Source organism: Epinephelus fuscoguttatus, linkage group LG16 (genome assembly GCF_011397635.1).
Source record: "Epinephelus fuscoguttatus linkage group LG16, E.fuscoguttatus.final_Chr_v1".
Lineage (NCBI taxonomy): Eukaryota > Metazoa > Chordata > Actinopteri > Perciformes > Serranidae > Epinephelus > Epinephelus fuscoguttatus.
In genome coordinates this window covers 17,231,828-17,454,544 of record NC_064767.1, presented here as the reverse complement: position 1 = coordinate 17,454,544, position 222,717 = coordinate 17,231,828, and the positions used below count along the sequence as shown (strand labels likewise).

The 222,717-nt window shown below is 40.0% G+C and overlaps 2 protein-coding genes across 2 annotated transcripts; one reads left to right on the top strand and one right to left on the bottom strand.

Moving 5' to 3' along the window:
• The first annotated feature begins 67,834 nt into the window (after window positions 1–67,834).
• sorcs3b (sortilin related VPS10 domain containing receptor 3b) lies at window positions 67,835–131,913 on the top strand. Its single transcript, XM_049600695.1, has 27 exons — window positions 67,835–68,642; window positions 89,242–89,309; window positions 97,888–97,987; window positions 98,166–98,324; window positions 98,478–98,551; window positions 99,395–99,459; window positions 100,102–100,220; window positions 101,923–102,012; window positions 103,591–103,770; window positions 108,209–108,355; window positions 109,254–109,356; window positions 109,720–109,796; window positions 109,916–110,007; window positions 110,840–110,947; window positions 112,491–112,608; window positions 112,796–112,929; window positions 113,493–113,606; window positions 114,101–114,272; window positions 117,375–117,561; window positions 117,866–117,999; window positions 118,347–118,470; window positions 118,795–118,907; window positions 119,185–119,319; window positions 120,587–120,686; window positions 121,590–121,695; window positions 121,815–121,975; window positions 128,183–131,913. The coding sequence occupies exons 1-27, from the start codon at window positions 67,956–67,958 to the stop codon at window positions 128,245–128,247; spliced, it is 3,732 nt and encodes a 1,243-aa protein (XP_049456652.1). The 5' UTR covers window positions 67,835–67,955; the 3' UTR covers window positions 128,248–131,913.
• Window positions 131,914–134,392: 2,479 nt separating this feature from the next.
• LOC125903722 (VPS10 domain-containing receptor SorCS1-like) lies at window positions 134,393–204,039 on the bottom strand. The gene is made up of 27 exons (XM_049600821.1): window positions 203,050–204,039; window positions 183,205–183,272; window positions 180,387–180,486; window positions 179,979–180,137; window positions 178,462–178,535; window positions 170,553–170,617; window positions 169,895–170,013; window positions 169,463–169,552; window positions 168,418–168,597; window positions 164,471–164,617; window positions 161,209–161,311; window positions 160,834–160,910; window positions 160,146–160,237; window positions 159,882–159,989; window positions 159,466–159,583; window positions 159,194–159,327; window positions 157,376–157,489; window positions 153,214–153,385; window positions 152,724–152,910; window positions 150,509–150,642; window positions 150,277–150,400; window positions 147,644–147,756; window positions 146,656–146,790; window positions 141,996–142,095; window positions 140,578–140,686; window positions 139,334–139,488; window positions 134,393–136,473 (listed from the first exon to the last, which is right to left on the bottom strand). The coding sequence occupies exons 1-27, from the start codon at window positions 203,749–203,751 to the stop codon at window positions 136,415–136,417; spliced, it is 3,738 nt and encodes a 1,245-aa protein (XP_049456778.1). The 5' UTR covers window positions 203,752–204,039; the 3' UTR covers window positions 134,393–136,414.
• Between the last annotated feature and the right edge of the window lie 18,678 nt (window positions 204,040–222,717).

Here is a 222,717-nt window from a genome sequence, read left to right as displayed (position 1 = left end):
GCTGAAGGACCAGCGTTCTAAAAGTAACAGAAGTAACTGATGTCTTGTTTGAAAATGTACTTAAGTATTTGACTACTCAAACAGCAAACTAACGCGTTAGGTTTGTTACTGCAACAAGTAATCAAAGTACTACCCAGTTATATCCAGCTCTGCTTGTAATGACAACTGATTTGCCATCATTAAATTCTCCTAGCAATATCTTTAGAATTGTGTTACTTCTAATATAGGACAAAAGGGAGGCATTAAGTTTAGAACAAAACATAATACATCATCTGCATATAATGAAAGCTCTGGGTGTTGCTTTGTTTTTCTACCATCTGCCTACAGATAGTTTAGAGTATTTATACCATTTTAACTGCTTATTAGTTGAGATTCAGGGCATTTTGCCATTTTATAGATAGTACAGCTTAAGAAAGACAGGAAGAAGGTGGGAGAGAGGGGGGGATAACACAGAGTAAAGGGCCGCAGGTCAGAATCAAACCTGGGTTGCTGCAAAGACCTCAGCCTGTATGGGGCACGGGATGACCTCTAGCTAGAGCTAGGGTTCACCCCATTGGTTGAAATTCATCAGATGTTTATTCATGGAGTATATGTTACAATTACCACATATTTCCAGAATAATTTAGTTGAACTTAAATCATTCACTCAATCTATGCTGTGTAAATTATTCCAAGAATACAGTATGTAGATATGTTGTTTATGTAGGTATTGTCACACATACTTTATAATCTGTTAAACATATGTAGAACAAAGCAAAACAGTTGAATTATTGAATCTCAACTAACAAGCTGTTGAAATGTTGCAAATATTTCTGTTGGCAGACGATCTAAAAAAAGTGTTTCTAAGCTCTGGAAAGGATTATTTACACATGAAGTGTAATGGATATAAATCAGCAACATATCGTGATGACTGTATCTATATTTAGTCACAACAACTGTAACTTAGTACAGATAAAATCACCACCAATGTTCCTTTATACAGAAATAAACAAGGAAGGCCCATTGTAGATCATTATGTCAGAATGACACTAAAATAGGCATCATAAAACCTGATCCCGGTCTAATCCGGTCTCTATGATCATTCACAGAGAATCTTAGAGAAGATGCCAGTGTCCACATTAGGGGTGTCGCAATATACCAATATTGACAATAACTGTGGTATTTAAAAATAAAAGCCTGTTGTCTTGTTGATAATACAGACATGATGATATTGTGTAAATGATCCAGGACTTCTTAAATAATTTGTTTCACTCTCTTCTCTCTTTGTCTCGCTCCCCCAATGCCATCTGGTTGACTTTTCACTATCTGTTAAGTGTAATTGTTCTTTTTGTACACTTCTGCACAGTTATGGTGAGAGACTCTCTCTTCACTTCCCTACGCTCATATTTTGAGTGTAATTCATTTGCCAAAAAGGACACCAAATGCCAAACAGACAAAGTGAAAGATGAATATGACTGATAGATATTAACATTTCTATAGATATCACAGTAATATTGTTATTGTGACTCTCTGGCCATGATAATCATGTAGTGAAAATCTTATGCCAGCACCATCCCACATTCAACAGCTGGGCTTTAGAGGTGACATCCAGCTGTAGCATTAGAGACAGCTATGACAGTTAACCAAAAATGTACTAAACAACTCTTAATTTATTTGAAATTTCCAAGAGAAACTTAACAGAGCTTGAAGGTTTCCCAGACTGCGCAGTAATGCAGAGAGATTCACTGATGGCTTCAGTCATTTCTCTTGAGGTAATACAGTGATTTAATGCCATCTGGTGAGAATCACAGAGGTTTGGCAAGGAGATGTGACTTGGAAAGCCTTTTGAGTTATCGACCTTTCCTTTTCAGCTTAATACTATTGGTTTGTAAAAATGACAAAAGCAGTATTATTTTTAGAGAACTAGGCTGCTATTTGCCAGACACGTTCTTGATACCAGCTACAGAGTGATAATCCAGGGTGGTGGAAAGAACAATTCTCCGTTTGCTGCCACTTTCTTTCAGTTTTTTAATCCTCATTTTTTTAGCAGTATGTCTCCAGATATGTTGGCATCCAACATGTTGGCTTCACATGCAGTAATTTGATCAATATGCAAATAAGTAGAAAGCCAGGACTCAAATCAGACTGCATGCCATTTTTGCATGATGAATTTTCCATCAGACATCAGTCAGGGGTCATTTTAGTCGAAGATGCAGAAAAGTAAAATGTGCAACATATTCAAACACTTAATTTGTCTTTGAAGATGAAATCATTGTTCTCTGTATGTTTCTGGGCAGCCATTTTTTTTTAGGAAAACAAGGATGGGTAGATGTTGAAAAAATGTTTTCATGCCTATACTATATACATGCACACAGCACTGTTCTTTAAATAAAGAATCAAACTGTACTCCTGGCATTATATAAATCCAGTGTTGGTAGGCTTATTTAATAACTACATAGGCTGACAGTCTGTAAACATATTGTACACGTCTCAGCTTTTGTAAAGAGCAGGCATTAGCGTCTTATTTTACCGCTGGCTTAAATACTTGGACCACTCGGGTGACATATGCAGAGGATACAAATTGCTACACTGCAATCTTTCCGCTCCTACAGTACATAAATCACTGCAAGACAGAGCGGGGAGGGAGAAGCTAATGGAGCAAGGAGCACAACCGTGTCATCTCTCAGACAGGTTTACAAGGCGTCTAGTATACAAACTTTAAACTTCTTTCCACACACTTTCTGGAACTTACTGGCAAACACACCTGGACAACGGACTGGAAACTAACTTTATGAGCTCAGAACATTTATTATTGTCATTGCGGATATACACTGAAAATGGACATGCATCTGCAGTTCTGGTCCAGATATGTCAACATCCCTGGAAAGTTATTCTCATCGTGTCCTCAAAAATCGGTCTCTCATACTCTGCAGACAAGGGATTTACACGTGACTCGTAGAGGTATTGATGATCTCATGTGTTTGAATGATTTTAAACACTTTTCATCACTTCTGACAAAGAAGACTTTAATATTTCTTTATTAAATCTAGAATAAAGTATATCATAAATAATGAAAACAATCTATTCTGAAAAATGTTTCTTGACAAAAAACTCTCTCAAGTGCATTTTGCTGATAATAGTTGTTTACTTTCAGTGGTAGAATTGAGTTTATTGTAAGGCGGCACCTTCTAGTTGTCAATGTAAACATCACTGGAGCAGAGGAGGAAGTGAGGTGACATAGTATAAATAGCAACAAAATCTGCGTAACATTGTACAAAGATGGAAGAAGTCCCTATAAGGTGGGAGGGATGGTGGGTGGGTCAAACAAGCACAGGACTTTAACACAGGAGACCTGTGTTTGTGACCTAAAGTCTAAACTGGCTTCATTTAGCAACAATGTAGTGTAGTATGCTGGTATGTGTAGCATACTACAATGATGTCTTTTTTATGTGACGTTGGTAACAAAAGTACTTATTTAAAGGCTCAGTGTGTGGGATTTATGGTGATATATTGGCAGAATAGAACTATAATATTCATCACTCATGTTTTCATTAGTGTATAATCACCTGAAACTAAGACTAGCTGTATTGTTGTTTCTCTAAAATGAGCCGTTTATATCTCCATACCATGCAATCATCTTCCACGGAGTCCATGTTTTCTTTTACGTATTCATTTAGTAATTTATTGCGACATAACAAACATAACATCCACAACATATAGCAACACACAGCACAGTGCACACACATGTCTGGGGGTCACGAAGTCATGGCTAAGCCTCCCTCTGGCCACCAATGTTGACTTGCTATTAGCATGTTAAGTGATTCCCCCAAACAAGTACCATAACATATGCGCATATACAATACATAAACACACCCACACACACACATCTCCGCAAATGATGTGATACATAAAACAGGCAAACGCATGCTGACACACAAATTCACACGAATGCACATACACACAAATGTGCATTAAATAGGAGTATGTAGAGAGGTCGGTGAGTGGGTGAAAATAAGTAACAGCAAAAAGTTTAGGAAAATAAGATTATATTACGAATAGTCAGTAGTTACAATGACTGCATTAGTAATGAAAGGAAATATTCATATAAACTTATGATACATAATTCTTTATCAACATAATGAGGTCCCGACAAGGCCGAATCGAATCCACTGCGCAAAGGGACAGTGCTAGGGTGCAGAGTCCTGCACGGGTCCAGTTTTCAAGATCCACCCCGACCCAACCCGGCGACGTACAAACCCGCACCCGAACCACAAACCCGCGCATCAGGCCAATTAGTACCGCAATCCGGTCCGACCTGTTGAAACACCACCCGCAGCCTGACCCGTAACCCGGATTTAAAGTAATCATTTTGGGTCATATTGGCTGAATATTGAACAGCATATCGCCACAGTTAAGGTGCCAGTAAGTAAACAACGACCTGAATGAAGCAGCAATTCCTCACAATAAAAACCTGACTTCAGCTCCATCATCAACCCCTCTGTGTTCTTCTCCCATACGAGTGTAAAAGCACTCGTTTGTTACGTTTAATGCTTTTAAACTTTTAATCTATGTAAAGGAACTTTACATGTGTAATAATAGACTTACTTTCTGTCCAGAGCGACGTTCAGCAGTTACGAGCCATCACGTGTTTTTAGAATCCATCGAAGAGAGAAGTAATCCATCAGGGAAACACTTCAGAAACATTATAAAGTGATAGTTGTACGTTTTATCCACTTGTTTCTCAAATACCTAAATAATTATTTACTGTTTTGGAAGCGGCGCTTGTTAGACGGTGGCAGCCATGTTGATTCTGTCGTCCAATCACAAATTGTGTTATTAGATGTTTAAACGCGTGTAAACAGCTGAACCAATGACCATTGCGAAATAGCGGAGATGATCCTCAGAGAGTAAATAATGACCAAGATAGCTATCTGTAGTTTACCGAACTAATGACTGATGTGTTTATCTAAAATCTGCGTCCAACCCGCATGTTATTTTTTCCACCCAGATCCGAACCCGGGAAAAAATGTTTTTTGAAAAACCACCTGCAAATCAGCTGTTTTTGCGGGTACCTGACCCAGTGCAGGACTCTGCTAGGGTGGGGGGTGTGGGGGAAAAACGGGCTCCGCATAGACCCAATCCGCCTATCCCATAACCCCCTTTTTTCTTCCTCTTTCTATTCCCATGCTTCTCCAAAGCTTAGTTGTTCCCATCCCTTTAGGAATTTCAAGGTTTGTAGTTTACTTGTAGATGCTAATCTTTCTATGGAGTCCATGTTTCTACCTTAAAGTGTCGGCCACTGTAGGTCTCCCACTTGCAGATGGTTGCAGTCAAGCGGCAACCTCCAAGGCTGAAAAATAAAGTGCCAAAAGAACTGCAGTTCATTGAATGGCCACTCGAGGCTGACTCCAAAATAGTGTAAGTCCCCACAGACCCCAAGAGTTAGAATGCCGAGCTTATACAGCAGAAACAAACATGTTTACAGCCTGCTACAAAAATGGTTGTGGTCTCTTTAGCTAATTTCACCATTCATGACAACTGTACAGGCGGTGAATTATTTCATAACTCACTGGTTTACCTGTTATTAAGGCCCAAAGTTACGCATATTTTAAGGTGGGGCCGCTTGAGTGTCAGGCTTTCTGCGAGGTGTCCCTACAGTCTATGAGTCAGATCCTTCCTCTTGCTCCTTCACAGCTCTTACCTTTCCTCCAAATGTGGTCCCTTGTGGCTCCAAAAAATAAGATGGCTATGGCCGAAATGCTGAACTAGAGGCATCAAAATGGCAGTTCACTAACCCATGGGTGACGTCACGGTTGCTACATCCATTATTTACACAGTCTATGGTTGCACTTGTCTCAAAATCCTGCACACTAGACCTGCTGAACCCTCTAAACCTAACCACTTAGTTTTGCCACCTAAACCTAACTACGAAGTTTAACAGTTTGTGTTTCATGATGTTAGGTACGTGTTTAAAACTGCCGCCGTTAGGACGGTAATATTTGTTATTTTGGAAGTCAGTGAAAACCAACCGGTTCTGTTTTGGTCTCGGTTTATGTATGAGAGAGTGTTTGCTAATGGAGTATTTCTACAATTGAATCTACTTCCTCCACCACTGAAACTCAAGGTCCACTTGCTTGCTTGCGACTGCATCACACATAATCATCAAACATATTTATTTTCATCTTCTCTCCCGAGGTGCTGCACAGTTACAGCTCATGCAAAGTATCAACTGAACATATCAGAAACAAAATCCTGCATCTGTTTAACATCACATTTTGATTTTAAATAGCAATAAACACACAAAAATGTGAATACTAGCTCATAATTCAAATGCCAGTTCTTTGTTTAAGAAAGAGCTTACACTCTGTCCTTGTATCTTTACCCTTTTCCCCACATTCAGGATGAACCAGTGCTTTTATTTTCAAAGTCAGTGTGTAACAAGATGAACGATGCTTCACTCCAGAGTATTGATTCCTCCGTGTCACAAACAGATGCTCTGTCATTGGCTGTGACTCACAATCATATTAAGTTGACAACAAGGTGAAGGCCATGTTATAACTGAATGACAGCTCGTCTCCTCGAGATACAAATGGATTCGCATTTCTTCCTCTTCCGCCCTTCCCGGTACACTGATGCACGCACACACACACTCGGAGCTACACATTTGTAACAGCTGCTGCAAATCATTTCAGTGTTAGTTAATAATATAAGATGTATTAAGGAAGCATATTCATATCGCATGACGTGTTGATTTTAATTCTATAAGTCTACTGTTTGTGTGAACGTGATTTTCCATTGTTGCGTCTATTATGGGTTATGATTTGAAGCTGCATGACAATGTGCAGTGTGTATGGGCCAGATTTACACTCTTGTTCCGCCTGTTGTTTCTGTGCTCTCCAAACAGATGCTCCATCAAATCTCTCTATACTTGGCTGAGCAATGGGAGTTACGCACTGTCACTCCATGGCCCCCATTCAAAGACTTCCAATGTATAAGCTGTCATTCACCATGATAGCTTTCATGAGTGCGTGCAATGTGTGTGTGCCTGCTTGCTCCTGAACATATGCCAGTGGGCTCTTTTTTTTGCATGTCTCTTTATTTGGAAATTTGTTGTAAATCCAGCCTGCCAGTAAACCAGTAATATGTGTGTGTTTATTCACATCTGGTCTGTGTCCAAAAATGACAGCGCTGTAAAACATTAACCTCATATGAAGTCTCCTGCGGATTCAGTTATATTTTTCAAAATTTCCTCTTATCGAGTTATCTCTATACTGCTGTACTTCAGCCAGTCATTAGGATTTTGCCATCAGGGAGGGCTTTGTAGATCAATGCCTGTGTCTGTACAAGACAGGCGCCAAAAGCAGGATGAAATATGAATAACAGTGTGGGTTGTTTGGCATCCACTAATAAGGCCCCTCTATATTGCAGAACATCTGAGTGTCATCTAGTACAGTAACAAATAATCACATGCTCTGTGCTCAGAAGAATCAAACTAATGGGAACAGAATCAGCTGCTCTCTGAGGAAGGTCACGGCCCCAGCTCAAGCTCTCCAGTCCCACCTGACATAGACTTTAACCTAAGATAAACCAAAGTCTGACACTGTGGATCCTCTCAAAAAAAAAAACCAAAAAAAAAAACTAAGACCTTTTTGTAAACAGGAAGTATAACATTGCCCATGGGTCAGTGAGTGTGTGGGTTACAAGTCTCATTTTTTAAGCCCAATATTTGTTCAGTTTTGGCAAATCAACATCATAAAATGTACACCAAATTAGTTAATAGCAGTCTATCTCTGTGTTGGATTGATGGATGAACAGATCACTATCACTGGATTACTTTGATATTGAAGAAAACTTCAAAACATGATCAGACATGTTCTGGAGTGTCTTTTTTTCCTCTGATTTTTAAGCAGATTTATGGATATTTATTTTGAATTTTGTCCATGAAAATGTGTGTATCACTTCTATTTAATTTGACTGAGTTCTCAGGGAAGGAGTGCAACTTTTGACGCAAAGAGAAAGTCAAATGGGGTCAACCCTATGTACCCATTAGATCCTAATATTATTTTCCAGCCAAATTAGGCCTTATGTTCCCTCAGTATCAGAGAAGGCTCTTAGATAACTAGGTTAGGGTTACTTTTTGAGATGTTGTGCTAACAATATCAATAACAGGCAGACAGAGGCAAAAACATTACTGGCAAGGTATTGATCTGAGGGAACACAACGCTGAGGTAATGCAAGGTTTAGGGAACACAGAGCTGAAGAAACATAGAGTTGAGGGAAGTTAGGGCTCAGAGAATATAGGGTTGAGGGAACAGGGCGAAGGGAGCATGGGGTTGAGGGAACATGGGGCTGAGGGAACACAGAGTTGACGCAACATAGGGCTAAGGTAACATAAGGCTGAAGTAGCATATAGCTGAAGGAACAAAGGGTTAAGGGAACACAAAGTTGAGGGAATATAGGGCTGATTGAGCAAAGGGTTGAGAGAGCATTAGGCTGAGGGAACATGGGGCTGAGGGGGAACTTGAGACTTAGAGTGGGTTGAGGGAACATAGAACTGGGGAAACATAGGGTCGAGGGAATATGGGGCTGTTGAAACAAAGGCCTGAGAGAGCATTGGGTTGAGGGAACACAGGTTTGAGTTTGCATTGGGCTAATTGTACATAGGCCTGAGAGACCATAGGCTTGAGGGAAAACAGGACTGAGGGAGCATAGGGTTGAGGGAACAAATGACTGAGGGAACACAGAGTTGATGCAACATAGGGCTAAGGTAACATAAGGCTGAAGTAGCATATAGCTGAAGGAACAAAGGGTTAAGGGAACACAATGTTGAGGGAATATAGGGCTGATTGAACAAGGGCCCGAGAGAGCATTAGGCTGAGGGAACATAGGGTTGAGGAAACATTGGGCTAATTTAACAAAGGCCTGAGAGAGCATAGGCTTAAAGAAAAACAGGGCTGAGGGAACATAGAGTTCAGGGAACAAAGGGTTGAGGGAACATAAGGTTGAGGGAACACTGGGCTGATTTAACATAAGCCTGAGAGAGCATAGGCTTGAGGAAAAACGGGGCTGAGGGAACATAGGGTAGAGGGAACAAAGGGCTGAGGGAACATAAGGTTGAGGGAACACTGGGCTGATTTAACATAGGCCTGAGAGAGCATAGGCTTGAGGGAAAATATGGCTCATACAACATAGGGCAGAGGGAACAAAGTAGTGAGGGAACACAGAGCTAAGGGAACATCGGGTTGAGGGAACGTAAACACACTTCTGGCAGCAGGCCAAACTAGCTTTATTGTTTTCAGAATTGTATGCACCTGTGTCTGTCCCCTCACACTAGCCTGAGTGTCAGACTGAAGCTCCCAGAACCTTCAGTCTGACATTGCCTCCACTGAAGGCGATTTACAAGGGGGAGGAAATTTAATTTTTCCCTAACCAATCAGTAGAGATCAACGACTCACCCAGAATCTGACGTCATTAGTATCCATGCACCGTGGGTGCCGAAAACAAGCGAGCATTGCCTGTTTAAAATGTCTCCATTGTCATGCACGCCCAGCTGCATCGCAGTTAAATCCAGTTTAGCAGCTTCCTTAATTTGGTCCTCCATTAACGTGAGTAGTGGCGAAATACCTCGATAGCATTGTTAATGTGGTCTGTAGGATCTGTAGCGGTTGCCATTTTTGCTATCCTCACCAAGTTACCCACCGGCATACAGCTTGACATCGGCGTGGCGCTGATTGGCTAATTGCTAGACCTGCCCCCACCCCCGGCGTTCATTGGTCTGTCCATCGTTTGGACGAGATAAATCGCAAATTCATTGCAGTATGCCAGACCAGAGATGCAAGCCCACTCAGTTGAGTGGGCAGGATCTATGGTCTGGAACCAGGCTACCCTCACACAGTCTCTTTGCCTCACTTTGTACCTTAAAAGTTTTGAATTATTATTATTTTTTTTAGAAATGACTATTGCCTTGAGTTGGTACCATATTTTCAGAGCCTTTAAATTAGGGAACAGACTGAGTAATGTGAGCCACACAGCAATATGAAGTTTGCTAACATTAGGCTGTTGAGGCAAACCCTCTGAGTGTAATAAATTGACCATGGGTGTGTATTATTTCTTTAACTTTCTTTTTTATTTCTTTTTAATTTAACTTTTTATTTGTAGGAGGAAGGATGTGATTTCTTTAAAATGTTACATTGCATCACTTTAAATCCCAAAGCTGCAGATCATCTTTCTCTGGAAGTGAGTTTAGAAGGCAATGACTATATAGATGATTTTATAGTAATCTGACACCGCTATCAATCACATGAAATGGCTAAAACCTTCCACATTACAAATCAAAGTGACAATTTAAAGAGTTAGTGTGTAAATGCAGAACGAGGAGTCTTTTGTGCAGCATGGCTCAGTGTTTCTCTTGACTGTGTCCGTACTCATGACACAGTCTGTCTTCAGCACATCTGTCTTTACTCACACTGTAAAGCTGACATCATCTCCACACATGCAAACCCATGCACACACACCCACTCTCCCCCCAGCACAGGCCCCGTAGACACTTCTAGAGCATGCAGATAGAGGAGGGGGTAAATAAATCAAAATCAACAGCAGGCATCTGTTTGAAACAACTGACAGGATCCAGGATGCAGCCCCAAAGCAGGCACATCGAAGGTCAGTGGAAAAAAAAAAAACCCACAATATCGTCTTTGTCTTTCAGGCTGCAGGCAAATGGGGCCAATTTTTAGCTATGTTTTTTATATATTTCTTTTTTTTTTTATCTTGTTCCACATAAATCACACTAATAAGAGTAAGGCTTAATCACCAAGGATACAGATAAGAAAATGGCTGAGATGTTGCACTCTGTTGTCAAGGAAACTGGTCAGAATTGGCTAGGTGGCCTTGGAAGATCACAGTAAACTGCTGACCACAACCATCAGATACACAGCACATGGAAACCTTGACAGACAAAATCTTCACCCTCTGCTTTTTATTTTTTTTTATTTTTACTGGTATAATGCTTTTAAATCCAATACCCGTTTTTATATGTGCAAACACTCTGTACAGCTGTCTCCTGGGGTAGGATAGTAAAGAACTGGAGGGTCGATATCGTTATTTTTTTAGCATTGGGAATAAATAATTGATAAATTTCATGGAAACACCACATTGAATGTATTGGCAGTACCTTCGACATCTACAAAACTGCAGCTTCAGGATAGATTTTTACACATTTTGTAACAGTAGACACATTATACTGTATTTTTTTCTTGTCATAAACATAAAAAATACAGCAATGCAACACACAAAAATTCATATTTAAAGAATTTATTTGCAGCTTGTAGAGGACAAACATATTCAGTATGTTTGAAAGTAACATTACCTGTTGCAGGAATTCATATTTGTAGCTTATCTTCTATACATTAATTACTTCTTAGCCTTAAACGGTCACTGTCGTTTATATTAAGTGTATGACATGTTGCACAATCAACCTGAATATGCAGAAGGAAAATCCAAATCATCTGTTACATTTAAGAAGCACCATGTTAAAAATCTGTGAGAAATATTCCTCATGCAGCTGAAAACTGTTGCAGCTGTGATACAGCCTGCATTAAACAGTCACTTTAGGGATAAGATATTGCTGTGAGTGTGGGTATAGAATAATTCATGACTGGTATATGTGTGCATGTGTGTGTGTGTGTGTGTGTGTGTGTGTGTGCGTGCGTGTTCACAGGCTCAGAGGACTCAGATCTGTGAAAGAAACTGCGACACATAATGATGTGAGCCGAGTAAACACATCACAATAAGCATGATTACGGCTTCTCATGCTGGAATTGAATCTTCGCTCTGAATCTTCTGCAAAAAAATGCATTCAAAAATCTGAAAATGATGTCCTTTTTTTTTTTTAAGGTGGATTTTTTTGTTATTAACTCACAATTCGCTCCGTCAATTAATGAGATTTTGCTCCCTCTGGAAGGCAATTAAACAATGGACCCTGTGTTCCCGTCCCTGCCAATATTCTGACAGTTCTCCTTTATCAACACACAACTATCTAATACCAATTACTGCCTGTCTTTTCAAATACATGCAAATTAAAGTTGCAGCAAATTAACTGGCTTCCCAGCTTATATCCCGGGCAGTCAAGTGTGGACCCACTGCTACTATATCTTTTATTTTGTCATTATTTCATCCCCCAGTCAAAGTCAGTTCGCTCTCAAGGGTAATATGATGGGAGGGGGATTAACCTGACCCAACTTGTAATATCTGATTCAGCTGACACTGACATAGCTGTTTATCTGTTCTGCATGACCAAGAAAAATTATAAATTTGTGTCTCTGTGGGTTAGAGAGAGAGAGATGGAGACGGAGACTTAGTAAAGATGTGAAAAATGTGGTGAAATGCATGACCAGAGCACTTTCTGTAATCATAATCAGCTTGTATTTAATCTAACTCCCTCCCAATGATCTAGCCCCCTCTAGTGTGTAAAGAAATGATCACGTAGGAGACTCCTGCCTCAAAGGTCCTCTTTAGACACTCATGCATCATAGATGCGACAGACAGTTTCAGTGTATTATTCAAATATTGCAGCATTTGTAACATATTTTAGAGACTACAGAGAATTGCTCTTTAAAAGGAATAAAATCTCATTTTAATGTCAGGTTGCATTTTGACTGTGTGTTTGCCTCCCAAGTCAATTTCTGCCCTCAGTGGCTAACTGTCTCTGCTGGTCTTACTCTGCTGTTGCATACATTTGCTTTTCTGATCGACCAATTCCTCCAGCATCACAGAAACAGGCTCTTTCAAACCACTAGGGGGCACTATGAAACAACCCAGCCATTAGCAAATTAGCAGGGGAGTCATAAGGGATGGTTATATCTCCAGCAGTAGCTGTTTGTTGCTGTGTTACTGAAAATGAAATTCAAAACAAACAGGTCTGTTTGGTACATTTCCCCCTCATTCTCCCCTGCTATTCCTCCGATTCGCCCTCATACCACTTTTTTTCCTCCTTTCTTTTTTCTTTCTCTCTCTGTCTTTTTTTTCTCCTCTCTAAACCAACCGGTGGTTATGTTGTCTGGAATATGCTAATCTGCTATGCACCGGCAACTCCCTGGGTGAAGATCACTTATTAAAAGCATAGTTGGGAGGGTTTATGCAAATTGAGTCAAATCAAAGCAAGCTTTCCCTTGGTTGGTTACCCCTTTGCATACATTGTAAATTTGAGACCAATATTTTATTCCTGATATTCCTTTTTTCGCGCAGCCTGTGCCACTTTCACATCACCTCTGAGCTCTCGTCGTTGTGTGTTTAATGTTGAATTCATGTTGCTCTGCTTTCTCATTTCTTCGCCAGTGTGTTGCTGCAGACAAACAGTTTGCGTGTCTGCAAAAAAGGAGAAGTTTCATTTCCCGTTGAGTGGATTGACAGATTTGTTAGAAGGAAAAGATGGATAATATCCGCTGTGGCCAAAGGCTGCCGTGAAGTAGTCTGACACAGACACTGATTAAGCCTCTTGAGATCTGAAGGGATTGCGGGTCTTAGTTGAGAGAGAAAAAGAGAAACAAAAAGAGAGGAGTGAGCAGGCTAAGGAACAAAACTGCAAATTGGATTGGATGAGATGCAAGTGTCCTGTGGGTGTGCTGGCTTTTGTGTAACATGTTGTTCAGGTTGGACCAACAATCAGTCGTGCTTCCTTAACTCCAGACTATTAGGTGCGGGAGAGGAGGGATAAGCAGATCTCAGATCAACAAGGGGGAACAGCATTGGGGATAATGTGCTGCATTGTTTGTGGGCAGTGTCGACTTCAGGTCCTCGGTCATTATTTAGGAGAAGTCACACTTTCCGAATCAGCTGTGCCCGTTTCGCCACATATTGTAATGAAGGACTTAATTGGACCTCTTGACATGCATACGGGTTTATGTTTATACCACAGTAATGCAAACACACTTGACTTCTAAAATCACCCCTGCCCTTTAGCACACCTTGTGCTGTGCTAATTTAGAGTACAAAGGTCAGTCCTCTATGTTCCATATTTATATTTTGACAGTAAATTAAGTAAAGAGAGCAAAGGTCAATGCCTCCCCTCCAGGCAAATATGCAGAGTCTGCTGTCCTGTGTTGGGTACTAAATATCACCAGGTATTCCTATTACTGGTTCAGATTGTAGTCAAACTGGGAATTTTCAGCTTAAAGAGTAAGGGCATCCGTCATTACTCAACCGTTCACTTCAGCCAAGCGGCGAGATTGATTAAATATATTGAATGTTTGCTCATGCTTTCAGAGGCAGAAAGGCGCATTTAGCCATGCTCTACAAATGGCTTTCTGCATAGAAAACTCATACTTAACATTTAACCATCTTTCTCCCGTCAACATGAGCACAATCTTTGATGGAGTCAACTCATGCAGGCACACATTGCTTAATAACAGCTGTATAAAAGTCATAATTCCCTTGAGAGTTTTATTTTACTGTATTTTTTGAGCTGATATGTGATACTTTTTAATGAGCTACCTTCATGCCATATTATATTAGAGGAGAAACATGTTCCCTGGAGTACGACTGATATGCATACTACATCAAAAATGTAGATGAAAAATGTATGCCCGTGCAACATCTGAACATTGTTTGAAATGTAATGTCCGTTTTAGATGTAAATAACTCTGTTTGCTCGCTGCTGCAAACAAAACACAGGCAGCCTCATTGCGTGTGTGTGATGTCTTCACAAGTAGCTTTTGTCTAGACGTATTCATTTAGACAGTTGCGTTCCTCCGTGTCTTTGTGGGTCAATTCAGTAAGGTTTGGACTATAAGGGGATCACTTGAGCACATTTCAGCGTTTAACCCGAGCATAAACCCCATCAGCGCAGTAGAGGCAGCTGTGGATGATTCCTTAATCCAAGCAGACACTGAGAGAGGGATTCATGAAGACAGAAAGGCTTCCAACAGCATCCTCCCGACTGAAACACCAGCAGGGATAAAATTCCCTAATGTGAATGCAGAAGAGTTTGCCGATTGCAAAGTCTAATTGCAATATTAATCAATTACAGAGAATAAAAAGCTCATTTTTATGCCTACCATGGGTGGCTGGCGTGCTGACTTCCTGTAGTCTTTATTCACTGGATCGTATGAGGTTTGTGCTCCATTGTAAGAAAATTGAAATCACCCCACTTCCCTTTGATATTTGCATATTCACTCAAAAACAACGAGGCTCTTATACGGTTGCATAGTGGCTACATCATACAAGTGTAGCATATTGAATGTTTGCTGGACTCCTGTTGATACAGTTACACAGAATCAGCCCTGCATTAATGGTGAACGCAGTTCAATAATGTCTCAGTCTGGATGAAAGCAGCCCCCCATAAAAACCATCAGAGGGCAATCGATGTGCTTTCATCCCCAGGACGGAAATTGCACTCATATGGCTCAGACTCTATGAAGGTCCCCCATCCAAAGCCAAATCATTAACATCAAACTTGCAGGAAAGAAATCAAAATGTCAGTCTGCCCTGCAATCTCTGGGCAGATGAGTATTGCCTCTATTTCTTATACAATTTCATTCTCCTCATATCTACTCCTAGCGTGGCCTACTGTAGGCCTATTTCCCCCAGCATGATTTGACTGTATTGAATATGGAGAGTTGTGCATGCTGGAGAACTTTTTCTAAAGAATAATTGAACATGCATGCCTCAAATAAGCTTCTATGAATAATGGCTCTGAATTCCCTAAAGACTTCATTACCTTGGGTACATGGTTAATTCATATTAAATGGTTGAAAGTACAAAATCATTCACTTACCTCATCGTGGTGTCTCCTCAGACTTTTTGGTTTTATTTACCCATTTCTGAGATTTTGGCGGCCACCCTAATTGGGTGGATGGATTTTCTTTTCTGAGGGCACAATTTTTTCTATGTGACTTTGTGGTGCTCACGGCATTAAAAAAATAACACATAGAGACTAACTAAGCCATCAGGGTTGTCAGCTGATCCTACCAGGACCTCTAAGTTATGGAAGCCACACACTGTACACTTCACTAACACTGCTACTGCTTTCACTACGCATTTATGTTATTTTCATTTAGTGTTAAACTCCTCCTTCTTGATGTTGCTGAAGATCACTCGTCAGGCTAGTAAATGGAAGTTAAAATTGTTTTATTTAAACTTTTAACCTTCTACACCAGCTCTCTTGTAGAGCAGTAGTTCCCAACTGGTCTAGCCACGGGGTCCAGATGTCTCCTTAGTCATTAGGTCCCACAGTATAATACGTTCAGCGTCATACTTGCGTCTGGCCATGTCATTTAGCTAGTTTGCCGTCTCTGTCAAGTAGGTGTCAGTTAGTCACTCACTCTGCAGCAGAAAACGGCTCGTCAAAATAAAAGCTCTGCTGGAAATTTTTGTACTGTATGTAGTGCACACTTATTTTCTATCTCTGTGGTGCCAACTGTGTTTTAACTATCACCATGCCATTTTAGATTTTGCTTAATACTTTGGGAAACCTAAAGAACAGGTTTACATGTTTTCATGTCTTTCCTTAGAGCCCTGACACACGCCACAAGCTGACAGTCAGCCTTTGATTAATGTCGGGCTGTCAGTGAGCGTTGTTGCCCTAGTTTTTGAGGTGTTTCCCGCACTGTTGGCACTAGTTGTCCCTTGTCGGCCCTTGTCACCTGTTATTGACCAAAGCAGCGTGTTGAATCGGCGTTGAAGCAAGTGGAGCCTGTCAGCGAGTGGAATCACTTGGATTGACAGTTCAGCTCAGTGCACAAGAGGAAAAACGGAAGTGAGGAAAGCAAACAAATGACAGAAGTCAAGAGGGAAGGAACTTGTTATATTAGGTAAGATTATGTTATTAGCAGTTGGTGGTTTGTGATTGTTTGTCCTATTGTTCACTAGCTCAGCTTCTTTTAACTTTGAGTTGTGTTGTTAATGTGCTAACAGGCTAACTAACACCTTGAATTCACCCAGTTGTTCTTTCCATTTCTCATTTTGATTGATGAATACAGAGTACCACCTGCTGGTATGGAGAGTTATTTCCTCTCATGCAGGCGCAAAATGTACGTGCTAGTTGGCTGTTGGCTGTTGTCTTTGCATTGTGTTCAAGAGCAACGTTTTGGCTGACAGGCAACTCGACCAACAGTTGGCCTTCATGGCCACTAGCATTTCAATGTCGGTTTGCTGTGTCTGGGCCTTAAAACGATATTCAGGTGGCCATGATCACTGAAAATCAATGAATTCCTCTTGTTCCTACTGACTGTAAAGAGTATAGGCGTGGATTTTGTGGGGGTGATGAGGGACACGTCCCCCTCAATATTTAGACCATGTGCATTTGTCCCTGCCGGTAAAATTATTAAAGTAGCAGAGGACTTTTATAATATTTTGACAAAGTGCTACAACGCGACTCATACACCAAAAAATGCCTCAGGTAAAGTAGCTGGTGACGGTATACAACCTCAAAAGTATTGACTGCAATCTGCAATAAAACAAAAACAAAAAAAAAGCAACTATGCAAAGATTGAAGCAGGAAGTGCCATGACATTTCCACCATAAATTGATGCAGAAAAGACACAAATTGGTGCACAAAATTCATCAGAATGCAGGAAATGAGGTGGCTGAAGCTTTAAATATGTCTGTAGATGACCCCCTGCTTAACATGTGTCCCTCTCCCCAATTGTTGAAGCAAATCTTTCACCCTTGTTAAAGAGCTCTTCTCCAGTGTAAGTGATAGGTGCGAAATCCATCCACATTTCTTGTTCTGTGAAGGGGAAAATGGTTTGAGTTAAAATAACTACTAGGTTTTGGGACCTTTGTCGTCATGGTTACGACACTAACTCTTTGGGTACAGTTAGTGTGGGGAAAAAAAGTGACTTTAAAAAGCTGCCAAACGATACCTTTTTTCTGTCTTGTCCCACTGCATAATGTGAAGCACAGAAGATTTTCCTCACACCGGAGTCTCTGAGATCTTTTGTACAAATTCATGAATATTATACACATAACGTACTTGTCAGGTCATTGTCTGCCAATTCAAAGCGCAGGCCGACCAAAGAAGAATGATAATTTATTGGAAATGTTGTGGATGTTCAAACATCGTAATAAAGCACAGTTGCATTCACTTTGGCATTCATCCTTTTGATCATCTGGCATTCATGTTAAGTTCAATGTATGCCAAGGCCTCCTGTGATGCATCCGCACAAACACAAAAATACATACAAACACAAACTCTCTCTCCTTCTCTGCTCGTTTTCCTCCTCTCTTTGTGCAACATCAAAATAGTCTCAACCCTCTGAAGCTCATTGTATTTTGTCTTAACGGTGGGAACGCCACTTGTACATTTGATAGACAATTACTTGCATTTATCCCCACTCGTCATCTTGACAGCGTGCGTGTTTGAGGACCAACTGCAATGCTATATTGTTACAAAAGCAATTAGCAGCCTAAAAACAGCATTGGCTCACTGTAGTGCTAAATTGAAAAGATCCACAGCAGATTACAGGCAATTACTGTAATCATACTATAATAACAACTTTTTTTCACCATTGTAGATCATGATTGGCACAACCTGATCAACCTGTCAAATCTGAGCTGCGCCGAAGGTTTTTCTAAGTATGCAAAATCTATTTGTAGAGCACCGTTCATACACATGGGTCACAAAGTGCTTCACAAGGGCATTGTGAAACCTTAACGCAATAAATCATAAAAGATGAAGTGCAAAACCAAGAGCGCAGGACATGTAAAAAAAAAAAAAAAAAGTTCTCATGCTCCTTGAGGCGTTTTATTCATTATTTGAACAGATAAAGTCATCTCAGATTGCTTCAGGCTCCTTGTTTAAATATTTAAGTCTGTTTGTTTGAGTGTTTGAGTCGCATCGTTCATATTGATCCTCACACGTTACTCAGAAATCTCTGATTATCTCCTCTCAAACAGGCCTTTATCAGACTTTCATCTGCTGTCGACACTTTGTTGGCTTTGTGTTACAGTACGTCAAGATGTCCCTCAATTTTGAAAAGCGTCATTCTCAGAAATTCAATTTACTTTGTTTCTAAATTTAGTCCGCTGCTCTAAGAGACTGTAGAGAAGTTATTAGGGGGGTGAGGGTTATATATTTTTTTGTATTTTTGCTGAAGGGATAGTAGTCTATAAACAGGACTCATCATTTTGACAGATGCTAATTTGACTTCTTGTGTAATTTGTTGGCTGTGAAAGTTATTATTCCATTAACAATCAAGGATTTAATTTGTATATTAATGACTTACTTTAATGTTGAATTGATGAGGAAAACTTTTTCTTACATGCGTCCACAGTCAACAAAGAATCCATAAACTGAGAAAATTATTGATGACTTCTAATAACGTGAAATATATCAAAACATCAGTTTACAAACTCTCACACATCTCATGCAGTACGATCAAAGTCTCATTTATCCAGACGTATGCTCAGTACTTCCCAAACTCTTGCATGTTTGCTGTGAGTGTGAACATTTGAACTCTGCTTGTGCAGTCCACTGAGTTCAAACGCATGGACTTGCCCAGGCGCTAACTCGTCTGTGCCAAAGGAAGTTTATGTGGAAGTGTTTTAAATAGTTAGGCTTTAGTGAAAATGAATGTGTTTGGGCCGTACTGAGCATATGACTGGATAAATGAGACTTAGATTATAGCAGTAAAAAAGGAAAGAAACTAAAGCCCATTTCCTCCATCTGTATGTTACAAGTGTAGTTCATTTCAGTACAGTGTCAAGCTCCTATGACATGCTTTATCCTTTTATAAAAGACAAAAAATGACTCCAGACAAGCAAATATGATTCTCGATGGTTAGGCAGATTAGCTATCATTAACTCAAATGATCCATTTTCTGTCATTAACTTCACTCACTCTCTATATTCAGGTCTCACTTGACTTTTCTAGTGGTGAGGGATGACCTTGGCAGCTGAGATAAAGCCTGTCAGGGCTAGAGCAAATGCTGGTTTGGAGATCTTGGTTAGACATGACCTGTCCCTGAAGAGGCAAAGTTGAACCTATTGAAGAACAGGCACGCTTATATTGTTTTGATTATGTCTCCGGAAGGATAGAAGAAGAGGACGGGTCCACGTTGCATGGATAAAGTTGCCTTCCTGCTTTTTCATTCCCAGCATAGATTATTTTCTAGTAAATCCATTTCATGAAGACGGAAAAGTTTTTAAACAGTTTTGATAGTTTACTGTTGCTAAACACAATCCCCTATGACTTCAATTCATCAATAATTTTCTCAATATATCCGGTCAACTGTGAAGGCATGCAAGAAAAAGTTTTCTTCACAGATGCAATATAAAATGGGCTGAGTAATTAATATACAAATGATTGTTTTATGGGCCACTCTAATCAATATTTTGTAATTACAATGTATTAAATGACGAAGTCAATACAATGTGACTGCAGCGTAACTGACATGTTTCTATTATTTTGTCCACCACATTTATATCAATGAGGGTCAGCTAAATAACAGAGACACCTCTCAGTGTAATGCAGTACAGTTAAACCGCAACACAAACTAGCCTTCATGATACTACAATGTACTGCAGGACAGAGTGTGTATCTAATTAAAATGGAGGGGGGTCTCTGTTTTGTTTATCCGATCAGCTTCACACTTGGCAGGTGTATTACTGAGGACCCAACGAAGTGTAGTGTTAAGTGCGAGCTCTTGAGATCTGTGTGACATATTTATTAGTTGTTCTTTATGTACATGCTGTGTAGTGCATTGAGAGGGGACCCTTAATATATGTTACACTGCCGAACAGCATATTGATTACAGCTCGCTCTCCGTCAGTACATTCAAGCACAGATGAGGAAGGATGTTACACTGTAGCAAATTCAAACATTTCAAGTATTTATTATGTAACTTTGGGAATTAACGCTTTTGTTCCTTGACCAAAGACACCCATACAGGAATGCAAAATATGTGCATTTATTAAATATATGTATTTTAATTAAACCTAACTTTTACTGACATATATGTCTATGTATGTATGATACACAATTTGCCACATATATACAACATATACATTTGAATAAAATGTGTAATTTACAAATTACACTTAATTTCATTCATAAAAAACATGATGTACACATATAACACATGTTCTTTGTGCTTAATTAATCTTACTCTTACTGAAGACTGAATCTCTGACAGACACATGGCAAATAAAACATTTCTTAAACTGATGTTGGATATATGATGATATTAGATATGTAATGTAATGTAAATATATAAAATAGACATGATTGTTAAGAAATAAGAAGAAAAACATGTATACGCATGCAGAATTTTGGTCTATATGTTGTTTTCTTTAACTTGCATATATAAATTAAATACATATTATCACAACATAAAGTACTTTATAAAAATGAAATAGGTATCTTTAATGTATGTATTGATATATGCGTATAATTTATGCTTATATTGTGGACATAAATGGCATGTACATGTATATCCACCCTGAAGCTCATCAATATTATATATGTAAATATAAAAGAAAGACCTGTATGTCCACAATAAATAAGAAAAACACATTTAAGCAAACAGAATTATTGTGTATTTGTTGTTTTCATTAACTTAACCTATATAAGTATATCTTCATTCATTCATCTTCTAACCGCTTCATCCTCTTGAGGGTCACGGGGGGGCTGGAGCCTATCCCAGCTGACATCGGGCGAGAGGCAGGGTACACCCTGGACAGGTCACCAGACTATCACAGGGCTGACACATAGAGACAGACAACCATTCACGCTCACATTCACACCTACGGACAATTTAGAGTCACCAATTAACCTGCATGTCTTTGGACTGTGGGAGGAAGCCGGAGTGCCCGGACAGAACCCATGCTGACACGGGGAGAACATGCAAACTCCACACAGAAGGGCTCCCACACCCAGGATCAAACCGGCGACCCTCTTGCTGTGAGGCGACAGTGCTAACCACCACACCACCGTGCCACCCTATATAAGTATATATATAAATTAAATATATATGGTTAACATATATGATAGCAGCATATATTTGTATAAAAAAAAATTGTCATTATATAGATTTTTTTTATATGTACATATTAGGGAGGCACAATATTGTTTTTTTTCCGATTTAGTAACAACTCATTTGGCCGATAACAGATACTGATATCAATATATCCACTTTTTTCCCGAGCTAATTTTAATGATCACCAGGTCTCTTCTGTAGCGGAATTAACATCATATTAATAGATTTTATTTCTGAGTTTTTAACACTTAAACAATACACAAACATGGACATAAGAAATACAGGACAGAAAAAAAATAAAAGGACGATGACAAAAACAAAACAAAACAAAAAATAAAGCTATTATTGGCCGAAACTGATGATGTGACAATATTCTTGAGCATCCCTTGTACATATACAAATTTTAGGTTTTTTTTTTTTTTTTTTTTAATATATGTTATAAACTGATATCTTTGTATAGCCACAAGATGTATGTATGTACAGGTAACATATATGGCAACATTACTGATATGATATTGATATAAGAATATAATGATATTAGGGCAGGGCGGCATGGAGGTGTAGTGGTTCCCCCCTTGTCAGCATGGGTTTTCTCTGGGTACTCCAGCTTCCTCCCACAGTCCAAAGACATGCAGGTTAATTGGTGACTCTAAATTGTCCGTAGGTGTGAATGTGAGTGTGAATGGTTGTCTGTCTCTATGTGTCAGCCCTGTGATAGTCTGGCGACCTGTCCAGGGTGTTCCCTGCAATTCGCCCAATGTCAGCTGGGACAGGCTCCAGCCCCACCCATGCGACTCTCATGAGGATAAGCGGTTAGAAAATGGATGGATGGATGGATGGATATAAGGGTATTTTACATTTCTGTATATGAAGAGTGTGGAGTTGTTTGGATAAGCGGCTCTTGAGAAAGCTGCAAGCAGCAGTAGTGGCAGCCAACCAATCTATGTTTTGAATGGGCACTGCACTGGTTTGTTAAATAAATGTAATGGAGTGAAAAGTACATTTCCCTCAAAAATGTAGTGGAGGTAAAGTAGTAAGTAGCAAAACATTGAGCCACTCAAGTAAAGTACAAGTACCTCAAAACTGTACTTTAATACAGTTTATTTGTAAATGTGCTTTCCATGGGAAAAATCTGTTAATCACAGAAAAATATGCCATTCTTTGATAATCATTTTGCAGGTTATATTGTTAGAGACTGTGTGATGTATAGAAAAGTATTCACATTCACGGCTGTCAAATTGAAAGTGAGTTTTAGTTCAAGTGATTCAGTCCAGTGCTTGGCTTTTGTAGTATAAAACCAGTGGTAAAATATCAATGCAGAGGACAATTTAAACAAGAGCCAACACACACAGAGACAGAAACACACACTCGCTGTCTCACAAACACACGCTCATCAGGGACAAGGATACAATCGTTTTTTGACATGAATCAATGTTGACATGTTCTTATTTCCAGAGCTGAAGCTTCTTTTTTTCCCCCTCCAAACTCTGAGATGAACTGAATGGAAATTCCGTGGCATCGGCTGGTGCGGGCGACGCTGCTGCCTCGGTCAATAGGCCAGAGCTGCTCATGGACTTGGAAGCAAAGCACAGGAGCAGACGACAGTGCCAACGGAGCCGGATCAAACAGCTTGATCTGTAAAGGCCTTGACTCAAGACACAAATTGACTGGGGGTGTGGGAGAGAGAGCACCTCTCCCCCCCAGTCAGATAACTTTCACAGTTCATAGACACAGAGAGGGACACATTTTTGGAAGCGTGCCACAGTCATTAAATCTGGGCTATTTTTGTATTCTGCACACGCATCATGCCGAAGATCTGTCGCTGTGGTTCTGATATCACAAGAGGCGCAATCACCTTTGCCCCCGACTCCCTCCCATGTTTGTGACGGGTCTTATGCTATTAGACACCACAGGAAAGGATTTCACTCTTGTTACACTCCTGACTGCTGATTGAACACCCCAGCACTATCTGCTACCAGGAGAGTGGTCTGCTGCCAGAGGCGCTGCGTGTGGTAGTAGATTATTTGCTTCCACTCAGATGGATGTACTTTACATGACATTAAACAGAAGCAATATGGAATCTGCCTCGTACAAACCCATCCCGTCTACCTCCCTCCTCCCTTCCTCCCCTTTGAAGAGCGTGGGAGAGTTTCATGCCCTATTCATCTTGGAAATCTAACATCTTATAATCACTGATTTTTGTTCCAGGGGGATATGATGTGGAGTTAATGGTCACATGCACTTAAAAAAAACAAAGATAATGTTGTTTACATGTGTATCCTCAAATTGGCAATCATGTAATTTGAAATGAAAATTGGACCCACTTCCAGCGTAGAATTTTAAAACATGCATCTGCATAGATCTGGCAGGCACTCTGGGCTAAGTGTTTCTAATGTCTTGAGAGGGAGTAAATAAAGAGCCTAATGTGTTCTAGTGCACACATCTAAATAAGACTTGTCAAGAGAACACAATCTTCTCTTCCCATGATGCCTTGTATATTGTGATGCCTTGGCTTGTTTGTTTTGTGTTCAAGGGACTGCTTTGAAAGGGAAATGATAGTGATATTTTCTCGTCAGACGTAATGACTTGCCATTTGGAAAATCTTAGAAGCCTGCAACAGAGGGACATTGTGCATCCAGATAAGCTGCGGGCCTGGACAGGCTCTTTTCACTAGGGACATATACTAAAGTGTTCATGATTAGAAAGTAATGTGAAGGATAGATCAACTTCAACCCCGCAGATAAAGAAAATGATTTATTGAAGCTACACCAACATTTTTATGATATCGAGCTGAGTCAGTATATTAAATTTTACTTTACGGTGTCAGTTTGATAATTAGAGAGAAATTAATCAACTTCCTTTGTTCAAAATTGAAAAACATTACATGATTTTGGTAAATTCTTTTTTTTTTTAAATTATTGTGCTGCACTAATTGCAAAGAATGGATGCATCTGCCATTTATTTTACTTACTCATAATTAAAAGAAAAGATTCAGTTTTCAACTCAGACCTTATTAAAAAAATGTTTTCTGGTTATTTATGATGAGAGCATTACACAACCTCACCCATAGCTTCATTTTTGGGAAACTTACTATTAAGCTGTAGCTTTGCACTAATTGGGCAGTCATTTATGACTCAAAGCCCTCCTGCTGAGCGGCGCAGTGTGTTCATGTAGATCAGCTGGCACACCGCAGTTTTTGCAGTCAATTCGACATGACATTGCTTTAAACTTGTGCTACAAACACTTTTTATTTATCTGCCTTCAACTTTTGCCTCAAAAGTACTATACATCTAATTATCAAAAACAACTTTTATTCAAATTAAAGTATTTGCTTTAACATTATGAAGTAAATGTCATTTACACAACGTAATAGTTATAGAATAATGACATTACTGATGTTTAGATTGGTTCCCTATAAGGCTGACTTTCACTATGCCAACAGTCTCCTGTGAAAATGAAGGCTTTTTTGGAGTTACTTTGGCCGGCGGTGGAATGACCAACGTAACTTTTAACTTTAGAGATCCAATTGCACCAACAATAACACCACTTGGAAACACTGGGTGATCATTTGTATATCGAATACTCACCTCGTGCTATGATGAAAACTTTGTTTTTCTCGCACGCCTCTACAGTCCAAAACTAAGAAAAATTTTGATTAACTGCAGTAGGGGAGCGTTTAATACCAGCAGACTATATCAAAACATTCATTTTACAAATTCTCACACAACACAATGCAGTTTAATCCATCCAGCCGTAACAGGGCTCCTGCTTATCTGGGGCCTTGCTGCAGAGGCAGCAGGCTGAGGAAAGTACTTTTCAGACATGCATTTTGGCTAAAACACCACTATTAAAAACACTTCTACATAAACAATCTCTGTATGGAGGAGTAGAGCACTTGCACTGTTTAAGCCTAAGTGTTTTAATCAGCCAAGTACCGGACATATGACTGGATAAATGAGATGTGGATTATACTGCACGAGTTGTGAGTTTGTAAACAGATGTAGTTTTGCTGCTATTAAACGTGATCACCTATGACTTCAATTCATTATCTTCATTTTTGGATTCTTTGTTCATCGTGGAGGTGTGTAAGACAAACAAAGTTTTATTTCAAATTCACTGTAACACGGGGTGAGGGGAAACTTCACCGATTTTCAACCAGCTTTGTATCAAAACAATGTAGGTAGTATGTGTACATAAACTGTGGTAAGCTTCCCTCCATGTAGCCAGTGTCTAGAGATCCCTTCTTGCACCTTGGTGAAACTCTGCTTGATGACGTAAATTACAGTATCTGGTGGAGTTTCGCTGGCTGTCAGGCTGTTGCTTGAACTACAAGCTGTACTTTTGCTTTTTCATATTTCCTGCCACCCATGCCACCACAGTGGACGCAAAGAGTATAGCAGCAGATCAAGAGACAGACTCGCCCCTGTCTCTCTCAAACTCATACTGAAATCCAATCAAATTGTAAAAGTTTGCAGTGCTGATTGAATATCTATTATGATTATATTACTGTACTGCCTATTTCTAGCCTACATTTCTTTTAGAAACATATTTTAGTGCCTTGTTTAGCTGTAATAGTGAGAGTTTGTGAACATGAAGTGGGTGCTATACTGGTTCCTGCAGTAAAAAAGGTAGGCAAAAAACCTCAAACTCAATCGGTAAAACTAGGCAGCGCTGACTGAAACAAATATTCTGTAACTGAGTTGCCTATGTCTCACCTCCAATGTTTCAAATGGATGTCTTTGCATTACGTCAACCAATAGCAGGAGCATTTATTGGTCTAGTGTGGCGCAATGCATTCTGGTAATTGTAGGTTTTGTCCCTCTTGAACAAATGAACCCCAGTTTCAAAAGTATTCATTCTAGTAGAAGGTCATCTTTCCAGCAGTGATAAGAGTCTGTATTTACATTCATGAGTGATTCTTAAACCTGCATTACTTAATTTTTTGGCCACTTGGGGGCAGCGCAACAAGCTGCAAACACAATTCTGACATATTTCCACCTTATAAAGTTGATATGCTGCACATGTTGCCAAACATTTGCCAATTTACACCCCACAGAGCAACATCAATACTATTTTTTCCAGTCATGTTCCAGGAGATCTGATGGCTTTAAGTCCAATATTCACTCTGATTTTAGTTGTGTTTTGCTCTCCAGCAACTCCTGAGGGAAATATCTGGCTCTTTTGCTGCTAAATGCTCCACTATGTTCACCAGATACTGACAAACTTTGTCTGTCAGCTGTTCAGTGCTGGGCAGGTAGCATACAGTGGGTTTATCAGAGTCTTGGCTGAAAACAACTGCTGAAAGCGGGGTTGATGACAGCAGTGAGAGTGAACCAGAGCAGTGAAGTAACGGACCGTTAAACCAAAACACAGAGCCGAAAGACCTAAAAACACTTGGCACAGTTGATTGGAGCTGCAGGGGATAACTACAAGCTACACCTTTCACGGTACATAATAGTCATTAGATAACTTGTTAAATAAAAACTGCTGCTTTTTCGAAAATATATAACGCAGTAGAGATTGAGAATTGGGAATAATAATACGCACATTTCACTGTTTAGTTGCAGCTTAACTGCAAAGACCTGCTTTCTAAAATAAGGTTTTGCACATTCTTTTACAGGTAGATGAATCACAGTGTCTTCTGAAATGTAAACTGAATGTAAAGTGTGTTGTATAAAGTGCAGTGCAGCAGCGTACAAAGCCTCAGTGTAGCTTATGTGGTGTCATGTGGGTCCACAGTACCTGCAGAGTCAGAATATGGCACACTGTCAGCAGATGGACTTCACTATTTTTCATGCTGTAGAGCCTTTGTTGTCACTGTGAAGTTCTGTCTTTCATGAGTAGCTGACATTACTGACATTTCATCATTTTACCATAACAGCCTTTATATTGGCCAGAGTTAGACAGTCTACCATGTCATCATTTTCAGGACAACGGGGCTATGCAGCAGTCTAAAATCTTCATCTAGCTGCAACAAAGCGACATACACTAGTGCCAAAGAAAATAGAATAAAGGTCTCATTTTTCAAGGCCGCTTCTTTTACTTCATTTCAGAGAATAGCTCACCTATGTCTGTCAGGATTTTGTGTTTGAACCAAGAGAAACTAAAGTATGTTTGGTCTACAGAAGAACTGATGGTTGGTCTGACAAGTTTATCCATGATCGAAAAAAGCTGAGGGAAAATGTGCACCTATTCTAGTGAGGCTGACATCAAAAAAAGAAAACCCCACACTCATTATGATGCATTTGTTTCAACTTATAAAGATTGACATTTTGGCAAACAGGATTAAATACCAACTAGAACGGGTGTTGCAAAGCAAGGCAATCAAACTGAGGCCAATTGACAGCCTAACACCAAAATCATGTCCGCATTATCAAGAATACAGCAAGCACAAACCAGACAGACACATCTTAGACACATTAGAGAAATCTTTTTGGCGTTACAGGCCCTGAATTGGCCTCTATTTGATTGCCCTGATTTAACACCTGGTGTGTGTAAATGCCAGTTAAGTGACTGATGTTCTAGTCTGATTAAGCTGCGAAATTTCACTGTGATTTGGTGGATTTGCTGCTCTGGAGTTTTGACTGTTCCAAAGAGCAATGGATTGCAGATAATTATGAGACATAGGTCGATGGTTTGAACACATATTCTGAATAAACAGTGTAAACTTATTGTCTCATGAGCGATTTTGCCAAGGTTACAAGTTTGCCAGCTGAGTGTTAGCTTCATTATCCCTCTTCAATTACCAGCTTTATTGAACAAAATGATGCACAATGATGAACAAAAGAACTCGCTGTTATAGACACCAGACTTTAAAATGTGCTACCTGAGGAGATTCAGCTAGCTGGGTTGGTGTCCCATTTTAATTCACTCATCAAAACACACCTCACATTATTGTTTTCCATTTAGAGATCCCTGCCTGTCCAGCGGCAGAGGTACGGTGCTGGCAGCAGCACGGGGCCGAAGCCAAACACTGTTCATCTGCACACACTGTGATGCCACACAGCTGGTTCAATATCAGCAAAGTTTCCCTTTATATTCATTGTCTTCTGTGGCGATCAGCAGTGATGTGGTGCTTCACTTTTACACTGTGATCTGTAGCCTATAGTTGGGCTTTAGCTTCTAACTATCTTTGTCTTTTTAACCTGTTGTTGCTGCTGAGTCAGTTTGACATCCTGGATATATCCTTCAAACACAGACTGTAGACCCGTCTGTCTGCTTCTCTCTGGAATCACTGTATCATTTCTCCAAAAATATGATAATATTTCTTCAGGGAGTGCAGTTAGTTACAGTGTGGGCTCCATGCTTACTCAGACAGCCTGACAGATCATGACAAATGGGCTGGGCTTAGCAAAAGGTCAATTGCTCCTGTAATTACTTGCTTTGATACCTGATACTTTGTCTCTTTACCCCACGTGTCATTGCTTTATTTAACTAGTGCTAGTTATTATTATTATTAAAATGACGAGGGAATTAACAGAGAGAGCTGAGACTCTCTGGGAGCTCTTGTGACTGACTGCTGGCTAGCGAGTTTCCCATTAGCTTGTCATCTACAACAACTCACCCTGTGAGTATGGTCAGTACATCACCAAGCTTCTAAATATTTTGCAAAGACGGATTAAATTCGTTGTAACACATTCTGGTGTGACCGGTATATAAATTGAAATGAAACCACCAGAGTGTACATAAGTCTGTAAGTGCGCAGCTTTCCATTTTCTTTCTTAAAGATTATCTTCTACCGTAAGTCAGAAAGTCAGTTTTCTATTATGATTTTTTAACCATTTTTCTGTGACTACATTTGTGACAGAGAGCTGGAAACTCTGCAAAATGGAGTCCAAGAACCTGACAAAGAACATACAGTATGTCTGAATTTTACCTTGTGAACTTCCCATTTCTGAAAAGGCAAGGCAAGACAGCTGTATTTGTATAGCACATTTAATGTACCAAGGCAATTTATAGTGCTTTACAGTGCAATAAAACATGTAACATAATAAAGGATACAGTGAACAGTCAAGATGTGCAAAAATATATTTTAAATTATTCTAAAATAAGTTTGCAGTAATCACAGCGTAGAGTAGGCAGTGTAAAAAGGGTATGTTTTTAGCTTTGACTTGAAAAGGAGATTTTTAGACCTGCACACTTCTCCCATTTGATTGTGGTTAAATTCTCAAAGCTAAAGCTGTCACTGAGTTTGTACTCGGGGCGATGATAAATGATTGTAAACAACATTTTTAAAAGGTTTGCGCTGAAAAGCCGTGACCTAGTCTTTAAGATTTTGTTCGCTTCTCTTTCACATAATTAAAAGTCACTGACAGTCGCCAGCAGTTCATGAAAAAAGCATACGGTACTTTCAGCTGGTTGTAATAATTAAAATTTCCACTGGTCCAGTTTCCCCTCCAATCGGCCAAGTGTGTGAATGAGATGACCAGGTTCGGTGGGAGCTACTTCTGATGAAAGGAGTGAATTCATTAATTTAACTGGTAAAGCAATTATGAAATGTGTATGTGGAACACATTGCATCAGCGTGATGAAAGTCTGTCATTGTCCTGATGGCTGGTTTTAGCATTGACATTTTAATTGGTGATTTTCAGCTCTCATTCTGCACCAAAAATACACTGACGGCGGAGAAAGTTTCTAGGACATTTCAGAAAGAACGTTAGCTTCTAAGCTGGTCACATGCACAGTCATGCACACTGACACAAACACACACACACATACACACACACTCACGCAGTGGAGTCATTGAAATTGAGTAGTCTGACTGAGCCTTGTGTGGGCTCAGTGACAGCGTTGATTAAACATTAAGGAAGAGATATAATGCCATTTTACCATTGTGAGTTATCCAACCCCTTTGTACTATCATTTCATCTTTGCCCTTGAACTCAAACACATTGCCGACTGACAGGATAGAAAGAATAATGATAATGAATTATGCATAAATGAGAACTTGAATTCATCTTTATCCAACTTTGGAAAGTTGGTGCGTTTGAGGACCCCTGAGTGTTATTTGTCATGCAGCTGACAGGAAACACTGCGGTTGGTACTTGTAAAAATGGGCTCAGTGTCTGTGCCAAACAGAACAGTTTTGCTCAGCATTGTGGACGGTGATCCTGATCCTCCTTGTCTTTGGTGGGCATAAAAGGGTGAGCAATGGAAGAAAATAAACAATTTGTCTACGTCGACCTCCTTTATCCCCTTTTGTGAGCTGATGTGAGATAGATTTGCTAGAAAGCGCCACTATTTCTCAAGGGAAAGTGTTGGATTCCCTATATAATGGTGGTAATGTACAGTATACAGGAATGTAACTGAGTCCATTTAGAAGTGTACTGTACTGTATCTAAGTACTAGTTGTGAGATACTCGCGCTTTACTTGAGTATTTCTTTTGAATGCAACTTTACACTTTGCTTTTTTACTTCTGTTTTTATGTATAAAAAACTTTAATAAATAATGACATATTATTATGGATGAAGCTACCAGGCAGTATATTAAATAGTTTAAATGAGCTCCACCTTCATCAGCTGTAGCATGAGTGATCCTTTCACATTAATGCATCTCTAATTATGTTATAGATATTATTTTGAGGCGGCACGGTGATGTGGTGTTTAGCACTGTCGCCTCACAGCAAGAGGGTTGCCGGTTCGATCCCGGGCGTGGGAGCCCTTCTGTGCGGAGTTTGCATGTTCTCCCCGTGTCAGCGTGGGTTCTCTCCGGGCACTCCAGCTTCCTCCCACAGTCCAAAGACATGCAGATTGGGGACTAGGTTAATTGATAACTCTAAATTGTCCGTAGGTGTGAATGTGAGCGTGAATGGTTGTCTGTCTCTATGTGTCAGCCCTGCGATAGTCTGGCGACCTGTCCAGGGTGTACCCTGCCTCTCGCCCGATGTCAGCTGGGATAGGCTCCAGCCCCCCCGCGACCCTCAAGGATGAATGAATGAATATTATTTTGAAATGGGTAAATCTGCATAATGATTACATTTACTTTTGCTACTTTGAAGGTTCTGTATGTGACATTCATGCATTTATATAACGTGAGTGTGAATGGTTGCCTGTCTGTATGTGTCAGCCCTGTGATAGTCTGTACCCCACCTCTCTCTTAATGTCAGGGATAGGCTCCAGCCCCCCTGCGACCCCTAACAGGATAAGCAGTGACGGAAAATGAATGAATGAATATACTAGTGGGATATGTTCAGCTCCTGGTGAAAACCTCCTGAACATATCAAGCTTAAATTACCAGAGAGGATAGGTGAGCACACAGTAGCAGGTGTTGAGTGAGCTGTGGAGATGCCAAACAACATCAGAGAAACATTAATTTGAAACATGAAACAGCTTTATTCAATGTTTACTGGTTTAAATCCCCGGGTCTGTTTGTTTTACAGAGAAAGAGACCTCTGTGGATAATTCAGCTCCAGGTAAATACCTCCTGAACAATGAACACTGCAGGAATTCGAGCTGGAAGAGTTTGCAGCTGGTTGCAATCTGCAATGCTCACCACTAGAGGCCACTAAACCCCCCTAAATCTTACACACTGAACCTTTAAGTATATCTTAATGCTAATACAAATACTTCACCCACAACATGGCCATTTATATATCAGTTATTCATACCATGTTATCTGGAATTCATGAGGAAAACTTGCACTGGGGACCACACTGAACAACAGCAAAACAATGTTAAAACGTCTGTTTACGAGCTATCACAACTTGTGCAGTTTTATCCAGGTCTCCTGTATCCAGTCTTGTGCTCAGTAGAATACTTTCCAAACCAGTTGCATTGCCTTGCCATCAGCCCTTTTTGAACAGGACTTAAAGTAAAGGCAAAGATAAGTTTCACTTTTAGTGAAATGTCTGAAGGCACGGCAGAACAATGTGTTTGGTAAAACATGAAAACTTGGATGATACTGCATGAGTTGTGAGAGAGTTTGCAAACAGATGCTTTGATATAGTTTTGCAGTTGTTAAGTATAGTCCCTGTTTATTTTATTAAATCAACAATGTTTGCTGTTTTTGGATTTTTTTGTTCAGACATGCCAGAAAAACAAAATTTTCTTCACGAGTTCCTGGTAAAATGCATATGACTAATTGATATATAAATGATCATTCCGTGGGAGGTTTATTCCTTTAAAAATAACTTCTTCCACCCCTGGTAAAACATGGGCAGGTTAAATCCTGGATGTGTTCTCACTCACTGTATGAAAGACAAACCCTCAACACTGGAACATTTTTGTATTTTGTGGGTTATTTTAACACTGTGGGCCTCCTATCTGATATTCTAGGATGCAGTATCTGTTGAATTTCCTTTTCTGCAAAGCAGTAACACGGCCTGTGATACTAGGTGAAGTGTCGACTGAGATACAGAAGTGCAGCCAACATTCGCAAAGAGGGCAGGATTGCCAGCAGCGCTGGTTTCTTACTGATTGCTGTTTTGTCTTAAGCTTGTCTGATCCATCACACTGTAACCATCTTCAGTAAATAGAGGTCATACGTGTCTTTTTCTATCCATATCAATAATGTTGAAAAGCACAAGCTTTGGATCCACTTGGACAATCAGAAAGATTGCACCCTAACACACTGATATATTCATAGCTTTATTTCCACCTGGGTTACACACTTATCACTTTCATTTTGGCCAAGATATTGCTGTTGGGATATGTGTAATTTTCTCTACAGGCCTTCGAATTTCCTGGATATCTTATCATCAGCCAGTGCCCTTTGATATTATGAACTTTTGAGCATGATATGAGAGGCGGATTTGTGTACCTCCCATAGAGGTGTGTTGTGTAATCCATGGAGTTTACAGCAGTTTGTGCTTGGGATGTGTCACTATAACTTGCTTCCAGAAAATATTAACATAACTTTTTTTTTTTTTTGTCTCGGGGTGAAACTTGTGCAGTACGCAGGCTACAAATGAACTGATGCTGAATTCTCATTATGTTCGCTGCTCTCCACAGTGTAGGCAGCAGTAGGCTGACCTGCCAAACTCTCCATTTATGCATTAATGTTAGGGTGAAGAAGTACAATTCAGCCCTGGAACATATTGTGTTGTTTAGATAATCTTATGCTGGGATCACATTTTTTCATACTATCAATAATTAGGTTGCATTTTTAAGAAAAACTACATATCATGCTGTATATTGTATTTCATTATGGGCCAACTGTGCACTTTAAAGGAAACTTGGTATTTCAACATAACCCTTGAATTTTAATTACTAGACATGCAACTGAAAGGTAAAAAAAAAAGTCTTAGCTACTATTTATAAAATGTTCAACGGAAAAAAAACAAAACAAAAACACAGCTACTCTGCTGACTGTGTGGGTGCGGTTTGATCAGATTTGATTGACTGTGCTGGCAGCATGAGCCACAAAGGATGTCTGCACTGTCAGGCTCCAAATAAATAGTTTGACCTGACTGACCTTGTGTGCAGTTTAAGATGTCTTGTCAAGGGTTTAACAGATGTCTCTTTTACAATGGTGGTCTATAGAGAAAATGCTTTTGGGGATTTTTTTTTGCTGCAATACTGCAAGTAGCCACTGGGAAAATTTGGAAGCAGCACTGAGCTGCATTCCAGGAGGCCTGCCTTCTTCTGTTTACTTGCCCTGCTTTCCAGAAAACAACAAATGCAACAAAAAACACGGCTCTGGTCTACTGGCATTAGGAATGGAGTCTAACACCTATTTCTTGGGGTTTTCCCATACTTAAAATACCCAGTGGTAGAAAAAGGGTAACCACCCTTGCGCCTAGCGGTGAGGTATTTTTTTGTCTTGCACCTGAGTATTTTTGCCTGGATGTGCACACACCTGAGGCCTGTACTACGAAGCAGGATTTGAAGTTAGCGCTTGAACTTCGGGGTTAACTCTGGGTTTTCAGTACTATGATGCTGGTTCTCTTTTTACTGGGATAAATCACCATGGTAACGTATGCTGAACAGCTAACCTGCTCCGGAGTAACTTCAGAGTATCGGATCACAACCTGTCAACACCCCGACCTCTGACCAATCAGATCACTGAAGTCCAGAGTCCAGGTAAAAAAAGAGGACCCTATACTATATATTGTTATAGGACAGCAGAATCATTTCATTGTTCCAGGGCTCTTTTCCCACTGGTTTTAAAACAGAGCTTCTAACAAACAGAGAGACTGTTTAGCCTACACACTAAACACATGATTTTAGCAGGATTTTAACTTGTGCGAAGTTACTTCAATCTGCAGTGATCACTGACAGTGCTGCTACTTTTACACTCTGATTCCATCACTGCAGCTCAAAATAACATGAGGCACCTACGTGATGAGAAATAGGATAAAACAGATAATATCTTATTAGTAAGATAATCCACACACTGTTAATTGGCTCCTGTTATTGTAAAGAAAAACCTTTGACACTGAACTTCATCAGCAGAAACAGTCCGGCATTCCTTTAACATGTTTTATGTGACATATTCATCATCAACCAACTGAACAGCAAAAAAATACTCCATACTAATGTCATATATAGGTCAGTGATATCTGCATGTAATTTAAATCTCGGTTGCTGGTGAATTTTTGGATAGTATTTTCAATGTTTCTACATTTTCCGTTATAAGATTACAGAGAATTGTTTACATCCCACACCACTTACTGTCTCATCAGAACACTATCGTTACCGTTTCATCTGACGTGATGTTCTTTATATCACATAAGATGAAACGGTAGCCGTTTGTGATATGAAGCAGCCTCCTTCATTCATGGTTCTGATGTTGTGGCCTGTCATTACACCCCCACCTTGTTCACATGAACGCGTTGTGGCTGGATAGGAAAACCCAGAGTTGACTGAACTAGTTGATAACCAGCTTTGTAGTACCAGTTATCCAGACAGCCAATGTTAGGGTTAGTCAAACCTGATAATGAAAAGATATCCTCGGTAAGTTACACTGGCTTCATAGTACAGGCCTCTGGTCTCTCTTGTAAAGCACAAGCCACAACTCCATTATCCCATTTTGAATATTGCCAAATCTTTTCATCTGAATTCTTCCAACTTCAAACCAGTGAGAGGAGCACAGAAAAACAAACAAACAAAAAAAGATACAGACATCTGTTGTGTGAAATAACAATTAATGTATAAAGAGAGTCTCTCAGTGATGCATGAAGCCAAAAAAGTTTGATTTCCGTGTGTTAAATTCCCCGAATCCTCTGCTCTTGCTGGGTAACTTCCCGGTAACAGCTAACTTCCTTTAGCCCTCTGCTAACTTAAATTCAGATAAAATTTATTCATCTTGTGACTCTTTTAGACTTTTGAGATGTTATCAAACAGAACAGATCAAATCCCCATGGTGACATGAATCACTTTGCATCATTTTATCCACTGATGTACAGATGTCTCTTCACAATGTCAGTCTATGGGAAAAGTCTTTTTGGGCCCAATGGCATCAAGTGATGGACCCGGTAGTTGTCATTTCATGGTTTGACCACAACGTCAAATTAGCTAAAAGCCCAGCGCTGTACCTGGGGGCTTGGAAATAACCAAAACTGTTGCAACACTGGCAGAAAACTGTCTGTGATATAAGAAGCTGATTGAGAAAACAAGTTTCCAGGGCCTTTAAGTAAAACATTACATCCATACAAATCTAGAGAGTGGTTACCTGACAAGTAGAGAAATGTTCATGTTCAAGAAGATTCTTTCATAACATGACAACACAAGCAGCTATTTCTGTAACAGCTAGCAATTAGTTATTTCTGCTCATCCAGTATGAAACTCTCCCGCTGACCTTCACAACATGCCAAGGTGTTACAGCGTATTATCTTGAAAGCTGACCTACAGTGATTAACGCTCAAGGTGGGAAGTTTAGCCTACATGACCATTACAGTAAATGCTCTGTAGATTTTTTGAATGTGTTGAGGACTACTTGAGCCGTAAAGTTAGGGACCATTTAATAGAAAAGTGCTCCTTTCTAACCTTGGGAATAATTATTCTCATAAGTGTAAGGCTGCAGTGCATGACAACGTTGCATATGCAGCTATTTTAATTTACTCGTGCATAGGGAGGTCCTCCGGAGCCAGGCTGTGCTTGATGAAGGTGCTATCACCCTCAATGAGAGGAATAATTATCACAACAACACATACATAAGTCCTCTATTAGATTAAGGCCCACTTTAATAGACTCCCAGCAAGAGTGGGAGTGGTGGCTTAATGTAATTGGTTACAAGACGACATGCGGAGGGAAGCGTCACGAAAAATGAAGCAGATTTATAAGACCTGCTCTGTCTCAGCCTTTTTTCTTTTTCCCCCCCCGTCTCCCGCTGAAGCTTTATTTGACCACTCTAATCGCTCCTGTCCTGTGATCTCACAAGTGTGTCATATAAATGGCTGGCGCATTCTGTTTATTTTTCCCATCCATAATACATAGGGTATCTAAATCCTGCTGGCGTGTGCAGGAAACAGAGGGGGAGAGAAAGAGAGAGAAAGGGGGAGAGCGAGGTGGCTTGCTAATGGTGTGAGGCATAAAGGCTCAGAACAAAGTGGCAGAAATACATACACATAAGCCAAGAAGAGCCAGAGAGGCCACGCACTGTGGTCTGCTGGTTGAGAAGTGGTGATTTGAGAGTTTGGAGCTTAGAAGGGCTTTAGGCAGAGTTTGATCTGCCCCTGCTCGAACAGTATTAGAATCAGCTGCCTAAGTATTGCCTCACGCTCACCTGACTGCAAGGTCACCCAAAATTTTAATTCAGTCCTCTGGAAAGCACAAATTGCTCTCCAGTGTAACCTTTATCTTTCTTTATCCAGCAGCACCGGACTGCTCTCTGTCCCAAAGAAGTCTGTGGAAAGCAGCGTTTCCAGACTTACAGTTTTATTTCCACTGCAGATCCTCTGGCGCTAATCATTCAAAGACATGGCACCACATGAAAATATACAACAGCAAGAATATGTTGTGCCACGGATGCATTTAACTGTGATTTATAGATTGCAATCAATAAAAATGACCAGCGGCATTAAATCTGGGCTCTGTACCGAAGCATCCCCTTTTAATACATCCATTAACACACCTGTGCAAATCACTGAATCAAGAAGTAGACACATCCATCAGTGGTTCAGGCATGTGATTGGCTAAAGACAAAAAAGCAGGAAAATATAGAGAAAATATAGAGTTGTCCTCATTAAAACAGCTAAGATGGCGACAGTCGCCATCCTTTAAAAATCGGCAGGTTGAGCTTGAGCTGAACGCAAACAAATTTCTTTGTGGATACTTTTAGATGTCCTCAAATCCTCTTCACTTATATCTTACAAACATATTTAAGAAAGTCTGCACAACCTGACATCTCAACATATGTCATCCGTCTTCTCGCAACATACTGTGATTACTGTGTGAAGCTTTCACTATGAGGTTTTAGAGCATTCCTTGTTATTATACTCTGAGCATAAGATAAAGGTGGAAAGCCATTTAACTCTGGCCCCTACACCGAGAGAGGTATACTGTATGACTTCATGTCATAATAAAAGACAACTAAACAAGACCTCACTGTCACTGTGATGTTTTATTTGTAGAATTATAGATAAAATAGTTCCCTAGTACAGTATTATTTATCATTTATCATTATTATCATTCTTACTTACAGAGCATTGCACGGTCAGGTTCCCTCTTATGTAGCTGAAATACCACATTCTTCTGTCCCTCGCACTCGAGCTGTATTTTTGCAAATGTTGTGTATTGCTTTTGTGCAGTGGCGGCTGCTGGTCTTTCAAACAGGGGAAATATAACAATCTCTGAGAACAGAAACAAGTACTTGCCTTAATATTTTTTAAACCACCCATCTATGTTCAAATGAATAGCTTTATTGCAGACTGATAATTCAAGAACTACATGTAAACTGGATGCTTTCTTGAACAATGTTTTTCCACTTCTTTAATGAAATAATGTAAAGTCGCACTTGAGTGCAGATTTGTTTTGTTTTGTTTCTTGTCTTGTTTGTACTCCATACCACAATTGTGGTGAAGAGTTAATAAATATGACTATGAAACTCACTTTAAGTTTACATCATAAAATGTGTCATATTGTAGCGAGGCAGTAACTTATAAAAGGAACATTTATTTGAAGCTGTTTTCCAAACACACTCATGTCATAGAACCACAGCAACACACACCTCAAAGATTTTCAGGTGGGTTTAAACACCTGAACTGTACTGTACAAAGAGTGAAAATGAGGTATATCGCTTATAGAAATAAGGAACTCCGGACGGCACTGTGTCAGAAGACTCCACTCGCAAATATCCGCATGGGACTGAGCTCAAATTGCGACGATACCGGTGTGTATTTCCAAAGCGCTGTCAGTCACAAAGGGGTTCAGCCTTTTAGACAGTTCCTCCAATCATCATGCATACACCGAGCGTCCTCTCCCGCCTACCGCTCCATTAGGTCCCAGGAAAGCTGAGCCTCCCTGGAAGTGATGATTTTGTCGCATTTATCCAATGACCGTCTCGCTTTGCTGCATGAAAAAAACCTGCTCAGCGCTGTCTCATAGGAATGCTTGGAGGCTCCGCATCCACCGTGCTGACACGAGAATGTATGACAGGGAGGTCGCGTTTGAAAACTGGTGATAAACAGCTGACGTTTGAACATCATAGGTGTGATGTTAAACGCATCCTAGCGCATGTTTAATGCAATGTAAATTCTTGTTTTAATGTAAATTCAATAGTGCATATTTGACCATTTCTTTTATGAAATTTTAGGGGAAGTTCATCCTCCCTTGTTGTCTCTGAGCAATCGCCCCTGCTGTTGTGTAGTGTGAATTCTTCTTCTCTTTCTTGTGTGTGCGCAAATGGTTTTACTATCTGTGCACTTTTCACTACATGGCTCACGTAGTCACTTTGTCTTTATGATTTCTTTCTTGTTGTTCATTGCCCTTGTGAAGCACTTTCACTTGCTAACTTACTTAAAACACTTTATTAGAGTAGTTCGCCTACAGATAGTTTATAGAGTATTTGTGACATTTCAACAGCTTTTTAGTTAGTTGTGCAGCATAGATTGGATGGATAGTTCAACTAGATTATTCTGAGAATATGTTGGTATGTTTATGAATTGTCGCATATAATCTATAGATAAACCAACCTGATCTCACAGAAATATGTGAAATGACCACAGCCTCTTAACACTGCATTCCGTGCTGGCAGCACGTAATGAGTTGAAATTTATTTAATGTAGCTGATGAAAGACTTTTAAGAAAGGCAGGCAACTCAAAAAAACCCCCATCTGGGAGTAGAACAAAAATCCAAACTAAAACCAACCACGAAAACACATGAAGACCAGTCATGGATGCATGATAATAGCAGGAGTGATAAACACAGAAGGTACACAGACAGACTGACAAAGGACAAAGGGAAACACACGGGTATACACACAGAAGACTAATCACAAGGACGAGACACAGCTGGAGAAGGAAGACATGGACAAAAGGAGTGAAACAAGGATTGGCTGACAACGAGGGTGGAGCAGACAGGCCTAATACAGAACAGGTGTGAAGGGAAGACTCGGGGAACAGGCAAGACTTAATGAGACAGGTGTGGCAGAAAACAGGTGGGAAAACACACAAAGACAGGAAGTAAAAATAGACACGACACATGAGGAGAGAACCTCTCAAATAAAACAGGAAGCAGATTAAATATGAGCTAAACAACATAAAACAGGGAACACAAACAGATTTCTCAGAGACAGAATCCACAAGATAACAGAATCTGAAACCAAAACCCAGGATCATGACGGCATTCTCTCCACAATCAGAGAGATAAAGAGAAAAACAGTCATGGTTACAAATGTCCATTTTCAAAGAAAGGCATGTATTCCTAAAAAGTTTGTGTGTGGTTGGCCTCTCTATCCCCATTTCTTCACCAACATGGTTGTTGTGACCCAGTTGTTTTACTCTTTATTTTAGGTGTAATAAAGTAACACCCCCACCTTTAATTATGTATAACTCTAAGCCTTAATAAAATCTAAACGGGTGAGTTATATAAAAATCCATCCCCTTTACAGCTGTCATAAGGGGGGAAACTGGTGATAGAGACCAAAACTGTGTTTGTACCAGGCTGTAAACATGTTTATTTCTGCTGTAAAGTTGGTCATTTTAACATGGGGGTCTATGGGGACTGAATGACTTCTGGAGTCAGCCTCAAGTGGCCATGAGAAGAACTGCAGTTTTTGGTACTTCTGTGTTCTCTTCATTTTTTAGCCGTTTAAAACCTTAAACCTAAAACCACAATTCATATACAGTATATATGAAGTAGTCATAAAAAAGTTCTAAAACCGAAGGCAGTGCTGCTTCAAACAAGTTTCTATCGGCAAGACAGCTATTACAATGTTTAAGGAAACACTGTATTTGGATAGTCCACCCACAGATTTCTAGAGTATTTGTAACATTTCAACAGCTTATTAGTTACAAATGTAGCAAAGACTAAGTATAAAGTTGAAGTTCAACTAAATTATTCTGAGACTATATTGGTATGGTCATGAATTGTCACATATACTCAGTTGAATTGTTCAGCTTCAGCTAATAAGCTGTTGAAATGTTATAAATACTTTCTGTAGATAGACTATAAATCACCATAAAACACAAGTAATTAGCTCTATAAACAGCTGCTCTCCCTCTGATTGGTTTGTTTCGGGCTCCTGTTTTTCTGTATACGGTACTCTGTTAGTAGTCTCATTTTATTTTATTTTTAAGAACATGACCACTTCACATGTTTTTTTAAAGTCACCAGCATCAGCTGTGGCGCAATTACTGCGTTCGGAGCCAAAATGATTTTTGTCCACTCCACTTCAGGTGTTGACTAAACCATGTGCACTTCTTTTGATTCTAGATGTAAGTCAAGTCAGATCAAACTTTATTTGTAGAGCACATTTGAAAACAACCGGAGTTGACCAAAGTGCTTAAGAGGCATTAAAATAAAAAACAGATACAGGAGCAAACAACAAAATGGATACGAGAGAAAACAGAGGATGAGGCACAGCGGAAGATGAAATCAATTTAAGTTGTCAGGCTACAATCAATCATACTCCAATGAGAAGAGAAGGGTCTTCAGTAGCTACTTAAAGGTTTCTAATGACGGAGCAGTTTTTATTTGTATAGGTAAGCTGTTCGCCTGTTTCTGGGAACATCCAGGAGCATCTGACCTCAGTGCTCTCACTAGAGTATGAAGATAACGTAGTTCTGTTTGATAAGGTGGCACCAGACCGTCAAAAACCAGCAATAAAATCTTAAAATCAGTCCTAAAATGGACAGGAAGCCAGTGGAGGGAGGCCAGTACTGGTGGTATGTGGTCGCATTTTCTCTTTCCAGTTAGAAGACAAGCAGCTGCATTTTGTACTAGCTGCAGATTTATTGTTTTATTTATTTATTTATTTATTTTAAATAACAGGGACAGTACATATTAATAGACACTTGCATGTAAATATGTAGGATTGTAGCCACTGGCTAATTTCCATCCTTTGTCCCTGGGCAGGTTGATCTTAATGTACAGTCAATAAAACAGAGATACAATAGCAATAAAAGGTGAAAAATACAATGACATTAAGAATGAAAGGTACAATAAACAGTCTAGACAGACAATAAACCATGTCACTCATGACGATGACGAAGAGTTGACTGATCTACACCCACATACAAAGAATTACAATAATCTAGCCAAGAAGCATGGTTAACTCTGTCGAGATCTTTGGGGAGGAGGTGGACCTTTACCTTGGCTGAAAGTCTTAATTGAAAAACGCTTGTTTTGACAACTGAATTGATTTATTTATCAGATTTTAAGGAGCTGTCAAAAATCACACCAAGATTTTTAACAAAAGGTCGACTGTGTGATACTAAAGGGCCAAGAAAACCGGTAGGGTCAACCAAAAGGTCTGGTCTTCCAAATATAACAATCTGTTTTATTTTCATTAAGAAAATACGACAGAAATAGTCTGTCAAACTACAACTAGGGCTTGATGAGGGGCCCTTCCCATGTTTGGGGACTTAGTTCCACTGTTCTTCCCACTGCTACCCCCCTGAATCATTATGTGTGAGTGTGTGTGTGCTGTGTTAGTCGCCACATCAACTGTCGGGAGCCCAGTCTTTCCTTGCTGCGAGCCTGCCTGACTAACTGCCCTGTGGTCGACTGGTGAGCTCTTTACTGCACTCATATATATGCAACATCCAATGAATATTTCAGCCTTTAACCCACAGCTAGACAACATCAGTGGAACATGAATGTCATCTGTTTCAGAGAGATTATTAAAAAGAAATAAAAATTTGCTCCGCGCCCCCTGAATGACTCACAGCAAATACAGACAAAATCCCATTCTATTGTTTTCTGGGTGGAGGATTTTAATTTTTACTTTTTTTTTTACATTTTGTGTCTTGCAGCAGAGCTTTATGCGTAAGCTGCTGCTCAGAAAACATGTCTCCTCCCGGTCTCCTGCTGCTGTTGCACAGCAAAGCCAGAATAAACAGGTGTCCGTTTTGAGATTATTCAGTGTAAGTGAACCATTTGGAAGTGAACTGCACACTCCTCTACCTTTCTGCAGAGGTCATGGAAAGTACAAAATATGTGTTTTTACTCAGCACATTAAATTAAATACTGTACAATAAGCGTGAACTGGAAAAAAACAAGGAAACACAGGTTTTGTTTTGCCTTACTCGTCTCCATCTGATCCCAGATTTGTCCACAAACATTACCTCTGATTTGACAAAGCTGTCAAAAGTCACATGAAAGGATGGTTGCAGACGTTGTAAGATCAAAGATTGTCTTTCTAATATCTGTCTGTAAGTAGTTTGAGCATTCATGAGCTCTGTTGCCTGATACTGTATGAAGGTTTCACAGAACTGGGTAATTACACCTGCCAAGTGTTATTCAAAAAAAAGTAATGCTTTCCACCAGTTTTTTGCCCCCCCCCCCCCACAACCCAATCTAGGCTGCTTGAATGACAGCATTGCAAAAACTGTGGAAAAAGGAAAAATGAGAGTGACTGAACTGGAATAGAAGTGTCGTGGAGAGAAGATGGATTCCTGTGCTCTCAGTGGAAAGCTGTCATAACAGTCCTCAGCAGCTGTTCTGGGAGCAGCTAGGAATCGCTGGAAATATGTCACACACACCTCCTCTCCTCCCTGTACAGGCCCAGGCAGGAGTCCCACCAAACTGTGTCACATTTCCATCTCATTGTGGTGAAAGCCACCCAACAGAGAGGGAGAGGAGTACAGAGGAGCCGGGGCACAGGGGGAAGATCCTTTAATTTAGTCTCAGAGGAAAGCTTTAAGCCTCCATCGTGCCAGCGAGGGAGAGCACAGCGCGAGGCACTGCAGCTGTACGTTGCCCTCTCAAATCGTTTGCTTCCATCAGAGCACCTCCATCAGATCTCCTGTGATGATGGCTGACTGTGTAATAGGTAGAAGCATATACCCTCTTCGCGGGTATCCTCGCTGTGTAACCACTGTGCAGCATAACTGGTGCATTTTCCTCTCAACGTGCAGTAAAAACATGTAAAGCATTAGAGTTAACAACAGTGAGTAGTCAGGGGATCCAGATAGTAAAAGTCGTGTCATCCCAGATAAGACTCAGCCTCTGGCCCTACAGGAGGCAGTTTAAACTTTGGAAATTATGAATGCCCACCAGACTCTTATACCATGTTTGTACCCTCAGCCTTAAAAGCTCTGCACCACCAATTCATTTTTTGCCTCAGTGGCTTGCAATGACAATGTTGGCACTTTGGTTAAACACCAAATTAAATGTGATCCCTTATTTATTCATGATTTTTGTTTTTGTCTTAGTGTTTGAGGGACTTGCACAGGAGCATGTTAAGGATGTGCATCCAAATATGTGTTAAGATGTCTGAGGGTACATTCAGGCCACAGGCAAATCAGATTTGTTTCTTTAATCAGATCTTAAAGACAGACTGTCCGTACTGTTATATGCAAGTGATCAGATCCACTTTGCGTGTCCAAACATGATCAACCTAACTACATGGGTTGCTGTGGTGATGACTTAGGCCAACCTGTTCTCATCCCAACTTGTCAAATAACGCTGTTTTGTCAGTGTCCTAAATGTCAAAATATGATGTGCTAGGTAGCCTCCTGTATCGAGTTTGGATGCTCACTGACGGATTGTGACATCCATTGTGTCTTTTAAAAATAACTTTCTATTTTCACAGGAAATGTACAGTTTCTGCTCATGACATGTGTACAGTCTTTTTTAAAATGAACTTACTATGTAGGTACATCGCTTTTTACCTTAATGTCTTTAGCTTTAGGCAACAAAAGCACATGATTAGGTCTAGAGAAGACACAATGGCATGGCTTAAAATAAGTGAGGTTCTAACAAACATCATGTCGTGTCACGTGACCTACGTCACGTGCCATATGTCACTAGTGTAACATGCTATACTCGCTAGCACACCACACTGACTTTTAATTTCACACACAGCTGTCTTCTGATCGAAATCTGATTTTTGTGGCCAGAATGATTGAGATGCTTCTGATTAGCATCCCATTTCAAACCATCACCACATGTGACTTGGATCTGATTTGCAAAAAACACATTTAATGTTTTTTTTTTTTTATTTTGTCCAGACTTTCTAAAATCAATCTGGATATGCCAAAGAACAAAATTGGGCCAGCAGTCTGAAAAAAAGGCTCTTGATGCTTCAGGAAAATAAACTGCAGGCAAAGAGTGTTTTTAGACACGTACTGTATATCAGTGGTTCCCAACTGGTGGGAGCCAATCCAAAAGTGGGTCGCAGGTCCATTCTGGGTGGATCACAAGTTTGTAAAAAACTACACTTTATTTTTAAGTACAGTGACTCTCCAGCACAGAGCTTTTACTTTGAAGTGACATTTCCTGCTGTAGAGTGAGCGACTACTTGACAGAGACAGCAAACTAGCTCGCCAACATGGCCAATCGTAAGTATGATGCTGAATGTATTAAACTGTGTGGACCTTGAACTAATGACTTACGCCAGGGCCACACTGGACGCAGAAGCGCTGCGAATAGCCTCGAAGCGCAGAGAAGTGAAGCCAGTTTCCTTTCGGCGCCCATGTTAACCGATTGTGTCATCCACAGCTCTGCGGCCGGCGTTGCAGCGATTGTTTCAGCTTCTAGTCTATTTTCTGCGCGAGCCGCGAGGGAATGTGTCAAGCCGGGCAGGAATATAGACTATACATATTAGTCAGTGGTATCTAAACAGAGCGCGAGAGAGATGAACACACACACTCACTCACTAACACACACACACGAGAGAGAGAGAGAGAGAGAGAGAGAGAGAGAGAGAGAGAGACAGACAGACAGACAGACAGACAGACAGACAGAGACAGAGACAGAGAGACCCATGATGGAAAAACAGCTCCAAATGTGACGGAGACAACAGCTGGGAGCAGAAGCGCTTGTCAACCGGCGTGGAGAAATGCGCGTCTGATGTGAATGGGCTCGCGCGAGAATTTCGGTGTGCCGCGCTTCACAGCACTTCGTTGGCAGTGGAGAATGGAGAATGATAGTTGATTGTTGAGTCTCATTCCCAGGTCGTCAGATACAGACTCTCTGGGTTGGTGGTTCGGTCCAACCACTGCCCTGCCCTGAGGTCATCAAGCCTTGCACGCTCACTTGCATGTTATGCTGCCTTCAAATGGAAGGCTGGATGAGCAGGATGAGCTTGTGGTTACAACATGGGAATCTGTGTACACAATATGCTTGGCATTCAAATGGTTAAGTACTAGGAATGCTGCTGCTAGGGCAACGGCATTATGAACACCGAAAGACGACTCATTGTTCACTCGTCCATGAAATGTTGACGAAATGCTGACATAAAATGCCAAAGAGAAACTCTATATGACTAGAATTAGAAACAACTAACCATCTACCAATAAATAAATTCCATGGCCTCTGCCATTTCTGAATAACGTCACAACTCATGAACTTGAAGCTTTCAGAAAATTTCTATTTCCAAGGTGGCGAACACAGTAAGAGGGCATTCATACGGACTCATCTCATGAACACAGTAAACACGACCCCATTTGATGGCAGCCTTATTCTCTCACCAGCCTCTCAGTTCATACACTGGCCCAGTTCCATCCATTTCTTGGTTACTTTATTAAAGTTGCAGTGTTCTTTTCTTGCTTTGTCTTTTTGCCCTCAAGCTTCTGCTACCTAAATCTGACCTTTAATCCGGCCCTGACCACCTGCACCTGTCTATAAGCCTGTACATCACTTCGTTGTGGCAAAAAATCATTCAACTCTTCCACTCTGCCAGTATTCTCTGCCTGTAGGTCCATCCTGCAACTCCTGAGTTGTGACAAGAATACAGCTGTCACAGTATTTTGGTGCTGTTTACATCAGTAATGCCTGGAGCCACTTGATTTGGATGTTGACAATTCAGACTTGTTATTTGAGTTCTGAAACCTGCATTAGTTGATAATTTCGGCCAATTGGGGGCAGTGCAACAGGCTGTAAACAGAATACGCAGATATGGAGCAACATTAGTATTCATTTAGAGTTGTGTTTGTCGACCTGCAAATGTAAGTTCAATATTCACTCTCCTCTCCGATCTGTTTGGCTCTCCACCAAATCCCGAGGGAAATATCTGACTCTTTAGCTGCTAAATGCTCCACCATGTTCACAAGTTAGTCACTAACTTTGTCCATGTACTATCTGATACTGTGCAGGTAGTGTACGATGGGTTTGTAGAACTTTATTATTGACAACAGCTGCTTGCTGCAACAAAAAACAACACCATGAGAGTGAACCAAAAATCACTTAAATTAAGAAAGACAATTCAAATGTGTGAGGGGCTATAAGTGAAAGAGCAGTAGAGATCAAGTCAGATTTGTCATGTGAACATTAATTTGATGTATGAAACATACTTGCATCAGGAATACAAATTGTTTGCACCTTGATTTATTCAGTCAATTAGAGCCACATGTCAGTTTTATAAATTAGAGGTACATCAGTCTCAAGTCAACTGAAATTAAGTTGCTTTTTTGTCGCTACAGCTCACATATCTCATGTGCTCTGTAGCCTAAATCATTTGTTTTGTGTTCTCTTGAGAAAAAATTAGAAACCAAAGAGGATAAATCTTCTATTTTTTTTTTCATGATGGTGCTGTCTTGCAGTGTTGGAGTACTCAGGCTCAGTCTCTGTCCCGTGGCCAGTCTCAAGACCACTTTTTCAAGGTCTCATCTCACACTGGACTACATTTTTACTCTGTCTTGATCTGAGACAAAGAGAGCTCCGGATTTTAATTTAAGACCAGTCAAGACCACAACTGTGGGCATATCTCCAAATTGCCTGTGCGAAAAAAACGAGAGTTGAATAAAGATGATTAAGTTGATTCGGGCTCCTCTGTGTTTGTATTTTATGCTCAAAGAAGAGAAAGGAAAATTCCCACACATAAAATTCACCTCTGCAATGCCTTTTGATTATTTTATCAAGACATTTCTCATGGTATCATTAGACACACACATATATAAACAGTATATCAATGCAAGACCTGAATGAAAAGGAAACTTAATTTGTTCTATGTGTTGTTAATGGGAAAGTGGATATTTCCGATTAATTTTAAGAGTGTCTATGCTGGGATGTACACCACATTTTCTGGTGTACATCCCAGCCTGTTCTCACTCCCAACTCGTCGGATACCGCCGCATTGTCAGTGATTTCGGTGTCAGATACCTTTCGTGCCTCCTTTCGGCTTGATAAGCACTTGGCAGCGGCTATTTCTGATGCTGCCAGCAGCAGCCGAACTCATCAAATACCCCGGCTTTGTCAGTTATTTCAGCATCAGACGCCAACGCACCAAGACACTCTTCACAGCGATAAGACACCCACTGGGCAGCGGCTATTCCGGACGCCGCAGGCAGCTACCATAGAATAAAGACTGACAAAAACTGTGTAGGGTGGGTGGGTCAAACAATCTGCGGACTTTCACCTAGGAGCCTGCTGTTCATGTTTCCCTTGTGAAATCAAAAGTCAATGGAGTTATCTAACTATAAAGCAAGGAACCTATGTATGTATGTATGTATCTTTGTCCATCACATATCTCAGGAACCATTCATCCAATCCACTTCACGCTTGGCGGATTTATTGCTGGAGACCTAAAGAAGCACAGTGTTGAATGGGAAGTTATTTGTATAAGCAGTTCTAGAGAGAGCTACAAGCATCAGTACCAAAGACCAAGCAATCAGCCCGTTATGAACAGAAATGTTTAGAGTGGGCCCTGCATTTTAGTTTTAATAACAACCCAGTGTGTTAGTACATGTAGCATGCTATAGTGATATATGTCATGTGGCATGACATCTCATTAGTTAGAACCATGCTTATTATAGCCAAACCATGATGTTTTTTTCCACACTTAACCGTATTCTTTTGTTGCCTAAACTTAAGGAAATATACTAAAAATTGAAATGTTTTATCTACACTGTAAGTTTATTTTGAAAAAGACAAGCAGAAACCATACATTCCCTGTGAAAACAGAAATGTATTTTGAAAAGACACAATGCATGTAATAAGCATCTATTGAGATGCTGTCCGTGAACGTCCAAAACTGACACAGGAGGTTACATATCAAGTCATATTTTGACGTTTATCCTCCTGAGACCTGAACTTTTGTTTGGTATGCATTTTTAATTTTGCCAAGCTATTTGGGATCAATAGGACCCAAAAAATAAACATTGTCAATAATAATCAGGCCTCAGTGTCCTAAAACGAGACAACAATAAAATCCTGATGTCTTCAAATGAGAACTTCCTAATTAACAGTGTCTTAGCTTGTTACTGTTGCTAAAGTTGCTATATCAAACTACAAACATTATTAATCATAAAAAAACAAGTTCCAACCATAAAATGTGATCAGGTTTTTGTGTCGGGATCGGCTGCAGACTGACTTAGCAGAGATGGCTGCCATTTTGTTTTTACAAAGATTAGTGTATTTTGGGGCAGCAAGGTGGTGTGGTGGTTAGCACTGTCGCCTCACAGCAAGAGGGTTCCTGGTTTGATCCCAGGAGGGAGTCCTTCTGTGCGGAGTTTGCATGTTCTCCCTGTGTCAGCGTGGGTTTTCTCCGGGTACTCCGGCTTCCTCCCACAGTCCAAAGACATGCAGTTTAGTCTGTGACTCAAAATTGTCCGTAGGTGTGAATGTGAGTGTGAATGGTTGTATGTTTCTATGTGTCAGCCCTGTGATAGTCTGGAGACCTGCCCAGGGTGTACCCCTCACCCAGTGTCAGCTGGGATAAGGTCAAATGAACTCAAAATGTGATGTCCACATAAGAGGACACAAGGTCTCAAAAGGTTATAAATCAACTGTCAAGTGTAGGTATTTGAAAAGTTGGAATGACAACAGGTTCGGTATACAGTGTGGAACTTGCCCTGGTCTGGTCTTGTTCTTGACTTGGCTTCAAACCCTCACTCAGGTCTAGCTCATGACTTGGTCTCAGTTTAGGTGGTCTTGATTACAACACTGCTTTCGAGCCTTGCATTAGCTTTAAATTTAAATATTGTTCTGGCCCCTGAGCTTTTTGAAGAGTCACTAAAGAAACATTCACCGGGGGAATACACTGCTAATGTCAGTTTGCAGGCTAGTTAGCTTATTAGCCGCTTAGCTAGCACATATGCAAATGTGCCTGCAAATGTCACTTCAGTTAAATGTTTGTGTGTTCCTTGCACTTCACTATCACTAACGACACACTGTATGCACATGACATGTCGGCTACAGAGCCAGTTTGCTTACTTTATTTCTCAAATTCCCTTCAGTGTAACACTCTGGCAGCTGCTGTCAATCAAACAGGATGAGGCCAAATGGAGCATTTCTCATATTTTCACAAAGACATGTTTTCTCTTCCTTTTTAATAATAAACGATTTACAGTCCATAAAAAATCATTATTTTTGACTACAAAAAGGGGCAATTAAATGTGATCTTAGTTATGCTGGAAATGTGTCACGCAAAAAACATTGCTGACTTTTACTAAATACAATATCTTGAGAGTGTGTAAATACACTGATGCAAACTAGACAATAGACAGAATTGGCCTTACATATCAATTTTATCTCTTGATTCAAAGTCTCTGTAATCTGTGTTTTTATTGGAGGATGGGATTCATTTCAGTTGTACAAAAAAAATAAACAGAACTATGTTTTCTTCAGTTGTATATTAACTTGAGCTGCACAGCTGCAGGATAAAGGCTCTGTGCCTCTTGCTGTATCCCAGTTCAGGGGCTTGCATCCGTTGAAGGACGCGGCCCACAAAGCTGTGTCCTTCGAAAGACCTCAAGGCTAGACTGAACCTCCCCAAATGAGACGGTCTAACCTCGTACAGACAAAACTAATGGTGCATTCAGGCGATCCTCATAAAGTTGTAAAGTTAAAAGTTTATCACTAGGAAGTTGCCCTTGAATGGTATTTACCATAAGTTAACTGGGAAGTTTCATGATACCCGGATTTCCAATATAAGTTATGAACAACCACATAGGCCAATAATGTTTTTCAATAAATCGGTAAAATTTGCATTTATCTGTTACGATCTGAAATTAACAGCACAGTTAAAATTATGTCTGGCCTCCATGTTTTACGTCTTTGTGGTGGCTTTTTCATTGGTCCAGTTCAAGTGATATATTTAACACTCACACAAATTGTGGTCACATGATATTTTCTGATGTTACAAGTGGACGAGGACCACCCACATGCAACGCTCACACTTAATACCCAAGATAACTTTATCCGAAAGAAACAAATCAATCCTTCACTTGGGTTTCAGTCTAGATATTAATTAACAAGATCATCTGAGCTATTACATTAGCCAGGAGTACAGAGCTAAATGATGTGAGAGGAATGGCACAGAGCCCTTATTTTAAATTATGTTTACTTTAGAAACTTAATTGAACTATTGAACAGTCACTTTTTCAGTGGTGACCATCCTCAGTCTCCTATAAATTAGGTTTATTTTCTACAAAGTCAACAGAAACTTAAAGCCTGAGCAAACGTTTTCAATATGTAACCTAAACCATTATCTTTTCTTTACTTTAACCAAAGTGCTTTTGTTGCCTGAACACACACAGGACTCAGGATGTAAACCCTGGTCTACAGTATATAGTGTCAAAGTCGAAGACCGGCATCCAGACCGACCTCCTCCCCGCGACTTGCATTTGTCAACTTGCATGCAACTTCTTTCACTGTTAAAACCTTGCTATTGAACCATGCAGCCATTACAGTTCCCACCAAAACATACAGCAAATTAGCAGTATATAACTATAATTCTAGCAGAAGGGGTCGTCATACCTCAACATTTCCCAACTTGTCAAATACCGATGCTTGGTCAGTGGCACTCAGCATCTAAGGCTGCTTTCAGACCTAGAGTTGTCTCCTTTGGTCTGAATCCGGGACTTATTTTCCAACTACAAAGTTGCATAGTGACCTAGAGCAGGTTCATGTTGTCACGGCAGCATTTACAAGCAGACCAGATCAAATGCCTTATGTAAGAAAGTTGCTCTTGATTGGTCAGAATTTCCATGTAGGAAAAATCCAGGAAGTAAAGCAAACGTTGAAAAAGAGTACACTTGCAAGATAAATGTGACACTTTCTAATGTCACAATGGAGGGACAACTACGCAGGTTGATTTTAGCGCTGCTCATCGTGGACTATATTGCTGTCATTGTTCATTTTAGTCAAACCATACAGTTTGAAAACGAGGTGCGGCTCCAACTAGAAAACAATGTTTTGATTCACTGGATGTGCTGAATGTGCATATTAAGGCCGTACAGGAGGAGGTGCACATTAATAATCCTCCAGGACTGTAACATGCTCATGTTTAACCCAAACAATGTGTCATGTGACAGCAGTTGGTTCGGACTGAGGTCGGAACACGTTCTCACCACAAACGAACGGCACCAGAGTTTGTTACCAGACCAGGGGTCCGTTTCACAAAGCAGGTTCAACAAACTCTGAGTCTAATCCTGAACTCTGAGTTGATCTACTCTGAGATAGGAAACTCTGAGTTTCCGGTTCCAGAACAGCTGATGTGAATCAGTTTAATCAACTCGGAGTAGTTTCACCTGGAGTTAAGCGCGTGCACCACGACTATAAAAAGCCAGCATCAATGGAGCCCCGATTCGACGAGTCACCATGGCAACGGGGAAGAGGAGCGCTGCGTTTTTCACCCCGCTAGAATTAGAAATCTTAATGCGCTCATACGGCGAGTTTGCACACGTTTTCAAAAAGAAGTGCAACACCGCTGCAGCTGCAAAAGAGAGGGAGACGGCGTGGGAGAACATTGCTGCTCGGGTCAATGCGTAAGTTTACATGTAGTCCTTTGCAACCACACTAATATTACAGGGGAAAACTGCTTGAATGGTAGCCTATTAATTTATTTCATTTAGATGCAATCCCGCGGGGAGAAGCGTATTTGGCAGCAGTTCAGGATGAAATATAAAAACATTGTTCAAACAGGTAAGACCTCGGCATAATCTCATGGGGGTACCTCATTTTGATCATGTTTTACATTGTAAAGTAAATATTAAGTGGCTGTTTGACTGTGCAGTTGTTTTATCCCCAACATAATACTGTTTTCACACACATAAATGTCTTCTCATCTATATCATGTTCTGTTAAATAATTAAGCCTATTTAAACTAACACAGACTTCTACTCAGCCAGCAGAAAGAAGGCAGATGCCGTAAAACGAGCACACTTTTCTGACCGCCCTGCACACAGTTGCCTTACTCAAGTGCTCAGCGTCTCCGACATTGTACAAAAAACTTCCATTTGCAAAGAAAGCATGGCGCAACACACAATATCTGCTGGGATGTGAGAGCATGACTACGATTGGTAATGTTGCAAATGTAAGGACGGATTAGGTTGTGTATGTAGATGATGGACTGTGACGTGAAACGGTACAGCTCAAAAAGATAATTGTCTGGAAATGCTAGAACATCTATGCGCGGTCTGATAACCATCTCCCGACGAATATTTAATTCTCTGCGCAGTAATGCTACACCTTCATCCACGGGATCGTTATCAGAAGGACATGCCATGTTAGTGAAAAAAATACTGTGCCTGATGGACTTCTAATATAGCCTACTGACTCTGATTTTCTTAATGATTTTTTAAATGACAGACGGCAGAACTAGGCTACGGCAAAACTCGCCTGCTGACTGAATGAATGAGGAAATCAAATGGAGTGTGTGGCTCTGAAAGAGTGCGGAGACAGAGAGAAACTCGAGGTTCATTGACAAAAACCTGGTCCCGACCAGGTTAGGTTCATAGAGTCTGTTACTACGGTAACTGACCGAGAGCTTAAGTTACCTCTCTCTCTGAAACAGGCTAGAGTTACCCCTCTTTCTCTGGTTTGAGTTACCTCCCTTTTTGAAACGGAAAACTCAGAGTTTCCTTCATTTCAGGGTTAACAGACTCTGAGTTTTCACTAAACCTGCTTTGTGAAACGGACCCCAAGACCACCTCTTCAAGAAGATCTCGGTCTGGTTGTTTTGGTGCACATGTACTTTAAAAAACTGTCACACCAAGGCACTCTCAGGTATGTGTGATATGCACCAGGCTGTGCCGTTATTCGACACTCTGAGCAAGAGATGGCGAAAAACTTCACCTGGGTAGGATGTTTTACCCAGGAGAAGTCTGTTCGTGTCCTATGTAAAGCAAAAAGTCAATGTTAGGTTATTTTAACTTTGTAAGATGTCAATTGATGTGCATGATGTTATTTTAGCCCAAACCATGATCTTCTTCTAAATTCAACCAAGTACTTTTGTTGCCTCAATGTAAAAACAAAATAAACCTATGTTCAAAGTTTATTTTTAAAGGAGACTGTATGCATGTAACAACCGGACATTGTACATTTCCTGCGTATTCAGAAGTTTATTTTAAAAGACACATTGCATGTACAGTAGAGAGCAGGAACTGACATGCTGTCCCTGAACATACCAAACTGATGACAGAGAAGTACCTAGAGCGTCATAGTTTGACGCACAGGGCCACTGACAAACTGTAGGTATTTGACGAGATCGGAGTGAGAATATGTTCCAACTTTACACCACAGTGCCAAACTAAGCAGACCCCTGAACATCGATTGTTTCACATTTCATTCTAAAACCATTAATGTACCGCTGTAACACACTCGACTTCATGTGAAAGGCTTTCCACAAGATTCTGGAAAATGGCTGCAGAGAATTGCTCCCATTCATCCACAAGAGCATGAGTGAGGTTTGGCACTGATGTTGGGTGATGAGGGCTGGCTCTCATTCGACAATCCAATTCATCTCAAAGGTGATAGATGTGGTTGTGTTCGGGACTGTGCAGGCCAGTCAAGGTCTGTCATACCAAAATCAGAGAAGAAATTCTTTTATGGAGCTTGCTTTGTGCACGGTGGCATTGTCATGACGAGAAAGGAAACACGTTGCCAAAATAATGGAAGTACACTATTGTTAAAATATCATTCTATGCTGTAGCATCAAGATTTGTTACTAACTTGATTGTAACTGAAGAGCCTTGAAGCAGATCTGTATGTAGACAGGAGAGTCCACATACTTTTGGCCATATATAAATGACACTGAATAATGCTCAAAAGTACAGATTGGTCCTTTAAATGACGTTTTGCTATTCTATTATGTTGTACATTTACACACTAGAGCAATATGTGAACCTGTTTTCATGTAATATAATACTTTTTAATAAAAATAAGTGTATTTGGTGATGATTCATAGTGTTATTGTTTGTACAGCTGCATATCCATCTGTAGCACATCTAGACTCCATCTCTCCGTCTAGTGTAGGCCTCCAGGCTCCCTCATCCTTCTTCCATTTCACTGGTCTCTCCATATTTTGGCCTGAATTGACCCCGGCTTTATAATTAGCTCTCTGCTCTGGTCTTCGTGGTACAGTATGCAATTGCAGAGTGAGAAATGAGAAAGTTTAATACATCTCTCTCACTTTCTTTATTTGCACAGTTTTACTGTGAGATTTGCAGTGGAGCCTGTAAATGTGACAGCTTGGTATTCCAATTGAAAAGTTTAAAAAAAAGAAAGAAAAACTATTAAGTGAGTTTCATGGCATGCAATTCATCGCCATCAGTCTACTCCGCTGCATGAATATGAAAGGTAGTGGGACCATGGGATAATGATGCAGATGTAACAAGCAAAGGTGGTGGCTAGTGGATGAATGCTGACAGCTCGGATTATTAGTGTTCATTCCCATGACAGTCCGATGAGATGAAAAAAAAAAAAACAATCACACAAAATATTTTATTACTTTTCGATTTTCGCTTGAGTTTATTAGCGGTACAGTTGCTTACAGCAGATGCTTTCATTTAAAGTGTAGTTGCAGCCTGTAATCTGATTGTGATGGATGAGTTTAAAAACATTTATACTGTTTTATTATACAGTATTCAATAGTGTTTAACGTGATCACGACCTTTCCTTAATTCCTGACATAATTCCTGTTGCTTTCATTAACATTGTAGACAACTACGGCAAGTAAGATAGGTCAAAGTTGGCTAAACTGCTTGTGTTTCTTTATATGTGTCTTTTCTGTGTTATAGTGTAACTTAATTAATGTTTTAAACAGTTGTTACATGAACTTTACTGATCCCAGCAAAGCTCTGTGTCTTTGACAGTTTAGAGGTCGACATGTTTGAGGTCTCACCAGGGGTGTGATGGATCGTGTGATGGTCCAGGGTGCAAACCACAGGTGAGCCAGGGTGAGCTTTGCTGCTCCTAATAAGATGTGAGGTCCCATGAAATCATGAAATGTGAAATATTGGTGTTGTCTCTAAAATATTGACAATGTGCTACTTTTGCTGTGCATTTCGATATATTTCTGTATCTTCATCATCATGGATTATGCGTAAGATTAGGCTATTATTGATGTATTCATGCATGAGGGTGATTCTGCTACTGGCATGAATCTCTATCTATTGAAGCATGACGGCATAGTATCATAAACTGCACTCACTTTAACTCAAGATCAGAAAACTTCACACTGTATGTGTGAGATGTGCAGACATAAAGCAAGCAGGCCTACAGTACATGCTTGCAGCCTTCTCTGCACCTCTCTGTGATCAGCTGACAGACAGGTCTTGTACATGTTAGACTAGTGACAGTGTGGGAAAAAGGGGAGAAATGTGACTCTACTGAGGAGCGTTCCTGACTGAGTGCAATGACCCGGAAGTATCTAAGTGGCAGCCATGATGTGAGCTGGTCAAATTCTCTAAATGCTGTGTTATCTCCTTTAGCATAGGCTACACTGGACCATCCTTTATGAAAGAAAGAGCGATCATTCTGTCCCACAATTACTTGTGGCAGCAACACACCATTCAGCCATTCACGGAAACAAACGATATGCCTATATTTCATGAATGTGACAATTATTTTCACACAATCTACTAATTAGGATTCATGTTGATAAACGTGAGTGGACAGTAGGATGAGCCTGAGTAACCATTCTCAGTGTGATTTGTTTCACTTTCACTTTCATTTTAATTCCAACCCTGATAATGACGAAATATTTTTTTCAGAGTGTCCACGTGTAGGGTGGCACAGTGTGCAGTGGTTAGCATTGTTGCCTCACCGCAAGAGGTGTGGAGTTTGCATGTTTTCCCCGTGTCAGCGTGGGTTTTTTCCAGCTACTCCAGCTTCCTCCCACAGTCCAGAGACATGCAGGTTAATTGGTGACTCAAAATTGCCCGTAGGGGCATTGGTGGCTTAGTGGATAGAGCAGGTGCCCCATGTACAAGGCTGTTGCCACACCGGCCAGGGTTCGGCTCCAGCCTGTGGCCCTTTGCTGCATGTCACTCCCTCTCTCTCTCCCCCCTTCATGCTTGACTGTCCTATCAATTAAAAGGCAAAAATACCTAAAAAAAATATCTAAAAATAAAAAATTGACCCCTGGGTGTGAATGTGACTTTGAATGGTTGTCTGTCTCTGTGTGTTAGCCCTGTGATAGTCTGGCATCCTGTCCAGGGTGTACCCCACCTCTTGTCCAGTGTCGGCTGGGATCAGCCTGCCACCCCTCACAGGATAAGCTGTTACAGAAAATGAATGAATGACCATCTTTATATAGCCTGCATGAAACAACAGAATAAGAATGCACTGGGCAAAGTATCTAAGATGTGCTTCACCATAGCTGACTCATGTCAATAACAACCGGCGTTGCATAATTCAACATATTCCCATACAACAGTTCGGATATCTCACAAAAATGCGCAAGCAATAGTTCATATGATATCTAAAGAATTACAGCCTTCCTGATTATATGGGTTATTTAGGAATTGTGGCGCACTACTTTTCGCAGCTACACATATGAACAGTGCATGACAACCGCCCGCACAATTACAGAGCCTTTAAGTGCAGTTAGATTTTCTTACCTCCCTTGTCTTTTCCTAGGTCCTTTAGAATTCTTATTCACATCTCACCTGGCGGAAGAACATCATGTGGTCGAGATATAGGATGTAATTTTTCTGACTGCGCCCTCAAAATTGTATGTTATTGGTTATCCTGCTGGATCACCAACAAATATCTGACATATAAAATGTAGAGAATTAGGAGCTATTTAAAGGCAGAGCTGTGCTGAGTGAAGAAAGTGAAGTCATGGGTGATATAATCAATTAATTGTTGCTGTTAAATAGTTAGTAAAGTCAATTATTTTTAATAAGTAGCTGATTACGTTTGTCAAGTAACTTGCCCAAGACTTATAATTACTGCTGATTGGAAGAGATGCACACAACTGCAAAATAAGACAAAGCCAAAATTATCCTTTTAAATCACCATGTGTAGAGCTTGAATATTTACTACCGTTCACTACTCCCTGGTGGCCATCTCCAAAAACAAATAAAAAAACTATTTGGCAGACAACAATGCATGCTGTTACCAGGATCGTCTCATTTATCTTCAAACAAAAACATGCCATCAGAATGATTTGAAAGATGTTACAATCACACAAACATTTTAAAAACCGTTGAGAGTAAATGTTCAATAACATTGCCGCAGAACAAAATTCAGGCTTTGCAGAGTGGTATTATATCTGGGTGGTGAATGAGTTGCACTGAGCCAGAGCAGATACAGTAGCTTGAGCATGGATTTTTGGTGGTGTATTTGTTCTGTTTTCAGTTTCATTTGTCCCCTCTTGCATATCTTCACGGGTGTGTATTTGGTACAGCTGGGTTTCATTTTTCTAATTCTGCCCAGGGAGCAAGCGTGTGCAGATTTACAGCACAATACATCTTCATATAGGCTCGTGCATGTAACATATAGTGGCTTTGACAGATCGAAACCAAAATCATTTCTCACATCACGCCATGCTGGGCAGTGTAGATTTTTGATTAACAGCTGTAATCGAACTTGAGCCCCTCTTTCTGAGCCATTTCCCCTTGGCTGTCCAGAGGAAGAAAAAAAAGAACCACGTTGGATTTCGAGCTGTCTCAGACTTCAAACGGGGTGAGATGGGAAAGAAGCGAGGAAGTGCAAGTGGAGGCACATAGACAGAGAGAGGGTGGGGTAGGGTGGTGGGAATGTACTTGAAAGGAAGACGGAGAGAGACCAAGAAAGAGAGGGAGACAAAAAGGAGAAATTTGTGTGTGTGTGTGTGTGTGTGTGTGTGTGTGTGTGTGGTGTGAAGCAAGGGGTGGGGGTGTGTAGGGGGTGTGTGGTGGGAGGAAAAGGGCTGTTGGTGGTAAGCAATTGCCTGCCAATAGACCCAAAAAGTAAGGGAGCAGAGAACACACCACCTTTGGTCGAGTTCTAAAGTGCTCATTTAAAAAAAAAAAAAAAAATCCCAGAAAAGTTGCAGAGGGTTTTAGGCAGTATCGACTTTCCTTTCAGTCTGTGAGGAAAGCCTAAAGGAAACCCACTGAAAGTCCGAGTTTGCCCACGCAGCCGATGTGTAAATGTGGGACAAAATCCATAATGGGGAAGACGTTTCTTTCCTCTGGCTTCTCTCTTGTCAGCATAAAATATAACACGACAGTAAACTGATACAACCATTACTTGTTTATGATGCTGTAGCAGGGAAGATTTTTTTTTATCCGTTGTCATTCCAAACACGTACTGGTTCCTTTTAATTTGCCATGTTATACTGCTATAAATCTGTCCCAACATCATACTAATGCTAACAAGGAGAGAAGGGATTTGGATGAACTCAGTGTCATGCCTTTTTTTTTTTATCACTTTTTCCAATCTAATCTATTCCTGTTGTTGTTTGCCATGCACTCCTACTGGAACTATCTTAAATAAGAATACCACTCGATTTTTTTAAGCATGCATATATTCCTCCCACAATAATGTCTGACATCCTAAGCAGTATTTGCGAACATAAAGATGTCCTAAAGCTAGAAACCGGAGAATCAAGATTGTGTCCATATAAGATAAAGTCTTACTGATACTGTTCCAGTGGAAAACAGAGGTCACTTTGTAGATTCAGGGAATGTTTTTGCCTCAACTTTAACATAAAAAATAAGATTTATATAGACTGTAAATGAGCTGCAGCAGAACTGTACAGTACAAATTGTTCTTAGCCGGAAATATCATTCTTATACTATAGAAACTAGATGAGCATCTCCTTGCCAAGTCCTACTTAATTTCACTCTTCAACATACTGTAATGCAATTATGATAAGTATGGCTCCACTATCTAAAGAAGATCCCATTACACACAAGTAGGGCTTTAAAGATTTAAACTGCTTCTTTCTTCATTTGTCTGTCTGACATTAAAAATAGGCTCCTTTAGGAAGATGAAGCAAAAGTGTCTTCAGCATCCCACGGGAGAAAAAACCTTGCAACCGTTATTGTAGTAGCAAATGCTAACAGCTGGGCTGAGGTTTAAATAAGTTTAAATGTTCATTTATATAAGTCAAACTGCCCGTCTGAAAAAAAAAATGCTTGTATTTCCCTTTAAGAGACAGATCTGGCATTTTCAAAGTGGGTCAAAGAATTGCAGCTTGATAACAGATGGTGTTCGCTCTCCAGTGGTGATAAATAAACAAGTTCATTAGAAATGAACAGAGCAGCTTTATAATCGTGTTAATATATATGTTGTTTAAAAATGCTGGCCAGTGTGAGGTGACGTACTCGAGCAAAAAGGATTCAAAAACAGCTTTTGGAGCCACAGTCATGCACATATTCTCTCAGATGTTGGTTAATTCAATCATTCATTCATTATCCCTTACACAATAACCCCACTCGGGGTTTGTTGCCTTTCTCTGTATACATGTGGAACAAGACAGGAAACCAGCCTGCAAAGGTTGTCAGTCCATCACATGCCTGACAGACACACAGCCACACACACATTTCTGCCCAGGTGTGTCAGTTTTAAGTATGGATCTCACCCAACTTGCATGTGGGAGTAGCACTGAGAGAACATGCAAACTCAGCGCTGTATAGAAACAAACTTCCTGACGTGGCGAGGAACAGAAGCCGTCAGATGAAGCAGGCTTTAAACAAAGCTCAAGGCTGACCAAACTAATTTGGTAGATAAAATGGGGGAACTGCAAAGATTTATTACTAAAACTGTTTATTGTAAGACCTGAGACCACAGTGTTCCCGAGCCAGTGAAATGAGCCTCCCTGTCTCTTAGGAATTATGTGTATATACTAATAGTTTTTGTTGCCAATTATGTTTTGAGAGGAAATGTAATAGCTGCCTGGATTTTTTTCCCCCTGCGGTGTTCATTTTGGCACCTGATTTTGATTTTGTTTTTGTCTGAAAAAAATAAAAATGTATATTAGTTTTAAATCATCATGTCTAGAGGAAGGTTTAGGTTGCTAACTGGAGACATTAATCCTGATATTCTTGAATTTACTCATTCCTTGCAATAGCAACACAAAAGGTAGCTGATTAAAAGTAAGGCTGTGTTATATCCACACCCACAGCACCTAATAATGTTGCCATAATGTTGGCTGACCTGTCAATGAATGTTACTAGCCCGAACAGTCACAATTATAGATTGATTTAGTCCAAACATCTGCTTTTTTTCCTTCTTCAAAGAACAAGTAATGTTAAATACCATTATTGACAAAGACAACAAGCACCATCGAGCAGCTCAGTCAGCTTCTGAATGTTGTTGGTACTTTGGGCCACGGAGAACGTTTTTGCATACAAGACTTTCATTCATTCATTTGCTTTGATATCATCACTCATTCATTTTCTATAACTGCTCATTCTGTCAGGGGTGTCAGCCTGGAGCCTATCCCAGCTGTCACTGGGCGAGAGGTGGGGCACACCCTGGACAAGACTATCACAGGGCTGACACATAGAGATTAACAACCATTCACACTCACATTTACACCTTCAGCCAATTTAGAGTCACCAGTTAATCTGCATGTCTTTGGACTGTGGGAGGAAGCCAGAGTACCTGGAGAAAACCCACACTGACACTAGTAGAACATGCAAACTCTACACAGAGGGGCTCCCCCACCCCTGGATTCGAACCCCCCATCCTGCGATCAAACCAGGAGCCCTCTTGCTGTGAGGTGATAGTGCTAACCACTGCACCACTGTGCTGCCGGATATTATCATTCGAATTTTTTTGTTGATGAAGCTTATGGTTCAAAATAGGTTGTCAACACCTGACAAAAGTAACACTGGTTCCTTAACAAGGTTTTCCTAGTATGCAAAGTGCTACAGTTATGCACTACACCAGCCAAGTTGCCAGAAGAAAATATTGGCTCGTACCCTTCAGCAAAGTGATCAAAGTGATGTAGAGCTGACTTTGTCATCGGGAGGCAGAGGGGATGACACATAGGCAAGATGGACCACTGTTCGACACCAATAAACAACACCTTTTCTTTTTTAGCGACCAGTAGCTACATTTCCAGCAGTTTTTCAGCTACCAAATGTAGGGTTTTTTTTTAAAAGCCACAACATGTTCTCTTCTTAAACATAGCCAAGTGCTTTTTATGCCAAAACATAACCACAGCATTGTTAGACACGTAAAGTTTCCAGGTATCCATGTCATCATAATGTACAAACGTCATGTTTCCATGGTAGGTTGGGTTGACTTTACACACTCAAGTGGATGTGTTGGGGGTGGATGGCAGCCATGTAAATCTTAGTTGGTGTGTGCTAAGGGATAGGTAGTCTGAGTGGGCAGAAGTTCGCTGCATAGATCAGCCTCTCATTGGGCAGAAAGAGCCACTCACTGAAGTCCCGCCCTACCACTTCTGGTTGTGTAGCAGTTTTCAACTGTTTTCAACACGCCCTTTACTAACTTTTGCGGTGTTTGATCTTCCGGGGATGTAGCCATTTTTCTGCCATGGTTCATGTCCTGTAGGTGATATTTTTGTGGGCATGTTACACCAAAACCTGTTTCCCCCCGGCAATATTTTTGCAAGCGCACCGTTGCTGTGGCACCGCCCAGAATGATTGTGATTGGTTGAAAGAAATACAAGCAGCCGGAGTGTTTTTTTTTTCTCCAATCTTAAAGTGAGAGTCAGCCCAGCCAGACCTTTCTTTTCTTGAGAAAGGTCTGGTGAGCGAGACTAAGGGATAGGCAACAAAAGTATGTTAGGAAAAATGTTGGTTTTGGTTAAATGTTACCAAAGCAAACATGTTGTGTCTTGTGGTTTATCTTTTTCAATATTTAACCAAGACCACAGTCTATCCTTAACTGAATGCTGCAGTCTGTTTTCATCCATTTTTTAATTTAAACCTATGAAAAGTAATGCACTATAATCGGTATACAGTATAACCTGTGTAATCGTGAGCCAGGAGGTTGTGATCTTGTGAGCTATGTCCTCCCTTATATGACAGGAGCAAAGGAGGACTTCAGGTGATATAAAGAGCTACAAAGTCTATGTATGAGGAGGTTGAGATGGATGGATGGTTGGGTCAAACAAACATAGGACTTTGACCCAGGAGACCGCTGTTTGTGTCCTATGTGAAACCAAAAGTTAATGTTGGGTTATTTTAAGTTACATTAATACATCACATCACTTCATATCTTAATGTTATGTTCAGTGTGCAACGCAAAGATGCCCAATCATGATTCTACTCATAAAAATAGCCTAACCACTACAGCCACTAATTGAAGGAAACACTCGGAGGGCATAACTTGTTGTAAGATGTCATTTAAACAGTTGTTAGAGGATACACTGAGTGCAGTCAGTGCCTAAACTTAAGCTTACACTTAAGGGCTTCCTACTATAAAGGGACTTCTTGGGTAAGGTTCTTAAAAAAGTCAAGGTTTGGGTTTCAACAAATATATTTCTTCCTGGGACAAAGCCTACAAGGAAAATGTCTCCCTGTGCTAAACATAACCATAAAAAGTGTTTATCATGCCTAATTGCTAAGAGTGGATACGCTGCTACAGATTGTGTGAGCTACCGGACACCTGAATTTCCTCAAGGGGAAGAATAAAGTATCTACCTATCCATCTATCTTGTATTGCAAGAGCAGAGATTGCACTGCAAGGAAATCAAATGCAATACCTTGTCAGTGAACTATTACTCTCAATATCAACATTTTATGACTGCAGATACGTTTATTTACACCATTTCCTTGTGTTGATAGAAAACAATTCCGGTAACATCACATTTCTTTTTGCCTTTTCTTAATTATGTGTATATAAATGGAAATTCCAGGAGACAGGGTGGCAATGAAGGAAATTCTAAATGTGCTCTATTTGTATTTTACCTCCAAAGAATGGTGTGCCTAATAATAATATTAATAATAATAATAATAATAATAATAATAATATACCTACGCAGTGGGCTTGCAGCCTTTCTTATCATCTGACTGCTTGTGCTTCCCCACCATCTTGTATGAACGTCTCCATGTTTCCAGATAACAGCGGTTACTTTGGTGAGAATAATGTTATCGTAAGACAGACAAAATCCAAGTTATAATAAACTGGAAATATCCTTTAAATAGTATGGATCATGTTAAAGAGTACGGATGAAGGAACAAAGTGTTTAATTGACCCGGCACCTCTGAGAAAATCCTGAAACTGCTACGGTCGTGTGTGAAAGATGAGCTGCAGCGGTGGGAGATCAACTAAATTGTATTGATATCTCGACAGGCTCGCCCCTGTGTTCATCATGTACAGGCAAAAGGCTCAAGAACAAAGACATCAAAGAGATAATAGTAATCCGGTGATTCACCAATGAGAAGAGTTGTATTTTCAGTGACAGGGCCAGTTTATTGCCGTGGCAAAGTGTCCTAAACTACTCCTCCCACTGTGATTTTAAAATGCCTTTCTTTCATCTAGACGATGAAGGAGGTACAAAATAAGTGTTTTGCCATCTGCAATAAAAGAAAGTTTCTCTCTTTAATGGCATGGGTATAGCCGAGTGGGGAGTGCACCTTGCTGTTCATCTCCTGCATGCGAGTGCGAGCTGTCTGGGTGATGGCCATTATGGTTCCTGCTACTGCCTATGCGTCCGCTCCGCCGGGATCACTGAAGTGTTGGAACTAACAAGCTTGGGATGCAGACAGCGGATGCACAAATGGGATTTTGTCCTGAAAGCTTTAGAGTTTGCTCCCTGTCTTCAGTAGGAACAGGAGAGAGGATGGTGCCGTTTGCAGGGACTGTCTGAGTTATGCGCCACCAGAATGAGATGATTACATCTGATAATCTTGCTAATGATCTACACTGGGGAGGAGAGCACATAAAATTGAATGAGCTACACCGATGTACACAGTTTTCACTCTCGCCCTCTCATCTCTCTTTTTTCTCTTATTCTCTTTCACTGTGGTTCAGATTTATGCAGAATCTGAGATGTTCTCCACCCAGGAAGATATGCAATATTCCCTGTCATAGTTTAAGCAAAAGCAGGATGTGGAGCAAAGACGCACACACACAAAGACACATTAAAACTCTTCCCCCCCTAGATATTACTTCACATACAAACATCTCTTTTTTTCTCTCATTCTCACATGCACACGCAGGAAGACACAAACGCGCAGGAATCTGCACAATGCTCTCCCGGCCCAAGGTTAGCACAGATTAAAAGACGTGTCATTGATGGAAGAGGCTCCTCCTCCCTCCCCGGCCTGTCACAGTGTGTTTGGGAACAACCCACTTCATTTTAGCAGCATAATGGGTAAACAGAGTGTGATCAGTCCAATTACCCCCTCATTGCAGAGGCGTTCTGGCGGGAATGGCCTGTAGAGAGAGTGAGCTGTCTGGCGTGCGGTGCAGTTGCAACAGTAGCACCTGCTGCCTGGAGCCCTCACTTGTATGAATCTCAATTTGTTTGTACAGCCGTATCAGAAAGGAAAAAAAAACAGTGACCAAGAAGTGAGCCCTCTGAGGAGGATATGGCAGTACCGGCTAGCCTTCTGATTGCTGTTTTCACTGCACTGTCTGAGGACGTGTGCAAGATCAGAAGGTGCTGTTCTCAGCAATGAACTCATGTCAGTGTCAGCCCTTCCAGTGGATTGTTTTGCGCTTAGTTCTCGCTGTGCAGCTTTCAAGGACGGTGAATTTTCTTATCCCCCACACTACAGCGTGTTTCACAGCTCAGTAGATGCATGATTTTGCAGCTGGGAGTTCATCCACAGTACAGTAACAAGCTGCAGTCCTAAATATGAATTCTGGAAATGTACGTTTCACCTGTTTTTCAGACAATGTGTTCACTATCAGATGAAGAGTGAGACAGGACAGTTGGCAGCACAGTAATAGTCCCCTCTTCACTGTTACAGTTTCAGTCATGACTAACAGTCAGGACTACTTTACATTGTTCATGCTAGTGTGGAAATTTACAGTGAGTGTCTTCAAGTCCTGGATTGGTTTCACCCAGACAGAGAGGAGTAATTTCTCTCACTTTATCTCAAAATATATGTAACGTCCGCCTGCACAATACAAGGACATCTCTGGTTACATTCTTTGTCCTGTTCTTGTGATGCAGAGATGTGTTTGTTGTCCTTGAAGAAGATGGAAATCCTTCTCTTGATGGCTCTCCCTTGGGCCGCTGTTGAGCAGCGAAAACAAACATATCTAACGTGTGTCTCAGTTTTTTATCACCAGGCAACATAATAAGTAAGAAAAAGTCTTTTCTTTCTTTTTTAACAAGACTGACGTACAATTTCAGCAAGACCTGACAGAGAGCTCCGTCAGCAGGAAATAGGAATTGCCTTTCAGGATTCATTTGGCCCCACTAATTGAAACTAATACCTTTCAAATAGCATATTGATTTGAAGAAAGCTCAATTTTTCAAATGTGCACAGTAAAAATGAATGAATAATACAAAATGCGAAGGTGCCGAGATTAAAACAGAGTTGTTGGGGGCTTTTTGCCTGTGTGGCACCACAAGTCACGCAGATGACAGCAACAATATCACAGCGTGACTTCAAAGCTCCTCTTGTTTCCTGGGCTGTTGTGCAGTAGAAGGCCTGAGGTGCATTATATTAGTGGCCTAATTAAAAAAGTCACCGGAGTGTCACCAGAAATACAGTCACAGTTGAAAAGCCCACACCTCAGCAGCTCTGCACATCAAAACCATATCAGTGTCACGTCTGGATCTATATCTGGAAGTCCAACTGAATTTTCCCCCAAAATGTGCTCTCACACATGCGCACGCGCGTGCACACAGTTGACAGGTGAATCCGGAGCTGATTGATGCAAGTAAATGATGTTTTTTTTTCCTTCCTTTCTGTCATTTCAGAGGCAAAAACGTTGCCACAGCGTGAACACAACACTGTTGTGCAAAACACAAATTACTTTTGCTGTCAACCGCTCCGAGTCAATCAAGTGCTGTTTTGGATAACTTTTATGGGTTTACATAAATAGCCTCTAAGACGCCGCTGAATAAAAACTCCACCGCACAAGACGAAAATAATAACCGTGGAATAATTTCAAAATGAGCCCTTTCTCTGCCACAAACATCCTCATGAACAATGAGCTCAAATCGTTCCTGCAGTCACTCTCCGTCGGCGCGTTTGCCTGATGCGCAGCGCCTCCCCAACTGGTCTCTCACTTTGACAAATTCCTGGACGTGAGCAGGTCTGCTGAATGGCTTCTTGCTCGTAAAGATGATACCCTGAATGTTTTAGAAGTTGCCACATCTGTTTTTTTTCCTCCCTGCTGGCAGACTATCAGTTTTGGAAGAACACAATGGGACTGTGGTCATTTTGGAGTTTTTCCCTTTTGGCTTTCGTCTTGCTGTACCCCTTTCACCCCAAGTTTGTGGCTCAAGCGGAAATAAGTTTACCCAGAGCCAACGATAGATTTTATCGCCTGGAGGTAACGCCACTGGAGGCACGTATAACCCGTAAATCAACCGCGGTCAAAGTGGACAACATCACAAAAGTTTTACGCGCTTTCGAATCGGAGGCAGCCGGTGCTTTGAAACCGAACAATGGCAACCAAGAGGGGAATGAGACAAAGAGTGGACTTGGAGAGGAGCCACTGATCGGCAACAAAACGGCACCAAACTGTCACAAAATACCTGGTGAAAAGTGTGCCAACATATCCGAGGACAACCAGAGGCGACCTGCAGCGAATATAATGTTAGAAAACACATTTCCTGACACAAGAAAGAGGGTTAAAAGGAGTGTGGGCACAGCGCACACCGAAAATGTGGATAGGAGTATAAGTGGGGAAGCGCAGTCAAAAGAGAGGTTCGTGGAGGCTGTCCAAGGTGTTGCCAACTCCAGACCCGAGTACCGGCGCGGCGGGGAAGATGCTAGAGGGGCTAACCCGAGGCAGGGTGAGCCGCACCTGGACACTTCTACTTTTGCTCTGTCGGGAGACTCCGCGCACAACCAGGCGATGGTGCACTGGTCCGGACACAACAGCAGCGTGAGTTTCAGTCTCCCAAAAACACCTTATATGATCATGAAGGTTTTAGCGTGTGCGTAATTTCCCCACACACTGATAAAAATGCTTATTACTGTCTTAAATGCGCATTTTTACCATTATTGACATGGATTTATATCAATCTGTCACGGTTTTACGCACAGCTGTTTCCGCGCGCACGAGGGGGATTCCTACCTATAAACTAATTATTTCATCTAACACTTATCTAACTTGAACTGGGCAGTGCATCTTCTCTTTGTGTCCTCATGATCATGCTTTTTTATTACACAGAGGTTGTGAGTGTAAGAGGACTGCGCGCCTGTTTGTGTGGTAGCCTGATGGATATGACTGTGCACTTGCAGGATTCCCTTTCGCTTTGTTAACGCAGAGGAGAATCATTTATTTCAACCAAGTGTTTGTCACCTGAACTGCAAATTAACAGTTAACCCCACAGCTACATTTATGTGACACTGAGCTATGGGAAGGTGAGGCGTTTTGGCAGCAATCAAAACACATTAATTATTTATGAAATAATCAAGTAATGTCTCACAGGAAGATGCAGTTGCTACAATTAATAGAGAGTGTGTGTCCAACCTGGCCCTTAATGTGACGCTGATGAGACACAGTCTGACCTTTTGGCAAATGAACCATGCTTCTGTCGTTGACATTTGACTCACACTTTGTTCGCAGTTGTCTAATTGCCTGGATGAATACAGCATTGCAATGTGTTTGTTGTTGAAATGTTGCCAAGCTTTGCACTTCAAAAACATGTTGATGGGAATGTGCACAACTTAAATGGATGACAAGGCATTGCAGCAACCACCCAGAGCACCCCCACCCTCACACACATACACACACACACACACACACACACACACCGTTTTACCATCACAAAGACAAAGCCATGGAGATTTTTATCTCTTGTTTTACATATATAGCATGCAAAAGTGTTTGTAAGCTCCAGCATTTATCAGGTTCAAAGATCTTCAAAGTACAAACAGGCTTGTATAAAAGAAAGGAGCTACTTTGTCTTTTTACTGCAGGTAATTCACATCACCTCAGTTTGCCGGGCAAAAGGGTGTGTGGCAACAACATTAATCTGGGACCACATCAGAAGATTTTTGTGTCCCAGAAACACTGTGAATATTCATACATTATCAAAAAAAAATGCAGATATCTTTAACTGGATGGATTATACGATTCAGCCTTGTATTTTCTCATGTGGTGCATTCTCTGTTTGGTAACGTATGTCATAGCGTGAGAGGCATCACAGGCATTGGCCATGTTGATGCATTGCTGTTGACAGTCTCCACGGAAATAAACCAGGAATGCACCTAATAAAATCTGATTTGTGGGCTGTGTTGTGAAATATGTTGTTGGTTTGAGACGTCTTCACCAACGATGGCCTTTTGTACTGCAGGACACTGTTCACTGGATCATCACTGATGGGCTTGTCACTGCAGCCAGTCAACATTTGAGATTTATACAGTCTGAATCCCCCCGTCTGTGGTCCCAAAAGTACGGGTGGAACTGCAGAGTTTAAATTGATGGCATTTTATGACTCGATGTTAGAGCTCAGGCTATATTAGATGTAAATGACTGATAATAAATCCAATCTAAAAGGGACATTTGAAGGAAAATTACTTCATTCCTGTGGTCTAGGGTAGCTATATCAAATATTCTCTTCAAGACTTTGCCTGTGATCTGGCCAAGATGTAAAAATCCCATAGGGAGTGAAATGAGAAAGATGTGGAAGGTGATGGTGAAAGCGCCAAGGGGTGGGGGTGGGGATCTCCAGAGTTCAGATTTGATAAAGAATTTCATCGCATAAAACCTCAAATCTGTCCACAAATCAGTCCTCCCAACTATTATTTGATTTCTGTGATTGTCTGAGACATCAAAGCCTGGAGTCATAGCTCTCTGGTCTCTGACTTTAGGAGAGATAACATTGATTGGACTCGACCATGGGAATAAAACATATACTGCACGAATTCCCTTTTAAATTCATGCTTCTTAACTACATGTAGTATTGATCGCCTGTGCATGTTTCTCGCTTCTTAACTCTGCCCTGAATGTGAATGGGGATGGCGGTATGAAGATTCATCATTTATAATGATGTGTGCCATAAATATGAGCAAAAATAGGAATTACACTAATTAAAAATACTGATAAATATACGTGGCTTGGGTTGTCCTTTATGGCAAATCGATATTTTTGTCTTTTTTGCCTTATATGAGGCTGTGTTTAAGCTGTGATATGACTATGTTGGTAATCTTTTTAAGCAGCCATTGCAGCACATCCTACACTCAAGGGATGCAGAGTCCCCCCTCCTATCCCCCTGAAGGCAAAAGTCTTAGTGTGCAAGCCAGCTGGTGATCAGGGAGTTATTGGCAGCCAAATGATTTTAGGCTCCTGATTGACCATTTTTGCAAGCTCCTCACAGACAGCTGACCAAACTAGGACACTGTGTTGAAGCAGTTAATGAGCGTCTTTTATTGACATCGCGTCCCCCGAGCTTCTGCTGCAGAAATGACACTGTATGTTTGTGTAAGTGAGGTCCACCTACCATGAGAATATTGGGCTGGTCATCTTCTTTGGCTTGCTATGAGACGCATACTCTGGGAGGAGCTGGACATTGGTGAGGCCAGCTGTTCCTCTTGGCTAAGGAGTGAATCTCATTGGGTTTTCTGTAACGTTTTGTCTGAAGTGGCGAGAGTCAAACCAAGCTGTCAGCTCTGTAACATCGTCTTTTTCTGCTGCGACTGACTGGGAATCAGACAGGCCTCCTGGGCCGCGTTGTCCGCATGCTTAATCAGAACGAAGCAGTTATTGTTGCACATAATCTCATCGGTATAAATAGACAATAAAAAAGAGGAAATGGCACGGCCCTGGGGGACACTTGTGTTTAAAACCGGTTCATTAGATAGACAGCCATTCCATTTAACATGCCAGAGCTGGTTGCATAGAAACTCCTTGATCCATAAAATCAAATGGAATGGGTTCCCAATTCACAGAGGCATTTGACCAGAGTTTGTGGGTGTTACAGGAGGATGAAAAGTGCATTAAAAACTGCCTCTTTTGAGGTGTTGAGATACAACAAAGGGAAAAGTTTCAGTGTGGTTTTGTTTTTCTGATCATTTCCCCAATTCCTCTTTCATATCCGTCACACACAGTTGCATTTTCTGGCTTTGCAGTTACAGTTTTAGGGTAAGATCCCTTTAATAAAAAAGTCACATGATGCTCGGTCAAAGCGGGCTGATGCATGTGACCTTGCAAAACCTTTTATACATGCACTTTTCATCATCCCCCGGCCCCCCTGGTTGCTAGCTGAGGGGATGATGATCCATGCTGCGTTTGATGAAAATCAGAAGTGGTTCACGTTTTTAAAATTGTTTCCCTCCTGTGATATATATTAAAATGTGCTGCGGCACTTCAGCATCTGGACATTTTTAATTCCTGATAAACCTTTTTTAGAGTTTTTGTTGTGTTAAGTTTGTGATTTTTTCCTGAATATGGATTTTAAAATGGTAGCTGATGGGGGAAAAAAAACATAAAACAAAGGTAATTTTTATTCTACCAGCCATTTTTGTCCTCTACCTGCTCGTCCCTCCGGGTGTCAGCACCATAAGTCTGTTCATTAATCCAGCCCGTCTCAAGCCTTTAGGGGTGCACTGTCCACTGATGTGATTGTAAGATGCTGATAGAATCTGCAGCAATCCTGCGTGCTATGTAAGAGGTAGACTGCAGGTTACAACAGCAAAAACAATTTCTCAGCAGCCCGGCTTGGCAATTTTTAAACATTTGCTGAGAGAAATACAGCAATTCCTATTGTATTTTTTTGCCTCGGTTTTATTTTATGGTGCACAGGATACAAGTTTCACCCTCTCTGTAGTAATAATTCAGTGAAATCCCAGTTTTTACTCCTCAAATGACATGCATGTGTGCCCTTTTTTTCATGAATCATTTGTGCTCGGGGACCATAATGCATCGCATCAACATAGGCTCTCAGCACTTCCTCGGCACTTAGACTTTTTGGCTCACAAAATGCATTTTAAGCAGCAAATAAAGGCCAGCCACCAGTTGTATGTTCAAGCGCACTGTCGCTGCTTGAGTTCCTATCTTCCTCTCTATCAGTCCCTCTCTCCCTGTTTAACACGCGCACACACATACACACTTATATTTCACTTTTAATCAAGTGACAAAGCGGGTGCAGAATCATATTTGACAGGTTTGCATGTGATTAATTAGTTTAATAACTGTCGCAGTGTGGTAGACACATACTATAGCTGTGATTAGGTTATGAAAACAAATTTATGCATTTTCTGATTGGGAAAATCATAAAATTGAAATTCAAATTGGGAGACGACCTCTTTATTAATCATCATGCAGATTGAGTTAACACAAACTGTGGCACTTTATGAAAGAAGTTTTTTAATGCCTAAAGGTCACGGCTGATTTTGTTCTGTCCTTTGGTTTCATTACTTCTCACATCAGGCGAGCCAAGTGACCCCCGTTTGTTAACATTACGCCTTGAGACTCGCAGGTCCTTGAAGCAGCATCTTGCCTGAAGCAACACAGCGGTTACTATCATGTTTAAAGATGACGGGGATTGCTCAGGTGGCAGTCAGCTTAAATAATGGTTTGACTTGGCAGTTTACAGTGACAGGAATGTATTAGTTGCAGGGGGAAATGGTTTTCTTCCTATCTAGCGGGGATAGAAAAAGACCCAACCTAAAGCACCACACACACACTGCACAATCAATGGAGATGATGGAAAACTTCCAAATACAGAATGACACATTTAGAAAGCAGAATACTCACTCTATGGGTATCCTGGAAAAACCCTCTGAAATGAGTGACTGTTTTTGCTTTGAGCCCCCCCCAAACAAAAAAAAGAGTTACAGTCAAAAACAGAAGCTGTATAAATGGACAAAAGAGTATAGATAAAATTATGACAGTAATTTAGAAAATATGACAAAATATTCATCAGCAGAGGAAAGGCTGGACAGAAACTACACATCATTCACACGACTTAATGATCAAACTGGAGCGAATGTGAATTGTCATCGATAAGAATGTCATGTGACTATAAGTTATTGTTATGTAAATTACAAAGTCAACTAAGCATTGAATTTGACATCTAATTATATTCTGTGTTTTTCTCCAAGATGCACTGATAGAAATTAAGTGCTCTTCACAAAGTTAAAATAACCATCTTTCTTTACACTCCCATAAGTGGTGGAAAACATTATTAATACACTTAGGAATCACAATATTATGTTTTGTAATACTGGATTTATTCTCAAACACATTATCGATTTTTTTTATTTTTTACAACTTTTGTATTTCCTTAATTTGCTTACCCAAAGAATCCTGCAAGCAATTTGATTTTTTTTTTTTTTTTAATGATATAGGCCAGTGTTATTTCCTTTGCTCAGATTGCACAAAATGTAGTGTTATATTGGTGGATGTTACAGAGACTCAATGAAAATACAAATGCAGATCCCACTGTTGTGACCACATAAAAAGGGAAACTTCTTTTTCGTATGGATACTGTGTTCCTTACACTATGACAGTTTTCCTTACATTAGATACTTTTTGAAAATAGCAAGGTATCGCCTTGCTCACAGTATTGCAATATATCAATTAGGGCTGCACCTGACTAAGAATTTTCCTAGTCAACCAATAGTCGTCATTTAGGGCCATTAGTCGCCTGCATGTTTACAATATTAATGTAATTATTAAATTTTAGATTTTGGGCAGGGCAACACAATGGTTTGAGTTGAAGGTGTGAGAAAGAATAGTATCAGTAACATTGTTAACACTGTGCTACATTACAGAGAAATACAAAACCGTACTAATGAACCTTCATTAATATAGGCCTATATTTTATCTACAAGTGCACGTCACACACTGAGCGAGCCGCCTGTTAATGATGTTGTGGGCTAATGGGCATGTAGCTACTGACATGTTTCAGATGATACGTCATGTTTGTAGTCGACCAATGAAGATGAGTTTACATATCACCTTGGGTTCGTCCTTCACCTTCTCAAAATGATCCCACACTTTGGATTTCCTGCCCGACATGTTATTAACTAACTAGCCTGTGGAATAACCGCAGGTACCAGCCCTGGAAATTAGAGGCTGTACACATGCCCTGTCTTTAACCACCTGGAAAATGCAAGGTCGTAAGTGTGTAGGCCTATCGTCCGTGGGACAGATGTAAGGCTCTGGGTAGCCCTGCACTAACACGATCAACTTTTCCGTAATTATTAGACTGAATATTTATGGAAGAAGGGAAAGATATCTGTTGGCTCTGATTGGTTTGTAACGTGACTCCTGTCTGACTGCTGAGCTTGGCCTCTTCCTGTGTCTGTCCTTCCAAATTAAAGTCACACATGGTCCAGTCATATAAGTTTTGATTTATTTTGACAAGGCACAGCTTCCATTAGAGTTTCAAGTTTGTTTGTTTTTGTTGTTGTTGTTGTTGTTTTCTGCAACTAAGCCACCAATGAAATCTTGCAGACTAAAGACCTTTATGGTTGACTAATATTTGGTCGACTATTAGAGGGCAGCCCTAATATCGATACATATTGAATCGTAATCCCTGTATCATGATGTGTGTCATGATACACATCATGATACACAGGATACAGATTCTTGCCACTGCACAGCCCTAGTTATCATTCATTTCTTTCTGGCTTTGCTCAGTGCTCTATTTCTATTTCTGGCTTAATTTTCCACATGGAGGTGACTGAAATTGAAATTTTATCATGTACAATGTTTTATTTAGTTTTGCTGCTGTTTCCTTTCTTCACCCAAATATGTCTCTTTCTGATGTGGAGATGTCCTGGAAACATTTTAGAAAGTGTAGCTGGTCTCCTGTAGCTGTTAGGATGGTACACAACAAAAATGAAAACCGGGTGTGACAAATACGGATCTGCCAATTTCTGAAATGTATATGTTAGAAAACTGGAAGCTTTATGCTGATATTACTTTATTTATAAGTTTATTTATAATTTCATGACCAAACAAACAAAGAAGAAAGCAAACAAAGCCACAGGTTTAAAATGTCTCGTTGTATACAGTTCAGGTTGATGGTTATCTAATATTGACCCAGTGTGACCCAAATTGTCAAACCTGTCTCACAGACTACACATTCACACAGCAATTACATTTTCAGTTCAGTTCAGACAACTTTATTTATCCCAGAAGGGCAGTTCAGTTTTACAGTCTACTCAGACCATACGCAAACAGCAAGCAGAAACAAGCAGCAGTTTGAAGCAAACATAATACAGCCCAAAAAATCCCAAACATAATGTGGAAACCTTAAGGAATCTGACAATTCGCAAAATGTTAGTACTTAGTGCATCTGCAAATGTTCATTACCTTTTTCATTTGTTTTTCTACAATATCCGATAATAGCAACCAAAGCACGTAAATGGTATATTATAGAAACATTTTGGCACTCAGAAACACGTGGTTAAAGTTAGGAAGAGGTGGTGGTCTTGATTTATTTATGGAAAAAAGTCATCAGTGGCTCACTTAACCTAAGTAGCAAGATTTTTGTTTTTAAGTGATTTTTTTAATGCCTGAATTGATATAAATCAAACGCAGAGGTGGAAATAAATTGATGCTTTTATTGTGATAGTCTGTGAGTAGTGTGATGTCAAATCCATTTCAAAGAAAACAAAGCAGAAAATAGCAAATAGTCTGAGGACACGGACCTTCAGCTGCTCAAATAGCACCTCAAACTCAGCCAACCAAGTGAAAACTCCCCATGGGATGAGCAAACTTTCTGTTGCTGCCTTTACACAGGCCCAACCCCCTGTGATTCCCGGTGCTAGGGTTTGTGATGGCTGATTTTGAGCTGCTACGGCTGCTACTGAAGGTCCGTCTCTGTAGCTTCTGCCTGCTCTCCTCTCAGCAAAAGTATCCTAGCAGCAGGAAGTAAGACGATGGGGCCACAGAGGTGCAAAAGCTAACTATTCTCATTTGTGGTCTGATAAACAGAGAGACCAAGAGAATGAGGCAAAGAGGGGCTGAGCCAATCAATGTGCTGCACACAGCTCTGCAACAGAATAAGATTTTACTCAATTAAAATATATATAAAATCAATTTGTGGCAATCAATGTTGATATGGCGGCGGCCACCATGAATAAATCAGTGTATGGGAAACACAGCTTGATGACCAGGGACAGATAAATGTAGCAGTTTACTTGACTAATTTAATATTTTTTTATTCATTCTATTGTACATTTTAGTGAGTAAATAGGTTAAGTGTATTTAACACAGTGTTATAGTCTCCAGTTCAAAGAGGACCCAAATGCAGGTTTGCAGTTTTCAACAAAAGGCGAGCTTTAATGTAGCTGTTCAAGGTTTTCCAAAAAGGCAGGCAATTCAAAATCCAACAGGGAGCAGAAACTAAATCCAAACAACAACAAAAAAAAAAAACAACCAGGGACAGACATGAAGACCAGGGGTGGATGCAGGATGATGTACACAGAAGGTACACAGAAGAACAAAGGGAAACACACAGGTATATATATATATATATATATACACAGAAGACTAATCACAAGGACGAGACATACCTGGAGAAGGAAGACATGGGATTGGCTGACAACAAGGGTGGAGCAGACACGCCTAATACAGAACAGGTGTGAAGGGAAGACTCAGGGAACCGGCAAGACTTAACGAGACAGGTGTGGCAGAAAGCAGGCGGGAAAACACACAAAGACAAGAAGTAAAACTAGACACGACACAAAATATATAAATACAAAATAACACAAAACAAGGAACACAAACAGAAAACTCAGAATCAAAGTCCACAAGATAACAGAATATGAAACCAGCACCCAGGATTGTGACACACAGCCTCTTCCACAGAGCAAGGTCACACAGTGCATTACTGGAATAAAATCATTCAAAATAAGTCCATGAAAACAGTCATCAGTTTATTTATTCACCGCTTTTCTGTGCAGTTTATGATGCTGCTGAAATAAATCAGGCAGATTGACTGACGTGATGTGCATTGTTTTTGGAAATATGCTTCATGATATGCAGTCTGTAGAAGTTTGTGATTCAACTTTTTCTCATGGTGTAATGTAAAAAAAAATTTGAATAAACTGTAATATTGAATCGCAATTCTTGTAGAATCTCAATATCTAAAAGTTGTAATGCATTTCAAATCAGCACCCAAGTATCGTGGTAGTATCAAATCGTGAGGTAAGCATATCGTCCCTGATCTAATTGACGGGATTGGCACTTGATATTGACCAATAATTAAAGTCCCAGTATCGGGATTGGGACTGAAAAAATCAGATTGGTGCATCCCTCAAAAGAAACTTGGCATTCAGCAGACGAATTAAAGTCAAAATATTTGCATAGGACGACTTGATGAGATCTCCCCAGGGGGCAGGGGAGATGCAGCGAGCTCACCTGCAGGTATTAAGAACATGTTGACAGAGCTTGTGTAATTTACACCCCGAATCAATATATCAATTCAGTGCCGAAAGAGGCTGCTTCATTTTGCCTCTGTCTCGGCCAAAAAGTTGCATTTGAACACACCACAAAAACAACAATTCACGGCAAACCAGCACGTACGTTCTTTGGCTGTGTGAGAGGAAATGACTATCCGCACCAGAAGGTGGCAGTAGTCTGTATTTATCATTCGAAAATGGAAACTAGATGGGGCGACCACCAGCTCACGTGGTAGAGCATGTGCCCGGCATAGGCTGAGCCCCCTGCAGCCTGGGTTTGAACCCAACCTGTGGCCCTTTGCTGTGTGTCATCCTCAGTCCCTCTCTCAATGTGCCTCTTCAACTATACTGTCATTAAAGGCTAAAACTGCCCCAAAAAAATATAAAAAAAGGAAAGTGGAAGACCGACAAGACCGATTCCAGATGCTAGTTACCCAGCTAGCACATTAACAACCCAACCCGATGCTGAAAAAACAAAGGATATTTACTCTATGCTAGCAAACTGGTACAAACGAAATGGTACTGAATGTGTCTGGGACTGCGAGACAGAAAAATGTCAGGGGGATGTAAGCAATACTCTGTAATCTTATAATGCAAATGTAGAAACACTGGAAATACTAACCCAAAACTCACAGCTGGCCGAGGTTAAAATTGCATGCAGGTATCACTGCTATGAGCCTATGTGACATTAGTATATAGAGTATTTTTTTGCTGTTTAGTTGGTTGATGATGAATGTGTCACATAAAATAACTGATTCTGCTACTGCAGTAACAGGTGGAAAAGTAGCCAAGCTAATCACTGATGAGGTCTACCTGACTGAAATGTGGTATTTATAATAACGAGTCAATTAACACCGTGTGGATTACTTTGCTAATAAGATATTATCTGTTTTATTCTATTTCTCATCACGTAGGTGCCTCATGTTATTCTGAGCTGCAGTGAGGAATCAGAGTGTAAAAGTAGCAGCACTGTCTAAAGTAAACTTTGCATACAGCTAAAATTGTATGTTTAGTGTTGTAAATGATCTCTCTGTTTGTTAGAAGGTCTGTTTTTAAAACAGTGCAAATAGAGACCTGAAACAATGAAATGATTCTACTGTCTTAACAATATATAGGCTCCTCTTTTTTCTTTCGACCATGGATACTTTTTCTTCAGTGATCTGATTGTTCAGAGTTTGGGGTGTTGACAGGCTGCGATGTGATTCTGAAGTTAACCTGCTCTGGAGCAGGTTAATTGTTCAACATAAGTTGCCATGGTGATTTATCTTGGTAAAAAGAGAACCAGCTTCATAGTGCTGAAAACCCTGAGTTAACCCTGAAGTTACATCTCTAACTTCAAATCCTGCTTTGTAAAATAGGCCTCAACAATTATTAACTGTTTTTGCCAAAGAGCTCAATGGCTTAAAAAAACCCCTAATATAACATGTTGGTTTTGATGTCATGCCCTCTTGACCTTCGTCGTTTGTTTGCCTTCGTCACATCAGTTTTTTTGTGCACTCAGTTTAACTACCAATCAGAGGGATTTCACTCACTGATGGGGTCCACCGTCTCAACATGCTAAATCAGCTGGAAAAAAGCTGGAAAGGGCTGGGTAGCACCAGCGGCGTGGGATACACTGCAAAAGCTAAGGCGACAGACACTCACCAACAGCCTGACATTGACCGATGGCTTGGTGTGTCAGGGCCCTCAGATGCAAACTCCCTTTGACCATAGTCCTGCACCTTGAACACCCACCAATGCTGCCATATGTAACATATACCTATATCAGTAATGGACATTATTATGTATATACTATATATACAGAAAGAAATGAATGATATCTATTATGTATATTATGTAGCAGTTTGTTTGTCTTCTGTTCATTAGTATAATTAGGCGAACCTGAAACCCCAGTTAAAGTAATGAAAATGCATCTACTTTAAGAATGTTATATTTAACGTAAAAGGTCACCATCTCATATATGAACAGATGTAAGCTTTTACAATCACAGAGCTATGACTTTGTAACCAAAGTTTCAGCCTTGTAATAATGAACAGAAATGACATTTGGTTTTGCCGGCCATCAGTTATCAGTCGCTGCGTGTCGAGTCCATTAAACTCAGTGCCCTGTCAGTGTGAATTATAATACCTGCAGAGGAGAAGGAGCAAATTCACTAGACTTCATCTGCAACCACCCAAATGGCACAAAAAGTAGTCCAAATTATGACAAGACACCCAAAACAAATTTTACCTGCCCAGTTGGCTGGAAACATCCCAGTGTGGCATCACCTCCAAGTTCCACTGTCCTACAGTATGACTTCAGCTCAGTCCAAGAGTGTAGTGCTTTGTTGCCTGGAAAAGACACTCCCACCGAACATAATCCTGGCAGCGTTTTTGTTTACCTCTAAACATAACTGGCAAACAAATACTTAATTTCTATGGGAAATAGAAAGATCTAAATGTCGAGTTAAAGAAGGAAGGCAGTTTCTTCCTCTATGAAAAATGCAAATCAGTGAAAGGGGGAAAAGACAAAACAGGGATATGTGGGACACATTTAGCTCATGATCTGAGTCTCACAGCACTTTTGGCAGTAAAGAGGGTCATTTTAGGTGGAGGGCTTCTCTCTTCCAAAATCTCAATTTGGACCCACTACCGCCTTTGGCTCCAGCTCAGACCCCCGCGGGCAGAAGCCGAGCCATTAGGAGCCAAAAGCTGAAGAGACTGGAAGAAATGTCTGAATGGTGTTACATTGCTCAAAGTTCCCCAAAATGCTAACTAGTGCTTATAAAAAAACAAAAAGCCCTATTCATTTTTCATATTATCGTATCTCACCCTGGTAAATTTCCAATATCTGTCGTATTCCATGGCTTCATGAATAACAGGATTGCACACAAAGAGAAGAAGATGTAGTCAAACTACTGTACCCTCAACCTCTGAACAATAAATACGAACAAACAAGAGTGGCATTGAACAAAAAAAAAAAAAAAACAGTAAGAACAAAATGCTAATGATGTATTTTTGGCTCTCCACACCACTTACAATGCATTAAATTAATTTTAAATTGCACGGGATGTGACTAAAAGTTTGTCAAATGTGTCAAAACATTTAAATGACTTCTAGAATTGCCATCAGGTTCGTCCTTGAATGCTGCGTTCTCTTGTTTTTCACCTTTTTTTTTTCTGTGCAAACCACAGTGCATTGTGCCGTGACGTCAACATCAAACACAAAGGAAAACTAAAAACAGAGCGAGGCGTATACCTCTATACTTCTATCCATTAAACATATTTCATTGACTTTTTACCTCAAGCTTTCTTTAAAGAAACCAAGCAGAACAGTCACAATCTTTTAATGGCAAACAGCACTGTGTTTTTCTACTGTTAGCAGCAGAGAGACATAACACAAAATCTCCTCACAATAGTGCTGTGTTTGAAGTGAAACCCTTTTCTATTCAGTCCATTTCATTAATTTCAACCCCCTCCTCCCATAATGGACTGAATTGATTGCTGCATCAGGACTATATGACCAGAGCTCAGGAGTCAGGAGGATAAGCAAACATACAGACAGCTGGACTAATGCACAAGGGACATTTCACCGGGCTTTACTTGATGAAAGCAGCATCCTTTGAGTATGTTTTCACCCACAAAAGTACAAACAATCAATTTGGCCCACAGATAAGATGAGGACAGAGTAAGGCCTCTCTTCGACCGCACCATTTCTCTTTAAAGACGCTTGTCTTTTCTGCTAACTGCTCTACTTTGGAGACGTCCTCGCAGAGCCACAATCAAGATGTTGTGGTGTTTTTTGTTTTTTTTCATCCCTCCACCCACTTGCAGTGCATCTTGATTTTGCCCTCACTGCTGTCAAGCCTTAAAGAAATTTATGCAAATTCGCAACCAATACTGTATTTCTTTTCTCTGCAGGTGTTTGCATCAGATAATTTCTAATGGATGCATGAATATATTAATCTTTAATCGTATGAGAGAGAAAGGGAAGTTACAATTTGTGTCTTTGGTGTTGGATGTGTTGTGACACCAAAGTTTGGAAGCTCATTTTGATACACAGATTAGTTTCTGCTCTGGTGATATCAGGCTCTAAGTGTGTTTTTGGCTTAACAAAGGACATAACACAACTTTTTTTTTTGTTTGTTTGGCTGGTGATCTTTTCCCCCCTCACATCACAAGAAATAAAAATTAAAAGTGATAGTCCACAACAGACCTAACAGGTTCTCAGTGCGCGTAGGAGATCGAGGACATTAATTAGCTAGTTGACTTAAGGAAAACACAGTGTTTGTCAAATTACTCAAACGACTCTTTCATGCCCTCAGCTTCTGTCTTCCTTCTCTTAATGAAGTTGAGAATGTAATGAGCTTAACAACAAATGAAACAGGTTTTATTTCTGTGTCCTCGGGATTGCATCCGCGTGAACAGGCCAGTGAAATGCAGTGTAGGGGGGTTGAACAATGGAGTCCCAGCTTGCTCTCCTCACATTGATATGCCAGCTTTTGGTGTTTGATAATGGCCAGGATGCATTAGGGGGCCCCCATGGATCTGCATTATTTGGTAGATTTGGCTCTTCCCACTACGTTTTTCACTCGGCTTCCTCTTCCAAACCACTTCTTCTGCTTCTTATTCAAAGCAGTAATGGCGGGGAGTCAATTTTGGGGTAATCTGCACGATGACACTGGTATGAAAAAATTATGTAAAAGCTGGGCATCACCCCAACCTGGCCTATTACAGACTCCCATTTTCTCTCAAAAACACTCTTTATGGTTTAGAGTTTTTTAGACTGTAGAGATTTTAGATTTCAATGACATCATCAGTCCTATTATGACTAAGTCTAAATTATTACCATATATTTGTTGCTTATCTGTTTGTATATCACCTGTAATGCTATATGAGACTGCTGTTATTCTATTCGATCTGATCTGTTTGCTGATAAGTTTCTTCACATTTCATCTATTTTACAGTATCATATTGCAGTCTGGGTTGTAGCCAAACTGATGCTGAACATTTTATTTCATTTTAAGATTTTTTTTTGGCATTTCTGCTTTATTTGATAGTGAGAGAAAGAAAGAGAGAGAGAGACAGCAGAGGCAGGAGGAAGAGAGGAGATGACATGCAGCAAAGAGGGCCGAACTGGGGCCACTGTGCTGAAGACTCAGCCTTAACAGCCATCTTTAAAACATGACATGACATGTTGGAAAAAAATAATGCAACAAGCTCCTATATGCACATATTGCGAAGTCACAACAGGAAACCACTTGATCACGGTAGGCTTTTACCAAGTGGCTTCCTGGCATCATGTTATGTAGCCTCCAGAATAATATCATTGTTTAAAGTGAGCTAACAGGGTGCCCTGGTGCTGCGTGCCCGAGGCTGATTTTGATAAAGATATTTAGTAGTTAAGGGAAAAAAAACTAAAAAAAGTAATATTTTTCAACATGAACATACAGTGTATACAAACAATGCTTAGATAAAGTTTTTTAAATCGCAGTTAAGTGTTGTTTTTTTTTGGCTACTTGAGGGAAGCAGAAAAAAAGTTGTGAACACAACATTGACATAAAGTGACCATTTAATATGACACCTTTGACTGCAACATTATCATTCACCATTCATTTGGAGTTTGGTTTGTAGCCAACTGGGGAATGAATCCAGTCCAATATTCTTTTAGCTCTGTTTTTGGTCTCCTCCAGCTCCTGAAAGAAATATGTGGCTCTTTTGCTGCTAAATGCTTTAATATGGTGACCAGCTAGTTGGTAACTGTAACTGTCTGTTATTGGTGCTAAGCAGGTCTTCTACAGTGGGTTTCTTGAACACTTTATCTCAAACAAACTGCAGCCAAAAATGACTCAGTAAGAGTGAAGCAAAGCGTACAGTTTTGTACCTAGCTAAACCATGAGCTGAAACTCACTATAAAGCTCTGTGAAGCTGAGTGGAGCTGCAGATTCAGTTGATAATCCTCCATTAGTAATATGAGTGACCCCTTTCACATTGTCACATTGCCATTTGATACATTGTTATCAAAAAATATCAATTATAGCCACTATAAAAAAATTGTAATCAAGACACACACTAAGCAAGACATTTTGAAAGTGTAAAAAATTAGCTAAATTACCTCAAACCTAGTTGAACATTTCTGTACCGCAATTAAATCTTACTTATCAGTCAGCATGTACACAAATACTATACATCTGCAATAAGCCAATATCATCTGATGTCTGTGAAGGCCTAGTCTGTGGGTCCACTTCTATTTATTTGTTTTTATACACATTTTTAGTTTGTACACTAAAAAACTGCAAGTGGAAATTTTAAAAAAGCAAAAAAGTTTTTACATTTTGCCAAAATGGGAAAGTTGGTGTATCATTTAAATAAAATGTAAGAAAGTGCAATGGAAACAGACATGGCGATTTAATGATGACATGCATAAAGCATGCGACCTAAATGTCTACTGAAGAGACAGAAACATCAGATCTGCATGGAGCGATGAGGAGACAGTAACCTTCCTCACATGAAACATGAAACAAACTGGAATGTCATGTTTCCATCACATTTTCCACATTTTTTCACAGCCAGTACACTTTGACTGTAGCTCTTTTAATGACCTCATCTCGTGTCCTCTTCTTCTGCAGCGGTTTAATCAGCCTGTTCTCATTTCCAATTCATCAAATGTTGCCGTTTGGTCAGAGATTTTGGCGTCACTGTTGCAAAAAGCTACCTTTTACAGCAGTATGTTACACCGCAGGGCAGCATCAGTGTCTAACACTGCAGGTGTCAGCTTGAAACACTGCCAGTAACAATGTAATAAGGAGCTGGAAAGTCCCTATACTTCAAGCGGGAGGGGATGTGGATGGGTCCAACAAACCCTGGACTCTCACCCAGGAGGCTGCTATTCACTTGCTGTGTGAATGTTGAGCCAAATCATGATGTTTTTTCTTAACCTAACTACAGGTTTTTCTTGCACAAGGAACAAAACCCAAAGCATTAGTTGTTTTATGACATTGCCAGTTTATTTTGAAAAGGACTGTATGCATCTAACAAGCAGAAACTGTACATAATCTGAAGTTTATTTTGAAAAGACACAAAGCATGTAATAGGTGTAAATCCCGGAACATTGACAACAGGTGCAGGAGGGTACCTAGTGCACTGGGACGTGAAAGTCCACTGACCAAACAGCAATCTTTGATGAGTTGGGATGAGAATGTGTTGGTTTAATGAGAAAATGCACCACCAGTTGTTAATCTGATGAACCAACTCCTAATAATCACATACATTTAATACATTTACAACATTTAACACAAACATTTAATTTAATTAGAATTTGCTGTTCCTGTAAAAGAGTTTTTTTCTGGGCTAAATAAAGCTATTATGGTTATAACTCTGCTAAATGACAAAAATATTATGTTGTTCATGGCCTGACTCTCTAGTTGGAAAATAGAAAAACACGAAAAGTACACAAACATATACACTTACTGTACATACACATCTACACTCAGCCCAGGTAAATAAAAGAGCATCTGCGCTCCAGTCTTTTCGGATTATGTTTTAATTCAATCTTTTGATGGATTCGAGCCCACCTTTACTCCGTTCATCAAGTCTGACGAGGTCAAAAAAACTGACCCCCAGACAGCTGACAGAGAAAGATGGCATATTTGGGTAAAAAGCAGCTTATGAAAGCTTATATTTAAGACATGATTTAATTAGTGTTGACACATTTCAGCGAGTTGTCAGGCATTTTGATGTTGTGGTTAGGCTCAGAGGAGGTAAATAGACAAGGGTTACTCCCAGGAGATGGCCCTGTGTTTGGATATGTTTACCCTACAGTACAATACACAAAAGCTTATGTGTATTCATGAGAATGGAAATGCGTATCATTTTAGGGGTGAACTTTCCACTGGATGCTAAAGGTAAATAAAATAGAGATATGTGTCAATGCTTCTCTGTGCATGAGCCGTTAGCCGTGTTATTACTTAGAGCCTTACATCACTCACTGCTATCAACTTTGGGGGTCCCTTGGAAATTAATTTAGATTCTTCAGTTGGCCCCTCTGGCTAGGTTCAAAAACAGCGCCAGATCTACATGAAAGTGGCTTTATTTCTCACATTTCTAAAGCTTGTTCCTATTTCCCGTGAAGTGTTACTCCTGAGAAGGAAAGAAACACAAATCTGGAGGTGTGATATTTTTCTTTTTAGAGTAAGGGCCCCTTTTTTCCCTCGACTACCCAATTAAAGAAATAGTTTTTCATGGGTGCCGTCTTAATGATGCCTTACTGGGGGCAACAGGTTTCATTTGCAGCGCGATGTTAGAAAGCACAATAAAACTGCGCTGATGTGCTGCAACAGTCTATTTCATTTTATTAATAGCCATATTGCAGTACAGTACACAGCGATGATTCATACCTAAATTGCGAGCTGTGTGGAGTCTCGTCTGCCCACCAACGTGGCGTTGAGATGCCTCTCACGTCCCACTGAAGCACTTTAAAAATTTGAGCTGAAAAACAAAACAGATGGACATGGAATTTCTAAAAATTTGATTTGGTCCAACAATCTGTGGGAATGTGTCAGGATGTGTATACGCTGCATGTCTGTGCAAGTGCGGGTCTGTGTGTGGATGAGGCATTTGCATCAAGCTGATACATTACATGACATCATGGCTGTAACACCTTTGTTGCCATGGAGGCTGCCAGTTCAGTCATCTGAAAGAGTTGATACCTTCGCATGGCCAAACAGCGCCTTATTGTGCCTTTAACGTTCTTTTTGTGTGAAATATGCTGGACGTAAAACCCCCCAAAAAAATACCTGGAGAGCCTGCTTTTAAATGGAAGAGAGTCAGAGACTGAAAGTGACAGAAAAAAGCATGACGGAAAGTAAAAAAAAAAGGAAGCAAAGAAGGGAAAGAAAGCGACAAGAATAGAACGTTAGGATAAAAGGATGACTAAACCCAACTCCTCGGAGGGTGAGAGCCAATCTGAAAAATGATTGGTTGACTTTCCTGGGGCAAAGCTCTCTTTGCTCACATCAATAAAACATAAACATGAATAAATGCACTGCTTTTGGCCTTCCAGGGTCCATACTTAATTTCATGTATGCAAGTGAGTGATGATACGCATGGAAAATTGTATTTACCTAGAAGGCTCAAAATAATTCTGGAAGCCATTTTGTGTTTGTTTGTTTCCAGTATTTACATAAATGCAGGACTGCTCCATAAACACTTCCTATTTGCAGTTAACGCTACTTCATTTGTCAGGTTCTCGCAGTTTAAGTGACGCATCTTATGTGCAGGTCATGTGCTCCCCCTCACCATTTGCATGTATAGTAGTTGCTCCCTGTTGACTTGAGCCACAGATGCACGGCTATCAATAATGTTGAAGACATGGGAACACACAGTCTCCAGTGATGTACTCTTGATGTATCCACTTAGGGACAAATCATCCAGACAGTCATCTGCCTCACTAGTCTGTTGGTCCCTGAGGTAGATCTCTGCTGACCCGATTCAATGGGTCAGCTTTTGTTAATGAGCCCACCGCAGAAACACGTTGACAACACTTAAGATGCAGCTCCTAATGACAATTGCAGCTTGGGTGCTGAGAGGCTTTTTGTTATCAAGTTTTTGCCATTGGGGGCTATTTTTAGACGTTGCTTTACGTCCTTGACGAAATTTGTGAGCATTTGATTTAATTGGATCCTTGTGCAAGATGGTGCAAGTGATTGAAACCCATAAAGCTGTGAACATTTATTTGTTGTTCACTCGGTTAATTTGCAGTGCTGGGTATTTGAATCCCTCTGGTTGGTGAATGAACTGCCTCTAGTTTGACACTGATAAAATCAATTCCAGATTCAATTTACCTCATAGTATTTGTAATGTCCCATGACACAGAGTCATTGTTGTTAGCAAGAGAGAACTGAGGAGACAAACGACCAACAGTTTGGCAGAGTTTTTCTTTTGTATCTATTTTTCAGAGCAGGCAATTAGGCCTAACATCACAGCCACTTAACTAAGTCTGTACTCCAAATTGATTCAGACTCCAGCGTTGGACCTTGCAGACATGGTGCATTTAGTTATGCAAATGCTTATCTCTCTGTGTGATTGGTTAATTAACCTGTAATGCAGATAGTCCCAGCCATGCACAGTGGCCGTTTGATGGCTAAATTGTGGGTCAATTGGGTTTTTAACATTTTCAAAGCAGACTTAGAGGCATGTCTTTGTTCCTCCGAGTCTTGTGTGGCTTTTCTCGGTTTAATGACTTGTTCCGTGGGTCCCATAAGGTTAATGTGTTTAAACTCACTGTAATTGAGCTTTTGACCCATCTTTCAAGCTTTTTAAAAAATTCGTCATATTATGCCATGTTCCTGCTCCTTGATTGTTATTATCTGCCATCCGTCTCCCTCCCTCCCTGCCCTGCCCTAAATTCTCCATACCCCAACCCCCCCTTTCTATCCTGAGTTATGAGCATCCCCATGGGAAGTCATTTATAATGCCATTGGAGTGACAATAATTCGTTTGCACACCATTTCACTCTGCCCTCTGTGCCTTGGCAGGCTTTTATGGGCCACATTTTTGTTTCCCCAGAAACACATTGTCCAACCATCCTCAGAGAACATGCAAAAGCATTTAGCCAAAACTGGAGCTGGACGTCTTCCAGCGAGTAAAATAAGTGACATAACATCTTCCAATAACATTTGAAATCAACATTTTGTTGGTGCTTTTGCAGATACTTGACTATTGTGACGATAAAAGCAAGACAGGAAAGGAAGAAAAAAGAAGAGAAAGAGAGAGGGCTGTGCGGTGCAGCCGCTGACTGCATTTCTTTTCATTGTTCAGTGAACAATTATGTTGAGATTTTACTGTTATGTAGGTATCATTCCACATGAGATACAGACACAATTCTTGACAGCCCACATGGATTTTCTTCAGAACCTGCCACCAGCAGACTGACATCTCCTGACAACATGAGGATCACTTGTCATTGGGATAACATACTGTATGACGCTGATATTTATTAGTAAAGGGATGTAGCAGACATGTTGTATTCATTCCACATCATTAGCTTTAGACAGGTAATGTATGTACGGGGGTACTTATGCAAAAGCCTTTTAGTGAAAACGCTGGCGTATAATTAAGCATGTCTGTTGCTGTTATGTTGCAGGTGATCCTGATCTTGACTAAGCTGTATGACTTCAACCTGGGGGCTGTTACTGAGAGCTCACTCTGGAGGTAAGTTTGTTTTTAATGATTGCTATTTTTCCTTTTCCATCTAAATAGGAAGGTTATGGCATCATTGCAAGGATTTTATAAAAATGCAAAAGCACAGGCCCCAAAACAATAAGGATAATATATTCATAGAGGGTGCAGTGTAGTGTAAGTGTGATTTATAGTGTTCTCAGTCGCCAGGATATGAACAATGAAGTTACACTGGAAGCCACTATGAAGTATGTTTTAATAAAGCTTTCTGAAGTAGATCAGAATGAAGCATCCTCCTCTTCGCTTCCTTCAGTCTTCAGTTCAGCGATATCGATTATACTCGATGTATCGTAGCATTGAATATAAATTGTGACATTATAAGCCACCGACATGAGATTTGCTTTTACATTTCAGTTCTCTCGAGCTTCCCATCTCACAGACACACACACAAAAAGAGTCACAAACATGTTAACATCACACATGTGTCCCCGCCCATCCAGACCACTCTGTTGGGTGATAGTGTGCAAAATGAGGCATATTTTTTGTATCTGCGGGGCTCCATATTGTGACCATTTAATACGTCATGTAAATATTTTTAATGTACGTACTGCAGAGCTGCTAGGTTGTTACGTGCTCATAACAAATAAATCCTCACATATAATGGCAGCACAGTTACAGTTTAACTTTCTGTTTACTGCTAACATCTAACTGTTGACTCGGGGCTTAAAGTTCACAGAGAAAACACCAACACTTCCAACCTGGGACGAGCCGGGTGCTTCAGAATAAAAGCACCAGTGGTTCTGCTTTAATTCATTTTATTGTAACAGTACTTCATTTAACTTTATTGTAACAGTGCCTTATTTAACTTTATTGTAACAGTACTTTATTTAACTTTATTATAACAGTGCCTTATTTAACTTTATTGTAACAGTACTTTATTTATCTTCATTAAGACAGCACTGTATTTAACTTTATTAAATTAAAACAGTACTTTATGTAACTTTATTAAAATAGTACTTTATTTAACTCCATTAAGACAGTTCTGTATTTACCTTTATTGTGGCTGTAATTTATTTAAATTTATTTAACTTTATTGTACTAGTACTTTATTAAACTTTATTATAACAGTAATTTATCTGACTTTATTATAACAGTACTTTAACTTTATTTTGAGTGTAGTTTATTTAACTGAATTATAATAGTACTTTATTTACCTTTACAATAACAGTACTTTTACTTTGTTATAACAGTACTCTGTCTAACTAACTTAATTGTGAAGGTAGTTTATTTAACTTTAACAGTACTATGGCTTTATTGTAGCAGCATTTTATTAAACTATGTTGTAATAATTAATTTAACTTTGTCATAAAAGTATTTTATTATACTGCACTATAACAGTACTTTTACTTTGTTGTACCACTACTTTGTTGTACCACTACTTTATTTAGATTTATTACAATTTATTGTAACAGTCCTTTATTTAACTATATTGTAATGATGGTTTATTTAACTTTATCATAAAAATAGAGTACTTTGACTTTGTTGTAACAGCGCTTTATTTAATTTAAACAGTAGACTTTAATATATCTATACTCTAATTAACTTCATCACAACTGTAGTTTATTTAGTACGTTAGTGGTCTACAGTTGTTTTGAAGAGATTTTAAAATATCAGATATATATTGTGTTTTGCAATATAGCCTAAAAATATCACAATGTTATTTATAGGCCATATCACCGAGCTCTTCTTCAGTCCTATACATGACTGAAAACCAAACTTTTAGATAAGGCCCAACCCATTTTTTGTCTATCCTGAGAAACTTTCTGAAAGACTATTGAAAAGATAAACGTGAAAACTTATCTGCAAGATCTTTAGTTTGTGTCTCGTTTCCTTTGACCTAGAAACTTCCTGATGGAGTTTTTTGATTGATTGTCATCCGTAACCTTTTGTTTCAGAAGCGATTGACATGCAATTTCTACTGTATAGCCGTAGTAATTCCATTCAGTATGTATTGAGAGGTGAGTTACAGTGCCCTGTCAGATCATAAATAAGAATGGAATTCATTAAGGATTATACCACAGAGGCCAATCCAGCCTCTGATATGGCTTTTTTCTCACCTCCCCCGTAGCCTGCAGAGAACTCATTTCATTCTGAAATACACGTGAAAAAGAGACCATCAGTCCGCCAAGCATAGAGTTTCAAATTAATATCTGTTTCACCAGAGGCGCAGCTAAGATTTACACCCGACTTGACACGTTTTGAAATCCCATATTGTGTACAGGAGGTCTTCCATCATCAAGGTGTCTGCTTAACAATAGCACCACGAGTAAATTAGAGTGTACCTCAGGGGGTGCACGAAGGCTCTTAGTATGGGTATTAGAAAAGCAGAGATTTGAATGTTATGAAAAGAAACGGGAGTAAATGATTTCTGTGATAACACACACTAAATGATTTATGACTACAGCTGCAGGCCACTGTTGGTGGCAGAATGCAGTGTGCACATCAGTGGGTGACTTGCAGAAGCTATCTAAACACGCATCGAGCCCCTTTGTGTTTTTAGTTGGCTAACCTTTCTGCAAAAGAAACTTCACGAGGTAATAACATCATTTAAGAGGCTTTCTTCCAGCCTCAATCAAAGACAACTGAAAGGAGTACTTAAGCGCAAATACAAATGTGTTGGGGGTAAGTCTTTGTAAACAATGTCAGCACCAAATGGGACGATTCAGATTAATGCACAGACAATGATAGCAGACACTGGGTATCTATCCAATTATGCAGTGAAATTACATTTGGAGGCACTCAGGTAGAACTGAGAGCGTGGATCGGCTGTTTGTGGCGAGGAGAAATATGGAGATTGGGATGACAAACACATGCCCTAGTCATGGGATGCATGGACTTGTTAGGAGAAGGCAGTTCTTCCATGTTGTGACAGACTTTAATGACTTATTAAATTTAAACACATTTAATTAATAAGGACCAAGAACTGTGTCATTTATTCTCATTTATTTCCTTTCCTTTGATCTGCATTTTTACAACAACGTAAACCTGTATTTGTCGTCTTTGTGGTGCTAATTTGTTGCGCTATAGTGACTGAAATGCCACATTTAAGCTTCCCCAGCTGAAGAGAAATCTGAACACAAGGGGATGAAACTAAATCTCTCAGTCAGTTGCAAACAGAGAGAACAAAAGGCCACTAATTTGAGATTTTTTAAAAAAAAAACAGCATGAAAGGATTCCCCCACTGCTCTCGAAAGGATGTCTTCAAATTCTTTCCTCACTGTCTTCAATGTACAAACATCTACCAACATGAAAGGAGAGTAATGGCTCATCTGCTGTAAGATAACAATGTGTTCATCACTCAGGATTTTGTTATATTCAAGGACTCTGCTTGTGTTGGAGGTTTCAGTCCTTTCACTGCAAATTGCATTTACTGTATACGCTTACATTACTGTTGACCATTTTCCAAGGCATACTTGAGTTTCATAAATCGATTTCCTATCTTGCAGGCAGCCGCTGGTTTCATTACATGTCAGTGTAGCATGAAATCCAGCCTGCAAGGACTTGCTTGACACGTGTGAAGTGAATATTTAGTCTGCATAATGTGTTTGTCAAAGCTACGTTTTGTTGAATGGTATTGTAGTTGCAAGTAAGAGATGCCTAATGAATATGTCAACATTTTTTAATGCAGAAAGCTACCAAACTTGCTTCATGCTTCTCCTGATATCCATACTTTCTTGTTGATATCCACTAAAATGTGAGGGCATCACTCTCTTCCTTTTAATACAGGAGAAGGAGGAGACGTTTTCAGATTATCCCCTATGCAATAAAACATCAACACGTTTTTTGTTTTATCCCAAAAAACACTATGCTAAAGGTACCTTGTCAGATTTTTTGTAAACAGGATTATTTGAAACTGGCATTATTTAATCCATAATCTATGTAACATTAGTTAGCAGTTTCCTACGTCCTGTTAGCTGGTGCATTGCTACATTGCTTTCATACTGCTGCTAGTTGTTGATCACTTTAAATAACTAGTCCATACCCATTGAGTGCACAGTTGCTCATGTACAGTTTCACATGGTGTGTGTTTGGGATACAGGTCAGAGGAAATTGCAGATTAAATAGTCAACTGAACCCATTAAGAAGAGCAATGTTTTTGTGAGTCCGATTGCTTTATTGAAAGTACAGTAGTACCATTGCCAACAGTGGGATAGTTAGTGGGCTAGTACATTAGTAGTTGAGGTAGCACGTTGAAAGGCAGATAGTTAAAGTGTTTGTATGTTGTATTGACTTAAAAGTGGGGTACACTGGTAGAATGATGGACTGACTGACAGAATGACAGACTGACAGTTTCCATGATTATGTACAGCATAGCATACCATGACTTAGTCATACCAAAAACTAGAAATAAACAAACATTCAGCCACAGGGGGAGCCACAGCGATCGGTCGCATTTTAGCCATTTTTAAGCATTTTTCTGTTGTTATAGCGCCACCCAGTTGCCAATTAGAGTTAAATTTCTCCAGTCACCTTGAGGCGTCCTGTTCTACATATCTGCCAAGTTTAGTAAAAATCAATATGGCTGTTAGGCCTAGATAAGAAATTAGCTCTCTAGCGCCCCCATTTTGTTTGATGGGGTCAGTAATGGAGGGGTCCCCTCAGATTATGTGTGGTCATATGCCTACAAAGTTGCGTGGTGATGGGCGAAACCCTTGAGATGTTATACACCTTTATGTGATGAGCCATGCCCTCCGCAATATTCATTGCCTTATAGAAGCTCAGTTTTAGTAAGTTTTCCAACTTTTGCCAAGAGGCAACTTTAGATTTTGGTCCCTAGATTATGTTCACCGAGTTTCATGCAGATCGGTCAAACTCTGTAGCACCGGAAGTTATGGGTTCTTAAGGCAAATTTGTTCCTCATGAGGAGAGGCATCTCTGTGCAAAGTTTCATGTCTCTACGACATACGCAGCATGAGATATGCCCATTCAAAGTTTGCAATTTCAATCGGTTGCTATAGCGCCCCCTTTGGCCAATTGATGTATTATTGCTTCATTCGCATCCTCCCATGACCCTCTACCACTGTGCCAAATTTCACATGGATTGACCAAGTCAGTGAGGAGAAAAATGTGGAACAGACACACAGACACACACAGACAGAGTTTTTGTCATTATATAGTAAGATAGATATGGCCATTCGTTCAGTGTATTTATTTTCTTTGACTGCAGCTTCACCCTCACCAGTTGACATCATCACAGCACAGTACATTTGCATTACTGTCTTGACGACTGTCTTGTTAGTTCTGGTGACTTTCAAAAAAGCACTCTGGGACAAATCTAGCAGCCCTCTTGACTTTAAACTTGAAAAGGGTCACCAATATTTCTCAGTTGTCACAAACTGGCTCAGTGAATGTGAGGAGAACAGAGTCCACACAAAAGATTTACTTAAAACAAGCAGTATTTATTAAACTAAAATTAACTTCCATGCATGGGTGAGCGCCAGGTGTGTTGTGGAGGTGTTGAAGGTGCAAACCAAAAGCAATAATGCCCGGTGGGTGTCAGCTGAAAGGAAGGGATAGGCCAAGTGAACACATGAGGCAGCTTTTATTGCCTGGGAGCCCAGGTGAGCTTAATCAAGGTAACGACCCTCCCATGTCAGCCAACTGCCTGATGAGGCTGGCTGGAACATTGTTCAAGACAGTGAGAGGGGCGTCACACAGAGGCCGTTTACACGTACACGGTGATTTTGATAAACGGAGACATCTTCCTTCGTTTGTGCCCTTCGTTTACACGCAAATGGAGATTTCTCTTCTGAAAACGAGTCTTTCTAAAAACTCCGGCCAGAGTGGAGATTTTGGAAAACTCCGGTTGCGAGTTTGCATGTAAACTGAGATAAACGGAGATAAATGGAGTTATAGGCAGCCGACGTCACAGTATGCACCGGAACTTGCGCCTGTGTCAAAAGTGCGACCTATGTTGCTATGGTGACAATGGATACATGGAAGGCTTGAGCTTCTCGTTACACTGCCACCTACAGGTTTGGCATGCTCTTGTGTATATATACACGGGTAAATGTAAACGAAGACCTTTTTGAAAACGGAGACGGTGAAATGTCCGTTTATGAAAATAGCCGTCAACATGTAAACGGCCTCACAGTCAGTGTGCAGTTGGCCAATCCTTAGCCCAACAGTAGCATAAATGTGACTGTACATACAACAATAAATCTATGATCTCCATTGTTTGTCCAAGGAACTCTCTCTCCTTTGTTTTTGTTGTAAATTATTTACTCTTTAGATTCATTTTGTGTCAAAATACACAGAGTTTACAAGAGTGAGTTTATTGCAGTGCCTGGATCTTCTCTGTTCATTATATTTATAAAACATCCAACATATCAGACTTATGAAGTTAGAGGCAGGTTTAGATGCATATTAATGAGATGATAGCAGCATGAAATTAAATGTAGTAAATGGAAGGCAAATGAATGGATATATCCCTATGAAAAGAAATCTAATAATTTACAATTTTTTTTTTTACTTTAAATGTTGTGAGTCTTGTATATTTGTAAATAGTTGCATAATGACAACACTATCATCAGAATAAATGTTGGCATTGTTTTTGTAACATTTGTACATCATTATGTGGCCGACAATTTGGAACCCACTGGCTGTCGTCTACAACAAAGCCTCCGGTGGTGAGGGCTGTTAATTTGGGCTTATCAGGTGTAGCCAGCAGATAGTTGGGCCAAGACTTCCTTTTCTGTGCATCGGTCATTTCTGCTAATCTCTGTTAACAAATATCTGCGGATGAATTCAGACACATTTTAAAAAGAGCTAATATAAAGCTAATTTGTCGGCGCATTATAGCTAATGGGTTACATGATTGATTTTCAAACAACAGAGTTTATGGAGCGGATATATTGAAACTTGTTTCAACAAATCTGCAAGAGATGTTAGCATATTTCAACAATGCTGTGGTTAATGCGTAGTTATGTTTAGACACAAAAACAAAAAGGTTATGGTTAGGAGCAGATCATGTTTTGACTTTCAATATAGTTTTGGTGTCACAGTCACCGCTTGAAATGCTGCTGATGTCTTGCTAAAACCCATCCGTTGTTTGTCGGTATCAAACTAGGTGTCATTCCATCCAACACATTCACACTCCGACCTCAACACATATCGACATTTGGTCATGGACTTTCCATGTCCAGATACGATGTGAAAAAGACCATGGGTGTTACATGCATTGTCTTCTTTCAAAATACACTTCCATTTTCACAGGAAATTTACTGTTTACATACAGTCTCTTTCAAAATAAAAGCATTACGTCGCACGTGGTAAGGTTTAGGAAAAAAACGCACGTGGTTGGGTTTAGGAAAAAAGAACAGGGTTTGGCTTTATACTCTTACAGGAGGCAAACACCACTCTCTCGGGTGAAAGTCGGTGTTTGTTTGACCCATCCACCACCCCTCCCACCCACACCTCTTGGACTTTCGCCACCTTAACTATCGTTCTTGTCTTGCCGTTCCCGTTTCCCCCTGATGCTGCTGGTGCCATTAAACTGTAACAGCAACTGGCCACGTATCATGCCAACATTGAAGGATGGCTATTTCGTTGGTGTCTGACGCCGCAAGTCATTGACCAAGCTCCAGATTTGGGCAACTTCAGAGTGAGAACGGGTTGTTCCATCCATCATCCCCCCCACCTCTCTGATGACAGTCATCTCATATACATGTAATCAGAACTATGTTACTTTAGAAATGTTGAAATGAGCCTTATCAAACACACATATGTAACATAACTGTGGCTCATAGAAACATACAATACCAACATTTTGTTTGGCAGCTAGGCTGGTAATGATGTGACAGATATGCGAATAAATTGTGATGTAATGTTGCGACATCCTTTCTGAGCAGACTTTTGCTTCCTTCTATTGAAAACATTTGGCAACACAGGAACACAAGATGCAAACAAAATGAGTACAAATTCATCAAAACATTTCCCACTCTTTTCAAAAACTCCACAGGGTCCCTTTAACAGTTATTAATTTAATCAGTCTGTTTGCACAGCACATTTCTGTAAATCTCTGCAACACCAACTGACTACTTGAGAGCTCTGCTTTTTATTCAGCTGCCACCCCGTGTAGAAACATGTTGGCTGAATAAAGAGCAGACTCTTCCATTAGTGAGTGCGTTTTTACATGTTATTTTTTCCCCCATTTGGTCCTTTTTAATAATTTGAGCACCTACAGTAGACGGCTAGTGGAGTAATGACAGCAAACTTCTTTGGGAAGGCACATTTCTTGCAGGATTCCATCAAAGTGCTTTATAAGAGCAACAAAAACAAAACATAACACATTAGCATGAAGCTAGTCACTCCCCCTGCAAGTTGATTTTCTTTCCATAAAGCAAAAGGCTGCCTGAGAGGTAGAAAATCAATCTAAAACGTAGGGTATGCTTTGGAGGATGCAGTCACGCGAAGGATAACTGATTTGCAGTTAATGGGCTAAAACATGCCAAACTCACTGGTATGGTGCTTTAAAATCTGTCTCAGGCAGGTCTCTAATGGAGCTTTTTTTATCCAACATACGACATGTTTTTGTTTTGTTCGTGTCCAGATCCTCTGATTATGGAAGCACCTACACCAAACTCAACGACAAAGTGGGCTCAAGGACGGTTTTAAGTTACCTGTACGTCTGCCCGACCAACAAACAGAAGGTCAGCACTTCCCTGTTGCTTTTATCTCTCTGTCTGAGCTCTCATAAGCTCGGTCCTGACATCAAATTACACTTTTTTTTTTTTTCATAAATTGCTGCCAAATGACTGTATCTGTGTCTCCCTCTCCTTCTCTCCCTCTTCTAATGCCGTATCCCTCGTCTGGCCCTCTGTACTTTAGATAATGATGCTTAGCGACCCAGAGGTAGAGAGCGCTGTTCTCATCAGTTCAGATGAAGGGGCAAGCTTTGAGAAGCATCCCATTAACTTCAATATCCTGAGCCTGCTCTTCCATCCTGCACAGGAGAACTGGATGCTGGCTTACAGTCATGACAGCAAGGTAGCTTCTGAGTGAATCCGCAATGACGATATGATGCTGAAGCCTGTTTTTATTTTTTATTTTCACTGTGATTCTACTGCAGATGTCATAATGGCTGCTTATTAGCAATGTCTTGCTATGTTTGACGAACATCGGTCTAATTTTATCTTGCAGCTGTACAGTTCGATGGACTTTGGAAGGAGGTGGCAGCTTGTCCATGACAACGTGATGCCAGGCCGGTTCTACTGGTATGATTACGTGGATCCTATTTTTGCACACTGATTGATTGTAATTTGCATAATTACAATGCTCATGACCCTGTGCTTCCAGGAGGATCCAGTGACCTCTTGTCAAAAAAAAGATATCCCCCCTCATGGCAGTCAAGCACAAAACTGATTACATCCATGTCACGTAGACCTGGAGGAATATTGTGCTTCTTTTTCCATAGCACAAACATGACATGCTGTTTTTGTTGTCGCTGTCATTTAGTAATCTCGACTGCTCGGGCACAAGGCATTGAATATTGATGTGAGCCCGTTTATCCCTGTTTGTCATGGTACATGTCAAACCCGAGAGTGTTTTTTAGCCGTGAAAGAAAGGACATTGGTTGGAGGACATCCTCTCCACATGCATGAACAGCGAGACGTTAGATAAATAATAAACGGCGCAGCGGGTAAAGCGGCACCCAAAAAAAAAGCATTATTTGTGCTCTTGAAAACCATTCCTTTGTGCACATTATGTCAGATAGTTATTTTTCAAAATGATGTTGCAGCCACCTACAATTTCATAACAACACACATTTGCCATGGTGGATATTTCTGGGAGTAGCTGATGTTTGTTTCCTGTGTTGATGCTTTGGTGAATTGAGATTAATTGCCGCTGGTGGCGCAGATTCTCCACTGACTGATTTACAGGAGATAAAAACATCTTTCACAGAATAGGAATGTGAGTCCATCTACAGCTGTGATACTCAACCTGGCCTCCTCCTCTTCTTTTTTTTTCTATCTCATTCTCATTTTCCCTTTTCTTCCCCATCTCCACCTCTTCCTGCTCCTCCTCTATCTCCTCCCCCCCCCTCACGCTCTTTCAAGGGCGGTAATGGGGCTGGACAGAGAATCAGATGTGGTCCACATCGAGACGCGCATCGCGAAAGGCCGTGAGTGCTGCACTCCAGTCCGCCGCAGTAGCAAGACCCACAGGACCCCCATGCTTCTCATTTAGAGCGAGGTCACGGGGAAGATGAGACCCGTTCTGCTGTTCAGATTGGTCCCTGAAGTCTAGTATAGCAGAATAGGTGTCTCCTGACAAAAACGGAGAGTTTTAGTGGGTTGATGGATGTTTCTTCTCTGTAATCTATCCCCTGTGTCTCATAGACAAACCTCAACTCCCCCCCTTCTAAACAGCATGGTATATTCTGTCAAACCAATTATAGGGGTTTCCTGCATTGGAACAGATACTCATATTCCTCCTGCGGTGAGAAAATCTGCCTCTGAATTAGCATACAAACTCTTTTTGTCTCACACAGATGGAAATCCTTAACTTTTTTTGTAGAGTATTACACCGCAAGTACTGCATTAGTCTTGAATCTCAGCAAATTCGAATTGCAAAAAGGGACGACTGTCCACTGTAGTTGTTGAATATTTTCATTATTGATACAGTTAGCTTAAAGTTGTTTCAGAATGGTGAACCCAGGGTGCATATGCATACTGTACAGCAGCTCCAGTGAATACAAAGTGCAGTTTAAAGGTGTAAATGGTTGTAATTTACTTCTGATTGATTTCCTTTCGCCTCCCTCCAGGCGCCCAGTACGTGAAGTGCAGAGCCCAACGCTGCACAGAAGGCAGCCGACTGTACCTCTTCCCTGGACATGTAGACACCAACTCGCTGGTTGTGCAGGATGAATATGTTTTCACACAGGTTTGTGTAGTAATAGATTACCTTTTCCTTCTTCATCATCGCACCCAACAGCTTCTGTCTCTGTGGAATTTTCTTTGTTTTTATTATATTTTTTTATTTGGTCTCTTGTGCTTCATGCTTTTTCATCAAAACCCACATAATGGCTTTCCCCAACACACCTGTTCCCCACTTGCCCGATGTGTGTTTTGATTATGTTTTGTCTCGTTCATGTGTCTCGTGCTCAGTGTTTTGACTTTCCACACAGACACACTCCATGCCCTGAAAAATGTGTTTGCTAGCTGAGATCTCACGGCAAAAAGGACTGTGAATAGACAGGTTGGTGTCCTGATTACCATTCGCTCTGACTTTGACTCCAATTAGTGAGAGGCAGTCAGGGTCATTATTAGAAATTTAATTTTCAAATGCCCTCCGCTGTCATTGATTTCCATCCACAGCTAAGTAATTTTCTCTCTGCTGGTCAGCCTTGATGCATTTTGGTCATCCTTGTTAGACTCCAGCTAAGTTCCAGGAAAATAAAAATCAAATGATGGCAGTTTTCTAGTGTTTGTAGTGAATCTCTCTGCACTCTGCCATTTTGAATAAACGTTTGCTGTTGGGTTTTTTAATTTATTTATCCACAGATTTAATCTTTTGATATGATATGATGTTGCAGCAGCTGTACTTTAGCGGTGACCCAGTTTCATTTTCAACACACTTAATCCACAGACTTGATTGGAATGGCTGCGATGTAAGAATGAGAATGTATGAAAAAAATATATCACAGCGTGATTCAGAAATGGTGATTCAATAAAATGCCCAAATTGCATTTAGCCGAGATGAGATTGACCGTCAAGGCGAAGGCAGACACGAGGAAGATGTCTGGTGAAAATAACTGGACACGGAGAGTGTCTGTGTGACGCTGTGGTGGCACAGATGACTTTCTTGTGACTTTCATTGCTCGGGGCAGTTGGATTTAACTTGACAAAGAGTAATGAGGTTATCGATTGGGCTACAACGAAATAAGCAGTCTTCAACACCTCCAAAGTCTCTTGGGAGAGGAGGAACAGCCAAGTGCAACATCCTCAAAAATGTGGCCTGGGAAAATGCAGCTCATTGATTTTCGATAGATTATTCCATTAGAGCCCTAATGTAGTGTGTTGGGGGACAAACACCATCCTTCTAGTTGATTAGAAAATAAGCAATCAAGTAGTGTTGCCCTGCCTGTAAGTGGACAGGAAAGTGCTAGTGCATTAAGATCTTCAAGACGCACTGTAGATAAAGCCAAGACGATATTCAGTGCCTCTTAGCTTTAGACTAATTGAGATAATGATAATAATTTCTGTTGTGCTTGTAATTTCAGTCTGCTTTCGACACTGTGGAGTAAAATTGCAAGTGTTTTTTCATCAAGTCAGTCATGCGTTGCAAATTAATACACCTCCTTCAGGAGATGGTTTAGCTTCATGTCCTCATTTCACTTTTGGGATGTGACTCTGTCTTGTTAAAAAAAACCAACACTCTCATCCCATTTTGATTTTGCATTTTCCGGACAGTCTACATAGTCCTCTCTATGTATGTAGTAAAAACTCGTGGCATCAATCAAAATGCAAATAAAAGAGCCGCTGACCTAAAATAGAGAAAAACAAGGTGTTATGTGAAGCGACACTAAAATATGTATATGTGGTCTATTTAAGGAATGACAAGGCTTCTCTTATTTCATGCAAAGGTAACCAAGTCAGGACGAGCCAGCTACTTCGTCTCCTACATGAGAGAGTCCTTCAAGCGGATGAAATTGCCTAAATATTGTCTTCCGAAGGTAAGCAGCAAAGACACCAATCAGCTGGGGCTGTCCTGAATATCAGTGTTTGGGCATCAAAGCTTTCCTGAGAAAAATCTGTGATTAATCAAGGCTTCAATCAGGGTTTGAGAAGAAATGAGAGGAGGACTTTAGTCTGATTTTTTTAAAGCATTCATTTTCAGTCAATACACATAAAATAATATGACAATTGACTCTTTGCTAGGTCCCGCCCCCAGATGCAGACTGGCCAATCATAACATACATGTAGCATGAGGCCTCCACAGACAAGGATCTGACAAAAACACAGCTCCATTGACTGTAATGCAGTCGTTTCAGATATCCTTCATTTTCAGGCTGGTTTTGTGGATTTGGAGCTAAACGTTGTGCCTGGGGCACGTTGTGTATTAATGATACTCGTTACCTGGAGAGGTTGGAAAAAGATATATGTTTCTTCCCTGTTCCAAAACCAAAATCAAACCCTGAAAAGTGTAGGGTTAGCTAGCTAGCTACTGAAGATATAGCCTACTGAATGTATACACATGCTGCTTTTGCTTTGTAATGATTATAACAGTGAAACAAAGACCAACCCTGCTGTACAGGAGCCAGTGAAGGGAAGCAGGGAAACTTTGCTGATATTTAACTAGCTGTGTGTCATCACACTGTGTGCAAATGAACAGCGTTTGCTTTCCCCGGAGCTCCCTGCCCATCCGGTGGCAGAGGTCTGGGTGCTGGCAGCAGCACAGCAGCAAAGCCAAATACTGTTCATCTGCACACACTGTGATGCCACACAGCTGGTTCAATATCAGCAAAGTTTCCCTTTATATTCATTGTCTTGTGTGGTGATCAGCAGTGATGTGGTGGTTCACTTTTACACTGTAATCTGTAGCCTATAGTTCGGCTTTAGCTTCTAACTATCTTTGTCTTTTTAACCTGTTGTTGCTGCTGAGTCAGTTTGACATCCTGGATATATCCTTCAAACACAGACTGTAGTGATTTGCAACCTTGTTGTGGACTTGTGATGTACCAGTTTCCTTTGGTATCCTTGCACTTGATTTTTTGGGAGTCACCTTCGCAAATTTTTAAACTATTCACAATGTGTGACTTTTTCAACATTTTGCTACTTTACTTCTTAGTAACTGACTCAGATGATAGTCAGAGTCACAGAACTATTATTAAGTTTAAAGGTCCTTGTCTGAGAATAACTAATAATAATGAATGCTGATGCATAATGAATAATGCTGGATTAGTATTTCTTAATTTATGGGCTGTTTGGGATTTTTGGGGTAATGCATATGTATTAAAAGGAAAAAAACAGAGCATTTGAATACAGATTTGAGCTTTGATTACCATGGCAACGACTGAAGCTTCGAAGCATTTGGGTCAGCCCTACAAATTACTGTCTGATAACAAACAATGTATTATCATAAAGAAACATGATTATTGTTTGCTGTTTTGTAGAAATGAAATTATTATGTGAAGAAATGTCACACTTTATTAAAAAGCTCACTGCCTCTTTTTTAAATTTCTTTTGTGTTTGCTCGCTGTCATCCTCTCTTTCCATCTGTTTCACTTGCTCTCACCCACACCTCCCTGCAGGACATGCATATCATCAGTACAGATGAGAAGCAGGTATTTGCTGCAGTCCAGGAGTGGAATCAGAACAACACTTACAGCCTGTATATCTCAGACTCCCCCGGGGTCTACTTTACCCTTTCATTAGAGAATCTGAGAACCAGCAGAGGACCTGCCGGTAACCTACTGGTTGACTTTTATAAGGTACGTGGTTAGTCTTGTTGCTAGGCTGTCACTGCACCACTAATGCCCCTTCAGTGATTTCATATGGCAGTAAAAAGCACCTGTCAGTTTACTAACCTGCTATTTTAATTAAAGAAGGGCAGAAACTACCAATTATTTTCATTATCAGCTGATCTGGCTATTATTTTCTCCATTAATTGATTGATCGTTTTGTCCTTAAAATGTTGTATCACATTTTTTCAGAGCCCGAGGGAAAATATTCAAATTGCTTGTTTTGTCTGATCAACATTGTAAAACTTAGAGATATTAATTTTAAAGTGATACAATAGCAGCGAATCCTCACATTTAAAAAGCTCAGATGTGATGTGGAATGTAACTAAGTACATTTGCTCAAATACTGTACTTAAGTACAATAACGCGATGCTTTACTTGAGTATTTTGATTTTATGCTACTATATACTTTTACTCCACTTCATTTGTAGTGACTTTTCAGAGCTGCGTCTGCATACTTGGCGTAAAGTCAAACATGTCCGCCAGGGTTGCCCCTTGCCACTGATCCTGTTCGTTATATTCATGGACAGGATCTCAAGGTGCAGCCAGGCAGCAGAAGGTTACAGACAAAGAATGAATGAATGAGTAATGAGCCAACATGAAAACAATAATAACACTGATAGGGGGCTAAAATTAACATAAATAACATTTTAAAAGCAGGGCTTGTCATTGTAACAGAGTGTTTTTACACTGTGGCAATGCTTAATGTGGTAATGCTTATTCTAGTGGCAATCGCAAAGATTTCTGTCCTGGTTGATTTGGTGACACTTGTTACTGGTGGTAACAGCAAGTGCACTCTAATACTACAGCTCACAGAGTTCTGGGGGCAGAAAATTGTCATTTTAATAAAGAAGTCAGGCAATAATTAGCCTTTTTCCGTCATTCTGCAGAAGGAGTCTGGTTGGTGACCACAGAATTGCATCTCTGCTGTTTGCAGATGATGTGGTTCTGTTGGCTTCATCCTACCATGACCTCCAGCATGCACTGGGGCAGTTTGCAGCCGAGTGTGAGGCAGTCGGGATAAGAGTCAGCACCTCCAAATCTGAGGCTGTGGTTCTCTGCCAGAAACGAAAGAGGGAATACAAGTATCTCAGGGTCTTGTTCATGAGCGAGGGTAGAATGGAGCATGAGATGGATTGGCGATTTGGTGCAAGTTCTGCAGTGATGCGGGTGCTGTGTCGAACCGTCGTGGTGAAGAGGGAGCTGAGCCGGAGGGCAAAGCTTTTGAGTTACTTGTCCATCCACGTCCCAAACGTCACCTATGGTCATGAGCTCTGAGAGGTGACCAAAAGAATAAGATTGCAGTTACAAGCTGCTGAAATGAGTTTCCTCCGTGGGGTGGCTGGGCTCAGCCTTAGAGATAGGGTGAACTTGGACATCCGGAGGGAGCTCTGAGTAGAGCCCCTGCTTCTTGGCATGGGAAGGGGTCAGCTGAGGTGGTTCGGGTATCTGATGAGGATGCCTCCTGGGCGCCTCCTGTTAGACGTGTTCTGGGTACATCCCACTGGTAGGAGGCCCTGGGGCAGACTGGAGGGATTACATATCTAATCTGGCCTGAGAACACCTCAGGGTCCCCCAGGAGGGGTTGGAAAGCGTTGCTGGTGAGAGGGAAGTCTGGGGTGCTTTGCTTGGGCTGCTGCCCCCGCGACCAGACCCTGGATAAGTGGATGAAAATGAATGGATGGATGGATGACAATACATTTAAGTCTAAAATATGATGCATTATTACAGATTAAACAAAGCAGCAGCATAAAAAGAGATTAAAATTAGCTCCACCACAGTCAGCTAAATGCTGCTTACATGGTAATTCAACAATAATAATGAACCTCAGCCCTGTAATAGTCTGGGGACCCGTTCAGGATGTACCCTGCCTCTCACCCAATGACAGGGAGGATAGGCTCCAGCACACCCACGACCCTCTATCAGCACAAGTGGTTACAGACAAAGAATGAATGAATGAGTAATGAGCCAACATGAAAACAATAATAACACTGATAGGGGGCGAAAACTAACATAAATAACATTTTAAAAGCAGGGCTTGTCATTGTAACAGAGTGTTTTTACACTGTGGCAATGCTTAATGTGGTAATGCTTATTCTAGTAGCAATCGCAAAGATGTCTGTCCTGGTTGATTTGGTGACACTTGTTACTGGTGGTAACAGCAAGTGCACTCTAATACTACAGCTCACAGAGTTCTGGGGGCAGAAAATTGTCATTTTAATAAAGAAGTCAGACAATAATTAGCCTTTTTCCATCATTTTGTGAGCAGCCGTGATCTGATTTTATGCTGCACACGGCATGAGTCTGCGGACAGCGGGGCACAGTGAAGGTGAAAGTTAAAGTTGGTTACCTTGCTAAGTTGGAGGTGTGCAGCCTGTCGCCTGCAGCTCTTCATCTAACGGCTCACTGTGGCTGCTCATTCTCGTTCCATTACTCCCTGCATATTTCAAACTGATCCGCTGTCAAGAAAATGCAGAAAATGGCCGTTGTCTTATTCTGTAGACACATTTTTGATAAACGATAATGGTAAGTGCTTAGCTCACTGAAAAACACATTGCATTTCCTGTATGGCTGAGCCAAACACTGATGGAATGAGTATGAGTGTCATCAGAGTGAAACATGTCAGTATCTGTACTCCTGATAAGGGAACATCCTCATTTGGGTAGCTGCGTTTATCTTACTGTTGTGAGATCAAGAATGATCTGAAGCTGTATTCACAGATTGTTTTGTAAATTGTTTTGAAATAAATAATAAATTTAGCTACTTCAATTTCAGGCTTAAAAGCACAACTTCTGTTTAGGTCACACCCATTTCAAGTTTAAGCCCAAACGACATTCAATTTAAAAGCTGCCCATTCTAAGTAAAGATACACATATCGGTAATGTAGTTGATTGAAAAGATAAAGACACAGACAAGACAAGACAGAACAAGACAGACCTTAAGTCATCTTTATTCATTCTGAGGATAATTGCTGTGTTAGAGGAAAGTTAGAGGAGTGTAGATACAAGCGTGCAATATATTGGTGGTACAGGGATGCAGTGGTTAGCATTGTCGCCACACTGCAAGAGGGTGAGGGAGAGCCCTTCGGTGCGGAGTCTGCATGTTCTCCCCATATCAGCAGTGGTTTTCTCCGGGCACTCCAGCTTGCTCCCACAGTCCAAAGACATTGCAGGTTAATTAGTGACACTACATTGTCCGTAGGTGTGAATGTGAGCGTGAATGGTTGTCTGTCTCTATGTGTCAGCCCTGTGATAATCTGGCGACGTGTCCAAGTTGTACCCCGCCTCTCACCCAGTGTCAGCTGGGATACGCTCCAGCCCTCACATGGCCCCTGACAGTATAAGTGGTTATGGAAAATGAATGAACAAATGAATGAATATCGTAACATATAGCAACAAAAAAAAGCAAATGTATCGCAATTCTAAAATACAAAACTAGTTACAGAACTAGAAAACAGTTTAGATAAAAAAAATAACTTACAACAGGGTATAACAAAAATAAAACCAAACAATTGGCCAACAGTAGGTTGTAAATAGGTGCAAACCAATTTATATTATATACGATATATACAATGACACAAACAGGTTACCAGTATGATTGATAAATATAACATAGTTGGTTATATGTATGTCCCCAGTGTTCTGAGACTTCTTCATAGTAAAAGTCAACTTTTGTTTTGCAAGTTAAAAGCTTTTAATGTGAAGCTGCAGCAGCAGGAAACATTTGGTTTGCAATAGCAGAAACTTAATACAGCATTTTTCTACAAATTGTCACCCTCAACACCCAGTTAATAATACTGCAAACATATAAGTATACTTTTATCAGTGGGCCATATACTCGATCATCATTGAGTTAACTCATTCAGCAATAAATAGTATTTTAACCGACATTTCTAAATATGAAAATCTTTGAGGTTATTACTGTAAAGGTATACTATGCAGGATTGTCGGTTACTCTTTGTAAAGGTGCTCGGCAGCGACAGTGAAACTAACAGCCACCCCAGATTCACTCTCATTTCACCTCGTTATATTTGCATTTTTACTGTCTGGCACCTGTTTGCTACCTTTTTATGAAGTACCAACCTCACCTGAGCGTTACGATGGTACATGCCCATAAACAGCCCAAAATCATAAAGCAAGAAGAACATGAGAAAGTATAATCAGAGAGCAGAGTCTCTGCAGAAAAATACACTACCACACACTTTGAGTGGGTCATAAGTGATGACGAAGAGGGATCGCTTCTTTATGAGTATTTTTTTTTTAAGGGAAACCTTGAATGGTATATATTTTAAGTAAAGGGTCTGAGTACTTTTCCCAGCACTGCTCAAACAATGAATAGAATCAATTTCTGTAATCCTTTTATCTCTAAAGCATGAATATGCATGGATAAATGTTGTTTTCCTTCATAGGTTGAGGGGATAAATGGCATGTATCTCGCCAACAAACTGCTGGACAGCCATGTCAAGACTTTCATCACATACAACAAGGGACAAACATGGGCCCTGCTGCCAGCCCCTGCCACTGATGTGGCTGGAAACAACCTTCACTGCATTCTGGTGAGCTCGGGCCTTTGGGCAGGAGTGAATGAATGCTCTTATTCATGCGAAATGAAGCTTATGACACGTATCATTCATCAAATGTTTCACCCTCATCAGCTGTGCTTTGGATGTTCTTTGATTCAGAGCCATATTTGCACGGGGCGAGGCGCCAGCTTCAGCACCAGCCTCCTAAATGGCCGAGGCGATACTCTGCTGGAATATTCTTATTATCAGCGTAAAGCACAGAGTGTCATCGCGTTTAGTTTCAGGGGTCCAGACTTTCCATTAACCTCTGTGATTTCAATTTACTACCTGTAGTCACACCGGACTAATGAATGTTAGATTACACTGAATTACATTATGTGGCCGTGTTGTTATTCAGCAGGTACAATATTCATCTTATCCAGTCAGTATGTTCTTTAGAGTCTGTTTGAAATAATGTACACTGTTCAGTTAATAGCAGGTTACAGTATTTCTTTGTCATACAGATGACCATTATGCTCTTGTCTGCTTCCTGACCCCTTCTCCAACCTCTGCTGTTTGAAAAGCTGTATTGATGTTTTTCAGCACGCTTTAGTCTGAGAGATGAGTGAAGATGATTTGAATCAATTTTGCCAGTTTTATCAGTGCATCTTGGGGAATTTTAATTACATGCCTTGTTTGCTTTAGAATGAAACAATTCAAATGCCCTCCGTGTCCTCTCAGCCATTTTCTGTCTTTTATTTTCCAGGCAGAGGAGATGAGAGAAACAGAGTATCTTTGTTTTATAAATGCTATCTGAGAATGTTAGCACTTTCCTCTCAACGGGAAGCATAGTTTGAAGGCAAAGCTAATTATAATTGCTTCCGCGAAAGATCTGTCTGATACATATTGTCTCCACCTGTGCTCCATTGGAATCCGTTTTTCTTGTTGACAGCCATTTTGTTCGCTGCATCTTCATCTGGAGATGTCGGAAAATCCCTACACGTCCGGACCCATCACCAGCAAGAAGTCCGTGCCGGGAATCATCGTGGCTACAGGTACCTAAAGGGAGTGCATTTGATTTATAGATTAAGCAGATCAGATCAGATTGGAGGCATCCCTACTTCCTCAGATAAATGCATTTGAGCAGCAACAAAAACACACAAAACTAATCACACACTGCCCTCTTTCTGTCATTGAAAATCAGATAGTGAAACTTCAGCCCCTAAATCTCATACTTTGGGTGAGATGATTAGGTTGCAGGAAGTCATAAACGTGTCCTCCAGTGGAAAATGAGGACATGCACAGATTCACAAAATGACACCTAACGATTTTATCAAGTGATTGTGCATATAGGTGTGTTGTGGACTCTTTGCTATGTAAATACAAGTGAGTGAAATTATTCATGTTTTTGTACTCAGGGAATATCGGAACAGAACTGTCCTCCACTAACCTTGGGATGTTTATAACATCTGATGCAGGGAATAGCTGGAGACAGGTGGGTCCACACCGCATGCTTTCACCTTAAAAAGATTATGTGTTCATATTGAAAGTGTGCTGTCATCATGAGGGGAGCAACTGTGTTTTTCTTTTTTTTTCAATGTGTCACCACAACAGATTTTTGATGAAGAGCACAACGTTTGGTTTCTTGACAATGGAGGGGCTTTGCTGGCGGTGTTGCACGCAGCGACGCCTATTCGACACTTATGGTAGGTGTAGCTTCTGCTCGACAATAGCTGACATCGTAATTAGTGTAGGTAGGAGCTGTAGGTGTTGGATTCGTAGTGGGAAATTACCGAGATATCATTTTCAGGTGGTTTTTTTGTGGGTTTTGATGCAGCATATGATTACATTTAATGTTTTGAAATGCTGATGGAGACAAGTTTGCATGATTATTGTATCGGCACTGCAGCTTCAGAACTGTCAGAATCATTTCCAACAGCAGAGAGTCGGTTACAGCTTTGTACTCTTGGTTGGATCTGATGGTTTGAGTGCTTTTATGTAAATGAAAAGTGGAGCAGGGTGGAAATATGAGACTGAGAATGCCCTCGTAAGTCCCTCGTATTGTGGGCGCTTTGTAACACTATCTACTTTGATGTCCCTGCACATTACAGCCCTGTCAAGAGTGATTAAGCTCTAGGAAAGGTGATTTGAAACCCCCCAAATCTATTTCTAATGTTACAACCTGAGTCATATCTCTCTTTTCTGTTGTTTTGTCACCTTCAAAAAATTTCCCTGGGCCGGGGAACATTTGTTCTTTTGCTCAGCTCGGTGTCGAGATAGTTTTTCACATTGAGGAGAATCTGAGGTGCCTCATTTGTCAACCGCGGCGAAAGCTAAATCACCTGAAATCTTTGTCATATTTCTTTGTACCTTGTTTTTTTTCACTATTCGCTTAACCTTTGCGCTTGTGATGTTTAATGTTATATGCATGGGGAAAACAATATATTTTGCCACTGCAGAGGAGACAAACATGGATGGACAGAAAGACAGATGTTCATGTGTTGACAGCTGTTTGTTTGTTTTGTTTTTTTCCTGAAGGATCAGTCTAGACGAAGGAAAAAAATGGGACCGCCACAGCTTCTCCTTGGCACCTCTGTATGTGGACGGAGTTTTAATGGAGCCAGAATCTGACAATCACATTATCACGTAAGCAGAGACACACAAATGCAGTCCAGCAGGAATTAAACCAAAATTATCAGGCTTGAAAAAGAAAAGTGCCCCCAGAGATTTTTCATAAGGGTGGTCAGATGGAGCCAAAAAATATTGGGATGGCACACCAAATCAAAAGCTAACTGAATTTCAGGAATTCAGTTTTACTGTTGAAGTATACAAACAAGTTGAAAACTAAAGAAGTACATTAATTGTAAGGAACAAAAGTCTCACTGGGAACAAATCAAATTTAGGTGGTACCCACATAATCCATTTTTATTCAGATATTTTTTTAGCCCAACAAGCTATGCTAGCATGGTTGGTACCAGAGATGGGTAGAGTAGCCAAATATTGTACTCAAATAAGAGTACTGATACTTTAGAACAATATTACTCAAGTAAAAGTAAAAAGTAGTCATCCAGATAATTACTTGAGTAAGAGTAAAAGAGAGGTGAAAGGTGAAAAAACTACTCAAGTACTGAGTAACTGTTGAGTAACGTCTGATTTATTTGTAAAATAAGAACATGAATGTAATCAATCAATCAAAAATAATAATCTGCAAATTCATGTATTTTAAACGATACCCCTTTAACTAAAACAAAAATAAATTAAATCTTGCCTGTTAGACCCCGGACACACCAAGTCGACTGGTCAATGTGGTGCTGTCGGTGAGCATCTGCCACCCTAGTTTTTGAGGTGTATCCCACACCGTTGGCACTAGTTGGCCATTGTTGGCTTTTTTTTTAGCATGTTAAATTAGCGTCACAGTCGGTGGGGGCCCTGTGTTGAGTGATATTACTCTAACTGGTAGTTCAGCTCAGTGCACAAGAAGAGAAACTGAAGTGAGGAAAGTGAACAAACAAGTAAAATCAAGAAGATTTGTAATTATAATTTTTAGCAATTAAACTCTTTAGCAGAAACAGTTGGTAATTGTTTGTGTTATTGTTCACTATCACACTGTAATCTATACCTTTTGTCTTTGTCTAAAGATATGACTACCTATCTATCTTTGTGCTTGCTTAAAAGAATCAGCACGCCACAGCCTGTTAGACCCCGGACACACCAAGTCGACTGGTCAATGTGGTGCTGTCGGTGAGCATCTGCCACCCTAGTTTTTGAGGTGTATCCCACACCGTTGGCACTAGTCGGCCATTGTTGGCTTTTTTTTTTAGCATGTTAAATTAGCGTCACAGTCGGTGGGGGCCCTGTGTTGAGTGATATTACTCTAACTGGTAGTTCAGCTCAGTGCACAAGAAGAGAAACTGAAGTGAGGAAAGTGAACAAACAAGTAAAATCAAGAAGATTTGTAATTATAATTTTTAGCAATTAAACTCTTTAGCAGAAACAGTTGGTAATTGTTTGTGTTATTGTTTACTATCACACTGTAAATCTTCATTGTTCTTTCAACATTGCGTTGTGTTCTCAATGTGCTAACTCGCTCATTATTTCCTCATATGCAGTTGCAGAACACACCTGCTAGTTAGCCATTTGCTTTAGTCTTTCCAATCTGATATTTGCATTTTGGTGAATCATCTCCCAGTTTCTTTGGACACTTTAGTCATCGATCAGAGTGGCAACTGATCAAGATCGACTACAAGGGCCTCTTTAGTAGGAGATGCATGGATGGAGATTATCAGACATGGCACCTTCACAACAAGGTAACAGGAATATTAAACATTATTGATTTAATGTCAGCTTTAAGAGATGCATGTTTGTCTGTCGTCACTGTAAACACAACCCCCTCGCTTAATGCACGCACAGAAATCTTTATGTCTGTGTCTCGTTTCTTTGCAGAGTTTCTCTCAGTCTTGTAAAAGACTAGATTTCTTTTTCTCTGTTTGATAGGGAGAGCTGTGTGTGATGGGCGAGAAGCAGATCTATATGAAGCGCAGGCCAGGCAACCGTTGCATGCTGGCCCAGGACTATTCGAGGATCTATTCCTCAGAGCCATGCCTCTGCACAGCCTATGATTTTGAATGGTAATGACTTCATCTCTCAGTTTTCCCAGCTGGGATCATACAGAAACTGAGACTTTTTCCTCAGTGATCCTTAATTTCGTTCGTCACGTGTTTACCAAACAGCCCCTCTCCTTTGAACATCTAATTACGGCCGCTTGTACACATTTGTAATCACAACAGAAGTATCACTTTGCAGAACTTTGTATGCCCTAATATCCATCTTACATTGTGCATTTACTGGATAACCAATAAGACTGTATTCATTGAATCTAATTATAGTTTTGAAATTGTGGATGGGAGTTAGGAACTTTTCATGGTGCTACTGCAATTTGCATAATGTCAAGTGACTTATTAGAATTCAATTAATAATGAATCACTAAATTAATTTTAAATATCTTTTATCCATCTGTCTAAAATTCTGTTTGATCCTGCTTGTCTGACAATCATGTCTCTAGTTATGGTCTTAAAATATGCCACAAAGCGCCAAGCGCGGAGCATTTGCCCCACTACAAAAGCTTGTAGATTAGTTGAGTAGCACTGTTTATCATTTTATGAAGTGTCGTGTTTTTTTTTTTCTTTGGCAGTGATTATGGTTGGGAACGCCAGACCGACGGCAAGTGCTCCCCTGCTTTTTGGTTTAATCCAAACGGTGTGGCTAAAAGCTGCAGCACCAGCCAAAGCTTTCTTAACAGCACAGGGTAAGTGGCTCCCAATGTTCAATCCATCACAAAACAATATTTCTCCATTCCAGCTTGTTTGTCATGATGTCTAAAACACAAAGCAAAAAATAATGGCTCGCTTCCTGAATGAGTCAGAAAAAAGGCCTCTGAGTAGAGCTGAAAAAAAGTAACCTAGACTGTGTCCCAGTTCCATAATGCATAATGATAAGTCGCTTTTGAGTGTGCTGCGTGTTCACACTCAAACAGTGACAGAGTGAAGTATACTCAGAGAGGCCTGTATGCATACCGCTGTAAACCTGTGTGCTGTTGATGGAAACTTTTGTCCCACAATGAACTGCAGAAACTAAACTGAGGGGCTGCTCAAAACTGGGGAAAAAATAAGAGTCTGGACAGCGGTTAAACAACTCCAGAAACATATACAATAAAATTTTATTTTTGGTAAGACATTTTGCCCATGCCTGTATGTATGAAAGAATTATGACACACTTTTATTTAAACTTTGTGCTTCAAAGGTATCGTAAAGTTTTGTCCAATAACTGTAAGGAGGCTGGGAGAAATGTGTACTCGCCCAAGAGGCAGTTGTGTCGCCCCAGACCACCCAGAGGCCTCCGGCTGACCACCAGTCAAGGGGAGCTCAGTGCCACTGTTGGAAACAACGTTACCTTCATGGTCTACCTCGAAGATGTGAGTCATATCGCCTAAAAGTCAATGTAGTGTTAGCAGTGGCTGTAGTTAGCATGACTATTGGCGCTGTGAACTAAGTGCTAACACCAATATACTTAATTATACTGATACTTACTATACTGATATTTTGCAGGTTTAATGTTTACCACGTTCACCTTCCCAGTATAGCATGTTAGCATGCTAACATGTGCTAATTAACACTAAACCCAAAGCACAGCTGAGGCTGATAAATGTCACGAGTTTTGCAAAAGTTTGGTTATGAAAATATTGTTAAAGGGACAGTTCACCTCAAAATCAAAAATACATATTTCTCCTCTTAACCGTTGTGCTGTTTATCAATCTAGATTGTTTTGGTGTGAGTTGCAGAGTGTTGGAGATATTGTCTGTAGAGATGTCTGCCTTCTCTGGAATATAATGGAACTAGATGGCACTTGGCACAAATCATGAACAGATTATTCAAGATAATCCACAGACTTTGTAGTGAGCAGTGTCATGTGGGAACTAGGGGTGTAACGGTACACAAAAATCACGGTTTGGTACGTACCTCAGTACACAAGTCACGGTTCGTTTTTTTTTTCGGTACAGTAATAAAAAAAAAAAGACAACTATTAAATATCTTTTACTTATTGGTAACCTTATTAAAACATACCACCACAGCAGTTAACTCTTTTTACACAATTTTTGAATGAAACAAATATATATAATTTCCTGCTTTTTCACATTGTTTGAATGAAAATAGAAATATAAATTTCTGCTTTAACAGTTTTACTCAATTAAAATAAAAAGTATAGTGCAGCTGGTCAGCTTTAAAGCCTGCTCAGATTCAGTTTTACCAGGAACTTACTTAGCTTTCCCACTTTGTTAAAGTGCAGTAAACAAAACATGCTTATATCTAAAGTGCAGCGTAAACAATTTTACTCAACTCCAATGGCGTTGGTTATTTCTTTAGCGCAATGGTTGGGGAAATGCTCTTTCTTTTTAAACGATGACGATATCGTAGTTTGCACCAGATTGCTTTTTCTAGTCGTGCCGGTTAATGTTCAAACTCGGGTGGTGTCACTTTAGATGCGTTAACATGTTAGACGTGTTTCCAAGTACATACCCGACCGCTGTTCTGCAGTGTCGGCACACTGCTTTTGTCTTGTCCACTTGTTTATTTCCATCTTCGTATTTTACCCTGAAACCAAAATGTTCCCAAACGGAGGACTTAAGGTTTGCGGGTGGGTCTTCAGGTTCGTCAGGTTCACTTGCCATGCTCTCAAAATGCGAGAATGCACTGCACAAAGTGAAAGCGGGGATTTATGGTCGGACTTGGTCCGTCACTCAATTATATCCGTCGGGGAACTAGATATTTTAAATGGTTCGGCTCGCAAAAACGGAATTAAAATAAAACAAAAATAAAATAAAATAATATCCTGCGCCCAGTAATTCGGTACAGGGTCGTGCCGAACCGAAAGTCGCATACCGAACGGTTCGACACAAATACATGTACCGTTATGGCCCTAGTGGGAACTATTTTCTTTCTACCCAGCTACACCCACCAACTGTGTCAATGTGGAGAAGGAAGCAGCAAGAGGCTTGTGACAGTGTGAGATGTAAACATTAATGTGGTCCCCCTTGGCTGAGCTGTGACATTAGTTAGCTTAGTGTTGCTGGTTGAGCTAGCAGTAGATGCACGCTCGAGAGAAGGCAGGTATCTCCAACACCCTGCACCTCACAACAAAACCATCTAGACTAATAAATAGCGCTACAGGTAAGAGGTAAAATATGTACTTTTGATTTTGGAATGAACTGTCTCTTTAAGTATTAGACAAATTACGATTTTGACCTGATGATGGTGCTAAAGGAAGGGAGGACGAATGTAGTTACAAAATTACATGGCGATTAGTCCAATAGTTGTTGAGATATTCAACTCAAAACACAAATGTCAACACACTGAAAGTGCTGGAAGAAAAGTTGCAGATTCATCTTTTGGGTACAATAAATGTCTGTGCCAAATTCTGTGCCAATGTACCAAGCAGATGTGTCAGTATTTCACTGGCAAATAAAAATGGTAAGACATGAGGTGATCAACAAAGTTCTAATAAATACTTGAATGTCAGTACCCAATTTCATCGCAGTCCATCCAATATATTTTCAAACCAAATATGCCAACCTCGTAGTGGTGTAAGACGAACATTCAGGGGATCACCACTCATTAGGATGCACCGTCTGTGAACCATAAATGTGTTCACCAAGTTTCATGCCACTCCATCTGATAGTTGTTGAGACGTGTCGAGTCGAGAGTCATGCCACGAGCATGACTAAAACCATATTTTCATGTTTACCTCTAGCATAGTGGTGCAGATAGTTTTGTTTTTATTTGTCCATGTTTTGAGATATCTCTGGTATTTTTGCCTCCAGCCCAAAAACTATGAGTGGAATTTTGCTTGCTGTGAATTTAAAATTTCAAACAGTATCTTTACTGGATCATCCTCAGATCTCAGTGTGAACAGTTTTCATTGGAAGTACTTTCTGCTCGATAAATAATCTCAGTAAAAAGTGTTGACAGTGTGTTCTGTGGATTATTCAGAGTAAAGGGGATACTGTGTCTGGAAGGAAAAGCTGTTGTTGATTCTTTAACATCACAAATGGAGCCCTATTGTGTTAGTGTGGCAGTGGAAATACTGATATCTCAAAGTATGGGAAGCTGCCTTCATGGCTGTATGCCAGAAGGGATAGTAAGAAAATCTGTTTTTAGTTGTTTTTGTGTAATTTATGTGATTATATGTTTATGTGAAAAAAGATCCGGATAATGGGAATATGTGTGTTTGTTTTGGATGATTTTATCAGCTGGCTAGATGGCACCAGATTATAAACTAATCCTTCTTACTTCCGTGACCTCTGGAGCTCTATTTTTACTTTTCCTCTTTTTTCCTCAGTTGAATTTCTGTCTCCCTCCATTCATATTCACCTACAAAGTGTTTGTGACACGGCTTACAGGACATCTCAGCCCCAGCACTTTAGTAGTGGACTGTGCTTGCTTCACTTGTATGTGGTCTAATTGAAGTATCCTGACCTAAGCCGCGGTGACAGATGCCATGTCTTACCGCCCGTCCACAGGGAGACTCGCTGAGGACCAGCATCCAGCTCGACTTCGGGGATGGCATCAAGATCACATACTCTAACCTGAGCAGGACCGATGATGGCATCAACCACATCTACAGAGCAACTGGGATTTACCGAGTGACAGCATCTGCCGAAAACAGCCAGGGATCTGACAGCAGCACGCTGTTTTTACACATCACCAGTATGTGAATAAGAGACGTCATTACTCATTCCTGCAGCGGCGCATATAGCATGAATCTCTTCTCTTTCATGGATAGTCACATTCCCACTCTGCTGAATTTTATTTCAGTCATGAATGTATTACTTTTATGCATTTTAGCCTTGGGAAATGGAAAAACACACCTGGAGCTAAATGTACATCAGCTGCGATCGCTGTAATAATCCATGAATGATAAGTTTGTGTGTTTTACGTGTGCCTGCATTCATTTGTATGCACACATGTGTAATGCACAGATGTGCGGTGGTGTTATGTGTTGCTGCCTCAGGTCCAGTGGAGCGTATATACCTCTCCACTCCTATTGTAGCCATCAGGGGGAAGGAGGTTAATCTGACTGCGTTGGTATGGCCGAGTCACACCAGAACATTGACCTTCTTCTGGTGGTTTGACAACAGCTCCGAGGTGAGAAGCTTCTCCTACTCCTACTCCCACTATTGTTCCACACACACTTTTTATACTGCAGTTTTTCCATCCTCTCTTGTTGCCATTGTGTTGTTTAAAAAGTGTAAATCTACTGAGCTTTCACACAAATCATGTAAAATGTGACTGCACGTGACTGCCCTGTGTCTTTCTGGAGGATCCAGCAAGAATGGCTGGTCATATTTATTTATCACGTTGATTGTGCTCACTGCAGCACCCCCTCATTATACAGTATGTCAAGGGCTGCATGTACGTAGTATTCTATATTCGGCTGGGAGGATGCAGGGTTTTTCTGTGAAACTCTCTGTGTTTTTCCTTTTGAAATCCAGCCCATTATAACCTTGGAGGGAAGCATCTCATACACATTTCACAGAGAAGGAAAAAACAAGGTCACGGTCCAGGTTGCTTCTGGGAGCACCATAATGCAGGATTCAAAAGTTATAACTGTTAAAGGTGAGTGGGGGAGACAGTCTTCAAAGCACTTTAATTGGTGTGATGCGCGTTACATGAATATGCAATATGCTTTCTCGGGGAAAGTATGGTGCCTCTCGGTCCACGCTGCAAGCGGCGCCACGTTGGTGTCAGCGTGGACTCATCTAATGAATAAAATGTCACGGTAGGCGAACACGAAATCTTGAGGAGCAATTAACTTCAAGGCGTATGTTGCCAAATGAGAAAAGACAAAACTCCACATCAGATTAATCAAAAAAGAAACCAGAAGTAACATTCATATTCTAACAGACATCACTTTGCTTTTTTTTTTTTTTCCCCCACCAGAGTTCTTCAGGTCGCTGCTGTTGTCGTTCTCACCAGCTCTTGATGAACACAACCCTGACATCCCCGAGTGGAGGGAGGACATAGGGCGTGTGGTGCGGACAGCTCTGTCACAGGTACAGCGAGTCCATATTACTCTGCGGTCTTTCCTGGAGCCAGCAGTCACCAGTGGCTTTCAGGGTCATTACTATTTCATACCAGTGTGCAGCATTGATACTGCAGTCTTGATGTCTCTTTGTACTTTACCTTTGACAACAGTAACCAAACACAGTTATCTAGAAATTGAACTGAAGCTGTTAAGATGTCAGTTTGCCGATCTTAACTTTATTTTGCAAAGTTCAGAAGTAACAGTGCAAACTTTATCCGTGCCTGTGGTGTGTCCCGTCGCTGCAGGTGTCTGGGGTTCCTGAAGATCAGCTGCTGGTGTCTTTGTATCCTGGACTTCCATCCACAGCAGAGCTCTTCATCCTGCCTGACGAGCATACGTCAAGTGAGCACAAGAGAGGAAGTGAGGACGCTTTAGAGACGGTAAGACGTCTGGAAATACTCCAATATTATCATGTGAACCTTTATCAAGAATAGCTGTTTTTATTACTCCACTGATTTGACACATAAAATGATAAAAGACATGATTAGTTACGAAAAAAGCTCATGTCCCCAAATCACCATTAGATAAATTGCTAAATTGATTTTGGCCTTGTTTTATTTATTTATTTTTTCATACCAGCTGCTGTGCAAAGGAGCCAACAAACCAGAAGACATGAAAAGGAATAGTTCAACATTTTTGTAGCTTGTTTGCCGAGAGATAAGTCAGATCTTAAATTGCTTTTTGTATCCGGTTTAGATATTAAGATCACATTTTATCTAGATTGTTCACTCCGTACACAACAGAAATGTAAAAATAAGTTGTGTTTTGCGGTAATTTGTCAAATTTCAGGATGTTTGCAGGTGAATTTTTGAACTATGGCGAGAGCTAGGCGAGCTGTTTCCCTCTGCTTACTTTCATTATGCTAAGCTAAGCTAACGGCCTCCTGGCTTCAGCTCCACACTCACTGTACAGACATGAGAGTGGTGTCGATAGTCTCATCTAACTCTTGGAAGAAACATATTTGTTGAACTATTTCTCATCAGGAAAGTGTTACATCTCTTTCTAACTGGACAGGTGCAAACAAGCAAGCAAGTGAACATTCGATTGTTTCAGTGTTTCCTAATGATGCTCTGCCACTCTGCTATTCGTCTATTTATTGTTACAGCTTGCTTTTTTTTTTTACTGCTTACGATCATCCTTATGTTCCTTTGTGTCTTTATACTGTTCGCTTATTATACTGCTTTTTGTTTTTGTACAGTTTACTTTTTTTTATGTACTTATATATTGCTTTGTTTTTGCACTATCCCTTTGCTGCTGTAATGATGCAAATTTCCTCTCTGTGGGATGAATAAAGGATTATCTCATTTTATCTTATCTTATATAACCTGCTCCATGCGTCAGGGAACAAGCTAAGTGATGTGTCGTTGGTTTGCAAAACTACTTGGTCTAGCTGTATTTTTGGCAAAGCTTTGCACACCTCCACCCTGTTTTCAGAGCAACAGCAAACCGTTGCTTAGTCTCGCTCAGGTCTCAACAGGCTTCCTGAGTTAACTCGCTTGTTGTTAGGAAGAGATGCTGGTTCTAAATTGCCAGTCTATGCTATGATCAAGGCATTATGGTACTTAATCTTACAGATATTTATTTGTATTTATTCTAGCATCATATATCATTCTTTGTTTCTGTGTTTTTCTTAAATATGTGAAACAGATATCAGATATTTTTGTCACCGCCCTGAACCAAGGCCTGATCCAGTTTGAGCTGAAAGCGGATGTTCGCATTATTGTGTACATGACTCAGCAAACTTTGGGTAAGTTTGTCGTAACATCTCTGCACACTTGGACCAGTGTAATTGTTGCATTTAAAAGCCTTCCGCAGGTGCATTAAAAACAAAGCGTTCAAATAGATCTTAGTCTTATTTCATGCCAGTTTAGTACAGTATGTCGACACATCCGCAGCGCATTTGTTCTACTTGCAGATGTGCGAGAGATAAGCCACGTGTCTTCCTTGGGATGATTTGACATTGAGTTCTACCAAAACACTGAGGAAATAAGACAAAAGGCAACAGTTTTCCCCGAGTGAGATTTATATGATACTGTATATCACAGGATTTAAATATCTTTCACAGTGCACCAGTTTTACCTGAGGCGGTGAGACAGTAGCTCTCTTTTGAAGTCAGCCAATCAATGACATGATTGACAAAGAAGGCATTTTGTATGCACTGAGGAAATCGTCAGGGTCACCGGGTCATTAGCATATCGCAAAAACGTGTCGATCAACCCTGCGTGGCTTTACCCTTTTCATCCACCAACTGATCTGTCTTCATTTGTGTCTGCATACAAAGGTCTGAGTTGCCTTTAAAATGATCCAGAAAGGTCATAGACTTCATAGGCTTCTATCTGAAGGAGAGAAAGATGGGCGGCGAGGGGAAATACTTTGAATATTGCATCTCAGCATTTAAAAAGCCATGACTATGCATAAGCTACCTGCATGACGGACCCCAGGGAGAGGCAGTAGACCTCCTAAAGGTTCCTTTTAATACCCTGAGGGGAGAACATGCAGAGAGCAGCTCTTCAAACTGTACCTGTGGTTCTTACATGACACGGGCTGATGAAAGTAATCTGGTTGAAAGAGGACATGGCTTACGGGGGGAAAATAGAAAGCATTTGTCTTGGTCAAAATGTGACGCTCATTTGATGCGTTTATCTTCCAGCACCACTTGTGGATTCAAACTCCATCCACAGTGGGTCGGCCATGCTGATGCTGCTCACTGTGGTGTTTGTTGGTTTAGTGGCATTCTTCATCTACAAGTTCAAAAGGTGTGTTCACTTTGGAAAAATAAAAATATATTGTAGTGAATTCATCTGTAAATCAGAAGGATTTATCTGTGTTGTTGGTGAAATCCGTACACGGCTGCTCTGCTTTCTCTTTTTATTAGGAAAATCCCTTGGATCCATGTTCAGACTGAAGACAGTCATGAGAAGGAACCGGAGGTGATCAGTACAGTCGGACAGAACGACAACATGTCCAAGGTCAAGCTCAGTGAATTTCCCTCTCAGAAAGAACTCATGGAAAAGGAGTTGGAGGCCAGGAGCAGAGGTACAGAAGCTACACAATACACTCATTAACACCATTAACAAAGATTATGTGTTGTACAAAATATAATGTACTTCAAAGGGGACCTATTATGCTTTCCATTGTTTTATTTTCTTCATATAAATAATGTTACAATGTGGGATGTTCATATTAAATTTGAGACCATTCTGAATACCGAATATGTTTTTTCTACTTTGACTACAAGATGACGTCAGATCATGACAGATTTCTGTATATGGTCATCAGCTCCAGGCACGCTATTGCGAATGACTGTAACAGAGTGTAGCTGCACCTTCTGCTGTGAGAAGTCATCAGTACAAGTCTCTAAACCATAATCCTCACAACTCAACATGATCTAGTAGGAATATGATTAGAAATCAGATCAGAAATTGACATCAACAACCAAGATGACATGTTTCCCTGATGTTAGCATGTGGCTACATGTAGCAGTGTACTTGCAGCTGGGGAATGACTTGTGTATGGCAACACCATCTCCCGTTAAAAATCACCAATAAGAGCTTCTTAACACAACCAGACATGCTCCAGCAGGGATGTGATCCGAACTTGGGGAGAAAGTTTACATGTTCCCCTCCCCCTGTTAGCATGTAGCTATATGTAGCAGCGTATGCTATGTAGTTCAGTGGTGTTCATTATGTCTTCAGTTTCTGATAATCACTTTAGTTGTTCTTTTATCTCAGACATATATTAAGGTGTTACATACCTTTTTAGGCTTCTTGACATGTTTTGGCGGAAACTTCCACCTTCCTCAGATGTGTCACTTGGTGGTGGCCTACGCTGCTACATATAGCTACATGCTAACGTCAGGGAAACATGTAAACTTTCTCCCCAAGTTCAGATCACATCCCTGCTGGAGCATGTCTGGTTGTGTTAAGAAGCTTTTATTGGTGATTTTTAACGGGAGATGGTGTTGCCATACACAAGTCATTCCCCAGCTGCAAGTACACAGCTACATGTAGCCACATGCTAACATCAGGGAAACATGTCATCTTGGTTGTTGATGTCAATTTCTGATCTGATTTCTAATCATATTCCTACTAGATCATGTTGAGTTGTGAGGATTATGGTTTAGAGACTTGGACTGGTGATTTCTCACAGCAGAAGGTGCAGCTATACTCTGTTATAGTCAGAGACGCCGAAGTGCAGATGCATAAAAAAAAAAATACTGACCAATCAGAGCAGACTGGGCTTTTGCAGGAAGGAGAACTACAATAGATAGGAGCTAAAACAGAGCATTTCAGACAGAGGGTTAATACAGGTGTTCAGCACAGACAGTATGAGAAAAATAAGTGTTTTTTGAACACATGTTCTAGTAGAAAACCATAATACAAGTATGAATCTAAAAATACGCATAATAGGTCCTCTTTAAGTAGTGGTGGAAGTATTAATATTGTTTTACTCTAGAAAAAGGAGCAACATACCACAGTTTGCAAAAAATTCCATGTAAAATCTTAAGTAAAATATCTAAGTATTGTCAAGAAAATGTACTTAAAGTTAAACATACTTGTTACACAGTCAAAATGGGCTCTGTTGTTACATTATTATTGAAAACTTTCCAATAATACACAAGTGGATGTATTTTAAGATGTGTAAAATCAGTCAGAAACCACAGTATATGACAGCTGAATAATACAGAATATTAATTATAGTTGTGTACTACTCAGACCCATTAATATAGGATTTAAATGATGGCTGTCACTGTAAGAAACGAATGCTCATTAACATTCTATTGCCCTAAAACAAAATTAAGCATCTGTTTTGAATAAACTGTAACTGTATTTTGGTGTTGACACAAAATACAATGTCTCAGTCTTATTTAAAAGTATCTTTCTCTGTATATTGACGTGCAGCACACATCCAAGGTGCTGGGACGTCTTCATCGATGCAATGTGTCACATTTTTGCAAATTGCACGCCACAAGCACAACTGCAGCCCAGTAACAAGATATCACGGTGACAAGTTAACTTTGTGATTGCTATGGCTGACATCCACCATGATGCCTTTCAGATGAGAACCATTCGGTCCCAGCAGACACTGTGGATTATTTGACAAAAGTAGCATTGCAGTGCTCCTGACAAAGACATGTGGGCTGCAGGCCGTTTTTCTGGTCGCTCAGCACTTTGGCTATTCTTCATTTCTCAGCTGTTTCTACCTTTTCCAAGTCCTTGCTGATCTGAAACAAATTAACTACTTCTTTGGTTGCTTTCGAAAGTGTTTATTTACAAAAGGGCAGAGCAGCGTGGGACCTTTTGATTTGGGCCTCGCTAGATTAAATTAATTTACAACCTGCTGTTTAAAGATTTCATTAATACTCTGACGCTTGGGTTAATTCTCATGCAGTCTTATTTTGGCTGGGGAAACAAGTACAAGGCTTCAGTCCATTTTTTAAAGGAATACAAAAAGTCTTATCATCTGCTGCTGCAGGTCTCTGTCCAGTAATCATTCATCGATTTTAAATAATGCCTTCATTGATTTATCTACAGAGTTATCCCTCACTATTACAACGTGAACACTCCCGACATGTAGATTTAATTGTGTTTAAAATCTGCCAAGTATAAACAGAATAACCCCGTGAAATTTATTTCCTGGAGTACAGATTTTTCCATTGCCCGTAAGGTAGGTCTTGCTCCAGCCAGTGGAAAACATGCTCCCTACCAGAGGAAAAACATTAACCAGGTTTAATTTAATTAATGTCTGGGTTCAGTGGTTTTATGTGTTCTCATCTTAGTCAAAATGGCTTTACAAGCTCTAAGAAGAAGGAGAATCTGCTAGTCATTGATAGTTTTCTCAGTGCAGCTGTGTAAAACCAAAATACGTAAAGGCTGAAGCGAAGATTTGAACATTTAAAACAGGATTTGATTAAAATGAAAATTTAATGATGTAATGATTTATGTTAATACAAATTGGCTCTGAATGATTAAAATGACAGCTCGCTGTGTCTCATGTTTCATAATAAGCAGACATTTGCAGTTTGGTTGAAATAAGAACTTAATAAGCTGTAAACAACATTCAGGACAAGGCAGGAGGTTGTCAGAGCAGGTCTACCTTGCAATCAAGTCAACGTTGCCCAGTGTGAGAGACACAAAATTAATACTTTGAAAAAAAAAATTATATACAGAACTACAGTTCTCTGACAGACATGAATCAGTCTCTGGTTGGACCACTCTTGATGCTCCTGCACTGTGAGGGAGAAGTGAACTTCTTCCTTGAATGCAGTGTGACTCAAGTTTTATTAAACCTCAATTGAATTACACTTAAAGGGGATGTATAAGGCTTTTTTACTTATTTTCTGTCATATATATATATATATATATATATATATATATATAATTTTGGATGTTTATATTCAACATGCCTAAAGTTTCACATAATGAGGTAAATGTATATAAAAGTAATATCACACTGTTTTTGTTCTACTACTTTTGCAACAACATGATATCAGATAGTGACAGATTTCTTTATATGGTCATCAGCTCACACACACCAAGTGTTTACATTACATACACTGTTACATGAAGCTACATGCTAACTACAGGGAAACATGCAATCTTGGTTGCTGATGTTAATTTATTCCTAATTATGCTGGAACATGTCCGATTGGGAAGATTTGGTTTAGAAGCTTTTATATTTGATTTCTGACCAAACATTGTCTAGTGCAGTGGTTCCCAACTGGTGGGTCACGGTCCAAAAGCGGGTCATGGGTCCATTCTGTACACACAAGAGACTCTGAAACATGTCAAGTTCGTAAAAATACGATTTATTTTTTAAATACAGTGAATTTCTGGCACAGAGCTTTTATTTTGAAGTGCTGTTTCCTGCTGTAGAGTGAGTGACAAACGGACAGCTACCTAACAGAAACGGCAAACTAGCTCAACGACATGGCCAAATACAAGAATGATGCTGAATGTATTAAACTATGTGGACCTTTAACTAATGACTAAGGAGAAGTCTTGACCCCGGGGTAGGACCAGTTGGGAACCATGGGTCTAGTAGAACCCAAAATATACAAGTTTGAGTCTGAAAATGAGCATCATAAGTCCCCTTTAAAGTTTTACATTAAAGTGATACCTTAGGAGTATAGAAGCTCCAATCTGTTCTCATTCACAGGTTATACAATACCGATGCTTTGTCACGCCCTTCTGTGTCTCAACGCAAAGGGCAACCTTAAGTGTATCTATGTGATGCACAGCTGAAACACATATGACATGGTTGTGTTTAGGCAACAAAAAAAGATCATATTTTGGGTTAAAAGTTATAGTAAAGCAACATTGACTTTTGTTTTATATGGGACATAAACTCCGGTCTCGTGGATGAAAGTCCAGTTTTGTTTGACCGCCTCCTTCTCTTCCTCCTGCCCTATGTGGATTTTCTCGTTCTTTATAGGACATCAGTTGTTGTCAGCACTTATTGCCAAGAATGGATTTACACTCAAGTTAACTGAAAGCCAAGAGTGTCTCATAAAGACGCCAAAGGCTGCCTTTCATGTCTATCACCTTCCAAGAGGTGTGACAAAGCGGCAGTATTTGACACCTTGGGAATGAGAACAGGCTGAAAATTCTTAGCTGAGTGTGAAGAATAAAACACTTCCATGATGTGACTTCCTCCTACTTACAGTAAAGTGTAAGATTACACCCTTTAAGAGCAACTCTGGGGGATGACATGATGAACTGCATGTATTAACAGGCATTCAGACCTCCACTGTTAATTCTTTTTTTTTTTAAATCCTTACATTTTTCTCAGTAATATTTTATTCAGGGCATTTGTAATTTACATTTTTAATTGTGTGAAATCCTTGAAGTGGCTATAATTTATATCATTACAATAACAATATATGAAATGACAATGTGAAAGATGACCCTACAGAGAATTATCACGTGAACCTGCAGCTCCCCTCAGCTTTATGGAGCTTTGAGTTTCAGCTCAGTTTTGATTTTACACCCCAAAACTTTATTATTTCACTCTTAGTCCTCTCATAGCCTCGTTTTTGTCTCATAAAACTCTAAAAATCCATTATGTCCTACAAGCACCAAACAGCAGAGAGACAAAGTTAGTGTTTAGCTGCTGATCATAGTGAAGCACTTAGCCAGAGATGGTGGAGCCCAAAAATAGAGCTAAAAGACAGTGAATAATGGACTTACATTCATCAGGTGGCCAGACAGTTGCACAAGATTAATAAATGTCGTGTTAATGTTGTGTACTCAACTCGTTTCCACTGCCCCCTAGTGGCCAAAATTCCAGTTATCGTTAGTTCAAATTCAGACCTCTTGAGCTCTGTTAAAGAGCATCGTCAAGTTGTAATCATTTTGATTACTAGCTTTTAGTTTATGAGTAGGGGTAAAAATGAAGTTTTACTTTTGTCTCTCTAGTCCAAAATTTTATTTTTAGTAATTTCAGGTGTCTACCCTCAGCTGTGTGTGTGATACAGTAACTTTTGTTAAGGCTCATGAGATATTTAAGGCTCAGTTCTTCATTTTAAACTTTGTCTCATCTATTACTTTACAAATTGTGAATTTGCTGCAGACTACATAGATTTTAATCTTAAAATAGGCTCCATGTAAAGGCAATTTAAATGGGATGAATCATATTTTCTTTAGCAAATGTGAACTGACTGCAGGATCTTTACCTTGATGAATTCACTACCAGGTTATTAGTTATGTGGGAGAACATGAAATTGGCTTCACGCAGCTTCATACAAATCACTGAATTTAAACTACTGACACAGTTGAGAGATAAAAGTGCCACCTCTGAATAAGCCAGTGTCTGCACAATCTGAACGACCCCACTTGTCACAGCGATCCTATCTTATCAGCCCTCCATCACCAGCTCAGCCCTGCTCAGAGAGGCCACGTTCCTTTGAGACAACAGGGGGCTTTTCAACCAATATGCATGGGTGATGAATTTATAATTAAGTGTAAAAGCTTGCACAAGCTATTTGATCTTCAAGTAAAAGGATTAGAGAGACAGAGCGAGATTGAACTTTAAGTTGTTTGGTTGATGTTAATGGCAGCTATTCCTTCACCCCAAAAATCAATGTCATGTAGATAAAGCAGAAGTATCACAGACGCTGTGTTTGCGTAGTCTCTTTCATTATCACAACCTCGAAACAAGCCACTTGTGATGTTCCTGTGATGTCAAAGCAGTTGACTGCCCCTGTATTTAGTCTATTTTTATTATTTGCTTGCATGTTTACAGGAGGAATTGGAAGAAATATGGAGAGAATTGTCACAAGGGAATTTCCAAACTGTACTAATGTCTGAGACTCTGTTTCTGAGTAAGTACAGATTGTTGTGTTACAATTGTGCTGAAATTGTTTGCTTTGTTGGCATTGTTCTTCTTTTTTTTTTTAAAAATTCATTTCACGCTGATAGCTGCTATTGTTCAAAGTCATGTTTTTAACCCACATGGATAGAGTAAATATCTACTTTACGACACGTGATGAAGATCAATCCACCGAGCCAGACTCTAGGGCCTCTAGTTTGAGGGCGGTGAGTTGCTGAAATTGGCTGATAACGTTGCACAAACTGTCCAATTAGCATCAAGATTCCCTCGCTCTACATCGACACCACCGATGCTAACATGAGCATTTTATGAATATTCAGCTGCCATTGTGTACTTTTGATGAATGCTTTACTGCCTGTGGACAAATCACCGTTTTTCTTAATTAGGACCATGTCAGGACAGGAAAAACAGACTGCTGCTGAAATGATATACCTCAAAAGCCATTTTAAAAACACTTAAATAAGAAAGGTACCATTAACTTAATGAACCAGTACAAGAAAAAGGATGTATAGGCTTTACTGTATGCATAAAAGTTTGATAAAGGTATGTTAAATTCTGCATTGAATGACAGAACATGATCATGACTTACTAAAAAGGACATTTAGGCCCTAAAGGCCCAGACACACCACAGTGACATCAAAGAACTACTGGTGATGAAGGCTGACTGCTGCGTTGCCTCACGTCGCCTGTGTCTCGGCCAAAACGTTGCATTTTACACACCATTAAGTCTACAGCCAACGGCCAACTAGCAAGTACGCTTATTACACAGCTACGTACTAAAGAAATCAATAATCTGGCACAAAATATTAATTTAAAAATGATTCTATAGCGTCTTTGACAATGATGTCATACATCAGTGTGCTTGCCTGATGGAGAGCAGGCAACTGGGGCAACAGCTACCAACACAGCTGTTCCAAATCAGGAAGAGTTTCTTTTGAATCCCAACTAACGTCAGATGTAAATGTGTACACTACAGCATTGTATTAAAGATGCCTTGAGTTGGTTTTGCCCTGCATTTTTTTTTTGGTTTGACCTTCATTTAACCAGATAAGTCAGTAGAGATCCTATTCCCATTAACAACGGTGAAAGGAGGCAAGTCAATTCAGTGTGCTGTGACAACTACCCCATTTTTTTTAAAGCCACAACCCAGATTTTTAATCAGCATTTCTCCAGACCTTTTGGGAATGGCTGACCGTGTAGGTACAAAATAGTAGCTAGTAGTGTTACACCCCACCCTTGTCAGCTCTATGGGGTGAACAAAACTCCATCACTGACCCAAATCACCACATAAGACACCTTTAAAACAAATGAACATTGTGTACATCCATGTACACAATTCTTAAGCACATTTACCCACCCAGGCAAAAATAAATTGGCTGTCGCTCAATACTACTTTGGTTATTTTTATTCTTTTTTCCCCCCTAAATCTGTTATTTGAAATTTTACAAATAGAGCTGATAACAGGCAAAATAATATTTGGTCTATCAGTAGTGAGTCAACAAAAAAGTAGGTAAATAAAATAAGAACAATACAAAACCAAGACAGAACTAAGACAAGACAAATACTACAAACCAAATCAGTACCCAGAACAAGACAAAGGACAAAACAACATAGTGATAAAATCTGAATATAAAAATATGTAGAAATACGTGTATGATGATAAAATTAACACTAAATACTAAAAGATAATATAATGGTTGTTGGTCGGACAACTGCCCGTCACATCACAATTTAATATCTGTAAAATAGATGATCATTCATTCAGAAATATCTGGAAGGTCCAGCTCTCATACATACTCAAAAAAGGGATCCCACATATGCAAAATTTCCTCAGGGAGCCCCTCATTATGCACCTCATTCTTTCCAGTTTAACACAATTAAGGACTTCCCTTATCCACACAAAAACGTAACAGTCCACTGGACTCTTGTACACTTACATCTGGCTAAATCATACTGTGGTCTGGGGGACGAAGTAATTCATACTGACAATAGCTTTCCACCAGGCAAATCGGTCAAGATGTGGGAATTATCGGCTTTTATCACTTTGTATGATAACATCTAACATGAGTTTAAATTTTCTGCTGAAAACTGCTGCCTGTAGTTTCACCCAACCATTTTCTGTTGTCATTATCCTTTATTTCTAAATCCTGCAGTATAAGGATTCGCACATTATAATAGTAACGTGATTGCAAACAAGCTGTTGCTTCCACTACGTGTCTGAACCTGTGTAGACCTGTTATTAACATGTGTTTCGGTAATCCTAACACATCGCTGTTCACACCTGTGTCTATCATGCATCCCCAGATGACTACTTGTGCTTGGATTTCATTACCACCCACGTCACTTACACTAGAAGGTCAAAGGGCCACACGCACAGTTATTACTTGTAGTTGTAATGAATTGGGCAAGTTTTGGTGCTGTCACCAAAACAACCACCATAACTTGCATTGTTGACAATGCAAAATATACCTAGTCAGATGTGTACCAGATCACCTCGGCAAGCGGTTTGAGTGATTGGATCATAATGCCTTGGTGGTTAATTAGCGAGCGGTGATTGGATCACCCAAGACATGTTAATACCAGGTGTAAACAGGCTTTATGATCATAACTGTGTCCATAGCATCTGCTATTCAGAAATAACAGACCGTATAATACTAAAATAAATTTGATTAATCACAATCAAGTGCACAACAAAGCAGTGTAATTAAACAATACAAGGTCTTGATATGATAAACAAATTTAATGTAATACAAATCCATCTCTCTGACACACAGACTAAACCAGCAGGCTTTAAAATGTGTCAGGTGTAACCCTTTTATCTTGTTTTTAGGATTTTGTCTCTTCATCTATATCAAGAACAACTCAAACAACAACAGAGAGAGTTTTCTGTTTAAGGCAGAGCACATCTTGCTCAGCCTCCGTTCCACAGACGTATAATTAATAGGTCGTTACGTTAAATAAACCACTTTAACTTCACACTCTGGAGAAACACGAACATTTACCGCCCTATAACTAGAGGTCTTTGAGTTGTAAATATACACTAATGAATATTTATATAGAAATGTGGAAATCTGACTGTCGTGACTGCTTCTAAGACAGAAATGTGTAGTTGGTTTTGCTCTGTAAGATAACATGGTGCTTTCAATGACTGTTTCTCAGATGAACAAAAATGTGATGTATGGACATAAAGGTCTGGCCTTAGGAGAGGAAACACTGTAAACTTGTACATAGAGGAAGATGGAATGTAAATCTATACAGTAGACTCATCCTACTTTATTGTAAAGTCAACTCACTGAACAGGCAGTAGTATGTTTCTATGACATTCAATCTCACAACAAGCTGTATGTCCACTTTTTTATTTGATTTTTACAGTAGCATGCCCTAATTATGTGATAAAATATATGATACTACATTAGGGTGGGCAAGTACTGTATATATATAAATATATATATCATGGTTGGTTTTACACATTAAACAAATTATTGAACACCTTGTCTAATAGTCTAGTTGTGCAATTGCCAAAAGTTGTGCATGATCTATGATATTGTTCATTTTTGTCTATGATATATAAATTGTCTTGTTTTGAATCATGTTTCTTACTGTGAACAAATTGCCATTTTAAAATTGTTCAAAATAAATGTATTTTTATATTGACCTATGTTTTTCTATCATGCATGCACCCGCAATATGTGCTGAAATGGATTGTAACATAGTTTACACTGTTTTGTAGGGCTGGCTATTGATACTTAGCACTGATACCAAGTATACCAAGTAGTATCGAAACATCTCTCGTCAAAAGATGGCTGCACTTGATCCTTTTTGTGTCGGGGGTCTGATCCTGGAATGTCTCGACTCCCCGCCAAATCAGGAAACTTTCTGTTGCTGCCGTCGCCGGAGTCACTCAGTTCATTGACTGCCCAATGTTAGTTAGCATGTGCTAACACTGAGCCATTAAACCGTCACAACAAACTCACACCAACATTTAAACGACTCCACTCTGCCACCAAACCTGTAATAATCTTTTAGCAACGTTAAACGTGTAATGGCGGGCAGACTCACCAACTGTCCCCTGGCATAAGGTCCCCCAGAAAGAGTGCCAGGGTTTAAAGCAAATTTTCACTGTTACCAAACAGTATAATTACAATTTTTGGGTCTGTCACATAATGCCCTGTGGCTCAAAAATATGTTTTCCCCCTGACTTACGTGGCAAAAGAGATGTCTGTAAATCAGTGGATCCAATTTTTTAGTGTCACAGCCTTAGCAAATAACTCATTTCACTATCAGGGTTCAATACATTTGGTCCGATTACATTTGGAAAGTCTAGAGGAGCTGCACAATTAAATTATTATATCCCCATTCAAGTTAACAGAGCGCTAACCCAGAAGTAGCTAGTTTGGCCGAATGAATTCTCTAATGTGCCTGCTCTATGGGCCACACCTTGAAACACCCAATCATCTGAGTAATTTTATATGCAGCAGTTTAACAATTTTAGCTTCATGTGCCACTGAGCATTTTACATAGGAACGAATGGGGCCCTGCTGCCAATGCTGTATCCAGGTCTCTTTATACATCCATGACTGGTGTGGAACTCACACGCCTGCAGCAGCAACAAGGCAGTTCAGTGTATTGAGATACCACCAAAACATTTGAAAGTATGGCTCCACTACACGACACTCTTCACATATAAAATAAGGCACTCTCTTGGTATTGGTATCACTTAAAGGATTCTATTTTTGGTACTGGTATCATAGTGTTTTTAAATGATACCCAGCCCTACTCTTGTGTCCTGGCGAATAGATGCTAAGATAGACTTTTTAGGTGTCAGTGAGTAAGAAATGCTCATGTTGTCATGACTTAAACCTGAAAACAAAGGAGGTTCATGAAGCGTTGCTTTTACAACATCACCCCAGTGTTATCTTAAACTCGGGTGCCTTGTAGCAGCCAGCGTATCGGTCTCGGCACTACTCTTTTAATGATCCCTCAGAGGCTCTGAAGTCGGCTTTAATGGGCAGAAGTGTGATAACACCCATGTGAAGATTCCCATTTGACACTTTGACTGAGCTTCATTTTACCTCTATCACTCCATCACTCAAGTTGCCAGTTACTGATGGTTTCTATTTAATGGGAACAATTACTGAGGCTGTGGTTGCATGATGAGAAACAGACGATTTTGTAAAGAAGAACCACTGGCGTTATATTGCTCATTCTCTGTCCTGATTTAGGGAGAAAAAAAAACCTTTCACATTAAAATAGCAAAGAGGCAGAAAGGTTGGAGAACAAAACTGCGTGGCTGATTGGCTAAAATGATTCTCCACACACAAAGCTACAGCAACAAGGCCCTTGTTCCTCTGTTTTGCATTTTGTTTGCCACCTCAACAGCTCCATATCGCACACCAATCTTCCTCACTCCAACAGCCATCAACGCCCCAAGAGTCTTATTCTCGCTCCTGCTCTCAGTCTGAATTAACACCAAGGCCTTTCTCTAACTGCCCTGGGATGTTCGGCAGTGCACAATCAAATTGAACGGTGACAATCACTAATGGATGATTCGCTGCAGCCAGACACTGTAATGTAGCACTCAATGAAAGGCAACATGCTCATCAATTTCACACTGTGGCTAACACAATATTGCTGTGGGTTATTGTTGTGGGACATTTTTCATTCAAGGTGCTACCCAGTCTGGGAAAATCTTCCTTGATTGTGTGCGCGCGTGTGTCGATTTCCTGGAGAGGGGATAATTAATTTGTTGCACAGTGGGAGAGCCAAGGAACTAGCCCATTAGAATCACTCCAGGCTACTTGGTGCTTTTCATTGTCCTCCCGCTCGGCCACATTGTATCATGCAAATGGATGTACTGAAACTTTGAGCCGGCTAAGCAACACTTGTTAAAGACAGAGATGAAGTGAAAAAATTCTACAAAAGTGAGTGTCAGTCGATCAGAACTACCAATTTCGGGCACAGTTTTGGCCTTCAGTCTGTCGATCGACAAAATCAAAGGTCAAACACAACTAAATGCTGCAGCCAACTTACATAGATTTTAACAGATCGAAGACAGCAGGAATAAGCTGTTTATGCTTCTGGGAAATGAGTTTAACAACCAGCCACGCTGCATGAATGCTGTGTTTCTGCTTTATTCCGCAACCATGGTTACTTCTGCAAGATCAAATGAAAAACACAGTAACAACCCACTGTATAATCAAGTCACTTGTAATGAATGAAGTCCTCTAGCCTTTGAGAAACGGAAAGTTCACATTTCTAACATTTTTTTCTCTAATTAAGACATAATATAAATATCTTGGAAAAAATAAACATCATGCAATTATGTCCACAATCGTATTCACAGGTTGATTATTGGGAATTGACAAAAACTTTTAACAAAGAAAAAACAAGCACGAAATAAAAGTCCTCTGATGCTCGGTGTGGAGAGACAGCATTCACCTGACGACGGGTACGAGTTTATTTATGCTTCAGGCTCAATCGCAGGATTGGAGGGAAGAAGTATGGAGAAGCCTCTAGTCAATTTGTCTTACTGACATATGATGCTGACAACACTTAAAAAGAAAAGTTTGATGAAGAAGAACTTCAGTACTTATCCCAAAGAGACAGCAGCTGACCAAAGCTCTGTGCGTAGGCTGAGCCTTGTTGACAGGAGATACGTCTTCTCTATCTCTGTGTCCCTCGCAGCGAAGGAGATGAACAAATCCGCAGCCTTTTGTCCGCTGAGTCCTTGGGGGCAAACCGAGAACAGACTGCAGGCTCCACTGCGTTACTGTAAACTGAGGAAAAGCCATGTGGAAATGCTGGTATCATCGTGCCAGATAAACAGTCCGGAATAAACAAATAAAAAGATGAAAAAATAAGAACGCGTTTCCATTCGAACCTGGTGTCTTTTCAGTGTTGTCGTACTTCCTGTAAGAAGGCACCACAACCTTCACAGTGAGATCAGTTCAAAGAAAAGCAACAAAAACATGAGATGTCTTGTCTTTGTTGTAACAAAGAGCACAAGTCTTTACTTGATGGTGGTAAATCTCAAACACAAACAAATAGCTCATAAATCTTAAACTAATAATGAAATAAAATACAGATAGTAGCACTTTTTACTGCATTACAGCGAGTGTTTGCTGCTGAAACTGTAGCGTCTTTGTTAACACAGGAATTATTCAGAAAATTTACATTTAGTTCTCCTTATAGAAACCAGAATGTACAAGAAATGCTCTGGGCAACAAATAAGTACGAAGCACAAGTTTAAAAGTCATTGCATTGTTTAACAGTCAAAATGACTGTTAAACAATCAAATATAAGATTGCTGCTGCAATAATAATCCATATGCATGATTTAGATTAGAAGATTTGTGTATAATCTGTTTTTAAGTAGGTTTAACATTTATCGTGTTAGCGTTCATTCCAGTGTCACTAAAATGGCTAATTTGCGTCTCCTAAACGAGGGACTGCTCCGTTTCTCATCTACTGTATGCACCTATCTAGTCCATCCACTTTAATCTCCTGTTCTTATTTTTGTTATGACATATATAACATTTTGAGCGGCAGAGAGACAGGCTTGATGGAATACACAGATCTGGGACTAGGAGCCCTCCTTCATCTCCTGGATATTGCAAGCTTTCATTTGATGAGAATCTGGCGATAAGATTTACTGATTGTACAGAGCTTAATGAATCTGCTTCCCTCACTGTCTTACTCAGATAAGCTATTTCCACATAGTTAAACAAAGTAAACTTCACAAACACAAGCCCAAAGAACAGAAATAGGAGCATATTTTGAGATATTATTATACATCACTTCTGTCCCGCTGTTTTGATACTTTCGCATTTGAGCAGGCGCAGCTGTAACCAGCTGAGACAAATAACTTTTACTTCTTCCATTATGGATGTACATTATTTACATAAAAAGATCAATGTCCTTGCAAAAATACAAGTATTTTCAGTCAAAAAGTGTCCCTTTTTCAAGAAGCGAGTATAAATCTGTACAGTCTCCTCAGAGGGATTAGGCAGCACAGTGTGAACTGGTCCATCCATGCATGGGTAGCAAAACACTCGAGACCATTCATTGTGACCGTGGTTTCATCGCTTGCTGGAAGTAACTGCCAAAGAAGATGTATTGCTTTCGAGTTGGTCATAGACTCTCAACATTAAAACACATGGGGCGCTTCATCAGAGAGCTTGATGTCTGTGTGAGATGGCAGGTAGCCTGACAAGGGAGAAGAAAGGGAAGAGACAGAGGAGGAATTTTATGTAGCCATTTGCATACGGGTGTATTTTTGCAGGCAAACACATTTATCTTGGATGGGTCGATTGTTTAGCTACGGGTAGAGGTAAATCAACTGGAACCTCATAGATATTTCTTGATGAAAATGCTTTCACCACACCGCTACTTTCCTGATGCACTAATTATTTTATTGGGTCAAATAATTCACCTAGACATTCTCATCACTTTAGCTCGCACTTGATTGTACTTCACTTACCTGTGAATACCAATACCGCGCGCTGACAAACTCAGGTTGGCAAATACATAAATATACCCCACATAATAACAACTGTATCTTGGCAACTCCTGTATAATAATATAGGCGGAGGGAGAATAGCAACAGCACTTAACAATAAGTGAATATCAAGTATCTCTTTCCTGTCAGTGAGTTTAATGTGTGACCACCGATCCTCTTTATTGATATACTGGCACAACTTTGGTGACAACTTTCTTTGCTGTCCTGAAGAGCCAGTTCACACAATTTACAAAAACATATATTCACTTAACCCTTGTGATATGCAAGTATATTTAAAACAACATTTTGGTTTTACGCATTGAGGTTGTGAGATATCTTACTTCGTGATTTTAACCACAACTTAAACATAAAGACGGTGAATGAAATGGCTGTAGTGCTTATCAAAGAATTACATTTTAAAAATTCAACAGCAACAAGTCTTTTCAGACACACATTAGCCTTCTGTTCGATCAGACTGCCCCACACTAAGCCCCTAAACAAGGACGTGTAGTTTGATAATGAGCAATTAAGAGCAGAGCAATCACAGAACTCTAAGTGGTGTATGAGAGCGATGCTGCCGTATGCAATCTGGTAGAATAACACTGAACAAGTTGATGGCACATTGCTAAGTAGTTTGTTTTTATTTCTATGTCATGCCAAACACTTGGCCCGTATCACATGCAAAACATTTTTGCATCAGACACAAATTGAAAAGATCAGTCAAATCATTACGAGTACTTCTTTGAACTCTAAAATATCATGTTTGTGTGTAAAACTGCAGCCAAGTTGTTCACAGAATAGCAGAGGATAAAAGAAACGCTACAAGTGTAAAGTTTATCCTGATCAAAGGCTTTCTCTCCCTGCTTTCCTGAGCCTAAGTGTTTTGTACGTGTACAGCCAACTCAGTCTGCTGTGCTAATTAACAAAGATAATGATTACATTTCTGCAAATTCAGAGTGGAAAGTTCAATTAACAGGACAAAAAAAGCATCCTTGTTATTTCCATGTGTACAATAATGTTTTTAATTAAAGTGACGGTGTGACTGTAGCTTTACTATTTATAGGCATTGCTGTGAATAGTTTTAATAGAAATGACTTTAAAACTTAAGTTAAGAACTAGTTGGATATGTCAGAACCTGGGAAAATACAACCACTATTGCCAGACGGGACATGTAGGAACTATTTTCTTTTTACCAAACTACACCTGCCAAACCGTGTCACGATGCAGCCGGAAACGTGTATGTGCTGTTAGCTGACCTAGCACCACTGAGCGAGCTAACCTTACAGCTTAACAGAGGACGCTAAGCCTGGGCAGTATGTATGTCTTTTTAATACCTTCCTGCCTTTCCTGACATTTCACCGCGGTATATGATGGAATTTGTGTTTATAAAAAAAAAAAAGTAAAAGCTGAGCTACTGGTGATAGAAGTCATAGTAGCGTGTACGTCATATTGTCGAGCCTACAATGCTGGTTCTATATGCTTTAATACTGTAAATAGATAGGGAATAAATGCCCTTCTTTCTGGAGGACCTGATGACAGTTATTGGGCAGATCCCAAAATGGAGATCTGGAGATGATGCATTCATTCATTCATTCATTCATTCAATGAATAAAAAACATGTGGCTAATTAACTGGTTTTGGCGTTAGAAGAAGTCATCTCAAGATAAAGTTATAGGTGGCAATACTCCCGAACAGGGGCAAAGGCATTTTCCTTTTTTACTAGTCCTGTAACATTATCCCTACCACTCACAGTCACCATCTTTCTTCGCTCAGTTGCTTTTTCTGTTAGTAGAGACTGACCTCTTGTGGCGCTTGATGTGCACTACAATACATGGCCTTAAAACAGCATCTCTGTATCAGTTTAATGGAAAGAGAAGTATGTGTATTTTTGACGGTATTGAAAATTTGAATTGAAAATACCTTTGGGATTTCTAAATACCCTCATATACTGCAATACTTTGGTAACCTCCAAACGCAAAGGATGCCATTTATGTTTGTCCATGAGTAGATGCACGCTTCCTTCTGTGAGGTGATGTAGCTGGCAGGTGTAGTTCGGTGGAGAGAAAATAGTGCCTACATGACACTATTAAAGTTTGTGGATTATCTTGAGCAACTGGGTCATAATTTCTGGAAAGAGACATTGCTGTTGAGCTATTCAAATGTATATTTTTGGCGCTTTGAGCACCTCAAGTCGAGCACCATCTAGTTCCATTATACTGGAGAGAAGGCAAACATCTCTATGGTCAGCAACTCACACCAAAACAATCTGGACTGATAAACGGCACTACAGGTAAGGAGAAAAATATGTATTTTTTGATTTTGAGGTGAACTGTCCCTTTAACTAATTAAACATTTTGTAAGCTGCCTTTTTTATTGGATTAAAAACAATGCAGGTGGTGATTACCTGCTTTCTTTCACAGATGTAATAATACCTCAGACTTACTCACACATTTACTTTGTCAAGTTACAGACCCTCATTGTCCAACATACAAATGTGAAAATAACAATGTGAATAAACTCTGTCTATTCTTGAGGACTGACTGCAGCTGAGAGGGAGACACATAATACCTTTGCCTTTTGAGTCCAACTGTACATCCACATGATCCAGTGAGGTCAGCTTGTCCCCCTCAGGGTTTGGGACGGCTATGGAGGTCACAGTCGGGATGACCTCTTGTTCTTTGTCAGGCTGCTCCGCTGTGTATGTGTTGATACCTGGGATCTTCCTGCAGGTCATACAGAGGGGGAGCAAGGGGGAAAAAAAAAATAAGACATTAAAAAAAGGCATGCTAATGGAAACCTGCCATCAGGTCTGTTTCACTAATGCTTTCACTAAGCATAATGTGTCACACACTATTTTTAACTGTTAAGGATGGGAGAGGGTTGCTTGAAAGCTGGAAACTAGGGCATTTTGTATTCCACTGGGCATTGCTCTCTCACTTTCATATTGTTCACCTCCGTTTTCAATCAATTTTTCATCCCCTCAGATGCACCCCCAATTCTGCTTAAAACTAACATCTTGCATTTCTAATTTCAGAGTCTCCCCTTGTGATTTTGTGCCGCAGCTGGTGCTGTGACATTTGAAGCAGCTTTAGAAACTAAAAGTTGATTTCTTAATGTAGTAATTAAGATCTTGAAAGTTAAAGTTAAGTACGGTTTTACTTTCTAATGAGTAGAAAACCCAGAAACTACAGTGGAACTAACCCAGTCCCCCCGTGATTGGCATGGGATTACTTGCAGCAGAGGATGCTATTTACTGTATGTCCCTCACTGTATAATATATGTTGTCTCAGGACTTATCTCCTCAACCTTTCCTGCCATTCTGCAGAGTATGCCTCACCTTGGATGGCTGTGTTTAGCATTTCCGAAAGGTCAACCCTCACATTGTCAGATAGATGAATATTGATAACTGCAGGACTCTGACACCCATTCAGCACTCTGGGAGAATTGATTAGACTGTCATTCCCTGTAATATTCTGCAGATTGAGACAGAGGGGAATTGTCTTATTCCTCGAGCTATTATTGTGTCGCGGGTGTCCATAACTCAGAGATATATGGAGTTTGAATACTTCTGGAAAGTTTTAGGAGTTCAGCGGTGAGGTACTCGCTTGTAGATAATGGGGCCGACTCTGAACAGGGTCGTTATGCAAACACATACACATACACATGCACAAACAAAACAATAACATCTATCTTATCGTAGATATCTGCGATGATGTGAGTCTGGAAATCTGAGGATTAATCTTTGCACATTATTTCACACAGTTTTTCTGCACCTTGTTTGTGGTTACAATATATTAGACCCAGTACTGTACCTTTTAAATTTATATATAACAAAGACAGCCAAGCCCATCAGTACGACTGACACGAGCATGATGACTGCGGTGCCACTGTGGCCGCTATCAGTGCTGTCCACGAGAGGAGCTTTGAAGGAGAAAGAATGAAAGAGAAATTGAGTGCACATGCAGGCCAAATGAGGATAAATGCACATTTTTTCTTTATCCCATATGAATATAAATTATATAACAATGATGAGTCACAACTGCTGTGTTGTTGTACTTACATTATACCAGAATCATGAGAGAGAGCTAATGTCCAATCAACACTTTATCTACCTTCATAGCATAATGACATCATCTGTGTTTAAACTGGCTCCCTATGAGTCTCACTTTCACTGTGATCCTGGGTAAATGAAGGCTCAATTTGCAGTAAAAAGGAAGTGCTTCAACCACTGCACAACCCAAACAGGAAGAGGATTAGCTATCCCCAGTTGCCAAAGTGTATCAGTTACCCCTTTCCCACCAAATTAGCTGTGGTTTCACCCGGTTCTGTTCAGGATTCTTGGAGCCTTGGTGCTATCTAGTGGACCAGCCGATGCTTCCACCAGTTTTGCATGACACCACTGTAATCAAGGATGTTTCATTAGCGGAGGGCGTGTCACAATACTTAAAGGAAGGGAACCGTAGTAGCAAAATTGTTGAATACATTGATGACCTTACCCAATAAACAAGTATGGACTAACTTTTAATGTTAACGTGTTGTTTTTTTTATGACTATCACTTGACTTCTTCATCCTGTCTTTCCAACCTGTCACAACTTCAGGTCAAGGCAAACCTGACATTTGTTTGGTTTCAGCTGAGAACCAACCTGCCGGATTCTGAACCAATTTAATTTTGGTTGAAATGCTCTGAACAGTTCAACATTAGTTGGGGGAGCCAGAACAGAACCAATTCCATGTTGGTTGAAAGGGGTAAGTTCTTCATAGTTACTATCCCCAGCAATGGAGGTGGCAAATGTTGGACAACTGAATTAACTGTGGAAACTACAACCGGAAAAAGAAAAAGATCCCCATTGCTAAGCTCTGAGAAAACGGAAAGCAATCTGATTGTCTTTGCGACAGTGGGGCCACCAATAATACCTTTTGCAAACACTAGAGAGGAAGAGTTGAAAAGTTGTCTGTTTCCACTTTAAGTTTACTTTATCCATGATAATCCACTCTATTAATACTGCTCTCTACATATATAAAAAACAAACAATACACCAATGACCCAGTCAGTAGTTTGTAGTCCTTGTTTGTACCCATGTGGACTTTCTAGTCATCTTCACCTCCAAGCTGGAAGACTTGCACAAAATCTGGTCCCAGAGACAACCACCTGAAATACACCTCTCTCCCAAAAATGGACTGGACTACCATTTGTTGAGGTAAGCATACGGCAGAGGCGGGCGGACTCACCTGGAGACAGCCGCGTGGCGTACACGTTCACCTGCACCCCCGGCTTGAGTGTGAACTGGATGAGGTCTTGGTTCAAAGCACTTAGCAGAACCTGAGAAAGCTATGAGGAGGAGTGACGGAGCAGGGAAGACTCAGTTAGCAGCGGCTGCACAGCAATATTCTATGGTCATCAATATTTCAACCGCAGTCATTTCATCTAACAGCCTGAATTATGAATCAGAATTTTTGCTTCCTTCTAAAGAGGAGCAAACGTTGATATGACACACGGAAAACCAAACCTGCTGCAGCGAAACGCAGCAGGCTCTTAATGGCGATGGAAACCCTGTCAGGTAAAAGGGCGGCCTGCTTATGGTGTAGCAGTGACATTTTAAAAAAAAAAAAAAAAAAGAAAGAAAATCTTTTGCAATTTCTAGCACAACAGGGAATTTCTCACCGGGCTTATTTTGGTACACCTGTTTTCAAGGAAGCATGAGATACCGATTTGAAAGTTCAGTGAGGCAAAGCTATTGGAAATCAAAGTATGTTTTAATATCATAAAATTGCCATTTTAATTTTTCTCCCTGAAGTGCCTCAAGTTCCCCCTGCTTTTCACACCTAGATGAAGCAGTCATTTAACAGGAGACCAAAATGCCTTCCCAGAGCCCATTTGAGTCCTTAGCCATGCCTCACTAATTCCATCTCGCTCTTTCTAAAATCTTTCCACTGGTTAAAATTAGACTGCTCTACACAGTATGAATAATTACTTTTTGTTCTAGTGGCATATCAGGGTCAGTAAATCTATTACACATTTTAATAAGCTGCTCCACACATACACCCGCCACATGCATGTGTGTATGTGTCGGCACACGCTCACTTAAAGCATCCACATTGCGAGTCATTCACTGGAGATGAGAGCGGTGAACTGAAGATTTATTACCCTATTGTCTGTGAGGTTCTGCCAGGTAATCAGACAGGCTTTAGATAAATACATCTCTTTAATTCCCAATCCAGGCCGCCTGCCCCAGTTTGTCTCCTTTCTCGGAGCTGCCAATTATATGATGCATCAATGTAATTAAATACCTATTAACTTAGTTCAAGACTGACTGTGAGCCAGCAAAATTATGTTTACTTGTGATACATCGAGGTCCTCGCCTTGATGACGAATAAATGAGTTTGAGCTTAGCTGGTGCTTTGAAAACAACACTGTTGTTGTTGTTTTGTTTACACATTTAACAGCTTTCTATAACACGATAAGAGATGAGTTTTGAGGAATCTTATTTTGCTGTAAGAAAATAACAAGCGTGAAGCATGAGGTCTTGAAATGATAATGTTGCGCTTGTTATTATAAATATAAAGGTTTAGGAAAGTCTCAAAACTTCTAAAAGATGGCTGTGAGTTTACAACATGTACTGAGATGCTTTGTATTTTCCTCAGTGGTCTGATGGATGCTGTTTCAGTGCTGTTACATGGGAAGACATTGCCCTCTAGTGTTGACGTGATGCATTACTCTTCAGGAGGGATTAAAACACAAAGTGCATGTGAGGGAACATTAAATCATTTAGGAATAAAGACACAAAATCTCATTTTTAAAACTTGAGTCTGCGCGATACAATGAGCACAGTCACATTTTTTTGTTTAAAGGCAAAGGAAACAAACAATTTAAGTTTGTGTTGCATGATTAAACTGTCATAAACCCACAAATACAGTTAAATTGAGAATAATTCTTTGGTTGATTGAGTCTGCAGGGGTTTCCTCTTGAGCTAAATGTCTTACAGAGCTACATGAGATGAGATGTGTCCTATGTGCTGGCGTGCTAATAACAGCGGAGCTATAGAAAACATATTCTTCTTGTTCTCTGTGTGTGTTTTCACTTAATGAACCGCACCAGAGTTTCTCGCATCTTTTACCCCAATTACCACAAAAAAATGTACACTCTTCATTACTGCTGACCTTTTCCAAGGAATAACAAAGCGTTTTCCCTACCTACCATGCAGCCGGTGGTGTCCAATCATCTCACCGTGGTATGAAAATACATTTGCAGAGACTTTAAACTTGGCTGACTTCGGTAATCCATCACAATGAGCATCATGTCTGCATTTATTTATGTCAAACTTAACCTTATAGCTGTGCGGTGACAGAGTACAGACTTTCAAAATCGAGCTGCACTTAAAACCCTGTTACTATGCAACAATAGTGTAACTTTGACAAAATAAATGTGGACAAGATGCTCATTGTGATGTATTGCCTCACGGAAAAACAAGTTTTAAAACTCCACAAGTTGATTTTCATACTGGACTAAAATTTATAAATGCCAATGGCTGCCTGGAGGGTAGGAAAAGAATTCACTTTATAAAAGAAGTGGAGCATAAGCTAAGCTATGTTTTCTTTTAGCCTCTTGTATAAGAGATTATGTACCTCTAGCAAATAAAGGAGAAGAGTAGAGATAAGAGCAAGGGTAGCTGTGCAAATATAAGTATCTGGACACTATATTTTGATTCCAGTGCACACTGTTGTGGCACTCAAGATCGGTCTCGGCCTTGAAAGTCTCAGTTTCGTCTCGAGCTCGATTGCATTATGACTCAGTCTTGTCTCTGTCTCAGACGAAGAGGACTCGGGATTTTATTTCAAGACTGGTCAAGACAACAACTGCAGGGATATCATTTAACTGTCTGAGCAAATACGGAGTGTTGAATCAAGATGGTAAAGTTGATTTCAGCCTCTCAGTGTTTGTATTTGTTTGCTCATGGAAAACAAAGGAAAATTCCCACACAAAAAAATTCACCTCTGCAATGTCTTAATTACTTTATCAAGATTTCTCTTGGTACAGTTATACATACACAGGGATATAGAGTATATGGCAATAAAAGAGGTAAATGAGGAGAAATCATTTGTTTTCTGTGGATGTTTTTATGGAAATGTGTACATATTTTATCATAAGTGTGCCATGCTGTGTGGGACTCGCACAGGTCTGGTCTGGGTTTGACTCAGTCTCAACCCTGTTAAAGTCTTGGTCTGGAGTTGGTGTCAGTGCAGGTGGTCATGACTACAGTCAAAAACGCCTCTGTTCTTCACATATCCTCAGGTCAGAAACTTCTTTAGTGAATCAAACAAGCCGAGGATAGTGGATCTAATGTCGTCAACATATCCAATGAGGCAGATGAAAGACAACAAACTCTAAAAACTCCTTAACTGTCCATGTCAAACAGAAATTGGAGAAAGAATCAGAGATAATTGAGGGTGATAGCAGTAATATATGGGAAAGCCAGACGAGGACTGGTGTAATTGAAAAAAACTTTTTCATATTGGCGAGAGATTGCAAACGAGATGATGATTGGAGTCTGACGGCTTTTTTGTTACATTATACCGCTGGCGAAATCCCGCATAAACTCGTGTCAAAGGATGAACTATAACTGTTGATGAAAGAAACTGTGAGGAGAAATCTACCTTTCACTTAAGACGACTAAATGAAAAATATGTAAAACACTGGAAACTAGGAGGGAACTTGGTGAGTGCAGACCCCAATCTTGCAATGTTAACGACAGTGAAAATTAATCTGTGTAAATCAGTGATTTGGATTTGCTCCAAAATGTAGTGGGCTCTTCCCTGGTCCGTTCTACACTTTTCCACCAAGTTTGATGAAAATCGGGTCAGTACTTTTTCTGTAATCTTGCTGACAAACAAACACAGCTACATATGTGCCTATAAGATATACCCTGTTACACACAGCAGGCCTATTCAGTTAGCAGCCTGTGTGCCAGATCTGGCCCGAAAGTAACCTCTGAGTGGCCCTGTATTGACGTTTGACAAAATATGTTAACTACATATAGTGTCTGCAAGTAGCTAATGAGTGAGTTAGCTACTTTGGTTACACACGTGCAGTACCGATAGGGCAGAATATATGAATCGCTATAGCAACACAACCAATCATATCTTTCACAAGTCAACAATTTCTCCTGTGACGCAGTTCTGAATACGCTTAGTAGCTTTTCAAAACATCTGGGCTGTGGTTTATTAGTCAAAAAATACGTCCTATGTCTTTTCCTAAACCCTTTTCTTTGATCACAACGGAAAACGTCACAAGGTGAGGTGTGTGTGTGGGAGAGTGTGTTATTGGTCACTGTTATTGCCACTTGTTATGGTTCTGTGCATTGACAGCAGCTTTGTATTCTGTTTGTGCACTTTGTGATGTGCCCGTGATGGAGAGAGACAAAAAAAGTTTTTTCAATTTTAAAACTATTTTTTCTACATTCATTTGCATTTGTCTAAAATCTATCATTACCAAAAACGAATAAAAAAGGCTTTGAATAGGCTGCTGGAAATGTCGAGCCCATCTGCATTTCCTGGTTTGAAAATCCTGACCAATTCAATATGTAATTAAATAGCCCTGGTGTACAGTATGCCACTGGAATACCGTGCTTCTGTAGGAGTATTGTGTTACTCACATCATCGCACTCAAAGAAGATGTAACCTTGTGGTAAGAGAAATGTTCAAACAATAAAATATCTCTTTATTACAAAAATAGACCTCTAACCAAAATCTCAATAGTGTTGTGCGTCACTCTAAGTACATCCTCTCTGGAGACATTCTTTTGACCTCCTCTGCTTTCTTTTGTGTGATTTTAATTATCACAGAAAACCACATTGTAGTGAGCATCTGCCATTAAAATATGATGAGACCGTACCTGATCCAGGTGCGCCCACTTTTCATCCATGCCTCCGTCTCTGCGCCTCTTCTCGGGCACGATGAAAATCTCTGCTGTTGTTGGTAAACCTGGGAGCACAGTGACCAGCAGCTGATCCTCGCTGATTCCCGTGACCTTTCATAAGAACAAAAAACCACCTCATTAAAAAGGCTTTTTTTTAATTGACTGTGTTTGGAGCTGCATTCTATGCTTTGGCTCTGAATTAATGAGTAAATACAGTTGGCTCTCTGCTTCATATATCATTTGCCTAAGTACCAGTCACTGTCAAGATATAATGCACGAATCAACTAAAACATGCAAGTTCAATCTGACAGTCTTTGGTAAAGGCCAGGGCTTTTAGTGCATTTATGCCGTAACCAGAGGTCTGCTGTCAGTTTCCTGGTGTAAACCATGGTAATATCTGACAAGACAGAAGGTCAAAGTGAATGTTTCATACTGAGGGCTACTGTAGGATATATATAGAGCTCAGTATCCAGGTCTTTTACATAACCTGCTTCCCCACAGTGTCTGGGTGAGGAATCCAGACGCACTTAACCACAGCAAGATTCTCTTTACTTGAGGTTTTGGTGTTCTCTCGAGGCAATGGCATTCAGCACTTTAGAGAGCAAATGGCAACTGTCACCGCAGTGCTTTTACTGCCCTTTAGTGTTTTGACAAGTTCAGTTTAAAGCGTGTACTGGTAATAATGATTTCAGGTGATGCGCCATGTCAGCGTGTAGAGGTTAACAACTAATTACACAGCGAGTGAGGTTAGAGACACTGCAAGTACTGGAGTGCAGCGCTTGACACAAGACCACATGCATACATTACAAACGCAGCATAACCGAGAACAGAAATGTCATCGGCTCACTAGACAGAGACTTGAGTTTTTCCTCTCTAGGATAGCGTAAAGCTGCTAATTGCCAGAATTTGAAAGAGGAGTTTATTCCTGATTGTGTTGCGGTCTTTATAATACGAGCAAACTGACCTGAACCATGCAGGTCTTCACCACTCGGCCGATGTCCTCTCTCCACTCAGACACCCCGGGGTTCAGCTCATCCAAGTTAGAAGAAAAGGCCAAAATATGTGACCTGAAATAATCTGAAATTCAGAGAGAAATCAAATTTTAAAAAGTGAGACCGATTATGCTAATATACTGCTGTCTTGACCAGGAGTCCCTGGAAGAAGACATCTTGTATCTCAGTGGGACCTTGCTGGCTACTTAAAGGCTAAATAAACATAAATAAAATTAGAACCTGCTGTACATCTTGTGTCTAACTTTAATGATATAGCATCCCTGTTCACAATAATCCACCTCAGATATTTTAAATAACAAAGTACCGTGCACAGGTTTTTCCTCAGAAAATATGAAGGCTAAGATTTAAGGGCGATGTAATTGCCAAATTGAAATTTACAAAGAGGACCGAACATATTTCTCTCAGAGTTCATAAACGTTGATATGATTCACGACTGCAGTTAATTCTTTTTAAGATGCTGCGTATTAGACCCCAGAGAAGCTGCAGAAGATTAATGGTGAATCATGGTGTTATCAAAAGCACAGAGAGTTTCTTGCATATATATTTTCTTGTTGGTATTTTACCCATGTGCATCTATCATTTATCTATCACTAAGTCCAAGACTTTTGCTTATTAGGTACATACAGATGGCTGGAGACAGTTGGAGTTCCCGTGGTAAAATATATTGATCATCCACTATTGGCAGCTATGTAATGTATTGCTACACACTGGAGAGCTACTGTTTATCCAACTACTTCATCAATATCACAGAGAGGCCTCAGAAATCTTACTAAATTTGACATTTTCATATGAATTTTGGCAACATTTAGAAAATATTCAAAACTGAAATAAAAGAAATGATCTGAATCTTCATCTATAGCTCTGTATGTGTGTGTGTTTCTGTGTGTAGTTTCTATATTTTGGTGTTCACCTATGAATTCCCTTTGTCAGACTCTTTACATTGTATGGTCCATGTTGTATTTGCTTTTATTGGATGGTTTTATGTAGATGCAATTCCTTAATAAGCTCAATGATGATTTGGTCTAGCTCCATGTTGTAGATATATTTAAAGACAAAAATAATTTGTAACTCAAGTGTATATAGTGTATAAAGACTGTATATAAATTTCTCTTAATCACCTTCTTCCACCTTTTCTCCTGCTTCTGACTTTTGAGCTGCTGGTGTGGGATTAATAAAGTCTTATCTTGTCTAAAAGAATGTTTAGAAATAAAAGAAAAGAAAAACTTAACATGAATGCAACTGTGGCTGTGTGTAATTATTAGGGCTGCCCCCTAATGGTTGACCAAACGTTAGTCGACCAGAAAGGTCATTAGTCAGCAAGATTTCATATGGCGCTTAGTCGCAGAAAATAAAAGTGAAACTTTATTAGGAGTTGCGTCTTGTCAAAATATATCAAAACCTTTAATTTAATTTGAAAGGACAGACACAGGAAGTGGCCACGCTCAACAGTCAGACAGGAGTCACGTTACAAACCAATCACAGCCGACAAATATCTTTCCCTTCTTCTATAAATATTCAGTCTGATAAATACAGAAAAGTTGATCATGTTAGTGCAGGGCTACCCAGAGCTTTACATCTGTCCCACGGACGATAGGCCTACACACTTATAAACAGCTCCTGGAAGAAGATCAGCTCTGCACTCAGGATTTCAGGTAAACAGGCTAGACGGTGAGCAACCTCAGACGCAGCCTACTGCTGTGCTCTTGAAAGCTGGCACAGAAAAGGCACCTTGCGTTTTACAGGTCGGTTAAAAACGCGGCATATGTACGGCCCCTAATTTCCAGGGCTGGTACCTGCGGTTATTCCACAGGCTAGTTAATAACATGTCGGGCAGGAAATCCAAAGTGTGGGATCATTTTGAGAAGGTGAAGGACGAACCCAAGGTGATATGTAAACTCATCTTCATTGGTCGACTACAAACATGACGTATCATCTGAAACATGTCAGTAGCTACATGCCCATTAGCCACTTAGCACAATCATTACTGCTTTGCCCACAGCGTCATTAACAGGCAGCTCGCTCAGTGTGTGACGTGCACTTGTAGATAAAATATAGGCCTATATTAATGAAGGTTCATTAGTATGGTTTTGTGTTTCTCTGTAATGTAGTACAGTGTTAACAATGTTACTGATACTATTCTTTCTCACACCTTCAACTGAAACCATTGTGTTGCCCCGCCCAAGATATATAATTTAATGATTGAATTAATATCATAAACATGCGGGCGACTAGTCGACTAATGGCCCTAAATGACGACCATTTGTGGTTTTCAGCCACATCTCATGGAGTTTGCTCCATCTACATGCAACCACTTGTTATCATAGGGCCAAATTAGTCACTTAGGTAATGTCATAACTAAACCATTAATAAGACAACAAGGCAAACGCCATCCACTGATGAGGGCCATGAAAGCTCCTGAAAAACCACATAAGTGAACCTTGAGATACAAAATTTTTTTCCTAGGAAGGCTTTGTAGATTTTAAAGCTTTTATTGATTCAGTGTCAATTTAAAGACACAAAATTGACTCCATAGTTTTCCCTTTGTAAGTTCATTAAAAGGCTTGTCTATGTGCATTGAGTTTACCGTAAACGGCTACAGTCATTTGGTCCTGATGGACAGTAGTGCCGACTGAAGCCTGAACAGTGACAGTGTGACTTCCCTCCTTGGAGAAAGTAAAGGACATCGCTCCGTCCAGAGTCACAACAGGCTGAAAGCCAAACACAGACAGAGAGAGAGATGTAGTGTGACTTGTGAATCTATCATGTCATTCAGTGTCAGCAGGCTGCATGGTGAAGAATGAGAAAGCAGGGCTTACCTCTGTTTTGTTATCAAACCACCAGTAATAGGTGACTGTTCCCACATTGCTGGGGCGTAAGACTGTCGTGAGGTTTACGGCTTTGTTCTTGACGACCACAGAAGGAGCCGAGAGCTGGACCTGTTCAAGCTGACCTTTAGAGAGAAAATACGAACACTATTAATTAACACCTTTTGTTAAAATATGGCCGGATAGTGCTTCTCTGATGCTGTTTTTTTGGCACAACAACGACTGCCTGGAACAGTGAGTATGTAGACAGACAGTGGAGAACTTGATTGCACTGTGGGAGTGCTTTGACAAGTGTTTGTGGATGTTCTGATGATTTATTTGCCGTCATGAAAATGCCACCATTGGAATCCATTATAATGAGCTGAATTCTAACTGACCACAGCTGCTCTTCTCTTTCAAAGAGGAGCCGTCTTTTACGCCTACACGGGGTGAGTGACACTCGAAACTTTGGATGGAGATTTTGGATGAAGTCTCGCTTTAATGAGCCAATTTGAAGTTACAGAAGAGTCGTGAGCATGTTTGCAGAAGTGTTTGAATTATTTTTGCTTTGCAAAGGCTCACAAGTTGAAGTGTTTTGACCTATGTGAAAGCTGTTGGATGTTAGAGCCTGTGATTAGCTGTGTGAAAGAATCAAGACCTTTGCATATGCTGTTGTCAACATATGGTATTAAGTGAAATTAAGATAGTACCTAACAAGTTCACTTCATTATGTATGCAGATCAAGAGTGGAATTACAGAGGTATTACAAAATTGATTAAATAATGCAGACCTTAACCTAAAGAGACAATTAGATATCAGCCATAGACATGTCTGCCTTCTCTCTAATATAATGGAGCTGGATGGCACTTGGCGTGTGATGCTCAAAGCACCAAAAATACATCTGAAAATCTCAACAAGAATGTCTCTTTCCAGAAATAATGACCCCGTTCCTCAAGATAATCCACAGACCTTGTTGTGAGCTGTTTCATGTAGGAACTATTTTCCTTTAGTCAAACTACACCGGCCAACCGTAGTATCACGCAGAAGGAGGTCTGCATCTACTCATGGACGAGAGGCTAGTGCACATGACAGCACAAGATGTAAACATTAATGGTGTGCTCCTGTAATAATAGCTAGCTGAAGCCCCTTTTCCCCTGACAAAAAAAGCCACAAACATTTGGCATCAGTATTTAATGGCAAAGGTAACAATCGGTACTCACTCTCGGGACAAATCACTCTACAGTAGTCACAGGTATTTATCGACTCCAGCTCCAATTATCTCAGATTGGCAGTGATGGAAATGCAACACCCGGGTGGATGCAGCAATTTTAGCCCCTTTGCCAGTGTGATGCAATTAAGGGCTGCCACAAAATACCGTCCACCTCCATCAAAGCAGCACTCGAACACTGTTCAAAATTTAGTTGCTGTTTTGAGTTTGAGAGAGTGTGAATGAAGAAGAGATTTAAAAAAGAGGTAACAACCGTACCATTTTCACTGATCTCCATGCTCCCTTCTACTGTTTTCAAGCCCATCCATGACATCCATGACTTTTCCTGCATTTAAAAATCCTGCGTCCATGCAATAATTTTGGTAGAAAAAGGTATTAGTGGGGCTAGATGGCTAGCAGTAGACACACACTTCCAGTGATGTGGTTGGGAGGTGTAGTACGGTAGGAAGAAAATAGTTCCTTATGCTAATGTTACAGCTCAGTCGAGGTAGACCCCATTAATGTTTACATCTTGTGCTGTGACAAGTACGAGCCTCTCGTCCATGAGTGGACGCACACATCCCTCTGTGTGGTGATACGGTTGACGGGTGTAGTTCTGTAAAGAAAAGAGTTCCTGCATGAAACTGCTCACAACAAGGTCTGTGAATTATCTTGAGTAACCAGGTCATGATTTCTAGAAAGAGACATTGCTGTTGAGGGTTTTTTGAGCGTTTTGAGGACCACAAGCCGAGTGCTTCCTGTTCCATTACAATGGAGAGAAGGCAGACATTTCTACAGTCGATGTCTTCAACACTCGGCAACTCAAAACAAAACAATCTAGATTTATATATAGCACTACAGGTGAGAAGAAAAGTTTTGAACTGTCCCTTTAAATAATATTCTGGAGGAAAAGGGTCACTTTTCTCATATTAACACATTCAAACATCATTGGATGAGTACTCATACAATTGTTCATGTTTTAGCTGCAACTTATAAATGTCTGTTGTTGTTTTGACTCACAGGAGACGTGGAGGTAGAGTATCACCCTGTCAAAGCCCAGACTGTTGGTTGCTGTAGCAGAGACTTGGTAGATGCCAACTTTACTGTAGATATGTTTGACCCCGTCATCGATGGAGCTTATGTTAACATACGATATGGCGGTCCCGTCGCCGAAGTCCACTGTTATACTTGTCATGGAGCCGAGGCCCTTCAAAAAGAAAACAAAATACTGTCACTCACACTGCAGTCTCAATTGTTTTGTCAGCATCCTTGCTGACACATAACAAGAGTGCATTTTCCATAATATCTACAAAAGTATCTACAAGAACGAGGTCAAGTGGTAAATCACGTCAGTGCATATTTATTTGATACACTGGTGCTGCGGACTCTGTGCTGTGCCTCTGACAGCATCTCGATATACAGATAAAACACTACAGAAAAAGCATGTGGCCAACAAGCATCACCCTGTAATACACACACTGCTGTTGCTTTGATAAAGTGAAGTCAGCACCTCTTCCAGAAACACCAAGAAAGTGACATTCCTCTCCAGTGTTGCTACCAATGTTCCCTCACTGGTGAAGAGCTGGAGGCCCTTGGGGGCCTGACTGGGACACTTCTGTCGCCTGGGGCTGTACTTCAGCAGAGTTCCCTCAGTGCAGTTGTTAGACAAAGCCCGGCGATATCTGGAATTCATTAAAGACCCCCAGAAGACACGGATGAGCACCACATGGATGTAGAAGCAGCCATACAGCACATGCACACACAGGGAGACATTCATTAGAGAATTACAACAAACTTTTTGTCTACCATTCCCCCACAGCTCTATCAGATAAGCCCAATTAGCTTTTTAATGACACCAGCCATCTGTTACAAACGTGTCCGTTCGTAACAGATGTTACACTATTAATTATATTAAAAAGGATGTGTTGATATTTTGTCATGCAAAACACAGCTACTGATCACAACCACTACAACTGTTTAAGTAAACATAATCAAAATATGGTATGAGGTCTGCAAGAGAGACAAGAGGCTAGTGAGTCACCTAAAACACCTTTGAGACAGAGAGAAGTCATACCCATGACTCTGGAAAACAAAATTCTGAAAGTGTGGCATCAGAAAAGGATTCACTATCAGGAGTCCTGCACTGGGTCATGTACATGCAGGTACCCAGTTGGTGACCCCCAAAAAGGTGATACAGTATGCGTGCGGTATTTTGTCTTTATTTTATTTCCTGGTTTGGTTCTGGATTAAACAAACAACAAGCGGGTCAGAATGCAGGTGTTGCATGATAAATACATCAAAATAAAATGAGAATATAATAATTTAATTCAATGTTTTGACGTTTTAATCCTCTAACTGCTGACTCTGTGTGTCAGCTCTGTCTTCTGTGGCAGCTGGAATATGATAGGTGCCTCAATAAGGTGGCTTACTGACAGGCACGTAAACGCTGAATGCAGCTCAGTATTATGAGAATAAGCAAAAAAATATCCATTTAAATTGTTTTCCCCAAATCACCTTTGTTAAAACATATTATCTTAGTTTCACATATATGAAATGTCGAAAAATAATCACTTTAGACATGCTGCCTAACTGTTATTTCAACAGCGTATGGTTATTATAGGATTTGCAGTTTTGGGTCAGGTTGTGGAACTAATTGGTCAATCCACATCATAATTCTGGTTCAGGAGTGGGTCGTCAAAATCAGACCTGTGCAGGACTCTAATCTGGAGGAATCTTAAGAAAACTAAAGAGGAGAGTACTTCTCAGGCAAAAACGTCCTTTGTTATTTACAACTAAGCTCCTTTCTTAAAACCACTCTAGGACCTTCGAGACTTTACATGTGTTAAGTGATATAGAGAAGCTGCTTCGTGAGGGAAATGTTCTTGGATTCATTTCAAAAGTGTATTTTCTGTTGATGGATGGAGCTTTAAAGCCGGGGTTGCATAAATCTAGAGAGTTGTGGGAGTTTGAATTAGATGTAACAATTGATATAGAGCTTTGGTCCAAATTGTGCCAAAAAAAAAGTGTGTCAGCCGCTAATAATGCAGGATACAGATCGATCCTTTATGACCTTCTCCACCAACTCTATTTTATACCGCAGAGATTGCATAAATACAAACCTGAGTCAAGCATGTGTTTTAGGTGTAGTATAGAGTAGGGATGATTTTTGCATTGCACCTGGTCATGTACAAATCCTAATACCATCTGGCATGACTTTTGTAATATCATGACATATCTAACAGGATTTCTCTTCCCGCTGGATCTGCAAATTGCACACCTATTTCCAACACATTTCAGAACCTGATGACGACTTTCTAGTTGAAGCACATGGTTTATCCAAATGATTTTTTAACCACAGTCAGAGTGCCTCGGATGTATTTTTTTACTACCTGCCTGAGCCATGGACTTTGACACTGAGTGAGCTGGCTGGTCGTTGTTTTTTATCTTTATGTGGCTATTTGCCTGATCCTTGAAGAAGAACTGATTTTTTATTTACAAATAACTACACAGTGCCGTCACCCAGTGTCATTGTTACTGTTGCTGGGGAATCTCACAACCATTAGTGCACATTAAAGAAGCTTTCAAAAAAGGTTTTTAGAAACAACTTAATGAATTGCCAAGAAGTGAACAGCAATGATGTGGAAGTCTGATTTCCATCTTGTTAAAGCTAGATGGTTTTTGGAAATGAATAGTAGCACGCCACTGAAATAGATCACATACTGTTCTCCCAGAAATGAGTTTAACATGCTTCTGAAGATTGCTTCCGAAGCAGGATTTGGAGTTTGAGACATAACTTCAGGGTTAACTCTGGGTTTTCAATTTCGTTTTTTACAAGGATAAATCACTGTGGTAGCTTATTCTGTACAGATAACCTGCCCCAGAGCAGGTTAACTTCAGAGTATCAGATCACAGCCTGCCAACACCCCGACCTCTGTCCAATCAGATCACTGAAGAAAAAAGTATTGATCAACAATAGTCCGGAGTCTCAGATAAAAAAGAGTAGAGTCAGTAAAATCATTTCATTGTTCCAGGGCTCTGTTTCCACTGGTTTTAAAACAGAGTTTCTAATAAAGAGAGAGATTGTTTTCACACTAAACACATTATTTTAGCAGGAGTTGAGCCTTTACAAAGTTTACTTTAATCTGCAGTGATTGCTGACAGTGCTGCTACCTTTACACCCTGATTCCATCAATGCGGCTCAAAATAACATGAGACACCTACGTGATGAGAACTAGGATAAAACAGATAATATCTTATTAGTAAAATAATCCCCACACTGTTAATTGGCTCTCGTTATCATAAATGCAACATTTGGGTCAGACAGACCTCATCAATGATTAATTAGGCTACTTTTCCACCTGTTACTTCAGTAGCAGAAACAGTCTGGCGTCACTTTTAAGTGTTGTTTATTTTATTTTATTTTTTTAAGATAGTTTTTGGGGATTTTTAGCCTTTAATGGATAGGACAGACAAGTGTGAGGGGGGGAGAGAGAGGGAGTGACATGCAGCAAAGGGCCACAGGCTGAAGTCGAACCCGGGCTGCTGTGGGAACAGCCTTGTACATGGGGCGCCTGCTCTATCCACTAAGCGACCGATGCCCCACTTTAAAGTGTTTTATGTGACATTTTCAGAGTAGTTTCGTTATCATCCAGCTAAACAGCAAAAAATACTCTATGCTATGTCACATATAGTCCAATGATACCTACACATAATTTAAGTCTCAGCTGACAATGTCTTTTTGGATAGTGTTTTCAATATTTCCACATTCTTTTGTTATAAAATTATAGTATTGTTTACATCCCACGGCACTGACACTTTACTGTCTCGTAGTAGCAGACACTTTCGGTACTGTTTCATCACATATCATATGATGTAGCCTACTTCACGTCATGGTTCTGATGATGTCGCTTGTCATTAACACCCCCTCCTCTTTCACATGAACACGCTCGTGGCTGGATAGGAAAACCCAGAGTTGACTGAACTGGTTGATAACCAGATAACCATAAGAGATATCCTGGGTAAGATGATCTGTGTTCATAGTACAGGCCTCTAGTATAAAGATGTTACCAGCTTTAATACATCATTAGTCATCTGAAAAAGCTTGTTATTTTATGTCATATATGCTTAATTATTCCTTCTTTTTCCTCTTTCCTTTTAATTTTAGTTGACAACTACTTACGCCTTATGAGTAAAATCCTCTTTCAGTTTGTATTGGGGCAGGACAGGGAGGGGATTTGGAGCCATGTTTGTGTATGTGTGTATTTTGTATATCTTCTCTAATGTAAAATTTGAAATATTGTGAAAATAGTTGACATTTTAATTAATTATCCATTACTTTTAGCTATCTTGACTTCTCTACCTGCTCGCTAAGCCCTGTTAATGTGGTGTTCAGGTGCATTCGGTTTACTGTGGCTGAAAGTTCATCGTTTCCTTTATCTATATTCACCCTCACACCAATTTGTAATCCTATTTGTGTTCAGATTTTCTTGCAATCTTCCTCCTTCCGTCTGTTTTGAAGGTTAAAAACCTTTCTTGGGTAGTGAATAGTACACAACCATTTTCACACAGTAGTAGCAGGTGATTTTCAGGAAAGCTGAGCTTGAATGTAACCAAGGACATTTTTACAAACACTACTCCCTCTGCTTGTGTCAGTACAGAGAAATCAGGTGTACCCTGTGGTGTTGAGGAAGCTGTCCCCTGTGATGCAGTCTCTAGATGTTGCTGACGGGATGAACCAGAAGGCCGGGGCGCAGCTCCCATCAATCTGCCTCTCAAACCCGTAGTCACTGTTTGAGTTGGAACAACAAGCAGAGAGAAAGACATACCGTGGAGTTATTGAGATTGGTTATCATTCATTTAAAGTATCAAATATAATTACCTGCCTCAAACAGAATCATCAGAATAAGTACATGTCTACTGTGTATAGAGGTGTTCTCGGCTCGAGTAAACTTTTCACGGCACGGCGGCTCCGAGTGTTTGAGATTTGATGTTTTATGTATCAAACTTCTGAAGCAGAAAAAGGATTGTGCGTGTTTACACAAACTATAATTACACCTTGAGAAAGTGAGAGGGTTCTGTCAGACTTCTTTCATCATGATCAGGGAAACACAGTCTCAGAAGGCAGAGTTGGAAAGTTTAAAAAGCCTTTTTAGTAATAAAGTGGTATTAAGCTTGTTTAATATACGAGTAGGTGCTGGGTATTTATCAGGAAGATAAATATGAGACAGAGTCGAGTGATACAGAGGTACAAAAAGTTCTGATTTGAAGTGAAACTTGTTAGACGTACAGAAGTATATAATAATGTAATAGACTCTAGAGTGAGGCGTAAGATTTATTATTTATGCAAATCTATTCAAGGGCGGTTGATATAAGTAGAAAGATGCAGAGAAGTAGTGCTATCAAATATTTGACTTCTCGGGCTGAGCTTCAATCATTTCAATCAATATCTTCTGTCAGTTAAATAGTTGGGATGACATGATCGTAACTGTCTCATAAAATTATGGGTAACACTTTACTTGAAGGTATCGACATACGAGTGACATGACACTGCCATAACTATGTCATTGTCACAAACATTTTGTACATGTCATCAACGTTTATGACTGCTGTCATTCGGTTTTTGTAATGACAAGTTGACATTGTTTGGGTTGTCTTGATTATGACACCTTGACATTAATTAAAGTGACATTACCAGAAGTTGTCTTTGTCATGACAAGTTGACATTAAATTTGTTTGGGATGTCCTTACAATGACAACTTGACATTAACCAGGATGACATTACCAGAAGATGTCCTTGTCATAACAATAATAATCATTATGTCAACTTGTCATAAACACAAGAAGATTTCTTGTTAATGTCAAGTTGTCATAATCAAGACAACCCAAACAATGTCAACTTGTCATTACAAAATCCGAATGACACTTAATGACAGCAGTCATAAACGTTTATGACATGTACATAATGTTCATGACAGGTTCATGACCGTGTCATGTCATAGTTATGACAGTGTCATGTCACTCTTATGTAGATACCTTCAAGTAAAGTGTTACCAAATTATGTTGTCCAAATTAATTATTCATGACAAACTGTAGATAAAATTAGTAGTTTAAGTTGTGTTTGATGTAATGTGTGACCTCATGTGTGATTGTTTAGATGCCATTTTGCACACATTTGCTGTTTTGTGATATATATAAAAATCAGAAAAATGTTTTTATTTATATGGAGATATTGATTATAATACCAATCTTACCCAAGACTTAAAACAACTGATGGTAAATTTTAAATCCATAGGATTAACTAACATCCTAAGACGATAAACAAAATAACAGAAATCTGAATAACAAGTTGTAAATCACAAAATGTGACTCTTCAAACACTCCCCTTGTTGTGCCTTAGGTTTGCTTCACAGACTCTGCCTCTGGAGAGTGATAAAGTGTTGTGCATTGGATTTAATGAAGTGAAGAGAATAGCTGCAGAGCAGGGAACTCACCACTCAAAATCTGCCTCTGTGCACGGGCAGGAGTCTGACATCTGGGAAATATACTGATTTCTGGCCTTGACACATCGAACGTTTGCTTTCAGTTTTTGGAAGATTCTCTTCATTCCCATGATGCACACTTCACCCTGTGATGAATAATGCATCATAAACATTTCAGAGGTTTCTTTTTTTTTGTCTTGCACCATCTTTCTTTCATTGTGTGACTGAATCAAAGAGACTCACTTGGGTTTAATCAGCGAGGAGCAGCGGCAAGATCCCCTTACCTCATTGTGTAATTGCCATGTCATGTAATCTTCAGATGTGCATTGCTGTTGGAAAATGGACCGGAAGTCGATTTTGACAAGTTGCCACTCAGATCGATGGCTGAAATGACCAAATATTCTGCACAAACAAGCCAGAAATGAAAGGTCAGAGACATGTGCTGTACGGGGCAGATGTATAGAAAAATATAACTCTGCTTTGTGTGAGTTTATTACACTGACTTTAATCCATAATCCTCTGTGGGTTGAGAAACTCCTCTACATCTTGGGCTTATGAAACCCTTTCAAAACCACATTAAATAGACTCAAGAATATTTATGTACACATCCAAGTCTCCATCGGGGTAATATATAATTACCCAGTGCAATAATTACCAAACTAGAAACACATAAGCTCTTTATGATTCCTTCATATCTTACGTCATTATGAGGGTGTCCTCTCCAGGCTCCCCCAGCACCCCATCAACATAGAGCGGAGAGGAGGTGAAGCTATATTTGTCCCAGTTTCTGCCCTCATCAAAACTCAGCCTGAGGGAGAGAACAATGGTTGGATCACAGACAGACCAGCCACAAATAGAGTTGAATTCAGTAAGAAAACCCTCAGCAGAAAAGCAGTCTCACTCCTTGTTTTGAAGATTGAGTATAGTCTCGAAAAAGATGCGGTACGTCCTTGGAGAGCCTTACCAAATGTGTCTAATTGGCAGAGGTGTGTGTCGGATGGCCACCAGAGATCCTCCTTGATTCAGGAAAAACACGCTGTACTCTTCCTGAAAAACCTGCGCACACACACACACACCACTAGCTTCACTTTATCACACCACAGAAAAAATTCAAGTCTACACAAAGTATGCACCGATGACAACATAAGGAACATGCATACTTAGACCTACACACTAAAACAAGTAGCAACCACAACTGTTCTTTACACAAGAGTCTCAGTTGTGTGAATAAACAAAAGCGTCAAGCGAGTGTTGCTCTCTTTGTTGATTTTTTGTTGTCTTAAGCCGGTGGCAAAAAATCTGTACGCTGCTTTTGGTTTGTTTTACAGATCAGAGATGCACATTCCTTCACAAGGCTGGGTGTCAAACCTCCATTCTTTATTTCATTGCAATTGTGGCTGCATCACCAAGAACTGAAAAGCGAGAGCTGAAAGTTGGCATTGAAAGCTCAGTCAGATTCCTATTCTTTATTCAGATAATGCCTGACTAAAGTCATATATTTTTCATTTAGTTTCTGTATCATATTGAGGGAAAGTTTAGAGGAAAAGACAGAAGCTTTTAAGAAGTTCGGCAAAGTAATGTATCCAAAAACTATTGCAGTGCAGAAACACAGGTGCTGTACAGGGAACAGTTACACAGTTACCATACTGTACCTCTCTCCAGGTGTTTCCAGCATCAGATGTGATGAAAATACTGACATTATTACTGGTCAGCTCAGGTCCAACTACACCTGAACACAGAAGGTAGAAGAGCACTATTTTCAGCTCGGTTGCTTTTTTTTAAAATTCCAATATTTACTCAGACAAGACAAGAGATATTTTTGATATTCTTCCCACTGAAGAAACACAGAACAGATGTGCAGCAAACACTGATTTCATTCCAGCAAGAAAACTGTTGTCGGCTGAGAAAGACAGCGCTGGGAACAGAATTAAAGAACAGATTTAACTGGGAGTGCTCAGGGATACAATCGAGGACCATCATTAACAGTAAACAACAGTACGGCTTTGCAAATCAAATCATCTCCTCACCTGACGCTATTATAATTCCAGGAGCTGAATCTTTGCTGACAATGTTTCCCGAGGTGTAAGGATTCTCTGACACATGAAGGTGTAGATGTAACGAACAATAAGGCTGCGAAACACAAACAGGAAGAGATTACTTTGCTGAAGTCAAAATATGAGGCTGAAAGGTGTGAAACAGACCTGGTTTACCCACAATACTAAGTGTCATAATGAATGAAATGGCTGTGTATATATCATTATTTCAAACTAAGTACAGTGAAACCATCTTATAGTGATCACAGTTACGGTTCATTTTGGGCACTCATGTTCATACGTGACAACATATGGAAAGAAAAAGCATTTAAAACTCTGGTAATACTTATTTTTAGTTAACTCCCATGACACTCTGCCTGGAAATAAAGTCATTTTCTCTTAAAGCTTATGACAAACTGCCAAAAACACAGCAGCAAGATGCAGCAGTGAAACTCAGTGCTGCTCAGTTTGCTCAAACAATCGGAAACAATCATGGCTGCTGATAGAGACAGAAAACAGCACCTGCTGTTGAAGCTGCTGGATTGATAATGCCCGGTCACGTAATGCCCCCATGTGATGCACCCCATTACTTAATTTACATGTAATAAATACACATTTGATAGTCTTCTGCTTGAGCAATACAGAAAAAAACAAAATGTTATAATAATCATCAGCTACAGCAATCAATTTGAGGCAGACAGACGCGATCACTGTAGGAGGGTTTCGCTGTAATCACTTTATTATTAAGTAAGGAAAAAAAGCGAAATGTTAAACTGTTGTGGCAGAGAGATTTGAGAGAGAAGCTTGAAAATGAAACACAACACAATATACAGCGTTACAATTATATTATCATACACCATCAAGTCTCAATAGGATGAAACTGTAATTTATGCTGAAAGCTCAATATGGAAATATTCCTTTGACTCCTGATTTATATTTACTCAGAAACACATTTATCAAAATGTTTATTTTCAGTTTTTATGGTTACAAATCTTATGCAGTAGTTCTCAACGTTTTTTGTGTCAAGAACCATGAGGTCACGCACCCCTATTCAGTAAGAATTTGCTTCAGGGGCCTCCATCTGAAAAGATTTTGGTTGTTAGATATGATTAAGACCAGAATTCTGTTTGGCAGCAACATCTGAGGAGACACAGTAACTGTGGAGGGGGTGAGACCTCTGATCAGAGTAGTCACTTTTATGACTCTTACTCACTTCTATAGTGGCTTAAATAGTGACAATAACCTATTCCACATTTTCTGGAGGATACCTGCAACTGCCTCAAGGACCCCTGGGTGTCCGCGAACCCCTGGCTGAGAACCACTGATGGTATGAGTGCATGCACAACAGATTAAAAGGCAGTTTGGATGATAGGATATGTTCGTGGGACCTTTTCTGGACAAATAAAAATAAACCAAATGCCTTTTAGATTTTACTTATGGCTGAGAATGTCCTCTGGCTCACTGGGTCTACAACAGTTGTTTGTGCTCCTTACTTTTTATGTCTGTGTATTTTTATGTTTTTTCTGCCTTTCTACACCATGTTTTTTAGGCCTGTTTTCTCTTGTTACCATGCAACTGTGACAAGCTTTTTCCTTTCTACCAAAACGTCCCTTTATAATGAATAAAAACAACAAATTTAATTGGAAACATTATCAGTCTTGCACTGAATAAATGGTAACATAAAAGTCATCATGACTTTATTTATTAAATTATCTATTAAATAATATGTTTTTAAAATGTACTGCAAGTAGTTAGTCCTGCACTTCAATGCAGCATATTACATTATGTGAGGAAGGGATGCCTAATAACAGTTGACCAAACGTTAATTGACCAAAAAGGTCATTAGTCAGCAGGATTTCATTGGTCACTTAGTCGCAGAAAAATAAGCTTGAAACACTATTAGGAGCTGTGCCTTGTCAAAATAAATTAAAACATATATGACTGAACCATGTGGGAATTTAATTTGAAAGGACAGACACAGGAAGTGGCCACACTCAGCAGTCAGACAGGAGTCACGTTACAAACCAATCACAGCTGACAGATATCTCTCCCTTCTTCTGTAAATATTCAGTCTGATAAATACGGAAAAGTTGATCATGTTAGTGCAGGGCTACCCAGAGCTGAACATCTGTCCCACAGACGATAAGCCTACACACTTATTAACTGCGCCTGGAAGAAGATCAGCTCTGCACTCAGGATTTCAGGTGAACAGGCTATATGATGCTTGTTAAGGTTGCTTAGCAACCTCAGACACAACCTACCACCATGCTCTTGAAAGCTCGCGCAAAAAGGCACAAGAGTAGCACTTTCACAGGTGGTTAAAGACGCAGCTTGTGTACAGCCTCTAATTTCCAGGGCTGGTACCTGCGGTTATTCCACAGGCTAGTTAATAACATGTCGGGCAGGAAATCCAAAGTGTGGGATCATTTTGAGAAGGTGAAGGACGAACCCAAGGTGATATGTAAACTCATCTTCATTGGTCGACTACAAACATGACGTATCATCTGAAACATGTTAGTAGCTACATGCCCATTAGCCACTTAGCACAATCATTACTGCTTTGCCCACAGCGTCATTAACAGGCAGCTCGCTCAGTGTGTGACGTGCACTTGTAGATAAAATATAGGCCTATATTAATGAAGGTTCATTAGTACGGTTTTGTATTTCTCTGTAATGTAGCACAGTGTTAACAATGTTACTGATACTATTCTTTCTCACACCTTCAACTCAAACCATTGTGTTGGCCCGCCCAAAATATATCATTTAATAATTGAATTAATATCATAAACATGCAGGCGACTAATGGCCCTAAATGATGACTATTAGTCACTTAAAAAAATTCTTGGTCTGGGGGAGGCCTAATGTAGGAAATCATGTATAGCAAGCTTTTGCAAAATAAACCCTGACAGGGTGATGCTGGACTGAATCTCTCTTGCTGTATATTATCCTAATTATTACATGGCGATTTACTAAAGAAATCAATCTTCATGTTTTTGAATTTGCCATTAATTGAGGGCATTTATGTTGAGTCTTACCTCTAGAGTCTTTGATATATCTTGGACAAAATGTGAGTGACAGTATGTTAAATCATTTAAAAGGTCTCTTCAGTTACTGACGTATTCTGAGCCGTGCTGATATGAATCACATTTATTTCTCCTCTTTGACCACAGCATGGCGTGATCTTGTGTTGTATTTTTTAGAGCAGATAATGGAAATCCAAATAACCAAATCTATCTCTTGTCAGTGGCCCACTTACTTGTTCACAATAGACCTTGTTTCCCTGGAGATCGGTTGATGGAGCCTGAAGAAGACGCCAGTCTCTCCCCTTGTTGTATGTGATATAAGTTTTCACTTGGTTCTCAACAACTTTATTTGACAGGAACACCCCTTTAATCCCGGCAACCTGAGAACATGAGAGATGGAGAGCGGTAGGGGGGAAAATAACAAAAAAGGGAGGAAAAAAAATAACCGTAAATTATTCAGACTTAAGTAAAGCTGAAGGCCTAGTTCGGAGAGGAAGAGATGTCTGAAAGTGATAGTTTTTCTGACAGGGAGCACTATTTTGGACCATCTGTAGGACTCTGCTGAATCAAAACAACATATGGCACAGCCCTGAGATATTTCTTCTTTGTATTTATGTGCACAGAGATTCCGACTCTCACGTGCAGCCATCACTTGAGTTCACATTTCTCTTCCAGTTAAAAAGCACAGATCTTTGTCAAAGACAGAATCACTGTTTCATATATTCTGCTGGTCGCTGCAGTTAAATATCTCTGGGTATAAAATGTGTGTGGAGGTCAGTGAGCAGTGAGAGTAACTAATGCTGATGGTTATCTTAGGTGTGTTTTTGTAACAATGTGATGCTTTCACTGCTGGCTGCAGATGAGGTTAATCTAAAGTGAGACATACATGTGCAGTCACTGCCCGACTTCATAGCACATCTGTCAACACAGATATAACATGTTCAGGGCACAAGTTAAAGCTGCTATTTTGCCCGCATTGTGACTATGGGCTTTAAGTGACACCAGTGATTCCTAAACTTGTAGATGGTACGTTACCTAAAGATTGAACCTACTAGATGTTTTTTTTTTTTTTGTGGGACAATGTCACATGAAAAAGATAATAAAAGCAGGCGGGACGTGCACAGAAGAGATGCAGCAGAATGAAACGCAGTGTACCAACATCTGTTCCATTACGGTGAGGACATCCAAGACATCGAGCGCAGGGTACACTTAAGGAAGCACGGAAGAAAATTAAGATTAACTCCAAGCAAAGTTTTAGGCTGTCCGTGGGTACTTTAGTTGTCTTGTTATTGTTCAAGCTCCCAAACCAGGAATTTAAATTTGTATGGTGCTCTTAAGATAAAGTTTCTAGTTTCTTCTCATAGCAAAAGACATGAAGGTTAGGTGGGCTAGAGACTCTAAATTGCATGTGAATGTCAGTGGATTGATGAATAAAGCTAAGAGGGACTTTATCTGAGTGTACAACTGAGTATTATTTTAATTACTGGTAAATCTGTCCAATATTTTTCTGATCAATCGTCTGCACAATGTCAGACATAGTGAAAACAGCCATCAATTTACAGGAACACTAAGTGAGCTCCTCAAGTTCTCTTGTTTAGATCTGCATTAATTAGTCAATTATTCTGTCAGTTGATAGACAGAAAAATTAGTCAGAAACTACATTGTTAATCAATTAATAATTTAAGTCATTTATTGAGCAAAAATCCCAGCTTCTCAAATGTAAAAATTTCCAGCCTGTCTTTGTCTTAAAGGTATACTATGCAGAATTACCCCCCAAAAAAACAATGTACAGACTCATACAGAAGTAATCTGTCTCTGTCATCACTTAAGACACACTACAGGTATGTGGCGGTGTCTGCCGAGACTTCACCCTCTGCCTGTGTTTTCTTATCTTCTTTTTATTTTGCTGTGCGCGGGACGTTCCTGAGGACAGCACTAAGGGGAGGTTCGGACCAGATGCTCGACCGTAAGCAGCGTGCAACCAAGAGGAAGCTACAAGAATCTCGGACACAGCGCTGGAAAAAAAATGCAAATATACCGGAAGATTGGACATCTTGGGTTGGCTTCCACTCTCACTGGTGATACCGTAAACAAAAAGTAATCGACAATTTCTGCATAGCATAAAGTAGAGAGAGACTACTTTTAACTTCCCCCCACGTATCGTTTCTGAGTGGTATTACTGTTGGCGTTGCTGTTGCAAAGACAACCAGATCACTTTCCATTTCCTGAGAGCCTTCTAACAGGACTCTTTTCCTTCTGCCTAGTAGAGTTTCCACAGTTGCTTCAGTAGATTTACCATCTGCTATGTCCGCAACTGGGGATAGTAAATGCAGAGTATATACATTGACACTCTGCGTTAACTGGGGGTAGCTATCGATAGCCACTAGGGAAAACAAAAGCACTATCCACCTCCTGTTTTGATTGTGCAATGGTTGACACAAGCCTTCATTTCCTTGGGGACTGGCAGACAGAGTCCCATCGTGAAAACAAGGCTTATAGGGAACTAATCTGAACATAGATGGTGTCATTATTCTTTAGCCATTACGTTGTGTAATCCCCATTTACTTCATAATGATAAGGTAAAGCAAACTTTGTTTTGTTTGCTTTGTTTTGTTTTAGCTTCTTTTTAGCCCTGCCTTCTCTCTATTATTGTTTTATTTTATTGCATGATGCATTATTGTCTTTTATTCACCTTGTACTTTTTAATAATGTAAACTTGTGTTGAGGCATATAACCCATCTGCCTCGACTGGAAACACTTTGGCTCAACTCCGGTTGCTTTTAAATGTGCTGCATAAATAAAAGTGACTTGACTTGTCTATTTCCACTTTAACATTATTGGAAGCTGGATGGATAAAAGACAGCTCTAGAATATTACAGTGGGCAGCTTCCACTATTTTACTTCATTGTGTAGATCTAATGATTAATCAGTTAATTATAAAAAATGTCTGAAGAAGATAACTAGTTGCAGCCCTACTCTTGTCTGGCCAACAGTTTAAAACCTGAGATATTATAGTCTGATAATCAATTTGCTATAAAACAGATTATTTTTTTTTTTTTTTTCCTGTCAGTCGATTAATGTAATTTCAATGCCAATTAAATGTTAAATATATTAAGAGTAATCCAAGTAAATGGTAAATGGCCTAGCACATTTTTAGTCTTCCAACCAATGCTTTTTACACTGTGAGTCACATTCTCCCATTCACACACTCATTCATACACTGGTTGTCGAGGCTGCTATACAAGTTGCCACCTGCTACTTAGTTTTTAACACACTCACACACCGATGGAGCGCCCATTTGGGGTCCGGTATCTTGCTCAAGGATACTTTGGCATGCAGACTGGAGGAGCCGGGGATTACACTGCCGATCTTCCTATTATTATTCAGATTATTAGTGGACGACCCGCTCTGAGCCATAGCTGCCTAGTTACCAGTGTTGTTGGCATTGAAATTAGAGTTGTTCTGATACCAGTATTGGAAATGCTCCAATACTGCCTATAATGCTGGATCTTGATCTGTGAGTATGTGAGTCTATGCACTGATCTGATTGCATGTATTTTATTTACGATCTTAAATAAAGTTCCTGGAAATTAACTCTTCTTCGCTGCTGCTCTGTAATAGTAGCATACATAGCAAGTTGCGCTCTGCAGCCACTGGCAACAACTGTTTTAGAGCTGCAAAAAAGAATTGATTTCCAGTAAAGAGTGTAACATTAGCCACTGATAAAATGTCAGCAATTTGGCAAAATTTTACACTGGAAAGTCAAATCAGTAGAAGATTTAATAATATACAGCTGTTCAGTTGTAATTTTTTTTTTTTCTGCAGTGGTGTCAGATCTGTATCACCTGATACGCAAGTTCAGTTATTGGAATTGGTATCAGGAAGGCAAAAATGGTAATGGAACTACTCTCATTGCAACCAACATTATGTGTGGGCGTGAGAATTGCACAAAAAGTTTGCAATGTTATATAAAAGAAAATAAATGTGCATGTCCAATTGCACTAATTATTAGCATGAGAATTGATTAGTTTGATAGTAAACACTTATGAATGTGACACATTGTCCTACACACTGCAGCAGTTACAAACCCAGGCCTGTGAGTTGAGTTGGTTCAGCATGCCTGAATAACATGAACACATGTGGATGACAGCACTGCCCCAGCAGCACCGTCACTGCCTACCTCATAGAGGTCTATCATGATGTTGCCCTCTGGTCCTCCACTGCTCACAACGTTCTCCAGCATCAGGGTGAAGAACAGCCCTCTGGACTCAGACATGTACAGGTTATAGGAGTCATTCTGGTGCCAGTCCTGAATCGCTGCCACCACCTGGTTGTCGTCTGAGCTGATTATCTGCAAGTCCTAAGTATGTGAAATTCATGAGTGCTGTAGGTGCCAACAAGGGTCCAAGAATAGACCCAAAGGAGTTCTCTCAACAGAAAAGTATGTCTGCATATTAGTGTGCATAGTGGCCACAGAGCTCGAGCAGCAAGCTAGCGATTCGTCACTTCTTGACATCATTCAGTCAGGATCAGCAGCGATTAGACCTCAGGCGTTTCATGCCATGCACTAAAAATGAAGACAGGCTCCATTTAATTTTACTGAATCCCTTCTCCAGAATGAGGCGAGGTAGGGGATGTGTGTCCTTCGCAAGGAAATTTGACAGTATACATGGATGGATGGATGGCTGGACTGATCGAAACAACACTGCGGGCTCTAAATCTCTCCTGTTGTTGTGACACGGTCTCTAAAACCACTAAGCCTCCCTGCTGTGCTTTCAGCAAATGGGATTCAGTGCAGAACACTGTTTTTGTGCAAATGCAAATGGACTTTTCTGCTTCAGAAAGTTCCTTTGGAGTTATGTGGGGAAACTGTGCTACACATTCATTTTTTAAGCAAATATCTGTTGATACAGATGAGAGGGCAACTGATTAAAAACTGTGCATGGGTCTTAAATAAACACGAGATCTGAGGATGTAATTATGCATAACTGAATCAATTTTCAGGAGGATAATAATGCGAGGAAAACAATTTAAAGGATTTGTCAGCAAACATTATGACTAACTGGGAACAACCGTACTTAAAATCAACCCTCACTAAGTCATCGTGATACCACAAAACAGCCTGAAGGAATAAATAGAGTGTTTCACAGTAAAAATTAATGCTGCACAGTTCCTCTGCATGTGCTCAACATCACGAAATGCCGCACCCTTATCAGCAGTCTTACCTTTGGCAGAGTGTACTTGGGAAGCTTCATTGGGTAGAAAGCATTTCTTTTATAGGACACATAATGGACAGACTGGCCACCTACTGGCACCTGCAGAAGCAATATAGAGCAATTTGCAGTTCATTCACATTTCAGGTAAATATTCATAAACTTGACTGTGTACACTGATTGCTAGCAGCATGTATCAAACACTTTAAGCCACCATCAAAACTCTGGGTTTGTTACTAATTAGGATGTTGTGCATTATGGCAGAGTGGAGTTGTAGTATAATACACAACACAGTGATTTCAATTCCATGCCATCCTTTCCCAGGATAATGGCCCCTTTTAGTTAATGAAAAACATGGCTGTACATTAAGATGCGATTGAATGCATTGGTTTTACAGCTTTTAATTGTCCTTTAATGAAGCCAGACCTTGCAATAAAAACCCACCTGGATGAAAACGTATTCATCCTGAACCACCAGGGAATTAGGGATGATAAATCCAGGGAAAGGCTTGCCCTTGTTTCCATCAGAGCAATTCTGAAGTTTACAAGTTATGTACTGTGACCCTGTGGGTAAGCAAGAAATGAGTGCTAAAAATATAACAAAGAGAAAAACAAACAACCTTCTACAGTCCCCGATCAAGGTTTAGCTTATGCTGATGGTATTAAGTGAGCCATAGAGGCAAACTTTTGGAGGCCAAGCCTTATTCTCACTAATAGATAAAGTAGAGAGAGAGCTGTCCCAGTGTGTTAGCATCAGCCAAATGAGGCGGTCTCCCCAGAGACAGGGCATTAACACACGAGGCCTTATGGAAGTTCCCCCCTCTCTGCACTGTGGCCAATAAAAAGAGCCAAGTCACAGCCCGGCCCTTGAAAAATGAATTAGTTTAATCGTATGAAGAGTGTCCGTGCAGCCAACTCAGATGGGGAGGTAAGTTTTAGTACAGCAAGAAAAAACTCTCACTCTCTCGTTTTCTGAAATTAAGGGTTACGAATTTACACCCCAGGAATTGTAACAAATGCTGCTAATTTGAAGTGAAATCTAATTAAAACCTTGACTAATCTACTTTTCTGTGTTGCCAAGGTAACATAATTTCATTACTCACGTCCATCAGAGATGCTGATCTCCAGGTGAATCATTCCTTGCTCTTTGTCTAGACCCAGTCTGGACCTGTGACATGACAAATATGCAACAAACATCAGATTTGTGCCTAAAGGAAAGTCACCCGTTAACAATGACACTGTGTGCATGAATACTGACATTGTGTGCATTAATAATTACATCATATTGTCACATTTAGGTCAGCTGTTCCCAAATGTCTTGTTTGTAACCCCTCATCACAGCTGATGACCTGTTCAAAACATGAGCTGTACTTGTATATAAATTCTTTCACCAAAGACAGATGTTTCCATTTAAGGACTTTTTTCCTTCTAAAGTAATTTGATTAGAATCTGAATTGTTGTATCTTACTTTTTTGAAGACCTCTTATAATCCTTAACACCCCAAGATGGTTGCACCAGCTCTTTGCAGGCAGAGTTATACATCTAAATTAAAAAGGGGTGCACTGGAAAAACAAGTTTCTACGCAGTTTTACATCAAAGAGATTAGCTGCTGCCTGTTTGAATGTTATCAGTCTATGAAACTGCTGTTATGTCTTGTCATGGGGAGCATCATGTGGCCCTCTTCCTCCTATGTTTACATTTACATTTGCTGTTGAGTGGTAGGGTTGCAATGGTATGAGATTTTCATGGTATGATAACCATCTCAGAAAATATCGCAGTTTCACGGTATTACAGAATTTCCATTATTACCAGGCAGAATTATCCTTAAAGGAATGGCAATGGAAGGACTATTGTTGGTTGAACAAACGTATTATGACTATAATTGAAACTTGAAACCATTTTGTTAATGGGAGTATGTGTAAAAAGTCTCCCCTTTGAAAATAACTAAAATAAAGGGGAGATTCTCCATTTAGTTGCAATTTCTGTTCAATATCATAGATAACAAAATGCACACTGCATGATACTTATCCGTGAAACCGGTATATCACTGCAACCCTATTGGGCGGCACCTCTAGTCGCAGTAGTAATTATGTCAGGAGCAAAAGAGAAAGTCAGATAGTGTGGTATAAAGAGTGACAAAGCCCACATGGGTTGAGAGGTGGAAGGGAATGAATGGGTCAAACAAACACTGGACTTTCACTAAAGAGACCATTGTTTATGTCCCGTATAAAACCAAAAGTCAACGCTGACCCATTTTGAATTACCGTAGCGAGCTTACATAACGTACCTAATGTAAGTGAACTAACATACGTTATTTAATGCAACAAACACACCAATTTTAACCCAAACCTTGGTCTTCTCCTTACCTTAGCAGTTTTGGTGCCTAAACCTACTACAACTTTAACCAAGTGTCAAAAACGTACAAGGATGTGTTGCTTATGCAGCTTCTGGTCAACTGGTCGGTGCAGTTTGCCTTGTCTGAAGCATAATGGTCATGATAACAACTGATAACATTAATTTTATGGGCTGTTAACAATCCAAACGGGCGTTAGGCTAAATTACAATGCACAGGCTGAAGGAGTTGACAGTTTCACATTTTACTGGAGTTGTTTGATGTATGATTCCATGTGATAAATAAAAGATTTACTGATTGACAGTTGTTGTTGGACAGAGAGGTGGAGGGGTTTAACTAACTTAAGAGGTAGATTCAATTTTAAACAACACTGTTTTCGCACCACTCTGAAAAGTATGTGTATATCAGTTTGTGGGGTGATTTTGTGGAACACACTGGGTGACAAAATGAGACAAAGTAAAGACACCAGACAGTTTAAAAGGAGATACAAAGACAGTATTTTCACAAGGTACAGAAATGATTAGAGGGAATGTAAAGCACACTGTTTGTTTTATACATGGGTAATATTGGTTATCAGGTATTAAGAAGTGCAGTGGTGTAAATGTGTGGTTGACGGTGAGGACAGTGTATTTACGTAACAGTTTGATCAGTGATAGATTAGTATAGTTTGCGATTGGGGGTAGGACTAGTCAAGCACGTTGCTTCTTCCTACTCCTTCTCGGCCATGAAATGTTCATTTATGTTTCTCACTGTAAGTCTGTTCATGATTTATTATTTGTCTGTTTTGTTTTGTTTTCTACAATATATTCTATTTCTTTAAAATGTTTACAATAAATAAATCAATAAGATAATCAATAAACTTTAACTGTTGCATAAGTATTCAACCAGGAGTGTGATTTCCTTTCTATGATTTCTTGAGATATGGCTGGAAATGTATTTTGTGAGGTCACAATGACCTTTATCTTTGACCACCAAACTCTTATCAGTTCATCGTTGAGTCCAAATTGACGTTTGTGCCAAATTTGAAAAAAAAAAAATCCCTCAAACATATCTAAGATATGATGTTCACAAGAAAGGGACAGACTGAAGGATGTTCGGACAATCAGAAAACATACAGTAATGCCACAAGGCCACAGCCGTTGCTGGTGCAGAGGCATGAAGAATCCGTTCTTCTTTCTTACTCCTTTTATCATCTTGTGATCTCGCAGATTTATCTAGAGACACTAGGTTTTGATACTTCGGCTGGGAACTACTGATTCAGATTACGCAGTATGCAGTGCCTGTACATACAGTAAACTTGATTACAAAGCATTTGTCTAGCAATTTTAACTTCATTATTTATTTTGAACATCAGGCGGCTTAATAAGGCATCGAGGCAAAAAGCTTTATCAACTACTTTGTTGCTGTCCCAAGGCATATTTGATAAACTGATGCTGTGTAAATAATTATAACAAAAACAAAGAGAATTGAGAAAACTGTTCACACAATCAATGCATTTTCCTCACAGTAATAGTTTCCGCAATATTTGCGGTTTGCATTAGATTTTCATTTTGAATTTATAAGGGGGCAGGGGAAATAAGAGATGTAGCTGTGATCTTTATTGTTCTCTCAGGAGCAATAATACAACAACCTAATCTATAAACACTGCCCTGATGGACGTTTGACCTACACTGCACTTTATGGGGAAGGTGCACTTTGCCATTTCATTCACTTCCAGTAGAGATTCTTCATGACGTGCAGAGCGACAGGAGTGACCACTTGTTGTATTAATAGCAGCTGTTGTGACAGAAGATGGGTTTCTTCTCATTCTCCATACCGTGTCTGAACTATAATATAAAAAGCCCCCGTCTTGCTTCCCTCAGCACTCTGTAATTGCCTCACAGCTCCATCTCTTTTAATGGACTTTCTGTCAAATACTTCATCCAATTCTATCAGTGAACAGCAGCACTTGCTCTTAAATAAACCCCTGCAATGTTACACAGTGTTCTCCAATAACTAACACATACCAGTGTGTCCGCCCGGCCAAGGGTGGCTGTTAACATGTTTTTGTAAATCATGTTTGTCAGATTTTTTTCCAGATAAGATGAGTGGTGCAGGATGTGATGAAAGAACTACTTTCATACTTGATCTCTGATAGTTAGATGGGTGTTTTTTTCTGGCATGTTTTGGTGGACTTATTTCCTCGAAGATAAAAGGAAGTGTGTGCAAACATCAAAAATTATGCTTTTGATTGAGCCGTCTTCAATGCTTCAACTTCAGGATGATGATAAAAGAAATCTCAAGCGCCACTGTCAATAGCTAGCACATAAAATCAAGCTGTAAATAATGATTTGAAACATATGCTGTATATGATGTTAAACTGTAATTGCACTTGAGAATATTCTCTAGCAGCGGCTCAATAGAAAGGTTCTTTGCTTGGACATCCCTGGGTTACTGAGGTGAAATCTTTATTTGGTATGATTAATTTATTCTCTATTTCTTAAAGACAGGCTGCAGTGTAATATTTATGAAGCTCAGTGCAAATTGTTCCTGATGTATGAGGAAAGATGGTCTGCTGATGTTGGTATGAACCTAAATTACGTGCATATTGTCTCGTGGAAAACAACCACAGCCTTATGAAGCAGAATATAACTAAAAGTCAAAGATCTCTGTGTGCATAGTTGAGCTCGGTCGCATTACCATTAGCTACAGAAGCATATTTAATTGTTTCCCTGAAGAGAAAAGGCTTCATTTGTTATGTGATTTAGATGAGACTGAAGATGACTGATCATGTTTCACTGCTCATTATATGATGATTTAGGGGCTGCACTCTTTATTAATGAGTCCTTCATATCTTATTAGTTTTTCTGAATGGCTCATTATGATAACAACAACTCTTTTTGGTGTCTCATAAGTCTACTTTTAGGGGGAACTTGTATTTGTATGACACAGTAAATAACAACTAACAAAGTAGGGAGTCATGAACTCTTGAGGAGGTTATAGACTCTTCAACCATCGTATGAAATGAGTGTCATACATCCACCACCCCTTTGAGGATTAAAAACATCATTCACCTTTTCCCTAAAGTGATTTTTATTCACCATAATACCATTGTTAATGTGTCGGGTCATTGTGTCTCCCAGACGACTGCAAAAGCTGCAAAAACATCTACTGTAGGTCACCTCAACCTTGTTGATTAATCTGCTTCTTTAGTTCTATGTGTGAGAAGGATTCTTTCGCCAACAACTATAAAAACCATTATAAATTAAACATTTATCCCAAGCCATAATCCCTGTGCCGGCATCCAACTGCTAATAATGCTAAAGCACTCGGAGAGACACCCAGAAGCTCTCTGCCACATCGTCAGTGCTGATTTAATGCAATATACATCAGATATCATACTAAATAAATTACAAACGGATAATATTTGGATTTGATTCCATTTGTAACACAGCATTTTCCCAACAATATTTCATGAGCAGATGGCATTCAGCAGATGAAATATTAATCAGTGTATGTAAACTAGATGCTTGCTGTATTATGTAGAAATAAAGAAACAAAAGAAAAAAATCTTAAAATGCACAATGAGATTTCATTTACTCAACTTTTACTGTAAATAGTGGTGGAAAGTAACTGAGTACATTTACTCAAGTAGTGTACTTAAGTCCAGTTTTAAAGTCTTTTTCATTTTCTTGGGTGCTTTCATTTTGTGCTACTTTATATGTCTACTTCACAACAGTCATCTGAGAAGCGTAGTTTCTTTTTAATTAATATTTCACATTATAAATATGTCATACGCTTATAAAATTCAATACAAAACAGCACTTATAGGCTTAAGATGTCTGAGAGTGATGAAAAATGCAGTTACATATTAATATTAACAATCCAATAATGTTACATGTCATGGTTTATCAGTCAAAGAGGACAAGTCAGTGGTGTAAGGTAGTTACCACGGGCCCCAGGGCACACTAGTTATAAAGCGCCCACCCACACCACTGGCAACTGCTAATAAAAAAGCCAAAGGGATCTAATTTAGGGAGCTTTGCTACTTTTCCCCCCTGTCTGTTTCTCTCTTGCCCTTTCTTACTGACGCTTTTATGTTTAATAGGCATGCCTGCTCGATGGACTTGTAGATGTGCTCAGCTTGTCGGTCTTGACAGATTTTGCTCTGAAACTAGCTGTTGTATGGTATCATCTTGTCACACGATCAAATAGAGACTTGACATTAGGCATTGCATACTTGTATATGACAAAATCATAGAAAATCAGAAATTATCCATTTGATTGAATAGTTTCTTATAAATAGTTCAGTCATGGTTATTTTAGGGCATGTAGAGTAAGCATAGAATTTTGATACAGTTTGATACTGACCATTTTACAAAAAAAGAAAACAGAGAAAAGAAAAAAACTAAATCATGACGGAGATGGATTTGTATTTTTGGGGGCATATAGCCTACAGCAAATGGCACCATTTTTGATCTAATGTGAGTTCTTCTTTAAACACAGGTGTAGTTCACCTGATGGGCCCCAGTGCAGCCGCACTGCCTGCAATGTCTTCACTTCTAATGCTTTAATTCTTTAAGAACATTTTGCAGATAATACTTTTGTACATTTAAAGATTCAGTGTGTAGGATTTATGGACATCGACTGGCAGAGATGATGAACTGCATAATAATAAAGGTATACTATGCAGGATTGTCGGCTGCTGTTTGCAAATGCACTCACCAGCAACAGTGAAATTAAAAGCCAACCCCAGATATACTCTTGTTTGGCATCTCGCCTCACTATGTTAGTGCTGTTTTCAGCACTGTTTTTTTGGATGCCTGCTGCTTACAGTCTGGCACCTTGTCACTACCTTTTATAAAGACTCAACCTCACCTGAGCACTGTGGGGATAAACGCCCATAAACGTCCCAAACACAGAAAAACAGAAGAAAATAAGACAATATGGTCAGAGGGCAGAGTCTCTGCAGAACAACACACCAGCACACTCCTCTTCATCACTCAGAGGGTCAAGAGTGATTGAGAGGGATTACTATGAGTCTATGCGTTCTTTTTAGAGAAGTCCTTCAAAGTTTATTTTAAATAACTATATATTCAATAGTTAACAATCCCATTTTAAATACCGTAAAACATCAATTAGAAGCTCAGGCTATCATTTGCTGAAATCACTGATGTCAACAGGCTTATATTTGGGACAGGCCTTTAATTCATTTAACACAAAAACTGTTGCTCAGCAAAGGTAGGAAATAGGATCCAACTGTTTATTTGAACCAGTCTGAATACTGCTTGTATAAAATTAGGCTTTGAATACCATATCAATAATGTGTGATATCATTACACTTGTTTCATGGCACTCGAGGATTATGGCATCTGGCATACTAACACAAAACCTTTAACCTTTATTTATATTTAAAACTTTATCCTGATAAAACAATAATCATAACTTGGATTCATTTTTATGAAAATCACTTTAGATTCTTTTGATCGTTGGACCCTTATAGACTAAAGAGATATAAATAACTTACCTGGTAATGGAGGAATGGTCACATATTTTGATGTAATAACAGCTTCAGAGGCAGGGAATCACTTCTTATTTTTTTCATCATGGTGGTAAATCTGAATGACTTACAGTCTTCTCTGGTGCTCATGGTTTCAATAATATGAAATGAACCGAGCTAACAATGTGTAGCATCTCCATATTGATAAAAGTTTAAACATTTATATTTGTATGTGTGATCTTAACAGCTAACTAATGTTAGTTCAAGTGGGTAGTCAACAATGCGGTTTTATACGTCCAAAGAACTTCTATAAAAATGAACTGTGTGGCAACCAGACCAGGCTTCTAATCGAGACAGGCCTTTATTTGTCAAAATGTGTGGCTACATCGGGCTAGTAATAGGGACTGGGTGTTTAATTGGGAGCAGGCTTTTAACTGAAGTTTTACAGTAAGAATTGCTAACTTGCTGTTGCCTTAGAATGAGCTGTTTGTATCTACATACATAGTGGGGGGGTCCTCTTCCACAGAGTCTGCAATGTTGTTCTACTGTAGCCCAGAACGGACAAACCAAACACTGGTTCTAGATAGGACCAGTTAGTTACACCCAGTCTGCAACTCCAACTTTAGATGCCACTAAATCCTACACACTAGACCTGTTTCACCCTTACTCTGTTGCATTGGTGCTTTTACCTTAGTCAAGCATCTGAGTCCTTTTTCCGCCGCAGACTGTCATACGAAATGTGACCAATTATCGTCTCATGACATTCCTTTAAAGCATACATGACAGTCTAAACGTGTTTATAGGTATAAATCTGACTCAGTAACATGAATGTTTGTGTTTACATCACTGTAAATGAGATTCAGACGGATCAGAAACATGAAATATTAACACAGTATGTTTACTCCCACGTCTGAATCCACAATCTGCGAAGACTTGTTGGCATGTTCAGCAAAAACACACATATAAATAAACATCTTTATAGAGAATGTACAGCGAAGGCATTTCCCCGCTGTACTACTTGTGTGTGCAGAATCCTGAAAATGCATACATTTCAATTAATTTATGTATAATTGTTCTGTCCTTGTCTATTATTCATAGTGTTTTTGGAGCATATCAAACATTGCAGTGTTTCTCCCCCAGAAAGACAAACCCTCTGCAAATGACTGATTGTTGAACTCACCAGTAGAATCTGTTGGGGACGACATTGTCGTGCACAAGCTGCCATCTCCTCCCAAATTCAACAGAGACATAGAGCTGAAAAATGACAGGAATGCATTAACCAAATGAGTTACAGTATAAAGAATAATGATCCAAGTCAGAATATCCAAGAGAATTATTCCCTGATTTATGTCTAACTGTATTATCAAGCAGCTGTCAGGATTTGTAGATTCTGTGGTGTCAATGTGTTGATGTTGTTCTGAATATTGCACTACTGAGTGCATGCTCTGTGAGAATGCATCAGTGATGAGAAAATCCATCAGTCCCTAGAAAAATACAGTGATACTCTGAAGGCAGAAAAAAAATAAAAATGGAAAATAATGACGATTATTCGTTCTGATGCCTTGGAAGAGAGGAAAGGGAGGACAGACAAATTGGCTTCTATATTAAAATCAAAGTGTCTCCTTCTTACAGTAACTCAGCAGGATTTCGGCCTAATTGGTGTTATAAAATCACTCATTTAACTGTCATTGTACTCTTTTTATTCCATAAAGCCATTAGACGTCTTTTTACTGCAAAGCTGGACTTGTGTCCAAGCATTCAGAAGGCCTGTCATCTTGCCATAATGATCGAGCTGCAAGCGTCTTAAGCTGGGAGCTTTACAAGGATAAGCAACATCATTTTGACTTATCTAAGAGCTTTAAACTTTTAAAAGACATGACAGACAATCAATAAATGTAAAAATGAATCAGAGCTTAGATTAATTTCAGCAGTTACGGGGGAAAAAAACTGATTAAATTTAGCTTTACAAAGACGTACAGAATGACCTGGAGGCAAACTTCTCCCGAGCATCTGTATTTTGACCCGTCGATGGTTCTCAACTAAGCTTTCATCTTCCTCCCTGCACCATTTATCTCACTTCTTAGACCTTGACTGTTTTTCTCTCGGAAAATCAAGTCTTCCAATAGCGGGCTGGCAAGGCCGAGTTTGATGTCTGTTGTGTTGAGTAAAGCAGACAGCAGGGTTCTCACACTGAGTAATGAAAGGTGTGTGTTTATGCTTCCAATTGTGTGTTTGCGTGTGAGCTTGTGGATTGTTTGGGCGCGTCTCCCTTGTTAACTCTCCCCTGTGCTGTCTGGGGCACATTCATTCAGAGTTAGAGTCAGCAGGCAGACCTTATGACTTGTTTAGGAGAGCAGGTGATCAGCTGCCTCTATTTTGGCAACTGCAGCCTTGGCTTAAGTGGCACATGTCTACGAAGAGACTATCTGCTGTTATCAAAATGAATGCTTTCGACCGTGACAAGCACCTATGTTTTGCATTGTTTTATAGAGATATTAATTTTGTTGTTGCCCAACAGGCTTGTGATATATAGTCGGACACGGCACTGTGGCACTCACGCCCGGCTAACATGTGCATGAAAAGCAGCAAGTGAACCCTACACAACAGCCCTTATTCAGCAGCCAGGGATTTTTTTGTGCTGTCACATTTTCAGTTTTTATTCTAGCTATTTCATGCCGCCTGACAGCTACACGTTACCTTTTGGTCGTGGCTGTAAGCCAAAATCCAGTCCTCCTGCTCGGGGTGAAAAAGCAGGCTGAGGATATCAAAAGCTAAGCTGTGTTTCTGATAGGTCGCCCCCTCGTCAAGGCTAATGAGCAGGCTGCTCTCCACCTCCGGGTCGGTAAGTAACATGATCTGAGACGAGACAAGAAAGGAGAAGGGGGAATCAGCGGCCCACCTTGACAGCATCCATTCCACAGGGCTTATGTGTACTTGTACGATGCGCTGCTTGGAAGAGACGCATGATGCAGACTCCTGCAGGGCTGCTATGTAGTGAAAATGCTAAAAAAAAAAAAACCTCTGCTACACAGCAATAATAATTGACCGATTTATTCAATACACGCAGCATTTATTTTTTTCCATGAGATGCATGTGTGAACTTACCTTCCTTTTGTTGTTAGGACTCACGTACAAGTAGCTCAGTATGGTTTTCAGCCCGACTTTCTCATTAAGTTTCTCATATGTGGTCCCATAATCGGTTGACCTAAAATTCAATTATAAGGATAAAGTAAATAGGTTGTGGTGGAGAGGAAAGCAGAATGGAGCAACACCTACTAGTTAAGATGCTGATGGTATCATTAAGCATCTCAGGCAAGCAGAAAATTGCAACAGCAGAAGTCATGAAGCAATTTGCTAGATGAATGGAGATTTTTTTAATTATCAAAATAAACAAGAATATCCTGTGTGGCATACATGGAGAGGGGATGAGGTGTTATTATCATTATCATTATTGATGCTTTGGGGTAAAAACACAATCATGAAGTTTGTGATTTTCATGTTTTATTAACTCAAATGGAGGATCGCAGGATAAATTCTGCCTGTTGGCAAAAAAAAGGCTTGAGAATGTGCTTCAACAGAGATACACTGAAAATTAATACAGTCTTTAGATGACTTGTCGCCATAATAGATGCTCGTCTTAGTTGCGGGGTGACACTTCAGACACAAGCAGCCTTGAAATGTTTTCATTGCATAACATAAAAACATTGCTGATTCCTGGATTTTATATTTTTAAAGGATCTTTTTTCAGTCTGTTAAAGGGCATTTAGGAAACATCATTATTAAATATTAAACCCTTGTGTATTGATGACTTTGGCTTTACTTCCTTGTTTTGTGGAGTCCCACAAACCTCAAATCTGTATGTGCAAAAATAATACATATCTTTTTCTTTTGCTGACCTTATTTAAACCCATGGGTGTAGTAGAAACAAGTTATAAACACATCATTGACATGACGTCATCTTTTGATTAATATGGCAAACTTGTTAGCAAACAGCTGCTCATTTACACATCCAACACATAAGAAGCGACATTATTGCTCACTTGAAGTCCTGTGATGAATGTAAGTCCAATATCCACTTTCTTTTAGCTCTGTTTGTGGTCTCTATCAACTCGTGAGGGAAATATCTGGCTCTTAAGTGGCTGAATGCTCAACTATTTTCACCAGTCTCTGACTGTGTCTGTTTGCTGTGGGTTTTGAGAGCCTTTCACTAAAAAACAGCAGCCTGTTGCGGCCAAAAACAACACTATAGCCCCATTTCCACCAAACACTTTCGGTATGGTACCTTTGGAACCAAAAGAAAACCTTCAGACGTGGTACCCAGACCTTAGTGTTTCCACTGCAAACAGCACTCTTTCATGTGCAGGGCTGTTGTCGCTCACTGCTCTGTCCAGCACTCACTGTATTATCCGTCTGCATCTTGTTTATCATCCTCTGAGTGAGGATTAGGATACATGCAGTTCACATAATCCAGTCAAAATTCATATATATTTTTAAACACTTGAAGATCCACTCCTTACTAAAAGTGTATGTCATCCAAGAGAAACAATGAAAACTAAGGTAAAGGTCAAAGTTGCCATATGGAATATTTAAGGTGTGCTGATGGATTCACGTCATCAACTCATACAATGAGTAAAATTACAAGTAAATGTTCCATCTTAAAAGTATAAGTAAAAAATATCCTTTCATTTTAGTTACAGTTTACTAATATATGTAAAACTCTGAACAGTGGTTACATGAGCCTCAAAACCAGCCACAACTCAGCCCTGAGCAGAGGGACCGTCCTCTATTGACCAATCAGCAGACTGCAGTGTTCACAGCTCCACCTTTTAGTATCAGATCTGTGTGCTAGGTACCCCAGCAGAGGGGGGACCAAAAATGAGGACGGAATGAACGGTTCCACTGGTACCATCCACAACTTTTCACAGTGGAAACAGAAAAAATGCGTACTGAACTAAACTGTACTGTACTGTACTGTTCGGTGGAAATGGGGCATATGACACGCTCACACCGTCATTTGTATAATTATTCAAAAACAATTTTATAGGCGGTTTAATGGCGACAAGATAAGAGAATTACTAAATCTTTTATTATTTACCTGTTTTATGGGCCATGCATTAACAAATACATTCCCTTTATTGGTCAAAAAGTCAGTCAGAGACATGTTTAACATGTAATCTACACTTCCAGGGTTTTCAACATTTTTCAGGCCAAGTTGAAAGACAGGCAGAGCAGGGACCCTCTACTACATACAGTATATTGGGTTGCACTTGAGGTAATTCTGACTATTTTGCGGGTCTTCTCTTATTGGCGCATCCCTGTAGCCTCTAAGTCAGCAGCAGTTGTGGCATGGTTAGGTGTGTTGGCCTCACCTTCTGCTCTTTCGCCAGTAGCATGAGGTGTGGTGTGAGTCTCTTAATCGAAAAGTTACAAAACAATCCATTGTGACTAACCAAATGTCCGGACACTTGAAACAACACAACTGAATACAGCTAATTGGCCAATATGTTTTAACAGTGTGTTATTGTCAGTGAAGTAGTTACAGACAGCTGCTGCACGGTGGAAAAAAAAAAAAAAAGGTGCTGTAAGTGATTTAGGGTTAGTTTGATAGCTCGCATGATAGCACAAGGTTTCAAGGGTAAAAGTGAGCCTATTGTTAATGTTGTAATGACAACAGAGTGGTTTAATCTACTTCTGATACATAAACTAGCAATAAACTCCGATAACAGAAATTCAATATGCTGATTTAAAGTTTAGTGACATGTGACAAAAAGTGCTACATCAAACACAAATCTGCAAATAAAAGCTCTGTATTTATCTGTGTTTTGTAGTTGGTGTCTCTGAGACCTCAAACAGAGGTAATGTGCCATTTCCTGTAGCGGGCTTCAGTTTGAAAAGACGTGTAACACCAGACAGAAGATCTTACCTCCATAAAGAACTCTCTGTTACTCTGCCAGAGTTGAAGTCATAGTACTTCGTCAACATGAGAATCACCTGCGAAACAGATCAAACAGATTACTGCCTTCGAAGGAGCGGTATCAACTTTTTTGTGAACGTCAGCAATAAAGTGTCACATAGTGAAATAAAGGAGAAGAGCTGTCCAGGCACATGTCTTTTAAGCTCCCTGACAGACACAGCTTTATTAAAAACCAAACAAAGCTGCGATGGCATGTCAACCCGTAAACGCTGTGCGTATTCTCTGAGGAACATCTGACCACATATGCATGCTATAATGGTTTTAAGACCCAGTAGGCTACGAGCAACTGGTAAACTATGACTAAATGAATAAATAATACAATTTATTCCAGGCTCAGAGAGACAGCCCTCGTAAATATCACTGGCATCTTTTCTGAAGAGGATCATAAAGTGTTGTATATGGTTCACACAATAGACAGGCCTTTACTTAATATATAAAGTAGATTTACAGATGTCTTATAAATGACCCCAGATATTAATAAATGTCTCACTGTGGACTATTTTGCCTCGGTTTCATTTGAAAAGAAACTAACTGGCGAAATCAAAGCCTGCGTGTTTGCATATGAATGTAATTACTGATGCATGAAGTTGTGTTTACGTACATTTAACTTGTAATTTCCCTATTTCTCAGTGAGGCATTAATACGAGGGACAAAACTGCAATAATTATAATAACTTCCTTACAAAAGAATCATCTTTTTCCTCAGTGGCGTTTTGCAAAATCTCAACAGTCCTTTACACAAAAACAGTTGTTCTCACTGTGCCCTTCACCCTTTACACAAATTAATCGTTCACGCAGTGCCCTGCCTGCACTGTGCAATCGTAAAATCAGCAAATCATATTGCTCCCTGGGGAAGCCTCTCTGGGCATCTTTTCATAGCTATCCTCTAATTATCGCGTGTTATGAGTGTTTGGGGTAACATTCCCTGTAACAAGTAAGAACTCCATCATGCAAACAATAAATTTTGAACTTTTTAAAACCTTGCCGGCGCAGTTTGTGGAAATTCCAAATAGCAGTCATTTATTAGGCTTTCGCTCATATCAAACGAGTCAATCATCCTCATCTGTGCTAATTAAAAGCCTTTTGAAACTCACTGTGACAGACACACACGTGCACACAAGACACTTCAGGGTCCCTTATGTGCAGTCGATTCCAGGATTTGGCTGTAAAAATCAATTTAAAAACAAAACTATCTCTATCTTTTAAAGCTAAATTAGTCACTACCAACTGTCGATATACTTTACTGGTGCAAGACCACAAAACACAATAACAGTAACTCTGATTTATGCAAACAAAACACTCCTTTTCAAGCACTCCATCCTAAATATAGGCTACTCATTATCTGATTCTCTTAATTTATAGCTAATTATTGTACCAATAAACAGAATCACCAATGAGATCTAATAAGTAATCCTCTCTTTTTTGCTAGTGTTTACAGAAAGTCCTGGTATTATGTTAGATTTTCAGTTTCCCAGAGCCTAAAAGACACCTTTAAATGACACCCCAAACCCAAAAATATTCTATTTACAGTGATAAAAACGCATCCTTACAGATAAGAAGTTATAATAAACAGATAAGGTTCTCTATTTTCTAACATTTATACTCATTTGTTTTCTAACATAAACATATGTGTCTTTACCTGCAGGATATCTCAGTTGTTAATGTTAAATCATGTACCACAACCTCATAAGGAAGCTCCTGCTGTTAATGCAATGAATTTAAACCTCACAGTTTTGCTTTATTTCCTAATTATTTGCCCTCTAAGTGAACAAGCTGCCTAAGAAAACTCTGACTCTGCTTTACTTTGTGCTGAATGCATGAAATCCCTTATGTGCGAGCCGGTTCGGAGATAATCCATGCAGCTTGTTATAACTGTGGTACCAGGTATCCAGCATGGGTTGCGGAGATTTATGGTCTTCCAATAAAATGGCCTTTATACCTTCCAAAAGTCATACCCTCATGGACACTGTCATACGCAATAAAACAACCTGCAGCAGTCTGAAAATTAGGACAAAATATATCCCCCATTCTGTATGGCAATTAACTTTATGCATTTGCTTGGGAAGGATCCAGGATTACAGTCAGATTTAATTTGCGTCCAAGTTTGCCGGCTGGAAAAGTTTTCTGTGCTCTGAGGGATGTTGAAAGTGAAAGGTGAAGCCCCCTGGCTGCAGTTAGCGCATCAGTACAATGATACAATATTCACTTTGTAGATATTTCTGTGTGAAACAGGTGTTTGAAGTTCAGCATGTCACATAAGCCATTAAATAACTATTTGAAATCACTGGACGAAGGCTACTTCTTTCAATGATTACACCATACAGCGGATAATGGCAGGACTTACCCTCTGAATTTAACGGCATATATGGGCCTATTAGCATATCTTTCTCTTTGAATTTCAACAAAGGTGTCACATTTGATGCCAGCTACCATGTAGTGCACAGCCCATTAGACTGCAGTGGCACCAACATATCTCCAAACTGGATTACTTGACATCCAAGAGCAAGCAAATTGATTTTTCAACCTCTAATCCTTTGTAAATCTTAAACCTTGGAGGTAAATGGACTGGGATGAATTTGATCATTATGTAAGAATGAATAAAGGCTTAATGGCGACTTAAAGGGCTTAGGGTGAAGAGATTACCGTTGAGAAATGAAGGTGTTGAATGAAGACAGGGGGTGAGGTATCAAGAAAGCAGAAAGGGGGGGGGGGATTCTGTTATTGAAGGATGAACACCTGAGACAAATGAAAGGAGCGACAGAGTACACATTACGATTCATTCCCACTCTCACCGACCCGTTGATCCAGCCTTATCAGCTGTTGGAATTAAGTTGCCTCATCAATAAAACTGTCATCACATTTAGCCACAGCAATTAAACAGATGGATGATTCCATAAAAGCAATTGTTACAGGAGTTACTGACTGGAATATTAATAATAAAGACAAATATGACATATCAAAAACTGGTTGCGTGTCTGGGGAGTTTTCCTGCCTATTGCCCGATGCATTACGGGCCAGGCTCCAGCACGGCTTTCCATCATGAGGAGGAATAAGCGATGAAAAATGAAATGTTTAAATGTTCTTCTTTTGGTGGTACTTTCTGATGCTGCTTTAAAGGGTCAGCCCACCCAATAAACAAAAGACATTTTCCCACTTAACTCTTAGCGGCATCTAAAACGTAAGTTGCAGGCTGTAAAACAATAAGTTCAGGGTAAGTACAGCTTCAGATTTAAGTTAGAGTTAAGACCTTTTTTAGACTTTCCATCTTAAATGAAACAAACCTGAAGAAAATACAAAACCTGACCTGACTATTTTCTGGCGCATGCTCTGCTGCGACGGCACACAGTCAGTCAGTGTTACGTTGTGTATGCTGCCCTGAAACCAGCCTGACTGATGATGTGTGAAAACAATTATCCCCATGGGGACATTAAAGAACCTAACCTAACCTAACCTAACCTAAAACATAAACCTACATCAATTCTATACGGTTAGGGGTGGGACTGACCAGGAGTGACGCAATTACATTATCACGATACAATTCCACTGCTCTGATTCTCATTATGCTGAGTCTGAAAAACCTTTCCCAAAAAAAAAAAAAAAAAAAAAAGTTTAATTGTTATTTCCTCATGTCATCCATGGATGTATAAGAGAGAGAACTGAATACAGCGTTGGAGGCAGGACTCCGTTTATCCCTATGAAGGTTGCTCAGTGGCACATGAGGTCAAAAAAGTTCAACTGCCACATATAAAATTATACCCAGATGATGTGTGCTGCTTCCGCATCACTGGACCCATGAAGCAGGCAAACCAGAGACTCCAGCCAGCTGAGCCGGCTACTTTCAGTCTAGCAAACTGAATGGGAATACATTTATTTAATCGTGCAGCTGTTCTGGACTTTCCAAAATGTTATCAGACTGAGTGGATCAAATTCTGATAGACAGACGTCTCTTTCACAATGTAAGTCTATGGGAGAAAGTCTTTTTGGCCCAGTGGCATCACAGGATGGACTCTGAAGTTGTAATTCCATTGTGTGGCCACTACAAAAATTGGTTTCAAAGCCTGGTGCATGGCCTGGTGGCCTGATCGTCAAGGTACAGTGACAGCTGATTAGCAATGGATGGATTTTCAGCTCTGAGCATCCCAACCAGAACAAAATATGAGTGTTGCTAGTTTCGCTATCCTGATCTTCATAACGTTAATGCGAGCGGCATTTGGTAAATTACTTTTAAAAAAATGTTTAAATACCAATTTAAGGCCCTAATTTTAAATAAATAAATTCAGTTCCTTTAAGATAAGATTTTAGAGATGCCAAACTCTCCGCACACTTGAGAGGAACTGCAAAATGTGCTCCATTGTTGATATAAATGTAATTCATTATAGCATCTTTAACAATAAACATCTAAATTTCACATTTTCAACAGGACAAAGAAGATTTTGTGTAATGATGATATTCAAATTAGTGACAATTGATGACAATAAATGTCACTGCTAAGACAAATTAATTGAAAGAAGAAGGATGAGAACACCTGCCTACCAGATATTAACACCACAGAAGTGTTAACAATGTGGCAACTAACACCTTTCAAGGAACAGAAAAAAAACAGCTTAGTTCAAAGACCCCAGGGGCCGGTACAGCATAAAATATGAAACTTCACTTGATAAAACCACCACATTAAACAGCATCATTTAACACCTTTAATAAAGAAAGAATTGTCTATTTCTATTACATTGTTTATGGCCCTGCGACTCACTCCGCAGCAACAAAAGCCTGCAGGGAAGCACATCCTCGTATACTTCAATACCACCTCAGTGAGACACGTAATGTACAGAGGCTTTTGTCTGCCACATCAATTTATATCACTTCATTAACAAAGGCAACATTTCCTCGTAGACCAGATGTTGTGCTGAAGCTAGGTTGTTTGAAGTCAGAGCTGTTGGCTCTCACATGGATAGCAGGTCACAGCAATCATGAATTATAAAGCGACTTCACGATATCACTCCGCACAAAAAAAAACTATTGGTGTCCTAATAAAGCCTAGAATACAAAAACAAGGAGGGGTTAAATCGCAGTGAATAAATGTTCTTCGGTTATTGCTTTAAGCAGTTTTAGGGTTTTAATTTGACTTCGTTTTAAAAACATGTCATTCTAGAAGTAATGAAGTCCAGCTACAACGTGACTGATGGCAACACACTGTTACCTTGGCAGACAGTAATGCCATTGATCTGTGAACATCAAATAACCAGCTTTTTAAATGGACAGAGAACAGATACTCCATGTTACAGCCACGGCTTTCAAGCACAACAGACTGACTTTATTGGACTCGTCATGTCGAGACAACAGCCCCGTGTGGAAGTAGCAGCTTGGTTGACAAGTCATCTGAAACGGCTTTCCTTCGGGCTTCTGCTCTCGCATCATTTGCTTCTCCACCATAAATGAAAGTCAAGGCTAGTTCAGCAGCTAGAGTACGGCGGCCTGCTGAGCTTGGAAGCTTCAGCGTGCACAAGGAGGGGGTCTGATCAATGCAGGCAAGATTAGAGAGCAAGAGGCTACGGTTTTTCAACCCAACCAAAAAGTTGCGCCCACTGTGTGAGGATGTGTTTTTTTTTCCAAACTACTTTTAACTCTTCAGCACTCCGTTTTAAAGTGCTGAGTGCGACGGGGGAAGATTAGTTGCATGTTGACAAACTAAAAGCTCCCTGGACTCTTTAATAAACTACACTTTCTCTGACATAAATAAGGTAAAACAGCTGATTAGATAAATATGCAGGGGAAGGATTTCTCTCTAACCCATATGTCTCCTTATAGGCTCACCGACGGTGTTTGAAACCTCCTGTTTTTGCATCACTATAAATCCAAGGAGGAAACTTCAGTGAGTAAATCAAAGTTAGGGTTTTGAGTGTGAGGCTTTTCTTACAGCAGCCAGATGGTGTTACTCATACTGTAGAAATGAGTAATGCAGGTGGCCACTGTAAAATGAAAGAGTGACAAAACACGAAATGAGGTGGCGACTGAGCAACGGCCAAAAACAGAATATTTACGACAACAACAACAACAACAACCACCAACGAGTGTTTCTGATTCATAGATGGAGACACTGACTAAATTGGTTTAAATTTAAAACACACCAACAAGCTGAGGCCTTTGAAACAGAGCTGCACAGTGTATTGAGATTATATCAATACCATGATGGCACCAGATATCGTCTTAGATTTTGGATATAATACCATTGTAGTGTTTTTTTCCTGGTTTAAAGGCTGCATCAAAGTAAAGTGATGACATTTTCTGAACTTTCCGAAACTGTTTTTTGCTGTTTTATCATTTGCCTTTACCCACTTAGTCATTATATCCACATCATTGATGTCAGAGCCATTTCTAGCAAGTCCTAGTGTCCTATTATTTATTGAGTCACTCTAATGCGCCACTTGACCTGGCATCTCGGGAACCTTTAATTACAGGCAGGTGGGCTGAAGCGAATGTGGAGCGTGGAAGATGCCACGGGGTTACAGTCTTGGTTAATATTAGTTTTTATTGTATGATGAAGTCATTTAACATCCTGTTGATCTAAACCTTGTTTTTGTAACGGCCTGTTTATTTGGGGAATGTTTGTTCTGGGATTTTGTTTTCATTTTTTTAATGCGACAGCTAAGACAACCAGTTAGCGTCATCTTGCAACTCTCCACACATCCTGAAAATCAGTCAACTGTAAAACCAACTGAAGCACCAGGATCATCAAACAGTGAGTTCATCATGGCGTCTGAGGGCAGCTATATTTGAACTTATTTGGAAGCCGCAATAATTGATGTTAATTCAACAAAAATGTGTGTATTTAATACATATAAATATGTATATTTTACAAAAGCACAGACAGTCCACCCACAACGGAGTCTTGCATTGGGTTGGGCACCCGCAAGTAACTGGCAGGTGACTCGCAAAGACGGTGATTCATTGTTGGTATTTGGTCTTAATTTATTTCCAGGTTCAGTTATGGGTGGGAAAAAGAACATGCAGGTTGTGGATGGGGGGTGTTGGATGATAAATGCAGAAAAATCAAATGAGAGTGATGATGATTTAATGTTTTCACATTTGAATTCTCTGACTGCTGACTTTGTGTCTTCAGCGCCAGCTGGAATATGAGAGCAGCTTCAATCAGGTGCGTTACTAACAGGCACGTTAAGTGTGGAGATGTGCTGCTCAATATTACAGGAGTAAGGAGAAATATTCATTTAAGTCATGAATTACCTTCATTTTTAAATATTTAATCTTAGTTTCACATTGATGAAATGTCCCAAAGTGATCACATTAAATGTTATGCCTCATTGATTATTTGAACTAGGCATGGTTATTATATGATTTGCAGTTTCGGGTCAGGCCAAGGCTCTTGTGTTGGCAGGTTGGGTGGGGTCGCAGAATTGATTGATCATATGTGTGCGTGATGGGGCAGAGCGGTATTGGACGTTGTGGTTCCAGTTTGGGAGCAGGTCTTAAAATGATTAGACCAGTACAGGACACTACCTCATTAGAAATATCGTATTTGATTTTTTCCATATCGCCCAGCCTTATCTGAAAATAGATTTTAAGAGATACAGCAGTACACGCATACATATACACATACAACAAAAACATGATCCTGCACAGCAGTGATTTGATTTAGGTTTGCACAAAGAAGTGTAAACACAAAGATGTGTCTGCAACCAAATAAATAAAAATTAGAAACAAACAAAAGGTAAGACCTCATTATGCATTGTTCCAGCCAAATTAACTTTATCCTGGTGGATCAAATCTTTGGCTGATTTCTGTGGAATCTCTGCTCTATTAGACAGCACGCAGTGGAGAAGAAAGGAAACCCAGAGGGGGTGAACACAGCTTGCCGATAAAAGACACACTCTGCAGGATTTCAAGGCGTTAGAGATCCTCACCACAGGAAGGCTTGGTGGCTTGGCAGAGCTGAACTCAGTCTGCCAGTAGTTTCAGTGCAGTGCTGAGCTTTAAAAAAAAAAGCCCCTCTGTTTATCCATGCAATGTAGGCAATGCCACATCCAGGAATTTGTAAGAAAAATTTTTTATTTGTCTGCTGTTCTGTCGTGGTGTTACAATTCTTATCAATATGTATTTCATGAATTTATTTATGTTGCTTTAGCAGGATGTGTGATGTTCACTCCCTCAAACAATGCTAAAGCAACCCCCCCCCCCCTTCCATAGCCTGTCCATCACAGCCAGCCCAGGGGAGAGGGGAGCTGGTGGGGGTCCTACTGACAGCAGTGGCCACAGGGTTGTCTGAGCATGTCAACATGCCATATACAGGAAGCTGCATGCATCACAGTGTCCAGAGCGGGGCTGTTTGTGATGGTATGCTGAGGACGTAAAATCACTGTGGGGGAGGTAGGCGAGATAAAAACGGTGAAAAGGTGTTAAAGACTAAATTCAATTTCACCATTGATCATATTAAATCTCCCATTCCTCCCCCTAAGGTACAACATGGAGAGCCAGGGCTGAGCAGGTGTGATTACTGACAAAATGGCCCCAGCGTCAGCCAAATTAGATGTCCTGCAGGTTTCAATTTTGACAAATTGGGGTGGTAATTGAGCAAACACGGTTATAATCTTATTACTACCTCAAAGAGAAACCAAAGGGCTGCCAATCAAATTCAATTATTATACCTGATTCAAATTTGGCTCTGGTGTATTTGGGTGCAAAACATTTTTACAAATGAAAACAAAACAAATTATTTTGCTTCTTCTAAAGAGATATTTACAATTACTGATAAGGCCTACTGTCTGCATTCCCATGGCTAACTCAGGAACACTTACGGCTGTCTGACCTGTGCACATCTCTGTTCATTTTCTTCACTCAATGACTCCACTGAAAGGGGCTTTCAAATCTTTTTAAAGAAATGGTTTTTGCTTTCTTTTTGTCTCTGGCTTGTTTTGTATTTCCTATTAACACAAGTTTTGCTCAATATGTTGTATTTTTGTTCAAACCTACTTTCTCCTGCACATTCCTCTGTTTAATATTTTTATAATGTGAGACACATTATACTTTAAGGGTTATCTTGGCCAGCTTCGCATTCAAAATAACAACAAATTGGTTGTGTTTCCACACTGCTGCTGAATATTTTGGGTAAATTTATACTGAAAACACAACAAGCAGCAAGCAGCAAAGCGAGGCTCCCCAGAATAATTACATTTCTTTGCGGCCAGGAGATGTGTTTATGTGTTTGAGGCTGTTAACTATATTTTACTTTTTAATTTGCTGTACCTATCTGCATCCTTAATAATGCTGGAATACAAACATTTTCTACGCTTTTAATTCCTACAAATTCAAATTGGTATTAACATTGTTTGAATATAATGCACACTGGCAAGATTTTTGTCTATATCAGATGCAGTGAGTCAAAATTCACTTTGCTTTAAATTAATCTTTGGTGTTATGTCACAGAAAGGAAACTTCCCACTGATTGTTCTGACTGAAGAGGTTCAGATATCCTTTAAGCCATGATGCACAGTGACTGCAGAACGTACAGTAGTGGATACAGTAATTTCAGTTGCACTCTTGTTGCTTTTGTGCAGTTGCGTTGACAGACTCGAGGTAAATCCCTGTAATTAACATCTCATAAAGAGCTAGAATCAAATTTTCCTCCATCCCGAAATAACCCTTGTTCTGTTTGATCCTTAACTGATTCTTTACCCCTTTATGCCTCGCAAACTTAAGTGTCTATGGATGATTACAGCAGTAACATTTGTCTACGGCTACAGCCACAGCAATAAGTTTTCATTGTCCATACATGTAAACATTAAAGCACTGTTCCAAAAATAATCTCTATCTAAACGAATGCAAATGAAAAAAATTCACACCACATGACCTCTCAGGTACACCGGTCATGCCCATGCAGGTGCAAACACGAAGCAAATTTTCCACTCTGTGGTCGGTTGCTTAGTTACAGAAAATTTTACAGAGGAAAAGTAACACCTGACATTTCTTTTCTTGGACCAACAACGAGGTAAGGCAGCCAAGGCAGCAGAAAACATAGATTAGGAGTCATTGCAAAGAAAATACGGTGACGTATCAGAGCAGTACTGTGAGCTGGGAGCATTATCCATCACTGAAGGATGCCATGGTGGTGGGAAAGGAGTAATTTTACCCACACAAGAAGGTCAAAATCACTAAGCTATAATGTTTGGGCTTGACAGGTTATGAACATTGGTGGGAATCTCCAAAGGCCCCATGATATGATATTATCACGATACTTAAGTCACGATAAATTATTATTGCCATTTTAAATGTTTTGCAATATGCTGAGTGTTGTAATAAAATATATTGTGATTTTTACTTTCTTTCAACTGCAAATTATGTCCCCAAAGGAAAGCTTTGTCTTTGATTTTTCCGATAACTGAGATTTTTAGTCTGTTCAGCTCACTTCAATCATTTTTATGGCAGCAAAATGTATCTAGTAAACTAAAAAATCAATTGATTTTATTATTCTAGTACGCTATCAAAAGTTAAAGTTGCATTTGCAATATCAATAATTCAAAAAGACTAATAAAAAAGTGATACCTGGCGTCTGTATAGCGATACAATATTGCCACGTGAAATATCATAACACTATGCAGTATCGATTTTTTCCCCACCCCTTGTCATGAATGATAAGACCCAATTGGAAAGAAAACATCAGAGTCTGCATCATCATTTTCAAAGGTCAGAGTTTTAAACTAGAACAGGGTTGGCAGCGTTCTCAGAGGCCTTCAAGAGGTTCAGAAATGTCGATGTAGTGTGGACACGAGGCACAAACGTAGCAAAATAAATGCATTTCAAAACAAAAACATATTAATGTGGATTTAGTTTTAGTAACACCAAAGTGTAATCTTCCATTGATTTTTTTTCTGATATGTAGTTGAGGTACGGCAGCTTCCTGACTCTCCACAGCACCGTGGTGATTAATGATTAAATAAAACTGAATCATTTTAGCAGAATACAATAGATAATTGCATTGAATGGACAGGACTGACAGCTTGCTCATCTCACAGTACAAGCCTAACAGACAGAAAGACCCAGCACAGCAACATGAAAGACAACAGACTCCAGTAATGCACAGAGATGTTGTTTTTTCACTCAAGGAATTTGAGTAAAATCTCAAAGTGAAACTAGAGAAATCCACTGAAGTCAATGTTTTAGCCATCGTTCAGTCAGTGAGTCACAGAAGCAACCAGGAGTTCGGATGAAACCGCGTACCTGGCCTGGCGCCAATATGAAGAGGCAGATGAGGAGAAGCTCCGCACCAGCCTATCAAGCAAACAAGGGCTGTGAGGAGGAGGAGAAGGAGGCCCTCTAGAAAATGGAGGAGCTGAAATTACTACAAAACATGGACTTGAGTACCTGTGAGTAGGGCAAAACATTCAATGACTCTAAGATGGAGGAAACACTTCAAGCTGCTCCTCAAGGTTGCTTAAGAAAAATGTATTTATTTCCGAGAGAAAAAAGCCCTTTGCCAAAGATGAAGAAACTCTACATATGCTCCAAACACAGGTTTTGAGTACACAGGCGCGGCCATTCAACTCAAGGTATAGAAAAATGATAAAGCCCCATCACGACGAGAATGGAGAGTCCCTCATATAAAGTCACAGTGAATACTGAAGAGCACAGTGAAGATCAAGGCCAGTGAGAAGTAGACACAGGCTCTCCATCAAAAACTTGATTATTCGAGGACAAAAACTCAAAGAAATGACCCGAATTCTTTAGGGAACGTTGTCGTCATGGCCTAAGATGCAGAAGAAGAAGAAAAAGGAGAGGAAGATGGTGTCCACTTCAGACTCTGACGACTTCATGCTTCTGAACACAATTAGGACACAAGTACCTTTTCATTTGGTTAAGTATCTATCACCTGTGATGTCTAATAAATAATACAACGTGCTGCCTGTATCTCTTCTGTGGAGAATTTTAAGTGATTACCATTATATGTGTGGCATTTAAAACAGCTGGATAGGGAAGAAACAAAATAGGACAGATGTGTTCAAGGTCGTGAGGGGCTGGGGCCTATCCCAGCATGCACTGGGCAACACCCAGGACGGTTTGACGGTCTCACAGGGCTAACACAGAATGACAAATACTTTCACACCTGCAGGCAATTTAGACTTTCTGATTCAGCTTACCTGCATGTGTTTGGACTGTGAGAAGAAGCTACAGCACCTGAATAAAAAGCCGAACATGCTAACCAGGGATATGGCTTGTTTAAAAGTTAAAATAAATTCAAACTAACGTCACTCATGCAAATTTAAACGCAACCCATGTAGCCTAATCCTAAAATATGTTGCAGAATTAAAAATGCTCTGCTTATTTGCACTGCCTCCTTGGTATCACAAGCTAATCTCCCTGTTCATGACAACGACATGGGGGGTGAGCTTTTATACAACTCACCTATTTTCATTTTAATGAGGCTTAAAGTTAAGCATAATTAAGGGCCAATTTGAGTGACACGCTGTCTGCAAGGCGTCTCCACAGTCTATGAGTCAGATCCAAATATGGTCAGATCTGTCTCCAAAAAAAAAAAAACAAGATGGTGAAGACCAATATGCCAAACTCGTGGTTCCAAAATGGGAGTCCATAAACCAGTGGATGTTGTTACAGTGGCTACAGCCAATATTTTTATACAGTCTATGCACTGTTTTGTTTATATGAAATTTAACCCAAAAATTCAGAATAATTGCTGTTAGATGTTGCGTTTGAAGGGGGTCACAACGCAAGATTATTTACCTGAACCATCAACGATGAACAATCTGGCTGTTAGACAATCGGTGGAATGTCTTCTGGCCTTCTTGTTTAACGAACTTTATCGGAAATGTCAATGTCAACTTGGGGTTCTGTGTAAACGTTCGGTGAGATCATCCACGTCATGTCTGGTCCATTGATCCATACAGTGTGAACTTAGTGACGAACGTAGTGAGAGTAAACACCAGGGCTGTACCTAACTCAGAATTATGTTACGTTAATCAAATTTGGCCATTCAATATGAATATTGGACGATTACATTTTTCCAGAGAAAGTTTCAAAGTTTGAACGGGCTCAGCGGAACATTCAGTGTGACAGCTGCATTGATGTAATATAGTAAACGAGCTAATGGCGCTAACAAGGTACTGGAAATGTGCAAAACATTCTTTGCCGACACTAGATATCAAACGAAGCCTAAGACTGGGTCGTATTAAGGACCTGTGAGCTGTAAATTCACCACCTCTAAGCAGAGGAAAGAAGTTATTGTTATTTCGGAGCCTTACGGTGCAAAGTTTCTCCTCCTCTGTGCCATCACATCTGCAGCTGTCTACCAAAGAGTGGCGTGAATGTTAAGAACGCACACTCTGCAGCTTAGTCTGGGGAATAAAATGTCCCCAGCAGTACACTGCACAGCACACTGACTGAAGCTGCTCTACTTGAAGTGGCTTGTCAATTGAGGGGTCTCTGACTGACAATTCAAAGCTCTGACTTTCAAGGCGCAGCCCTAGAAAACACGCAATTAAAACAATGTAAATTCATTTAACACGTCAGCAAAATGAATATAATACACAATATAAATAAAATCATACAGTCACTCTCTGCCCACTCTTGAGGCAGTTGTATTTTAGAAAGTCAGAAAACATCCTCACTTTAGCTTCAGTTTTTCTACCTATGCTTTATCCAAAAATCCAAAATGCTTCTTTACATTACTTCATAGATGGCTTGGTATCATGATTATTCATTCATCAGCACAGCACGCTAGTTCACTCAATTTTGCATTTGAGAATATAACAATAGCCTGGTGTAACCTATAGATAGGGCAAACAAGCAAACAGTGGGCCAGCAGACAGTTTCTATGAACGCCCACCGACGAAGTACAAGACACAGTCTGTTGCAGTTATAAAACCCAACAAAATCAAATATGCCTTGCTGTGCACTAAATAACCTTCAGACATTTAGACTCTTACATTTCCTGTGGTAAAAACATGCTGTGCTCTTGACTGTCTGCTAATAAAAGCCCAGTGGATCTTTGATTAACATCCTCTGCAACACAAGTTGATTGAAATTATTTATCAACTGCCCTGCCTCCTGTAGTTAAACCATTCAAGGCTATGGCAGCAAGGATACTACATGAGAGCTTTGAATAAAGTAAAAACATCTCATCTCGGTAATGCTGTAAGCTTAGTTTATCAAAATATCATATATTTTTAATTACAAATTCTTTCACTGTAATCAAATCTTTAAAGCACACTGGTTAATTTATGCAGTTTAAATCTTTAAATTCAGTATCGATATTATATTAATAAAGTGATATGAGACAAAATATTAGCTTAGATTTTGGATACCGTACTGTAATATCATTAGAGTTGTCTCTTCCCAGTTTGAAAGGCTGCATTACAGTGCAGTGATGTAATTCTCTGAACTTACCAGACTGTTCTTTTATTTGCCTTCACCCACTTAGTCATTATATCCACATTACTAATGATTATTTATCAAAAATCTCATTGTATTCATACTTTGTGAAGGCATCAAATGTCAACCCTACAATATGATCTCAATAGAGGTATTTGGTTACATAAAAAGAAAAAAAAAAAAAAAAAAAAAGACAAATTGTGATATTTGATTTTTTTGATATTGCCCGCCCTAGTGAGAGGACTTTTGGTATTTAAATGTTACATGTGATGGGCCTGGCTAACACATTCTCACTCCAACCTCATCACATATCAAAGTTTGGTTCATGGACTTTCCACGTCCAGATACGACGATCAAGGTTCAAGGTTCAAGGTTCAAGGGTGTGTTGGTTGTTGACGTTCTAGGATGACATGTCAAGTCCTGCCTGTTACAAGTGTATCCTGTTACTTTCAAGATACACTTGTGTTTTCACAGGAAATTTAACGTCTACATACAGTCTCTTTCAAAATAAACTCACTACATCAGTACAACAACGCAAATTGACTTCTTTTATCTCCAGCAACTGACGCACATGGTTGGGTTTAGGCAACAAAAGCATGTGGTTAGGTTTAGGAAAAAAAGAACATGGTATTGCTTTAGAATCACACGGGATGTGAACACTGCTCTCCTGGGTGAAAGTCAGTGTTTGTTGGACCCATCTACCACCACTCCCACCAGACCTTTGCTGTCTTAACTTTCATTCTTGTCCAACCAAATTTCCCCCACAACGCCAAGCACCATTAAAGTATAACGGCATGTATCATGCTGATGTTAAAAGACAGCTTTTTCGCCAGTGTCTGACACCACAAGTCACTGCCCAAGAGCCAGATTTCGACAACTTCGGAGTGAGACCAGGTTGACTTGGCCCAGGTTGTGCTGCTCATGTATTAGCATCCATACAGGCCTGTTTTTCTATCCAGGTAGCCAGGGGGCTGCCATCTTTGTTTTGATTTGTAAAAGAGGTGCAACTTGCGAAACACTAAAAATCATTTTGCCAATGGAATATATTTTTCATGTAGATAGTTAGAGGAGTCTTTGAGGATTCTGTTTATCATCAGAGGGGAGGTCAGTGACTTTATTTGAGCTTCTGGGTTTTTCAAATACCACAGGTCAACTTATGGTCACTTCTGTGACCCAAATGTTTACACATATACAAGAAGCACAAACTCGGGCTACTGACGGACAGTAACCACAGGAATCAATGTGGTAGCAGCAACGGATTGGGCACCCTTTTATATTTCTTTGGTTTTCATGTTGATTGAAAAGCTAAAATGACACTGCAGCTTAGTTTTCACACCGTGATAATTGGACAAATGATAAAAGAACAGTAACATCCAACAACTAGGCTTCAGCAGCAAATGACTGGCAAAATAAAATCTGGAATTGGACAGGAAAACCAAATATCAAAGTCAGTAGCAAGCTCAGACAATGTGCCTCACAGTATGCACAAATTGGCTGATGTTCTGTAGATCCACAACTAAACCAATTATCAGATTTCAGAATTTGCAACAAACACATCATAGTAGGCTGCAGTATATAGATAACTAACAAATGTCTGCTTTTTTTAGTGTGAAAACTTGATTTCATGAAGTCAACATGTGAGAACTGCCTGAAGTGTCGAACCACAGCAGCACTTTCCCACACAAACTGAGTCACGTTATCAAGCCAGGGGAGATAGTACAAACATGAACAGTGCAAGCATTCAGCAGCCCATAAACCCTTTCTTCTTTCTTTGAATTTGTTGGCCAATGCATCTACTTAAACATTTTACAAATTGTCTCCCTCTTCTTATTTGGCCTGTAAGATAAGGTTGCCTATTGATGTGTGACTGGCTGCTAAGCCTCTTTCAAATCTTCTCATACAGCCAGGGAAGCTAATTGCAGCCATTATGACTGAACTGTAACTGTTCACAAATTAAACAAAGACGTTTATCTTGGAAAAGGGAAATTGGCCACTTTTGAAACAGATTACTACTTTAAATAGATTTTTGCACCAGCTGGAAAATCTGCGCGCTTCTTTGGTGACCACCTGGCCTGCACCTACACACAGAGAGAGGGTGTGGCATGTTGCAGAAGTGAGAACACACACACATTACATTGTCAGTAGGCGGGATGAGACTCTGTGTCATCAGGGGGAAAAATTCTCAAGGCAGAACTTGAAAGTTCATCATGTAAGTGTGAAAAAGATGATGCCAAATCCTGACGATAATGTTGCTAATTAAAAACATTTTTTCCAAATATGTGATAATACTTTGGACTTTATGACTTACTGAACCTTACACAGTGTCCCAGGGTAACACAACTCTTTTGCTCCAATATTTTGTTTTTTACTCTTAGAGGAAAAGCTTTTTGGAACAACATTTTTACAGGTATTGATTGGCAGAGAATGTGGCTTTTACCACATAAATTCTTTATCACCAGTAAGAAGTACATAAAAGTTTTACACAATATAAATCCTACGAAATTTTTATTTCTCCAAATTGTTAGACACTGAAAACAAGTGTCATTTTTGCAATGATCAACCAGAATCTTTAACACGTTTATTTTACCATTGCAAACATTCATTCATTTTCTGAAACTGCTTATCCTGTTAGGGGTCGCAGGGGGGCTGGAGCCTGTCCCAGCTGACATTGGGCTAGAGGCAGGGTACACCCTAGACAGGTAGCTAGACTATCACAGGGCTGGCACATAGAGACAGACAACCATTCACACTCACGTTCACACCTACGGACAATTTAGAGTCACCAATTAACCTGCATGTCTTTGGACTGTGGGAGGAAGCCGGAGTACCCTTTGCAAATAATCAGGTCTCTTTTGAAGGACTATATATTGTGTAAAACTAAGTAATTGACTGTAGGGATGGCACTGTAACTTTTGAGCACGAGAAATGTTACGTTAAGCTCATTATAAATGTTTTAATAATGTATGGTAAATCTTACATATGTAGATGCAGAGTAAGTAAGATTGTCCCCACTTTCTTTGGGTTTCTTTGCATATTCAAAGAGCAGCCTGCATTGAAATCAAATAAATTAAACTGTTAAATTGTGTAATAAACTCTTCCTCCAAGAATAATTTATAATTTGTTTTCCCCTTCTTATTCAAGTATGATATTAAATTAAATTTAATTGACCACATTTCCCATTTTCGTAGCACTCATTGTGTAAACATGTAAGCTTGTATTTATGCTATTGGTCTGAGCACATATGTTGTATATTTGACTGTTGATGTCAATAAAGATTTACAAAAATATATATATTGGTTTTATAATTGAAGGTAAATTGTTTCAATTAAAAGGAATAGTTTGACATTCTGCGTAATAACACTGATTTGCTGTGTTGCAGAGAGGCATATGAGAAGATCGATACCACTCTCATGTCTGTATGTTACATATGAAGCTAAAGCTAGCAGGTGACTAGCTTATAGCTTAGCATGATGAATGTAAACAGGTGGAAACAGCTAAAAAAGTCAAGAAATAAACCACCACCAATACTGCTTTCGTTAAACAAGATTTAAAATGTTAATTTGTACAATTTCAAGGTACCAGTGGGCAAATTTTGTTTCCTTTGGACAAACCAAGGTTAGCCAAATCCCCCATGCACCAAGTGTTAATGCTAAGCTAATCAACTGCTGCATGTAGCTTCATACACATATTTACTATTTATGAGAGGCAAGAAAGTAAATAAGTGTATTTCCCATGATATGAAACTACTCCTTTAAAAAGGCATTCATTTTAAAAACATAACTCCCCAAGCTGTTGGGGTTTATTTTGGCACATTTTAAGTATTTATTTGCTTCTGTTTTACCAACTAAGAGTCAAATTTGTACAAATATTTAATGTTTCAAAGGATTTTAGGGTCTTCTCTGGTTGGCTGCTTAAGATGCATTTGACTGCAGCATTGTTATAACCCCCCTTGTGAAATGGGATGGTCTAGCTGAAGGTGTTTTAAATCATTAATACATGACTGGGACTTGATCTCATGCTGTTATCGGTCTACGTGCTGCTTGGATGATGTCATCGTGTCAATTTTCCACTGCTCGGCAGATGACACACTATTACTCAAATTATGTGAAAGACAAGCAAGACATAAATATTTTTGCTAAGCCCCGAGGCCAAAAGAGATGCACCATCCAAGAATCTTAGATCTGTGGCTCCCCAGATCAAGCCTCGGCTCTCTTTGATAGTGTGTTCGACTTTGCTCTTAGCATTAAATCACACCTCCAAATCAGCTTCTTTCATCTCTGAAATATTGCCAGGGTGCAATTTAAGCCAGCAAGATGTCAAAAAGCTAATTCATGCTTACATCTCAAGCAGGGCTAGACTACAACACATTTCACCGGGCTTGCTGAAAAGTCTATTTAGGGACTACAAATAATTCAAACTGTGCCTCTTGACTCCTGATCAAAACAAGAAACAGAGAGCGTGCGAGTGTGGTTTTTTTGGCTGAACTGTACATGGCTCAAAGTATCTTTTTGCGCTTATTTGAAAGTCTCTTTGCTTGTATATACAGTAAAGCTCTAAATGGCTTACATCGAAGACTCCCTGTTGTTTTGAGTGCCTTCGGATTCACTCACATCCTCCTCTGTGGGTTGTTAGATGCTCAGAACTACAGATATAAGAAAATTGGATGTTCCCAAACTGGGTTAGCTAGAGGTTAAAACACATCTATTCCTGTTAGCTTTTAACTTATCGCTCTATGTGTGCCTATATTTAATATTTTATAACATCAGCCTACTGCGATGCTTTCTGTACATTTTGCTCCAAATTCTTGTATTGTAAAGCTCATGGTATAGTCTTTGTGTGAAAAGTGTTACATAAGAAGTTATATATATTAATATTATTATGATCATTTCAACCTATCTGCTGTGTAATGACTTTCACTTTGAGCCTTCAGCTGAGTTCAGTGAGGCGTAACCTTGAGTAGCATCATTCTCTCTGTTTTGGAGCAAGAAGACAGGTGCACAGAAAGGTTAACTGGTCTCATATATAATATGCATATAGGCAACTGACAGATAAAGAGCATGATGCTATGCAGAACATTAAAGTTATATTATTTTTACGCATTTTTTTTTAAAACTTCAGCCTACCTGCAAAGTCTGCTTATCAATGCACAAGAGCATAGATGTTGTGTGTGCGTGTGTGTGTATGAGAGAGAGACAGAGGATGAAGCAACGCAACACTGATTCCCTGAAGCTCTGCAGTCCCTCAGCAGCCACACATTTAATCTCCATCTCGTCTCGTGCACTCAGTCAAAACTAACTGCTCCAAATTACTCACATTACCACGCAAGATGTGTGAGTCAACACTGAGTGACCACACTGCGTCAAAAGAGGTGCGTGCGTAAATCTGGAGCACATCAACTACTCACGCTGCTGTTCTGTCCGGACCAGTGCACCATCGCCTGGTTATGAGCCGTGTCCCCAGTGAGTGCAAATGTCGAACTTGTGAGCTCAAACTCCTCCTGGTCCGCAAACGAAGCGTCCTCCCCGTCCTCCTCAGGTCTGAATCCGGACCAAGTCTCTGCGCTCCTCGCACTCCGCGTTCGTCTCCAACTGGCCACATCCTCGTTTACTGTCACATCAACCTGCGCCCCATTTTCAGCATAAAAACTGTCGTTTTTGCCATCACCGGGGGTATTTTCGGTTGCGTTACACCCGCTGGGAGACGCAGCAGCCTCGGGTGAAGCACTTTCAGGAAACACTTCAGGGTGGGAAAGTTTTTGCTGACCGTTCTGGACACAACTTGTGTTATTCCCCCCTAACCGTGGCTGCACTTCAGGCGAACTTTCTCTGCGCAATCCCGCAACGCTGTGCTTCTCGTCCCCGCCGGCGGTGGGTTCTGCGCCCGGTGACCCCTCCGTTAATCCAACAAATTCTTCAGCTGGTGCCTCGCCAAAATGAGTCAAATCCAGCTCCGAGAGTTCCCGGGGAAATGCTGTAATTAGCGGCAGCTGGCACGAGGGAATGCACCTCAGCTCCGCTTTTGTTCCGCCCAGGATGGAAGTTAGGGTGAAGAGCCAAATCCACTCAGAGAAAATGATAAAAAGGCAGTGACTGAGGCGCGTCTCCATTCTACGTTAATTCCGACTTCGGGCCGTGTTAAAAACATATCATTGTTACTCTTGTGCGTCTGTCTGTCATCACCTGGTAAAGTGGAGTCCGTGAATGTACTGTGGGGAGGTGCAGCAGCGCGCGGACAAGTGTTCCCAAGTACTGATGCAAACGATGCATCAGAGGAGGAGCTGGAGGCTGAATCCTGGACGAGAGGGGAGAGGGGCCCATACCCCCGCATCCTCATCTCAACCTGGATGAAAAAAAAAGCAAAAACAGGAACTGGGCGTCCTCTTAATTAAGTTATATTTCTGTAGAGACACGTGGTCCCCTGAGGGGTTTTTATTCTGTTTTTGATCAGCAGTGTGCCAGATACTACTGTGAAACATGTGCCTGGATAGTCATCTTATAGATAGGCTAATTATGCATTGGATTAAAACAATCTGAAAGGTATTCAGATGCTGGGGTCCCACGGGGAAAAGTCTGGAAACATTATTGGATGTGCCTCTGGTAGTCTTTGTACGGAAATGTTCCTGACAGGGGGCTCTATGCAAGATACAATGAGGCTTTGCATTTTCCATTAGCAAAGGCCTAGTAATCAATTAACAGGATTGCCTGTGTTCACTGTCAATTATGCCACGCAGGTAATGACTCTGTTGTGGCCCGTCTGCAAAATGGCTTGGAAATTGTTTCACTTAGATTGCAATCCTGTATTATCCATTCAACACAGCTGAGTGGAGAAAATGCATATCCCCCAACTTTTAGCTTGTTTTTTGTGAACCTTTTTTTCAGGTTAATGGAGAGTTGTCTGACATAGAATAATGAGAGGGATTCAAACCAGAGGAGGGCAAGTAATCATTTTCTCTATCAAACCCCTTCTGGTCTCTGCTGTTGTGTTTAAGCACAGACGGGTATGCAGGTGCCATGCTAATAACCGAGGATCCATTGTTGCCATGCAATGCAGACACCTTGGAATATAATGTTATATTTCTCTATACGTTGGGCTTTGTTCCAGTCGGCTAATGGTAAACCATTAGGAGAACTAGAGCCTGTCCAAACCCCGTGATTAGATTCTATTTCTAGGCAACATTTAGTCAATAGGATGAGGATGCTGTTGACTGGTGACTGATGCCGAAGAGACTCCCTATATTGAGCTGTGTTCTCCCCATCGCTCTGAGCTGCGACGTGATCCTGTTCCACACACGGGTCAACTGCACAGAGACGTCTTTCATTGGCAGCCATTAGTGATGCAGTGAGCAAGAGCTGTCTCAATCTGTTTCAGTTAGCCCCCACCAGACAAGGGGAAACCAGTCTATAATGCAGATTGATGGCTGACTGAGAATTTCAATCATGGAGCACATTGGCTAAAAAGCTCAAGTCTTGACTGTAATGCAAACCTAATGCACAGTCCTAACTATTACAATGCAGACGATGTTTTAGAGGAAGTAGTGTCTGTGTGTGTGTGTGTGTGTGTATGTGTGTGTGTGGCACCTGTATGACTTTTCACATGTATTTTTTACTTGCTGTGAGTTAGTCTGGGATACATCTGCAATGACAGTGTGGAGTGATCATAATGGATTTTTGCCTGACCTGCCTGCTGAGTTTAGACACGGATGGTTGTGCACATGCTGGGTTTGTGTATGGCTCCCTTTTTGGTACTTTGTCTTGTTTCGCCTGTAATATTTCCGTGCTAAAAATAGCTTCCCAAAGATGGATGTGACTAACAATTTAGAAGGATATTGATTTATCTGCTGATTGTTTCCCAGATCAGTCAATTAATTGTTTAAATGTCAGAAAATGGTGAAAGAGGACCGTCATAATTTCCCAGGGACTACGGTGACATTTCCAAATCACTTGCTTTATCTGAAAAACCGCCCAAAACCCAAAGATGTTCAATTCACAATGATCTAAATCAGCGAACAGCAGGGAAATGTCACATTTTTGAAGCTAGAAAGAATGTTTGGCATTTGTGCTTCAAAAACAAAACAATGAATCAACTATCAAAATAGTTGTCGACTAGTTGACTAGTAGACTTGGCGTTTGGGCTCCGGATGAAAGAACAACTTCTGTTTTTATTTATGATGTAGATTTCTGTTTGAAGCCACAGTGGGAGGGCGAAGCTGTGTAAATGTCATATGTAAAATCAATAATTGATTTTCAAAAAAACTGAACTGAGGACTCAGAGAGCACATGCTAAATAAAACCCGGGTAGGCAAATGAAAGTACGAGCAGACTCTGGGAGGTGTGCATTAAAAATCAAACACTTGTTCGCAGACTTTAAATTTCACAGTGCAAGGTGACAGATTTCAGGACTGATGTCTTATAGCACATTTGTGTGCACAACATGGCAGCTGAGTGGAATCATTGTCTTTCGACAGACAAGATTGCTGCTTTGCCGCCTGTCACACAGGCTGAATACAAACGGCGTTATGCTCCCTGAGCTCATACTTCTATGATAGAAAGTTGTGAGCAGACAGTGTGAAAAGCACACAAAGGAACGAGACGACAGTGATCCATGTTGTTGGATTATTCTGTGGGGTTCTTTTTTAATTAAATACAATTCAGTGGAAGAAGAAAAGAGCACTGCAGAGCCCATCTCTGAAATTCGACCTTTCCACTCTGATGTCTAGTTCACTTTCACGACTGTTCAAACGACTCTGGTGCTCATAACGTTAAAAAAAAGGAGCAAAGACACTCAGGACATTAGTCATGCACAGTACATTGTCTCGCCCTTCTGCTCCAACTAAAAAGCTAACATCTGCCTTCAGTGCTGCAGAGTACAAACAGCAATATGTGTATAGGACAAAAGCCACACACAGTTCCCACAGAAAACGGATCTTTCTTTTCAGCATTCAGCTTCTATGTACCGCTATTTATCCTCTCTCTAAAAAAAGAAATGGTGGGGAAAAGTGAAACTTCTGTGCAGGTTTTGTAGTTTGCCTTCATGCAGATGTGTTACAGAAGCACACGCACTGAGATAGAAGGTGTCGAGGTAGCTATAGACACCCGAGACATCCACTTCAATTAGTGCTGAACACACCTCTGGGGCACCAGGAGAGAAAATCGCCTTTTCAAATAATGATTTCAATTACATTATTGAGAGATACAGTGAAATGCAATACAGGCAGCAGGTTAAGTGCTCTGACCCCAGTGAAATGCTGCGGGTTGTATCTATTTGATGCCACAAATCCTTTAGTTTCTCTTTCTAATGTGTGATATAAGGTTCATCTCCTGCTGTGCTGTCAATGAAGTGAAACAGTGAAATGATACTTTGATGCTCACAGGAGGGTACACAGTATAATATACCATATGTATAGCTTCTACTGATTTCAGTCTCTGTTTTCCTGCATGTTTTATTATAGAGTGGATGCAGCTTTAATTCATTAACCTTCAGCTTTTGCATATGAGGTCTGACTCAAAACCATAATTTATTCAGCACGAATTTACTAATCAGTGAGGTGGATTTGCCCATTAAAGTATCTCTTCACCATTACGTTAATTTTGTTTCTTCTAACATATTTTTTGCATAACCTTCAGCAGTTCAGAGTTTTGCCTTGGTGCAGCTCAGGACAACAATAGCAGCAATCATATATGATCGCAAAGTTACATTAATCAACATTTAAAAGAGCAAAGTCCTCACACAATTCATGGAAATAATAAGGAATTAATGTTCAGCTACAGGGCGTATGTTTCTCCTCATTTCTCTCCTGCCAAGAAGCCAAAACGCCCTGATATTGCATGACCTTAGCTTTACTACAAATTAGTGTGATAGGTCCAAGAGAATTATTGGTCTGACCTGTTAGTAAGATTAGAAGAAATTAAACTACAGCCTAAGGCACCAGGAATTAACATTTTTTTTTATTGTGTGCAAGATAATGGGAAAAAATATAGCCAATTATGTATTTTGGACCAAATTTTCATAATTGGTTTTAGTTGTTTGATTCACAATTATTCTCAAATGGTACCAGCATGAAAAATAGTGAACTTGTAAGACTATGCAGCATGCAATAAAAAGTCTCAGCTGATGAGCAGATATCTGTGATAGAAATTTTATAGATGATAGGCTTCATTATCTTGTATAGTTGGACTAATGCATATTTTTAGCTCACATTAAAAGTTTGCACATTATGAATCCAGCAATGAGTCAAGAACTTCTTTATTATGGCTTGATAACCAGCAAATATTAAAGGTAATGTAGGATCTAATGAGCACTTGGCACTTAGGAACAGTTGTAGCAGATTGTTCCATGAGGTATTTCATAGCTTCAGCGCTTGGATATTAAAATTATGTTTACATTGACGTCTGCTAGCGTTGACAACCAGCTAACACCCATTTAGATCTAAACTATACAGCAGACACACACTCACTATGTTGTATTTGTTGTGTTCAGTGTGAGATACACAAGGTTCAGTGGGGAATACAGCCACAAATATCATAAGACGTGGTATAATGGATGATTCTGTTCTGCATATTTGGATGAAAAGTTTTTTAGTATGCAGAGAACATAATGAAAAGCTGGTTAAGTAAAATAAACTAGAACAAAGTGTTCTGAAGTGAATTTAATATTTCCTAGTCCCCTCCAGATGAAAAATTACTGCTTTAATTTAATTCTCCATGTCATAATATGAACTTATTTCAAAACTAAATGCCATTGCTTTAGCTCTGTGGGAAACAATGCTTTTGAAACAGTTCCAATAAAGCCACCATGCTTGAATAAAACAAATGAAACTCATCATAGATGTTTGAGCCCATCTGTACCTTCCATTATAATAAAACAGCCTATCTTTTTTAATTAATACCCCACTGGTCTGCACACTTGGATTGATCTCTGCTTGCATGTCTCAGCTTATACTTATACCCTGCTTCAATAGGGAAACACGTCAATTCTCAGAAATAAGATATTTTCAAAATGAACTCCTTGTCCCTGTACATTAGAGTTAGATGAGATGTTAGCGCTGATAGCTTTCTCTGTGTGAGTCTGCAGTGCTGTTTTACAAATGTAATTATTTGGTGCCCCGAATAAAAGCTAGGAAGAAGTAATTTGTGAGAAGATGCTTCTAAACTGGAGGTAAAGTTCATTTTCGGGTAACAAATTCACCCAAGTTTGCAGATAATGGCTCTTTTCTTATTGTTCCCTCTAAAAATGCACACCATGGGAAATGACAGCCAGGTGATTCATCCCTTTATTAGATTAGCAAATTTGATTCCTGACGGATGGCTTCAGGTGGTCAGAGGAAGACTCAAGAGTGCAAAAAGGAAAATAAATCTGAACCTGTAGTGGAAGACACGCTGGCTGTAAACATTAATATCTGTGAGAAATATTGAAATATTGGCACAGTGGGCCGAAGTTCTCCTGGAGTAGCTTGTAATTAAAACTTTTAGAAGTCCATCGTGTCCACTTAAAGGCTATGAGGTAGTGACAGAAGTCTGGGCACCCCGCTGAAAATTTCCTCATTAAAGTGTTGCCTTTTTCTTTTTGACTGACTCACTTCAGAGATGATTACACCCGTTTGCAACTGGAGAGAGAAAGCTTTGATATCTTAAGTAAAAGCCACACACGAATATTTTAAACGATCAGGATAAACATGCAGGAAGTGTTACTGGACCTGGTCCTTATCCCTCAGCTGGACAAGTCGAACAATTTTCAGCACTGTCGGACTTACAGTTTATTTCAGCTCACCATTAGCCCACAGCAGCAGCACAACCATGACTCGCAGGCTTGTAATTATCAATTATAGATGTCCCCATTCAAACTGTCTCCTCAATTTGCAAATGGCAAGAGTCATAAAACCCAGTGCTCTTTGGTACTATTGATTACTGAATAATAATTAGAACAATTACTATTGCACTAACATACATATTCATCAGATGCAAATCCATCAATTACATTTTCTTTTGCACCACGTCTTCCTCCATCTATCCACCCAGCCAGTCAGCCAGTGTGGTGCTTAATAAAATCTGATTTTCAGGAATAGACTGACATTACAACAAATGTCCTCCAAATTAAACGACAAGAGGCAACCATGCCAAATATTACCCATGTCCTCTAGAATTACACAGAGAAGCATTTATTGATCCAATGCCAATGTAAGACGACATCATTGATCTGTCTAAACTAAATCTCTTCTATGATGTAACATCGCTACATGGTTACGGTTTGGTGAGGTTTAGGCACAAAAATGACTTGGTTAGGTTTAGGAAAAGATTATGGTTTGGGTTAAAGTAAGAACCTTGTTAAGGTTAAGGGACCTTTGATGTCATGGTTACAGTAAAAACTGCTTGGTTAAGGTTAAAGACCCAATCACAATGTTTGTTTACAGTACCTTCAAGGTAGAAAACCCTATCATCACATACATCAAATGCTGCCTCACTTGGTTCATTTTTGGTTAGATGGTTGGTTTTTAGCCACCTACAAAATGGCCCACCTAGAAAAATCAATACCAGTTTAAGTGTATGGTTTATTAAAAATACTTTCACTGCTTTACCTTGCTGTCAGGCAGCCTTTTACAACAGGGGACTGAAGCCAGTTTCCTTAAAGCCACCAGACTCCACTGACTAAAACATTAACTTTAGAACACAGGAGCTGCTGGTGTACCGCTGCCTCGATCAGTTAGTGTGCAAGGTAAAGCAATATAAATATTCCAAATATAGCACACACCGAAACTGATATTGATTTTTAGGTGGCTAAAATATATTTTGCTGCCATGCTGGTAGATTTGGTTTGTCAAAAATGCCAGCAAAGCAACACAGTACATAAAATAAGCACAGCAGAAACGTCACATATGTTAGACCCCTGTGTTTAACCATTTATCTTTAAAGGTTGCAGTTATGGCTGAAAACAACAACAGAAATAAGTAAGTTTGCCAAATCACATATCTCCACAATTCAAAACAACTATCAGATGTCTACCCAGAAGTGTTAGCTCGACATCATGAGTGAGCCGAACAACAACTCTGACTGCTGGTTAGAGGGAAGCAAACAGTAATATTTGCTTTTTGGCAGAGAGGTAGATGGGAGTATCACTTTGACTTTCATATCTGAACAATAAATATGAAGCTGCGGCTGGTTAGCTTAGTGCAGTGGTTCCCAACTAGTTGGTCGCGATCCAAAAGTGGGTAGCGAGTCATTCTGCCTGGACCGCAAGTGTTTCGCAAATATGTCAAGTTTATAAAAAACATATTTTATTTTAAAGTACAGTGAAGCAGTATGCAGAAAGCGTTTGTTGTGAAGTCCCATTTCCTGCTGTAGAGTGAATGACTAACGGAGAGCTACTTAACAGAGATAGCAAACTAGCTCGACGACATGGTCAAACACAGTTATGACACTGAATGTTATAAACTGTGTTGACCTTGAACTAATGACTGAGAAGTCATCTGGACCCCATGGCTGGGCCAGTTGGGAACCACTGGGTTAGTGTACCACCAAAACTGGAACCACCTAGCAAATCAAACCTGTTGTTTTTACACTTCTGTTTTTGTACACATAAAAATAGACATTTACAACTATGATTAATGAGCTTTAGAGCTTTTTGTTTCCTTTGAGCAGAGCCAGGCTAGCTGCCTCCCCAGTGCTAAGCTAAGCTAGGCTAACCGGCTGCTGGCTGTAGCTTCATATTTACCAACCAGACATGGGAGTGTTCTTTTCTGCTCCCAGCAAGAAAGAGAATAAGCTTATTCCCAAAAATATGCATATCTAAACTTGGCGTACTCTCTTTGATAGCAGCTTAGCTTTGTGGCAGCCACATGCTGTTCTCATGTTCCTCCTTTAAAAAAAGTCCTCTAGTCCCCTTCTCCCTAACTTAATTAGTCATGGAGAGACACATATGAGAAAAAGAGAAGGTCAGTTTTGTTTAGCATATGAATACTTCAGGACACAGATCACTAGCTTCACATGCTAGCCAGTAACCACTAATGAGGTCAGTTCTACAGCCTTTCCTCACTAGTCTAAAGGCCATGGCAAACTTAAAAACACTGAACTTTGCACAATAACAAGGGAGCGAGGAGGGGGTGGGAACTCCCACACGGTGCATCAGTAATTCACACAGTGAAGTATTTCATCCTGCAGAAGACCCCTCTTATTTTCAGGAATGTCATTTTTGAGTCGTACGAAGGAGCTGGAGAGAGACATCCTTCTAGACATCAATTATTAACCAAAGCTTATATCACAACCTCATAGATCAAAACAGCAAGCTTGTAAGATACTAGAGGGCATCTCATATATTTAGCGCTGCCAGAGAAACACAAACCTAAGACAGAAAGGTTAGGCGTTTGAAATCTGATGCGAACTCACGAGTCTTTGTAATTTCCCTGACAGGTACACGATATGGCACAGGAACACTGTAGGGTATGTGAGTCTATCTTTGTACTTCTCCATCAGAGGCAGAGGATTTTGCACCACCACAGAATAGGGTTCCTGTGAAAATGAATATTTTATGATATTGCTACCAGGCTATGATTGGTAGCATAAGAGTAGATTTGCATTCCAAACTGCCTGTTGTGCAAAAAAAATAAAAAGGAATCATCATTACCAACCGTAGATAAGTCTTAATGTACCCAGCAGTCCAAAAACATGTGGTGTGGTATTTTCTATTGTCTCCCCTGAGGTTAAAAACCACAAGGCAGGTAAAAATATTTACCCTAGGTTAAAAGCCCACAATTCCCTGACTCATTAGAGTCTTATTTAGCACTGGGAAGACTAGATGCCCTGTTTCATTCTGCTGCCAGTGATGATAAAAAGACTTTTCCCCTCCTTGTGGGTGCTTTTAATAATGATGAGCTACAGTTGACATAGTGCTTTTTATTGTATATTTCAGCTGACAAAAAATATCTATTTTTAGATTTATTTTTTTTTATGCACCGGGTGAACTTTTATTTCATGTTTTTGGCAGCTTCCCATTGGTAGTTAGGCATCTCAGAGTTAAGGTAGTGGTCGTGCTCTGTTCTCAGCACTGTTGCAAAACAAAGACATTAGAGGTGAAATGAATAATGTAGAGTCATTTCTCAGTAAGAAGTCTGGACACATGCCTCAAGGGGGTCTGCGTCACTCTCTAAGCCCCTGTAACCTATATTTGTTTGAGTTGGTTATAACAGCCCATCGGGGAGCAGGGCTTTCCAATACAACGGGCTTGCAACATTAAAACTGATGATTCATCGTTGTCCTTGTGCTGTGATGCGTAAATGTGATACAGTATGTTTACCCAGACAATGTACCTCTGAAGTTATTTAAATGTGTTTTTATAAGATTTTGGGTGCCGCTGCAGATATAGAAAGTGCTTTGTAACAGAATCCGGCAGGAGCAAAGCCTATGAATCCGTATCTGTTGGAAAGTCTAAAGCAAAAATAGCCTCGCTGCCTCTGCATTCCTGAGCCTACTCTATCCTGATCCAGAGAACCTGTCACTCTCCACCTTGTGACACAAACAAACTGGAACCACCTCAGGTACTCAATGCTGATTTGCATTTTGTATCAAGTTCCCTGGTCCGACGCCAGCACAAGCATAAAAAGCTCTGCTCCCCAGATATGGAGGTCCTGATTGAAACTGTAGGCAGAGTGGAGGCTCACACTGTGTGCTCTCTATATAGAGAGCTCATTAGTTGGAGAGACCTGTGTGCATTGTTCCAAGTCTGCAGAGTCAGCGAGGGAGCCACTCATCACTCCGCACAATCCAGACTCCTGCACATCTGGTCTGGCAGCTTCAGGGTGACCTGCACGCATACACAGACGCGCACATGCACATGCAAATGTTGGCATGGAAGCAATCATAAACATTCACCAGCGCACAAAGAGTACCCTGATACCGAATGCATAATCTCCTGGCTGATCATGCCTGCATTGTGTTGACAGAGCTCTGAGGATGAACAGCATTGAAATGTAAAAGACTGAACACATATTCTGCCCCCCACACACACACTTCCACACAAGCACTCTCCTGTATCGCCTGTGATTTACTGGCCATTTTACACCCAGCTGAGGTGGCCACCTCCAGCGCTGACCCTGCACTGCAGCTCAGGGACACAGGTACAGCATTTGGCAGCACTTCCTCGAGAATCCCCAAGCACAGAAGGAAACTGTGCTGTCAATCTCCACTTATGAAGGTTTTAATTTAGTGGCTTAAAGGCCTAAATTCACAGCTCCTTTCATATAGGTCAGTCCCTTCACTGCTATTCCCAGTTCTCCATTATACAGCAAGCTGGCCTGCACTGCAGCAGGCTTCACCATACTGGCGCCGCAACTGAGTGTGCTCATATTTACAATGCTTCGGCACTGAGGATCTCTGAGAGGAAGTCATCAGCATGCAGGTGACTGTCATGAATGGCATATGAATACAGAGAAAATGAAATAAATCTATTCCACAGCAAGGGAGAGGGCATGCCTCTATTGAGAGCATGTCAGTGTTCATTCTATTGACAGACCCGTTTTATCTCGGCTACGTCATTTCCAAGACACGCTGGGCTGTGGGGGAAAAAGTTGACTGAGAAAACTGAGAACAATAAAGCCACATATCGACTCTCTGTATCAGTATAAAAGAAATATACTTACTGGACTCACGGCTGCCATTTCAAAAGACAAAATTAATCAATGGAGTTCACTGGAGCGGCTTTCACACAATGGTGCTTGCAGAGAGCTGTCATTTAAGACCAAAACTGCCATTAGGAATCGATGCTCTTTCCGATGCCAGTGGCAAGATGCAAGAGTGGCTTCCTCACAGCCACGGCCTGACCCAGGAGGTACGGTAATATCACCTTTATGATTCAGACGTGTTGTGAGTGGAGGATAAGGCTGGGGTCTGATATATTTAAAGAGAAAGTTCAACATTTTGGGAAATACTTACTCTTGCCAAGAGGTAGATGAAAAAAAATAAAACCACTCTCGTGGCTGTACGTCAGCTCATGGGCGGATTATGAGACAAAGGCCCTCTGGGCATAGATATGCAAGGGGCACCACCACCTCTCTACATAGGAGCAAGACACACAGACTTTTGTGTCTCTTTGTTCTTCTCTTCATGATGCATCTTTTTGTGGTTTTATGTTTCTCTGTAGTCATTTTGTTTCTCCTTGTGGTTGTTTTGTAGTTGTTTGGGTCTTTTTGGGATAAATTTGTGTCTTATTTTGTTGTCTTGTGTTGCTTTGTAGTAGTTTTGTGTCTCCTTGTGGTTGTTTTGTGTCTTTTTGTGGTTGCTTGGGTCTCTTTGATGTAAATTTATGTCTTGTTGAGGTAAATTTGTGTCTCTTTGAGCTAATTTTGTTTCTTTTTTGGTCATTTTGTGTCGCTTATCTGTCTCCTTGTGGTCTTTTAGTGTCTCTTTGTGATGGTTTTGCCTGTGTTCGTTTATTATTTTGTGTCTCTTTGCAGTTCCTTTGCATCCTTTTGTGGTCTGTTTGTGTCTCTTCCTGGTTGGACCTTCTTAATTTGTGTGACATTTTGCAAGTGAAGGCCAAAACTTTGGGTCCCTGGGCCTGTGCCTGGTATGCCTGTTCAGTAATCCATCCATGTGTTGGCTAAATATAAAACTATCAATAGCAGCTGGCTGACGTAGCTTAGCAAAAAGACTGGAAACAAGAGAAACTGCTTGCCCATGTTTTTTCAAAGGCAACAAAAATCCATGTTGTATCTCGCTTGTTCAATCCGAACAGCAGAGGTTTATTTTGATAGTGAAATAAAAACAAGTATGGTCAACATATTTCTAGTGAAGATCTGTGAAATTCCCCACATTGCTCATTGTCTCCATCTGTCAGATAATGATAAATGGAGCCACAGCACTTCCAGGACACAACAGTACCAATCAAACATTTCTTTTCTTATTCTCCCTGTTGTAAACTTTCTTCCTGCTTTCAGCTAAGCTGTGCAGGTCTCCCACCAGCTTACAATAGGCAGGTGTGATTTGCGACTGGTCTACATTATCTGGCAGAAGAATGCAATTTCAGGAGGGTACTTTAAGCAGCTTGGACAGATGCGCTGTAAGGATTAGTCCACCTTTGATCCAAACATGTACAATCAATCATCACAGTGCTTTACTTCATATAGTTTTCCGGATTATTATCAAGCTTAATATTATCTTTGTTAGACACTGACGATGACTTCACATAGGCTTTAACAACTGTAAATTGTATTCCCTGGCTGTCACAACACCTCTTCAGAAAACTGCTAATTGGGAAGACTCAGCCTATTCTCAGTAGCCAAGGAGGGGGGGAAAGAAAGATAAAGAAAAGAAGAAAAGTGCGAGACTTCGACGTCCCAGGCTCGACTGTCATAGCACAACGTACTGCTGTTCCTCAGAGATTTGCCTCTGTGAAAAGCAAACACAAAGGCTTGCAGACTCCTCAGTTGAGTTTTATCGGAGGTGTGAGAGAAGAGAGAGTTGTCAAGGCCATCAGAAATTTATTCAGAAACCTTATGTAGGTTCAAATTAATCCGTGCGAGGAGACGTGCGGTGACGTCAATGGACTATTTATGGAAGCATCAGTATTCGGCGTTAGGGTGATGACACTGATACTTTATTTAACTGCATGACCTCATCATTATCCAGCTTCACTCCTTACACTTTGTTGTGAAGGACTGAAATAAGAAACATGTCACAAATGAGGTACAAGCATCTCACATGGGAGACTATCAGAGTTCAGTGGCTGCTCAGAACATTTTTGATGTGACAGCATTGGAAATATTGCTGGCATCAAAGCTGGAAATTTTGGGGCAAACTCTTCCTAATGATGGATTTCGGAGATCGCCTCAAATTTCGTTGTCCGTACATTTGTGGGCACTAAAATTATAAATAGGCACGTGAAAAATTAGAGTCTATTTTTAAATAACAAATACATAAAGATGCATCTATTTGCATTTGGTAATTTAAATTTCTCTTCTGAAATCCAGACACCTGTTAGCTGCAGGTTTTTGTAGACGAAGGTGCAGTGTGTGACTTTGAAGTAGTCATTTGCCCCTGCAGTAAAAACACTAATATTTTTTTCCATTTTCAGGAAATGTGCTCCGTGAAAGGAGTTTGAAAAGTTAGCATGTAATAAGTTACCTTACAGTCAAACAAGAATTGAATGTCAGAGAAAAGACAGATATGGTTACTGGAGACCTTTCTCATATGATTTATGAATGGAGATGGAAGGTCCAGAAGGGGTTACCCTCAGAACGCACCAAGAAATATTCCCATTTTTGGATACGGAGCGAATGTTTTCAAACTTTTAATGTGAAATGAAATAATTAAAGACAACATGTCTAAACTCTCCATTCTGAAAGGAGCTGAAACTTTTATGAGCACCATCCAGTTTTTTTGAAGCCTGACGTAGGAGCCTGAGCCTTCTCTGTGGCACACTTTTCAGACGTTATAAATAAAATATGACATTCACATGGGTGTGCTTAAGCAACAAAAAGAAACGCTGTCTGGGTTGTTCTACAATGATTTCAAATAGACTTTTTGTGAAGAGAAAAAAAAAAGACACAAACAAAGTCACTTTTAAAGTATGTCTTTTCATGATCAAAGCATCTGTGAGTATATTGCTGGATATTAAAAAAATCAATCAAAAGTGAGGTTTCTTAAGGTTCTGATCTCATTATTTTTCTAAATTAGAGCCTTAACGATGGTTTAATTGTGTTGTGATGCAGTCAGAATTGATTCATTTGTTTGTTAGATTCCAGGCCCATGGTGGCTTTGATAGTCATTTAAAGATGGGTAACCCATTAAATCTGCTCATAAAGGTATCAGTCACAGCAGCTGTCACAGACTGTAAGTCATAAAGACAACAGACAATAACGAGGCTAGGCGCAATGTTTAGTCAGCGCCATTTACAGATCAAATTACAAAGTCAAGGTGAGTTTGCCTTTGTGTGTGACTCCTGCATGGGTAACATCGATAAGACTACTTCATCTTTATCATTTCCTACATTACTTTCATATGTCATAGTGATTGGTTTGTTTAATTAAAACCTGGAAACAACAGACCCTCACATCCTGCATTATAAGGGGGATATGTTGGTAACTTTTAATGCAAAATAGGGTTGAAAATGGAAAATGTATGCATAAATAAATATGTCTTATGCTATTTGGCTAGAAATTTCATCTGTACTATGAATTTTAATGGTAAATGCAACTATATATATATCATTCACATCACAGACAAAAAAAATATTGGACGTAGCTACCGTGATGTCATCCACTGGTTTGTGGAATCCTGTTTTGAAGCCTTGAATTTGGCATTTTGGCCATTGCCTTTTTTATTTTTCCTCTTTTTTTTTTTTAGCCATAATTGACCAGATTTGGGTGAGAGGATGGAGCTGCAGAGAAGCGAGGGTGGTACTGTCTAAGACCAAGGACACCATTAGCAGCCCGCCTGTCACCCAAAGCGGCCTGCCCTGATTTAGGAGCAACTTTCAGCCTTAATAAATTGTAAACGGGTGAGTTTGGACAGGAGGAGCTAAGCCACAGTCGGCAGTTGGTTTTTACTTATGACGCAAATTGTGCCCAGGTACACATAAACCATATACTCAAGATGACCTTTTCAAGTGAACTTGGGCCTGGATCGACATACTCTCCCCGTGTGCGGTACAAAGTGTTCACACTAATCAAATGAACTGAACTTTGTGGTCCAGTGTACTCGGATCCTGGCCCAGGTCCCTGATGTGAAAGCCTCTGTATTCTTGTTATAGTTATATTTAGGAACACAAAGCATTCAGTTTCAGTTTTGAAAGATTGTGGTCTTGAATCAAGAGTTTCATAAGTGCTCTTGTTGCTGAAACCAAACCACACACAGGACTCAGGATGTGAACCCCAATCTCTGTAATCAAGGTTGTGCCCCTCTACACCCAATCACTTCTCAAGGATTTTCATGTGGTACAAAAACGTACCTCCTGCACTGAAAATGTGTAACTTGTGAACATAATCCACGCAGTAACTACGCTTCTCACCAAACTGTTCTTAGCAAAAAAAAAAAAAGGTGGCAGGGTTGATTTTTTAAAAATGGAGGCCACTTTTAGACTGTCTTGACCTCATGCAGCCTGTTTCAGACTCCACACAGGATGATTATCACCATGAGGAACAGAGCATTGTTTGGGTGATACTAGAAGACATTGTGAAAAGTGCCCAGCTCTCCTTTAGCCGTATTTTTTTTTCCCCTCCACCTTTAACCTATAGAGCTGTGTGGTGTTTGAGCACCACTGGGGATCCCACTCTCTGTGTTTCACTTTTTTTGATTGCCTCTGAGGAGCAACGGGGATACTTGGCTCATTAAAAATGAATGTATCAGAGGAAAAAAAAAAATCAATGGTTACAACAATGGAATACATTTAGTGTGGACCCCGCAGTGACATCAGGGACATCTCAGTCAGCAGCGATATGATGAACTCATTAAAATGATTGAAGTTGGTCTTCAAAAAGCTGCAGTTCAAATCCCAGGACAGCTGGCTAACATGAATCACAGCCAAGATACTGAAGTCATGACCTTAATTCTTTCATCTAATCGTGTTGCTCTTTAATAATGACAATGACAACCAAGTGCACCAGGTACAGCACCCAACCCTCAGCTATATTTCATGAACCAAAAGGGCTTTCATTTCCATCTATTGCATTCATTACAGTGAATTATAGGTAAAGGTTCCCCTCGGGTTTCTGTGGAATCTTTTTTTTCCCCCCACATCTTTCTTATTCCGAGGTTTAAAAAACGGAGTGCAGTGTTGGGAACTATGTTTAAAAGGTGAGGTAAAGTTAATGTTTAACTCATTTCTGAAATATCTTTCGAGAGTCAATGAAAAGAGAAGCACACATGCTACACACAGAGCAGCACACAACGCCAATAAAAGCCCTGTGTGTGAAAACAGGCTCTCAAATGTCGATTAAAAACAATCCACAATGCTGACCAATTCCAAATCAATAGCAAAGATCACCCCGGGTCTTGAATTTCTGTTTTTACCTTCAGCTTCATCATCATTTTCCTGCAGAAAGTTCGGTCTGCAGCCAGGGATGAAAAACATTACATGACAGAAAAATAGCAGTGGTTGCAGATATCATCAGGTCATTGTCAAAAACAAAAAAGCAGAGTAAATAAAAAATTTAACCAAGGAATAGCCAGTAAACCTTTATCACGACCTCAGAGACAAAGGTGAACAGTCAAACCAAGTACGATTCAAGAATGAAAAAAAAAAAAAAAAAAAGATGTGTGAGGAAGCCCCTGGAGGTCAGAGGCCCTTGAGGGCCAGCTCAATCGGCCTGGTGGATAATCTGTGCTTGTGTCAAACACAATAAATACACCAAGGCAGATGAATGAAAGAACTGGCTGTGATATGTTTGGGATTTTTTCACAAAAAAAGACAAGCGAATGTTAATTGGATTATGACTACATAAATTAGATTCCTGCTCAAAATAAATTGCAATTTTAGCACCTTTCTTTTTGCGCATGGATGTCCTAAATAAATTGACTACTTTTTGCATTGATCTCAGCCTGTGGACCTTTTCATGTGGCTTTCTAGCCCAGTTGGTGGTGCGGGTATCTCCTCTGCCGTCCTTTATTAATTCATTACCACTGTTTCGGCAAGATAAATGAATTTTTACAGCGCCTTTCAAAAACAAGATAATTCAAAGCTTTAAATAAGGCATTGGAAACACAAAGCTCAGTTGGAAAACATGCGGCCAACACAGACATCCTAAGAATGTGCCATTCTATCCAGTAGATATTGAGATATTTTTGTCAGGATAAAGGAAAGCTTTGACCTTATGGATGTGCCTGAAGAAAAGTCAGAGGGTCACTGAAGTCATAGAATTAATTCTTTGATGGATCCTGAATAGATGCAGCAAATTTCAAGGCAATCTTGAAATTGTTGTTGAGGCATTTTGCCATAAACATCAACCTTACTAGAGGAAAAGTCAGAGGATCACTAAAGTCATTAGAGTGAATCCTTGATGGACATTGATGTAGCAAATTTAATCACAATCTATGAAACTGCTGTCTAGATATTTCACTCTAAACCACAAACGTCAAGCTCATGGTGGTTCTGGAGGTAAAGTCGCGGGATCACCAAATTCACTTCCTCCTCTGGGGACCATGAATGTCTGTACAAACTGTCATGGCAATCTATCTAATAGTTGTTGAGATATTTCAGTCTGGACCAAAGTTCTGGACTGACTGACGGATGTTCCCCAGGAAGGCAGCAGCAAACAGAAACATTTTAATCTTTGATTTAAAAGAACTGTGAGCTGGAGTTTTCCTCAAGTTTTCAGATATGTGGATGAATGCTACTAAAACTGAATGCTGCTTCTCCATGTTTAGTTTTGACTCTGGAGACAAAAAGCAAACCTGCCCCAGACAACCTCAGAGGCCTGGCTGGTTCATAACATAGCAGTGGATGAGATATGTATTTTGGCCCTAAACCATCCAGTGCTTTAAAAAAATCAATAGCAGTATTTCAAAATCAATTTTTTGACAAACAGGAAGCCAGTGCAAAGATCTGAGAAGCGGAGAGATGTGCTGTCTTGTGAGGACTCTAACAGCAGCAGCAGCAGCAGAGTTTTGAATAAGCTGCAGCTTTTTGGAGAAAGAGCCGTGTCCCCGGCACAAGGTTACAGTGTGTGCTTTTTGCATTTGACAAACTATCCGATGTACAGTTTGTAGTTTTTATCGGCTTCAGGAATACTGTACGTTGATAAATTAAAGCCATACCTATTTGTAGAGATTGTCGGAACTGTCACAGCATATAACAAATATCCGTGACAGCCTCACACACACATGGCCCAGCTTTGCCAGCAGTGCATACAGCTGTGACAGGATTTCATTATATGTTGAAATGCTGAAAAATGATAGCATATAAATAAAAAAATATATTTTGCTGTTGCTGCTCTTGCCTTGAAACACAATACCTGAAACAATGATGTACAGAAATACAGTGCTAATGTCTCAGAGGGCGAGAGATTTGTCTGACACATTGAGATTGAGCATTGTCTGGTAACGCACCCGACAAATCTATTGTGGTTAAAGTCACACTTTGTATTTGGTGCAAAGTACTGCAGGCTACATTTTTGTCACTGTAATAATAACCTCATGGCCACTTCTTTATCCTCTGTGAAAAAGCAGTTCTTGAACATTTTGGGCAACTCAGCTGCATCAACAGTTGCTCTGTGAATATTAAAACCTCCAGAATATTGATATTGAATGGTTTCACACTTGGTTTAGCAATCCTTTCAGCATAAGAAAAAAAAATCATTAAGCCTATTCTCTCATTTCCTCTGCAGTGTGTGCAACACTGTTGCTTCAGATGAATTGTATCTGGGAATCTAAACTGTCAGCTGTGGCCAAAGTTAAGTGAAGTTTCAACTCAGGAGACTTTGTTTGCTGCATTCTGCATTGATGGTCCTATTCTTTATCTTGAAAAAAAAAAGTATGTGACTCCCTCTCTGCTTTCATCTTTAGTGCTGCACAGGCAACAGCAGTACACAAGTCAGACTCAATTTGACTAAGGAGGCCTGTTAGCACCTCCTCTCTACCAGTGGGGCGCTTGTTGGTTGGAGCATTAAAAACCTGGAGACAGCACCTTGTCTCCAGATGACTCACATTTTCTTTTAATGTTGCAACCAGATATCAGCTCAGACTCCAGCTTGATGGAGAGTCCAAAAAGAGAGTAATTGCGGTTTTTAGAAATGCTTACTTATCTCTGTTGGTCAGTCCACCACTTTGGTCCAGACTGAAGTATCTTAAGAGCTATTGGACTGATTACCATGAAATTTGGTACAGACATTTATGGTCTCCAGAGGATAAAACCCTAATGATTCCATTTATCTCCTAACTTTTCATGGAGTACCACCAGCAGCTCAAAATCTTAACTCTTCCAGTAAAATATCTCAATATCTACATGAGGGAGTGGTACAGAATTTGCACAGACATTCATGATCCTCAGAGGCTGAATGCGAATGACTCTAGTGATCCCCTGACATTTCCTCCAGCACCACCACAAGGTTGACATCCTTGGTTTTTACTTAAATGTCTCAACAACTGTTGGATGG

What these genes read in the sequence shown, in the direction of transcription:
- sorcs3b (XM_049600695.1), top strand. Translation starts at nt 67,956, where the DNA reads ATGGGACTGTGGTCATTTTGGAGTTTTTCCCTTTTGGCTTTCGTCTTG. An exon ending in GCCCGACCAACAAACAGAAG is followed by an intron (nt 97,988 to 98,165) that starts GTCAGCACTTCC and finishes TCTGTACTTTAG; the next exon opens with ATAATGATGCTTAGCGACCC. An exon ending in GGTTTGACAACAGCTCCGAG is followed by an intron (nt 118,000 to 118,346) that starts GTGAGAAGCTTC and finishes TTTGAAATCCAG; the next exon opens with CCCATTATAACCTTGGAGGG.
- LOC125903722 (XM_049600821.1), bottom strand. Translation starts at nt 203,751, where the DNA reads ATGGAGACGCGCCTCAGTCACTGCCTTTTTATCATTTTCTCTGAGTGG. An exon ending in CTGGAAACACCTGGAGAGAG is followed by an intron (nt 160,238 to 160,833) that starts GTACAGTATGGT and finishes GTGTGTGCGCAG; the next exon opens with GTTTTTCAGGAAGAGTACAG. An exon ending in ACTCTACCTCCACGTCTCCT is followed by an intron (nt 150,643 to 152,723) that starts GTGAGTCAAAAC and finishes TTCTCTCTAAAG; the next exon opens with GTCAGCTTGAACAGGTCCAG.